Source organism: Oncorhynchus tshawytscha, linkage group LG32, assembly GCF_018296145.1.
Source record: "Oncorhynchus tshawytscha isolate Ot180627B linkage group LG32, Otsh_v2.0, whole genome shotgun sequence".
Lineage (NCBI taxonomy): Eukaryota > Metazoa > Chordata > Actinopteri > Salmoniformes > Salmonidae > Oncorhynchus > Oncorhynchus tshawytscha.
In genome coordinates this window covers 13,816,223-14,104,580 of record NC_056460.1, presented here as the reverse complement: position 1 = coordinate 14,104,580, position 288,358 = coordinate 13,816,223, and the positions used below count along the sequence as shown (strand labels likewise).

General features: G+C 42.3%; 1 protein-coding gene across 1 annotated transcript; it reads left to right on the top strand.

Annotated features, from left to right (window-relative positions):
* The first annotated feature begins 55,278 nt into the window (after positions 1 to 55,278).
* Positions 55,279 to 255,922, top strand: sorcs3 (sortilin related VPS10 domain containing receptor 3). Its single transcript, XM_024401532.1, has 27 exons — positions 55,279 to 56,248; positions 149,097 to 149,164; positions 172,213 to 172,312; positions 178,813 to 178,971; positions 197,525 to 197,592; positions 202,226 to 202,290; positions 203,573 to 203,691; positions 207,778 to 207,867; positions 208,384 to 208,563; positions 213,151 to 213,297; positions 220,238 to 220,340; positions 225,483 to 225,559; positions 225,770 to 225,861; positions 227,414 to 227,521; positions 227,989 to 228,106; positions 231,403 to 231,536; positions 233,589 to 233,702; positions 234,581 to 234,752; positions 237,816 to 238,002; positions 240,689 to 240,822; positions 241,543 to 241,666; positions 242,111 to 242,223; positions 250,884 to 251,015; positions 251,293 to 251,392; positions 252,982 to 253,087; positions 254,247 to 254,407; positions 255,112 to 255,922. The coding sequence occupies exons 1-27, from the start codon at positions 55,520 to 55,522 to the stop codon at positions 255,168 to 255,170; spliced, it is 3,759 nt and encodes a 1,252-aa protein (XP_024257300.1). The 5' UTR covers positions 55,279 to 55,519; the 3' UTR covers positions 255,171 to 255,922.
* Positions 255,923 to 288,358: the final 32,436 nt, after the last annotated feature.

Genomic DNA, 288,358 nt, shown 5'->3' with positions numbered 1-288,358 from the left:
CGTTGATTCTGACGGGAGAGAGGCAGAGAAGGAGAGGGAGAAATGTGTGTGGAAGTTTGGATCCTTATAAACCTAACATCTCCTCAGCCTCGCTCCCCAGCCCCCCTCAACTCCCCCTCCCTCCTTCCCTTCTTCCCTCCCTCCCTGCCTCTCACACCAATACCCCCACCCCTCTCCCCACTCTGATAAACCCCCACTGAGTAACAGTATCTGGTATACCTGTACTTACAAGGCTAGTAGGCAACTACCCCATTGCAATCATGTCTGAACCAGTTCATAAGCTCATCGTCTGCGGTTGTAAACATGTGTGTATGAAATAAAGATGAACATCAGAGGTTGCCAGGGTACCTGCCGCTCTCTATGATCTGAAGGGAAAGAGACAGGACTTACTGTAGCAGAGGGGTTCAAAAGTAATAGCAGGATTTCTTTCAGTGATTTCAGTTTCTGAATGTATGACTCGGGTCCTTTGAGTTGTATTGTTATTAAACTAAATGAAAACTGACCGTTCCTCTATTTTACCGTTGTATTCCTCGATAGTCTAGACTGGACAAGGGGACATTGTAAGCAGTTTGCTGATGTGGAGTGGGACTAACATGCAAAATCTCTCTCTTTCTCGCTCCCTGGCTATTCAAGCGATGATCAAGGGCTTCACATTCACAACGTCATCCCCTCGTTTATTTTTTTCATCCGCCTTCTCTCGTTCTCGCCCTTTCAAAAGTCCAGACTGGCCAACACAGAGGGCTCTCTCTCTCGACGTCTGTCTGTCTGTCTGTCTGTCTGTCTGTCTGTCTGTCTGTCTGTCTGTCTGTCTGTCTGTCTGTCTGTCTGTCTGTCTGTCTGTCTGTCTGTCTGCCTGCCTGCCTGCCTGCCTGCCTGTCTGTCTGTCTGTCTGTCTGCCTGTCTCTGTCCTGTCTGTCTGCCTGCCTGTCTGTCTGTCTGTCTGTCTGTTCTGTCTGTCTGTCTGTCTGTCTGTCTGTCTGTCTGTCTGTCTGTCTGTCTGTCTGTCTGTCTGTCTGTCTGTCTGTCTCTGTCTGTCTGTCTGTCTGCCTGCCTGCCTGCCTCTGTCTGCCTCTGCCTGCCTGCCTGTCTGTCTGTCTGCCTGCCTGTCTGTCTGTCTGTCTGTCTGTGTGGCAAGTGGCTTAGCGAATAAGAACATTGGGCCAGTAACTGAAAGGTCACCGATTTGAATACCTGAGCCGATTAGGTGAAAAATCGTTTAATGTGCCCTAGACCAAGGCACTTAACCCTAACTGCTCCTGTAGATCACTTTGAATAGGCAGTCTGCTAAAAAAGAAAGAGCAGGGTTGGCCTGGCTAGCAGCTGACGGTGTGTCTGCCCTGGAATGGGGAGAGAACGAACCCTGAGAGGGGGTTTACACATCAAACAATTCTGTGACACATGCAATTCCTAGAAATGCAGTGGTTTATTTTGGAATTTGGTCCAAAATGAAATAGTTTGTGTCATCGACATAGCCGCTGTACAAGTTGTGGATTCAGAGTGTGACACATGGGGAATTCAGTCAATAAGAGACCCAGTCTAGACCAAAGTCTGATCTAATTCCTGCAAATGAACCAGAAAGAAATACGACCCTTGGCAGCAGGGCGAAAACGGATCAGAACAAAAAAAATTCTGAAACATTTTACTGGAGTTTAAACTTTTTGAAGCCTGTAAAATCAAAGCAAAACTCTGGATGCAAGTGAGTGAGTGTGTTTCCCTCTTTACTCTTGCAGTACTCTGTAATAAGCTTCTATCGCTGACCTTCTAAATCTATTGATTGTTGGCAAACAAAGATAGCCACTGGCTAACTGCTTATCTCAATAGACTATGCTCTATTGCTTTCTCGTCCACCTCAAATCCACATCACTCTTCTTCCAAATGAAGGTCAGCCATTTTGGAGCTGTGTGTCAAGCCAGATCTGCAATGACCTCACCGTGTGACTGAAATCAATAGCAAATTAAGAATATTCAAATGACATCTGTTCACACTGGGAGAGACACCAAGGTAACGACATGTATTTAAGTATTGCCGTCTTGTTGTCCACAAATCCCACGGTGATTAGGTCCAATGAAATTAAATCATTTGAGTAACATTGTGAAAAATCGCTTATCTTGACAAGGGGTGGATATTGACATTTAGAAGTTAATCAACTGTGACAATCACAGGGATTATTGCAGATCCTTGATGGAATGGAAAATAGACTGTCGGCAATACTATATTGAACCTGATATTTTCCTAAACTCTAAGAAACAAAGAAACAAATACTTTTTCGAGACTTCTGACTTAAAACCTCTTAAGCCGACCCCCTACTTTTTCGAACATTCTGTTAAAAATCGCGCAACATTTTGGCGTCCTGCTACTCATGCCAGGAATATAGTATATGCATATGATTAGTATGTGTGGATAGAAAACACTCAGACGTTTCTAAAACTGTTTAAATCACGGCTGTGACTATAACAGAACGTCTGTTTCATCGAAAAGCGCAAGACAATCTGATCACTGGAGATGGAAAAAAATATCCATGCGCCACTTCAACCCATTGTTAAAGGTGAACCGTATTAAATGAGGCCGAGGTTGCAGTACCTACAGCTTCCACAGGATGTATAGAGTCTTCTAATTTGATTCTGATTTGATTCTTGGTAGATCCGACCAAAGGGAACCGATTCCCTCCGACCACCAACTTGATGCATCGGCTCTGTGTTTTTCCGGACATTTTTTCCAGACGACCAGCTATCGAATTTACATCGCCTCCTGATGATTTTTATAGCTTATTAACGTGTAGTAATACCTAAAGTTGCATTAGAAAGGTATTTCGAAGTGTTTTGTGAAAGTTTATCGTCGACTTTTTAACTTTTAAAAAATGACGTTACGTTATGAAACGCTATTTTTTTCCGTTTATCACACAGTTTTCATAGATCGATATCTAGGCTATATATGGACCGATTTAATCAAAAAAAAGACCCAGTATTGATTATGGGACATCAAGGAGTGCCAAGAAAGAAGATGGTCAAAGGTAATGAATGTTTTATATTTTATTGTGCGGTTTGTGTAGCGCCGACTATGCTAATTCTTTTGTTTACATCCCCTACGGGTCTTTTGGGGTGTTACATGCTATCAGATAATAGCTTCTCATGCTTTCGCCGAAAAGCATTTTAAAAATCTGACTTGGTGCCTGGATTCACAACGAGTGTAGCTTTAATTCAATACCAAGCATGTGTATTTTAATGAACGTTTGCGTTTTAACTAATACTATTAGCGTTTAGCGTAGCGCATTTGCATTTCCAGAGCTCTAGTTGGGACGTCTGCGTCTCAAGTAGGATCAAGAGGTTAATACTTCACATGTAGTCATCATACGTGACACACTACCTGGGTTCGGTCTTATGTAGCTACATTTGAAATTCTGTCTTTTACATTGGATAAAAGGAGAGACTCAGAGCCACAAAATGGTATGCCATACACTGCATTTGAGGAGACAATGAGTAAGTAATTCTGCTTTGAAAGTTGATCAACGTGTAAACTCACTTTTGAGGTAACCGCCTTTCAATGTTTTGGTACTACTATTGGAGAGCCCTTCTTTGTCTTCACCCATTCAGCATTGTTCACACCCTCTTAAGCCTTAGCTCCACCCATCTCTTTAAGGGTTGATCTGTGCATTCTGTACTAACTTGCAAGCTACTTCCAGACATCTAAGAGAGAGAGAGAACAGTACAAAGAACATTACTCGCCCTGGCCAAGCTGGTTAGGCTGTTATGTCATCCAGACCGTTCTGCAACTGTGCTGTCAGAATGTCCGTTCATAAAATTCATAGCGTTTCACGTTCAGAGCGCACACTGGACACTCTGGCCAATAAGTTTTTAAAAAATCATACCGTCCCTAGGAGGGGTGCGTCACTTGAGTGGGTTGAGTCACTGATTTGATCTTCCTGTCTGGGTTGGCGCCCCCCCTTGGGTTGTGCCGTAGCGGACATCTTTGTGGGCTATACTCGGCCTTGTCTCAGGATGGTAAGTTGGTGGTTGAAGATATCCCTCTAGTGGTGTGGGGGCTGTGCTTTGGCAAAGTGGGTGGGGTAATATCCTTCCTGATTGGCCCTGTCCGGGGGTGTCCTCGGATGGGGCCACAGTATCTCCTGACCCCTCCTGTCTCAGCCTCCAGTATTTATACTGCAGTAGTTTATGTGTCGGGGGGCTAGGGTCAGTTTGTTATATCTGGAGTACTTCTCCTGTCCTATCCGTTGTCCTGTGTGAATTTAAGTATGCCCTCTCTAATTCTCTCTTTCTCTCTTTCTTTCTCTCTCTCGGAGGACCTGAGCCCTAGGACCATGCCTCAGGGCTACCTGACATGATGACTTCTTGCTGTCCCCAGTCCACCTGGCCGTGCTGCTGCTCCAGTTTCAACTGTTCTGCCTGTGATTATTGTTATTTGACCATGCTGGTCATTTATGAACATTTGAACATCTTGGCCATGTTCTGTTATAATCTCCACCCGGCACAGCCAGAAGAGGACTGGCCACCCCACATAGCCTGGTTCCTCTCTAGGTTTCTTCCTAGGTTTTGGCCTTTCTAGGGAGTTTTCCCTAGCCACCGTGCTTCTACACCTGCATTGATTGCTGTTTGGGGTTTTAGGCTGGATTTCTGTACAGCACTTTGAGATATCAGCTGATGTACGAAGGGCTATATAAATACATTTGATTTGATTTGATTTTGAAGTAGAGTTGATCCGAAAGATGACCTCACAACCACAGTCAAGCACCCAAGCTGGCTAGCTACTTCCAGACACAATGAGAGAACATCCCACTCTGACCATTTTACTCACCCTAGCAGAGCTGGTTAGGCTATTTTCATGTTATCCAGAGCGTTGGTGACTGTAACTGTGCTGCTGGCAACAACGTAATTACGCTTTGTTGCCGACATTTACTGTTTTCATGTTATCCAGAGCGTCGGTCACTGTAACTGTGCTGCTGGCAACAATTTAATTATGCTTTGTTGACGATTGAGCGTTCAGAGATGTATCAGTTATTCTGCGCTCTGGTACACTAAGACGAGAGTCTTTTACTAAGAAACATAGCTAGATAGTTAGCTAGGTAAACAATGAATCCCAACGCGTGACGTAACTTTAGTTAGAGAGCCAGCCAGCTAACGTTAGCTAGCTAGCTAACAGTACACGTTAACTTGAAATGAAAATACTTTGTCAAAATTAGGAACGTGTAATATCTGAAAATGTAGCCTGCTAGACATCACGGTTGGACGCGTCTCCTGTCTGATGCCATGCATGGTTACTCTTAGTTTGAAGATGTAATGCAGACTGGTGTTTTCTCCATCTCCTTAGCTATCATACTTGAATTCCACTGATTTCAAAACTCGGTCCTCCAGAAAGTGGAGAGCATACACATAACGTTAGCTAGCGAGCCAACCAGCTAGCGTTAGCTAGCTAACAGTACACTTTAACTTGACATTAGGTTTATGTAGTTTTACTACGTGATAATATATTTTTTTTTAAAAGCTGCGTTCGACACGATTACCTAAACATACTGACCAGCTCCAATAAGAGGCGTGCTATAATCCAAACTCATCTCTTGGCATGTCCAGCCCACTCATTATCTCAGCCAATCATGACTAGCGGGAAGGTTGCTCACTTTTTCTGCGGCTAAACCAACTAGGCTGGTAATTTAACAATTGTATTCGTATTTTCCAGGAAGTTCATATGTTCGAGAAGGCATTTCTGCCAAAAAAATCATTTTGATTAAAAAAACATGTTTTACGTTCAAACGGCTCTACTGTGAAGTCCTGACTTGTGACATACGCCTAGTTTCCTGAAGTGGGTAATGTATCTTTAATGGTGTATTGGTTTTGCTTTCAGTCAGAAATCATCAAATGGGTATGCATTTTCAGATGCAGGATCTTAATTTGATCACTCGTTTATTGCTGATCATTTCCCTGTGTCACAGGAAATGCAGATGATTAACATAAATTCACATAACCCGCACTATTTTCTTGTAACAACAGTATTGCACTTTTCATGAAGCCTCATTTTGACCAGCTAATAGCCTAACCACTGATCAAGCAACATTATGGACTAAACATTCACATCCTGTTGCTGCAGGATTATTTTTCTGCGACAATTATACATCTGTATCTGGCTGCGTCAGGTGTGTGTGTGTGTGTGTGTGTAAATCTTGTGATTTTGATGTGTGATGAGCGATCGCAGCTTGACGGCTCCCCATGTAAAGAAAGAGAGACAGGTGGCGCCAGGGAATCTGACAGGTTCACAATGAATAGTATGCAAATTAGGCTAAGGATTATTGTGTTTTACCGGTGTGCTTGAAGACAACCACCGGCGGCCATGTTTATGAGTGTGTGTGTGTGTTTATGAGCCTTTGACACAAACACAAGTCAATAATAAGAGGTGATCAGCCATGACGTATGCAGTGAAGCGCTGTGAATGCTACGTCAATCTGTCTCCCCCCTCCGTCTCTCCTGCCTCCCGGGCTCCTTAGACAACTCTGTCAGGTGGTAGAGGAGTGATAAAGAGGGGCTCCTGCCTGGCCTCTGAGGAGCCCCCTGTCTCACACGCACAGATAGACAGACAGACACACACACTGACAAATGCAGGCAGGCACACACATGGACGAGTACAAGCGCACGCACACACGCACGCCCGCACGCACGCACACACACGAAGAGCCCTAGCCGTCAGCCTTCTAACACAACACTTACATGAAATGCACAAGCATTTCGCTACACTCGCATTAACATCTGCTAACCATGTGTATGTGACAAATAAAATTTGATTTGATTTGATTTGATTTGATTTATGTCCTGGAAGTTTGATGACCTCAAAGTGAAATTCTACACAGAGTTGATGTGCAAATGAAAATGAATTATAAGATGGGGAAAATACTGACTATAACTAAAATGTTAGTCTTTTTTATTTACATATTTCAAGAGACAGAGAGCGAGAGAGAGAGAGAGAGAGAGAGAGAGAGAGGGAGAAAGCAAGACAGCAAGAGAGTGGGCGAGAGAGAGAGCGAGAGCGAGAGCGAGAGCGAGAGCGAGAGAGAGAGAGAGAGAAAGAGAGAGAGTGAGGATGACTCACGGCTCAACACCAGATATATTGTGCCCCTTTCCTTCCCAGTTGAGCTGCTCTCTGTCTTGCATCCTACATTTCAGACTTTTCCAACTCTCCTCGGCACCGCCACATTACAGCAGTGGTGTTTTATCTCCTCCTCTAACACATATTGTAATTACAGCTTAACAGGGTTTAATGCGACCTTGTAGCTTGATAGCTTGCAGATGAGCTGTCTGATCCCTCTATAGGGATGCCTGTCCTTGGATCGGGAATGAGGAACAGGGGCGGGCGAGAAAGAGGGGGAGAACAGGGAAGAAGAATCTGGGGAGAGAAACCAGGGATCCTTTCACAGTTGAGGATTAGAACTAAGAGGGAAAGAGGGAAGGGAGTGCTTCTTTTCAACTGGAAAATTATAGGATTCTTCAGGCGACCGAGCATGTTGTCGAATGAGCAGTGAACACGCTCTGTGTATTATGGAGGGAGGGATGTCATGTCATGTCCTTAATTTGGTCGAATAGCAGAGCGACGTGCCTCCCCCCGCTAACGTTATAGATATATATAGGATGTGTTGGTTAACTTGTGTGTGTTTATGAGGGTTGTGTGTGTGTGTGTGTTTTTGTGTTTTGACTGGTCTCGCTCCCCCTATCAGATAGGTAATTCATTAGGACTGATGGATTTAGGGGCCCGCGATAATGATCTCGCTGTGACATCTCATTTATTCATCTCAAGGAGAGACAGAGGCGTTCACGTGGCTGATACACTGCCTTTACAAAGTGATATAGCCCTACAGACACTCAACTCACACACACTCGCATACACACACACACACGCACGAGCACACACACTCACAAAGCCACCCACCAAAATCTAAAATATTCCTCTAATGAACATATTCATAACTCTGCAGAATTGGGCGTCCCTAAGAGATCCCATATTCAAGATCACTGACATGATAAATAGCCGTGCAACGTGGGCTAAAAACTAATTTCACCGGAGACAAGTCCCTCATCATCCTCGATAACAACCGGGGTCTTCTCAGCACGTCTCAGACCCAAGGTTATAACTGGAAGAAACCATTACAGCAAGACAGATCGTCAAACCTACGGGGACCCCCCAACACACACGTACACCCCCTCACACACACCTCCGTTCCCAATGCCTATCAAAGGCAATTTGTTTATTTCCATTCTGATGGCCAGCACCAAGCTGTCACATCACTACTGCATATTCCAGCTATTCCTACTACCTCCTCCACACTCCTCCCTATTTCTCCATTGGTACAATTGGCTGCTCAGCACATTTAAAACACATTAAAATGTGCTTGGCAGCTACCTATTGTTACCCCCCTCTAGCGGTACCTCCGTAGGTCCTTAATGTGATGTATACCATAGCAGTGGGTAACAGCCCTCACCATCCACCATCCTTTCCTCATGTCTTTTTTTCTGCGTTCCAAATGGCACCCTGTTCCCTATTTAGTCCACTGCTTTAGACTAGAGCCCGGAGGACGGGTCGATAGGGCTCTGTGCAAAAGTCTTGTTACTATCTAGGGCTCCATTTGGGATGCGGAGTCACTCTCCCCTGCAACATGCAACATTCAAGGCAAAAGTTTCTTTGTTAGATTGTTGCGTGTCCAGCATGGATCAGGAACATTCCACATCCGCAGAAATACCGTAGCAGTATCCGTAGCAGTAGTCTAAAATACCTGACTCAAATCAACAGGAATCCTCAGGTGAGCTGCGACTCGAGTTGCACTAAAATGTTCGATGATTACAAATATTATCACATCACAAACTAAGGTTATTTCCTTCTGGCGAAAAAAATCCCCCATTAAATCGAAAACCATTACATCCACTCGCGTCCAATCATTCCTATTGAGCTCTCTTAACTCGATCGAACCCCGCCTCTCTGATTGTCGAGGCAATTCCAATTAACTGGTCATTCGTGTTTGTTTGCTGTCGGAGGCTGGAGGGAGTTAACGTGCCCAGGGGGTCGTGGCGGAACCGTGCCTTCATGATCTCCTGATCTGTCCATTGATTATAGAGGTTGATACGATGGGGCCTAGAGGGTGCACCCGGCTTCCTTGTAACACAGCCTGCTGTTTGCTCCCCAGGTCTTAGTGAGGCTGTGGAGGGAGGGTTGGTTAGATCTGTGGGGGTTGTAGACAGGGGGTAATCTTTGTGTGGGGAGGAGGGGAGAGTGAGTGTGGGGAAAGGGTTGTGGTTGCGAGGTGTGTGTGCGTGCGAGAGAGAGAGAGAGAGAGAGAGAGAGAGAGAGAGAGAGACAGAAAAACAAATCACTGACAGACAGCGCCACACACACAGAGTGTGTGTTGTTTATGAATGTGTGTGTGTTGCTCAATGGCCCAGGCAGCAGCCAACCACTGCTGTCGTTGTCTCCCCTTCATTCCTTCCCTCCTCCTCCCCCTCCACCCCATTATCGCCTGGCGCATCAATGCAGCCAGTGTAATTGGAATGATCAAACTCGGTTTTCCAATAATGCGGACACTATCATCACCTCTAATGAAGTGGATAGTGGCTCTGACGGCTCTAGCTGAAACCGCAGCTGGGGGATGGGGGAGAAATACACCTGGGCCATGTCCCAGATGGCACCCTATTCAAAGTGCACTTCTTTTGACCAGGGACCAATAGGGAATATGGTGCCACCTGGGATACATCCTTGATCAAAATGGGCTAACGCATTTGTCCTCCTCCACCACCAAGCCTTTTAGATGGCCGGTTTGAGTGTAATCTCTGTGTAACATTGGTGGGAAATGGCATCACAAACTATAAAGATGTGTTTGGATACAGGAGGTGTGACATGTTAAACATGGCTCCTTGGCCTGGTACTGGAGAACAATTGAAAAGTCAGTAGGTGAGATGATGGTCTATACTGTACAGTAGAACAAGAGGGGATGGCAGGATGGTGGTCTACTGTATTCAGTGTCTATTCAGGGTCTGATTGGGTGCAGTGGAGGTGTTCTGGTTAAGCTAGGGGATGCTCTCTCTCTCTCCGCCTTTATTTTCTCTCTCTCTCTCTATATATATATATATATATATATATATATATATATATATATATATATATATATATATATATATATATATATATATATATATATATATATATACTCCAGTATCAGTTACTCCTAGGCTTTCCATCCCATCCTATCTAGCCACACACACAACTCCATTTGTTCTGTCAACGGTCTGAGCGAGCAGCTTGTTAACTGCTTCACTCCAGCGAGCTTCGGCAGTGATGGCAGGGAGGGAGCGGTCTGCACTGGCTGGGGGCTCTAATGGCCGCCACAGCCAGAGAGACAGAACCTGGCCAGAGAGAATAGGAGAGGAACACAGGCGTGTTCCAGATCTGTTCATTGAAAAACAACTGATATGTTTCTGCTTGTCCATCTAACAGAACGTCGGGGATGGAGAACTCATAAAGAAGGTGTGTGTGAGAGAGACATGTCAGGATGAGGGGACAATTGCTGGATGTTGCTGCAGTTTGCTGTCTCTGTACTTCTCAGTGGACTTAGTGGGTAGCGTCCTGCCATGTCTCCAGAGTGCTTCAACAGTGCTTCGTGGGGGTCACACCCAGGGCTTCTGGGTTGAAAGAAGAGCTAGTCCGTTCTTTTTTTCATTTCTTCAGGGGATGTCTGTGGTTGTAGTGCGTTTAGGGCACGTTTCAAAATCAAATGTCTCTCATCTTGTTCATGTCGGTGTGGCATCATCAGTTTATGTTTACACTGATACCAGAATAATACAATACAAAACCTGAGGAAATGACATTTTAACAGTGACATTTTGACAAATTTAAAAAGGGCCCTACATCACATCTAGTTCATTGTCGGTGTGTTCAATACAGTAATCAGCTATGTTTACACGGATATCAAAAATAATACCTTGATCCATCTGCAAATAGGGCAACACAATGGAAATCTGAGGAAATTACACTCTAGCTGGAAAATGTTCTCTTGCGTTTTTCTCTCAGGAGAGCGTGACATGGGCTTGTTATTCATCATTCATGAATAGGAAGATAATGGTTATTTTGAGCAGCGTACTCCACGATCCCAAAAAAAGGTGAGCAAGAGGAGCCTATTTTGCCAGAGTTAAAGGAAACACTAACACTCTAATTGGTTAAGGGTGACTTGAAATAAAGGCATGCATTCCAAATGGCACCCTTTTCCCTCTATAGTGCACTACTTTTGCCTAGGGCCAAGTAGTGCACTACGTAGGGCATAGGGTGCCATTTGGGATGCAGAGGGTCTTGTTTCCTTGTGAGCGATAGCTATAATAAAGTGTTCTTGTCGAGGAGTTTTGATAACAGTTGGTAAAGTAAGACATTCATACCGTATAAAGTATTACACATTACACAACATCGAGCTATTAGTTAGAGGGTGGGAGGGTTTCCAGTGTTTGTTTGTTTGTTTACTGATGCTGCATGGGACTGAAGAAAAAAACAGACATCAAAACGGCCAGCACCATCTGTTAACAAAAGGAAAGTCTATGACCTAGTTTGAGCGCAGATCGCTCCAAATGCTGGATCTCCTCTCTCTATCTCTCTGTCTGTCTGTATCTCTCTACTCTCCTAGATCAAACATCTCTCTCTCATTATCTTCCCATTGAAAATAGAGGCTATGGTAAGAGACACTCCACTCTGTCGACTACACCACACGTAACATGACATGTTGAGGTCGATTAGGCTGCTGTGTGTGTTTTTTATTTTATTTAACTAGGCAAGTCAGTTAAGAACAAATTCTTATTTACAATGAGAGCCTAGGAAAAGAGGGTTAACTGCCTCGTTCAGGGGGCAGAACAACAGATTTTTACCTTGTCAGCTCAGGGATTTGATGTAGCAACCTTTCGGTTACTGGCCCAACGCTCTAACCACTCGGCTACCTGACTGCCATGTGCTTGTGCTGGGTTACACTGTGTCTTTAACATGGAGCCATTGTATGGAACTAGAAGTGCTGTAGTTTACCACTAGCAACTATGCTACCACTTGTGGGCTTGAACTAACTGTATGTAGAACGAAGAAAAGTGAATAACGTGACAACAGAAGATGAATCGGTTAGCGATTATACTCCATGACAGCAGACAGGGAAGCCAAGTAAAAAAACAAAAACAAACGACACAGACCACAACATAAAAAGCCAGCCTCCTGTTGGGAATAATAGAAAGCCACTGAAAAAAGAAGACAAACAATTGTGGTTCCTATTTAAAGCCAGGGACGGTAAATGGTGATGCACCTGAGCAATTGTTCCTGAACGCTGTTGAAAAGAGGTATGGAAAAAAATACAAAAATACGAAAATGGAACAACTCCACTGGGGGACAAGCATTATTATTCGCAGAGACCAACAGAAAACTCAAATAAACGGTTGGAAGAAAAGGAAAATAGAACGGCCATTAGCTTTTGATTAAAAATATTTTTTAAAGTGAGGACAAATTTCTGTTACATTTTCTATTATTTCCTATTTCGTAACAGGTTGGAACTGAACAAAGCCTGTTGAGGAAAATGGCCCCAGTGACTATAAACAGGACTGGTAGAGGTGGTTGCTGGTGGTTTCTACAGTGAATACAGGGATTTCATCTTTGACTAGTTTCTCAGTCGGCTACCCAAAGCATCTTCCAGGATCAAGCTACCAGTCAAGTATGGTGGCTGGTGGTTTTGCACACTGCATACAAAGATTTCAGCGTTGGCTAGATTGCCATTTTATTTTGCTATCAAATGACTTCCAGAAACATCGTTAGAACTACCACACAAACAAGGCAGGCTACTCCACAAGTGAGACATTTTCAGTTCTTCCTCCGGAGACAACCAGTTACAACCAAACCTAACCGATTTTTTGTTTTGAGGTTTCATTCATTTAATTTCTCACGGGATCTTATTTATCTTCCTACATCCCGCTATAGCCCAAGCTTGTCCTCCTCTGGTGAGGTTGTAGGCAAATCTCTCTCTCTCTCTATTTCTCTCTCTCTCTCTCTTTCTTTCTTGCTCCCTCTCTCTCTCTTTCTCTCAATTTCTTTCTCTCTCTGTATCTAATTCCCCTCTCTCTCTTGATCTGTGGATTGAAAAGCATGCAAGCAATTCCATGGTGCTGACAGCTGTCCTGCTCTTCCGTGGAGCGAGAATCACACTTTGTGTCTGGGACTGGTGATGAGAGTTACTGCCTGCGTCCCAAATGGCATATTGAATAGGCCGCTATTTGGGACACTATTGGGACATTATTATTACCCCAATACCCGTCATGTTGTTTGTGGCTATTTCTTGACCTCTTGCAGTGTTACGTTTCAAATAAGGTTCTTGATTTACATTTTCCCTTGTCCTGTTGTCTGCAGTATTGACTTTCTGAGTTGAGGTGCTGCTGGAAATGTTGGCCCTGTATGTTAGAGTTCAGTGTGGTCATATTGTTATTGACGGTTAGGTTGACTTGAGTGGTTTGCACCTTCATGTTTGAGTTTACATTTCCTAAGTGTTGGAGTGTTTGTTCCCCCGTAACTTTCAAGTGCCAAAGGGTCATTTATGTTTGATTTAATTAACAGATATTACCTAAGTTGAAGATTTATTACTGAACTAATTTGTTTTTCTCTACATTGGATGAACGGAGGCTTTACTTTCGAGTGACGATAAGCCAACCAAGCAAGGTATGGCTTTATAAACAGAGAGCTATGTCGTCACGCAAACGAATGCACAAATAGAACCCTAGGGGTGCTGGGGCACCTCCCCCTTTGCCCTCCTATGAAAAAAAAGTGCCTTTTTGATTGGTGCCGGGGGTTTTTTTCTCTATAAATTGCCTATCCAACTAGATCATTTCTCGTTAACTCATTAATCAAAAAGCCCTCTCCCCCGCCCTTCTGCCACAGTGAGTGTGGCCGTGCGTTGCTGTGCGTGTCCTCGCCACATCGTCACATGCACAAGCTTCCCACCTGCACCAGGCAGTGATTTTGAAAGGAATACCAACATAGGTTACTTTGACATTTCGAGAATGCGTTGTGTCATGGTCAGGGACACGAAAGAGGGCGACTGCAGTTCGCATCTGTTAGCAGCAGAGCAAATTCAAATCGAGTAAAGAATAGTTCGTGGAAGTGTATGAATGGAAGGAAGGTAGATTTTGAGCGCCTGCCCCATCAAAGGTCTGAGCACGACCCTTCCTCCACGTATAGTCTGAATTCGTTTCATGAGGGTTGCATAATTCCATAACAAACAACGATAGGGTGCGGCGACATCACCATCAATGAATTATGATACAATATGCACAAAAGATACGTTGATATTGCAACCACGCAGTAATGCTGTTTACTAAAACACTCTCACCCTCAAGGTAATAGCCGTAAATAGGCAGTCATTAATTGAAGCCAAATATTTGGAGTCGCTATTAAGTGTTTAATTATTCATTGAGATTCATAAGATGATACATCCTATACACACAGAAAGAGCAACTTGCCTGCAGACTTATCTACCTTTCAAGTTATCTTTCAAATGAGCGTGTACATTGTCAAGATGGCATTTTATGATAGTAAAATACAAAACGTATTAAAAGACTTGAGTACAATGAGTATATCTGGGAAACACCTTTTTATCTGCAATTCAAATTTTAATCACTGCCTTGTTAATGAAAAAACTCAAGCACACATCATTTTTATCAAATCATTCCACATTAATTGAGTCTCATTATCAGAAAATCATCATCAATCTGAAGTCCTGAGACTCACATGCTCCCCCAAAAACCCTTATCTTTCCTTTTTCTATTTTTACCCAATTTAAACAGAAAATGTGCTGGACAGCTATTCGATGAGGGGGTGCTCCAAACTTCGCACTTCAACATCAAACATGTTTGAAGATTGCAAATATTCACGATGTTAGGAAGCTTTTAGGAAGAGGAGGATAAATACCTCCGATATTATTACAAGTATGCCGAGAGAGAGAGAGAGTGAGAGAGAGAGAGAGAGAGAGAGAGAGAAAGAGAGAAAAAATAATTCCTTGGACTACAGTAGCAGACGAGACGGTCACAGTACCCTGAACTGTGTCCAGCAACAGCAGATCTATTCCGAATGTTGTTTCTTTCTATATACAGTACTTCTCTGGCGTAATCGTCCTATTTAGAAGGAGCTTATGGACACTGTATTCACTCCACCAGTGGGTGTCTTGTGGAAGGATAAGCAGTGGATGAGAGGGAGTATGACATGGTGATATAAGGCTGAACAGGGCTTTTCCTCTCTCTAGCTTGGGCCCAGACATCACTGCCCTGGGACAGGGGGATCACAGGTACACAGACTGCCCCACCTGTTTCCTCCAGGTTTCTTTCCTGTTCCCTATGGAGACACCAGAGAAGTGAGTTCCAGGAGAGTTCCAGGAAATGAGATGGAAATTTGTCACACATGCAGAGGCGCATGTGTACACACACACACACACACACACACACACGCACACACACACACACACACACACACACACACACACACACACACACACACACACACACACACACACACACACACACACACACACACACACACACACACACAAACACACACACACTATAGCCCTTCTTCAAACACACACACACACCTATTCCCTGAGCAGCTGGTGCAGCCGAGAGCTCTTTCAACTCCTCTCCACAGAGAGAGACATAACTCTCATGACTAATTCTGTAAGGCTTAGCTAAACTGACCTCCCGACCTCTGTCACTGTCATGCCCAAAGTTTCTCCAAATTGTGGCAAACCCTTCACATAACATTCATTGGCCATGAAATGTGATTATTCTTCAAGGCGGTGATGAAGACATTTTGGCGAGCGCCGACGAAAACAGCAGCTTTCTTCCTTCCCCCAAAACAACAAAAAACAAAAATCACAACTAAATTAATATGATGCATATTAGGCTCGAATTACGTATGCCTACTCTTTGGATCTCAGTCCAGACATCTGCGGGAAAAAATATTTTCTATCATCTTTCCGAGTGATGTGACTTATAACATACTCAATCCTCATCTCTCACTAATGGTTTTTGACAATCTAGGGAATCGGCCGGTAATTCAATTTTGGCAGGGCTCTACAATGCAGAGAGAGAGTGTATGTACTGTATGCTTTCATTGGAATACTCTAATCAATCTATAAAGCCATGGAGGTTTAGGTTTAGTGAAGGGTGATGATAAGCATTAGGTTTAGTGAGGGGTGACGACAAGCATGGAAACCATGGTCCCATTCATTAGGGCAGACAACGGAAAACATTTTCAAACGATTTGCAACGGAAAACGAAAATGAGCATTTTTGATTGGACGAGTCCAGGAAGTACCTCCCCATTTCCGTCTGTTTATATCCGTTTGGAATGCAGCCGATGTAATAAGGAATCTGTGACCGGTCTCCATTTTACAGCACCCACCAATGGATTACTACTGTAGCCTATATGCGTGAGACTTATGGAAGCTTAGACACATTTTGAGGTGTAATCCAACCGTTAAATATTTCATTAATTCATTAATTTGATGAACAATGACGAGGATAATTTATTAGTCGTAATTGGCCTACAGCTGCAGAGTTAGGAGGAACATCACACACGCTAAACACAGAAAACAGAGACATCCTAAATGGCTAAATGAGATGAATCTTATTTTTTAAAATCTAATAGGGCCATGTGAACACAGTTCTAAGAAAACAATGCATCCATAATCATCTGAAAGAAGTAATATTGTCTCTAATCAACGAAGGTCATGTTTTTGATTAGCGAACAGAAGCCTGAATGCGTCAGCCCAATGAACTACCAAGAAAAATGACTCACCTCGCGTACAATCATCCACTGGTCTTGTAAAACATGCTTCTGTAAAGCCCTCGCAACCCCTTTTAAAATCAATGCAAAAACCAACAAGGATTTTACTGCACCCAATAAAACCATGTCTTGGAAATCATTTCTCACAATCAAATCTCCAGCTATAATTACAAGTGATAATTGTTTTTTAGCTCAACAGAGACAGTGATAGGATGGGATTATATTACGTGTGAAAGAATAACTGTTGACTGAAGATTCTATCGATATTTCATAATGTAATTAACCTAGTGTAATACTATACTACCAGTTCCTACAAGGCGAGCACTCAGTCTGGCCCTTGAAGGTAGTCTAGGACAGACTGAAGTCGAGTCTCAAATGGCACCCTATTTATTATTTCTGGAGAGAAGTAGTGCACCATATAGAGAATAGGCTGCCAATTGAAACACAACCTGATGAAATCTGTCAAGGACAAATAAAGTGAATCAATCAAAAGTGAACAGGAATCTACATGCTTGGTGGCAGTGGTGGGATCCAGACAGGGGCAGAATATAGTGACCATATAAAACCCATCTGAAATGGCACACTATTTCCTATTTAGTGCACTATAAAACGTAATGTACCACATATAGAATAGAGTGCCATTGCAGACAAATTATTTAACACTGAACAGGAAGCTACATGCTATCTTACATTTGGTGGCAGCGGTGGGATCCAGGCCTGGGTACATTATGCAGAGACCATATAGCTAGTTGGCCTATATATCAAAAACCAACTGACACCAATGAAAGTTCGGAAATGGTGTTGGATGAAATGAGAGGACATGGGGGTGAGGAAGATATAGTACTCTGGCTGTCTAGATGAAGATTTAGAAGATATAGTCCTGTAGATGTCTATATGAAGATATAGTAGATATAGGACTGTAGCTGTCTAGATGAAGATATAGAAGATATAGTACTGTAGCTGTCTCGATGAAGATATAGTCAATATAGTACTGTAGCTGTCTAAATGAAGATATAGTCAATATAGTTCTGTAGATGTCTAAATGAAGATATAGAAGATATAGTCCTGTAGCTGTCCAGATGAATATATAGAAGATATAGTCCTGTAGCTGTCTAGATGAAGATATAGTACTGTGGCTGTCTAGATGAAGATATAGAATATATAGTCCTGTGGCTGTCTAGATGAAGATATAGAAGATATAGTACTCTGGCTGTCTAGATGAAGATATAGTCAATATAGTACTGTAGCTGTCTCGATGAAGATATAGTCAATATAGTACTGTAGCTGTCTAGATGAAGATATAGAATATATAGTCCTGTAGCTGTCTAGATGAAGATATAGAAGACATAGTACTGTGGTTGTCTAGATGAAGATATGGAATATATACTATAGTAATGTAGATGTCTAGATGAAGATATTGTACTGTAGCAGTCTAAATTAAGATATAGTACTATAGATGTCTATGTGAAGATATAGAAGATACACAATAGTACTGTAGCTGTCCAGATGAATATATAGAATATATAGCACTGTAGCAGTCTAAATGAAGATATAGTACTGTGACTATCTAGATGAAGATATAGTAGATACAGTGCATTACGAAAGTATTCACCCCCTTGTCATTTTCCCTATTTTGTTGCCTTACAACCTGGAATTGAAATAGATTTTTTGGGGGGGTTTGTTCTTAACTGACTTGCCTATTTAAAAAAGGTTCAATTTAAATAAAAAAGATTGAAATAATAATAATAATCACACGGATGTAGACCAGAAAACACACACACACAGTTCTAATAAGAGGTATGCGGCTGTTTCAAGTTAACAACAAGCATGTATATTCTGGGCTCAGTTTTTGACAGTGCAACATTGAGGTCATGCTCAGCATTGTTTCTGTACTTGTTTTTTAAGTAGAGTTGAGAACCCTGACTCACATAGGTAGGTGGTGCCAAACAGGACCAGAACATCTACTGCTTTCTTAGTCAGGCAGGAGACCGCTTCCTGCTGTAGATGAGCAACCCAGAACTGTGTTCGCCTCAAAAAGTACCTTGCTTCAATCAGTTTATTCCAGTTCAGAATAAAAATGATGACTTGTATTTTAACAGCAACGGTTCCAACCTAGACTTATTTTCAACAAAAACTTCTACAGCAAGATGTGCATTAGGCCTGATCATTTTTCATCTTCATCTGTACTGTTACTTAGGGTTGCACTGTCAGTAGCTAGCTAAAATTATTTTGCTAACGTTAGCTATTAGCTGTGTACAAGGCCAGGGAATTGTTTGAAAGAGAAACTCACATATACTAATATGAGATAGTACTCCCTTGTCTCTGCTTATCATCACCTTTTGTAAAATAAGAACAATGTCTTGCAAGCTGACTTACTTTTCCACTGTCGAACCACTGTTTCCTGAACCACTGTTTCCTGAACCACTGTTTCCTGAACCACTGTTTCCTGAACCACTGTTTCCTGAACCACTGTTTCCTGAACCACTGTTTCCTGAACCACTGTTTCCTGAACCACTGTTTCCTGAAGCAGTCCGCCCTTTTTCTGAAACAATTCCCTGGGTGTACCGTCATGCTGTGGATGTTTGGTCAGGACGTGTCGTTTTATGAATTTGTTAGTATTGATTGACTCCTTAGTGAGAACTTCCCCACACCAAACACATTGCGGGAGCTCCTTGTTAATTCTCAAAGTTTGTATGAAAGAGAGAATCTCATCGGTGTATTGGCTTTTCATGACGATTGAGGTCAGTCAGAACTTGTTGCGAGCATGAGTCCATTTGGCGTGTGGGAATGACAAGTCATTGGTTTACAGCGCATCATCTGCTGTTGAACGACAGCGCTGCAGCGTGTGTCGTGGAGTGATCTTCAAGAAAACTCCAGAAAAAAGATCTGGTAAGCCGCGAAGCACAAGGGAATCTCCCTCTTCCACTCACGCAGTTGCCAAACTGAGCAGAGACAGCTGCTAAGCAGAGAGCGCACTGAACAGAGACCGCAGTTGCACTTGGCCAAATCAATTAATTAAATAATTCTTAATTTACTCATGTCACGACCCACCATTAACAGGTCTTTAAGAAAGGCTGGTCTAGATGAATATATAGACGATATAGTACAGTTGCTGTCTAGATGAACATATAGTAGATATAGTACTGTAACTATCTAGATGAACATATAGTAGATATAGTACTGTAACTATCTAGATGAACATATAGTAGATATAGTACTGTAGCTGTATAGATGAAGATATGGTAGATATAGTAATGCAGCTGTCGAGATGAAGATATAGTAATGTAGCTGTCTAGATGAAGATATAGTACTGTAGCTGTCTAGATGAAGACATTGAAGATATACAGTAGTACTGTAGGTGTCCCGGTGGCCTTCATGTGAAAATAAACGAGGTGACTGACAGAGTGGTTGATGATCATATCATCAGCTAAACCAGGTGACTGACAGAGTGGTTGATGATCATATCATCAGTTAAACCAGGTGACTGACAGAGTGGTTGATGATCATATCATCAGTTAAACCAGGTGACTGACAGAGTGGTTGATGATCATATCATCAGCTAAACCAGGTGACTGACAGAGTGGTTGATGATCATATCATCAGTTAAACCAGGTGACTGACGGAGTGGTTGATGATCATATCATCAGTTAAACCAGGTGACTGACGGAATGGTTGATGATCATATCATCAGTTAAACCAGGTGACTGACGGAGTGGCTGATGATCATATCATCAGTTAAACCAGGTGACTGACGGAGTGGTTGATTACATATTTTTTCTTCTTTATTTCACCTTTATCTAACCAGGTAGGCCAGTTAAGAACAAGTTCTCATTTACAACTGTGACCTGGCCAAGATAAAGCAAAGCAGTGCGACAAAAACAACCACACAGTTACACATAAACAAATGTACAGTCGATAACACAATAGAAAACAAAAATGGAAAATCTATGTACAGTGTGTGCAAATATAGAAGAGTACGGAGGTAGGCAATAAATAGGCCATAGAGGCAAAAGAATTACAATTTAGCATTAACACTGGAGTGATATGTGCATATGATGTGCAAGTAGAGATACTGGGGTGCAAAAGAGCAAGAGGGTAAGCACTAATATGGGGATGAGGTAGGGCGTGCTATTTACAGATTGGCTGTGTACAGGAACTAGCTGATAATAGCTGATGCTTAAAGTTAGAGAGGGAGATATAACACTCCAGCTCCAGAGATCTTTGCAATTCGTTCCAGTCATTCGCAGCAGAGAACTGGAAGGAAAGGCGGCCAAATGAAGTGTTGGCTTTGGGGATGACCAGTGCAATATACCTGCTGGAGCGAGTGCTATGGGTGGGTGTTGCTATGGTGACCAGTGAGCTGAGATAAGGCAGGGTTTTACCTAGCAAAGACTTATAGATGACCTGGAGCCAGTGGGTTTGGCGACGGATATGTAGTGAAGGCCAGCCAACAAGAGCATACCGGTCTCAATGGTGGGTAGTATATGGGGCTTTGGTGACAAAACGGATGGCACTGTGATAGACTGCATCCAGTTTGCTGAGTTGAGTGTTGGGGGCTATTTTGCAAATGGCATCGCCGAAGTCAAAGATCGGTAGGATAGTCAGTTTTACGAGGGTATGTTTGGCTTTATTGCAAAATAGGAAGCCGATTCTAGATTTGATTTTGGATTAGAGATGCTTAACTTCTTGGATATAGGGGGCGCTCTTTTAATTTATGGATAAAAAAACGTGCCCGTTTTAAGCGCAATATTTTTTCACGAAAAGATGCTCGACTATGCATATAATTGACAGCTTTGGAAAGAAAACACTCTGACGTTTCCAAAACTGCAAAGATATTATCTGTGAGTGCCACAGAACTCATGCTACAGGCGAAACCAAGATGAAACTTCAAACAGGAAATGAGCAGAATTTTTGAGGCTCTGTTTTCCATTGTCTCCTTATATGGCTGTGAATGCGCCAGGACTGAGCCTGCCCTTTCTGTCGTTTCTCCAAGGTGTCTGCAGCATTGTGACGTATTTGTAGGCATATCATTGGAAGATTGGCCATAGGAGACTACATTTACCAGGGGTCCGCCCAGTGTCCTTTGTCTAAATTGGTGCGTAATCTACAAGCTGCACGCAGTCATCCAGTGATTGAGAGGAGAGAGGAGGCTTCCACGAACGATATATCAAGAAGAGATATGTGAAAAACACCTTGAGGATTGATTCTAAACAACGTTTACCATGTTTCAGTCGATATTATGGAGTTAATTTGGAAAAAAGTTCAGCGTTTTGATGACTGAATTTTTTTTTTTTTTTTGGTAGCCAAACGTGACGCACCAAATGGAGCGATTTCTCCTAAACAAATAATCTTTCAGGAAAAACTGAGCATTTACTATCTAACTGAGAGTCTCCTCATTGAAAACATCTGAAGTTCTTCAAAGGTAAATTATTTATTTGAATGCTTTTCTGGTTTTTGTGAAAATGTTGCCTGCTGATGCTAACGCTAAATGCTACGCTAGCTACGCTAGCTGTTACACAAATGCTTGTTTTGCTATGGTTGAGAAGCATATTTTGAAAATCTGAGATGACAGTGTTGTTAACAAAAGGCTAAGCTTGAGAGCTAGCATATTCATTTCATTTCATTTGCGATTCTCATGAATAGTTAAGGTTGTGTTATGCTAATGAGCTGCGGGGATAATTACACTCCTGGATACTGTTTTTTTCCGTAGCTAAACGTGATGAACAAAACAGAGCGATTTGTCCTAAACAAATAATATTTTTGGAAAAACTGAACATTTGCTATCTAACTGAGAGTCTCCTCATTGAAAACATCCGAAGTTCTTCAAAGGTAAATGATTTATTTGAATGCTTTTCTGGTTTTTGTGAAAATGTTGCCTGCTGATGCTAACGCTAAATGCTACGCTAGCTACGCTAGCTGTTACACAAATGCTTGTTTTGCTATGGTTGAAAAGCATATTTTGAAAATCTGAGATGACAGTGTTGTTAACAAAAGGCTAAGCTTGAGAGCTAGCATATTAATTTAATTTCATTTGCGATTTTCATGAATAGTTAACGTTGCATTATGGTAATGAGCTTGAGGCTGTATTCACGATCCCGGATCCGGGATGGCTAGAATCAAGAGGTTTGTGAGTCTGGAAGGAGAGTTTACAGTCTAACCAGACACCTAGGTATTTGTAGTTGTCCACATATTCTAGGTCAGAACCGTCCGAGTAGTGATGCTAGTCGGTCAGAAGGGTGTGGGCAGCAATCGGTTGAAGAGCATGCACTTAGTTTTACTAGCATTTAAAAGCAGTTGGAGGCCACGGAAGGAGTGTTGCATGGCGGTGAAGCTCGTTTGGAGGTTTGTTAGTACGGTGTCCAAAGAAGGGCTATAGATAGATATATACATAGATAGATATATACAGAATGGTGTCGTCTGTGTAGAGGTGGATCACAAGCAGCAAGAGCGACATCATTGATATATACTCTTCGAGAATTTAAATCCCGAAGAGATTGCCAGAGGTCCGGACAACAAGCCCTCCGATTTGACACACTGAACTCTGAGAAGTAGTTGGTCAACCAGGCGAGGCAGTCAGTTGAGAAGCCAAGGATATTGAGTCTGCCGATAAGAATACGGTGACTGACGGAGTCGAAAGCCTTGGCCAGGTCAATGAAGACGGCTGCACAGTACTGTCTTTTATCGATGGCGGTTATGATATCGTTTCGGACCTTGAACATGGCTGAGGTGCACCCACGACCAGCTCGGGAAACCAGATTGCATCATGGTGAAGGTACGGTGGGATTCTAAATGGTCGGTGATCTGGAAAGGTGGATTTTTTAAAGTAGAACCTCGAATTGTTTGGGCACAGACCTGGATAGTATGACAGAACTCTGCAGGCTAACTCCGCCCCCTTTGGCAGTTCTATCTTGTCAGAATGTCACGACCCGGCTCGAAGTTGGTAACAAAAAGGTAGACAACGTGGCGATAAGGAATTACAAAATATATTTATTAACTGAAGTAAACTTAATACAATTAACAATGGTGTGTGTAGTCAGTAATCAGTAGTGTAAGTGAGTGTTTGCGTGCCTACATGTGATAATGTGGGGCGTTGACAGGTGCCAAAGTAAACAAACAACATCTACAAGTGTATCTGCATGGAGAGAATCTCCTCAATGAATGGGGAAGAGGTGTATTTATCTCGGGACACACCCGGGCCCAGGTGTGTCCTATGTCGCTGACGCCATCCCAGCTCTGCCCGCCGACATCCTAATAAGGAAAACAAGAGCAAAGAGAAAGAATATGGCAGACAGAGTGGGAGGGTCGTCACACCCCCACCCATAAAACCAGGGACCAACAAGTGCCCCGGAACATCATACCAGTCACACAAACAAAATACCCCCCTGGATCCTAGTAAATGACCCAGCCTGCGTCCCCCCCAAAAATCTTGCTCTTCCCATCTGCTGAGGACACCAGACCGAACCACAAGAGAAATGACTATCACACTGGGCACCACAGAAGAGAGATTAGATATATATGGAGCTTCCCCAAAACCTACAATAACTCAACCCTAGTCTTCGTGCGGATTTGCGGTGGGTAATTACGCAATGTAGCCCGCTGGCAAGGATTCCCCCAAACCACGGATTCCCCCAAGCCATGGGTGTGCCCTCTAGACAACTTCTCAGTCCACGGACACCCCACACAAACAAAAAAAAACAGGGGAAACCCAAATCTCCCACTGAGGTACACAACTGATTGTACTCACCTCTTCGGACCGATGCCCCAACAGCAAGTAGAGCAAGAGTCTCCAACCTGGGAAGGGGCCTGGAAACTAACCAATGTACTCTTTCCAACGCAGCACACAACCAACTATCCACTGCAGTTTCAAGTTTACCAAACAAAGGCAACCAATACTGGGCCTACCAAACACTATAACTCAAAATAGCTGTAACAAAAAAATGCAAACAAAGCACCTACAGAGTTTTCAAACATTAACTCCATGTTTTCTCCCAAACACAACACCTTCAAGATTCCGGATGAGCCCCCACTTGTCACGAACCGGCTCGAAGTTCGTAACAAAAAGGGAGACAACGTGGAGATAAGGAATGACAAAATATATTTATTAACTGAAGTAAATTAAATACAATTAACAATGGTGTGTGTAGTCAGTAATCAGTAGTGTAAGTGAGTGTTTGCGTGCATACATGTGATAATGAGGGGTGCTGGAAGATGCCAAAGTAAACAAACAAAACAGCCACAAAAATGCCACAACCAAAATCTGTAAGTGTGTCTGCATGAAGAGAGTCTCCTCAATGAAGGGGGAAGAGGTGTATTTATCCTGGGACACACCCAGGCCCCGGTGTATCCCATGTTGCTGATGACCCTCCCAGATCGGCCTGCCGACATCCTAATAAGGATAACAAGAGCAAATAGAAAGAATACGGCAGACAGAGTGGGAGGGTCATCACAGAAAATGTTATAATTAGGGATGGAAATTTCAGGATTTTTGGCGGCCTTCCTAAGCCAGGATTCAGACACGGCTAGGACATCCGGGTTGGCGGAATGTGCTAAAGCATGAATAAAATAACTTAGGGCTTATGCTTCTAATGTTAACATGCATGAAACCAATGCTTTTACGGTTACAAAAGTCAACAAATGAGGCCACCTGGGGAATGGGAGTGATGCTGGTGGCTGCAGGGCCTGGGTTAACCTCTACATGACCAGAGGAACAGAGGAGTAGGATAAGAGTACTGCTAAAGGCTAAAAGAACTGGTCGTCCAGTGCGTTTGGAACAGGGAGTAAAAGGAGCAGATTTCTGGGCGCGGAAGAATAGATTCAAGGCATAATGTACAGACAAGGGTATGGTAGGATGTGAGTACAGTGGAGGAAAGCCTTAGCATTGAGTGACGATGAGAGAGGTTTTGTCTCTAGCGGCACCATTTAAGCCAGGTGAGGTCACCGCATGTGTGGGGGGTGGAACAAAAGGGCTAGCTAAGGCATATTGAGCAGGGGTGGAGGCTCTACAGTGAAATAAGACAAAAATCACTAACCAAAACAACAATAGACAAGGCATATTGACATTAGGGAGAGGCATGTGTAGCCGAGTGATCATAGGGTCCAGTGAGTAGCTAGGCGAGCTGGAGGCACGGCGATTCAGACAGCAGGCCGGGCTAGCAGATCCATACCACATTGGGTGAGGCGGGTTGCAGGAGAGTATGTTCAGTCCATAGATGGAAATGTTGATTAAAAAAATATTTTTAAAAAATTACAAATATTTACGAAGAAAATGATATATACACGGGACGGGACAGGACAAGACAAACAAAACAGACATCCGACTGCTACGCCATCCTGGAACAGATCATCAATCTTGGAAAAGTCATATTGTCAGTATGAAAAAAACAACCGTGAATGATTCTGAGAGGACCAGAACAGTGTCTGAAAGAGCTAATTAAATGATATAGGGAACAAAGCTCAGACAGTCAAAGTAGCCCACCATATAGGGAATACTGTGCCATATCAGGCACACATAGCACACCATATAGGGAATACTGTGCCATATCAGGCACACATAGCACACCATATAGGTGTCATGACTGTCCTGATCAGGTCAGGTTACAGGAGACCACAACCCTACAGATTATCTCTCAACCCCAGCAGAGGAGGAGAGATCTAGGAGTCTGAAGATGTGGGGGTTTTATGACCCCTCACGCCCCTGGTAAATCTCAGGCCACAGACAAATTCCTTTGTCCTGTTACTATGGAGAACCAGCCTCAGAACATTAAACATGAAATAAAGGGACTTTGGAACAATGGTTTCCGTCAGCCACAATGGTGGTCATGACGATAGATGTAATATGAAAATGTATGTCATTTTTGTTTTGTTATTAAAGGTTAATAGATTACATTATTACGAAAGCATTGTAACGTGAAGAGTTTTCCTAGTATATGTTTGATGTTTATACATTATACGTTGTGTGGAAAATGTCCAAATCAAAGGGAATGTTTTGGTAAAGATGAAATGTGAAGTTATGGCTTGGTGTGTGTTTAGAGAGCCACATACAGCCACATGTTACCCTCTGTGCCAATTCCCCTCCCCCTGTCTCTTTGTGCTGGAAGGGTACACAGAGGAGAGCTCCAGCGGAGCACCAGTCTGCATGCCTAGAGGCAATGTTGCCATTTCAGAGAGCACTGGTGTGCGAGCCATAGCTGGTCAAACACAGAACAGACACAGAACCCACCCCTCCCGTCCTCGCCTATTCAACCAAATGGCTAAGGGTTGCCACTCAGCCACTCTTACACTATAAGAGCTGTCACCGTGCATGTCACAGTGCACTCCACAACCAGGGTTAAAAGCCTTGCTTCTGAATAGGGGACCTTCTGTGACTGACAACAGCACACGTGCCTACTCCAGGGCTGAACAAAAGAGGCAGTCACAGTCTAGGATAAACATGTCTGCCACCAAGATCAGAGACACATATTTCTGTATATTCGGTGCTCCACACTGTGTCGTCTCTGTGCTGAGTGCTGTTGCAGAGAATGTTCGATTTCTGTATGAACACATTCTACACTTTCTCTGACTATTGTTCTAACATTGTGTAAATGTCACAGAGTGTACAACACATTATTAGGAACACCTCCCTAATATTGAGTTGCAACCCCTTTTGCCCTCAGAACAGACTCAATTCGTTGGGCCATGGATTCTACAAGGTATCGAAAGCGTTCACAAGGATGCTGGCCAATGTTGACTCCAATTCTTCCCACAGTTGTGTCCAGTTGGCTGGATGTCCTTTGGGTGGTGGACCATTCTTGAGACTGGTGAGCGTGAAAAACCCAGCAGCATTGCAGTTCTTGATACACTCGAACCGGTGCGTCTTGCACCTACTACCATACCCCATTCAAAGGCACTTAAATATTTTGTCTTGCCCAATCACCCTCTGAATGGCACAATAAACAATCCATGTCTCAATCGTCTCAAGGCTTAAACATGCTTATTTAACCTGTCTCCTCCCCTTCATCTACACTGATTGAAGTGCATTTAACAAGTGACATCAATAAGGGATTATAGCTTTCACCTGGATTCGCCTGGCCAGTCTGTCATGGAAAGAGCAGGGGTTCCTAACGTTTAGTCCACTCAGTCTGTCACAAGTGGTGCTTTAGGCTGATCCATTGCATTCTGACAGACTGTTTGCATGACAATGTGTTGCATGACTGCAACCGAGGCCGGCTTTCTCTCTAAAGCATGTTATTTGGATGCATTTAAAAAACAACATCTGATAAGTCTTATAATGGGTGAGTTTGGCAGTTTTCATTGGGATACACAGTGTTTGTATCCCAATGAACGTGTGTGTGCACAATCACATGTATTAGTGTTTCTCTTCATATCTCTTTTTTTCAGTCAGTGCTTTCCATAATATAATGGTCATTACATTGCTCAACACCAACGCAACAGCTGCATGTCATTAACTAACTCCAGTGCTGTCAGCTTTTACAAATGATACGACAAGTGATTTTCTGCCCTGCGTGACACTCGCTCCTAATGGAACTCTACATTTCTCTTCAATACTTTCCCACTATTGAGTGTCTAATATGACAGGTGAACACTTTACGAGGAGCCATGTAGCGTATATATCTTTTTTTTATTTTTATAAGCGATTTGATAAGAGATGATTTGGAGTGTCACACAGTGGCAACGGAGTGTGTGTGTGTGTGTGTGTGTGTACAGATGTGGCCGCTCACCATGTATTCCATCCAAGCTGCCCAATCTCTCCCTCAATTACAGTGAGATAGTGCCATACAGAACAACAAACACCAGCCTCCCTCTTTTTTCCCTGTTTTGTTCATCAGAGTGCCCACTCTGAAGAAAAATAAAAACATTCCTTTTAAAAGTACACTTACATTGGGAGCTTCATTTATCCCTGACATGGAAAAAGACTTGAGTAATTCTGGAGTAACTCAGCCGTAATACGATCCGTGTTTAACTTTACCGCGCTTGCGTTTGAATATTAGTCATTTCCCCACCTATTGATTGCTTTAAAAGTGAATTTGTGCTTTCGTCTTAGGTGCTGCTTGCCAGGCAAAGCCTTCATGTAGTCATGCTTTTTATTATGGTAAAGTCACAGTTGAAAGCAACTGTTTGCTTTCGAAATAATTGTCTGTTTGAAAATCCAGGTTGCCGTGGAGAAAGTATACCGATTTGATTAAGATGACCTGGATTATGGGGACAGTCCAGGAAGGCAATAACGGGGGTTATTGGGACACACCAGAAAGGCAATAATGTGGGTTATTGGGACACACCAGAAAGGCAATAATGTGGGTTATTGGGACACACCAGGAAGGCAATAATGTGGGTTATTGGGACACACAGAAAGGTAATAATGTGGGTTATTGGGACACACCAGGAAGGCAATAACGTGGGTTATTGGGACACACCAGGAAGGCAATAATGTGGGTTATTTGGACACACCAGGAAGGCAATAATGTGGGTTATGGGGACACTCCAGGAACCTTCTTCCATAACCTTCCTCCATACAGCTTCTATCTGAAGGCCATCAGACTGTTAAATAGTCACCACTACCTGGCATCCGGCCAGTACTCTGCCCTGAACTTAAGTCACTGTCACTAGCCGGCTACCACCCGGTTACTCTACCATGCACCTTAAAGACTGCTGCCCTATGTACATACTCATGGAACACTGGTCACTTTACTAATGTTTCCATACTGTTTTACCCCCATGAGAAGTATACTGTTTTCTAGTCAAGCTCAATCCTATTTAGCTATTGCTGTACATATACTATTCTTCAGATATACTTCATATTCTATCCATATAATGCCCGTATTATCTATACATCCAATAACACACACACACATATATACAGTATATTTATACTCCGGACTCCGACATGGCTCGTCCTAATATTTCTAAATTCCCTTATTTTTCTTTTAATATTAATGTATATTGTTGTGTATTGTTGCTGCACTGTTGGAGCTAGGAACACAAGCATTTCGCTACACCCACAATAACATCTGCTATATACTGTATGTGTATGCGCCCAATAACATTTGATTTGATTTGATTTTGAGGGAACAAGGTGGAGGAGATAAGGGAGTATCTCTCAGGTGCTTCTGAATGTTTTGAATTGAATTGAATTAGATAAAGGCCTATAGCGGTCCTCAGACATTTAAAAGAGGAGGAGGAAGGATAAGAGAAAAAGCCACTTTGGGCTTTCACATCATCTCTCCGCATGCAGACAGAGGGAGGAAATGGGTATACAGACTCTTCCCAGCAGGTATAGTGGCAGGTATCACTACCGACTCCCCACCCACGACACACACACTAAACCTGCCCGACCCTATCAGTATCACTGCCCCCATGCTAAACCAGCCCAACCATTATAGACACAACGATAAGCATTCTACAAGTGACATCATTTAGGTTTGATGATGGTACTGCTATATGGATTTTGGGAGGTAACTTCACTATGTCACGGATCATTGCAAGGTCAATAGGTTTTTAGCTCTATTCTGGATATTTCTATAATTCAAATGCATATGTTATCTCACATCTTCTCCGCGTCCACTTTTGAGCCATATTCAAGCCATCTATGGGGTCTTATTGACGTTCTACAATTCACTGATTATTTTAAGGATCACTTGAATTCTGCTCTACATCCTTCACGACACCTTCCTCTCTCCACTAGAATACCTTGGCAAAGGATGATTTTGCCCCAGGGGTTGAGATAATGAATTCTAAATCTAGTATGATAAAATGTGAAATGTCAATAACACACATGCAAGATGTCTGCCTCCATTGTGAAATCATGTTTGGCGTTTTGTTTGTGTTTTTCAGAAGAAAGGATGGTTTTCTGTAGCAAACGACTGTTTTTTCTCTCTTTTCTCTTCATAACAAAAGATAACATATTTTATTCTTCTCCTGGGTGAATACCTACCTTCCATCCTTCCTTTCTCTGCTTCAAAGACAAAATAATTTGCTCCTCTGCAATTAGCTTTTAAAAGGCGTTTCTCAGACCCTATTGACTCGTTGGTTTATCTTTTCGCTATAGAGATGGAGTAGGCAACACAAATAAAAGTCATTATCACCAGCGTGCTCTTCACTATGCTCTCCCTTTTTCTACAAGCAATTTGTCTGTGTTTGCTGCCATTTCTTCCCAAGATTGAATGTTACATTTAGTGCTGATCTCGGCCACCCTGGCAGTCTGACAAATGGAGCCAATAGGCGGTTTGGGGAGACACCTAGTGCAACAGTTATTGAAGTTGATCACTTATAATTTGCATATAGATAAGGCATTCTTCGGCAGACTAAATGTTTAGCATATAAATGAGATGTGTACTTTTTTCTTCTGAAAGGCCAAAATGTATTGAAAAAATTGAAAAAGTCAAACAAATCTCTGTGGTATGGGTGTTTGAAAAGTTTAGGAGCGCCCTCAGAATTTAATAATTGTTAAGATGTCAGGATGTTTGTTCCGGGCATAATGGCTGTCTGCAATTACCCTAACCACTTTGGCCTCAGTGTTGATCCATACCCTCTATATTGGTGAATCATACAAATGTGTTTCTCGACGATTTCAAAGCTAAATACGTCTGTACATCTTTTCACAGCTCATAAAAAACCAAGCAGCATCTGTATACAAGCTCAACATACAAGGAATCCCTCATTTACACAAAAATATTCCCCTAGAGCTATTTAAATATCACTCACAAGTTAATATTTATATCAAGGCCATTCCCTTAAATATTTAGCTCAAACATATGTGTATTAAATACCCAAATACCTTTGGGGCTTGTTAGGCTTTTCACCGGAGGTCCTGCTACAGCAATTGCCCTGTGTATAAAGAACCTGGATGGGTTAGCAGGGATAAGGAGCTCATCAGAGACTGCTGGGATAAGCCTTGTTAATACCCTATGAGTTAAATGTCACACTGTTAAAGCAGACTGCTATTTTACATGCTGCCAAGGACGGAAGGAATTACCAACAAGGTGATACATTTTCAAATGACTATGTAAAATGGGGTTCTGTCATCAACAATTGCAGAGTGGTATGAATGCGAGTTATGTCAATTCTGCTGTGAAGGAATACATATGGTTAAGCACAGAAGCTTAGCCCGGTAGGAACCTTGTGATCCTACGTTGGTAATGTGTAAAGTATGTTATCATCTGTGTTTTATTGGTAAATAACGTTTCACATATGAATGGTTATATTCTCTCAAACCATGTAGATGAAGTGTAATAAAATATTAAATAAACATAGGGCCAAGAACACAACCTTGTGGAATTCCTTGACTTTGATACTTAAACAGCAGATTGTGCAAGCACTGAGACCGTAGTTATCAATACAAGCATTGCTGTTGAATAAAGCTCTTTCATTTTCTTTGTCCTTCAACTTTGCAAGTTTGTGTCAAACAGATTCTATTCAGTCAGTATTTATGGATGTTTGCACCATAGATACGTATTCCCTATTTGCAGTGAGGTGTCTCTCATACATAACAACTTTTGATTACATTCACCCCTTTTCTGTCCATTGTTTCGGTTTATCCATGGCAACACAGTGACCTGCCACTGCCAAGGAAAAGCAGGTCAGAACTGTATGAATGCTGGAGAGCCTTGTCGGATGAAACCAATTTGAGATGGCTTCCTTTTCTTGGCTCTCAGAATAACAAACTGTAACTTGTTGGGTCCACAGAATGTTCTGTATCTGAAAAATGGAAAATAACTATTCACATCGAATCTGTACTGATTAAGAAGGACTTCAGTTAACCAGAATAATTGCAAACTATGTGTCTATTAAGATAGAAAGGGTCTCCGTATTTTCTACAAGGCACCTCAAAGCACTTGAATTAACATGTAATTATTCAATATCACTGATATTTTGGAAAGGCCTGATCTATTTGATGATCTAATTGGAGAGTTGCCCTTTAGTGGTGCCTTTGAAGAGGTAGAGAGTCAGTCCTGGAGGACGATTTTTCTAACTCTCAAATAGGCCATTAACTCTCAAGTATGATCAAAATTCCAAGTCTCAACACCTCAATTTGGTCATATCAGCACTCTAATATTAGGTAATTGTGCAGTTTATGGGCCCTTTTTTTACATTCCTTCCTAAGACTTGCAGAGAGAGTGAGGGAGAGGGGCTAGGGAAAAGGAACACAAGTAGAGCGGGGTAAAAAGGAAAGAGAGGGAAGGAGAGAGAAAGGGAGGTAGAACGGGAGGGGAGAAAACGATGAGCAAAGCATCTTGGATTTGACAGATGGACTGATCTACTTCAGGGCACAATCAGGGGAGGGGAGGTCATGCACCATGGAGCAGGCAAAAGGTCAGGTGAGGTTTGAGCAAGCCAATTTGACCCATAATATAAATAAATCAATAATGACAGTAGTCATCCGAATCAGTGCTTCAGCAGGACAAGGAAAAACACACAGCTCTGTGGCCATTAGGCAATCACACTATATTTGAAGGGAAGGGAAGGAAGGGTTATCAAAGTGGACCACAAAAGGCTAAGATGGTAAGCACACACACTCTTAGAAAAAAAGGTTCCAAAAGAGTTCTAAGGCTGTCCCCATGGGAGAATCCTTTTTGGTTCCAGGTATAACCATTTTTGGTTCCAGGTAGAATCCTTTTGTGTTCTTTGTAGAACCCTCTGTGGAAAGGGTGGAACCCAAAAGGGTTCTACCTGGAACCAAAACTAGTTCTTCAAAGGGTTCTCCTATGGGGAAAGCCTATTTTAGGTTCTAGATAACACCTTTTTTCTAAGAGTGCAGGGTACTTTTTTAGAGTGTACATACCGTTACCTTCACAGCTTATTAATATACTGTGAAAAACCAAACCTGGAACTCTTTCTCTGTGACATAAGAAAACCTGACAACCTTGTGATGTAGGTTATTATATCAACAGTAGAACAGTCTACAATAATACAACCTATCATAGGTAATTGTTCTGTCGATGGTCTTTTCTTCCCCTTTGTGGTTGGTCATTATACTGTCCAAAGAGAATGATCATCATTCTCCAAATGGTTGTTGAGTGTTCAAATAGGCATAGCTTAATTGCCTAATCGTGGGTGGTTAAGGCTCCAGGAAATGCATTTGGCTTGCATACTTGCCAAGATAATCTCTTCATTAACACCTAGTTAATATGCTTCTTCTACCTACAGAGTCACTCTATAGTAATAGCTTTTTGTCCCCTGTCGAGTGACTCGGCTACTGCACCACTTAGGAACGCCAGGCCCCCCATTTCATTCCCCAAGAGTGAACTAAACCCCTATGGATGGCCAAGTCTAAAAGACCAGGCAAAGAGCATTGGGCATCGCTTCAAAACCGTGCCTCAATTGTTCTGACCTAAAAATGTTTTTCCCATCGGAGCCAAGAGCCGAGCTACCGGCCAGTTTCTCTCCCCAAACTGGAGGGGTGAGGAAACTGGGGGCGCTCGTGGCTCCAACTCCAAAGCTGCGAGTGGTGGTAATGAGGCGACCCGGGAACGATGGTCCTATTTCAGCTACTGTATTAGCGCTCTGAAAGGTTAACCCTGAGCCCAATTAATTCAACCAGTTAAAAAGGTCAGTGCACTTTGTAAAGGGCTAGGGAGCCGATACGCTAGCGACTTGCGTATCTACGACGAGCTCATTCCTCAAGCATCATCATGCTTCATTATAAAGTGGCAAACATGGTTTAAACATGATTGTAGGGGCCGAGAATCTGAGAAAGGTAGTGGATGTGGTTAGTGGCATAGTTTGCCAGCTTCATAATCTGCAAATGGAGAACAATTGCCATCTTTATTTGGCTGGAATAATCTGGTAGAACTCCCCCTTTGTCTGTTCAACTAACAATGTGCAGTCTGAGGAACAGAAGAATATGTAGCAGTGCAAAGAATGAATGGTGAAAGACAAAACCCTTGCAATGAATAAAGTGAATGGTAACAGACATAACTATGGGGGTAAACATATATACTGATCAATGCCAGTTCAAAGGTGCAGATAGCTATATTTCAAGACATGGTTGCCCTACTTTCGAGGCAGTTTTAGAACTATGCTCAAAGTGTATTCGGGTAGAACACATTGTACAGTATGTTATGCCTTTGGAAAAAGGAAACCATACCAACCAAACAGCATAGCCTACTTCATTAGCACACTACACTCACAAACATCTCCCTCACATTTACACGAACAACCCATTGCTCTTGTGTAACAAACTAATTAGCGATGGATGTGTCATTTAATTAAGTCATTAAGTCATTTGTTTCTCGATGCTTCGGATATTCTGATATGAGTCATTAGCGCAACAACACGTGTACCATTCTATTCTTACTAGAGTAGTTCTTAAGAGAGACTGTGGTACGGTAACAAAGGTAGTCCAACTCCTCCTCTTTCCTTTTACTCCCCCCTTCTCAATTATTCTCTTTAAATTAACCACCTGCAGAGTCAGGTGGGGTAGGCCAGATCAAAGGGCCTAGCCTGGGATAATTAAGATCTGATCCTCTGGCTCCCCTTTGAAAACCAATCTATCACTTTCGAAAACTCAGAATATTGCACTTTTATTCGAAAGGTGTTGACTTAACTATGAGTGAAGTGTGTGGTGTAGCGAGGAGACTCTAAAACAAACTGTCACTAATAATGTATGAACACTTATCAAACATATTGTTACGATATCTGTCTTGTCCCTTCTGCGTAACATCACACATGTCCTCGTTTACTCAGAAACCCCCAGACATCAGCTACCCACTTGAACTTGACCTGGAACGTCCAAGGTCTTGATTGACTAGTTAAGTATTCATTCTGGTCAGCCTCCCTGTGTAACTAGCTTGACAAATGAAGAACTTCTGTGTTCCTTCTGTGAGGATCAGGGCAGCCATCCAAACTAGTTCATTACAGTTGCCACCGGTGGAGAGCACGGAGGACAGGCCTGTGGCAGAGCCAGACAGAACTTGATACACCTCGCCGCGGTGATAATTAAGAGAAGCTGCTTAGCTTCATAGAGAGGGAATGCGACAGTATTTTCATGGCAACTGAGAGAAGTGAGAGAGGAAAATGAATAGAGAGGATGGGTAGTGGACGGTGGTAGGAAGGACGGATGCTGATGAGCAGAGAAAGAAAGGGGGTAAAGTAAAGTTGAGTGTCTCCACTTTGGGACTTGGCACAAATATTATCAGTCTTGGGCTTTCTTCCAATATCCAGTATCCACAATAGCATACCACTTGAAGAAGAGGGAGAAGAAGAGGGAGAAGAAGAAGAAGAATGTCGTATTCCTTTCTCTCAGCATTGCATTAATTCAAACCCCCCCCTGCGCATGTGGTTCTGCCTCTCAGCATTGTGGGGATGGAAAGGGAACTTATTCTCACGCATTTCATAACTCCTCTCGGGAATGTTCTTAGAGCCACACTTCACAAGGAAGACTAAAGAATCAAAGGCCTAGGGATCAATAGGTTTCCATCGCTTGAATGTTTGTGTCAATGTCAATATCTATCATAGTGCAGTCACTGCATTGTTTTCGGGTGGCATAGGAGGTACAGTATGCAAATCAAAATGGAGGCACATTTCAGCGTTGGACCTAGAGAGCTGAGCTGGCTGCACTTTCCCATTAATATTTATACTTTAATATGAATATCAATGGTTTTCATAACCACATTCCTCTTTATATCTCTCCTCCCAACTTGTTTTCCCAGAGCTGGCCACAGTTTACTGATCTCTTCTCAGTGATCCATGCAGGGAGGCATGCTTACACACATGCTATACACAGACACACAAAGGCAGGCATCGATACACACACGCATGCAGGACCCCCCCCCCACCACCACTACCACCCACACCCTCCTTCTCTCTGAACACCCCTGAACAGTGTTGGCTAAGTAATGTTCTTCACCCTTCTCTCTCCAAATGGGACCTTTAAGATATAATGGCCTTTGAAATGTTTGGATGATGAAAATGGAAATTCCCATTGAACAGGTTCTGGAAGCGTCTTCCAACCTCAGTGGCTACAGCTTTAATCTCTTTCTAAGTCTCCAGACCTCCCACTAGTTGAAATTGCTCCCTGCATTTAAACAGAAGAACATCCATTTACAGTGGAGTTTGTCGGAAAAGGAATACAGGAAAAGGAATACATGAAAAGGAATACAGGAAAAGGAATACAGGAAAAGGAATACAGGAAAAGGAATACAGGAAAAGGAATACAGGAAAAGGAATACAGGAAAAGGAATACAGGAAAAGGAATACAGGAAAAGGAATAAGGAAAAGGAATACAGGAAAAGGAATACAGGAAAAGGAATACAGGAAAAGGAATACAGGAAAAGGAATACAGGAAAAGGAATACAGGAAAAGGAATACAGGAATTGAAATTGCTCCTTGCATCAGGTTAAAAGCATCCATTTATGAGTTCGGAGAGGGAATACGCAGCTAGATTTGCTTTGAAGATCGCTTAGGTGAAAGCAACAGAGTCTGTTTGTGCTTGGTATCGGCTGTTTACCATTCCCCGGCTTTCATACCTGACCTACCAAATCCAGAGAGAGAGAGAGAGAGAGAGAGAGAGAGAGAGAGAGAGAGAGAGAGAGAGAGGGAGAGAGAGAGAGAGAGAGAGAGAGAGAGAGAGAGAGAGAGAACTCTCCACAGGTCATAAACACGCTTTGCCCATCAGGACATCTTTCTTTGTTTTTGTTTTTTAAAAGTGTATCTTTTCTCTGTCTTTCTTTTCCCCTCTCACTCTATTTTTTTTCTAGGGGGGAGATGGGATAAAAGGTGTGTCATGTCCTGTTCGCCGAGCAACTCACCATTGTGAAGAGGTTCTCCACTCCGTAACGGCATGGTATAAATAATTCAGCAAACACTGGAATAAGACACAGATTCTATTCTTTTATCTTTAAGTTAGGGGAGATGGTAGAAATTGTACACGAAGAGTCTCACACAGGGTGATATCTCTGCTTGGGAGATAAACACAGCACTGGGAAAGATAATGTGGAGATAACTTTGCAAGGCAGGACATCCCCATGTTGTTATGAAAAAGGGGAATAGTGGTGTTGTTGTTCAGGCCTTTTTTTGTATTATGGGTATTGTAAGGATGACCGTTGCGGTGGATCAGTGAGGAGGGCGACCAAATGCAGGTGCCAGAGTTTCAGGATTAACCTAACAAATTAACGCTATTTAAAAATATGTAAAAAATGTACAAATGAAAGAAAGACTATGTATACATGGCTCAAAGTATTTCAAGGCCTTTAGCTCTGGCCTAGCATAACCCTCTCTCCTCCCTGTCAAATGGCAAATCACAGCTCCTTATAGCCTTGCAGGAAACCACCTGACAGGAAACATGACTGATCAACCAATCAACAGTTATGTACATGGTTTCTATAAGGCAATACATCACAATTAACACATCAAGGAAATAACATTGGAATTCCCATAAACGCACACATTTCAATAATAGTGTGAACCCTTGTCAAAAGGACATGAAATTAAACCAATAAAACTATCCTCCCCGGGATAATCTTTCCATGTCGCGCGCCCCCCTGACACAAGATAGAATTGCTTGTCTCAAAACCAAACTGTTTGACAGCTGACCTCCCAAACCAGGAAGAGCAAGAACCCTCGACAAACAGTGAGTACTAATAATAATGATTTATTCATCCTTTACAATGAACAGGCATACAATTCATGAATAATTCTAAACATCTTTACATTGCCAATAATGATAAATAGATCTCGGAAACCACCGCAGCTCAGCAGACAAATGCCCGCATTTAAAGGTTCCCAGACTGTGTCTGGGAGGAACATTGTGGGGATGTCACAAAATATAAACTGTCCAAATATAAACTCTGCAGATGATTATACAACGTTTATACAATGTTTCTTTTAGTGTGCAAAAATCCTTCACCTGATGGTTCAAGAACGTTCCCAGATTATTATTTTTGTAATGTTCTGTAAAAGTTCCTAAAACATTTCTTCAGGCAGTTGGAACATTGTGGGGAAATGACAACAGTTCCCAAAACACTAAAACTGGAACTTAATGGGAATCTTAGGTAATGTTCTGGGAATGTTCCAGGTTTGCTGGGTAGTTATGTGCACAATGGTGTATTATTCATTAGTCCAAGCACAAGCGTTTGAAAGGTAATGTGGTAGTAGTCACTGTACTACACTCAAAACCTATGCACTAACAAACGTTTTGAAGCTCAGACCACACCCACACAAATAAATGGCGTCACCATGGTCCCCTGAGACTGTACCCAATAAAGATAGTCAACATCACAGGTCTGCAATGTTATTACTTACTGACCGAACCACGTAAAGAGACAATCATTGAACATATAACATAAAGCAAGTGTATTCCATGTGCCACCAAACAGACCACTGTAATTGTATTAGGTTCCATTGGATCAATAACCACACGATGATACACAGTACATACCCCCAAAGCCTTTGGTATCCAGCACGTTTCAAGACAACATGAATGTGACATTTGAAAGAGGCTTACGTGGGTTGACTGCTTGGCCTGTTGTCGTAAAAGGTCAGGTTTTGATAGAGTCCTTCGAAATGTGACTGCAATTTACCCTTTGAGTCTGATAATGAGACTAATATCAACATAGAGCACCTTATGTGTTACATACGCTCATAATCAAACACATGTTAGTCCAGCTCTACCTGTGGATGTTCTGTACAAAATCCCTTCCACTAATTGTTTAAGCTAGTTCTCTCTGCAGCTTAGTGCCAACTGTTTTGTATAGTATGTTACTGAGGAAGCCTCTGAAACCTCTATTGGAAAACACTAATACAACCCTAAATACAGGTATGTTTTACAAACCACATGAAGCATACTGTTAAAAGTCACCATTTGGTGTCATCTTCCCCTTGCCACCGCACACACACTCTCCAAATAACCTATTACAGATACTGTCAACCGGATCGTTACCGTGGGAATTACAGTGCCTGTCTCAAAAGATCATAACAATGATTTTGAGCCAAGTTGGCGGTGGCGATAAAACGTGTGAGCTTTTTAAAAACTTTGTCAAAGTAATATAATAATTAAAGCTCTTAAATTAGGCTTCTTTCTCCCATTAAAGAGGACAGTGGGGGGAGTCAAGTGAATAGCAGAAATATTGATTTTCGCATCAATCTTTTAAACAGACTGACAGTGAAGATTGCTGCTTGGTTCTCCTACAAGCCGACTCACAATCTCGTCTCCTTCACATGTGTACTTGCCAATGGCAGGTTTGTACCCCACTCCATTCCATAACAACATCCATCTTCTCACCTCAGGGTCCTCTGTAGGCAGTTAGACTCCAAAATAGCTGACTTAGCTGTATTCAATTAGGGCTTTTTGGAGGAAACTGAGCCATCGCTGTGCAGCCTGGTCTCATAGACTAGAAGTAAGATAGTAAATGTAAATCTGGAAATCTAAAATTAGTATGATATGTTATGTTTGGTATTGTTACAGAGGATTACTTAACACAAACACTAAAGTAGGGTGGGTGAGCATATAACAAATAACAAATATCTAGTAACCCAAAGGTTGTATGTACAAATCTCATTATGGAAAACTTTAGCATTTTAGCTAATTAGCAACTTTTCTACTACTTGCTACTTTTTAGTTACTTTGCAACTACTTAGCATGTTAGCTAATCCTTCCCCTAACCTTAGCCATTTAACTTAACTCCTAACCCTAACCTTAACCTACCTAGCTAATGTTATCGACAACAAATTGGAATTCAGAACATGTTATACATTGTGTAAATTCGTATTGTACAAAGGTTGCATCTATGCATTATAGTGACATACCTCAAGGACATGTAGGTGTAGGTGCAGTAAACTCAGGGGAGAACAAGGTCTCTGGAAGTCTCAAAGTTTCCTTTTGATGTAGAATATTGAATGTGCTGCTTGTGCCTATGAAAGGAATTTGAGTATATTTGGAAGAGGGTGAAACTACTGTATAGACTGTTTCCTTGCAATTATGTGTGAGTGAGTTCACTGTGAGTGAGTTCACTGCTTAGTCAATAGGGACGATGATAGACAATGACACATGTCTTTTTTTATTTCGTTAATACAAAGTCCCTAAGCAAAATGGTTGCTTCCGGTTCTGCTGTGTTGAGGGTGAGTGGCACATTCACAACAAACTCGCAATTGCTTCCAATTTGAGGGCTCTTACATTTCTTGGCATTCACATTCCCAATAGGCCTACTCTATTGAATGCCACTGTTAGGTGCCCTCAGATGGCCAATAAACAGACCAATCTTCAGAAGAAATTCCAATCTCCAAAAGCCATTCAAATGTCAATTGACCTACATTGCATTGTACATCTTTCATTTTTCATCAAGGTTCCCCTGCTTTTCTCTGGAAAAACCCAAGTGAACATCTCTCTAGACTAGAATGACAAACAAAAAAGGAAGGAAGGTGGGAAGGAAAGAAAGAGGGAAAGAGAGAAGGGAGGAACTAAGTTACTAACTTTCCAGCTAACCAACTAACTACCTAGTAAAGACACTATCCAACGAACAGAAGATATGAAGCTATAGTAACATGATACAAGAGTTCTGTATGGATTGGTAGAAAATACCTACATTCAGTTTCGCCAGGCATGATCTATTTAAGTGATAATGCCCTCGAAGCCGGTGTTTGGAGAATATATTGGCATGGAGTGCCGGCCCTCGACTTTGTCTCAGGTCTATATATCTTCCAAACACCTGCTTCTCTGGCATTATCACTTAAGTAGAGACTGGTGAAACTGAATGCAGGGTTACTATTAAAAAACAGACTAAGTGTGTTCTGGGAACGTTCTTGCAACATCAGGCAAATGTTTTTGATTCAGCTGTGGGAAAATTAATATCCACATCAAAGGCCTTTCCTAACACTCACAATCAAAGAGCGTCAGAAATTGAACTTTTCTTGGATTCCTTTTGAAATAGTGAGAACAAATGCATACACATATTGAGCTTTTATGTACAGAGTATATCCTGGTGGTTTATAGTCTTTTAAGGGTTCAAGGGTTGTACTAGAGGTATTTTTTTTAACCAATCCATACAGAACTCTTGTACAATGCTATCTCAGAACCAATTTGGAACTCATTGGATTTCAAACCACTACGGTATGCTACCGTTTGGCTGGAAGCGGTACCAGTAGCCAACTCACATATTTTTACATACTGAGCAGGCGGTCATGTTCAGCTTCAGGGTTCGCAGGCAATACCAGAAAAAATGCAATTCGCTAATGACAAAATGTGGAGCCATTGACCCCCGCGTCAATTACGGTACAAATAAGAAGCCAGAAGACAGTAGATCATCCATAGCGTGAGTGCTGATCCTTGTTGTCTATAAGCTATGATCAGGAACAAGAGGGTAAGGCTTACAACAGAAGGCCCTATAAAATGACCAACTGGGTTCATATCACATGTCTGCATACCAACATAGATTCACCGGTGTTATCTGACAAAACCGGTAAGTTCAAGGTTCAGAGATTTTGGAATGATTGCATCCATTTAAAAACCTTAAGAAGGATTAATAACTTCAGCTACATGGTATAACTGATGGACGGGTGGGTGATGTGACAGAAAATAAGGATTTATGCTCCATTTCATTAAAATCTCATTAAAGCCATAATCATTCCTACAATAATTCAATAATTATTTACAGTTGCCTCTGTAAAATTTGAAATGTTGATAATTCTTTAGAAGCCTTGGTCCCGTTACATCACATAGCCTTATTAGGCTATGTCCCAAATGGCTCCCTATTCCTATATTTCCCTTGTCTAAAGTAGTGCACTATAAAGGGAATACGGTACCATTTGGGAGGGACATTAGACATATGGCAGTGGTTTAACGTGAAATTAGCAAGAAGATTAAACGGCTAAATGGCATTTTTCCATCCCCAGGAAATGTTCAATCACTGCATCCCAAATGGCACCCTGTTCCCTATATAGTGCACTACACTCTTAGCAGTAAAGGTGCCTGGTAGAACTTTTTGGGTTGCTACACCGGCAAAACCTTTGCAGTTGAAAAAGGTTCCTCAAGGAACCCCTCTGAAAAGGTTCCTCAAGGAACCCCTGCGTAAAGCTTAAAATCGGAATCTTTTTGTGATGGGAGGGGTTCAATTTGGAACCTTTTTAATAATATATTGTAGAGGTGGCAGAATATCAGATGGAAGACGTGGCTTATTGGAGGAGTGGCTTTAAGATAGTTATTTTTAATAGCTATTTTATGTTCACATCTGGAGCTGGAGCTATTGTTGCGAGTGGCATGTTAATGACTGATCAATATCTCAATTCATTCTTATTCTAAATTGCTATACATTTCAACATGTGCAGACCTTCACAATCAACCGGATACCCCAAATAAACAATTTTGGATAAGCCTGAATTAATTATGGGCATGGTTGACCACCCCCTTCCCTCCCAGCACTCATTCTTCTGCCGTTTCAGTTCGTCGTCCCAATGGCACATGTTCAAAGTGGATGGCCCTTGATAAAGTCTCTCCACTGAGCCGCCACTGTTTTTTACAGTCCATTATTTCTTTGTCCATTTTCCTACCAGTACACCAGAAGCATGAGAGAAGTTTGAACGGGATCTCTCCATGCTCACTCCACATGGACTCATGCCGCACTCCTGAGAGAAAGGGCAGTTGATAGATTCGACTGGGTGCTGTGTTTAGGTTACTGGCTTGGACACAGGTCTCAAGGTAGAAATAATGAAGGACCATACTGAACGTCATTGTTGCCATTACCTCAGCCAGTAAGGAGGGGTTTACATTGGGTTTTTCAGTACATTTCTTATAAAGAGAATTTACATGTGTACAACCAAAACTTTAGACATTAGATACCTCAAAGATTTTCATTTGTGTGCCCTTTATGGTGCATCCTTTCCCCAGGAAGCCTTTCAAAAGGAGAGATACAGAATCATGTCAACAAGAAAGACGTGGTAGCGGACATTCCATAAGTCTAGGAAGAAAGAAAATAGACATCTTAATCTTTCTGAACATGTTGCATTGAAATACAGTGGCTTGCGAAGGTTTTCACCCCCTTGGCATTTTTCCTAGTTTGTTGCCTTTACAACCCAGAATTAAAATAGATTTTTGGGGGGTTTGTATCATTTTATTTACACAACATGCCAACCAATTTGAAGATGCAAAAAATATTTTTTATTGTGAAACAAACAAAAAAATAAGAAACCCCCCCCCCTGAAAACTTGAGCGTGCATAACTATTCACCCGCCCAAAGTCAATGCTTTGTAGAGCCACCTTTGGCAGCAATTACAGCTGCAAGTCTTTTGGGATATGTCTCTATAAGCTTGGCACATATAGCCACTGGGATTTTGCCCATTCCTCAAGGCAAAACTGCTCCAGCTCCTTCAAGTTGGATGGGTTCCTGCTGGTGTACAGCAATCTTTAAGACGACCACAGATTCTCAATTGGATTGAGCTCTGGGCTTTGACTAAGCCATTCCAAGACATTTACAGTATATCACAAAAGTGAGTACACCCCTCACATTTTTGTAAATATTTGAGTATATCTTTTCATGTGACAACACGGAAGAAATGACACTTTGCTACAATGTAAAGTAGTGAGTGTACAGCTTGTATAACAGTGTAAATTTGCTGTCCCCTCAAAATAACTCAACACACAGCCATTAATGTCTAAACTGCTGGCAACAAAAGTGAGTACACCCCTAAGTGAAAATGTCCAAATTGGGCCCAAAGTGTCAATATTTTGTGTGACCAACATCATTTTCCAGCACTGCCTTAACCCTCTTGGGCAGGGAGTTCACCAGAGCTTCACAGGTTGCCAATGGAGTCGTCTTCCACACCTCAATGACGACATCACAGAGCTGGTGGATGTTAGAGACCTTGCACTCCTCCACCTTCCGTGGTGCCCCACAGATTAAGGATGCCCCACAGATGCTCAATAAGGTTTAGGTCTGGAGACATGCTTGGCCAGTCTATCACCTTTACCCTCAGCTTCTTTAGCAAGGCAGTGGTCGTCTTGGAGGTGTGTTTGGGGTCGTTATCATGTTGGAATACTGCCCTGCGGCTCAGTCTCCGAAGGGAGGGGGATCATGCTCTGCTTCAGTATGTCACAGTACATGTTGGCATTCATGGTTCCCTCAATGAACTGTAGCTCCCCAGTGCCGGCAGCACTCATGCAGCCCCAGACCATGACACTCCCACCACCATGCTTGCCTGTAGGTAAGACACACTTGTCTTTGTACTCCTCACCTGGTTGCCGCCACACACGCTTGACACTATCTGAACCAAATAAGTTTATCTTGGTCTCATCAGATCACAGGACATGGTTCCAGTAATCCATGTCCTTAGTCTGTTTGTCTTCAGCAAACTGTTTGCACGCTTTCTTGTGCATCATCTTTAGAAGAAGCTTCCTTCTGGGATGACAGCCATGTAGGCCAATTTGATGCAGTGTACGGAGTATGGTCTGAGCACTGACAGGCTGACCCCCCACCCCTTCAACCTCTGCAGCAATGCTGGCAGCACTCATACGTCTATTTCCCAAATTTAACCTCTGGATATGAAGCTGAGTACGTGCACTCAACTTCTTTGGTCCACCATGGCGAGGCCTGTTCTGAGTGGAACCTGTCCAGTTAAACCATTGTATGGTCTTGGCCACCGTGCTGCAACTCAGTTTCAGGGTCTTGGCAATCTTCTTATAGCCCAGGCTATCTTTATGTAGAGCAACAATTTCACAACAACTACCCTATACACACAAGTGTAAAGGAATGAATATGAATATGTACATAAAAATATATGAATGAGGGATGCCCGAACGGCATAGGCAAGATGCAGTAGATGGTATAGAGTACAGTATATACATATGAGATGAGTAATATAGGGTATGAAAACATTATATAAAGTGGCATTGATTAAAGTGGCTAGTGATACATAACATCAAGGTGGCAAGATGCAGTATATGGTATAGAGGACAGTAAATCCATATGAGATGAGTAATGTAGGATATGAAAACATTATATAAAGTGGCATTGTTTAAAGTGGCTAGTGATACATTTAATTACATCAAGATGGCAAGATGCAGTAGATGGTATAGTGTACAGTATATACATATGAGATGAGTAATGTAGGGAATGTAAGCATTACATAAAGTGGCTAGTCATCAATTGATCACATCAATTTTTCCATTATTAAAGTGGCTAGAGTTGAGTCAGTATGTTGGCAGCAGCCACTCAATGTTAGTGATGGCTGTTTTAACAGTCTGATGGCCTTGAGATAGAAGCTGTTTTTCAGTGTCTCGGTCCCCGCTTTGATGCACCTGTACTGAACTCGCCTTCTGGATGATAACGGGGTGAACAGGCAGTGGCTCGGGTGGTTATTGTCCTTGATGATCTTTTTGGCCTTCCTGTGACATCGGGTGGTGTAGGTGTCCTGGAGGGCAGGTAGTTTGCACCCGGTGATGCGTTGTGCAGACCTCACTACCCTCTGGAGAGCCTTACAGTTATGGGCGGAGCAGTTGCCGTACCAGGCGGTGATACAGCCCGACAGGATGCTCTCAATTGTGCATCTGTAAAAGTTTGTGAGTGGTTTTGGTGACAAGCCAAATTTCTTCAGCCTCCTGAGGTTGAAGAGGCACTGCTGCGCCTTCTTCACCACGCTGTCTGTGTGAGTGGACCATTTCAGTTTGTCCGTGTTTTGTACGCCGAGGAACTTAAATTTCCACTCTCTCCACTAGTGTCCCGTCAATGTAGATAGGGGGCTGCTCCTTCTGCTGTTTCCTGAAGTCCACGATCATCTCCTTTGTTTTGTTGACATTGAGTGTGAGGTTATTTTCCTGACACCACACTCCGAGGGTCCTCACCTCCTCCCTGTAGGTCGTCTGGTTGTTGTTGGTAATCAAGCCTACCACTGTAGTGTCGTCTGCAAACTTGATGAGTTGAAGGCGTGCATGGCCACACAGTCGTGGGTGAACAGGGAGTACAGGAGAGGGCTGAGAATGCACCCTTGTGGGGACCCAGTGTTGAGGATCAACGGGGTGGAGATGTTGTTACCTACCCCCACCACCTGGGTGTGGCCCGTCAGGAAGTCCAGGACCCAGTTGCACAGGGCGGGGTCGAGACCCAGGATCTCGAGCTTAATGACGAGTTTGGAGGGTATTATGGTGTTAAATGCTGAGCTGTCATAGATGAACAGCATTCTTACATAGGTATTCCACTTGTCCAGATGGGTTAGGGCAGTGTGCAGTGTGATGGCGATTGCCTCGTCTATGGACCTATTGGGGCGGTAAGCAAATTGGAGTGGGTCTAGGGTATCAGGTAGTGTGGAGGTGATATGGTCCTTGACTAGTCTCTCAAAGCACTTCATGATGACGGAAGTGAGTGCTACAGGGCGGTAGCCATTCAGCTCAGTTACCTTAGCTTTCTTGGGAACAGGAACAATGTGCCCTCTTGAAGCATGTGGGAACAGCAGACTGGGATAGGGATTGATTGAATATGTCCGTAAACACACCAGCCATCTGGTCTGCGCATGCTCTGAGGATACCGTCTGAGGATACGTTTAAATGTTTTACTCACGTTGGCTACAGTGAAGGCGAGCCCGCAGGTTTTGGTAGCGGGCCGTGGCACTGTATTGTCCTCAAAGTGAGCAAAAAGGTTGTTCAGTCTGCCTGGGAGCAAGGCATCGTGGTCCGCGACGGGGCTGGTTTTTCTTTTTTAGTCCGTGATTGACTGTAGACCCTGCCACATACCTCTCATGTCTGAGCAGTTGAATTGCGACTCCACTTTGTCTCTATACTGACGCTTAGCTTGTTTGATTGCCTTGCGGAGGGAATAGCTACACTGTTTGTATTCGGTCATGTTTCTGGTCACCTTGCCCTGATTAAAAGCAGTGGTTCGCGCTTTCAGTTTTGCGCGAATGCTGCCATCAATCCACGGTTTCTGGTTGGGGAATGTTTTAATAGACTCTGTGGGTACAACATCACAGATGCACTTGCTAATAAACTCGCTCCCCGAATCAGTGTATTCGTCAATGTTGTTGTTCGCCGCAATGCGGAACATATCCCAGTCTACGTGATCGAAGCAATCTTGAAGCGTGGAATCCGATTGGTCGGACCAGCGTTGAACATACCTGAGCACGGGTGCTTCCTGTTTTAGTTTCTGTCTATAGGCTGGGACCAACAAAATGGAGCCGTGGTCAGCTTTTCCCGAAGGGAGGGCGGGGGAGGGCCTTAAATGCGTTGCTTAAGTTAGAATAACTGTGATCTAGGGTTTAGCCAGCCCTGGTAGCACAATCTATATGCTGATAGAATTTGGGGAGCCTTGCTCTCAGATTAGCCTTGTTAAAATCCCCAGCTACAATGAATGCATCCTCAGGATATGTGGTTTCCAGTTTACATAGAGTCGAATGAAGTTCTTTCAGGGCCGTCGATGTGTCTGCTTGGGGGGGAATATACACGACTGTGATTATGATCGAAGAGAATCCTTTTGGTAGATAACGCGGTCGGCATTTGATTGTGAGGAATTCTAAGTCAGGTGAACAAAAGGACTTGAGTTCCTGTATGTTGTTATGATCACACCACATCTCGTTAATGATAAGGCATACACCCCCGCCCATCTTCTTACCAGAGAGACGCTTGTTTCTGTCGGCACGATGCATGAAGAAACCAGGTGGCTGTACCGACTCAGATAGCGTGTCTCGAGTGAGCCATGTTTCCGTGAAACAAAGAATGTTACGGTCTCTGATGTCTCTTTGGAATGCTACCCTTGCTCGGATTTTGTCTACCTTGTTGTCAAGAGACTGGACATTGGCGAGTAGTATGCTTGGGAGCGGTGCGCGATGTGCCCGTCTACGGAGCCTGACCAGAAGACCGCTCCGTCTTACCCTTCTACGGCTCCGTTGTTTTGGGTCGCCGGCTTAGATCCGATCCATTGTCCTGGGTGGTAGGCCAAACAGAGGATCCGCTTCGGGAAAGTCGTATTCCTGGTCGGTTAGTTGACATTGCTCTTTTATCCAATAGTTCCTCACGACTGTATATAATAAAACCTACAATTTTCTGGTGTAACATTGTAAGAAATAACACGTAAAAAAACAAAATACCTCATAGTTTCCTAGGAACGCGAAGCGAGGCGGACATCTCTGTCGGCGCCGGAAGTCGCCGATGCTGCCACCACCATGCTTCACTGTGGGGCTTGTGCCAGACATAGCATTTTCATTGATGGCCAAAAAGCTCAATTTTAGTCTCATCTGACCAGAGTACCTTCTTCCATGTGTTTGGGGAGTCTCCCACATGCCTTTTGGCAAACACCAAACGTGTTTGCTTATTTCTTTCTTTAAGAAATAGCCACTCTTCCATAAAGCCCAGCTCAGTGGAGTGTACGGTTTAAGTGGTCCTATGGACAGATACACCAATCTCCGCTATGGAGCTTTGCAGCCCCTTCAGGGTTATCGTTGGTCTCTTTGTTGGCTCTCTGATTAATGCCCTCCTTGCCTGGTCCGTGAGTTTTGGTGGGTGGCCTTCTCTTGGCAGGTTTGTGCCCAAGTCTTTCAATTTTTTAATGATGTATTTCATGGTGCTCCGTGGGATGTTGAAAGTTTCTGACATTTTTTATCACCCAACCCTGATCTGTACTTCTCCACAACTTTGTCCCTGACCTGTATGGAGAGCTCCTTGGTTTTCATGGTGCTGCTTGCTTGGTGGTGCCCCTTGCTTAGTGGTGTTGCAGACTCTGGGGCCTTTCAGAACAGGTGTATATACAGTTGGGGCAAAAAAGTATTTAGTCAGCCACCAAATGTGCAAGTTCTCCTACTTAAAAAGATGAGAGAGGCCTGTAATTTTCATCATAGGTACACTTCAACTAGGACAGACAAAATGAGAAAAACCCCCCCCAGAAAATCACATTGTAGAATTTTTAATGAATTTATTTGCAAATTATGGTGGAAAATAAGTATTTGGTCACCTACAAACAAGCAAGATTTCTGGTTCTCACAGACCTGTAACTTCTTCTTTAAGAGGCTCCTCTGTCCTCCACTCGTTACCTGTATTAAACCTGTTGGTACTAGGGGACAGTATTTTCATTTTTGGAAAAATAACGTTCCCAAATGAAACGGGATATTTTGTCAGGACAAGATGCTAGAATATGCATATAATTGACAGCTTAGGATAGAAAACACTCTAAAGTTTCCAAAACTGTAAAGATATTGTCTGTGAGTATAACTGAACTGATGTTACAGGCGAAAGCCTGAGAAAAATCCAACCCGGAAGTGACTCATCTTTTGAAAGCCCTGCGTTCCGATGCGTCCCTATTGAGCTGTGAATGCCCTATCAACCAGATTACGCTTTCTACTTATTCCCCAAGGTGTCTACAGCATTATGACGTAGTTTTACGCATTTATGTTGAAGAATACCTGTAGGCAGCTTCATTGCGCAAGTGGTCACCTGATGCTCCCAGAGAAATTCTCGTGTAAAATACAGAGGTAGCCATTATTCCAATCACTTCTACTGAGAAACCAATTGTCCCGTTTGATATATTATCGAATAGATACTTGAAAACACCTTGAGGATTGATTATAAACAACGTTTGCCATGTTTCTGTCGATATTATGGAGCTAATTTGGAATATTTTTTGCCGTTGTCGTGACCGCAATTTCCGGTCGATTTCTCAGCCAAACGTGAAGAACAAACAGAGCTATTTCGCCTACAAAAATAATCTTTTGGGAAAAAATGTACTTTGGCTATCTACCTGGGAGTCTCGTGAGTGAAAACATCCGAAGTTCATCAAAGGTAAATGATTTAATTTGATTGCTTTTCTGATTTTCGTGACAAGGTTGCCTGCTGCTAGCAAGGCATAATGCTATGCTAGGCTATCGATAAACTTACACAAATGCTTGTCTAGCTTTGGCTGTAAAGCATATTTTGAAAATCTGAGATGACAGGGTGATTAACAAAAGGCTAAGCTGTGTTCCAATATATTTCACTTGTGATTTTCATGAATAGGAATATTTTCTAGGAAGGTTTATGTCCGTTGCGTTATGCTAATTAGTGTCAGATGATGACAACGGTCCCGTTCACGGGATGGGGTGTCACTAGAGGCTAATGGCACCTGTTTGAACTTGTTATTAGTATAAAAGACACCTGTCCACAACCTCAAACAGTCACACTCCAAACTCCACTATGGCCAAGACCAAAGAGCTGTCAAAGGACACCAGAAACAAAATTGTAGACCTGCACCAGGCTGGGAAGACTGAATCTGCAATAGGTAAGCAGCTTGGTTTGAAGAAATCAACTGTGGGAGTAATTAGTAGGAAATAGAAGACATACAAGACCACTGATAATCTCCCTCGATCTGGGGCTCCACGCAAGATATCACCCCGTGGGGTCAAAATGATCACAAGAACTGTGAGCAAAAATCCCAGAACCACACGGGGGGACCTAGTGAATGACCTGCAGAGAGTTGGTACCAAAGTAACAAAGCCTACCATCAGTAACACACTACGCCGCCAGGGACTCAAATTCTGCAGTGCCAGACGTGTCCCCCTGCTTAAGCCAGTACATGTCCAGGCAAAACTCATCGTGTTTGGAGGACAAAGAATGCTGAGTTGCATCCAAAGAACACCATACCTACTGTGAAGCATGGGGGTGGAAACATCATGCTTTGGGGCTGTTTTTCTGCAAAGGGACCAGGACGACTGATCTGTGTAAGGGAAAGAATGAATGGGGCCATGTATTGTGAGATTTTGAGTGAAAACCACCTTCCATCAGCAAGGGCATTGAAGAAGAAATATGGCTGGGTCTTTCAGCATGACAATGATCCCAAACACACCGCCCGGGCAACGAAGGAGTGGCTTCGTAAGAAGCATTTCAAGGTCCTGGAGTGGCCTAGCCAGTCTCCAGATCTCAACCCAATAGAAAATCGTTGGAGGGAGTTGAAAGTCTGTGTTGCCCAGCAACAGCCCCAAAACATCACTGCTCTAGAGGAGATCTGCATGGAAGAATGGGCCAAAATACCAGCAACAGTGTGTGAAAACCTTGTGAAGACTTACAGAAAACGTTTGACCTCTGTCATTGCCAACAAAGGGTATATAACAAAGTATTGAGATAAACTTTTGTTATTGACCAAATACTTATTTTCCACCATAATTTGCAAATAAATTCATAAAAAATCCTATAATGTGATTTTCTGGATTTTTTTTCTCATTTTGTCTGTCATAGTTGACGTGTACCTATGATGAAAATTACAAGTCTCTCTCATCTTTTTAAGTGGGAGAACTTGCACATTTGGTGGCTGACTAAATACTTTTTTGCCCCACTGTACTTTCAGTTTTTTCAGAATTCACTTCACTGCACATATAGAGGGATGCTTGCGCTACCGGTGCTTGCACATATGCAACTCAAATACACAGCTGGAATGCCGACTAAGCTGTTTACGTGTAGTTTGAAATATTGCTCAGTAAACCAGGTGTTTTAATTTACGTATGCTTACTTCAATTTTGACCGTACGCTGATTAAGCTAAGCAGAGTAAAATGTTTTCATGACTATATCCATACTCGCCCTACTGCCACAATCAATTTAACATCGAATTATTTGTGTGAATGTACTCATGAAAGCTGCAAAACTGTCAGTGTTCAACTTTAACATGTTATGGCAATACAACAAAATAGATGAACAGGAATGACATTTTCTTAACGGCTGGCCAAAAGAAGATACACAAGAAGTATTTGGATACCTGCTCGTTGAACATCTCATTTCTAAATCATGGGCATTAATATGGAGTTGCCCCCGCCCCCCCCCCCCTTTACTGCTATAACAGCCTCCACTATTCTGGGAAGGCTTTCCACTAGATGTTGGAACATTGCTGAGGGACTTGATTCCATTCAGACACAAGAGCATTTGTGAGGTCAAGCTCGGATTTTGGGCGATTAGGCCTGGCTTGCATTCGGCATTCCAATTCATCCAAAAGGTGTTCGATGAGGTTGAGGTCAGGGCGCTGTGCAAGCCACTCAAGTACTTCCACACCGATCTTGATAAATCATTTCTGTATGGACCTCGCTTTGTGCACAGGGACATTGTCATGCTAAAACAGGAAAGGACCTTCCCCTAACTGTTGCCACAAAGTTCTAAGCACAGAATCGTCTAGAATGTCATTGTATGCTGTAGCTTAAAGATGTCCCTTCACTGGAGCTAAGGGGCCTAACAGACCATTATTCTTCCTACACCAAACTTTACAGTTGGCTCTGTATTTGGGCAGGAAGCGTTCTCCTGACATCCGCCAAACCCAGGTTCGTCCATCTGACTGCCAGATGGTAGAGCGTGATTCATCACTCTAGAGAACGCATTTCCACTGCTCCAGAGTCCAATGGCTAAGACCTATACACCACTCCAGCCGTGGCTTGGCGTTGTGCGGCCATGAAACCCATTTCATGAAGCTGAGCCATGTGTTGCTCCCAGATGTTTCAACTTCAGAATAACAGCACTTACAGTTGACCGGGGCAGCTCTAGCAGGGTGGAGATTTGACGATGCAACTTGTTGGAAAGGTGGCATCCTATGACGGTGCCTTGTTAAAAATGCAAATTTTTGTCTATGGAGATTGCATGGCTATGTGCTCAATTTTATACACTTGTCAGCAACGGGTGTGGCTGAAATAGCCAAATCCACTCATTTGAAGGGGTGTCCACATACTTTTGTATATACAGTATAGTGTATATCTTAAAGTCATTCCCCTACTAAGCCACGCCACCACTCTAGGAAGACCCCGTTGCTACTTTGAATCATTAAATGTTCCTCCAAGAAGCCCTGAACTAACTGAAGGTGCAACTATGAACCATTGACTAGCAATGGTTCCTTGAGGAACTCCAGGGGTTCCTTGAGGATCTCCAGGGTTCCTTGAGGATCTCCAGGGTTCCTCGAGTCACCGATATTTCTAAGAGTGAACTTTTGACGACAAGCATTTGCGAATAGGGTGCCAATAGAGGAAAAACGTTGGTTATTTCCTGTATGGCGTGGAGCCATTTGGAGGTGCAGTGGTTTTAGCCATCTTGACCACAACGAGACCACAACATATTCAAGCTTATCGCTATACCAAATGCTATTGGAGGTCATGAACCTGTGGATTCTGTCTGATTCTCCCACCCACTGCTAATTTATTATAGATATTAAAGACATTCTGCATACTTCTATGTCTTATGGTTTTCTGTGATGTAGGCTAGATTCTATAAGAAATTGGTAGGCTACAATCAATTTTGAAATGCACAATGTGTTATAATTTTTTCACACTTTGGCTGCTTCTTAAGTCTTGGGTTGATAAACACCTGGTGTATTTTTCCAAATCCATCCATCCATCCCTCTCTCCCTATCCTCCTCCTCCCACTCCCTCTATACCTCCCTCCCTGTCCACCTGACTCTCTCCTTTTGGAGCTGGTTGTGTTTTACCACGGGGAATAGCGTAATTCCCTGCCAAATCCGCCCAATTCGTCTTATTGATTCTGCGCTGGGCCCTCTCTGCACGCACACTAGAGCTCAATTTGAATGCTCCAGCCCAGTACACTACTCTGCCGTCAGACTCGACTCCACCGTGTGTGGCTCGTTCATTTCTGGTCGCGTCTGTTGGCTGTCATGAGACATAAATGAAACTGATGACAAGATTGTTTCATTCTTGAGCATGCAGAGACACAAGCATTGCGCACAGGTCTATAATAACATAGACCTATAACAAACCACACCTCAAACTGCGATTTCCAAACATAGGATGATGTCTGGATCAGCGGACGAGCTGGCCAATCAGTGGTCTATTCACATGAATATTTTTCATGACCAGTATACCCCACACAGTTCTGTTGTTATTGTATGCCAACACCATTCCAATAAAGAAACATAGGTAATTAAAAAAGAATCGAAGCAAAACTATTATTTCAGTCATATTGTAATTGATATTGTAGTAGGTCATATTTCATGCAAATCTGGAAACACTGAACAGTTACTTGAATACCTTTTCTCAAATAATAACAAGTTAATAACTGGACAATGTCTTTAATGTTCTGGTTGCACAAACATCATTGTTATTCGGCTGCTGATCTTTAAAAAAATGCAATTTCTTTATTGCGCTAATAATTCCCTCTGTGCGCACATGAACCTTTATGTCATGGCATAATGGAACGTCTAATTGGCAAGAGTCTAAGGTGTCAGAGCACCTGCTACATTAAAGTAATTTAGATGCATTTCAGGAAATACCGTTTCCTTTGGACAGGAGTACATTAAAAACCAATTACTTTGATTCCGGTTAATAAAAAGAATGACTTCTGAAGCACTGTGAAGATTATAATGTGTTGGACATCCTGGTCCCTAATCACATCAAGCATCGTTATACATTGACACCATTGATTTGACTCTGATACGAACATCGTCAGATGTTATCTATCTGGTGAAAGCTATGTTGAATAGGTATTTATCGGTCATATCATATTCGATTACTAGTGGGCTATCACCATCAGTGTGAAAGCCACGGCGCATCTCTCTCTCTCTCTCTCTCTCTCCCGTTTTCAGCTCTCGCTCTCCTCTCGCTCTTGCGTTCGGGTTCTCTCACAGTCTCCCTCTCATCCTGGCGCACATTCGGCAGCTCGGCTTCGATACAGCTCCTCCCCTATGTGGTGGCTCCCGCGACCAGCTCCTTGAACGTGAACAGTTTAGCTGAAGAGCGCTTTTCTAAATACCCCAACAATCTCACCGACTTCGGGAGGAGTTGGTCCTCGGTTGGATAAGGTTTTCCCGCTCCGTGTGTTGGACCAAAATCTCTAACAATACCAGCAATGGATACTTGGCTTGGCTTCTGCCCAGGCTTGCACTTAACTCTGTGTACCTGGTTTCTGATCTCCGCTCATACCCCGCTAAATGCCAAGGCGGAGATAACTTGCGCATCGTGCCAGTCGCCGGTCCAGCTACACCTGAAGGAATTACAGATGGATATCGGTACGCACGCGGCTGATGGTACGAGGCAGGCGGCCAAAGCTCTGGAACAGGTCCCGCTGGAGCGCCAGCTACTCGGAGTTACTGACCAAAATACTGGAGTACCAAGCGACACCCAACAGGCAGGTGTTCTTGTGAATGAGCCGAGATTCAATGACGATGGAATTACCCAAAAAGTCGCTCTGGAAGATTTAACTGGGTCTAGTGAAAACGAAGAAAGGTACCGTGGGGAATATAATATTGGGGTGAATGATTTGGGTAAAGTCAAGGATGGTGCTGAGGATGTTGCGTTACAGAGAGCGAAGCGAAGCGGTCCCGAAACTCCCGAGTTTAGGGAGAGCCTTATGACCGGTGGCCCCGGTTTAGAAGGAGAGACATCGGATGAGAGAAGGAGTCCTGGTCCGTTACTGGACGGACACAGACTGGGCCGATCTGAATTCAAGTGGAACAGGGATGAGGGTCGAGGGACTTCCAGAGGAGATGATCCCAAACTAAGCAGCACTACTTTCGCCTTGACCGGAGACTCAGCGCATAACCACGCAGTGGTTTACTGGTCGGGGCAAAACAGCAGCGTAAGTGATGATTATTCACCATTTGTCATGTGTATTTGTTTTTCACAAAATAAACATTTGTATATTATGAAGCAGCACGTTTCGTCAAGAACCGTAAAGGCTTATTTTATCCAAACTGTTTTCCGCACGGAAATATTCGCTTGTTTTAGCGAGTTATTTGTCCACTGTAACAGGTACATTGGTTCAGTTGCGCACAGCAGGGCAATATCCCACATAGGTTTCAGCACCTCCAGAAGCATTCGGGGCCAGGTTGGGCTGGTATTGCTATTGCACACGGAGATATGCTTGCTTGCTGCAGACTCCGTGCCCGTGCCATACCGATAGCAGCATTGCTTCACATAGCGGTTGGAAAACACTCACTATTCTTGCGCATATAGGTTACTCTAACAGGTGAATTCCACTAGTTTTAGTTCATTTATATGTAATGAATACGACTGAAATAAATTATAACTGTTAACGTGCCCTGTATTTTGCAATATATATGTTTTGTTATAGATCGTTTATATGTCGCTTTGAATCCAATATTTTTCATCCAATCTAGGCCAATTGATCGGGAAGATTTGTAAATATTTTTGACGGGGATATGAATTATTTGAACTCTTTACTTGTAATAAAGATATTTCGCATTGAATGAAAGCAAGCCTATGTGGTCCTCTGAATTGCTGGCTTGTTCCTGTTGCTTCTATGTTCACAATTCCTTTACAAAAGCCATATATTTAATAGGCCTAGCTTAATAATTATATTCTATGCCTATGAATTATGTGGACTTTATATGCATATCCACCATTCATATAGATTTTTTATAAATTAGTCTGCAGACTATCATCATGCCAGAGTAAATTCTATTCAGAATAATGCCTCGCTCCTCAAGTTAATAATCGGTGCGCTTGTTACCTGCACTTACACAGACACTCCAAAGGGTGGCGTACAATGTACGAGAGACTATCATTGTGCTTCCTAAAAGCTACATCTGCAGTGGTGTGTTATTGTAGGGATACAGAGCCTGAGACAATGGTCTCTAATGGAATCATCCAGGGAGGGACCCTAGTGAAGCCTGAACTTCCCTAGCAAACATTCACAGCACTTAGAACACTGTTCTTAATATGCCTTGGCATATGTGATCAATACCTGTGGTGATGAGCCCGTAATAGCAGATTTACAACTGCACAGAGGAGAACTGGTATGTCATATCTGATTTTGGTCCATACATGTTGTTCTGCCACCAACATCTGTCAGTCTACATAAGGGTATTAATTGTTGATGCACTACAACTCGTCTCATCCTCTGTGAGTGAAGACAGCTTGTACTTTTTAACTGAGGTCACAATTGAACGTGTAGGCCATGTTAATGATATGACCTGTCCCAGTTCTGGCTAATACTCCAGGTTTCTAATAAATACCAGGTTGTTATGACACAGATGAATCATCTTCCAGAAGCATCATTCCATCCCAATTTGATTTTGAAACGGCTGGAATACTGACATGATTTCATCCCCCCTAAAAGGGCTTAGAGGCCTTCATTTGAAACAGAATAACATGGTGAAATAAATTGAAGTTATTTCCACAATCATGCAGACTCAAAGAAGAGAAAGCCACTGGGCTCTTTTAATAATTCTTATATGTTTCTTTTGTTGTGGTGGCTGCCTCTTTTTGCTTGATTTCATTTGGATAAAAAAAATGAATCCCTCAGTTTCAGTCCTCTGTCTGAAATAATTATGACACACTGCATGAACTTGTTTTTTTAACTCACAGTGATGGCTGCGGTGGTTTGGGGACATTTGTGTGTGTGTGTGTGTGTGTATGTGTGCGCGTGAGTGTGAGTGTGCGTGCGGACTCTCTCTGTGTGTGTGTGTGTATGTGTGTATGCGCTTGGCTCTGTGTGTGTGAAAACGTTTTTCTGGGTGTAATGTCCACCACAGCCAGCCCAACTCCCTGCCTCCGTTCCCCCAGTTGTAAATCTGTAATAGTTATCTTGAATACAGAAACAGGCATCCATTTTGAAATATTTTCTTATGGCCAGGCAAGGGGGATTGACTGCCTACTCAAGCATGTTTTCTCCAGCTCTCAGACACTAGTACTGGACTACTTCATCTTCATTGGGCTTTAGCTCCTGATTGAATGGGTGATGAATTATGCCCTCAAGGACGGCCTGATGGAGCCTGAAGTTCTCTAACTCTAACTTAACCACAGCAGTTAGGGTTGGTGTGTGTGTGTGTGGTGGGGGTGGGTGGCTGAACGAGTCTACTCTGGCCTCACCCATGCATTCACTCAATTGTCGTTGTGCCACCACACTCCCTTTCCATCTTTTCCCTTTTTTTTATTTTTAACTTCTACTCAGAATGCTCCGCTTGTGCTCCCTGATATGTGTTGTGCCCTGTGCCACTACTCCTCTAGGGTGACCTGGGTAGTAGAGGTGTTATGGTGTGTTCTGTTCCCCAAGGCAGGTGGTACCCTCTGAGGCAGGTAGACAAGGCTAATGTGGTCTCTTCTCTGTCTGTCTGTGTGCTTGAGCCCTGGGTGGATACTAGCCTCCCTATGGGGAGAAAGCCTCCCTTTGGGCCGAGCGTCCAGTTTCTCATTCTCAGTGGTGTTTATGAATTTAATGGTAGGGTTCCTTCTTCCTGCCAGTGTGGATACAAAATGGCTGCCATTATTGTGCTTCATGCTTATCATTACTATGATACAAGCCACTTTCCTAAGTGATTTTCAACCTTGATCATGTATTTCACCCATCCACTTGCTTTTGAAGACATTGCTTCCAGTAATGCACTTTGCTGATAGTAAATATCTACATACGGTATATGTCAATAGTGCAGGAAAATCTGCCTGCCTTGGCAGGATATATGGCCACTTTTTTATCTTGATGTTTTTTCTTCATGATACAACACACGGTTTTCTCTTTGTTCTTCATACATCCAGTGGGGAAAATCTAAATATGAATTTGTATAAGATGCAGAGTAGGACTCTGTGAGTGGTCTTTAATGTAAGGAGAGTTCATTATAATATCTGGCAGGTTATCAATGTTGTTAGTTGGTTAAAATGCCTACATCTCTTTCAGAGAGCTAATTGACGCACACACACACACACACACACACACACACACACACACACACACACACACACACACACACACACACACACACACACACACACACACACACACACACACACACACACACACACACACACACACACACACACACACACATAAACACACACACACACACACAGTAGTTTAAGATACCCATTTTGTAAGGCTACAGTAATGTACTGTACATGTGGAACTCTTTCATACACATTCATTAATTATACTGTTGGCATACTGTCTGGACCATAATTGGAGACATTTAATTTCTTCAATAATTGCAGTACATTTAGTAGACTTAAGCACCTGGCTCCTCAACCTGAATGAAGGACTATGTTAGTACACATGGATTCTTCCCCTCAAAATAAACTGAAATGAATTGAACTGAAATTAACTGAAATGTTCTGAACTAAATTGAAATGTATTGAACTCAGCTGAAATGTACTGAAATTAATTTTACAAACTGAAATGAATCGAACTGAACTGAAATGAACTTCCTTAGTCAACCACATCCACTCGTCTGGAAGAATATTTTTTTTCGCCAACCCCCTTACTGCACCCACCAACAGTGAGGAGAGGGTGGCGTAGTCGGTTGGCATAGCTAAACACAGCTCTGGCATCCATGCAGAGACCTGGAACATGATTTAGGATGTACACAGGGGCTCGTTCCTAGCCCTGTCTGTGTCTCTTCTCACCCCTTGGATGGCTTCCCTTCCATTTAGTGATGCTAATGGCTTGAAAAGTGGCACTATTTTGCTACCTACCGCTGTGGAACGAACTAACTGCTCTAGAGGAAGAATGGAAGAGTGGAGGATAGGATGGGATAAATAATGCACTCTTCCAAAGGGACTCTTCCTCTTTTCATTCCTCCATCCCCTCCCCTCTTTGTCTACTTCGTGTTTACAAATGTGTTTTCCCAGCCCTTGTTTCCTCTCTGCAGTGGAAGTAGTGAAGCTTGGTGGCAAGACGTCATGCGCCGCCATGACCAAATGGATGATTCGTCTTGACTTGCCCCCAAGAGCTAACGTCTTGGCACTTGACCCAACCTTTTCCGGCTAGCGTTTAGCATCTTGTTTAGTCGCTTTATCAAGATTGACTACATGCATAGATAACTTTATTATCTAGTTAATGGACTGGATTGAGAGAAAGTTGTGAAAGGTGATGGAATTATACATAGGGTCCTCGTTTCACCTTAGTGAACTTTCCCTGGTCGGGCCAGGTCATGAAACTCCTTGTCATACCTGCTCTCCAAGACCAACCGATGAAGATAGTTTAATGTAACTACAGTTGGCTTATCAGCGTTTGATAGAAACACATTAACCCAGTATGCCTGCATTGATGCTGCATTGATGCCTACATTACAACACATTCAAGTTCAATTACACTCACATTACATAGCACCTGCTGTTGGAACAGAGCAACATCTAAGACCTCAGAAGTCACTAAAAACCTTGAGACTCCCGTCTCCTGCATGGCTCGGAGCTACCCATTGGACGAAAGGTTCTGAAGGCAGTCAATCACCAAGCTAATGGTCTCATTATGTTTCCTGTGCCATCGCCACGGTAGAGGTACTAGAGTAGGCCTTTGAGGAAGGACACGTTAAGAATGTATGACTTGAGTGTAATAATACGCTTGGCCACTGATCCCGTTCTGCAATACAAGGATTTTGACAGAGCACTGAGCTGCATTTGTGGCGTACGTGTGTGTGAGTTTGTCAGTGTGTGTTAGAGAGAGTCTGTGTGTGGGTGTTAAATACATGAATATAAAAGTGTCAAATGTGATCTGGTTTCTTCTTCATTCTATTCAACCTCTTTTTCCACAGGGGGTATCTCAGGATAAAGTAGGAGCCGACCGTGACATTGTCTCTGGCTCTCTAACAGCTGATCCCAGTGCAGTTTGGATGGTAGTGGTTGGACTGATGTAGTCTGACTCTCTCTAATTCTCCAACACCAGTTTTGCATGGTAGTGGTTTGACTGCATGGTGCAGTGTAGTACGTAGATCGAAATAGGTGGTATATGCAGCATGCTCTCCCTGGGCACAGAGTCTTGACCTTTACCACCGTTTTTTTAGGCAAAGTGGGATACCTTGTAACGTCGATCTCTCTTGGCATTTCCTGAATGTTAGCACACTAGGCAGAACGCAATGACTAAGTAATAATGTCAGAGAGGATGTTGAGGTGGGAGATCCCCTACCTCTCTCTCACTCACACTCCCCCCTCCACCCCTCCCCCCAAACACTTTCCCTCCCCTTCCTCTTTCTGTCACTCTCTCCCTCTCTTTCTCACTCAGTCGGGTGAATGGTGTCACTCTTGTGAGGGGTGGCCATTGATGCAGACCAATAATGACACATTATACCCCAGGACCCACACTCAATTAACACACTGTCTAATTAAAATGATCTAGCAGTTTATCTATGAAAAAGACTGTGGCCATAAAACGGGGCCACGCCACATTAACTTTACTATCCCCTTCTCCTTCCCTTTTTATTCCCAGTTAGATTTTAATGATAATAACCTGCTCAAACATCGGCCATTACCAAACATATTGCGTAAGCATCTTTCATTTAGTGGAGGGAAATAGATGTGGCTTGATGATAGGAGATGTGCTAACAGAGTCAGTCTGGGGAAGCAAGCAGTATGTGACTTCGAACTCCTGTCTCTCCCATTGTATTTTCTAAAGGAAGATAATATTCCTCTCTCTCTCTCTCTCTCTCTCTCTCTCTCTCTCTCTCTCTCTCTGTATCTCTGAGTTTGACTATTCTCATGAAAGTCGCCTCTAAACAAATGATAGTCACCCCCTCTGCATTCACACATTTACATTTTTAATAACTCTTTAAGAGAAGTAAAGACGAGCTTGATTTGAAACCTAATAATAGAGCAGTGCTCAGTAAAACAGAGAGAGAGAGAGAGAGAGAGAGAGAGAGAGAGAGAGAGATCATAGATATCAATGCATTATTCATTTGCCTTCTGTTTAGAGGAGTTTTGCTGAGAGGGAGGGGCATCAGAAAATGAGCTCGCTAGGTTCACTGCTTTGGAGTTTTTTTTTTTACAAAATGTGTGATTGTTATGAATGAAAAGGGCCTGGAGTTATCCCTGACTGCATATCCCAATACTTTGGGCCCATGTGATAGCCTATACTTAATGCCTAAGGTAATACTCTGGGCCCTTCTGATAGCCTATAATAACTAGTGGCCAGAGTTTAATCAAGTCAGGAAATGCTCCGGGGCCTAGTCATGAAAACACTTCACCACAAGGAAGGTGTTGTCAATGTGGATCTCATGAAGGCCTTGTGTGAACAATGCCCTTAGGTAAGGTGTTAATTGCTTCCAAATCTCTTTGATATCGTACGTAGGCTAGCACCTGTCTGCTCCATTGGACAATAGCCGATTTCTACCTCCAGACAGTTTACATAATTACAGAAGGGTTGTTACTGCTCTCCTTATGTATCTGGATATTACCTGTCTAGGGCTGCGTCCCACATGGCACCCTATTCCCTATGTAGTGGCCATATAGCTCTGGTCAGAAGGAGTGCACTATGTAGAGTATAGGGGACTCAATCAGTCATTTGGGATTCATTCTAGCAGGCCTCAATAAAAAGACGAGGAGATTGCCTGACATCCTGGTATGTCTGGGTGTGTGCCTTGAAGTTTCCTCAGTCCCCAGATTGATTATACTGTAAATAGCTACTACCACTGTTGTTGTTGAAATGTGAGGCCATAAGGGGGAAATGATGATGCAACTTTGTTTTAATGAGGGAATGTGATAAACCGTAAGTTGATTATACAGCAGTAGCATTACTTAACAAGTGTTTGGTGGTAAATTGCTGAATGAGAGTTTGGCACAAACACACACACACAAACAGAAAAACACACACATCACCCCCTGTTAATTAAAGTATGTAAAAATCGTTAGTTACAGTCTCTCTCTCTCTCTGTTCATACTTTATTATAAAGCCTGAGTTCAGACAGAGTTGAGTTGAAAACCTGCAGTAATGTTGAGTAATGAATGGTAACAAGCGTGTAACTAAATAAATACTTACCCTGACACATTTTTGGTGTTTCAGCTTACACTACTTTTTGCTCTTCTGGCTGCTACGTCGACAACGCAGCAATTTTCTGCAGCGAGGCCCATTGAGCTGAACACAGCACATAAACACATCCTGGTTCTCTCTCTCCGTCTCTCTCGTTCTCACTCTCCGTCTATCTATCTATCTATCTATCTATCTATCTATCTATCTATCTATCTATCTATCTATCTATCTATCTATCTATCTATCTATCTATCTATCTATCTATCTATCTATCTATCTATCTATCTATCTATCTATCTATCTATCTATCTATCTATCTATCTATCTATCTATCTATCTATCTATCTATCTATCTATCTATCTATCTATCTATCTATCTATCTATCTATCTATCTATCTATCTATCTATCTATCTATCTATCTATCTATCTGTCTGTCTGTCTGTCTGTCTGTCTGTCTGTCTGTCTGTCTGTCTGTCTGTCTGTCTGTCTGTCTGTCTGTCTGTCTGTCTGTCTGTCTGTCTGTCTGTCTGTCTGTCTGTCTGTCTGTCTGTCTGTCTGTCTGTCTGTCTGTCTATCTATCTATCTCTGTCTGTCTGTAAGTATTATTATTTTTTGGGGGGCTCTTGAAAACTAAACGGTGCATCTCAAGAGATTTCATCCTAACAAAATGTCAAATAAATAAATAAATAAATCTCTCTCTCTCTCTCTCTCTCTCGCCATAGCTTTTATTGTTTCCCTCTCTTTATGTCTCTACTATATCCATTTTATCACCCTCACTATGGAAAGGTTTTAATACGCAGGAGGAACACTAGGGCAAGCAGTCTGCTTTATTTCATTGTTATCCTGTGTCCCAACTATGATACTCTTGATACCTGTATAACAGTAAATAAGGAAATACTGAAGTCTGCAGGTATTGTCTGTAGCTACCACTTCAAGGCAGCCCAAATAAAAGCCTCACAACATATGTTGTCTGCCACCAATGCCTCTCTGTGTCTTTTCCCAACTGGGGTATAGCTAGCTAGCAGTAACAGTAGCGCCTACCAACAGCTACAGTTGTAAGGATCTGCATTTATTTTCTTGGTCCACCTCGTGTTCTGTGTCATTGTGTTCTTGAACATAGCCCTGTTTCTTTGTGTTCTTGAACATAGCCCTGTCTTTCATTTTTGTTCATTGATTTCACCTGTGTTAGTTACTCAGTTCAGTTCATTCTATTTGTGCCTTTTGTGACACTTCTACGAGCCCCAGGCTACTAACTTTAAACGTTGTGTCGCCCGCGTGCTAGCGTAGTAGCGACTACTCCGCGGCTTCCCTTTTCCATCTATTGCTGCCCCCTGGACCCTGTGATCACTTGGCTACATAGCTGATGCCTGCTGGACTGTCCATTAATCACGGTACTCCATTCTGTTTATTTTTTGTTTATCTGTCGGCCTCAGCCGCGAATCGACCCCCTCTGCCCAGTCATCGCCATTTTACCTGATGTTGTTGTTTTAGCTGATTAGCTGTTGTTGTCTCACCCGTTATTGTCTTAGCTAGCTCTCCCAATCAACACCTGTGATTACTTTATGCCTCGCTGTATGTCTCTCTCAAATGTCAATATGCCTTGTATACTGTTGTTTAGGTAGTTATCATTGTTTTAGTTTACAATGGAGCCCTTAGTTCCACTCATCATGCCTCAGATTCCTCCTTTGTCCCACCTCCTACACATGCGGTGACCTCACTCATTTATAACCAACATGTCCAGAGATACAACCTCTCTTATGATCACTCAGTGCCTGGGCTTACCTCTGCTGTTACCACACCCCACCATACCCCTGTCTGCACATTATGCCCTGAATCTATTCAACCATGCCCAGAAATCTGCTCCTTTTATTCTTTGTCCCCAACGCTCAAGGCGACCAGTTTTGATAGCCTTTAGCCGTACCCTCATCCTACTCCTCCTCTGTTCCTCGGGTGATGTGGAGGTAAACCCAGGCCCTGCGTGTCATCAGGCACCCTCATTTGTTGACTTCTGTGATCGAAAAAGCATTGGTTTCATGCATGTCAACATCAGAAGCCTCCTCCCTACATTTGTTTTACTCACTGCTTTGGCACACTCTGCCAACCCTGAAGTCCTAGCCATGTCTGAATCCTGGCTTAGGAAGGCCACCAAAAATTTGGAGATTCCCATACCCAACTACAACATTTTCCGTCAAGATAGAACTGCCGAAGGAGGAGGAGTTGCAATCTACTGCAGAGATTGACAGAACTTTGCAGGCTTACTTTCCAGGTCTATAACCAAACAGTTCGAACTTCTAATAAAAAAAATTAATCTCTCCAGAAATAAGTCTCTCAATGTTGCCGCCTGCTATCGACCCCCCTCCGCTCCCAGCTGTGCCCTGGACACCATTTGTGAATTGATCGCCCCCATCTATCTTCAGAGAACCCGCTAGCGGGCTGAAATCCCACAACATACGGTGATCGCTACATAAACAGTAATATTAAACATTCATGAAAATACAAGTGTCTCACATGTATCGAAAACATAGAATCTTGCTAATCCAACTGCGTTGTCAGATTTAAAAAAGGATTTACTGCGAAAGAATACGATGCAATTATCTGAGCATAGAGCCCCATAAAAAACAACAATTTTAACCAGCACAGGCGTAACATAATCACAAACTGCATTAAAATAAATTGTTTACCTTTGACGATCTTCGTCTGTTTGCAATTCCAATGCTCATTGTTACACAATGAATGATCTTTTGTTTGATAAAATCCATTTTTGTAGCCTAACACGAAACATTTTGTGAACAGCTTGTGTCGTGAATTCCGTCTCATTCTATTTTTGCCGACACATTCCAGGTAAATAACCCACACAGAACGTGACTTTTCCAGTCATGTTTGGTTTCACTGCAATCAACTGGTTTGTTTGTAACACAATCAAACCTGATGGGTCATTTCGCGGGACGTATTGACTGAAAGAATCCGATTTGAAGACAACAAGTCATGACACCATTGTGCACCAATGATTTGCCCGCTGTTTCATTGATTGACTGTCTTTTAACCCAATGACCACTGATCGTCTTGAAATCTAGCTGGGTAGATAGCCAATGAGCTGAGGTAAACGGCAGTAGGTCATGTTTATGTGTTGCAAGACCAACCCATGTAGTAAGCTCCAGCGTAAAGAGAATAATTCGCTATTGAAGTTTCATACCGGAAGGAGAAACACCTGTTACGCACTGCATTGTTGGATAAACGCGCAGATTCAGCTGTTTATATATCAATCATTATGGTGACTAAGTCAGAGAAAGCTAAATCTAAGTCTAGAAATACAGATGTACACACAATGTCAGAATAAATTGATTTGGAAAGTGAGACAGAGATTGTTGTAGGACGATTAATTTAGCGATTGTGGAGGGATATTTTTTGAACGGGAGTGGACATCGTTTGGACTGGTAAGTTCTTATCATGCTAATGCCCTTGTTTGAAATTTATAATATACAATATTATTTGTGAATTTAATTTTTTTTTAGAAGCAATATATAAACATGTAATGTCACGAAATGTGAGATGCGTGTGCCTGCCACCCCCCCCAAATGAAATAGCCTATTCAAATAGGCTGTTGATGGGAGGGCAGGCCCACAACAATGGCCAAAGTGAAATGGAGACGGTAGATACAGCTGGTCTGTTGTAATATAATAAAGACAGTAGATCTAGCTGATCTGTCATAATATAATAGAGACAGTAGATCTAGTTGAAATGTCACAATATAAAAGAGACAGTAGATCTAGCAGGTCATAATAATATATTCAACCTTATGTTCCCTGTACTCTATATATATATCTGTTTATTATACCTGTTGATACAGGGCTCATATGTGAAACTATTCTAACTGAACATTTTCTTTCACATTGACACTGACTCCGAATGGCAGCCCCCAGGGCCAAGGTGTCCATCCCCCACTGAAGCTGGTTCATCCAGCTCCTGCCACAAGTGGTGTTCATCTGCCCAAATTTATTTCTGCAGAAATGGATGTGCCTCAGGGCCAAAAGGGCACAGCATGGAGGCGTCGCTGTGATCTTTGCAAAATTAAGTCCCCCATCACCTGCGCCACATGCTTGGTGACCCTCTGTTTTACAGCAGAAAGAGACTGCTATGGCACCTGGCATCAGCAGCACAATATTGTGTAGGGCTTTGGCAAAGTGGGTGGGGTTATATCCTTTCTGTTTGTCCCTGTCCAGGGCTCTCATCGGATGGGGCCACAGTGTCTCCTGACCCCTCCTGTCTCAGCCTCCAGTATTTATGCTGCAGTAGTTTATGTGTCGGGGGGCTAGGGTCAGTTTGTTATATCTGGAGTACTTCTTCTGTCTTATCCGGTGTCCTGTGTGAATGTAAGTATGCTCTCTCTAATTCTCTCTCTCTCTGAGGAGGACCTGAACCCTAGGACCATGCGTCAGGACTACCTGGCATGATGACTCCTTGCTGTCCCCAGTCCACCTTGCCTTGCTGCTGTTCCAGTTTCAACTGTTCTGCCTGCGGCTATGGAACCCTAAAATGTTAATATTTACTCTTGAGGTGCTGTCCTGTTGCATCCTCTACAACTACTGTGATTATTATTATTTGACCCTGCTGGTCATCTATGAACATTTGAAAATCTTGGCCATGTTCTGTTATAATCTCCTCCGGCACAGCCAGAAGAGGACTGGCCACCCCTCATAGCCTGGTTCCTCTCTAGGTTTCTTCCTAGGTTTTGGCCTTTCTAGGGAGTTTTTCCTAGTCACCGTGCCTCTACACCTGCATTGCTTGCTGTTTTGGGGTTTTAGGCTGGGTTTCTGTACAGCACTTTGAGATATTAGCTGATGTATGAAGGGCAATATAAATAAATTTGATTTGATAGAGGACTGAGGGTCTTCCCCCCCGCAGCTACTCGCCCAAGCCTCCCCAGCTTCTCCTTCACCCAAATCCAGATAGCAGATGTTCTCAAAGATCTGCATAACCTGGACCCGTACAAATCAGCTGGGCTAGACACTCTGGACCCTCTATTTCTAAAACTATCCGCCGCCATTGTTGCTACCCCTATTACCAGCCTGTTCAACCTCTCTTTCGTATTGTCCGAGATCCCTAAAGATTGGAAAGCAACCCCGGTTATCCCCCTCTTCAAAGGGGGTGACACCCTAGACCCAAACTGTTACAGAACTATATCCATACTGCCCTGCTTATCTAAAGTTTACTACCTCAGCCACGCTCAAGGTACTAAACAATATCATAACCGCCATCGATAAAAGGCAGTACTGTGCAGCCGTCTTCATCGACCTGGCCAAGGCTTTCGACTCTGTCAATCACCGTATTCTTATTGGCAGACTCAATAGCCTTGTTTTTTCTAATGACTGCCTCGCCTGGTTCACCAACTACTTTGCAGAGAGAGTTTAGTGTGTCAAATCGGAGGGTATGTTGTCCGGACCTCTGGCAGTCTCTATGGGCGTACCACAGTGTTCAATTCTTGAACCAACTCTTTTCTCTGTATATATCAATGATGTCGCTCTTGCTGCGGGTGATTCCCTGATCCACCTCTACGCAGATGACACCCTTCTGTATACATCTGGCCCTTCCTTGGACACCGTACTAACTAACCTCCAAATGAGCTTCAATGCCATAAAACACTCCTTCCGTGGCCTCCAACTGCTCTTAAACGCTAGTAAAACCAAATGCATGCTTTTCAACCATTCGCTGCCCGCACCCGCCTGCCCGACTAGCATCACCACCCTGGACGGTTCCGACCTAGAATATGTGGACAACTATAAATACCTAGGTGTCTGGTTAGACTGTAAACTCTCCTTCCAGACTCATATTAAACATCTCCAATCCAAAATCAAATCTAGAATCGGCTTTCTATTTCGCAACAAAGCCTCCTTCACTCACGCCCCCAAACTTACCCTAGAAAAACTGACTATCCTACCGATCCTCGACTTCGGCGATGTCATCTACAAAATAGCTTCCAATACTCTACTCAGCAAACTGGATGCAGTCTATCACAGTACCATCCATTTTGTTACCAAATCATCTTATACCACCCACCCCTGCGACCTGTATGCTCTAGTCGGCTGGCCCTCGCTACATATTCGTCGCCGGACCCACTGGCTCCAGGTCATCTATAAGTCTATGCTAGGTAAAGCTCCGCCTTATCTCAGTTCACTGGTCACGATAACAACACCCACCAGTAGCACACGTTCCAGCAGGTGTATCTCACTGATCATCCCCAATGCCAACACCTAATTTGGCCGCCTTTCCTTCCAGTACTCAGCTGCCAGTGACTGGAACGAATTGCAAAAATCGCTGAAGTTAGAGACTTATTTCCCTCACCAACTTTAAACATCAGCTATCTGAGCAGCTAACCGATCGCTGCAGCTGTACATAGTCCATCTGTAATTAGCCCACCCAATCTACCTACCTCACCCACATACTGTTTTTATTTTATTGACTTTTCTGCTATTTTGCACACCAGTATCTCTACTTGCACATCATCATCTGCTCATTTATCACTCCAGTGTTAATCTGCTAAATTGTAATTATTCGCTCCTATGGCCTATTTATTGTCTACCTCCTCATGCCGTTTGCACACACTGTATATAGACCTTTTTTTTCCTGCTGCATCATTGACTTGGTTATTGTGTTATTGGCTTGTTTATTGTTTACTCTATGTGTAACTCTGTGTTATTGTCTGTGTCACACTGCTTTGCTTTATCTTGGCCAGGTCGCAGTTGTAAATGAGAACTTGTTCTCAACTAGCCTACCTGGTTAAATAAAATGTAAAATAAATTATAGCCTTCAGTCCTAGTTTTGATTCACCTGCCTGTTTGCCTACCTCTGTATGACCATTGCCTGCCTGTGACCACGATTCCTGCCTTCTGCAAAGGTCGAAATAAACCCTGCTGCGCTTTGCACATGAATCTACACATTTTTCTCCCTGAGTATTCATTACAGAATACCTCACCTAAAAACGGAATTGATTTTCAACTGACCTGAGCCCTAGGACCATGCCCCAGGACTACCTGACATGATGACTCCATGCTGTCCCCAGTCCACCTGGCCATGCTGCTGCTCCAGTTTCAACTTCCACCTGACTGTGCTGCTGCTCCAGTTTCAACTGTTCTGCCTTATTATTATTCGACCATGCTGGTCATTTATGAACATTTGAACATCTTGGCCATGTTCTGTTATAATCTCCACCCGGCACAGCCAGAAGAGGACTGGCCACCCCACATAGCCTGGTTCCTCTCTAGGTTTCTTCCTAGGTTTTGGCCTTTCTAGGGAGTTTTTCCTAGCCACCGTGCTTCTACACCTGCATTGCTTGCTGTTTGGGGTTTTAGGCTGGGTTTCTGTACAGCACTTTGAGATATCAGCTGATGTACGAAGGGCTATATAAATAAATTTGATTTGATTTGATTTGATTCAGTGGAGCAACATCAGCGCCTAACCCAGCAAGGGAGCGTCTTCTCTGCCTACCTATCCCTACTCCTCCGATGCCAGGTATCGTAACCCATAGCCCTCCTTCATTCATATCCATGCCTGGAAAATATGACGGTTCACCTGGGAAATGTCAGGGATTTCTGATGCAATGCAGCAAATACATTGAGCACAATCCCACTAACTTCGCCACCGACAAGAGCAGGGTGTATTTTGTTGTCCCTACTCACAGGCAATGCCCTGGATTGGGCCACCACCATATGGACTGAACAACAACACAGAACTCAGATCTGAGACCCATTTCCACACCCTCTTCAAAGAGGTATTCGATCACTCTCCTTCTGGTCGTCCTATAGGAGGCCTCCTCATAGAACTTCAGCAAGGACGCAATTCAGCTGCCGACTATGCCCTCAAGTTCCGCACCGTGGCTGCAGGGAGTGGATGGAGTGAGGCTGCTTTACCTACCGTCTACTGAAGAGGGCTCAACAGGGAACTTCAGGCAGAGCTGGCCTGTAGAGGTGACCTTCAGGATTTAAATCAATACATTCGTATGTCCATCTCTATCAACCAGCTCATCGCCACCAAAGAACTCTGCCACCCAGGAACCCGAAACCTTCTCTTTCCATGATTCCGTCATCCCGTCCGAGTCTTCCAGAGCCCATGCAGTTGGGCCATGCTCCTCTCCCGTGTGTCAAACATCAAAGGTGGATCCATGAAAGGCTCTGCCTATACTGGGAAAGATCATCTACTCAGCCATTGCCATGTTCGCCCCCCTACGGAGAGATGAGAAGGGTCCCTCCGCTGCCATGCAGGTAGGCGTGTCCTTATTTCTAAATATCTCCTAGAAGCAGTTCTCCATCCCAGTATTGATAACCGTGAAGGGGGTTACTAGGTACATAGAGGGCTTGATAGATTCGGGAGCAGCAGGTAATTTTATCGGTCACCAGCTAGTACAAGAGCTTGACATTGATCTAAAACCTGTCACCCCTCCCTTTAGGATTAACACCCCTGGACAGGCAGCCATTGGGCATGGGCTTCATTGCCCACCTGACCCTCCAATCTTCCTGGTCTGGAAGATTGGAGTCTTCCACACAGAAATCATTCAAATCATGGAACTCTCATCCCCCAAACAGCCACTCTTCCTCGGACACCCCTGGCTTTATCGTCACGACCCTGCCATCTCGTGGCGACAAGGTGAACTACTGTCCTGGTCTTCTACCTGCTTCACCAGTTGTCTCAGCCTAACCTGCTGAGCCACCACAATTGAGGACTCTGCCTCTGCTGTGCCACCCACCATACCATCTGAATACGCTCAGTACAACAATGTCTTCAGCAAAATCAAGGCCTCCACTCTGCCACCACATGGCCCAGGAGACTGTGCTATTGACTTACTCCCTGGAGTGTCCCTACCGAAGGGCCATGTTTACCCCCTATCTATCCAGGAAAATGAGGCAATGGAGATTTGCATTGATGAAACACTGGAAAATGGTTTCATTCGCCCTTCTTCTTCCCCGGCTGCGTCCAGCTTCTTCGTTGGAAAAAATGACAGTACTCTTCGTCCATGTATTGATTACCATTCCCTAAATGACGTCATGGTCAAGAACCGTTTCCCTCTTCCTCTGATCCCAGCGACCCTTGAAAAAGCGGGCCGCGCCAACATCTATACAAAATTCGACCAGCGAAGTGCATATAACCTTGTCCGTATACGTGAAGGCAATGAATGGAAGACGGCCTTTATCACCACACGAGGGCACTACTAATCCCTGGTCATGCCCTACAGCCTTACTAACACCCCCGCCGTCTGCCAATCCTTTATGAATAAGATTTTCCAGGATATGATCAACCGCTTTCTCATCGTCTACAATGATGACATCCTGATTTACTCCCACTCCCTGAAGGAACACATGCATTATGTGCAAAAGGTTCTTCAATGGCTCCTTGACCATAACGTTTATGTGAAGACTGAAAACAGCACCTCGGTAAACTTCCTTGTTTTTTTACTGACACCTGGAGGGGTCAGCATGGATGAGAACAATATCACCGCCGTCAGTAGCTGGCCCAAACCCACCACCGCTAACTTCTTATGGCTTGGGGGCAGTATTTCGACGTCTGGATGAGAAGTGTGCCCAAAGTAAACAAAGTAGGATATGCATATAATTGGTAGATTTGGATAGAAAACACCCTACAGTTTCTAAAACTGTTAAAATATTGTCTGTGAGTATAACAGAACTGATATGGCAGGCAAAAACCTGAGGAAAATACATCCGGGAAGTGGGATTTTTTGATGTGGGTATTTTCAATTGAATGCCTATAGAGTATCTAATGGGTTAGGACCCAGATTGCAGTTCATATGGCTTCCACTAGATGTCAACAGTCTTTAGACATTGTTTCAGGCTTGTTTTATGAGAAATGAAGAAGAATGAGACCTTTTTGTCAGTTGACTGAGGAAGAATGCATAGCTGGTTAGGCACGTGTGACCAATTCGGCGCCCTTCGTTGTTGTTCCTTTCTATTGAATACGCTATTGTCCGGTTGAAATATTATCGATTATTTAGACAATTAAGGTTCTAGTGTGTTCAGGGATTCCCCTGCACTCTAACAGTGAATACATTGTTGTGTAATCCCACTACACTGAAAGTAAGTCGGTTATAAACTAAACAAGAAAAGAAACGTCCTCTCACTGTCAAATGCTTTTCATTTCAGCAAACTTAACATGTGTAAATATTTGTATGAACATAACAAGATTCAACAACTGAGACACAAACTGAACAAGTTCCACAGACATGTGACTAACAGAAATTGAATAATGTGTCCCTGAACAAAGTGGGGGTCAAAATCAAAAGTAACAGTAAGTATCTGGTGTGGCCACCAGCTGCATGATGTACTGCAGCACATCTCCTCCTCATGGTCTGCACCAGATTTGCCAGTTCTTGCTGGGAGATGTTACCCCACTATCCACCAAGGCACCTGCAAGTTCCCTGAAATTGCTGGGGGGGAATGGCCCTAGCCCTCATTCTCTGATCCCACAGGTCCCAGATGTGCTCAATGGGATTGAGATCTGGGCTCTTCGCTGGCCATGGCAGAACACTGACATTCCTGTCTTGCAGGAAATCACGCACAGAACGAGCAGTATGGCTGGTGGCATTGTCATGCTGGAGGGTCATGTCAGGATGAGCATGCAGGAAGGGTACCACATGAGGGGGGAGGATGTCTTCCCTGTAACGCACAGCGTTGAGATTGCCGGCAATGCTAAGCTCAGTCCGATGATGCTGTGACACACTGCCCCAGACCATGACGGACCCTCCACCTCCAAATCGATCCCGTTCCAGAGTACAGGCCTCAGTGTAACGCTCATTCCTTTGACGATAAAGTGAGACAAAACTGCGACTTGTCAGTGAAGAGCACTTTTTGCCAGTCCTATCTGGTCCAGCGATGGTGGGTTTGTGCCCATAAGCGACATTGTTGCCGGTGATGTCTGGTGAGGAACTGCCTAACAACAGGCCCACAAACCCTCAGTCCAGCCTCTCTCAGCCTATTGCGGACAGTCTGAGCACTGATGGAGGGATTGTGCGTTCCTGTAACTCGGGCTGTTGTTGTTGCCATCCTGTACCTGTCCTGCAGGTGTGATGTTCGGATGTACGGTTCCTGTGCAGGTGTTGTTACACGTGGTCTCTGGGACTACGGGATGCTGGCCTTCCAGGCAGAGTTGCAAAGAAAAAGCCATATCTCAGATAAAAATAAACATTTATGATGGGCAAAAGAACACAGACACTGGACAGAGGAACTCTGCCTAGAAGGCCAGCATCCCGGAGTCATTCTTCAGTCATCATTCTTAAATGTAAGAAGTTTGGAACCACCGACACTCTTCCAAGAGCTGGCTGCCCGGCCAAGCTGAGCAATCGGGGGAGAAGGGCCTTGGTCATGGAGGTGACCAAGATCCCGATGGTGACTCTGACAGAGCCCCAGAGTTCCTCTGTATTTGTATTTATTATGGATCCCCATTAGCTGCTGCCAAAACTACTTTGTGCATGACACAAGTCATTTTTCCAACAATTGTTTACAGACAGATTATTTCATTTATAATTCACTGTATCACAATTCCACAATTCAACTTAGCCTTGGTCAGACGTTTACATACACTAAGTTGACTGTGCCTTTAAACAGCTTGGAAAATTTCAGAAAATGATGTCATGGTTTTAGAAGCTTCTGTTAGGCTAATTGCTATCGTTTGAGTCAATTGGAGGTGTACCTGTGGATGTATTTCAAGGCCTACCTTCAAACTCAGTGCCTCTTTGCTTGACATCATGGAAAAATCCAAAGAAATCAGCCAAGACCTCAGAAAACAAATTGTAGACCTCCACAAGTCTGGTTGATCCTTGGGAGCAATTTCCAAATGCCTGAAGGCACCACGTTCATCTGTACGTACAAAGTACGCAAGTATAAACACCATGGGACCATGCAGTTGCCATACCGCTCAGGAAGGAGATGCGTTCTGTCTCCTAGAGGTGAACGCACTTTGGTGCGAAAACTGCAAATCAATCCCAGAACAACAGCAAAGGACCTTGTGAAGATGCTGGAGGAAACAGGTACAAAAGTATCTATATCCATAGTAAATCGAGTCCTATATCGACAATTACCTGAAAGCCTGCTCAGCAAGGAAGAAGCCACTGCTCCAAAACCGCCATAAAAAAGCCAGACTACGGTCTGCAACTGCACATGAGATCAAAGATTGTACTTTTTGGAGAAATGTCCTCTGGTCTGATGAAATAAAAATTGAACTGTTTGGCCATAATGAACAACATTATGGTTGGGGGAAAAAGGGGGAGGCTTGCAAGCTGAAGAACACCATCCCAACCGTGAAGCACGGAGGTGGCAGCATCATGTTGTGGGGGTATTATGTGGCAGGAGATACTGGTGCACTTCACAAAATAGATGGCAACATGAGAAAGGAAAATGATGTGCATATATTGAAGCAGCATCTCAAGACATCAGTCAGGAAATTGAAACTTGGTCGCAAATGGGTCTTCCAAATGGACAATGACCCCAAGCATACTTCCACAGTTGTGGCAAAATGGCTTAAGGACAACAAAGTAAAGGTGTTGGAGTGGCCATCACAAAGCCCTGACCTCAATTCTATAGAAAATGTGTGGGCAGAACTGAAAAAGCACGTGCGAGCAAGGAAGCCTACAAACCTGACTCAGTTACACCAGCTCTGTTAGGAGGAATGGGCCAAAATTCACCCAACTTATTGTGGGAAGCTTGTGGAAGGCTACCCGAAACGTTTGACCCAAGTAAAAAAATTTAAAGGCAATGCCACAAAATACTAATTGAGTGTATGTAAACTTCTGACCCACTGGGAATGTGATGAAAGAAATAAAAGCTGAAATAAATAATTCTCTCTACTACTCTTCTGACATTTCACATTCTTCAAATAACGTGGTGATCCTAACTGACCTAAGACAGGGAATTGTTACTCGGATTTAATGTCAGGAATTGTGAAAACTGAGCTTAAATGTATCTGGCTAAGGTGTATGTGAACTTCCGATTTCAAATGTACATTTGATGCAGCATTATGATGACTCATTGTCACAATGGTAGGGATTAACTGAGCCGGTTTTGGATCATTTACCAGTCATTGTTTCAACTTAGCCTTGAAATGCGTGGACAGAGTCCAGGAGCCAAGATGATTTGGATGGACTGGATGGACTCCGTCATTCCTGAGTATCTTTTGTTTCCAGATGGTGTCAAAGTTATCAATAAAAGTGACTCCAGCAGAGCTACAGCAGTATTTCAGCCAGATGTGTAATGCCAGTAGTCTGCTGAATCCTTCACACCCTATGATGACAGCTGGTGATTTTGAATGGGCTGGTCACTCAGGCAGCCTCACGGTCTGATGAGGCTGGGAGCTCTGAGGATCTGAACCCGAAGTAGAAGCCACTAGAGAGGGAGACCGAGCCGAGGACGAAGATGCAGGTACCTCCAGATGCAATCTTGATTGGGAAGCCACAAAGGACGAAGGCGCCGGAACCTCTGGATCCAGGACGGCAAAGCTGTTTCTGGTCTGTGTCAGTTCCTGGCTCAACATCTTCATGGTGACCTCCGTTGCCAGAGGACGCCTTCTTCGACTTCCACGGCAAGTGACGTACCTCCATGGCTGGTTGGTTGGGTCGAGATCAGCTCCGTTCTCCAGAGAAGGGGGAGACCCCTTCAGGGTTGGAACCCTGCCTAGCACCGGCGAGTTGGCTGTGCAGAGCCGACACAGCGGCAAAACTTCCACCAGACAAGAGCAGCATGCGGCTACTGGGGCGGTAGAAAAATAAAAAAGTAGGTGGGCGTGGGTTCCCTAGTAGCTTATGTAGATTTGCTACTTCATTGCTAAGAGTAGGTATTTTGCTCCTGTAGTCCTCTGCAAGCAAGCAGTTGCTACATTGAAAGTCAGCTCAGTCCATATTGTCCGGGAACAAAGCAAAGTAAACAAAGCTGCTGCAACGCTGGAAACATTCAATTAGCGGCCTCCATTTGAGATCGCCGAGCCAGTGTGGCTAGCTGGGCATTCGCGTCTCTCTCCTGTACGGAATCTGGCAGGATCCCGGGACAGACAGCAGCGCTCACAGCAATTTAGCCCAACAGAGTCGCAGGATTCAACATAAAATAAGTATATAAAACACTGTCAGCTTTTAAGCTTGAGAGGATCTGTAGAGCAGATCGGTAAGAACTCCCCAAATACAGGTGAGCCAAGCTTAATAGCGTCATTCCCAATTACTCGAGGCTGTAATCGCTGCCAAAGGTGGTTCAACAAAGTACTGAGTAAAGGTTCCGAAAATGTATGATAATGTGGTGTTTGAGTTTTCTACTTTAAATACATTTGCAAACATTTCTAAAAACCTGTTTTTGCTTTGTATTACTTTGGGGGATTGTGTGTAGATTGATGAGGGGGGAAAAACATTTAATCCATTTAAGAATAAGGCTGTAACGTAACTAAAGTCAAGCGAGACTGAATACTTTCCGAATGCACTGTACGTGTGTGTGTTTGGGGGTGAAATGAAGCGTAACCAGTTCAGAAGGGAAACCTGAGTGTGGTTGATTGCATCAGCTGATATTGCACCAATTGGATTCACACGCCAATTACATGCAGTCTATTTAGTTGACCAGTTCTACACATGCTTCCTCGATGCCGGATGTCACCCGCTCTCATGCGCTGGTGTCTCTTGCTGCTGTAACTAGCTGTTACCCTCTATGTTTGCTGTTTCTGATATCCCACCACCAACCCAGCCTCCACCTGTATGGGTTCTGTTTCTTCCATCAGGGGATTTGATATAGCATATCGTGCTCACTGACTGTAGTTATAGTACCATCTTCATATGACGCTTGGCTCTGGCAGTGAGCTACCCTGATGGAGCAGAGCCCTATTGACAAACCATGCATTGTTATCTTTTCTAATGGTTAAATGTACACGTGGGGTTTTCTTTCTGAACATACTTTGCACGTAAGGAAAGTGTGCAATCAGGATTGGTGTGAGGGATGTGAGAAAGAGAGACAGATAGAAGGACAGAGAAAGAGAGAGAGAGATTGTGCATGAGTTTTTATTCAGTATAGACCTATATCCTAAGACCTACAGTATTAACCATCCTCTCAATACACTATGTTTCCTAGTTAGCAGTGGGGACATCATATTATCACTTACAATCTAGCCTGTGTGGGCTGTCTGTGTGAGTCTGTTGTGGATGGCAACATTCGCAGTGCCTGTTGGCCCATCCTCAGGAATTGCCTGTGTCCATCACTAGAGGGAGTGTTCAGCCTGGGGAAGATTAACACTAACATGGGCCAACGGACAGGATGAGTAGATGGAGCTGGAGTGGTCTGAGACAGGGAGATAGAGGGCTAGGAGAGGTTGAGAGGAGAGAGAGACAAACAGAGAGAGAGAGAGAGAGAGAGAGAGAGAGACACACACACAGAGACACACACACACAAAGACACACACACACACACACACACATAGAGACACACACACACACACACACACACACACACACACACACACACACACACACACAGACACACACACACACACACACACACATAGAGACACACACACACACACACACACACAGACAGACAGAGATACACACACACAGAGAAAGAGAGACACACACACAGAGAAAGGGAGACACACACACAGAGAAAGAGAGAGACACACACACACAGAGACATACAGAGACAGAGATAAATACAGACGGAGACACACACTCAGCACAGAGAGTCATTACTAACTGGAGTTCGCTCATGTTTAATATCCATAGTCTGACTTGCCTACTTAAATAAATAAATAAAATAGTCTCTACCACCACTGTGTCAGTCTTGGCCTCAGTCTCTATTTAAATAGCTTCCTCTTGCTCTCTGTCTCCTGTCTCAGGCCGAGGTTGTTTGTTACCATTCCCGTTCACAGCTCACTTGCCACATATGAAAATATGTATGTGGGTCTAATTGAATTTAGTGATACATGACTTGACAGATAAGGAAGCATTTGTAAAGCAGGCTGGCTATGAAAGATAATGCATTCTAACTGGTAAACAGGCCACTGTCCCTCTGTATTCTTCATTCATATTGTAAGCAGTGTTTCAGCAAGTGCTGGGGAAGTTTGAATGGAATTGGTTTGTTTTGTTAATCTGTATTTACTGATGTGCCATTATTGGAACAGAGCAGGCCTCTCTCTCTCTCTCTATTATTTACTATTATTTGACCCTCCAGGTCATTTATGAACATTTTGACATCTTGATGAACAATCTGGCCTTAATGGCCATGTACTCTTATAATCTCCACCCAGCACAGCCAGAAGAGGACTGGCCACCCCTCAGAGCCTGGTTCCTCTTTAGGCGTCTTCCTAGGTTGCTGCCTTTCTAGTGAGTTTTTCCTAGCGACTGTGCTTCTACATCTGCATTGCTTGCTGTTTGGGGTTTTCGGCTGGGTTTCTGTATAAGCACTTTGTGACATCTGCTGATGTAAAAATGGCTTTCTAAATACATTTGATTTGATTATAAGAACACAGCAGGCTTTGTGTGATTGCACAAACTGCAGACATTTGTTAGTATGACAGCATGGCTATAGTGTGTTTATGCTTGACTTAACCTGTATTTAATGTAAATGTATTACATGTACTATACATACATGCAGAATTCAAGCTACACTTGATTTGAACTCTGCCTGACATTTGACATGCATTGTGTAGAATAGACATTAGTCAAAGCTGCTATGATTTAAAGAAAAAAACTTTTCTGGTATTCTAACATCTCAAGATGGACCTAGAAGAAGACAGAGGTTAAAGCGGATGACAATACATCAAAATATATTCATATTTGTATATATACCTTCTATCTACCTTTTCTTCTTACTCAACAGGAACGGCATTAATATCACATTTTGTGTCATCGCCATGCCAGCTGCAATAGTCATGAAATTTATGAGACGCTATTGCTGCAACTTGTGCGTGTCCGAAGTGGTCAGCGACATTTTTATTTAAAAAATGTCTTGTTGTTGTAAGTTTACCCCATTTTCCTGATATACAATTGCAGTCTTGTCTCATTGCTGCAACTCCCCAACAGGATCAGGAGAGGCGAAGGTCAAGTCATGCATCCTCCGAAATCTCACTCGCCACTATTTGCTCACTTAACTCTGCAGCAGCACCAATGTACCGGAGGAAACACCATTCAACTGACAACCGAGGTCAGCATGCAGGTGCCCGGGCCTCCAAATGGAGTCGCTAGAGCACGAGGAGCCAAGTAAACCACCCCAGCCAAACCATCCCCCTAACCCGGACGCCAATTGTGCTCTGCCCTATGAGACTCCCAGTCACAACACACCCTGGGATTGAACCCTAAGATGTAGTGACACCGTAACACAGTGCCTTAGATCACTGCACTACTTGGGAGGCCCGGCAACAACAATTACCCCCCCTCCCGAGCTCAGAGTGATGGGCACCAAAGAGCTGCTGTGATGTCAGACAGGGCCGGGTCAAACCATTCACTGACATACCGAGGGGGGTTGGGAGCACCACAGTGTAGAAAACCTCAGGAGTGGGTCCTAATACAGTAAACAGTATTAGGGCTGGGTCTGATACTGTTAGCTGTTTAAGACATGATGCTATATATTGGGTGTTAGGTATGTGACGGTCATGGATTTTTGTGTGATGGTTATCTGTCAGATAAATGACCGGGATCACGTTATAAAATTAAACATATATACATTGGTGTCTGAAAATATGGACAATTTCGATAAAGATGGACAGTAATGACTGAATACTATTGTAAATGAATATTATAAAAACTGAGCTATATATACTGTATGCTAAAAACAGTTGGAAAATGATCTAATTTTAAGCTAAATACAAATGCTCAGAGAAAGAGATTTTGTTTAACAAGTAATTAAGTTTTTCTCGTAAAGGTAGGGGTAAGCATTTTTTTAAACGACCAAAAGATTCTTATATGTTTGGAATGTTTAGTCCTACATATATTCCTAGCACAAATGTACTACATCAAGCTTGTGACTCTACAAAGTTGTTGGATGCATTTGCAGTTCATTTTGGTTGTGTTTCAGATTATTTTGTGCCCAATAGAAATTCATCGTAAATAATGGATTGTGCCATTTTTTAAAATGTTATTGTAAGTAAGAATAGAATATGTTTCCAAACACTTCCACATTAATGTGGAGGCTACCATGATTACGGATAATCCTGAATGAATCGTGAATAATGATAAGAGAGAAAGTTACATAGGGTCAAAGACCATACCCCCTAAAACATGTGGGACGGCAGGTAGCCTAGTGGTTAGAGCATTGGGCCAGTAACAGAAAGGTTGGTGGATCAAATCCCCGACCTGTCAAGGTCAAAATCGGTTGTTCTGCTCCTTAACAAGGCAGTTAACCCAATTTTCCGAGGCCGTCATTGTAAATAAGAATTTGTTCTTAACTGACTTGCCTAGTTAAATAAAATAAAAAACACACACAGCAGCACCGTCCCTTGTTACTGTAATGGTGAGAGGTTAGCATGTCTTGGGGGTATGATCTTTGACCCTCTGTATAATTTCTGTTGAAACGGTTAGGACAGTTATTTTATTTTCATGACTGTCTTCATCCATAATCTGCGGTTTCACGATTAAACAATTAGCGTGCCAGTCCTAGGTGTTATGACAGTAGGCCTACTGTAGGAGAGATGTGCTCTAGTATGTTGTATTTCTACAAAGATGTAAAGCCTTAGCTTTACATCTTTACATTCACGATTCATTCGACACAGTCGATAAAGAAGGCAAACAAGCCAGCTTAACTGAAAAACTGAAAAACGAACCAACAACCAACAACAGCCCCCCATCATAGAGCTCACAGAGCATCCGATGCTTACATTTGATCACAAAAGATTGAAAAAAAACAGTCAACGAGAGAACTCTCTTATTTTTTATCAAATGCTTATCAAGAGGGAAGTCTTTGAAACAAAATAAACTACCGGTGTTCCTTAGGAGGGCTGTGTGGGGCTGCTGACTACACACATGCATACACAGACACACACACACACACACACACACACACACACACACACACACACACACACACACACACACACACACACACACACACACACACACACACACACACACACACACACACACAGAGACACACATTTGGAGATATACATTTAAAAGATCTGAAAACACGGTGGATCTGGGAAGTATCATTTCCTGCTTCGCTGCACTGTGGCATCATGGGATGTCTAATTCAGTGGAGTGGAAAGCAGACAAAGAGAAGCGCAAATAAAGGCATTCTATTGCACACACACACACACACACAACAAGTAAAGACAGAGAAACACATACAAAGAGAAACCACACACAGAAACATTTTGAAGCGACACACACACACACACACACACACACACACACACACACACACACACACACACACACACACACACACACACACACACACACACACACACACACACACACACACACACACATAGAAACCCACAAACACACAAACTCAAGTACACAACACACACACAGAGACACACACAGCCCACAATGCCTCAGCCATAATTTAAAATGAGATATTAAGCGCTTAAAAGTGACTCTAGAGTAGAGGGAACTACGTAGAGGGAACTAAGTAAGAACATTGGGGGTCAAATCTAGATGTAGAATCTCTGTCACTACAGTCTCTGTCTTAATCATCTCCATCTCGCACATGTCAAACGCATGTGTTGTCTATATGATCAGTCATATGTGTCTGTCAATACATATGTAGCCTACAGAGTGTGGAGGAATTCAATTCACAACTCCATATCTAGTGTAGTGCTTTGGTTCTGAACCCTATTGAGTCCCCATCTTCAAAAGAGGATTCCACTGTACAACCCTACATACAGTGTCACATTGTCTAATGATTGGAGACAGGCACAGGGGGTTTTATTTACTCCACCCAAGAAAAAGAGCGAGGTGTAAACCTCTAAACAACACCTGTAAAACAAGTGTACAATAACATGTAGCATGGAAGCCGATACAACAGCACAGGTACTCACAGGACTAACGGACATGGTAACAATAACCGACAAGGACAATGGGCAACAGTGGGCACAAATATAACATACTAATCAGGGGGAATGGGAACCAGGTGTGCGTAATGAGACAAGACTGTCCGGGGTTGGTGTTAATGAATCCAGTTCAGTGATGCCTAGAAGGCCGGTGACGTAGACCTCTGGAGCTGGTGAACGGAATGAACAGCAGTACCTGGGGATCCGTGACATACAGTATGGATTCACTATCTGTAAATGAGGATCCCACCGTACAATCCTACATACAGTATGGATTCACTATCTGTAAATGAGGATCCCACCGTACAATCCTACATACAGTATGGATTCACTATCTGTAAAGAGTATCCCACTGTACAATCCTACATACAGTATGGATTCACTATCTGTAAAAGAGTATCCCACCGTACAATCCTACATACAGTATGGATTCACTATCTGTAAAGAGTATCCCACTGTACAATCCTACATACAGTATGGATTCACTATCTGTAAAAGAGTATCCCACCGTACAATCCTACATACAGTATGGATTCAACATCTGTAAAGAGTATCCCACTGTACAATCCTACATACAGTATGGATTCACTATCTGTAAATGAGGATCCCACCGTACAATCCTACATACAGTATGGATTCAACATCTGTAAAGAGTATCCCACCGTATAATCCTACATACAGTATGGATTCACTATCTGTAAAGAGTATCCCACTGTACAATCCTACATACAGTATGGATTCACTATCTGTAAAAGAGTATCCCACTGTACAATCCTACATACAGTATGGATTCACTATCTGTAAAGAGTATCCCACTGTACAATCCTACATACAGTGTGGATTTACTATCTGTAAAAGAGGATCCCACTGTACAATCCTACATACAGTATGGATTCACTATCTGTAAAAGAGTATCCCACCGTATAATCCTACATACAGTATGGAATCACTATCTGTAAAAGAGTATCCCACCGTACAATCCTACATACAGTATGGAATCACTATCTGTAAAGAGTATCCCACCGTATAATCCTACATACAGTATGGATTCACTATCTGTAAAAGAGGTTCCCACTGTATAATCCTACATACAGTATGGATACACTATCTGTAAAGAGTATCCCACCGTACAATCCTACATACAGTATGGATTCACTATCTGTAAAAGGAACCCACTGTACAATGCTACATACAGTATGGATTCACTATCTGTAAAGAGTATCCCACCGTATAATCCTACATACAGTATGGAATCACTATCTGTAAAAGAGGATCCCACTGTACAATCCTACATACAGTATGGATTCACTATCTGTAAAGAGTATCCCACTGTATAATCCTACATACAGTATGGATTCACTATCTGTAAAAGAGGTTCCCACTGTATAATCCTACATACAGTATGGATTCACTATCTGTAAAAGGAACCCACTGTACAATCCTACATACAGTATGGATTCACTATCTGTAAAAGAGGTTCCCACTGTATAATCCTACATACAGTATGGATTCACTATCTGTAAAAGAGTATCCCACCGTACAATCCTACATACAGTATGGATTCACTATCTGTAAAGAGTATCCCACCGTACAATCCTACATACAGTATGGATTCACTATCTGTAAAAGAGTATCCCACTGTACAATCCTACATACAGTATGGATTCACTATCTGTAAAAGAGTATCCCACTGTACAATCCTACATACAGTATGGATTCACTATCTGTAAAAGAGTATCCCACCGTACAATCCTACATACAGTATGGATTCACTATCTGTAAATGAGGATCCCACTGTACAATCCTACATACAGTATGGATTCACTATCTGTAAATGAGGATCCCACCGTACAATCCTACATACAGTATGGATTCACTATCTGTAAAAGAGTATCCCAGCGTATAATCCTACATACAGTATGGATTCAACATCTGTAAAGAGTATCCCACCGTACAATCCTACATACAGTATGGATTCACTATCTGTAAAAGGAACCCACATTCCTCTTCCATGTCTGCTGTCTGTTTCCCTGCAGCACTGCCACTACACTCAGAGTCTGAAACATCTGTCACATGGAGCTTACTTTCACAGAGAGGGTTACATTGCGGTTTTGGTACACAGTACAGTAAGCAACACATTGTCCAGAATCTGTGATTATTGTTTTGGCAGAACGAGTGGTGGAGAGTATTAAAACGTTACCTACAGTGAAGTAAGCAAATGACGACACCATCATAGCAGCGATGTTGGTGACCCCAACGTTAACTCCTTTTAATCATGTTCATTCAAATGGGTTGGAGGGGTGGTGGTGGTAGGTATGTGTGTGCGTGCGGGTTAGGCCTTGCGTGTGTGTGTGGCCGTAGCTCAGTGTGTGTGCGTGTGTGCGATACTCCTGAATCCATTCCTTTCGTGCTGAATTTAGTCAATGGTGTCTTCTTGGGAGTAAACATTAAGCTTAACTCGGCATGCACAGTCTTCTAACTCTTTCACAAATGCTTGCCAGTAGTCTGCCATATGACAGCAATCCAGAAAGGTTAAGCAGCAGCATATGGTTCCTAAAGGAAAGAATCTGTGTGAATTGGCTATACTCTCCAAGTCCCCAAAAGGACAAGGAACTCAGGCAATAAACTTGTCTGTGGATTATTATTGAATTCCATCTATTTGATCTATTATTTTAATATATTTTTTTCACTCCTATCATTTTTTCTCGTGGTCTTCCCTCCTCTCCGTTTATTTCTCCTCTTTCTCTCCTCCCTCTCCTCCTATTCCTTTTCCTCTCTCCTTCCTTCTCTCCTCCAAGTGTCCTTCAATTTCTGTGTTAGACATCAAGTGCCTGTCTTATTCATTGGAATGACCTTGAGTACGATGTCTCTCTATTTCCACATTAATGATAAACTCCTTCACCAGAGAGCAGTTGGCTACACTTTTCACCCTCATCGGAAGAAACGGCATACCTGTTGAGCCAAATTTTTTTTTTTTTTCATTTGACAGACTGTGGCCATTTCCTCCCAGGGGATCGTGGGTAAATTAGCTTTCAAAACAAGGACGTATATACTGTAACTATGTCGCGATACGAAACCTTCAGCCCCGCCCCTTGGTCGGCAGCGGGGTGCTAGAGGAGTTAGCGCTCCGTTCCCTGGATAGGCAGGGCACTATAGATGCTTTAGATTATGTCGGTATAATCAGGACTGCTCGCGTGGCCCTGCTTCTCTCTCTGTTTCAATGGTTGTCCGCATAGAGAAGTCTTTTGCCTTGTCACTCCCACCGGTCTAACTCTAGCAGAGATGTGCGAACCCCACTTTGTCCTCATAGACTATTTACCCGCTATTGTTCCTGTTTGATATTATGCCTTACTCTACTAGCATCTATTATTCCCTTAATATGGTTGAGTGTTTCCTTACTGTGATGTATCTAGATTTAAGATGTGAGAACTTTAGTCAATTAATTCCACACCTTGCACGTCTGCTATTGCCTCTTGGATAATAAAACTTAGATAGATCTATAAGACATTAATGTTCGGACACAATAACTTATTTTTATTGGTAGCTATTTTGTTATAGAGCATTGGTCTCTGTTTTCAGTGTCCCGGTAGAGGGGAGTGTCAAAGTTGTTATCTCCCGTGCCGTTAACTGCCTTGAGAGGGCGGGTACTCGAAACAAAATAAAACTACCGTTTATTTTGAAACACTCTGTTTTTTGTCTTTTACAATCAACAACATCAATTTACACAATTTGTTACCTGGTTACATACAGCGTTACTCAAAACATGCAAATGCCTTAATGCTCTAAATGCCTGGTACAATGATAACACTTATCTCTAATAAAATATAATATTTCAACTTAATTACCTTTAAAAGATGAGTTAGTTAGGTAGCGACTCCCCTCTACTGGCCGAGAGGTTGAATTGGAGTCGGTGGTTTACTAAATTTAGAGATTCAAGTTTGGACTGGATGAGAGAACCCACTGGTGATGCCCTGCCCCAATGGAATATCAAAGAGTCTGTGGCACGCAACGAGGCCGAGGTACTGAGCTCAATCGAGAGGTTAAGTTACCGAGACTTTCTCTGGATTTAATTGCATCAGTATACACGCTCCTGGTCAGTAGGCGACAGAACAGCTTTTCAATAGTTAAACGGTATAAACCAGAGTCCATTCTCAGATCCAGCAAGTTAGAATCTTTGTAATTTGAGTTTAGGCACCAATGCCTTTTAAAGTCAAATGGTTGTCTTAAAAATTCAGAATTCTAAAAGTCAGCGCCGAAGTATCGGCAGTCTCTCTATATATACCTTTTTATCCATCACTCGAGGTCACGTGAGTGTCCTCCACTCTACAAACTTGGAGGACACACAGCTGATCAACCACACATTAACAACAGTTCATATCTGGGCATCCGTTTATGACAGTGCCCTTACTCTATCAGCAATGAGTCTAACAGCTGTTCCCATTCAGAAGTGTCACTTGAGGCAGAGGGTGGTTCTTCCTGACACCATTCTTGTTCAGTAGTTGGTTGGCTTGAGTCATCTTCTGGTGACGTTGCCCAATCCGGTATTTCGGTAGGCGTGGTCATCTCTGTCTTTACCATTGGTGGGTAAGGCAGGGGAAGAGGACCAGGAGGTAGATCAATTTGGCGTTTCGCTACAACTACAAATGAAGTACTACAGTAGCCCCTAACAGCCAATGTATTCAGCAACTTACCTGAGGCTTCTGCTGACCAATCACTGCTTTGTGTTTGCCTGTCAAGCTTGCCCTAACGTTTGGCTTGCTCTACCTCACAATCAATGACAATGCCATCTGATATTATCAATAGCCTCAAAGCAATCGTACTATAGGTAATTCAATTTACGAATTTGGCCCATATTGTGAAATATGCAATATGCAGGAAAATAGGGCCAGAGAGAGAGAGAGAGAGAGAAAGAGAGAGCGAGAGAGGTTGAGAAACCTGTTGGACAAATTTGTGCCTCAGGTTCTTGTTTCGGTTCGTGTCTATCAATATCCATACACGCGGAACAAACATTGCATGCATCACAAAGTCTGTGTTGGGAGCCTCCCCCAGTTCAACGAGTCATTCATCTCTGTCATTTCCCTTCAGGCCTCTTGCAGCTATGTCATCATAAATCCACTATTGGGATGAAAGATTAGGGAGCCAAGATGGAGGGGGCTTTGCAGTCTTCCCCCACAATGCATGGACCATGTGTCCTAAAACTTAAGTTCCAATGAAGTTTCTAGTATGGAATACACTTATCCATGTCTAAAATGGAATAAACTGTTTTATTTCTGTTCACCCTTCCCAGCGGGCAAAACTGGTTGAGATTACATCATTACAACCGTCATTATTACCTTCGTTCAACCAGTATTCCACAGTTTTGCCCACTGGGTTTCTTCTAAGAGTGTGGATCCTTTTTCTCTATTTCATCAGTTTCCATGTTGTAAACATGTATGACAAAACTGTATCTCTGGACTTCGAGAAAGAGAGAGAGGAGGACAGAGAAGGGAAAGAGAGAGAGAGAGAGAGAGAGAGAGAGAGAGTCAGGTCAGGTCACATTAGAAATGCTCCCCAATGGCCGCATTTTCACAGGTAGCCAAATTCTGATTTTCTTTCCCACTAATTGGTTATTCGACCAATCCCATCAGATCTTTTCACATCAGATCTTTTTCAGAGCTGATCTGATTGGTCAAAAGACCAATTTGTTCAAAATGATCAGAATTGGGCTCCTTGTCTAAATGCAGTCAACGGGGGATCAAATCAAATGATATTGTATTTGTCACATGCTTCGTAAACAGCAGGTGTAGATTAACAGTGTAATTACTTACTTACGGATCCTTTGCCAACAATGCAGATCATTTTTGGTTGTCGAAATAATAGAAAAATAATAACACAAGGAATAAATACACAATGAGTACTGATAACTTGGTTATATGCAGTACACGGGTTGATGTGCAGGGGTACGAGCTCATTGAGGTACAGTCGATATGTACAGGTAGGGAATAAGTATAGGTAGGGAATAAGTGACTAGGCAACAGGATTGATAATAAACAGTAACAGGATGTGGTGTACAATCTGTCTCCGCCCCAGGAGGCTGTGGTAGTGTAGGATATTGGCTCGGAGCATGAAGGGGAGGATCACTGCGGGAGAGAGGGAAGATTGTTTTAGAACTGTCCTGGTAATTAACCACCGTCATACAGAGTAAACCTCTCTCCTCTCCTCCGCTCAGCTCCTCTGATCATCCCTCCATTCCTCCCCTCTGTCTCTCTTTTTCTCTTCTGTTCTCCCTCTTTTTATCTATTCTCTTTCTTTCTCTCGTTCTCTTCTGCTTTCTCTCTTTTTAACTTTCTCTCTTTCCCTCTCTTTCCTTCTCTATTTATTTTCCCTCACTCTCTCTTTCCGCTCTCCCTCTCATTTTCTAAGTGGGGAAAGGAAAGGAGGCCAAACAAAGGGTATTAATCTAGCCTTGTAATTAACGAGGACCTTCAGGTTTTCGCTGGTATATTTGATACGTCTTCAAATTCTATGAAACTCCTGATTTTGCGTAAAGGTACCTTGCAGTTAATTACTGCATGTTAATTATTTTGGAGTTATACTTCACCATTTTTAGATCAAGGTCAGTGATTGATATATTGGGGTTACCGGTGACTTAAATTTCACCACGGTTTTTAATCATGCAGTGATACCTGTTTGAGCTACACAATGGTGTGCTGTAGTCAGGGGAATTCAGCCCAGGCATTTTATCCACATCAACCTACGTCACAATGCTCGTTACCAACAAGCAGTGAGTGAGGTGACAATGTAGAATGTGCTCGTTCTACTGTACGATTATAGGCAGAGTCGCAGCAGGTCTCTTTGCTGATGCCATGTCACATTTTAGTTTAATTTTTTTTGTGTGTGTGTCAACCACCTACAAAATGGTCCAGCCCATCTGGCATTTGCCAGAATTGCCAGATGGCCAATCCACCCCTGGCTGGAGTATGCCTATGTGGTATCCAGATGATATTGATGTTGCATTTCGGTTATAGAGTACTGCATGACATCCACATATTTCATGTAACAAGACGCATGAAAATACGAATCTGAGTATAGGCCTAGATTCTCATGTTTCGGGCCATAGATAACGGTATGTTGCTATAGTTTCATGTTATCCATCCAACGTGGAGAAAAACTGACATTACGGCGATATACTCAACCAGTGATGTTCCCTCTTTGATGCCATAGCAGTACATGACTGTTGGCACTCAGAACTTCTTAAACTGTATTTATGAAGGAGGGAGGGGGAGAGAGAGAGGGAGTAAGAGAGTCCTGTGGGAAGTAGCGAGGGAGGTTGTAGCTGATAGTTCCTCTACCCCCCTAGGCTAGCTACCTAAAGGTCTTCCTTCCATCAGTCAAAGAGAACGCTGACGCACAATCAAGCTCCTCTCATCTCCTTTCATGTACCTGCTGCTGCTCCCTAGAGGACAGGTACAACGTTGCAATGTGGCTTTTCACTCCTGTTGTGAACTGTACTGGTCCACATACAACATCTTGGATACAGGATGATATTACAGTAGCTCTTACATTCTGTAAGGGTTTCATTCAGTCTTCATCAGTGTTATGCACTGTGACATAGAGTATGTGCAGGGTTTTGTTCCAGCCTAGCACTAACGCACCTGATTGCACTAAACATCTAAACATCTAATCACCCTTGTAAAGTTACATCAGGTGATAGTGCAGGGCTGAAATAATAGTCTGTGTGTCTCCATGGCCAGAATGGGAGAACATTGATCTAGATAGTACACCATGGTATTATAATCATACATGGAAGGACATTCTGTGATTTGTTCAAAACACCTGGCAGACACTAATTCAGTTTAAACCACAAAGTTGTTGCATATTTGTGTCATTTGAACCACCTTGCTATGGCCAGTGGGGAAAGAACAGGGGTCAGGAGGTCACAGGCTAATATGTGAGAGCTTGTTGGGTTCTTGTTTTTACCAGGGAGTTATGGAACAATGAAAGAAGTGAGGAGTGTGTTGAGTGGAATGAAAATTCATGGATTGTGTATATTCTGGATAAGGAGGCCTATAAATCATTTCAGATGATTTTCACTGTCTTTGTTCTTGATTTTATAATGTGCAGTATATTTAATTTATCTTAATGTCATGCTACAGTTTCAGGATGAATTCATCATGATTCCATCAGTGAAATGCTGTCCTTTGCTCTCCTATGGTTGTTTTTGTATTAATCTAACCAATACAGTTAGACAATAATTCTGTCCTCACTTGTCAATCTGCTCCTCATAATTCACACCTTATCCTCCCTCAATTACTCCCATGTGGCCCAATCTAGCAGGGAACTCATGTTTACACAGGCTTCATCCCAGATGGCATCATATTCCCTACATAGTACACTATTTTTCACCAGGGCCCAAAGGGTTCTGGTCAAAAGTAGTTCACTATGGAATAGGGTGCCATTTGGGATGCAGTCACAGTGTGAAAAGTTCACCTCTTTCTGAATCAGTGGGCTGATTCATGTGTTTTAGTTGGCAGTTTGAATTGGTTGATATGAAAAGCCTAAATTAAGGGCCTATGACCTTCAAATTGGCAATACCAACAGTAAGGCAAGGCTTATGCTGTATGATGTAAATGCATAAAGGTGTTGGACAAGGGCATGTGAATGGACTTGCACAATGTTACATAAATGATGTGCCAACAAGCATTGTAACGACCATCTGGTCATTTGTTTTTAAACACACACACACACAATATATATATATATATATATATATACACCGCCATTCAAATGTTTGGGGTCACTTAGAAATGTCCTTGTTTTTGACAGAATAGCACATTTTTTGTCCATTAAAATGACATCAAATTTATGAGAATACAGTGTAGACATTGTTAATCGGTGTAACGATTGTCGTCGGGAGAAGGAGAAGAGGACCAAAGTGCAGCATGGTACGTATTCACAATAATTTTAATAAAGATGAATACAAAAACAAAAACAAACAAAACAAAAACAACAAACCGACAAACAAACAGTTCTGTAAGGTGCAACAAAAAAAACACTAAACATAAAATAACTACCCACAAGTATGGATCTCAATCAGAGACAACGATTGCCAGCTGCCTCTGATTGGGAACCATACCAGGCCAAACACATAGAAATAAAAAACATAGAACACAAAACATAGAATGCCCACCCCAACTCACTTTATTTTTATTTATTTTTATTTCACCTTTATTTAACCAGGTAGGCAAGTTGAGAACAAGTTCTCATTTACAATTGCGACCTGGCCAAGATAAAGCAAAGCAGTTCGACAGATACAACGACACAGAGTTACACATGGAGTAAAACAAACATACAGTCAATAATACAGTATAAACAAGTCTATATACGATGTGAGCAAATGAGGTGAGATAAGGGAGGTAAAGGCAAAAAAAAGGCCATGGTGGCAAAGTAAATACAATATAGCAAGTAAAACACTGGAATGGTAGATTTGCAATGGAAGAATGTGCAAAGTAGAAATAAAAATAATGGGGTGCAAAGGAGCAAAATAAATAAAATACAGTAGGGAAAGAGGTAGTTGTTTGGGCTAAATTATAGGTGGGCTATGTACAGGTGCAGTAATCTGTGAGCTGCTCTGACAGTTGGTGCTTAAAGCTAGTGAGGGAGATAAGTGTTTCCAGTTTCAGAGATTTTTGTAGTTCGTTCCAGTCATTGGCAGCAGAGAACTGGAAGGAGAGGCGGTCAAAGAAAGAATTGGTTTTGGGGGTGACTAGAGAGATATACCTGCTGGAGCATGTGCTACAGGTGGGAGATGCTATGGTGACCAGCGAGCTGAGATAAGGGGGGACTTTACCTAGCAGGGTCTTGTAGATGACATGGAGCCAGTGGGTTTGGCGACGAGTATGAAGCGAGGGCCAGCCAACAAGAGCGTACAGGTCGCAATGGTGGGTAGTATATGGGGCTTTGGTGACAAAACGGATTGCACTGTGATAGTCTGCATCCAATTTGTTGAGTAGGGTATTGGAGGCTATTTTGTAAATGACATCGCCAAAGTCGAGGATTGGTAGGATGGTCAGTTTTACAAGGGTATGTTTGGCAGCATGAGTGAAGGATGCTTTGTTGCGAAATAGGAAGCCAATTCTAGATTTAACTTTGGATTGGAGATGTTTGATATGGGTCTGGAAGGAGAGTTTACAGTCTAACCAGACACCTAAGTATTTGTAGTTGTCCACGTATTCTAAATCAGAGCCGTTCAGAGTAGTGATGTTGGACAGGCGGGTAGGTGCAGGTAGCGATCGGTTGAAGAGCACTAAAGAGCATTTAGTTTTACTTGTATTTAAGAGCAATTGGAGGCCACGGAAGAAGAGTTGTATGGCATTGAAGCTTGCCTGGAGGGTTGTTAACACAGTGTCCAAAGAAGGGCTGGAAGTATACAGAAGGGTGTCGTCTGCGTAGAGGTGGATCAGAGACTCACCAGCAGCAAGAGCGACCTCATTGATGTATACAGAGAAGAGAGTCGGTCCAAGAATTGAACCCTGTGGCACCGCCATAGAGACTGCCAGAGGTCCGGACAGCAGACCCTCCGATTTGACACACTGAACTCTATCAGAGAAGTAGTTGGTGAACCAGGCGAAGCAATCATTTGAGAAACCAAGGCTATCGAGTCTGCCGATGAGGATGTGGTGATTGACAGAGTCGAAAGCCTTGGCCAGATCAATGAATACGGCTGCACAGTAATGTTTCTTATTGATGGCGGTTAAGATATCGTTTAGGACCTTGAGCGTGGCTGAGGTGCACCCATGACCAGCTCTGAAACCAGATTGCATAGCAGAGAAGGTATGGTGAGATACGAAATGGTCGGTAATCTGTTTGTTGACTTGGCTTTCGAAGACCTTAGAAAGGCATGGTAGGATAGATATAGGTCTGTAGCAGTTTGGGTCAAGAGTGTCCCCCTTTGAAGAGGGGGATGACCGCAGCTGCTTTCCAATCTTTGGGAATCTCAGACGACACGAAAGAGAGGTTGAACAGGCTAGTAATAGGGGTGGCAACAATTTCGGCAGATAATTTTAGAAAGAAAGGGTCCAGATTGTCTAGCCCGGCTGATTTGTAGGGGTCCAGATTTTGCAGCTCTTTCAGAACATCAGCTGAACGGATTTGGGAGAAGGAGAAATGGGGAAGGCTTGGGCGAGTTGCTGTGGGGGGGTGCAGTGCTGTTGACCGGGGTAGGAGTAGCCAGGTGGAAAGCATGGCCGCCGTAGAAAAATGCTTCTTGAAATTCTCAATTATGGTGGATTTATCAGTGGTGACAGTGTTTCCTATCTTCAGTGCAGTGGGCAGCTCGGAGGAGGTGTTCTTATTCTCCATGGACTTTACAGTGTCCCAGAACTTTTTGAGTTAGTGTTGCAGGAAGCAAATTTCTGCTTGAAAAAGCTAGCCTTGGCTTTTCTAACTGCCTGTGTATAATGGTTTCTAGCTTCCCTGAACAGCTGCATATCACGGGGCTGTTCGATGCTAATGCAGAACGCCATAGGATGTTTTTGTGTTGGTTAAGGGCAGTCAGGTCTGGGGAGAACCAAGGGCTATATCTGTTCCTGGTTCTAAATGTCTTGAATGGGGCATGTTTATTTAAGATGGTTAGGAAGGCATTTAAAAAAAATATCCAGGCATCCTCTACTGACGGGATGAGATCAATATCCTTCCAGGATACCCCGGCCAGGTCGATTAGAAAGGCCTGCTCGCTGAAGTGTTTCAGGGAGCGTTTTACAGTGATGAGTGGAGGTCGTTTGACAGCTGACCCATTACGGATGCAGGCAATGAGGCAGTGATCGCTGAGATCTTGGTTGAAGACAGCAGAGGTGTATTTAGAGGGCAAGTTGGTTAGGATGATATCTATGAGGGTGCCCGTGTTTAAGGTTTTGGGGAGGTACCTGGTAGGTTCATTGATAATTTGTGTGAGATTGAGGGCATCAAGTTTAGATTGTAGGATGGCTGGGGTGTTAAGCATGTTCCAGTTTAGGTCGCCTAGCAGCACGAGCTCTGAAGATAGATGGGGGGCAATCAGTTCACATATGGTGTCCAGAGCACAGCTGGGGGCAGAGGGTGGTCTATAGCAGGCGGCAACGGTGAGAGACTTGTTTTTAGAGAGGTGGATTTTTAAAAGTAGAAGTTCAAATTGTTTGGGTACAGACCTGGATAGTAGGACAGAACTCTGCAGGCTATCTTTGCAGTAGATTGCAACACCGCCCCCTTTGGCAGTTCTATCTTGTCTGAAAATGTTGTAGTTTGGAATTAAAATTTCAGAATTTTTGGTGGTTTTCCTAAGCCAGGATTCAGACACAGCTAGAACATCCGGGTTGGCAGAATGTGCTAAAGCAGTGACTAGAACAAACTTAGGGAGGAGGCTTCTAATGTTAACATGCATGAAACCAAGGCTATTACGGTTACAGAAGTCGTCAAAAGAGAGCGCCTGGGGAATAGGAGGGGAGCTAGGCACTGCAGGGCCTGGATTCACCTCTACATCGCCAGAGGAACAGAGGAGGAGTAGAATAAGGGTGCGGCTAAAAGCAATAAGAATTGGTCGTCTAGAACGTCTGGAACAGAGAGTAAAAGGAGGTTTCTGGGGGCGATAAAATAGCATCAAGGTATAATGTACAGACAAAGGTATGGTAGGATGTGAATACAGTGGAGGTAAACCTAGGTATTGAGTGATGAAGAGAGAGTCTCTACAAACATCATTGAAACCAGGAGATGTCATTGCATGTGTGGGTGGTGGAACTAATAGGTTGGATAAGGTATAGTGAGCAGGACTAGAGGCTCTACAGTGAAATAAGACAATAAACACTAACCAGAACAGCAATGGACAAGGCATATTGACATTAAGGAGAGGCATGCTTAGTCGAGTGATCAAAAGGGTCCGGTGAGTGGAGAGGTTGGTTGGGGGTCATGGCGATTTAGACAGCTAGCCAGGCCATCGGTAGCAAGCTAGCATAGGATGGAGGTCTGTTATTAGCCATCTCTTGCGTTCCGTCAGTAGATTAGTGGGGTTCCGTGTGGTAGAGGGGATTAATCCAAATCACACAACAACAACAAAAATAAAAACAATAGATATAGTTATAGAGGCCCAAGAAGAAAAAATAAATAATAATAATAATAAAAATAAATAAATAAATTGTCCGATTGTCTATTCAGATAGCAGCCGATAAGACAGCTAACGGTTAGCAGGCCGCAGATGGGCGTTCAGGTAACGTCGCAACGGAGGAGCCAGCCGGATAACTCCTTCGGGTAGATAACGTCAGTAGTCCAGTTGTGAAGGCCGGTGGGGCTCCGCGTAGGCAGTAAAACGGGTCCGGATAGGTGACTGCAGCCCAGGAGTGATTGATGGAACTCTTCAGCTGGCTAGCTCCGGAATAATTGATGCTTGCTCCGGAAACGACGAAAGCCGATAGTCACACGGATAGCAGCTAGCTAGCTGTGAGATCCAGGTATGAATGTCCAGAGTTAGCGGTTGAAATCCAGGGACATGGAGAGAAAAATTGGTCCGGTATGTTCCGTTCCGAGCCGCGCTGCGCTGCGCCGTACAAAACTGCCGATAGATTTTCGAGCTAAAGGAGAGCTGATGACCACAAACCGTGGTTAGCTGAATACTAACGATTTGCCAGTAAAGAAGCTAACTAGCTTCTGAACTAGCTTCTGAACTAGCTTCTGATTAGCTTCTGGATTAGCTTCTGGCTAGCTTCTGGCTAGCTCCTGGCTAGCTTCTGGCTAGTTTCTGGCTAGTTTCTGGCTAGCTTCTTGGAGTTTCTGGCTAGCTTCTTGGAGGATTACAGATTTGAGGTAAATAATACTTTTTTATAAATATAAATTGGTGAGGCGGGTTGCAGGAGAGTGTTTTGAAGATGAGTTTATGGAAAATTTAAAAAATGTGAAAAAAGTTGTAAATATATATATATACGGGACACGACAAGACGAGGACAAAAGACGTCTGAACTGCTATGCCATCTTGGAATAGAACCCAAGACGCCCTGACCAAACTAAAATAGAGACATAAAAAAGGAACTAAGGTCAGGACGTGACAAACGGCAGCTTTTTTATGGATTATCTACATAGGCGCACAGAGGCCCATTATCAGCAAGCATCACTCCTGTGTTCCAATGGCACGTTGTGTTAGCTAATCCAAGTTGATCATTTTAAAAGGCTAATTGATCATTAGAAAACTGTTTTGCAATTATGTTAGCACAGCAGAAAACTGTTGTCCTGATTAAAGAAGCAATACAACTACTTTGTACTATGCTTCCTTAACAACGTCTACTGTCATTACTCTTGCTCAGCACAAGTTAACAGCATATTAAGCAAAATGACATCCCACAATGCTTTTTAACATTAAACCATTGTTCCTTTGAAACAACAGCCAGCAATAACCTACCTCTTAATACATGGAATAAAGTTTTTGCCTGTAGCTTTTCTTTTAATTAATTTAAATAAACATATTAACAACTTTCCTCAATAGTTTATTCACCATGTTTACATATACAAACCCCAGCAATACAAACTGCATGCAAGCTTTGAGGAAAAAAAGGCTGGTATGGTAACTTTTAATTATTGTCCTTTTGTTATGTAGACCAAACTAAATGAATGCTCCCAGGAGAACATACTAGCAACAACAGGAGGATGTCGTTTCTTGGGGGCAGAATCATAATGACTGGGAAATAAATATATAATATAAATATATAATGTGACCTCTTCATTAATTGTAGCAGGGAGACTGCTGAGAAGAGTTTCCTCTCACATCGCACCAACACCGCAACCCTCTCTCATCATATTGGAGGAATTTGAGGAAGGAATGGGGGGGGTCGGGGGGAGAGGGTGTTTGTGTGTGTGGTAAGCGGACTCATTGGCACATTTGCTCATCTCTGGCATGTATTTATCAAACAATTATTTACCTGATATTTTCAACTATTTTTACATGTTGAAATGGTTGTTTATTGTGATGTTTTGAATTGTTAGTGTATGGGGTACTGATGGTAGATACTGTGTGGGGTATTGATGGTGGATTCTGTATGGGGTATTGATGGTGGATACTGTATGGGGTATTGATGGTAGATACTGTCATGACGTTGCCCTCTTTGGGTACAGCAAGCCCCATCCCCCTCTCCCTGTCTCCTACACCCAGGCTGCTGTGGTCAGAGAGAGGTCATAAATTCCTGGAGGAGATTATCTCCTCATGGCCACAGTATAGAGACAGGGTGAATTTTCATAGAAGAGAACAAAGGAATTTCTTCCACCTCACAGAACTTGAGGTCCGAACTACATTTATGTTCTGGAGAAGGTATAAAAGATTGGTGGAGAATCCAGCTACGAACTGGTCAGTTTGGTACAATTTTGTGAAACATGGGAGACAATACGGCCACATTATCATAACGCTGTTTATATAATAGCCTCAGATATGAGGCTTACATCTAATTGTTGTACAAGATGAATGAGTGTGGATGATACTGTTTGTGAAATTGTGTAATGTGATTTTGGACTGTTTAATGAAGGAAACTCCAATTCCCTTTGGAGTTTAACAAAATCAATAAAAAACCCACTTTGAGAATTCCTCAACAGACCATGTTTCTCTCCATTACAAGAGGACAAAGGTTGCTGACCAGTTTACCTCGATAATGAGAGGGCCAAGGTTTGAGACGATTGCTGAATCTTTTAACCATCCCACGTGGCTAAACTCTTAGACTATCGATACCGACAGAATAAGAACACGTCTTTGATATTAATTACTAGTCTGCAGCTAGGAATTCGGTATCATTGAACGCGAAGAACGACAACCGCCGAAACATCTATCCATAACGACATGAATGAATGTCACTCTGAACTATCCATTCTAACCACGACAGAGAGGGCGGACAAACTCTCCAACAGAAACAAACTTTTAAACAGAGACCCCGACGACACACTGAGTGTAAATATATATATTGATTGCAATTGTTCCCGAATGAGTGAGCATTCATGTGCAAAGGATTAGCATTTCAATTGTTATAATTATCAACTATGTGTTGTCTTATCTCCCTTTTGTACACCATGCCGCAATGCCGGTTTATCCCACCATGGAAACTCCGTTATCATGAGACTGGGTTTGTGCAGATAACCAACAATTTACGACGTTTGGAATGAGACTAACATGAGGTAAAATAAAGAAGAATTCATTAATCAGAAAACTATTGATCAGATATGAAAATATCTGAAAAGTTATATTAGGAAAATTATAACTTTGTAATCTGAATATTTTCCTTGGTGCCCCGACTTCCTAGTTAATTACAGTTACATGATTAATCAGTTTAATCGCATAATAATAATTACAAGAGTCATTTGATAAAGATTCATCTTCAGTTTAATGATGCCAAAGACACGACAATACTGTATGAGGTATTTATGGTAGATACTGTACTGTATGGGGTATTGATGATGTATTTCGTATGGGGTATTGATGGTAGATACTGTATGGGGTATAGATGATGGATTCTGTATGGGGTATTGATGGTAGATACTGTATGAGGTATTGATGGTAGATACTGTAAGGGGAATTGATGGTGGAGATGCTTTAGAGATGGAAAACGTAGTGGCAACATGGGAAAATGTACAAAGATATGCATAGATAGGTCTAACACCTTTTGAAAAAACTTTTTTGTCATCAGTCTGCCATTGTTGTCATTAGTCTGCTCACAAAGTGCTCTAAGTTCAGTTGGTGCCCACTATCTATAGCTAAAGCAGACCATAACACTATAAGTATGATCTATTCTAGCCTAACGGTCTAAGTGACCCAGGTCACACATTCACAAAGTGACTCAGCACAATGCTGATCTAGGATCAGCCCCCCCTTCTTAATCATGATTTAAAAGGCTAAATGGGTCCTAGATCAGTACTCCTACTCAGTGGTGTAAAGTACAGTACTTAATTAGAAAAGCTTAAAAGTACTTAGAACATGGTGTAGTTTTTAGGGGTATTCGGATATAAAAAAATTACAAATAATAAATGTGCCGTCGGGTTTCCTTAATATAAGGTATTTGAAATTATTTAAACTTTTACTTTTGATACTTATGTATATTTTAGTAATTCCATTTACTTTTGATACTTAAGAATATTTATAACCAAATACTTCTAGACTTTTACTCAAGTAGTACTGGGTGACTTTCACTTTTACTTGAAGTATTTTTTATTAAGGTATATTTACTTTCACTCAAGTACGAAAATTAAATACTTTTCCCACAACTGCTCCTTCTCTGAGATGCTTCGTTTATACAGGTCCAGGAAACTAGTCCAACAAGTAAACACTGTTTTCCAGGATCCGTCTGTTTCTTTAAATACCAATTTGTATTCTTGGCGTGGGTGTAAGACAAGGCTGGCAGTGCTTTGCTCTCAGTCTGGCAAAGTAGGCCTTCATTCTGGGAGCATATCCACTCAGTTTCACTAGGTGGTGCAGCAATTAACTATACATAGTGAAACTGGCTCTTTATTTAAAATCTTCTCTGTAGACAAATGGCTACTTTGTAGTGAAGATGTGAAGGGAAAACTTCATGTGAATAAGGTAGATTGACATGTAGATTGACATTATGGAGGTAATTAAAGCCTACAAAACAGCAAAGTAACATATTTGAAAAAACTTCTTTGCATTTCCATACATTGAATGACTAGAGTATGTATTGTGGATTCTTTGAAGAAACACCACTTTCTTACAGACTAGGAAATAACAATGTTTATTGCTGCATGTTGGGTTCTGAGGGACTGCATATAGGCTACATACAAGTTGACAAAAGATACCAAAAATATACAGAGCTAAAGTTAGACTGTTGCCGTGACAATCTGGCCCAAAGGGATCTGAAAGTAGTGCACTTCATAGGGAGTCATTTTGGACACATGCAACCTGGGAAATAGTTACGGGGAGAGGAGGGGGATGAATGAGCCAGTTGGAAGCTGGGGATGATTAAGTGGCCATGATGGTATGAGGGTCAGATTGGAAATTTAGCCAGGACACCAGGGTTAACACCCCTACTCTTATAATATCTTTAGTGACTTTAGAGTGTCAGAACACCCGTTTATGGTCCCATCCGGAAGACAGCACCTTACACAGGGCAATGTCACCAATCACTGCCCTGGGGCATAGGGATCTCCTTAGACCAGAGGGAAGAGTGCCTCCTACTGGCCTTTCAACACCACTTCCAGCAGCATCTGGTTATCCATCCAGGGACCGACCAGGACCAACTATGTTTAGCTTCAGAGGCAAGCCAGCAGGATTACTCAGTCAGTCACCTCAGTGAACATTTCATTTTCCCGTTATGCTCGGCGGTGCAAGTGCACACAGAGGACTAACAATGGGCATTCTAATGACTCCCCACACTGATTAGCTTGATAATTTAATTCAAATGGAATAATCACCAAAAATAATGAACAATTAAACACAGTATTTTGAAGTACTGTGCTTCATTTGACTCTTTAAAAGCTTTTAATTTGTCCACATTTCATTGTACATTAATCATGGTTCTAAAGCAGAATCAGATGTCCAATCATATGTAGGCAACAGTAACATCATACCATAATTCAATATACTTCATACAGATGTAGGATCTTAATTTGACCTTTTGTGATTTACATAAATTCACTGAAAATCCACACTATCACATGATTATATTAACAGTATTGTACTTTTCATGTAGCATTCTTTGGGCCAGCTTATTGCTAACCACCGATCAAGCAACATTGTGGACTAAACGTTAAAATCCTGTTTCTGCAGGATTATTTTGCTGTGACTGAATATTGGTCAAATTAAAAACCTACATCTGTATGGAATCCTTTGATGACGACGTGTAGTCTTGATGTTTCTGATTCACAGCGTCTAATTAAGTTGTACATTTCTTCACTGTAGCACAGTTTGTTTGATTCCAACACATCCAGTACATCTAGTATGACACTTAAAATGATGTAACCTTTTAAACCCCTTCTCTTGTCTAAACTCTTGCATAATCCTCCTCATTAATTAAGCCAACAGCAAGTGGTAGATGAGCTGCGTTGGATCAGGCTTTCATTTTGCACCGTGCTCTAAGGCAATACGCAACATCAAGTAGTTGATGGTTATAGAAGGTGGTTGATGGATACTTTTGTCTTGGCTTGGAAAGTTTTTATTTTCCCCCTATCAGTTTGTAGCTTTTTATTCAGAGTGGTGGAGGGGTGGGAGGGGGTTGTTTAACCCCCTGTTGTTTTGGGTTGCTTCATATTACAGTATATGTGCCAGTTCTATTTTCAATTTCATTTTTGCGCTGCGATGGCTGTAGCATTAGACATTGACAGGGGAGAGTATTTTCAGATGGCTCTCACAGGTATACAATTAAGCAACTCAGAGACGGAGGATAGAAGAAGAAAATATAACCCCTCCTGCCTGCTTGCACAGGGGTCATCCTCGCTTTCATTGTTTGTGTTTTCTCCTCCTAATCTTCTTTCTTTCCCTCTATCTGTCCTCCTACTTCTCTTCTCCTAATAATATGTGGTTAAAAGGATCATTCAGACACAAGCTCTCCTGGAGTTTTGACTGAACACTCTCTCCTCTTTGATTGTTTGGCACAAGCCAGGTTCTTTTGAATTACTTCAACTCGGCTCATTAAAAGTCAGACTAGACTAATGGATGTGTAGAATTCTATGACTCAACTGGGCTGCAGATCTGTCCTGGGCTGGAGGTCTCTACTCTACAGAGAAAGATCATCTCTCTTTATCTCTCACTCTCTGTTTCTGTCAGACCGGCCCTCTCTGCTCCCATTCAACTTGGTACAAAGTAGTTGTGATTATCCTGGACATTCATGTTTCATCTCCTCCCCCTCTGTAGGCCTGAGGAGAAGCCTGGTTTAGAGTTGTGTGAGGTGAATGGTCAAATCTAAATGGTAAATCTAAATATTTTAAAACCAAGAGACAGAGACAGGCGCTTCATCATTAGATAACCACTGATAGGGCACTCAGTAAATACATTTTCCTCCCTCTTCCTAAAATAGTCCAAACTTAGTTCAGCCCGCATACTGTTCAGTCCCCAGTACCGATTCAGTTTGTACCCATAGTCAAGCCCTCTGTCTTATATGATGTAGGCCTAATGGACTGGGTATGAAGTTGACATGAAATGAAACAATGGAAGTGGTGGTCATATTGACAACATCATGTTGTTCAAGGATGATGATCTTTAAAATGATGCTTTCTATAAGATCCTTGCACTTGTATGTTGCAGTTCAGAAAGGCGGGACTAAATACTGACATTCCTATAGCACCTCTACTTTATTAGGTAATATCATGCTGAACTAATAGAACCCGGGCATGACCCCAGTCTCTGAGGGTGGCTCAGGGAAAGTGGGATGTGCAAAAAAACACATTTCCAATACACAAGTGTATTACAGTTTTTCTCAATTTCTTTGGCTCAATTCTCAAAGGAGAATAATTTTCAAGTTCAAATCTCTGAAGAATTAGTTTCTTGTTCACACCGGATTTGAAGTTCTTATTCATTTAAGCAAATTGCACGTGTTTTGGCACGTGTGCAAAACGGTAAGGACAATGTCTACAATTTGCCCAATAACTACATGCACATGGCTTGCTGATGAAAACTGACGAGTTGATTCTCAGTGAAATGATCATACTCATCACAACTTCTAACATTATTTCATGGTGTGAGCCTTCACATGCAAAATTATCCATTTAAATATCAAAATCTGTCAGACGTAAAGTTGCTTCTGAAGCTTCTAAAGCCATGACGTAATTTGCTGGAATTTCCCAAGCTGTTTAAAGGCACAGTCAACTTCTGTATGTAAATTTCTGACCCACTGGTACTGTGATACAGTGAAAACTATAGTTTGAAAAACTAGTTCTAATGATTCCAACCTAAGTGTATGTAAACGTCCGACTTCAACTGCATTTATGGAATATACATGTACAGTTTACAATGTTCTCCACTCATTACCTGTATTAACTGCACCTGTTTGAACTCGTTACCTGTATAAAAGACACCTGTCCACACACTCAATCAAACAGACTCCAACCGCTCCACAATGGCCAAGACCAGAGAGCTGTGTAAGGACATCAGGGATAAATTGTAGACCTGCACAAGGCTGGGATGGACTACAGGACAATAGACAAGCAGCTTGGTGAGAAGGCAACAACTGTTGGCGCAATTATTAGAAAATGGATGAAGGTCAAGATGACGGTCAATCACCCTTGGTCTGGGGCTCCATGCAAGATCTCACCTCGTGGGGCATCAATGATCATGAGGAAGGTGAGGGATCAGCCCAGAATTACACGGCAGGACCTGGTCAATGACCTGAAGAGAGCTGGGACCACAGTCTCAAAGAAAACCATTAGTAACACACTATGCCGTCATGGATTAAAATCCTGCAGCGCATGCAAGGTCCCCCTGCTCAAGCCAGCGCATGTCCAGGCCCATCTGAAGTTTTCCAATGACCATCTGGATGATCCAGAGGAGGAATGGGAGAAGGTCATGTGGTCTGATGAGACAAAAATAGAGCTTTTTGGTCTAAACTCCACTCGCCATGTTTGGAGGAAGAAGAAGGATGAGTACAACCCACAGATCACCATCCCAACCGTGAAGCATGGAGGTGGAAACATCATTCTTTGGGGATGCTTTTCTGCAAAGGGGACAGGATGACTGCACCGTATTGAGGGGAGGATGGATGGGGCCATATATCGCGAGATCTTGGCCAACAACCTCCTTCCCTCAGTAAGAGCATTGAAGATGGGTCGTGGCTGGGTCTTCCAGCATGACAACGACCTGAAACACACAGCCAGGGCAAATAAGGAGTGCTCCGTAAGTAGCATCTCAAGGTCCTGGAGTGGCCTAGACAGTCTCCAGACCTGAACCCAATAGAAAATCTTTGGAGGGAGCTGAAAGTCCGTATTGCCCAGCGACAGCCCCCAAACCTGAAGGATCTAGAGAAGGTCTGTATGGAGGAGTGGGCCAAAATCCCTGCTGCAGTGTGTGCAAACCTGGTCAAGAACTACAGGAAACGTATGGTCTCTGTAATTGCAAACAAAGGTTTCTGTACCAAATATTAAGTTCTGCTTTTCTGATGTATCAAATACTTATGTCATGAAATAAAATGCAAATGAATTACTTAAAAATCATACAATGTGATTTTCTGGAAGTGTACCTATGATAAAAATTACAGACCTCTACAAGCTTTGTAAGTAGGAAAAAGTGCAAAATAGTCAGTGTATCAAATACTTGTTCTCCCCACTGTATATGGAGCTTGCCCACGGCACAATCACTACCATTGTTTAACACGGAGGAACATCACAACTCTGAACAGCAGCTACATGCTCGTGGAAGAGAAATAAGAAGATGTGTAAGAATGCGTGGTGGTGGTGTTAGGGGAAGACATAATAGAGGAACAGGTAGAAGGCAAAGAATAAGAGTCCCTGATGAAATCAGAGCCACAATTGTGGCCCATGTCAGAAACCATAGTCTTACAATGGAAGAGGCTGGTAGGAGAGTACAGCCTAATGTAAAAAGGTCCACAGTGTTATAAACCATGGTCTGACAATGGAAGAGGCTGGTCGGAGAGTACAGCCTAATGTAAACAGGTCCATGGTGTTATAAACCATGGTTTGACAATGGAAGAGGCTGGTCGGAGAGTATAGCCTAATGTAAACAGGTCCACGGTGTTATAAACCATGGTCTGACAATGGAAGAGGCTGGTGGGAGAGTACAGCCTAATGTAAACAGGTCCACAGTCTTATAAACCATAGTCTTACAATGGAAGAGGCTGGTCGGAGAGTACAGACTAATGTAAACAGGTCCACAGTGTTATAAACCATGGTCTGACAATGGAAGAGGATGGTCTGAGAGTACAGCCTAATGTAAACAGGTCCACAGTGTTATAAACCATGGACTGACAATAGAAGAGGCTGGTGGGAGAGTACAGCCTAATGTTAACAGGTCCACAGTGTTATAAACCATGGTCTGACAATGGAAGAATGTACAAATGTAAACAGGTCCACAGTGTTATAAACCATGGTCTGACAATGGAAGAGGCTGGTGGGAGAGTACAGCCTAATGTAAACAAGTCCACAGTGTTATAAACCATGGTCTGACAAAGGAAGAGGCTGGTAGGAGAGTACAGCCTAATGTAAACAGGTCCACAGTGTTATAAACCATGGTCTGACAAAGGAAGAGGCTGGTCGGAGAGTACAGCCTAATGTAAACAGGTCCACGGTGTTATAAACCATGGTCTGACAAAGGAAGAGGCTGGTCGGAGAGTACAGCCTAATGTAAACAGGTCCACGGTGTTATAAACCATGGTCTGACAAAGGAAGAGGCTGGTCGGAGAGTACAGCCTAATGTAAACAGGTCCACGGTGTTATAAACCATGGTCTGACAAAGGAAGAGGCTGGTCGGAGAGTACAGCCTAATGTAAACAGGTCCACAGTGTTATAAACCATGGTCTGACAAAGGAAGAGGCTGGTCGGAGAGTACAGCCTAATGTAAACAGGTCCACGGTGTTATAAACCATGGTCTGACAAAGGAAGAGGCTGGTCAGAGAGTACAGCCTAATGTAAACAGGTCCACAGTGTTATAAACCATGGTCTGACAAAGGAAGAGGCTGGTGGGAGAGTACAGCCTAATGTAAACAAGTCCACAGTGTTATAAACCATGGTCTGACAAAGGAAGAGGCTGGTAGGAGAGTACAGCCTAATGTAAACAGGTCCACGGTGTTATAAACCATGGTCTGACAAAGGAAGAGGCTGGTAGGAGAGTACAGCCTAATGTAAACAAGTCCACAGTGTTATAAACCATGGTCTGACAAAGGAAGAGGCTGGTGGGAGAGTACAGCCTAATGTAAACAAGTCCACAGTGTTATAAACCATGGTCTGACAATGGAAGAGGATGGTCTGAGAGTACAGCCTAATGTAAACAAGTCCACAGTGTTATAAACCATGGTCTGACAAAGGAAGAGGCTGGTAGGAGAGTACAGCCTAATGTAAACAGGTCCACAGTGTTATAAACCATGGTCTGACAAAGGAAGAGGCTGGTCGGAGAGTACAGCCTAATGTAAACAGGTCCACAGTGTTATAAACCATGGTCTGACAAAGGAAGAGGCTGGTCTGAGAGTACAGCCTAATGTAAACAGGTCCACGGTGTCATCAATTGTGCAAACATTCCATAGGGAAAACAGATAAATATGTACTCGTTCTTTACTTTTGTTCTACTTTACTTTTATTTCTACTTTACTAAACTGTCTGATTCTAGAATAGGCTATGTAAAACAAACTTTATATTTGGTTTCTGTTTTACTATATGTGTTACTATAGAGAAAAACGGAACTGGAAAGACATGAAATGACCCACATTCTTGTTTTTGTGGACTAGGCTGGGTTCCATCTGGCCAAAGGCAGGAGGCGTTGTCGCAATCTCATTGGACACCGAGTCACAATGGGCACACCAGGCCAACGTGGTGGCAATATTACAATATGTGTTGCCATTTCTGAGAATGCTGTGAGCACACATATTCCACACATTGGGCCCTATCACACCCAACTTCTCCTGGCCTTCCTAAATACACTTTACAGAACACGAACGAGGTTTAGTTAGACCAGATTTGCCAGATTATGTAATTGTGCGTGTCGTGTCTTTACTATCATTAAATTGAAGACTTAGTTTTTATCAAAGACTCTCTGTAATTAGTATTACGTGATCAAACTGATTAATCATGTAACTGTAATTAACTAGGAAGTCGGGGCACCAAGGAAAATATTCAGATTACAAAGTTATAATTTCCCAATATAACCTTTCAGATATTTTCATAACTGATCCATAGTCTTCTGATTAGCGAATTAGTTATTTTACCTCACGTTAGTCTCATTCCAAACGTCGTAAATTGTTGGTTATCTGCACAAACCCAGTCTTCACTATGAGTCATACATACATCAATTGTCTTAAATCATTTACTTATTAACTAACTAAACAATCACAGAAGTGCACAAACAAACAAAGTAAATATGGGTACAAGAAATGATAGGAGAATGTACCCTAGTGGGCTAAACCGGCATGGCGGCTTGTTAGACAAAAGGGAAGTGGGGGTCGACAAAGAAGTCACTACAGAGTTACTAATTATAACAATTGAAATGCTAATCCTTTGTACATGAACGCTCACTCATTCGGGAACAAGGTCTTCTCCTCAGGAATTTACGACCTCTCTCTGACCACAGCAGCCTAGTTGAAGGAGGCAAGGGGGAGGCAGGGAGAGGGGGATCGGGCTTGCTGTACCCAAAGAGGGCAACGTCATGACATACACCCCCGGTGGTTTGGATCTTGTTTGTCCTGCAAGTTACAAATCAACATAAAATCATGAACACGTGATGTCCTGTTTGTAGATCATCGTTGCAGTCCCCTCTGGTGGTTGAACTTGGTAGGCTACTCTGACAGTGGAGCAGTCCACCACAAGGATGGTAGTTGATGATCCGGTTGGCGATCCGGTTGGCGGTCCCCTTTAGTGATGTACCTTGGTAGGTTCCCTGGAAGCTGCAAAGTACCCCAGGCCGTTGCGGTCCTCCCCCCTCTGGTGGTTTACCTTGGTAGGCTCTCTGACAGCGGAGCATGCCACCACAAGGATGGGCCGTGGGTGTCTGGATTTGGGGTCGCCGTTCCGGACCTGTCGTCTGGTCGTTGTCCAGACTGGAAGATCTGGGCAGTAACTTAGATAGATGTTAACGCACACACACTCATGAAATATATAGAATTACTTTTATGTTATGTTATGTGAATTACTGATGTCCCCTTTAAGGATGGCGCACCCTTGGTCATGCGCAGTGTTGTTCTATGTTATTCTGGCACTAACTCGTTTGAGTAAATGTGAAGCTCCAGTTCAATTGCTTGTATTTGGAGTCTTTCTTATTATATAAATAAGTACTAAGTGTTAAGACACTACAATGGTGACGAGGATAATTACCTGCAGTGTGCATCACAAATACAGATGGAGCTCATAGGAAGAGAGGAAGATTTTGACCCTGTAGCACACCAGCTAGCAAGCAGTGAAGACGAGGGGACAGCTGACGAGAACGAGGCGGTAGATCAAAGACCCTTGGAGCCGGAGGTAAAGAGAACGGCTAGCATCGGGAAAATAGATGTGTTTGATGACACGCAAGAAAACTGGGCAAGTTACATTGAACGACTGGAACAGTACTTCATTGCAAACGACATTGCTGATAACAAGAGAGTGCCAGCGTTGTTGAGTTTAATTGGCCAAAAAACGTACAGTTTGCTAAGAGATCTGACTGCCCCTCTGAAGCCCTCCAATAAAACATTCACAGAGATTGTGGAGATATTGCAAAACACCTATCACCTAAACCTCTCCTCATCGCGGAACATTTTCGTTTCCACAAGAGAGATCAGAATGAGGGGGAGGGTGTTAGTACATACAGTGCCTTGCGAAAGTATTCGGCCCCCTTGAACTTTGCGACCTTTTGCCACATTTCAGGCTTCAAACATAAAGATATAAAACTGTATTTTTTTGTGAAGAATCAACAAGTGGGACACAATCATGAAGTGGAACGACATTTATTGGATATTTCAAACTTTTTTTACAAATCAAAAACTGAAAAATTGGGCGTGCAAAATTATTTTTTCAAATTATTTCAAACATTGCCAGTTTGGAGAGAACCTAAATGACACATTAAGGGATAGATGTGTTTGTGGACTGAAACATGAACACATTCAGAAACGTTTGCTCACAGAATCAGATCTCACGTTTGCTCACAGAATCAGATCTCACGTTTGCTCACAGAATCAGATCTCACGTTTGCTCACAGAATCAGATCTCACGTTTGCTCACAGAATCAGATCTCACGTTTGCTCACAGAATTAGATCTCACGTTTGCTCACAGAATCAGATCTCACGTTTGCTCACAGAATCAGATCTCACGTTTGCTCACAGAATCAGATCTCACGTTTGCTCACAGAATCAGATCTCACGTTTGCAAAGGCTGTTGAAATTGCTGTGGCAATGGAAATCGCGAGTAAAGATGCAGTTGAGTTGCAAAGTAAAAGAATTACTGACCTTTCACAAACTTCTCTGCATAAGTTTTCATGCAGCCGACAGCACCTCCGTGTCGCCGAAAAATGCAACAGGTGTGACAGAGATGGTCACAGGGCAGAGGACTGCCGTTTTAAAGACGATATTTGTCACAAATGCAGTAGAAGTGGGCACATTCAAAGAGCATGCAGAGCAAAATTCAGTCACAACAGGAAAAATTAAAAAATGAAAGGGTCTGTGAATGCACTAGCAGAGAACAGTGGCTGTGATTCAGATGAACGATTAATTGGTACAATGGAGTTAAACACAGTGACTTCTCCCAGCAGTAGCATAATATGGGTGACACCAGATATCGAAGGCAAACCCCTCAAAATGGAGCTGGACACAGGATCTGCAGTGTCTATAATTTCCACTACTGGCTACAATGAGCACTTCAAGGCTATCAAACTGAAGAACACAAATGTGTTGCTGAAGACCTACTCAGGAGAGAGATTGAGCCCAATGGGGGGGCATTGCAGGTCAGAGTGCGGTATGGGGGGCAAACACAGCAGTTACAGCTCTATGTGGTGACTGGAACTGGCCCCCCATTATTTGGCAGGGAATGGCTTTCAAAAGTAAAGCTGAACTGGTGTGACTTGAAAATGCTCCACACGTTCCAGTCCAAAGAGAATGGCACAGACCAAACACTGGAACACTTGCGGAAGAAATACAACACAGTGTTCAGTGATCAGATGGGAACAGTAAAAGGCTTCACAGCCAAACTAGTACTGCGAGATGACGCAACCCCGAAATTCTGTAAAGCCAGATCTGTTCCATACTCCCTGAGACCAAAGGTGGAAGTGGAAACCGATTGCTTGCAGGATACAGGGATCCTGACGAAAGTAGACAGAAGCGAATGGGCCACACCCATAGTTCCTATTATGAAGAAAGATGGGTCTGTTAGAATGTGTGGGGACTTCAAGGTAACTTCTGAATTCAATGTTGCATGTGGACCAATACCCCCTACCACGTCTGGATGACATCTTTGCTGCACTAGCTGGTGGGAAACACTTCAGTAAAATCAATCTGAAACAGGCTTACCTGCAGCTACCGGTTGAAGAGAGCTCCAAACAGTACCTGACAATAAACACACACAAAGGTCTATACAGGTATAACCGCCTGGTTTTTGGCATTGCATCGGCCCCAGCCATTGATCAGATTTTGCAAGGAATCCCAGGAACCCAATGTATCCTGGATGACATGATCATAACAGGTCGCACCGACAAAGAGCACCTGGCTAACCTGGAAGAGGTCCTGAAAAGACTGAAAGAGTATGGTCTACAGGCAAACTTACAGAAGTGTGAGTTCTTCAAAGACAAGATTGTCTTCTGTGGACATGAGATTGACTGTAATGGATTGCACAAAACACAGGACAAAATTGAGGCAGTGGTACAGGCACCACAACCACAAAATATCACAGAAGTGAGATCTTTCACGGGACTGATCAATTACGACAGAAGATTCCTCCCAAACCTTTCAGTAGTACTCCAGCCTCTAAATCAGCTCCTGGAAAAGAATAGGACATGGCGGTGGACAGAGCAGTGTGAAAATGCATTTCTGGAGGCAAAACGGCTCATAACATCTGAACAGGTCCTGATGCATTACGACCCTGAAATGCCAGTGAAGTTGGCTTGGGATGCGTCCCCTTATGGCTTAGGGGCCGTCCTTTCACACACACCGAAAGATGGGTCAGAGAGGCCAGTTGCATTCGCGTCACGAACATTGAATGATGCAGAGAAAAACGACTCACAAATCGACAAAGAAGCACTGGCACTAGTGTGGGGCGTCAAGAAATTCCACCCTTACCTATATGGCAAGCGTTTCACACTGGTTACAGATCACCAGCCGTTGCGAGATCGGGGCACCACCAGTACAGAGCCTGCTCAGAAATGGCAGCAGGCAGGTGTGCGTGCATTTGCATGCACAGTGAGGCTTTTGGAGGATGTCCTGGTGTCAAAGAAGGGCAGCAAAGAAGCCACTTCTCTCCAGGAAAAACATCAGGGACAGACTGATATTCTGCAAAAGGTACAGGGATTGGACTGCTGAGGACTGGGGTAAAGTCATTTTCTCTGATGTATCTGGACTGGCTGAGGACTGGGAGGTAAAGTCATTTTCTACAGGAAGGCCTGATGTACTGCCTCACCCCGCTTTCCCATTGTTTGGGGCATCCGGATAAAAGCTTGTCCGGAGAAAACAAGTGGGAAATGAGTAAATATATCACTAGCCACTTTAAACCATCAGTCCTGTGTCATGCCAACAGTAAAGCATCCTGAGACCATTCATGTATATACTGTCGATATCATCTACTGGGGTGTACCATCACTCATTCTTCTTATGTCAGCCAGTTAGATTACTTGGTTATTACTGCATTGTCGGAACTAGAAGCACAACATTTCACAATTTTGCTAACCCAAATAAAATTTGATTTGATTTAAGAACACAGCCATGAATAAAGAATAAAGAATGGTACCAACACATCCTCCGAGAGCAACTCCCAACCATCCAGGAACAGTTTGGAGACGGACAAGCCTTTTCCACATGATGGAGCACCTTGCCATGAGGCAAAAGTGATAACTAAGTGGCTCGGGGAACAAAACTTCGATATTTTGGGTCCATGGCCAGGAAACTCCCCAGACCTTAATCCCATTGGGAACTTGTGGTCAATCCTCAAGAGGCTGGTGGACAAACAATAACCCACAAATTCCAAGCATTGATTGTGCAAGAATGAGCTGCCGTCAGTCAGGATGTGACCCAGAAGTTAATTGACAGCCTGCCAGGGCGGATTGCAGAGGTCTTGAAAAAGAAGGGTCAACACTGCAAATATTGACTCTGCATCAACTTCATGTAATTGTCAATAGAAGCCTTTGACACTGATGAAATGCTTGTAATTATACTTCAGTTGTCCATAGTAACATATGACAAAAATATCTAAAGACACTGAAGCAGCAGACTTTGTGAAAATGAATATTTGTGTCATTCTCAAAGCTTTTGGCCACGACTGTATATGACATGTAAGAAATATGTAAAAATGGACATGCAAATGTGAATTTTCTAAGAGACATGTAACACATTGCTACAAACATAAATTGACTGTATACATACAAATGTGCATATTCCTTTTCAGTATTGACTTTTCCAGGTAAACTTTTACCTACTGTTGAAATAGGAACCTAAAAGCTCAGTGTGATACACAATAACATTCAGCTAGACAAAACTGACATTCTTGTATCGTGCATTAAGCCGTCAGTGTCAACAAAAATGTAGAACAAAGCTGAAATTTGTACATAACAAACATTTACAAGGTTGACTGCCATGGTGAAAAAACATCGAAACGTTTTGACCAGTACAGCTCACACGATGACAAAAAAACTAATTTTGGTGGAATTTGCCAATATACTGACACAATAATTCGATTTTGAAGCATGAATGAAATGTTTTGGGTGAGTTTCTACATTTTGCAGACATGGAATAGAGTTGTGATGTCCCATAAAACAGTTGTGACAATTGCACTTAAAGTTTAGAGAATGTTAAGACAGTTTTAAAAAATGAGCCAAAGCGATTGGGAAAAACTGTAATACACTTGTAAATGTGCGAAATAGGACGAATATGAGCACCCAAGTTATTATTTTTATAAAAATCACATGGAATTAGATATTCTGAAGAGTGTATTCTACTCCTTTCACTGGAGAAAAACATCCTACTGGCCTTGTTCATTCATCAAATGAAAGGTCAGAAAACAATCTCGAGCATTTTATCCTGTCAAGGATAGGATGCTTAGAAGACAAGTACAGAGTTATGGAATTTCCTTGTTTGATATTATCCCTGGTAAAAAAAAAAATATATATATATAAACAATTGTTTCTCTGTTTTTTCGCCTTTACACTTTGTGAGAAGCTTCTGTGTCTGTGTGCTGTCTGAGAGTATGTCTCCCTGTTAGTAAACACTATTCGAGCAATACTCAATAATTGGTTTCAGAGATAAGGTCTGCCTTGTTCACAATGGGGATAACTCAATCCCTGATCTTGTTAGAGAGCTTTTAGGGCATAGAGAGGATCGACAGACTCTGAGTCCAGCCTCCTGTTTTTATCTCGCGGACACCATTTTCTCTCTGATGGCTCGCCTTAAACCCCATAATGGTCTCGAGAAAGATTACATTAAGCATTCTACTACGAATCAGATGAAAAGATTATACAACTAGCCAGCCACATACAATGAGACTAGGACAAAACGGCACTGTCTGACTGTCTGCTCGCTTGGATGTTTACGGTTTCTTCACGTCTTTCTGTACTACAGTAATTTGAGCTAGCCAAGCAGCCGTAAAGACTACCATTGCAGTGAGATTTGCAATTCAGTACTTCAGTTCAATCATTGTGTCTTGTGTATTTTAGCAGTGTGTAAAAACAGTTTCATGTCAGTGGTCGCCCATGGTCCTGGGAGGTCCCCAGGGAGGGAGTTAAGGAAAGTATTAAGGAAAGTAACATCATTATTGCATCAAGCGGAGTAAATGTTTTCAGGTTTTGTGGCCAGGGCTTGATATAAAAATCGATGCGGTGGATATTGAACCGTGGCCTCCCCTGAGGGAGCACTGGATGTAACGGATCTCTGTCTTCTCTGTCTCCAGGTTTATACATTAATCTGGCAGGGTTTTGACATTATAGTAAACTTTAGAAATATACCAATTACACCAGACTCAATGCTGATGTACAGTATCACATGTGTAAAAGGCTTATAGGTGATTATGTTGGTTCAGAAGCACCCGTCGGCACCATACTAGGTAGCAGGCAGTTATTGTGTTGAATTATTTGAAGTACCATGAAGCAGGGCTTCCAAAACTCAGTCCTTGGGTCACCCCACCCCCAACTCATCAAGCTTTGAGTATTTGAATCACGTTTAGTGCTAAGGCAAAAACTAAAACGTGCACCCAGTTCTTGAGCTCTGTTTATTGAAGCAGCTTTGGGTCATCTTAGGAGGTATAACAATTCTCGGGGGGGACTGTAGAGAGACCCCTATCCTAGCTCCCCCCACCCCTCCCTTCCTTTTTGAGTGTTTTGTTAGCCATCTCAAATATGACAAATATTAATATTACCGTGCAACATGAACCCGCATGCTGCTAGGGTTTATCTCTATGTTACATGACCTGGTCGTGAACCTCCTTACAAAACTTCTTACTCTACTGGGGTGTTCTGAGGAGAGATATAGTTTGTCTGGTGTATTTCCTCAAGTGTTAGTGTTAGTGGGGAAACATCTGCCCTCTTAGAAGTCATTTAGCTTCAAAGTCATACCCTTTAACTACTTACCAAAGTTTGGAAACCAAATCTGAAGGTACAGTATGCTCACTTAATCTGTTTTTCAGGAGTCATTTCACTGGACAATCTGTGCCAAAGTGACAGTAGCTGTGAAGGGCTGGACCTTTGAGTTTGGAGCCCAGTTGGTACCCAGTTGATTTGATTTGACGGTGGAAGGGAAGCTCTACAGAGAGAGAGACGGTCTGGTGGTACAGTTTGACCCCTGTTGTCAGTCTGTTGTCCCAAGCAGATCTCTCTCTCTTTCTCTATATCTCTCTCTGTATCTCTCTGTACCTCTCTCTCTCTCTCTGTATCTATTTATCGCTCGCTCCCTCGCTTGCTTAATTGCCAAGTAGGGTAGAAAGTGCTTCACAGATTACAGTATCCAGGAGGGCCAACTATGATGATGCTGTCCTGTGTCACGGGTCCATGTTTTGCACAGAGAGTCATAGAGAATGTTTGGTAGCATTTCAAATTACACTCCCCCTATACTCTTACCCCTAAAAAGCAGAGCACTGATAATGGCACCAGGTGTCAATCTGCAGTGACAAAAATGTCCAGTCGCCAAGTGTTAATTATACCATCCGATTCAATTCTTAGATTGTGAAAGATATTTTGCAAGACATTTTTATGTCCAAGGGTTAACTGTACATGTTACCCAGGTATCCCTTGTCATGCAATCGCATTGTCTCTCTTTAATGCTTGTAAAGTAAAACATCTTGTCTCTGAATCACAGTCATCATATTCCATCATAAAACACAATGTGTGACAAGAGGATCGAGGCAAGAGAAACCACAAGGTCTCTCAGACAGTTTACAACACTGTACTGTCATGTGCTACACCGCCTACACCGCAACCCTCTGTGTAACGTTATGCAAATTCAAATTCAAAACAATGAAAACAGAACACAGCTCTCGATTGGTAGGTTTGAAGCAGAACTTTTATTTTGGAATAATATTCGGCCACGTTAACGTACTCCGGGATCTCAGAAGAGTACGTCATGAGGGACGAGGCAGGTTACGGTGTTCAGTGCCATGTCATGCTAATTGCTAATGTTTTCCAACCATGTAAATGAATTAAACACACACATTAGTTGAGCTTTAATGGGTGCTTCAATGTTGTATAAGCAAAGCCATCAGCAGACATTGCACGCGTCGATGCATCAATTCTCAAAACTAGGGTTAAAGGGTTTTTAAGCACACAAGGCTCACCATCGTGGAGACGGCTTCCATCTTTCCTTTAAACATCTAGCAGTATTGTCTCATTACTATGTATCTCATGTGTCGACCGTCCCGGGTTTCTTTTAAGCAATTACAAACCGACAATTAACATTACCTCATCACGTATTGATAATGTCAGAGCATGTCACAATGAGCTGGAGTAGTGTGTTATGATTGGCTGACCATCGTGGAGAATTTGCCACTGAAACCTCTCGCTGACAAGCAGTTGATGGACTCCATTCGTAAATGAGAGAATTGCAGTGACAGTCATCTCCTCACAGCTATTTGTCCACATGTTCATTTTAATATGCTTTGCCACAGAATATAACCCTGAAACCAAAAAGGACATGACTTATCTAATCATCAACTAAATAATTGAGAGAAGGTTGACATTGCCATCCTAAGCCTATTACTTCTCTCCTCAAACCTAGAATAATTCCCCACAGGAGGTTTTGAAGAGAAAAACATTAATAGACAGAGTGAAGATTTTTCTGTTTTAGGAATGCGGTCCTAAGTGGTCAGGACACAATGTTCATGGGCCATTTAGTTGTAAACACATCACTTCTGTTGCCATCTGTTTTCCTTCAAGATTAAAGAAAATCCCACAATGCACTGTAATTAGGCATGGGGAGAAAGTCCCCTGCGTCGCTCTAGTTTGTGAAAAATAATAACATTTAAGATATCCACAGGAGTCCCGTACTCACATGGTAAGGATTCTCATGTCATCCTGACAAACTTGATCTAAAGGACAAATGTTGTCAACAAGTCGTTAAGACAACTTTAAAATCCGACCTACTTCAAATCTGTTGAATAATTATAGTTTTCCCTAAATCATCTGTGGAAGATCAGCCAGATGTCAAGTTCATTAGTACCCCGAATAAGCTTTTTTTTTCATAGTCAGAGTTTCAGTTCACAATACCAACTATGAATGGTGAAACATGGGGAACACTATATGCCAAAAAAACACTGTGGAGGGCCATGGGTTAAAGCTCTGACAGGCAAGAGTCAGTTGAAAAATTGCACAAAGTGGTGCAGGAACGATCATTTCTGGAGCCAAAGAATGTGAATAATAGTCATTGCTGCAGTGAATCATCATCAGAACGTGAAAAACAAGTGGAGAGAGGGGAGATGGAAGTGGAGCAGGTGGTGGGATGGAGGTAACAGGGGAGAGGAGACGGTTGGAGAGATGAGAAAGAAGAGAACAAATTGGATTGCACCTCCGACGGGTATTGATGGTTCATATTATGTAAGAGTTGGGAGAAAATGTGAGGATTTAAGGGTTGAGGTGTGTGATGAAGGAGGGATGATGAGGGGAGCTGGAGTGATGTCTTGTTTGGATCTCTCGATTTCGGTGGGAATGCAGCCCGTCTGCCGGCTTTCAACCGGCCGGGGGGATCCTGAGAGTGGGAGCTGGAAACAGAGGTGTGAAAAGCAAAAGAAGTCTGAGGATGCGGAGAGAAGACCACATTGGCTATGACAAAAGTGTGGGAACACCAACTAAAGCACAATGGTGAGGATATGATAGGAGCTGATAGAGAGGGAGAGAGTGGGCCGGGGTTCAAGGTTGTTGCCTGGATAGGACTAGTGTTGTTAGAAGTGAAGAAGGATACCTGAGGAAAGAATGTCAATAAAAGTGTTTTGACATTAGAAAAATGTGATGTGACATTGTCTTGCTCTTTTGGATGGAGAAGGTACTGAAGGAATCAATTAACTTGTTGAAATGGGTTAATGTTTTGCCAAGGCCTATTGTGCTGTTAAAGAAAGTACATTTAATATGTATTTTATTAAACAGCCTTTTTAAAATAATAAATGATACACTCATCAGCCATTGAATGCCTTCAACATATGACCCCCATGGATTTTAATTCACAATACATTTTGAGTCATTCTCTCATCTCCTTTGTATAACCACAAATTACAGTGCTCTTACACACTGAGAGGAAGAGCCTTGGATCTCAGCAGTTTTTTGTGAACGTAATGGATTCATTACTGCTCTACTCACATTCAAGCTGAAGGCAATGTCTAGTCACTTCATTAAAATGGGACACAAACGGACAGTCCTGTAGTTTCTGCTCCATTTGACTCTGAGAAGTTCAGCCGGAATTGTCCTACTAGAGCTACACTAAAGATCCAGTGTCTTTGAGATTCTCTACTGGAGAACAAGGGTGATGTGAAATTACTACAACTCATGAGAGATATGAAGCTAAACAGTTAACATCTATGTGTGTAGAGATAGATATGTTGTCTTCAAAATTCTCAAATTAATGACTATGCTAATATGATCAATATATGAGTAAATGTAATGGATGTGAAACGGCTAGCTAAGTTAGCGGTGCGAGCTAAATAGCTTTTCAGTCGGTGACGTCACTTGCTCTGAGACCTTGAATTAGTGGTTCCCCTTGCTCTGCAAGGGCCGCAGCTTTTGTGGAGCGATGGGTAACGATGCTTCGAGGGGTGACTGTTGTTGATGTGTGCAGAGGGTCCCTGGTTCGCGCCCGGGTATGGGTGAGGGGACGGTCTAAAGTTATACTTTTACATTGGTGCGTTGACCCGGATCACTGGTTGCTGCAGAAAAGGAGGAAGGTCAAAAGGGGGGTGAGTGTAACGGATGTGAAATGGCTAGCTTAGTTAGCGGTGCAAGCTAAATAGCGTTTCAGTCAGTGCCGTCACTTGCTCTGAGACCTTGAAGTAGTGGTTCCCCTTGCTCTGCAAGGGCTGTGGCTTTTGTGGAGCGATGGGTAATGATGCTTCGAGGGGTGACTGTTGTTGATGTGTGCAGAGGGTCCCTGGTTCGCGCCCAGGTATGGGCGAGGGGACGGTCTAAAGTTATACTGTTACATAAAGAGCATTACAGGGGGTTGCTTGAGACTATTTACTGAAGAACTCTGATTATGCAAAATGATCACAACTCTCAACTTACAAAAGATTGAGAATGACACAAAAAGTGTACGTCTGTGTACTTAGAGTTCATTATGTCTCTGTCGATTCCACTTTTGCCTAATATGACAGGGAAAACAGAATGCATTGACATTCCCATTTCAAACCCCTTGGTAAACGGCTCACACCATCTGTTCCTAAATCCAATGAATTACCTTTCAGGGGAATACATGTTGAAATGCCATGGCTCCCAGTTTGCCAGAGGCATGGAGCTCCCAAAGCCTTTCTCTCCATGTTCCTGACATGGTTTGGGCAGGAAGCCGACAGTGACAGAAAGTTGGTGTATGGAAGGGCTTGGTTTCATATCTCTCTCAGATTACATTGTAGAATTGACTCGGGAGTGTAAGGCTGCGTAAGACCATAGACATGCAAGCTAAACCCGCCCTTGATGTTGTCTCGATGTTGTCTCCAAAGTCTAAATGTAATGAATTAAGTTTATCCTTCTCTGAATCTTCTGATCATTAAAACAAACATATAATGTATGTTGGCAGGACACGTCTCAAGAACCTTAAATGTGTCTGAGCTTGTAAAGAGACTTCTAAGAATGTGTTTTGATGTGTGTAGCACTGGAGAAATATAGAGTGGGTTTAAGGTAATTTTTTACTCTGGATGGAGATAGTATTTTGTGATATTTAATGCGTTAACACAAGATTCACTCTTTCAAATTGACTAAGGAGTAAAGGGGAAGGGATAAACTACTCAGAGAGGATGTAAATGTGGTTTCATGTGAGAAAGAGAGGACAGCAAGGAGGTGGAGGACACCCTCAGGTGGTTGGCAAAGACGAATAGTAGGAGAGTCTGTGACCAGCATGATAGAAGGACAGAGGGAAAAACAGAGAGCGGAAAAATGAAACATGTTGAAGAAGTACACAAGTATCATCTGCATAGGAGTGATAGGAGGAAACTGGGAAAGGCAGTGAGATGTCCCAGTGAGTGGGTGTCGAGTGAGAAAAAACAGGGCTGAGAACAGAGCTCTGGGGTATGCCAGTGTACTGAGGTTAATGAACAGAGCAATAATCTCCAGGAGGCCAGATGAAGTGAATGCCATTGGAAGAGTGGAGAGGAGAGCAGGCCTGCATTTAGCCTACTGTCGGGTTCAGAGATCTGCACCACAGAGGGAAATTGAGAGCAAAATGTCCCCTATGTCCGCCTATGTCCCCCCAGTATTAAAGTGATGAATGGCAATTCAATCACTGAGATTTCATGACACTGCATGCAAGTTCACCTAGTGCAAAATAAGTAAAAAACATTTAAAGTAGCAGTAGAAAACCTCTATTGAAAACAACCATCTTGAGCGATTCCCAGAGTGCTTCCACAGTAACAACAGCAAGAGTAACAACAAAGGAATGCAAACATTAATTCTATTACTGTTTCACACACAGTTGTTGAGTAGGACCTGTTTTTCCACAGTTCCAGACAGTTGGTGACTTCTCACGTGGGGATTTGCTGCTGTAATATACGTGCACTGAACGAGTGAAAAAATGAAAGGGCATTTGTAAATGAGCCCTGTCAGTCGTTTGTTGTATTTACTCTGCATGTTCACACAGCGAGTTCATATTGTCAAGCTACGTTAATTTTGTGGTGGTTAAATATGAGATCAATTCACCTAGGGTGAGCCATATGAATTGGGTCCCTGTTGTAGCCCTGTCCTCATCTCTTTCAGTCACATTTAACTCATATACAGTGACTTGCAAAAGTTTTCACCCTCCCCCCTTGGCATTTTTCCTATTTTGTTACCTTATAACCTAGAATTAAAATAGATTGTTGGGGGGGATGCTAAATATTTTTTATTGTGACACAAACAAGAAATAACACAAAAAACAGAACTTGAGTGTGCATAAATAGCCACCTTTTCAACAATTACACCTGCAAGTCTCTTAGGGCATGTCTCTATAAGCTTGGAACATCTAGCCACTGGGATTTTTGCCCATTCTTCAAGGCGCAACTTCTCCAGCTCCTTCAAGTCGAATGGGTTCTGCTGGTGTACAGCAATCCTTAAGTCATATCACAGATTCTCAATTGGATTGATGTCTGGGCTTTGACTAGGCCATTCCAAGACATTTAAATGTTTCCCCTTAAACCACTCGAGTGTTTCTTTAGTAGCATGCTTAGAGTCATTGTCCTGCTGGAAGCTGAACCTCCGTCCCAGTCTCAAATGTCTGGAAGATTGAAACAGGTTTCCCTCAAGAATTTCCCTGTTTTTAGCGCTATTCATCATTCCTTCAATTCTGACCAGTTTCCCAGTCCCTGCCAATGGAAAACATCCCCACAGCATGATGCTGCCACCACCCTGCTTCACTGTGGGGATGGTATTCTCGGCGTGATGAAAGATGTTGGGTTCGCGCCAGACATAGCATTTTTCTTGATGGCCAAAAAGCTCAATTTTAGTCTCATGTGACCAGAGGACCTTCTTCCATATGTTTGGGGAGTCTCCCACATGCCTTTTGGCGAACAACAAATGTGTTTGCTTCTTTATTTCTTTAAGCAATGGCTTTTTCTGGCCACTCTCTGGAGTGTACGGCTTAAAGTGGTCCTATGGACAGATACTCCAATCTCCGCTGTGGAGTTTTGCAGCTACTTCAGGGTTATCTTTGGTCTCTTTGTTGCCTCTCTGATTCATGCCCTTCTTGCCTGGTCTGTGAGTTTTGGTGGGCGGCCCTCTCTTGGCAGATTTGTTGTGATTCCTTATTCTTTCTATGTTTTTAAATAATCGTCCTCCATGGGATGTTCAAAGTTTCTGATATTTTTTAAAACCCAACCCTGATCTGTACTTCTCCACAACTTTGTCCCTGACCTGTTTGGAGAGCTCCTTGGTCTTCATGGTGCCGCTTGCTTGGTGGTGCCCCTTGTTTAGTGCTGCTGCAAACTCTGGGGCCTTTCAGAACAGGTGTATATATACTGAGATCATGTGACAGATCATGTGACACTTAGATTGGACACAGGTGGACTTTATTTAACTAATTATGTGACTTCTGAAGGTAATTGGTTGCACCAGATCTCATCTCATCATAGCTAAGGGGGTGAATACATATCACACACCACTTTTACGTTTTTCCTTTTGTAGAATTTTTTTAAAGAAGTAATTTTTTCCATTTCACTTCACCAATTTGGACTATTTTGTGTGTCCATTACATGAAATCCAAATAAAAATCCATTTCAATTACAGGTTGTAATGCAACAAAATAGGAAAAAACGCCAAGGGGGATGAATACTTTTGCAAGGCAATGTAGCAGTAGACTGGGAAACTAAATAGGAAAAACACAGTCCTGCAAGATGGACAACTTTTTTTCACCCCTTCTTCTGCTAGGTTGCCAAAACAGAGATAGTTCCCAAATTGTTGAAGCATGAAGTGCTCAGGGCTAAGTTCAACCATTTCACTCTAGAAGGGGGAGAGATGTCTGTTGAATACGTCATTGTTTATAAGCCTAGTCAATGAGGAGATTAGCTGGGAGAAATCTTGCTTGGTGGAACAAGGGAGAGCCGCAGGGATGAGAATATAATTTACTCTTCAGACAATTCGCACCCTTGTTCCTACCAGCAAAATATTCTGCAAAAATAGACCAATTTTTTAGAAAATGAATCGGTCATCAGATGGTCATAAATAGATGATATTTGTTAACTTTAACATTATTATCAGGGCATATTATATTATTGGTCATAATCTTCACAATCTTAAAATGACATTCGTTATTCATTTTCCTTTTAAACAGGCACTGAGAAAAGTTAGGGAGGGTGCACTGAGGTATGATAGAACCATCAAGGTCCACATTGACATGAGAGAATGATCAATGCAATTGACTAAATGACAGAGCGGATCATATCCCTTAAACCTCCTGTGGGACAGGTGTTAGCTTGAGTGACAAGTCACAATTATACCCCAACTAACAAGGGACACTCACCAAGAGTAAAACTAATTAGGACCTGGGAGATATCAGATCAGGTAAAAAAGGAATTTTTAAAAACCCAGCAAGGTTTGTCTCAGGTTGTGATCGTACTCGTTGTGATGCATCCTATTCATATTGATGTCAGCTGCTTTGGAAGTGTTGCAGTCTCGCAGTCACACTGACTGGTTGCACTTGCCCTCTTAAGGCGCTCCTGTCTTTCTGTCTCTGTCTCGCAGACATGGAAAGCAGGTGTTTGACAGCTGATGGGTCTAGCTAAGTCGGGTAAAGAACGCTCCTGATCCCAGTAATGAGGTACATGAGAGGGATTGTGTCTTTCTCCTTCATTTGACTTTAACACAAAAGTCTTTTAACTAAACTGTTTTGATTTTGTCTTGGATTTTGTCTGTTTATTCTACTTTGAGGCTAAAGAGAAGCAAGTGTCTCAGAAAGGTCTCATGAGGTGTCTTAAATTATTTTTCCATTGCCTTTCATCTATTTCTCCATCTAGTTGAATGTACATAATGCGTTTTTCAGTGTAACTTTCTTTGCTGTGTTTCCAGACTAGAATACCAGTGACATTTAAATTAGGCGATCATGGGAGATTGAATGGGTGTTTTGTGGATAGTATGGGCTTAGGGGTAATGCCATTAGACATAAAAAGAGAATAATCTATCCTTCATACTGCATCATACCCCCTTAGTTATAAAACATGGAAATGTTGAGTGCTGTTATGATGTAATGGACATTTAAATAACTAAACAAACTCAACCCTCATCACCACATCTGTCATTACGAAACCCTAATTATTCAAATAATTACGTTACGCATCATCACACTTTGTAATTGGAATCCAACCAGGCATCTACAGTACAACAGATTCTGCTTTGAAGAAGTGAATAAAGACAAAGGGTAAACAAACTAAAAAACTAAGTCAGATTACTGTATCTTGGCTAGTCATTGTTGGACCCTGGATAAGAATACATGATGATAGAGGAGAGTCCCAGACGGTCTCTTTGTGAAACAGTGATTGTCTGTGACGTATGGACATCAGACGAGGATACACACTAAGTAGACAGACAAAGTGTTTTTCCAAATATCTCAATGACTCCTTCCTTGTTCGTAAAATGAGATAATATCAAGGAGTAATGACAGAAGGTGATTTTACTGCCAGGCTTAATACCCTCTGACTTTCTTAATTATTTGGAGTAGTCGTTAATCGATAGTCGATAAGGGGTTTTAATAATTCATAACATGGCAAACACATGCAAAGAATAATGTTTTACATCAAATGATGTATTTGTAGATCAAGGGAGGGCAAGACATTTCACTTGGTATTGTGCGGTAGATAATGAAAATGACATTGAAAGTGGTGGAGTTGCCCTTTAATTTTGGATTTAATAAAGAGGCCAGTCGTTTTCCAGGTGGCTCGCCAAGCGTTTCTTATCAAAGGCCAAAAGTACAGGGGGAAGAGAGAGAGAGAAAAAGGTTAGATATGGGAGGATGAGAATAAGTATTTTGCCGGGGACACCATATGGCACACACCTAACATGAGTGAAAACCAGCGGAGCCATGAGCCGAGGCAGGAAGGATGTTGGATTGTGTCGAGGTTAGAAGCAAAGGAAGTGAAGAAATAAGTCATATAAAATCACATCTTCATGATTTCATTCGTTTTACCGAGAGGCACTGGAGCTTGTTATGTTGTTAATGGTGTCAACTCTGACTCTCTTCCCTCGCGGTGCTGTTTTAGCTGCAGAATAGAGTTGGAATGAACCATTTAGTACTTGACGGTGGGTTCACAACCTCTTTCCTCATATAGTCCTGAACTCTCCCCGTCAACCGCCCACTGTGGCAAGAGTGGTCAAGTTTTGCTGCCTTGGTCAGTGTTCTGTTTTCCTAGCCTCTGGTCCAGCAGAGTGAACCTGACCAGTGGAAGGTTGCCAGATTGGATTTGTCTGAATACCCCTTTTGTGATGTGCTGGTGGTATGGGGGTAGGCAGGGTGTTACAATTAATATAAATGACCAGGATGGTTCTGTTACCATGGAGTTCTGCTAGTCTGTCCATAGTGAAATTTAAGAGGAATTTAAATTGCCTGAGCAGATGGGGGTTGTGTAATTTTACTGGGACTGGGAATCTAAAAATGGAGGGGGAGTTGGAATCAGAGATAGTTTGTTTCTGAAATAGTCTTGTTACCTGCACATAGCTATTATGAATCCATGTTCTGTGACTGTTAACTGTCGTCATGTGATAACATATACTTGGATGAACATAAGGTCATCCATCCCCTCTCTGCTGTCTTAAAAGGTAGAGATTTGAGAACATGTTAATAGTTTATAACTCTGAAAACAACACGATTGGGACTCGCTGTTAATAGGACTATATAAAACGTTCAGTCTATTCTCTTGAGACTGTATTAAGACTGTTGTTTCATTAATAAGGAACATATTCATACCTAAGTACCTTAGAACACCTCACAAAACAACATGATTGACATTCAAGATTAATAAGACTGCCTATCAGATATCATATTGAGCATCATGTTACATGTCCTTAATCACTGTAACTGTACTGCCTTTTACTTTCCATCAGCAGTTTCTGATCTGAATTTGACCTTCAGACTAAAGTTCAGCCTAGAAGCTGGTAGGAGCTTGTAGTCCGTCAGGCTTGATGAGGTGTCATTAGAGAGTGAGTTAGAGTGATTGATATCTTCAAATGGAAGTGTGGCGGTGAGAAAAGGCAACGTTTCCCCCTCAGGCAGACATCTGTATTAATAAAACATTAGTAGGAATAAATCACCAGATCTTTTTGTGCCTTCAGAGGTACTTAATGATTGTTGTTTTACCTCAGGTAGGTATACGTGTTTAGATACAGTACTAGCACTTCTAGTACTGTCCTAAAAGTCCTAAAAGAAAAAACTCCTGTGAACTTGTACCCACGTCACATTTCAAAAAACATCTGTTCCGTCCGTGATTGCTAGGCAGCAACACTTCTTCTGTGTACAATTATTTTCCCTCCAAGCTATTTCAAATACAATCATTTGAAATATCAATCATTTGTCACTGGTTTCTAAAACCATTTTCATTAAATTGGTTGTGAATTAAATCATTATAGTGTTGGGGGAGACAATGTTTTGGCCATTACCTGGTGGTGATATTGCGGGAGCTTGTCGTTTTGTTTACCGGAAGCCATTTGGAGGTAATTAGTTGTGCAAATATTTCCGATGTATTCTATATTCATTGTCCCGACTTGCTGTCTCTTTGTATTGTGCCTTTGCATGATAAACAGGGCAGTAAACGATGAGGAATTCAATTCTGTCTGCACAGCACCGTTCTGAATCTAAAGTAGATTCACACACCAGCTGAAACAATTACAATGTGAAATTGTCTGTCCTTGTCAAAACTTCTAATTCATGTGTAGCCTACTTAGCTATGTTTCTCATACATTTTACACGGGACCATTTTCTTTCCTATATGGATAATGTTGGCGGTGTGTCCTGTATGATAATGTTTTTAAAGTAATGTTCCAGGTACTGTAATAGAGATACATGTGATTTTTGTTTGGCTAAAGCATTTAACCAAAGGCTACAATAGAAATGGACCGTGTGTACCCTCAAAACTCATGGGAGAACACATGTTGATTATTTAGGAACGTCATGGGAATGGCCACATTAGATTGTAAAAGAGGAATGACAAAAAAAAAAATTCTCATCACTCCATTCATTTGGAGCATGTTACAATGTATAATTTTGTCAACATTTGTGTTCATCAGGCCTCTCAAATCCTCAGTGACAGAAAATGAGGATGATCGTCATCAGAAGTTCATCACAGTGTAATGATGGGGATGAGAGTCGGTACGAGGCAGGGAGGAGGGAAGCCATAATAGAAAGAGATTGGAGTGGTGGCTACACTGGCAGAGCTCACAACTCACCGTAATGTAAAAAATACATTGTTGGAGAGCTGCCAACATACATTAAATAAAGTGCAATCCTGTACTCAGTCACTGAGTGGGTTAACAAGGCAATCTTCATGAGGAGGGGACTGTGGCAACCCCCCATGTGGGAAAACAATGGCCTCATTCAAATCCAACCCAATCAGAGAAGCCATAAACCAAACAGTCGCTCACACACACACACACACACACACACAGAGAAACACACACACACACACACACAGAAACACACATACACACACACACACACACACACACACACACACACACACACACACACACACACACACACACACACACACACACACACACACACACACACACACACACACACACACACACAGAAACACACACACACACACACACAACCTGAATAGCCTTGAAATAGCATGTAGCTTTGTGTTTTACCACGTCATTGAACATGTGTTTTCCTGAGGACCCCTGCAGGCAGCTAGAGAGGGATGGTGGAGGAGAAGAGATGGTAGGAATAAGGACGTCTGGCAATTGTACTGCTGGGAAATGACAGTAAAAGGATTTCCATGTCGTGCCAATCACTGTCAGTCACTTTGCCAGCGGAGGCTATTCACCCCTTAGCGATTCCATTGACTTAAAACTAACAACAGCTGATATCTATAGTGCATTCCGAAAGTAGAAACCCCATAATGACAAAGCGAACACAGGTGTTTATAATTGTTTTATAAATGTATTACAAATGAAAAACAGATACCTTATCAAGTTCCTTGGCATCCTTATCACCAACAAACTAACATTGTCCAAGCACACCAAGACAGTCGTGAAGAGGGCACGACAAAACCTATTCCCCCTCAGGAGACTGAAAAGATTTGGCATGGGTTCTTGTATGGCAAATACTATAGATGGTAGTGCGTACGGCCCAGTACATCACCGGGGCCAAGCTTCCTGCCATCCAGGACCTCTATCCCAGGCGGTGTCGGAGGAAGGCCCTAAAAATTGCCAAAGATTCCAGCCACCCTAGTCATAGACTGTTCTCTCTGCTACCGCACAGCAAGCGGTATCGGAGTGCCAAGTCTAGGTCCAAGAGGCTTCTAAACAGCTTATACCCCAAGCCACAAGACTACTGAACATCTAATCAAATGGCTACCCAAACTATTTGCAATGCCCCCCGGAACGCTGCTGCTAAACTTTGTTATTATCTATGCATAGTCACTTTAATAACTCAACCTACATATACTGTACATATTACCTCAATTACCTCAACACCGGTGCCCCCGCGCATTGACTCTGTACCGGTACCCTCTGTATATAGCCCCGCTATTGTTATTTACTGCTGCTGGGGGTATTTTTTGAAACTACATTGTTGGTTGATGGCTTGTAAGTAAGCATTTCACTGTAACTTCTACACCGGTTGTATTCGTGTGACAAGTATCATTTGATCTGATTTATTTACACAAGTATTCAGTCCCTTTGCTATGAGACTTGGAAATGAGCTCAGGTGCATCCTGTTTCCATTGATCATCCTTGAGATGTTTCCACAACATGATTGGAGTCCACCTGTGGTAAATTCAATTAATTGGACATGATTTGGAAAGGCACACACCTGCTTATATAAGGTCCCACAGTTGACAGTGCATGTCAGAGCAAAAACCAATCTGTGAGGTCAAAGGAATTGTCTTTAGCGCTCCAAGACAGGATTGTGTCGAGGCACAGATCTGGGGAAGGGTACCAACAAAATTCTGCAGAATGGACAGATCACAGTGGCCTCCATCATTCTTAAATGGAAGAAGTTTGGAAACACCAAGACTCTTCCTAGAGCTGGCCGCTCGGCCAAACTGAGCAATCGAGGGAGGTGACCAAGAACCCGGTGGTCACTCTGACAGGGCTCCAGATTTTCTCTGTGGAGATGGGAGAACCTTCCAAAAGGACAACCATCTCTGCAGTATTCCACCAATCAAATTAAATGTATTTGTCACGTACACATGTTTAGCAGATGTTATTGTGGGTGTATCGAAATTGTACACACGCAGGAACATCAGGCCTTTATGGTAGAGTGACAAGACGGAAGCCACTCCTCAGTAAAAGGCACTCTCAAACCATGATATACAACATTCTCTTGTTTGATGAAACCAAGATTGAACTCTTTGGCCTGAATGCCAAACGTCATATCTAGAGAAAACCTGGCACAATCCCTACGGTCAAGCATGGTGGTGGCAGCATCTTGCTCTGGGGATGCTTTTCAGCAGAAGAGACTGGGAGACTAGTCAGGATCGAGGGAAAGATGAACGGAGAAAAGTACAGCGAGATCCTTGATGAAAACCTGCTCCAGAGCTCTCAAGACCTCAGACTGGGGTGAAGGTTCACTTTCCAACAGGACAAGAACCCTAAGCACACAGCCAAGACAACACAGGAGTGGCTTTGGGACAAATCTCTGAATGTCCTTGAGTGGGCCAGCCAGGGCCCAGACTTTAACCTGATCGAAAATCTCTGGAGAGACCTAAAAATAGATCTGCAGCAACGCACCCAATTCAACCTGACAGAGCTTGAGAGGATCTGCAGAGAAGAATGGGAGAAACTCCCCAAATACAGGTGTGCCAAGCTTATAGCATCATACCCAAGAAGACTTGCCAAAGGTGCTTCAACAAAGTACGAAGTAAAGGGTATGAATACTTATGTTATGTGATATCAGTTTTTATTTGATTACATTTGCTAAAATGTCTAAAAACCTGTTTTTACTTTGTCATTATGGGGTATTGTGTGTAGATTGATGAGGGGAAAAAATGATTTAATCAATTTAAAATAATGCTGTAATGTAACAAAGTGTGGAAAGAGTCAAGGGGTCTGAATACTTTCCAAATGCACTGTATAAACTGTACCATGATTCGGGCCATTACTTTTTCCTGACCACAAAATGATGTGCCATGAACATTCACATTCATGCTGGAAACATTGACTTCTCACTGGGGATGGTGAGAACAGCTTGTTGGACACACACACACACACACACACACACACACACACACACACACACACACACACACACACACAACATCCCTGCATGCAAGCACCAACACACACACACCTTCTGTTTGCCCACCTTGACTGCTAAGGAATTATGGCATTACATTCAATTTGACCGACTGCTGGACTGTGAGTATGCGTTAGCCCTGGACAGCTGTCTAGCCCACAGTGAAATGTGATGGATGGATAGGGGAGCTATGGGTGACATATTGAAATACCCAGGCATGAAAGAATGGAAGAAATTCTCTGTCTGGGCCTTTGTTTCACAAACTCACTCAGGGCGAATTGCCTATAAAAAAATGATTGCAGCTTTTATTAGGGACGAGAAAAAAACAATCTCAATGAGGTTGCCGATTGTTTTCAAAAACAGAATCAATAATCAATCTGGATTTTATCGACTGCGAATCATTTTATAGACTGCGAATCATCCCCTCTTTCCCAAATAGCTCCTTAGGGGTCATTTGTAAAGATTCACTGGCTAAGCCAACACATCGAGATGCAGCTGTCTGCTGTTTAAGAGACATCTGTCCCACATTTGTAGCCAGAAACAGTACGGGGGGTCACCCACAGCATTGAGCAGGGTGGTGTCTGTGATGACAGGTGGTGGACATTAGGATTGACAACGTGGGTCATTTGTGACGAAGTGGCAGCCGGTAAGTCACCATATTTGCCGACACCATTAGTCAGCTAGAAGGGCCCAGACCAACCATTCAGGAGAATTGATCTGGAGAGAGTGTGGTGTATTATATATGTGTGCATGTTGTTGTAGTGGTGAGAGAGAGAGAGAGAGAGAGAGAGAGATGTATTTATTTATTTGACATTTTGTTGAGATGCACCGTTTAGTTAGATTGTGTGAGGAAATACTGCCAATGTCTTACATGCATGTGTGAATGTGAAACTCGGAGTGTGTGAGTTGTGTCCACTACCTCCATGAGAGCTGGCTGAATACAGAGCTAACGATGAGCCTACAGTCTTCACATGGCAGGCTGAGGTTGAAAGGGTGACGGGAGGTAGGCGTGTGTTAAAGGCGTCTAAAAGGCCAAGGCCGCCAGAAGAACCCTTGACAAATACCTCTTAGTCACCTTTATCGTTCACATTTCAGATAAGAGGTTCATGCCTCTGAGTTAATCATGAAACCTCAGATAGAGATTAGAACTTTTCAATTGACCAGATAACCTTTGGTGAAGAGATGTGCAGACGAGCTATATCATCCAAAGGACATAAGGAAACTGTCGGGGGGTCTTGGTTTGGGTTTAGGTAACCTCAGGTTAACCCAGAACTAAAGTCTATCATAATTGGTCAGATGCTCGATTAAGTTCTGAGTCCATATGTGTTAAGAGAAGCAATAGAATGAGGATGAGAACCGGAATGAAGAGCTCCACCCACTCTCTTCTCTCAAGTTATCGGCAAGTCTATGGGAAAATTGTCCCCTCCCCTTCCGAAATTTGAAAGTTGATAACATAAGCGAGATCCTGATTTGTTCTAAAATAACCAGTGATCTAAAACCCAAGCACCGGAACTAATGATCTCACGCATCCCGTTGTATCGTGACAGATCAACGGTACTATTTATGGTTACATACAAGTCTGTAAACGAGAGGTAAATGTTTAGGCAATACTGTCAGGAAACATGTCTTTACTGCGATTGGCAACGTGCTTTTTAAATTCCTTTCATTTACAATGAAATCAAGATATTTGCCCACTTCTCAAAGTACAGACCGGGGTCAATTTTTTTTATTGAGATTAGTCCAGAATGTTTCTTATGATGTGCCTCTGCTCAAAGTAGTTTCTGCAATAATATTGTGAAGTGCATGGATGCATTGTGTTTTGAAAGCCAACTGGGGGGATGGTTGGGACCCTGCCTTAATGTACCATATAGGAAGCAATGTCAATAAAGGTTTTATGGTCTTATTATTTTAAACTCTGCCTGGTTTCACTGGCTGGTTTCATGGCTTTGGCATATGGATGAGGTAGGCTTGCAAGCAGTTGTCTTGCAAAAGCGTTATAGGATTATATAAGGTTAATATTTGACTGGTTGCAGGTTTTGATTCTCAGAAATGTAATCATAGGAGGGGCATTTTTATTATTTTGCTGAATTCGACCAAAATATGAAGTAGCAATGACAGCAAAAGCCAATGCTTCCTTACTCCAATATATAATGTCCCAAAGATTCTACTCTGCACTCCAACATTGAATAATTGGAAAAGTAGTTTTGTTGTTGTCAGTAATATGTCGTCTTAAATCAACATTGATTTTGGAAGTTATTGCTAGGGTGTTTCAGTTTATGGGCAAATGAGAATATATATCTGCAATGCTGAGAGTTTGCGCTACGTGCATTTAGTTTCCTCCACGGTCCAGTGCTTCTGTTTAATTGATTCCCTCAATGTACATTCATTTATTTCGGCTTCCTGCATTCCGGTTGACAAGTCTCCTTTGTCAAACACACTGAGGTACATGTAAAATGCATAAAAAAGGGACCATTTATAGTGTTACAATTTACAAAAAAGTAATTACTCGTATGTATTTAAACATCTCTTTTATTCCATTTATCCTAATTCAACAAATCTTCCCTAAATTGTCCCTAATGTATAGATGATTTTGTCTTAACAAGACTGCAGTGTATTTAGAGTTTTTTTTGTTATTTAGATCTGAAACTTCAGTCAGACCGAACCAACCTGGTTAGAGCGTTGGGCCAAACTAGGTATCCCCCTTTTCCTTTCAGGCCAGGGAACGGAGCCGTTGTTTGCATTTGCCCATCTGAAAATATCTGCAGGGCAAGAACCAAATTCACCTTCCAGGCCCACAGAGACAAAGTCTAGAGCAGGAGAGGAAGATGGGAAATAAAACAAACAGGAATCCCATAAAGGAGCTTGTGCTAAGACAACGGGTCACCTTTTAAATGTTAATAATGATGATCATTGTATAAATAGGGCGAGGTGACAATGCCAATTTGTGTACGTGACTGGAGAGCCTTTGGAGAGCATTGTACTTTCAGCGCCTCCTCCTGTTAGTAATACGGTTGTGGTCAGGATAACGTGTGTGGTTTTTGTTGTTCAGTAGATGACTAATATGAGACCCTGAGAGTAGAGTATGACGGACACACCAATAAAGTATTTTTCTGTCTTTTCAACCAGGGAGTTGTCTGCAATTTATGAAGTTGTTAAGATAATCAAAGTATAATACAACATGCCAACATTTTATTTCTTAACATAGCAGCAGGTGACACTGAATGAATCAATCACGTAATTGACAGCATATCTAACACATCAGACATCACAAAGCTACCAGCTACCTTTTACTCCACAGAAGGACACCCACCCACTCTCAATTTACAGACTGCAATCCTTAAAGCTCTGAAGGCAAGATGCCAGTTCTAATTCACTGCAGTCTGCAAGCCGTCCGATTGGTTGACTCTACTCCAGCAGAGAGAGTGAGAGAGAGTGAGAGAGAGAGAGCCCTGGGAACAAAGTCACTGAAGGTTTTGATCTTGAGGAGTGAGAAGTACCGCAATGTCCTAATTGAGCTGTCTTTGAGCCTCTGCATGACCAGATTACACCTGACCTGAAAGCTACCTGAAAGCATACCCACACTCGTGTGCTTCCGCCAAAAGCATTCAACCCCCGTTTATTCCTTGCCTGATAATAAGGCCTTTCCTTGGAATGATGCATTAGCCTGAATGGATTCATAAACACGTTGCCATAGCTGTCATTCTTCAATGTGATATTGATGCTTATTAACCTGCATGCTTTCCTGGGTTTCTTCTATTTATAGTCAAGGTAACTTAGGAGCGGAGCAGGAGGAGAGATAGTCAGACGTGCAGAAATAGTCAGACATTTTACTGTAGCTACAGCAAGACGAGTGCGAATCTTTGATGTTTCTAACACATTTTTGAAAAAGAAACAAAGGGCATTAATAAGCAGTAGGATACTAGGCTTCTTGGGTTATGAACAAGGCAATACCAAGCGTTAATTGTGTTGTTGTTGTGTACTGGCTGTTGTCACAAATAAAAATGGCTGCTCATTTAGAAGTTATACCTCTTCTTTGGAATTTGCAGGATATCCGTCCCTGATGTTGATCTATTCCAAATGGATGTTTTTTCTCTCAATATATTACTTTCTCTCCTACTTTCTTTCCCTCCTGAAATCCCGGTGTAGCTACAACATCGAAATCACGCTTTGCAGAGAGCATCCATTGTATTAACAGAGCTAGTTGTGAACGGTGTGTCGAAAGAAACCGCCAAGACTGGAAGTCTATGATTATCTCAAATCACATCAAATCAAATGTATTTATATAGCCCTTCTTACATCAGCTGATATCTCAAAGTGCTGTAGCCTTAAACCCCAAACAGCAAGCAATGCAGGTGTCGAAGGACGGTGGCTAGGAAAAACTCCCTAGAAAGGCCAAAACCTAGGAAGAAACCTAGAGAGGAACCAGGTTATGAGGGGTTGCCAGTCCTCTTCTGGCTGTGCCAGGTGGAGATTATAACAGAACATGGCCAAGATGTTTAAATGTTCAGAAATGCCAGCATGGTCAAATAATAATAATCACAGTAGTTGTCGAGGGTGCAACAGGTCAGCACCTCAGGAGTAAATGTCAGTTGGCTTTTCATAGCCGATCATTCAGAGTATCTCTACCGCTCCTGCTGTCTCTAGAGAGTTGAAAACAGCAGGTCTGTGACAGTTAGCACGTCCAGTGAACAGGTCAGGGTTCCATAGCCGCAGGCAGAACATTTGAAACTGGAGCAGCAGCACGGCCAGGTGGACTGGGGACAGCAAGGAGTCATCATGCCAGGTAGTCCTGAGGCATGGTCCTAGGGCTCAGGTCCCCTGAGAGAGAAAAAGAAAGAAAGAGAGAAAGAGAGAATTTGAGAGAGCATACTTAAATTCACACAGGACACTGGAGAAATACTCCAGATATAACAGACTGACCCTAGCCCCCCGACACATAAACTACTGCAGCATAAATACTGGAGGCTGAGACAGGGGTCAGGAGACACTGTGGTCCCATCCGATGATACCCCCGGACAGGGACAAACAGGCCCACCCAACCCCACCCACTTTGCCCAAAGCACAGCCCCCACACCACTAGAGGGATATCTTCAACCACCAACTTACCATCCAAGCATGCTAGTGCCAAAATCCCAAAATATCCCTTTAAGAAAATAGGGATTCATGGAAAGGCATTGACTGGGTCTGGGGCGCCTCTGACAAAGAGAATAAATGTGCTCTTCATTGTAATAATCAGTCAAAGCCCAGTGGCCTTATCTCCGTAGCATGCTGAAAATCTAGAAGCACAGCACACAGTTCCATGTGGACTGAATCAAAGCCACTCGTGAGACTTAATAGTCTTAATTCACCTCCCTCAACAGCACATCCTTTATTTTCTAGTCCACACTTAGAGCTATAAAGTCGATTAGAGCCTCACAACAACAGGAGGCCTGGTATTTAGGTATTTTGATGTGCCAAAGGAGATAATACAAGCTTGGAGGATTGTGATTTGGGCCGGTTAGTTGTTGCAGGCGTGTTATTTACATGAAAGGGTTGCATAAGCAGTGATTCTTTACTTTAGAATAATATTTCAAAGAATTAGGCGAGACGATTATAGAAAATGACGTGTTCTTTGAATGGGCTTGAGTTTGTTGTGGAAAATATTTTAGTACACATAAAGCCTTGAATAAAAATAAAAGAAGACCGTTATTTTTCGTGTTATAGAACAATCCATATGCAGTACCTGTAATCTTTCGTTATTCAACACTAGTAAGCTATACTTTCTCAAATTAGCATTTAAGTTCTTTCAGCACCTATTGTTCTCGTCAGCAATGTAGAACATCTCCCAGCTTTACTAGCTGACTTCTGAAATAGTTTCGTTTTCGTTTTTGAGTGAATAATGAAGAGCTACTTAACGTATACACGTTGCCAGATCCTTGTTAATAAACCCATGTCCCTCTCCACTCCGCTGCAGAAATCTCAGATAGAGAGAGGGAGAAGAACGGAGCAGAGCTCTCACATCGTCTTATTATCATGCTCAATTTAATTGCTAGGTAAAAAAGTCTGATGATCAAAATTAGAACATGGGCCCATTTGGGTTTTTATCTTTCCCCCTCCAAGGCTGTGACCTTTTAGACTTCTAATTGGTTAATAAAGAGTCTCTCTAACACACGAGGATTGCAACTTCACTAGATGACTGTTCAGTTAGAGTCCTGTAAAGATACCTGAGGTTTAAATTACCTTTATATAGTTCTCTTGTAGGGCAAACACTTTGCTAGACAATTCAAGCAACTTTCTGTATCACGGAAATAAATGTTTTAAAACGTTCACATGACCTTTAGTGCTCATAGGGGTTACCCAAATTGTAGGTCTATCGCCACAGCTAAATGATATATACAGTATACAGTTCAGCTAACCCTACATCTTTTTTGATGCTGATGTGATGGATCATATATTGAACCTTGGTCATCCGCATGACTCAAGAGCAGACTGCATAGCCTTTAGCTCCAGGGGCTCTAACTAATCGGTCTTTATTGGCTGTCCCCACTACACTATAGGCATAACTGACCTCAAATCTCACCAAATCACCACAGCTTTTTCTGTGAACCTCCATAGTGATCGCCCTACAACCCTGCGAGCGTATCCCAGGCCTAGTCCGCATTTCTGGGGTGACTCATCAGATGTGACCTGTGAGGTCGCTGGATGACCATGGATTTCTGAATTAATCATACTAGGCAACTAATGGCAGAACTATTTCTTAGGGCTGCCTGGGACTGAGTGATAAGTAGTGTATAAGTGAGCATGCCAGACCTGAATGAGCCAATGGATAGACCTTCAGGGCCTGTGTTCAATCATGACAGCTGAAGAGTGACTTTCTGTATGACTGAGTCACCATGTTTCCCAATTGACCTCAACTGTATGCATATATTACCTAACATCAAATTGTCACTAATCTACAGTATGCAGTCCTAATAAGGACACCGTGATAATATTCTGTGTAATATTTTTGTTGGTTCTGCCTTGTGTTTTTAAGAAAAAGAAATAGCACTTTAATTGAACAATAATTTCCGTGACTCATATAAGTAAATCTCCTAACAATTAAAAACACTTTTTTGTTTTCTTATCCTCAACACTCCAAAATTCAGTTAAATTATTTAGTAATTCCCAGGTCTATTTTAACCAACAGGGCTCTTTTGAATTGTAAGTATGGAGTTAGATATTAATTTGCTGCCATTTAAATAATTTACTGATTTGCTTTCAGGACCATGTCTCTCAACAGGGGAAGATAATGGAAATGAATCTGTGACAGACAGACTGTGTTACAGTAAGTGTATTTACACACTGTTTTCATCCCCTTTGGGTCTGTGAATCGCTAACATCTCTCATTGTTTACTCTGGAAAGACATAAATCACAAAAAGTGCAGGGAGCAACAACTGCCAAAGCGATTCTCCAAAATGGCTGATCAATCATAAACAGTCGCAAATAGCAATAATGGATGGCATCGTGGCTGGTGGGATGGTGGGAGAGGATTTGCACGGTAACGGACACCAGCCGTCGTCTACCACCCTGACACTGTTTTATCAGGATGTTAATGCTGGCGGGTGGCCAACGCCAAGTCGAGCCACGTTATTGGTGGGCCGTATCACGTTGAGCCAATGGATCACTTGGTTGATGGATGACAGTGACCATTCCCCCCGGTGTCACCTGCTGAGGGAGAAACCATATCTCAACGCAGGCCACTAAAAGGACAACATATTGAATTTTTAATTGCACCTGACAGATGTTATGACTACACCGGCACACTATCGGTAACACTCCACTTTGAAAAGGGTCATCTTTATTTTTTAACAACTCCTCCTCCATATTGGATACAGCTAGGTGACTGACAGGAAGAACAAAGTTGAAAAAATATAATTATGAGATGCCGCTCAGAGTTAATCAGGTGCTGTCGCCTCATCGTGTCACCTCTGAGGAAGATTCACAATGACACACACTGGTATGCCTGTGGTGAAGAAAGACTCCCTCCTTCTTTCCCTCACCTCTTCTCTGCCTGACAGGGGGAACAGAGGAAAATACCAGAGCTGTGAATAAGAGAGAAAAAAAGAGAAGATGAGAAAAGACAAACTCCAAACTAATTCCTGTCCCTTATTTGATTAATAAAGTAGAATATGTCTCAGTAACCACAAATTATATGTGTGGTTAACTTAAATGTAAAGGGAAAGTGTTTGGGATTTGTTGCAGTGGGTGGAGGAGGTGTTCGGTCATAGAAGACGTTGACAATGAATGTAATTGCACTTTGAAGAATATATTTAGACCATTCAGTTGTCTTGTTACTTCTATGGTAGTGTACTCTCCACTTATGGCCTAGTCTACTTATGTCTTCTACCCTGATGAACACTGTGCGTTAGACCATAACAACGCTCCAGTATATCTCCAAACCTGGTCTCACATCACATCATCCTGCATTTTCTCTGTCCCTTACTCCTTAACCTTCTTGTATTTTGGTCCTTTACTCTTTAAGTATTTGTCCTGTGATAATGTACCATGAGAGACATTGAAGTCTCTGGCCAGAGGTTCACGGTTCAAAGTTGAAGGTAGAGAAAAGTAAGGAGATATCTCACCACTCAAGACAGAAGATAAGATGGAGTCAGAGAGGGAGAGTGTCTGGGTCCGCCAGGCCTGGTTTGTGCTTTTATCCTTCTTCCTCAGTGTGCACGTTCAAATCCCCACCAAGGATTCTACTGGGCAGCCAGATAGCATTTGATTCGCTTGACTAACTCCAAGACCTAGCGCCAGCCTGAGAGACAGTTGCACCATGGGAAGGGAAAAAAGGGCGACCATAATGTAATGTAAGAGAAAGACACAGCTTGTGCCCTCACTCTGGAAATGTCAAATATACAGAGCAGATATAGAGAGCATTGAGAGAACACTTTTGATGACACTTTAAGTTAGCATTAAGTTAGCTTTTCCAGAGTTCCTGTTTGCCAGGGATTAGGGTTATATTTGTGTGACTCTGATCTGTTTGTGCTGTATAATAAACTCATATGTTTGTTAGGTTGTTATGCCTGCTGTTATACCTAGCATTTGATCTATGTCTGTGTCTGATGAGATGATGATTAATGATGAGACATATTGGATATGTCTCCAGTTTGGACAATAGGGTACAAACTGGTCATGGTGACTTTTGTTGTGAGCAACAGCAGCTGTGACCCAGTCTCACCAAACGTCATGGTCTGGTAGAGAGTTGTATCCATCCCTATGATAGCTGTGCCTGGTTAAATGTTACTCTTTGGTTTCCAGAAAATATCCATCCAAAATGGCACTGGAATTTACAGGGACATTTCAGAAACATTTAAGTTGTTATGGTAGCACTCTTCTATCGCTGGACTTTGAAGTTGAAATTGAAAAGTGTTTATGACAGGTGATTATGAAGTGGAATGCCACCACATAAAGACTTCAGATAAAGATAGAAGAAGGTTGTGTAGGAATGTGCCACATAATGGGAACATATGGAAACCAGTGTATTTCTGTTTGTGTGAAAGGTAACATCTTCCAAATGTGCGAAAAGAAGCAATTTCTCTTGAGATGGTTTAGTTAAATGAAAATAAATATTGACTGTGTTGTGTATGTTTCAGGTGTATTTGTGTAATAGCCTATGACAGTGGTGTGATCAATCGATCACGTTTTAAAAACCAATAGTCAGGTGAGAACTCTCTCACTTTGCATTTCATGGAAGGTATTTCATTCAAAATCCAAACAGATAAGTACCACCCTTCCGCTTTAACGAGCATTCAGTAAATATTCATTGATTTTAATTAGGCCTCCTCCTTGGCAGTGTATAACTAACTCAACTCCCTTCTGCTGTAGGGAGAGAGAGAGAGGAGGGAGGAGCGAGATGGTAGAGAAGAGAGACATAGATAGGAGACGGAGAGAGAGAGAGGAGGGGCAGAGAGAGGGGAGAGAGTAGAGAGGAGGAGCAAAAGAGGGAGTGAGGGCTGTAGAGTGATACACACCTTTCTAACTCAGTTGCCGGAGAGGAAGGAAACCACTCAGGGATTTCACCATGATGCCAATGGTAACTTTAAAACAGTTACAGAGTTTAATGGCTGTGATAGGAGAAAACTGAGGATGGATCAACAACATTGTAATTAGTCGACAATACCTAACATAATTGACAGAGTGAAAGAACGAAACCTGTACAGAACCTGTCCAAAACAAGCATCCTGTTTACAACAAGGCAAAAACGTAATGCTCCCAAAAATGTTGCAAAGCAATTAACATTTTGTCCTGAATACAAAGTGTTATGTTTGGGGCAAATCCAATAAAACACATTAGAACCACTCCTCATATTTTCAAGCATAGTTGTGGCTGCATCATGTTATGTGTATGCTTGTAATCGTTAAGGACTGGTAAGTTTTTCAGGATAAAAATCAAACTGAATAGATCTCGTGGTGGAATATTCCATTCAAGTGAGAGCGACTTTGTCATTTCTTCAAACAATCATCTTTATTCTATATTGACTAAATATTGCAATGATGAAACCGTAGACCCAACAGTCTTGACTTGCTGCTCCTTTTATACCTGATACCAAGATTGCTCAGTCATAGCTGGTTCAACCCCCCCCCCCCTCACCCTCACCCCCCACCCGTAAGCCACCATAAGCCACTTTGTGATCTTATGGTCACCTCCATCTGGTGTTGTCTCCCAGATGCCAGGATAATTAGGAATACTTAAGCTTTTGTTCTGTTCCTCCAGGCTCTCTCTATCTCGGTGACACCCACCACATCTGATCTATGGAATTCCAGCTGTAGTTTTTTTATCACCAAGCCATATCCAGCAGCATACCACCTTGCATCCCACTGCTGGCTTGCTTCTGAAGCTAAGCACGGTCGGTCCTGGTCAGTCCCTGGATGGGAGACCAGATGCTGCTGTAAGTGGTGTTGGAAGGCAAGTAGGAGGCACCCTTTCCATTGGTTTAAAAAATATCCCAATTCCCAAGATCAGAGATTGGGGACACTGCCCTGTGTAGGGTGCCGTCTTTCAGATAGGACGTTAAACGGAAGTCCTGACTCTCTGTGGTCACTAAAGATCCCATGGCACTTATCGTAAAAGTAGGGGTGTTAACCCCGGTGTCCTGGCTAAATTCCCAATATGGCCTTCATACCATCACGGCCACCTAATCATCCCCAGCTTACAATTGGCTCATTCATCCCCCCTCCTCTCCTTTGTAACTATTCTGCATGTTGTTGCTGTAAATGAAAATGTGTTCTCAGTCAAGTTATCTGGTATAATAAGGGTTAAATAAGAATAAAAAGCCATCACTTAATCAGTTGCAAACCCAAAGACTCTCAGAAAAGGAGAGAGAGAGTCCAAAGAATCTTAATTTATTAAATAAACAACCATTACGTGCATGAATAAAACATACTATAGTGTTTCTGCTACCACAATCGAAGCACAGGCAAAATCCTAGAGGAAAATCTGGTTCAGTCTGCTTTCCACTAGACACCGGGAGATGAATTTACCTTTCAGCAGGACAATAACCTAAAAAACATCTACACTAGAATGGCTTACCAAGAAGACAGTGAATATTCCTGAGTTACAAGTTTTACTTAAATATAATGGAAAATCTATGGCAAGACCTGAAAATGGTTGTCAGCAATCGTCAGGAGGGGAGGAGCAGGAGTAGACGTGACAGTACCCCCCTGACGTGCGGCTCCAACTGCAGGACAATGCTGACCAGAGGGATGGCCCAGAGGACGAGGAGCGGGCCGGTCGGGGCTATGAAGGTAGAAATCACGGATGATGTTGGGATCCAGAATATCCTCCACCGGAACCCAACACCACTCCTCTGGCCCATACCCCACCCAGTCCACCAGGTACTGGAGCCGACCCCTACGATGTCAGCAGTCCAGTAGGAATCTGAGGGCATAGGACGAACACCCTTTGATGTCCAGGAGGGCAGGGGGTGTCGCGGGGGACAGCATCAGCTAGGGGACCAGGATCCATTGGTCTGAGAAGGGAGACATGAAAAGAAGGTGAGATATGGTAGTCTCTGGGAAGCTGTAACCTATACGTCACCTCGTTGATCCTATAGAGAACCTTGAACGGCCCCACAAAGCGAGGGCTCAGCTTCTTGCAGGGCAGGCGGAGTGGGAGGTTGCTGGTAGAGAGCAAGACACAATTCCCAGGATGGAACACCGGGGTCGCACTGCGGTGGCGGTCTGCCTGCTCCTTCTGACGGTGGACAGCATGCTGGTGTCTCACCTGAGCATCACTCCATACTTCTTCTGCATGCCTGAACCACTCATCAACCACAGAAGCTTCAGTCTGACCTGGGATCCACGGAGCCAGGGCCAGCTGAAAATGCAGAACATACTGGAAGGGGGTCAGCCAAGTGGAGGAGTGACGAAGCAAATTCTGGGCATACTCCGCCCATGGATGGAATCGGGCCCACTCTCCCTGCTCCCGGTTCATCCTCTCCACCTGCCCATTGGACTGAGGCCTATACCTGGAAGTGAGGCTGATGGTGACCCCAAGCTTCTACATAAAGGCTCTCCATACCTGTGATGTGAATTGGGGGCCACGGTAGGAGACAATGTCCTCCGGAAGGCCATAATGCCGGAAGACCTGCTGGATTAGTGCCTCTCCATCCGGAGAGCAGTAGGGAGACCAGAGAGAAGGATAGAACAACAGGATATTGAAAATCTATCCACAACCACCAAAATGGTGGTGAAACCATCAGAGGAGGGGAGATGGATAGATGAGACCAGGGATGCTGAGGCACGGGAAGGGGAAGGAGTTTCCCTGCTGGAGTGTTACGGGGGGATTTGGATGCGGCACATACGGATCAGAAGTTGACGTAGTGAGAGACGTCCTGCGCCAAGGTGGGCCACCAGTATTTTTCAGATATAGATTGGGTAGTGTGAGAAATACCTGGATGTCCAATTACAACAGTTGTGTGTGTCCAGGTCAGCAGCCGACCCCTTATCCCTGTGGGAACGTAGATGCACTCAGGAGGAGGCGGACAGTTATTGGGCGTGGGCTCCCTCTCCAGAGCCTGGCAGATGTCTACATCTACGTCCCAGACCACAGGGGCTACTACTGTAGAGGATGGGATTATAGATACATTCTGGACAGGACGCTCTCCCGAATTGTAGAGACTGGACAGGGCATTGGCTTTGGTGTTCTTTGAACCTTGGTGATAGGTCAGCGTGAAGTCAAATCTTGTGAAGAAAAGGGTCCACCTTGCTTGGTGTCAATTCAGACTCCTAGCTGTCCGTGTGTACTCCAGGTTCCGATGGTTCGTGAGAATGATGAATGGGTCCTGGTGCCCTCCAGCCACTCCGCAGGTCCAGTTTGGTAAAGAACCAGGCCCCGCGGAGCTGATCGACGGCTGTTGGCACCAACGGGAGAGGTCAATGGTACTGAGTGGTGATTTCATGGAATCCTCTGTAATCAATACAGGACGCAACCTCCATCGTTCTTGGCCACAAAGAAGAAACCAGCCAACGCAGGAGAAGTGGACGCTCGGATAAACCTTGTTGGTGCGCCTCTTTGATGTACTCCTCCATGGCCTGGGTCTCATCCACCAACAGAGGATAGATGGGTCTGTGCGGGGGCGCAGAACCTGCAAGCTTGATGGCACAGTGCCAGGGGCGATGAGAGGCAGGTGGCATGGGTCTTGGAAAATACATACTGCAGGTCCTGATATACCTCCAGGATGTTATGCTGAAGGGTAACCACAGAACTCTCAACCGACATGGAACCACAGGGATGGGGAAGCAGGTCCTCCGGCTTACAGGTGACCAGTCTGTGATTTTCATCCTCGACATTGAGATGGTGGGGTTATGGCATTGAAGCCAAAAGAGGCCGAGGATGATCTTGGGAACAGGTGATGAAGAAGGGGATGTTCTCCTGAGGAATAGACTCCACGGTGAGGGGGAGTGGTTGGATGATGTGTATGATGGTTCCTGATCATAGTGGCCGATTATCGAGGTCTTTAACCGGGAAAGGAGAGGAGAGCGGGTATGAGATGATGTTAAGAGAGGAGGCAAGGGTCTGGTCAATAAAGTTCCCCTTGGCACCGGAATCCACTAAGGCTGGTGACAGAGTACATGAGGGACATCAACTAGTGTGATGGACACCAACAAGGGTTTAGCAGAAAGTGATGAAGAGGGAATACTCACTCCTGTCCCAGGAGGTGGGAGATCATGTGACAATCCCTCTGCTCTTGTGGATCCCAACGTTGTAAAGTAACAGACACCACTGGAGCTGGTGCCCTCCTTGACCACAATAAAGACAGAGCCCCATCTGTCTCCGTCTGTGTCGCTCTGCCGCAGGGAGGTGTGTGACCTCTACCTCCATGGGTTCAGGCTCTGATCCAGAGAGTTCACTGAGGGAGGGAGAGAAGCGATGAGAGTACCGATGCTCCCAAAGTGGGTTATCCAGACGGATTGGCTGTTGCGAGGTCCAAGGAGAGGTGCGTCCAAGGAGAGGTTGTCGTCTCGACAGGTTAGTTCCTTCTGGACCTGCTCGCGCAGCCCTCTTCTGAATAGCGTAGGAAGCACCGGCTCATTCCATCCACTGGGTGCTTTTACTGTCCGAAAGGTGAGAGCGTACTCAGCAGCTGTCTGTTCCTCCTGTCGTAATTGGAGTAGGCGCTCACCCCCGTCTCTGCCTTCCTTTGGATGATCGAAGATACATTTGATCAGAGCCATGAACCCCTCATTTGAATCTAGCTCCTCCTCTCCCCTCTCCCAGATGGCCGTAGCCGCCCTCCCAGTCAGCAGATAAATAATAGTGGCAACCTTGTACCTCTCGGTTGTAGGGGCTCCCATCTGGTGGGCAAAGTAGAGGGAGCATTGAAGTAGGAAACCACGGCATTTACAGTAGATGTGTTGTAGTCATATTCATCTAGGGGGGACAAACGAGCATCTCTGACCTGAGCGGGTTGCTGAATTGGATGTTGTGCTGGCTCGTTGGGTCAACTGCTTGTAGAATATCCTCTGCTAGTTGACTGCAATGACTCCCAGGTATGTCTGAGACATTGCACACTGCAAAGAACCTCTTCCATAGCCGTCCCCAGTTGTGCCAGCTGGTCGTGGTGTTGAGGAAGAAGGCATCCCTGCTCATCGACCCATATTCTGTTTTCCTGCTGCTTCCATTGTTTGAGTCAGTAGTCTGTAACGAAGACGCTGAGAGTCGAGAAGCAGGTGTTACATTTAATAAAACAACAAACATGGAACGAGACAATATAGCAGTGGCATCTACACATAAACACAGAAACAATACTGACTGGGGAAAGAACCTAAGTGAGTGAGGTAATGGAGTCCAGGTGTGCCTCATGATGAAGTGGTTAGTATATCGGGGATGTCGAACGCCAGAGGGGGAGGAGCGGGAGTAGATGTGACATCACTTTATCATTATGGGGTATTGTGTGTAGATGGCTGAGAAAAAATATATATATTCAATCCATGTTGAATTCAGGCTGTAACTAAAGAAAATGTGGAGTAAGTCAAGGGGTATGAAAACTTTCTGAAGGCGCCGTAGCTAAATTCTAAGTGTGCAATCAAGTAGAATAGATACAGAAGTCTTTGAATGAGAGGAATCGTTGTGTAAACAGGCAGAGCTCTCCTTAACCTACATCTATGCACGTGTCTCAAGAAAAAAAGAAGATATAATCAGCAAATGGTCGACTACTACTACATTCATGTTTTAATGATTATTATGTGACATGTTCCATAACGCCGCTACTGTGTGGTTATTGCAAGAATGGTGCAACACTGTGGTCGCAATACTGCGCCAGTTTATCCACAAGGACACAGACATTCTGAGGTGTTATTTTATTAACCAGGCGTTTCCACCACACCGCACTGATTTAACACTCCTGAGGGACTAGATACTCGTTCAGTATTCACTACTGAAAAGCACAGTTAATTTAGTGTCCTTGTAACCGTGCCGCATAGCATTGACCCCGGCGATAGACACCAGCAGTTTGCGAGGCTAATACAATGAAACTTCCGATTGGCTTGGAGGAGATATGAACTGTTTTCTCAAAGTCATTAGTGACCTATCATTAGCGTGCCGCAGAGCTAAATCAGCATTCAAAGTTGTGTTCGTTACTTTGAATTGGGTCTTTGTGGCCATGGGACATTTAGTTATGCTAATAACATGTTTTCACCACAGTTGGTTAATTGCGAGGCAACAAGCTGACATTTTCTTCCATGCATTGCCGGTCAATTAGGGTTTTCGAAGAGGGGAGAGTATACTTGAAAAAAGGCTGCCTAGTGAAATGTAATTCTTTACAGTTTCGGTCATTCGTATTGCATTGAATCCATTGTCAGTCGACTAAACAGAACCAACAAAGATCGGCATTATGTAAACAAACTTGACAATATGTTTCAAGGAGTTGCTGAATGTTCAGTATTCTTTGCAACCGCCCCACATTTATTGATTTCACCGGTTGTATTCCGTTTGTGGCATTTTCGGAGACATAATTATGATTTTCATGAGGGTGATACAAGCTGACAGGATAAAAGTATTCTCTGGGATTTCAGCTGGTGCCCCAGTTATTCAATGTGAATTTTCTATTCATGCTGTCATGGAGGGGGACTGCTTCCTGTCTGTGTGGTGCCACCCCCTGGCAGAGGAGAGCGAGCTTGTCTGACAAAACATCAGACCCCTTCAGGAATCTCCATACACAGGAGCATGCAAGCGCACGCACACACACACACACACACACACACACACACACACACACACACACACACACACACACACACACACACACACACACACACACACACACACACACACACACACACACACACACACACACACACAATCAACACTCCAAGAAAAGCTCAGTTTTCCTTTGCATATTACAGGCATGGCATGAATCCAATTTCCTTCTTCTATGTTATTATGCCTCTCTCTCTACATTGCCCTCTCTCGCAGTGCAATCTTGCTTGGCCTGAACCATCTGCTCACAGTCTTAGGAGGAGCAGAGAGGCCCCGGGGTGGTGGCACCGTCTCTCAGAGAGAACCATCAGTGGCTCCCCAGTGAGGTCCAGGCCAGTCCTTGGGGCTCTTAAGGCCCAGCCAGGCTAGTGAGGCCAAGCCTGGAGCCTGTACACATGAACCACCGAGGTCAGGTCTAACAACTGGTGTAGGTTTTATTCCCTTCTCCCTCCTGAGTTCCATTTTCCTGATGCATATCTCTAAATGTAGTCAGGCAAGACGAAGAGAGACCGCTAACGAATCACCTTACAGCGAAGTGACTCAAGTCAGGCTTGTCGGTTTACTTTAAGGAAGCATACGCTTGGTGCAAAGCGGGGGACGGTAACAAGAGACAAGTATGCAAATAAATAATTAAAGCCAGATTCTGTTTGGTTTGTAACGTTAGATAACAAAGCGACTGCTGTGAAAATAGCATTTATTATGTAAAAACTCATCCCTCCGTGCGCACTTTCAAGTCATCTGGGCGTGACAAATGGTAAGTAATTAAGGTTCGAGTCATTCTGTTCCATGTTCTTGTATTTAACAAATTCCAGCGTCAACCTTGGAATTAACGACGCAACCCGGAGGTGGTAATGTAAATCGTTAGTAACGCTGTGACCATCTGGCTGTTGTGGCATTTATAGTGTTGTCTTCCCAATATTACTCTTTGTTTGTCTCCTCCACAGACTCCATATGTGCCCAGGTTATAGCCTACCATATGCTGAATTCCAAATCAATCCCATGGCCCTTTCTACCCACTAGCCTCTTCTGTAGATCTATGATAGGTTAGGCTGGATAGTTTTAAGCAGAATGGTAATAACTTTTTAACAATTTGCCTTCTAATAGGTGGGGGGGGGGATTTTTGCCATACAGCTTGGACCTACAGTAATATAGGAATACAGGAATACATGAATATAATCCTGCAGCACAAGGACATGTAAATGATTATGTGAATTATAAGTATATATATATATATATATATATATATATATTACATTGCAAACTTCATAAGCCTTTTTAAATGTTAAATACACTACAAGTTGAACATTTCCTACATGACAGCCTAGGAGGAGTTATAGGGGTTGATTTTGGATTCTGTGATGGACGCCACTTCAGGCTTCACCGAGTCAAAAAAACACAGAGTTCTCTGGGCCTCTGTTGTGATATCAAATCTGACCAAAGCTATGGGAACAGAGGGGCTGACTGCAGGATCATGCTTGTTTTTGTTGTTTATGCTGGTTTTGATTGTTTTTTAATGGAATACGAAGGTTGGTGTTCTTCTAAGAGAATATAACATAAGTGTGCCAAGTCTCTCTTGTCTTCTCAGAGAATCACCTGTGGCAATTCTTAAAGGCTTATTACATACTTATAACACCTGTGATGTCTGTTTTGTTTCCAGGTGATCCTGATTCTGACCAAACTCTACGACTTTCACCTGGGGAGTGTTACAGAGAGCACCTTGTGGAGGTAAGACAGTAGCCTTTCTTCATATCTCCTTCTCTGTCTCTCTCACTTCCTCTCTCCCTCTTTCTTTCCCTCCCTCCCCTGACACGTATTCAGAATCATCATAGGAACAATAGTGCAGTGCCCCTCCATCTTTCTCTCCCCCTTTTCCCTACCCCTTTTCTCTTTCTCTCTTCCCTCACTGCTTTGTACAAGACTGCTAGATACAAAGCAGCATTGCACTACTGAGCATTGGGCAGGGTGCCCCAGGTGAACAATGACTAGTCTCTGCTCTTGTGACTGCATGTTTAACATGATGTACCACTGATGTACCTCTGTCCCCCTTCCACTTTCCCAGGGAGACTAACACAAAAACAACACTGAGTAACACAAGCGCATTAAAAATACACTGACAAAAGGAGAATGATATAAGCCCCCTTTGAGTCAATGGGAAGCTATGAGCATTACCACCATCAATATATTTTTGTACCGGTGTACCGGACAGGTTGTCTTCATTCATTACTTTCGTTACTGTTTTTTCTTGTTCTTTTTGCTGGTGACTGTAGTGGTGACACAGTAAGAGCTTGTGGTCCTTTCAGGCAATTGTGTGTGTCAACACAATGAAAGTTGAATGATTCTTGTAAGATTATAGCGATGCGGCTCTCGGTGTGTTTCTGGGACCCAGATAGTTAGACTGTGACGTGTGTAGCTCACTCTCCTGTTGAGTGAGTCAGACTGACGACAAGGAAGAGAGATGGAAGGAGAGAAGGGGAAGGAGAGAGAGGGAAGTAGAGAGAGGGAATAAACAGACATTCCTAATTTAATGTTCTGTGTTTTGTTATTCCAAGACTTACATTTAATGAAAACTTTAAAACCCTAATTTATTTTCCATGTGTTTCAGTACAGCATTTATTTTCCATTGTGTAACGAGGGAGGATTCAATCTTCATCTTTTTTTTGTTCATTTCAATTCATATTTGTATTATTGTTAGTTACACATAATACTGCACCATGTTTGACTCCAGCACAGACTCCAGTAATTGGGCTTGTTTAGATTGCCAGCTACAACACTATCCATTACAGTTACTAGATACCTGTCCAAAATTGTAATCAGTAACGTAACTTTTGGATTACCGAAACTCAGTAATGTCATGACTCACCTGTGAAGATCTGAAGGATCAGGTTACAGTGGGTCCGCTCTACAGCGCCCTCTCTCTCCCGTGGAGGAGGAGAGGGGTGAAGTTGGCCGTTTTATGACTGTCGTAAATACCTTGTAGAAACTCTCCCTCTGGGCTTTGCAGGAGGAGGGGAAAGAAACCTCTTTGTTACAAGGAGATTCCTCCCACCAAAACGGTAACATCAAAAGGTTGAATAATGAAACACTATTTCTGTAATCCGAACAGTTGGAATAGCCCTTGGGTACTGAAAGAACAATTGTCAGATCAGTTGTTGTTTTGGGATCTCATTAAGGATGGTATAACAAAATAACTGTATCTCTGAATGTGTATATTTCCCAGTTATCAGATTTACATCTAAATGTTGTGGAACTTATATGATTAAATATGAGAAGATGTGAGAAGATGAAATGTGATGTTAGCCTTCTAAATGAGAATTGTTTTTCATATAAAAGTTTGAACCAGTCAGTTACCGCACCCACGTGAGCACAGACATTATGTCAACGTCATAGAACGGCCCGTTTGCCAGAGTGCTTAAAAGGACTGGAGGACGGGAGTCCCCACGTTGAAATGGCTACAACCATCTATAGACCAGTTACATGCAACGTGAGCTGAAAGGTACGAATGGTTAGAAACTCGGAAACTCTCTCTCCATATTTACAATGGCCGTATTTTTCACATGTATGTACAATAAGCCCACTATCTGTCTCTCCCACTCTGTCTTTCCCGCCCCTTATTTGCCACCACCCCTTTCCATTGTCTACCAAGCCATCATATCAGGTTAGTCCACTAGGGACTTTTCATTGCATTGTCTAGTGATCAATGAGAGAGCTATCCTGTTTGTGTGTTTATGTAATTCTGCGTGATTATTTAGTTAGTTAGTTAATAAATAATTAAGCCAATTTGTGTATAGCTGATTCATCATTTATTCTAGGGTTCATGCAAATATCCAAGATTTTGCATCATTCAGAATGAGACTGAAGGTAAATACAATTAATTCATTGACTGTGACTGATGTAAGATATATTTATATCTTTAGAGTTTAGTTGGAAGATAGTAACTGGTTAAATAACTTTTTTCTGTGGTGCCCCAGATTACTACTTAATTAATTGTTATACGATTGAACGTGGTATGTAATCATTTTAGAAAATAACATGCAAACATTAATTATAGTCATGACACGACAGTAAGGTAATCTGATTACTTTCGGTTACTTTTAGATTGCCTTCCCCTGTATCACAATCGGCCATGATTGGGAGTCCCGTAGGGCGTCGTCTGGGTTTGGCCAGTGTAGGCCGTCATTCTAAATTAGAATTGGTTCTTAACTGACTTTCCTAGTTAAATAAAGGTTCAAAAATATATAAAACAATAAGAGGCATTAGAAGATGACAAAAATATATGTTACCAATTGAATGACATCTATTTCAGGATGAATCAATGTTAAAGTTTACATAGCTGGCCATATATGGATGTTAAATCTTACTTTACAGGTTGGTTATGTAGGCTTCTTCTAACCCATCACTTTCTACCTGTCACGTCCTGACCATAGAAAGCCTATATTTTCTATGGTAGAGTAGGTCAGGGCGTGACTACGGGTTTTAGTCTAGTTTATTATTTATATGTGGGGTTCTAGGTTTAATTTTCTATGTTGGGGTTTGTGTATGATTCCCAATTAGAGGCAGCTGGTAATCATTGTCTCTAAATTGGGGATCATACTTAAGTTGCATTTGTCCACCTGTAGGTTATGGGATATTGTTTGAATGTATGTGTTTTTATTTAGTGCACGTAGCATCTCGTTAGTCACAGTTCGTTGTTTGTTTATTGATTATTGTTTTTTGAGTTTCATTTAATAAACATGCGGAACTCAACATACTCTGCACCTTGGTCCGACATTCATTATTATAACGATCGTGACACTACCACATATAATAATACAATTAAATTATATATTTACATTAAAAACCAAAGTCTATCAGTATTCCAGTCATTACAATAAATGTTATACCCCTTGATCTTCAACAATAGGACTTGGAAATGTGGAAGTATAGATTAGCCAAATTGTTTTACCTGAGCATGACCCCAAAACGAAGGACGTATTAGCAAGGCCTACTCTGTTGTTTTACAATTTTGTTGTCCTGGAGGACTGATTGGGATCATTAATTCAACTTAATAAATAAATGCTGCGCTCATGGAATGGCATGCTTTGATCACTACTGAAAAGTGCTATTTACATGTGAAAAATGAATGCCATTTGCTGCATTTGCTAGAGGCCTATTGTTTACCTTTTTGTTGGTGACACTTTCATATATTGATAATATGTAGCTGTTTAAAGGGCAAATCCACAGATGAAACAATAACAAAATGGACACCCTGCATCTGTTTTGGTAAAATGCTGAGGGGTGGGCCTGGAGAAATGTAACCACTATCAGATTAAAAAGCAGAGCTATGGATGCAAGTGCTGAACATCCATGATATTAAAAGCATTGTTTTAACCATGTTATGAGGCTATACAGTGTTTGTTTACATTTACACTGTTTACAAAAATTGGGGTAAAACAAGCTTATATTTTGGGTTCTCATGGAGTGTGACAGTTGAACTAAGCTCATGAGCCATTTATAACTTATATTCTTCAAGAATCAATGGATAACTGTCACACGATCTGTAGTTGCTACATCCATTTTTGGACTTTTACATTATTTATAAGTCCAAAAATGGATGTAGCAACTACAGATTCCCCCTTTCTATCAAAAGGGTGCAAGTTTGAGCATGTGTCCATTAGGCCTATGGATTTTTTTATCAGCATGAATTAGATGGAGCATTAAAAGCCCCACTTTTATTCCATAGGCTTGGATCCACAATATGCAGCTGTTGCAAGTGTGCATTTTTCACTGGCTGTCCACTGGTTTCAAAAACAATGATTGATAGGCTGCTTAAACTTCTTGAATTCAACCATTAAACAATGGTTTAATAATCCAACAGGGGCAGGCAATAGACAGGTCAAGGCAGGCAGGGGTCAGTAAATCAGAGGTGGGGCAACGGTACAGTGGTTTGCAAAAGCATTCACCCCTTTGGCATTTTTCCTATTTTGTTGCCTTATGACCTGGAATTAAAATAGATTTTTGGGGGTTTGTATCATTTGATTTACACAACATGCTTACCACTTTGAAGATGCAAAATATTTTTTATTGTGAAACAAACAAGAAATAAGACAAAAAGACAGAAAACTTGACCGTTCATAACTATTCACCCCCAGTCAACTTTTGCAGCAATTACAGCTGCAAGTCTCTTGGGGTATGTCTCTATCCCATTTAGCCACTGGGATTTTTGCCCATTCTTCAAGGCAAAACTGCTCCAGCTCCTTCAAGGTGGATGGGTTCTGCTTGTGTACCTCAATCTTTAAGTCATTCCACAGATTCTCAATAGGACTGAGGTCTGGGCTTTGACTCTGCCATTGCAAGACATTTAAATGTTTCCCCTTAAACCACTCAAGTTTTGCTTTAGAAGTATGCTTAGGGTCATTGTCCTGCTGGAAGGTGAACCTCCATCCCCGTCTCAAATCTCTGGAAGACTGAAACAGGTTTCCCTCAATAATTTCCCTGTATTTAGCGCCATGTATCATTCCTTCAATTCTAACCAGTTTCCCAGTCCCTGCCGATAAAAAACATCCCCACAGTATGATGCTGCCACCACCATGCTTCACTGTGGGGATGGTGTTCTCAGGGTGATGAGAGGTGTTGGGTTTGCGCTAGATATAGCATTTTCATTGATGGCCAAAAAGCTACATTTTAGTCTCATCTGACCAGAGTACCTTTTGGCGAACTCCAAACGTGTTTGCTTATTTTCTTCTTTAAGCAATGTTTTTTTCTGTCCACTCTTCCGTAAAGCCCAACTCTGTGGAGTATACGGCTTAAAGTGGTCCTATGGACAGATACTCCACTCTCCGTTCTGGAGCTTTGCAGCTCCTTCAGGGTCGTCTTTGGTCTCTTTGTTGCCTCTCTGATTAATGCCCTCCTTGCCTGGTCCGTGAGCGGCCCTCTCTTGGCAGGTTTGTTGTGGTGCCATTTTCTTTCCATTTTTAATGATGGATTTAATGGTGCTCTGTGGGATGTTCAAAGTTCCTGATATTTTTCAATAACCCAACCCTGATCCGTACTTCTCCACAAATTTCTCCCTGACTCGTTTGGAGAGCTCCTTGGTCTTCATGGGGCCGCTTGCTTGGTGGTGCCCCTTGTGTAGTGGTGATGCAGACCCTGGGCCTTTCAGAACAAGTGTATATATACTGAGATCATGTGACACCTAAATTGCACACAGGTGGACTTTATTTAACTATTTATGTGACTTCTGAAGGTAATTGGTTGTACCAGATCTTAGGGGCTTCTTAGCAAAGGGGGTGAATACAGTGAGGGAAAAAAGTATTTGATCCCCTGCTGATTTTGTGCGTTTGCCCATTGACAAAGAAATGATCAGTCTATAATTTTAATGGTAGGTTTATTTGAACAGTGAAAGACAGAATAACAACAACAAAAATCCAGAAAAACGCATGTCACAAATATTATAAAAATATTTGCATTTTAATGAGGGAAATAAGTATTTGACCCCCTCTCAATCAGAAAGATTTCTGTCTCCCAGGTGTCTTTTATACAGGTAACGAGCTGAGATTAGGAGCACACTCTTAAAGGGAGTGCTTCTAATCTCAGTTTGTTACCTGTATAAAAGACAAAGAGCTCTCCAAGCATGTCAGGGACAAGATTGTAGACCTACACAAGGCTGGAATGGACTACAAGACCATCGCCAAGCAGCTTGGTGAGAATGTGATAACAGTTGATGCGATTATTCACAAATGGAAGAAACACAAAAGAACTGTCAATCTCCCTCGGCCTGGGGCTCCATGCAAGATCTCACCTCGTGGAGTTGCAATGATCATGAGAACGGTGAGGAATCAGCCCAGACCTACACTGGAGGATCTTGTCAATGATCTCAAGGCAGCTGGGACCTTAGTCACCAAGAAAACAATTGGTAACACACTACGCCGTGAAGGATGGAAATCCTGCAGCGCCCGCAAGGCCCCCCTGCTCAAGAAAGTACATATACGTACATTCTTGCCTGAAGTTTGCCAATGAACATCTGAATGATTCAGAGGACAACTGGGTGAAAGTGTTGATGAGACCAAAATGGAGCCCTTTGGCATCAACTCAACTCGCTGTGTTTGGAGGAGGAGAAATGCTGCCTATGACCCCAAGAAAACCATCCCCACAGTCAAACATGGAGGAGGAAACATTATTCTTTGGGGGTGTTTTTCTGCTAAGGGGACAGGACAACTTCACCGCATCAAAGGGACGATGGACGGGGCCATGTACTGTCAAATCTTGGGTGAGAACCTCCTTCCCTCAGCCAAGGCATTGAAAATGGGTCGTGGATGTGTATTCCAGCATGACAAAACACACTGCCAAGGCAACAAAGGAGTGGCTCAAACAGAAGCACATTAAGGTCCTGGAGTGGCCTAGCCAGTCTCCAGACCTTAATCCCATAGAAAATCTGTAGAGGGAGCTGGAGGTTTGAGTTGCCAAACGTCAGCCTCGAAACCTTAATGACTTGGAGAAGATCTGCAAAGAGGAGTGGGACAAAATCCCTCCTGAGATGTATGCAAACCTGTTGGCCAACTACAAGAAATGTCTGACCTTTGTGATTACCAACAAGGGTTTTGCCACCAAGTACTAAGTCATGTTTTGCAGAGGGGTCAAATACTTATTTCCCCCATTAAAATGTAAATCAATTTATAACATTCTTGACGTGCGCTTTTCTGGATTTTGTTGTTGTTATTCTGTCTCTCCCTGTTCAAATAAACCTACCATTAAAATGATAGACTGATCATTTCTTTGTCAGTGGGCAAACGTACAAAATCAGCAGGGGATCAAATACTTTTTTCCCTCACTGTAAATATGCACTTTTTTAAAGTAATTTTTTTTCATTTCACTTCACCAATTTGGACTATTTTGTGTATGTCTGTTACTTGTAAGAGAACACAGGTATAAATGCACAGGGGATATTGGGGAAGATGAGCGACACCTGGAGAGGGGTGGAGACAATCACAAAGACAGGTGAAACAGATCAGGGTGTGACAGTTATTGGGTTCAAATACACATTTAGATTTGTGAACAGCTATCCACAACAACCACAATCCATAAGCCGCAAATAGCTACATGAGAGAGCAGCAGTGTGATTTGGCACGTACAGTTGCCTAGTGGTTAGAGCATTGGGCCAGTAACCGGAATGTTGCTGGATCAAATCACCAAGCTGACAAGATAAAAAAATCTATTGTTCTGAGCATGGCAGTTAACCCTCTGTTCCCTGGGTGCCGAAGACGTGGATGTCGATTATGGCATGCGGAAGACACATTTCAGTTGAATACAATCAGTTGGACAGCTGACTAGGTATCCCCCTTTCCCAATGCGCTATGTAGATATCACAAACTGCAGTCATCCTTACCTCCAAACATTTATTCAAGCTGGTTAAACCTCTTGATGCTACCCATCCCGGATCCGGGATCGTGACTACGGCTCAAGCTCATTAGCATAACGCAAAATGTGAAAAAATATTCTTAGACATATTTAACCTCCACACCTACACAAGTCCAATAGCTCAAATGAAAGATAAACACCTTGTTCATCTACCCAGCAAGTCAGATTTCTAAAATGTTTTACGGCGAAAACATAGCACACATTTATATTAGACCACCACCGAAACAAAATGCAAGCGGCGGCCATTTTGTCCCAGAAAATATAAAATTTAAAAGTAGGATTAAAAAATAAATAATTCACTAACCTTTTGAAAATCTTCATCAGATGACAGTAATATTACATGTTACACAGTACATTTTTTTTTTTTCAATAATATGCCATTAATATCCATAAATCTCTGTTTACAATGGACATTTCAAAAAATGCTACTCAAAATGTCCGGAGAAATTATGATAGCTCGGACAGATAACGTCAGATAACAAGCAATAAACATGACTAAATATACATGTTCTACATATAGTTACAAAGATACACTTCTTCTTAATACAACCGCTGTGTTACATTTATTTTTAACGTTACAGAATTCGTTCACTAGTCTATGCTATGAGTCGGCGCTCAGATATTAGCAGTGTCTCCTCTACGTTTGGAGTCCACAGAAACCCAAAATAACCACATAAATATTCCCTTACCTTTGATGTTCTTGATCAGAAGACGTAGAAGGAGTCATACTTACCCAATACATCGTTTGGTTTCAAGTTGTGCGTCTTTGTATTAGCATATGCTAACAGCTTCAGCTGAAATGCACCCAAAATAACTTCTGCTCCTTCTGGTCCCGCACTCTTGCGCAATCAAACTTCAAAATTACATATTATATGTTGACTAAACTGGTCAAACTAAGTGCAGAATCGAGCAAAATGATGTTTTTATCATGTAAAACAATGATCATCGCGAACAAACGAACCGGCTTCAACTGGTGTCTATTGGAAAAGAACGTTCCCCAAATCGGCCGCGCGCAATAGAGTGCATGTATGTGAGAGTGAACCGGGCATTTTCGCCCGCCAAAGGATGAGGGAGCGCGAAATTCAAACAATGAACGTGCCAATTGAAAGCAGACATCGCGCTGAACAAATACATACTGTTCCCAGATCGGTAGCTGCCTGGGAAGGGTGGGGGCGATGACGTCAAAGTTGACCCAACTTTTCTCTTGACAAGAGAGAGTTTGGGAGAAAGGCTGCCCTGAGAGTTCTGCTTTACATACAGACATAATTTAAACGGTTTTAGAAACTTTAGAGTGTTTTCTATTCAATAATTATTATTATATGCATATATTAGCAATTTTGGAAAAAATATTTTCAGTTTACTATGGGCACGCACTTCCTCCAACGGGGGCAGTATTGAGCCATAAGCTCAAGAGGTTAATCTTTGGGTGCCGACAGCAGTCGCACCATTGGAAGACATAACATGGACTTTAGCATACAAAAAAGCCTATTCCTGCTCATTTCCCGCGATCCATCAAACACATTTGGTGTGTCATCATAGTGTTCTCTGACTTGTGGTCAGACACTCTCAGGTGGAATAGACTGAAACTTGTGCCTTTTTTCAATGCAGATTTGTAACGAGATTCGTCTTCCTCTGATGCGGAGTGTGAAGGATCGGACCAATATGCACCGTGGTACGTGTCCATGTTGAAATTTATTAACACTGAACACAAAAAACAAAATAACAAGGAGAACGAACGAAAACGAAACAGTTCTGTCTGTTAAAGACACAGAGACAGAAAACAATCACCCACCACTAAAATGGGGAAAACAGGCTGCCTAAGTATGATTCTCAATCAGAGACAACGAACGACCCCTGCCTCTGATTGAGAACCATAACAGGCCAAACACATAAATACTACATAGAAAAAAGAACATAGACTACCCACCCCAACTCACGCCCTGACCAAACTAACACAAAGACATAAAGGAACTAAGGTCAGAACGTGACAGGATTTGAACGTTATTGAGAAAACAGAGAAGTGTCAAAGATTTTGTTTCGCAAACATATTTTCTGAATTTAAAAGTAATCCTCAAAGTAATCATCTAGTTTTTCAAAAGTATCCGTAATCCGATTACAATTTTTTTCTGGTAATTTAACGGATTAGAGTTACAGTTTTTTTTACATGTATCTGTTACTCCACAACCCTGACTTTATCTGTATGTAGCTATGGGATTTCAAGGTTAATACCTCTCTTCAGAACACAAAACACATCCACCCTTCTTTTATGAGGAGGTTTTCAGAGAGAAATTCAGATGAAAATAAGACTGACAATGACAACTGGTTTGTATGGTTTTTCCTTGTGCAGTTGTCCCTCCATCTGATAATGTAAGCATGCTCGTCTTCCCTCTCCATCCCCTTATTAGACGCTTGATTGTGGTCTTAATGATTTGCTGTAAGGTGAAGTCATATGATGACAACGAAGAGGAATTAGTGTTAATAAAAGTGACATTATACAATATTATAATGATCTGAAATGGGATTGCACTGTACAAGTGGATGTCGAATGCAAAGGATATCGAGTCTAGTAATTATTTAATGTTGTGAGAAGTGTGAAGTGGTATTGTTAGGTTAGAAGTTTAGATTAATTGTGTAATTGTGAAATGAAGTGTACTGTATAACACAACATACAGTATTTTAAGGGCATTTATGGGCATTTGTTTTAGTGAGTCTCTGTCACACATTTCTATGAATACTTTCCCAGCTGAAATGTATCACAGTTCAAAGCTCTCCTGCTGTGAATTAGAGGGTGTCAATTCACTCCTTAAATGGCCCGAGAAAGAAAGAAAACCTTTAAAATGTCTGGATAGGCTGCTATCAGATAAGCTGCTGTGTCTACTGAGAAAAAGGTGGCTACTGTACGAGGAACTCAGAAGCCATCATTGCCATGGTGAAGGGTATATACTCTGAACAAAGCTCTGGCTGACTAGACGTGCAGGTCTTCTGAATGTAACATCTAGTGATTTGGAGTGGAGAGGATTCCCCTGCAGTCAAACAGCGGAATAGGGACAGAGAGAGAGAGAGAGAGCGAGAGACGAGAGAGAGAAAAGTGAGAGACGAGCACGACAGAAGATACAGAGAGAAAGACAAGAAAGAGAAAGACAGAAAGAGAAAGGTTCATCTGGGCCATCCCTTTCATCTCTCCCTTCGCATTTAAACCCTCCTTCCCCCCATCCCCCACTCCCCTGGGGTCAGGCAGGGGTGAGGAGTGACAACCTTTCAAATGACATAATTTTGCTAAGCCCACTCACTCAGAGGCTGGCTGATATTTCACAGGTCAGTGCCTATAATAAGGCCTGTGTCGCAGAGAGAAGGGGACCTACCTGATGTCTCTGATCTATTACAATTGGACTTGGACGTTACCTGAAAACCCCAGAGGCGCTATAGAAATTTTATTGGAATCCAATACTTCCTCAAGTAGGAAGTCTAGAAAAGGCCTATGACTGAGATCTGATTATGATATTCATTTCAACATCTGACGTTATAGGTTTTCAGATCGATTCTCATATATTGTAGAATATCTATGTTTATCATATTGTGTTATCCTCAAGTCAAGGCCCATACAGTATATTTCATATCAAAGCTGCTCAATCTAGATTATTCATGAGCAGATGTCATCCTGGACTCGGCTCAAAACATAGGATTTGACAACATAGTCCTTTGCGTCAACAGATAGGCTTTAGTCCGTGGCATTGTAACGATTTGAAAGAATCCCTTGATAAACAATATCTACTTCTTCCGTTTTACAGTGAAACTGCTATGAAAAACACTCATAGTTCTGCTCTCCATATAGGATTTCTAGTAATTTCAATGGGCACATCCTTCTCCCCTCCCATTTCCTGGTGTCTGTTACACTAATCACTCATTCTATTATAGAAGAGGTAATTTATGTAGCTCCTTTCTCTCAATATTAAATTCAACCCTTTTAATTACATACTCTGGGGTTTCCACCCATATCCTGAAGCACACTCTAATTTACATTCTGTCATAAGAGTAAATGGTTGGATTTCATCACCAGCTCTAACCGCCAGCAGGCTTATACTACACGTTTTCAATACAAATGCAACTCAAGAGCAGCTCCCTTTTAAATCCGCAGCTCTCGGTTTTGTTCGTGGTTATCAGGTTAAAATATCATCAAGCCACCAAGTGTCGGAAATAAAGGCTAAATGATTGATCCTCTTGAGTGTGAGCTTAATTGATTGTTTTTTCATGCGGCACAGAAGTTGTCATTCGATCTCTACGACCCTCTACCTCGTTGTTGTGATACTAGGTTTGTTTTGGGGTTTCTAACTCACTGGACTTAATACGTCCATGTACAGGCCAGTGTGTACTGGTACAAATTGTACACTGACCCGTGCATGCAGACAGTACTGTACATGTTGCCTCAGACATGATGGTGCAATGTTTTGTATTCTATCTGGCCTACAAGTCATGCAGTGTGTGGCCTTAGAAGTCTTGAGTAAACCACTGGGTTTCTGACATAAATACTACAAGAAAGGCTACTTTCTGTTGTTAGGGGTCCTGATTGGCAGCCTGTGGTTGCTTGCTGTTGATGTGGGCCTACGTGTGTGTGTTGTTTTTAGTTTGCCTACCAATTGCCCTTTCCACATGATAGTGAAACCACAGAGCTGTCATGGATGCCATTTAGATTATGGATGGACTTTTGCGAACTCTGTGACAGAGTTCTGAGAATATTCCGGGGACTGAGAGAAGGTGACTGTCACGAACGTCGTAGTGAGGAGACCAAAGCGTAGCGTGATGTGAATCCATACTTTTAATGTAAGATGAAAATAACACGAAGTACACTAAACAAACAAAACAGAATATCAAAACGACCGTGACCACTATAAACACTGAGTGTAAACATGCAACATCACATAGACAATAACCCACGAAATACCCAAAGAAGATGGCTGCATAAATATGGTTCCCAATCAGAGACAATGATAAACACCTGCCTCTAATTGAGAACCAATCTAGGCAACCATAGACATATATAAACACCTAGATGAAAACAACCCCATAAACCTACAAAACCCCTAGACAGTACAAAAACACATACATCACCCATGTCACACCCTGACCTAAAAAAAAATTAAAATAAAACAAAGAATACTCAGGTCAGGGCGTGACAGTGACAGGGATGTGTCAAGAGAGAACACGAAGAACTGCCTCAATGCCAGCCAGACTTATCAGATTCCTGTGAACCTGGCCTGGAAAACAACATTATCCATTTCAATGAAAAAGATTAGGAATGATGTTACTTCTTCAACCTTCTCTTCCTGAAGTTTTGGGAAGATTTTTCTTTACTTCCTCCTTCAGATCAACTCAGCCCACCTCCCCATGATGCCTGAGTTATAATTTCCACATGATTGGCTCTGAAACTACTTATAGAGAGGGAGAAGGAGGAAATAGATCAAGGATGTAAGAGGTGGAATATTGCTTTCTCTCACTTTCACTCTCTCTGAGAGTTCTCCTTTTTTGTCTTAAGGTCGTTGTCCTGTTGGATGGTGAACCTTCGCCCCAGTCTGAGCGCTCAGGAGCAGGTTTTCATCAAGGATCTCTCTGTACTTTGCTCCATTCCTCTTTCCCTCGATCGTGACTAGTCTGCCTGTCCCTGACGCTGTAAAATATCCCCACAGCATGATGCTTCCACCACCATGCTTCACCATAGGGATGGTGCCAGGTTTCCTGTAGATCCAAAGAGTTGCCAAAGAGTTGAATCTTCTTTCTTCCTATAAAAGCCTGATTGGTTGAGCTCTGCAGAGATGGTTGTCCTTCTGGAAGGTTCTCCCATCTCCACAGAGGAGCTCTGGAGCTCTATAAGAGTGACCATTAGGTTCTTGGTCACCTCCCTCACCAAGGCCCATTCCCTCCCGATTGCTCCCGATTTGGATGGCCAGGCAGCCAGCTTTTGGAAGAGTCTTGGCGGTTCCAAACTTCTTTCATGATTGAGGCCACTGTGTTCTTATGGACCTTCAAGGCTGCAGACACATTTTGGTACCCTTTCCCAGATCTGTGTCTTAATACAATCCTGTCTCGGAGCTCTACGGACAATTCCTTCGAACGCATGGCATTGTTTTTGCTCTGACATGCACTGTCAACTGTGGGACCTTATATATGCATGTGTGTGCCTTTCCAAATCATGTCCAATCAATTGAATTTACCACAGATAAATGTTTCAAGTTGTAGAAACATCTCAAGGATGATCAATGCATACAGGCTCTACCTGAGCTCATAGCAAAGGGACTGAATACTTATGTAAATAAGGTATTTCTGTTTGTTATTTGTAGAAAAATTCTAAACTAGTTTTCACTTTGTAATTATGGAGTATTGTGTTCAGATTGATGAGGGAAAAAATGTATTTAATCAATTTTAGAATAAGCCTGTAATGTAACTGTTATGCATTGATATTGTAGTTTGTCCTTTTAGAGCACCTGTAACACCCCCCTCTACTTGCATTGGAATGCTTGGAACGTTTTGTCCTGTAAAACGCATTAAACAATGCCCACGTTAGTTTTTACTCCTGTCTCATGTCCTGCCCTTACATTAGTTGCATAAACAATAGAGAGTGCTGTACAATCGTAGCAACATGTGGAAAAGGGTAAGGGGCCTGAATATTTTCAGAACGCACTGTAAATCAAGAGTGTGTTTGTGGCCCCTCGTTCATTATGACATGGCTTTGGAAAGCCTGGCAAGATTCCGTACAATCATCGCTAATGCTAAAGTGCACACGGAAAAAGTGTGTGGAAGCACCTGTGTGGAAGCACAACTGTGTGGAAGCACCTGTGTGGAAACACAACTGTGTGGAAGCACAACTGTGTGGAAGCACCTGTGTGGAAACACAACTGTGTGGAAGCACCTGTGTGGAAACACACTGTGTGGAAGCACCTGTGTGGAAACACAACTGTGTGGAAGCACCTGTGTGGAAACACAACTGTGTGGAAGCACCTGTGTGGAAACACAACTGTGTGGAAGCACCTGTGTGGAAACACAACTGTGTGGAAGCACCTGTGTGGAAACACAACTGTGTGGAAGCACCTGTGTGGAAACACAACTGTGTGGAAGCACCTGTGTGGAAACACAACTGTGTGGAAGCACCTGTGTGGAAACACAACTGTGTGGAAGCACCTGTGTGGAAACACAACTGTGTGGAAGCACCTGTGTGGAAACACAACTGTGTGGAAGCACCTGTGTGGAAACACAACTGTGTGGAAGCACCTGTGTGGAAACACAACTGTGTGGAAGCACCTGTGTGGAAACACAACTGTGTGGAAGCACCTGTGTGGAAAGCACCTGTGTGGAAGCACCTGTGGAAGCACCTGTGTGGAAACACAACTGTGTGGAAGCACCTGTGTGGAAGCACCTGTGTGGAAACACAACTGTGTGGAAGCACCTGTGTGGAAACACAACTGTGTGGAAGCACCTGTGTGGAAACACAACTGTGTGGAAGCACCTGTGTGGAAACACAACTGTGTGGAAGCACCTGTGTGGAAACACAACTGTGTGGAAGCACCTGCTTTCAATAGACTTTTGTATCCCTTATTTACTCAAATGTATCCACTATTTTGACTGTTACCTGTGCATTACATAAGAAAATGAAAAATGTCATTTAATCTACTGGTCTCAGCTTCCTCTAGTTGTAAATAATGAATGGGAATCAGTTGTGCTCGTGCCGTATCCGCATAGCCAGAGCAAAGGTCCCACCTAAAGATTATACCCGAAAACCTGCTGCTGTGCCCTGACCCGAGCGTGACTCCACCAAGTCACACACAACAACCTTAATTCATTGTGAGGGAAGGGCAGAGCACGTGTTAGGGTGTTGTCAGGTCAGCGGTTATGAGGTGACCACATGATGAGTCAACACCTTTGCGTTTCAGGTCAGTGGCGATGCGCGGCGATGAGCGGGAAAAAGGCGGATGTCGCTGACTCGCTTGTGGATTTGTCTCGGTGTGACCTAAAACGCTCTCTTCACTCTCGTGCAGAAATAATCACGCCTGGAGGGAGAATCTCAAACTTTTATATGTTTATTGAAAGACTTGTTCTGGAAAAGAGCTTTGTGGAATGTGGAGAACAGGGGAGAACACGAGGTCAAGCTAAATCGCTTGAAGATGCACAGTCAGGAGTGAAAGAGGAATGTTGAACATGACAGAGGTGTCAACGAGACAGTATGTGAGGTCACTTAAAAACATCCTCCAAATGTCAGTGTTTCTTCCGCTATAGTTCTTCACAGCACTTCAAGAGTGCATTTGTGAATGAAAGTAATGACACGCAAACATGCCATGAAGGCCATGCTAAAAGTGCCATGAAAGAATGACTTGGGTCCATAATGAGATTTAAACTTTCATGTCTCATAGTTGTTTTCCCCTGTGTCCAGTAACTTGATTAAAGTGCCATAAAAGTATGATTTGTGAAATGGAAACGTTCATGTTTTTCCCCTGTGTCCAATAACTTATGACAAATGCTGTATCTTGTGCTCACTCTTATCTGTTATATGCGCACAGTTCCATGTTAGAGTTAGGTACATTGGGAGATTGAAACATTCCTGTCTCATACCTTTTCTCCTCCACACTGCTCAGTAACACTTGAATAATAATAATAATACATTTAGGGGGTGCTTATATTTGTCCTGTTACAAGTGTGTCATGGAAATGTGTTTCTTGCATATCCCAACTCCCCCTGAGACCCCCACAGGGAGTGGGGTTACGACCAGGGTCACTATTGCCCAGCGCCCCGGGAGCAATTTGGGTTAAGTGCCTTGATCAAGGGCCCAGCAACAGATTTCTCATCTTGTCGGCTCCAGGATTCAAACCAGCAACCTTGCCCAATGCTGTAAACCTCCAGGGTACCTGCAATAGCTATACAGTACCTACAGTACCTTGGTTCTTAACTAACATCTTCATTTCCCACAGTGGGAATATTTATTGACTTCCTAGTTTATTATCAAAAAGCCAGAGAGCCTAGGTGGTGTAGTGAATCTGTTTCTGCATCAGACACATTTCCCTGTTCCTGCTGTTGTTGTTCTGTTTCACACGTGGACTGTTTCATATTTCCTCTTCCTGTCTCTGTTGCCTGTTTCTCATTTTTCAAGGTCACTCCAAGTGTCGAGATAAAAAAGAAAAAACATCTCCTCTCACCGATTGGACCCAGTCTGTAAATGTGAATGTTTTTCCCTCCATTATTCATTCATGCTTGAGTTTCCACCCTCCTACATGTCTCTCACCAACGATCCACTGTGCTCTTCCCGCAAACACCTGCAAATATCTTTATGTACCCTTAATGTGTCAATTCTCCAAAAGTCATTTTCAATTATGCTTCAATGGAGGAGAGATTCTTCTACAGCTAGTGTACCTTAGGGGTGAGAAGTGTGTGTGTGTGTGTGTGTCTGTCTGAATGCCTCTGCGTTGTGTATATGTTACGACAGATAAACACTCTGACAGCTTGTACAATGCTGGTCCCCTTCCTGAGATAAGGTATGCTGATGGCAGCAGAGATTATTAAAAGCTGTATTTGCTGCCTTTGCCCTCTACCCCTTCCTCTGCTGACGCATTCTCTTCATTCTTCTTCCCCGTCTTCATTTTCTCCTCCCTTTCTTTCTCTCTCTCTCTCTCTCTGTGTTTCTCTTTGGCGTGCAAGCGCCAGTGGAATGGATTTTCACAGTCGTCACAAAACTTTCAGCTCAGCTATTGTCTCTGAACTCAAAATGACAGCAGTTTGATGATGGGAGGCTCTTGTGATTTGTCCCGGAGATGTGATTGTTAATGGTGTATATTAAGGGTTTAGATTAGCCTGAGACAATGTGCTATCACAGTCCCTTTTACTGTGGGCCTTATTATCAGATAACTGTTTCTTTATGGGCCCCCGACCCTGCAGAACATTTTCTACCACATTATCTGTGTTGACTGCACTTCTCTAAGTTGTTTTTCAAGAAGGTAGAGATGGTTTTCTTCTTTTTGAAGTTGAAACACATTTTTTTCCAGCATCTCACAATGTGATCTGCTATGAGGAATGACAATGAAGAGTTAGAGCAGTTTGGGTGTTGAATAGTTCAAGTCAGCTATTTCCCGTCAACTATTCACTTTTTTCCCTTTTAGTCAGGTATTGCATGACCTTTTCACATTACCTCTCGTCATCTGTCTCTTATTAAGATCTCTGTTATCCAGCACTATCTATCAGAGCAATGATGGTAATTCATGCCCATTGCGGTGTGTCTCTGCCAACCAAAATCTCAGTCGCTAAACTCTCATTTTCCTTGTCGTCCAGAGGTCTCAGCATCCATCCAGACAGTTGACTCATCGGGTCTAGGATCTGGAGTTTGGACCCATGTTGCATCTGTCATTCCCTTGCAGTCTGGCTAGGGACAAAAATAACCTGTAGTATCTCAAACAATAGCTGTAGAAATGTTTCACTGTGGATTCAGACGTTGTGTTCAGAAACCTTTAAGACTGGATGCCGGGGCTTCGTCTACGTTCAGAATAATGTTCAAGCATGTCAATCAGAGGAAAGATCATGTTTAGTGCCTGAAGGCTTGATCTTGCCTCTGGGTTTTCAGCTAAGAACTTTCCTGTTTTCTCTCTTCTCTCTCACAGTTGCAATGTCAGGTAAAGTTGTTCCTTTTTGTTAACCACACTTCGGACACTAACAACCCGACATTGTAAAAGTTTTGGGCCCCGGTAGAATTTTTGGATAAGGTTTTCCAGTTTTTCTCCCTGGCTAGTGTGTCTGGTGTCTTAGTTACGCTAGCACACAGTTACTAACTCTTTGCTTTGGTCAGTGGCCAGCCAAGTCAGATGCAAGAGACCAAGAGAGGCGTCAGTCCGTGAGCTAGCTGTGCAAGACAGCTCACCAACCTTTAGTTTCCCTGCAGGAATAAGACCTCTGAGTCAGTTGCGCTCCTGAACGCCCGAGTCTTTATCTTTTTTAGTATTGTGTGTTACGACAGACTGAGGTGATTTGGTTTGGGAGTTTGGTCCCACTCTTGGATTTGAAGCACTAGGTTTTTTCCTCTCTCCCCAGAGCCTGGTCTCCACACTGTGCCTCTGCACACCAACGACTTAAATGTTCTGCTATACATGCAGCCATCTGGCAAAGCCTCACAACAATGTCTAATGTGATTTTTGGTCACAGATGTTTTTTTGTTGTTGTTACTGTTCATTTGATGTTCCTAAAGGAACATGCACCTCGTTTTCTCCCTCTATCTCACACCTCTCTGAAATGGATTTAGTTATGAAAAAGCTCCTCACTTTATGTCAGGGAAGATGGAACCTGGTCGAAAGACTGGGGGGGGATTTGATTTCCGAGAAGAATCATCCGGGATTCTGTTATTTCCCTGGACTGTTATATGTATATGTTACATATTCAGCAATCGGCAGTATGTGTCAAGTTCTGACAATAGTTCTGTTATTTTACTCTTTGTTTTAGTATGGTCAGGGCGTGAGTTGGGGTGGGCAGTCTGTTTGTTTTTCTATGTTGGTTTTTGTGTTCGGCCTAGTATGGTTCTCAATCAGAGGCAGGTGTCGTTAGTTGTCTCTGATTGAGAATCATACTTAGGTAGCCTGGGTTTCACTTTTGGTTTGTGGGTGTTTGTTTCCGTGTGAGTGTTTGGGCCACATGGTACTGTTTCGGTTTTGGTTTGTGGGTGTTTGTTTCCGTGTCCATCAATATGGACACTTACCACGCTGTGTTTTGGTCCGATCCTTACTCCTCCTCAGACGAAGAGGAGGAAATCCGTTACAGTATGAGGTGCATGGCTTTAGTGTTTACGAATAATCTCGACATGAATCTTCAAACAAGATTTAGACTCACTCTGTATATATTACCCCTCAGTGTTTACTTTAACAAAACAATATTACTTAGTACTTAGATAGTAATCTCTTTCACTGTCGGTATATTGTATTCTGAAGCAACTACCTTTCACTGCTTGGAAAAGAAAGTTATTGGATTGAAAATCCTAGGATACGAGAGTTTAACTCTGGGATATGAGAGACGTTTTCTCTTGCCTCGAACGGTGTACAAATGGAATGGATGATTAAACTGCTTCAAGCACTCTTATTTACCTTGAATAACTGACTTCTTTACTATAGTGAAAGCATTTCATCACTAATATCCACACTAACTCAGGGTTTCTTCCTCAATGCAGGCAGACACAACAACAGCAGACAGTGTAACTACTGCTGTACCTAACCCCCTCTCTGATAGTCAAGGAATATTTCAGACTGATGCTGTCTTCCATCAGCAAGCCAAAACCCCATTAGTTTTGTGATATTTCATAAACTGTTACTCCAACAGCAAGAGCGAGTATTATCTCTCTACTGTGCTGCTGAAGAAACTTCAGCTATGTTTCACTCAGAATTGAAATTCTGAAGGCAAATTAAGTTTGGTCTTTTTCTCAGAATCTCGCTTCACTTGCAACACTGCTTCTGGCTCTCTCTGTCTCACGCTCCCTCAACACATTGTATCCAGACCAGAACATAGACTTAAACACCTAAACACCAAACACCAGATAAACAACCGTCTCGGTGGACAGGGGCTGATGAGGAAGAAATGACTGAATAGAAATGAAGGAAGAAAGAGAAGTGCCTATTGTATGGCGGTGTAGCCAGGTTGAAACACCGCAATTGAATGCTAATTATGAGTACAGCTTCCTTCCTCACAGACACTCATGAATATGTATTCATTCTAGGTTTTGGATTTACAAAAAAGGCACCTTGGAAATCAGACCAACTGAAAGAGACGTTATGGTTTGGAGGTTTGATTGAATGCATTTCTGTCTGATTGTACAGTCTGTCCGTGACACTCTCACACCAGAGCCTTAGTACTTGAGGATAGAACTAAGTGGTGAAAAGTAAAATGGATTCATAGCCTACATACAATACCACACAGGAGCTTGCTATCTCTTCAATTTATACTTGGCAAGCAACTCAGTCAGACAGCATTCTGTTTCTTTGCTGTAATGTCCATGAGAATGGACATGAGAAGACTCAAACAACATAACGCAGCCCTTGGGAGCTCCCTAGTGCTCGAAGGCCCATTCCATATAAAAATGTCCCTCTCCAATCAGTCATCGCCCCATTCATTTCTCAAACTCTTTAAAAACAAAATCTCCTGTAGAAGCTGTCAGCACGCCCTCATGCAGTGTCTGTCTCTCTCGTTATTCTACTTTGTAATCATTGTGACCGTCTCTCCCCAGCACTCAGGGATGAACTGGAATGAGGAAAGATCTTGTTGTAATTTAAACCGATACTCTATTACTGGCAGAGCTGCACTACTCTCTGCCGACTACGCCATCAGGAGGAGAAGAACCTGAAGACCTATAAAATAAGAATACTTTCCCATTCGTCTTTCCTCACTCATACTGTGAATTGCACAGCACATCCGAAGGGGGTTAATGTTGAGTGGGTGTGGACTTTTTGCAGTCTTCAGATTGAAATAATTAGGTAATCACAGGGACATGGTAGCTATTCTTAGGCTCATGTGAACATGCACACACAATCAGTACGGAAATGTAGCCTGTCTATACAGCGTTTTTCAAAACACCAGATAGGCTACAGAAATAAACTGTGTTTTACACCTGCATTTTGAGCTGAAAGTCATTCATGTTAGCAGCCAACATCAGCTAGAGATATATAGTGTCACTTCTCTGGTGTCCAGAGCAAGCAAAATCATACGGCCTATTTTTTACGGAGGTTACAGGATCATAAGGAAAACATGTCTGTCTGCACCATTCCATCACTTTGGAGGGCAGCATGCTTGCAGAGTGCTTGTTGTCAGCCTGGTTGCCCTGTTATTCCTCACAAATGTCATAATAAAATGACTATAATATGTGTAAATCTTCATCCCATAATATTGAAAGCAGTGCAATGTTAGAGCTGTTTATCTTTAGACATACACTGAGTGTATAAAACATTAAAAACAACTGCTTTTTCCATTACAAAGATTGACCAGGTGAATCCAGGTGAAATCTATGATCCCTTATTGATGTCACTTGTTAAATCCAATTCAATCAGTTTAGATGAAGGGGAGGAGACAGGTTTAAAAGGATTGTTAAGCCATGAGACAATTGAGATGGTGTATGTGTGTTATTCTGATGGTGAATGGGCAAGAGAAAGAAATAGAAGTGCCTTTCAATGGGGTATGGTACAGTAGTAGGACCCAGACGCACTGGTTTGTGTCAAAAACTCCAACGCTGCTGGGTTTTTCAGGCTCAACAGTTTCCAGGGTGTATCAAGAATGGTCCATCACCCAAAGGACATCCAGCCAACTTGACACAACTGTGGGAAGAATTGGAGTCAACATGGGCCAGCATCCCTATGGAACGCTTTCGACACCTTGTAGAGTCCATGCCCCAACAAATTGAGGCTGTTTTGAGGGGGAGGGCAACTCAATATTAGGAAGGCATTCCTAATGTTTGGTATACTCTGTTTATAGCCAATAGGCACCCAAACTTGGCTTTTCTGAAATATGAAATTAGATCAATCAAATCACCACGTAGCCTGTTCTGGAAAAGATGAGTCAGTAGTAAATCTCTAAAAGGGATTTTATATTGATGATCAACGTAGATCTATTCTGTTTTTATTTTTGATCACTAATTTGGATATGTGTGTCCACCTTTGTCCTCCAATGCTGATGACTGGTCATTGGTCAACAATCAAGACGTGCAACCTTTTGGTTCTGAAGCATGGCTGAGAATTTAAAGATGACTTGCGGGATTCAGAACTACAACGACAAAATGTGTATAAAACCAACAAAAAATTGGATGGGGGAAAAAATTACACTACTACTGAAAGGGCACTTTGGAGACTGGAAAGGCAAAGGGGAGTGTGCTCTGCTCTAGAGTTAGCTAACAGCTCATTTTGTATTGCTAAATTATTCCAGCTTCCTGAATTCCGGGCACATCCACATGTTTTTGCATTCGTCATATTTCATTTCAAGGTAGTCAGAAATTACTAAAGGTGTTAGGCCCCCGGGCATCTGTGAATGGTTTGTTTCCATTAGCACCTATCAATAACTGGTTATTATGCTGGTGTTATAACACAGGAATGGTTTTTGCTCTGTGCAACATGGTCGTATAATTAGGTTGCATGTTATAGGATCAAGCACCCTAGATTCCTGTAGTTATAAGGGTGAGAAAGCCAAGGTGTACAATAACAGGGCTATTTCACATGACGTGGTTCAAAGCCAAGATGATTTCATTAGGTCAGAAACCTACCTGAAGATGTGGTTGGAAGTAGGTGTCGGTAAATAACCACTGTCTATAAGTCTGTATGTCTGTCTGTCTATACATTGAACTGCCTGTCTGTCTGTATTTATCTCAGTCTAAACATATTTTTGTTCATTTACAGATCAACAGACTATGGATCCACCTATGAGAGGATGAATGACAAAGTGGGATCTAAGACTGTGCTGAGTTACCTGTATGTCTGTCCATCCAACAAGAGAAAGGTAAGACAAACTTCAAAAGAGTGTTTTTCAATAACACATAACTGACTAAGACTTAATTACATTTAGTTGAGCTAACTAGAACTGAATTGTTCATTGTACATTCTCTGCTGCCACTAATTGTTATTTCTGATCAAATCAAATGTTAACTCGAAGTGAAGGTTAGACGGTAGACTCAAATAAATATGGTTTGAATAAATATTTTCTTTCTAGCTTTTAAATGTTTTTTTGTAGTTCGTGAGAAAGTTTAATGACCATATTTAGCCATTCAAGATTGCTACCAAGAAACACTTACTCATACTGTAGTTATGGCCTCAGGACATTTACCATGACACAACACAGAGACCAAAAAAGACCTTTTAGAAAGACAGAACGTATTCAAGAAAGAATCTGAATCTGAAGCAAAACTAATTGAAAAAAGTAGGTGCATCTTCTCTGAGCAAAGTTTCTTTTTATTCTGGGAAGCAGACCATCTTTTCCACATTATAACACAGGTGTCTCAGTCTCTCCTGAAAACTTTCTAAGGGTCATGTTAAGGTCCGTCACTAGCAAACCGTCCATGAATAAACTTTTCTCTGTTGGTAATGTGAAGGGAAAAGGGCCCCAGCTGGCTTTCTGGGCCTCCCGAAGAGTCAAATCAGTCCATAGATCACTAGAGCTGACCTTGAAAATCCCTCCATGGAAAGAGATGGTTTGTGGGATACCGAGCTGATGGACTTAACCCAGGTCAGCCTTGAACTCAGTAATACCTAGGTCTGGCCATGTGACTATTTTCCCACTGGCCGGCCGGACTTAGCGATAGACCCTATAGTCTAGTTGAAGGTAGAGTATGCCCATTCAGCACATTTCCCAGGTACAGGGATATAGGCTAACCGATCCAAAGACACAGAAGATACGTGGACAGGCAGCAGATTTGCTGCAAGGGATTTATCATCTCCCTTTTAGGGTGATAGACTGAGGATCTTGTAGTTTTCTTTACCCCAGTTAGGGAATTACGTTGTAGTAGAAGCTAGTCACGAGATCCTATGATGTCCAGATGCCCTCGTCAGGGCCATGTTTTGTAGACAACCACTATTGACCTCTGGCTTCCACCGATCCACGATCCTCCTCACCTTATCTCTTATCTCATTATCGATGGATGAGTGCAACTCTCTACTGGATAAGCTGGGACGTTTTCTCCTCATTGCATTCCAGTGGCCAAGCATAACATGTGTGTGTAGCATGGGAAAAACACCACGAGGATTATCTCTATATCTGTTGAGAAGAGGCAGTAATGACCCTTAAATCACCATGACAATATATTTGTGTATTTAATGCCTCAAGGGTGTTTTTTTCTCCCACGTGAATATAGCATTACAATCGATTGGTTTCCACGCAACAATATTCTGTTAATGTCACCGACTATATCCTCATGTTGTCTAAAGGTAAAAAGACAGAGGCTTGACCTTTCAAGGAGCAGATAATAGATTTGAATGATGGTGCTGACATTTATCTTCACGCTTGTGAAGAAAACACCCATCATGAATTGCCCTTATGCATGTTCAGCCTTATTCCGAGGTCTTCTGCACAGTTTGACTCACAGCCACTGATAATAAGGAAGAGTCTAGCATTCTCGACGTATGAATAGAATTAAAAGACATAGAATGAATAGACATTCCATTTCTATGGTTGTATCTAGAGTGATGTCCCAATTCACCAGAATTGAGCCTTTTTATACCTTCCCTACAGACTGCTCGCTCACAGATAGGTCGCAATTGATCTGGGTTTGACAAGATTATTCTGCTGTGAGAAATCCTCTCCTCCGCTCCTCCCCTTGTTTGTGGTCAGCAGATAGATCAAGCACCGTCCAACAGCAGGCTTCAGCCTCTCAGACAACACAGCAATGACTATCACACTCCTCGTTTGATGATTAGCTGGACTCCCACCAACTAGCTGAACATCAGCAGATGACATGCCGAGGTTATCCCTCCAACCTGTATTGATCTAAGCTTTGTAACTAGCCTCACTCCTCTTTATTCCCGGGAGATCAATTGGCAAATGGATGTGGAGCAAAATCTTAATTACCCGGCGATGCGATGGTATATTTGATGAGGTGAAAGTTATTGACAATGATGTGAGCTGTTACATAACCTCGCCTCGTGGAACTTCGTGCCTGTTAAAACTGATTCAGGAACAGATGGACATGCCCATATCCATATGATCCACATAAACAATTTCCGAAAGGAAATGAATTCAATCTACTGAGAGATGGGTTATGAGAAGGCTTTTAGTCCAGTTATGGTATTTGTCCAATACATTTTTCTACATTTTGTAAGAGAAATTATGTTTAAATAGGGTTTATTATTGAATATGTCATATGGCAAATAATATTTACCGTGCAGGAAGTTAAATCAGGTTGGTTTAAGATGAATCATCTTTGGCCATTAATTAATACATTTCCAGAATTCTCTAATTCCTTTTACTCTCAACATATAAAGTGTAATATTACACCTTCCATTAAATGCAACAGTGATACAGGGGATATACAGTGTACAGCTATACAGCTATACACACAGCTATACAACAAGCCCTCAATAGAGATATGTCTTAATATGAAATGTATTACAGTAAATATAAAGGGAGCCTGGGTGAAAAGGACTCACCAAAATTATTATTAGAGAGCTGAGAAACATTCAGTGTCTCCTTGTTCAGTGGTGAAGAAACATTGATCCACCCAGACCTTTCAAGGACTTCTAGCATTTATGCTTTCCCCTCTAAGTGGTGAGACAGAGAGAAAGGTCCTGACAGAAGAATAAAAAATGCAAGGTGAAATACAATTTCCACTCATAATAAATGCTGTCGCTTAAAACAATATTATGAGAAATTATTAGACCTGACGTTAGAAACTATTTAATTACATGTGACAAGGCCCTAAGACACTGGGAAGTAGACGGGGCCATTCACAATCCCTCGTCCCTCAGTGAGGGCAATGACAATGGCAAAATTCGAAGGTGAGGTGAACTACAAAAAATCGAAGAAACATATTTTTTTAAAGAAAAAAACTGGCACAGAGTCTGCAGTCTGTTTATTGGCTTTAATGAAAAACAATTTATCTAAATCACCACCGGGGAGGATTCTTAGTTAAAGCTGGGGGAAGAGGGGTGGGAAGGATTCTTAGTTAAAACTGGTGAAAGAGGGGTGGGAAGGATTCTTAGTTAAAGCTGGGGAAAGAGGGGTGGGAAGGATTCTTAGTTAAAACTGGGGAAAGAGGGGTGGGAAGGATTCTTAGTTAAAACTGGGGAAAGAGGGGTGGGAAGGATTCTTAGTTAAAGCTGGGGAAAGAGGGGTGGGGATTATTCCTAGTTAAAGCTGGGGAAAGAGTTGTGGGGAGGATTCTTCGTTAAAGCTGGGGAAAGAGAGGGGGGGTAATTCCTAGTTAAAGCTGGGGAAAGAGAGGTGGGGAGGATTCCTAGTTAAAGCTGGGGAAAGAGGGGTGGGGATTATTCCTAGTTAAAGCTGGGGAAAGAGGGTGGGGAGGATTCTTCGTTAAAGCTGGGGAAAGAGAGGTGGGGGTAATTCCTAGTTAAAGCTGGGGAAAGAGAGGTGGGGGTAATTCCTAGTTAAAGCTGGGGAAAGAGGGGTGGGGAGGATTACTATTTAAAGCTGGGGAAAGAGGGGTGGGGAGGATTCCTAGTTAAAGCTGGGGGAAAGAGGGGTGGGGATTATTCCTAGTTAAAGCTGGGGAAAGAGGGGTGGGGAGGATTCCTAGTTAAAGCTGGGGAAAGAGGGGTGGGGATTATTCCTAGTTAAAGCTGGGGAAAGAGAGGTGGGGGTAATTCCTAGTTAAAGCTGGGGAAAGAGGGGTGGGGAGGATTCCTAGTTAAAGCTGGGGAAAGAGGGGTGGGGATTATTCCTAGTTAAAGCTAAAGCTAAAGCTGGGGAAAGAGGGGTGGGGATTATTCCTAGTTAAAGCTGGGGAAAGAGGGGTGGGGAGGATTCCTAGTTAAAGCTGGGGAAAGAGGGGTGGGGATTATTCCTAGTTAAAGCTGGGGAAAGAGGGGTGGGGATTATTCCTAGTTAAAGCTGGGGAAAGAGGGGTGGGGAGGATTCCTAGTTAAAGCTGGGGAAAGAGGGGTGGGGATTATTCCTAGTTAAAGCTGGATTATTCCTAGTTAAAGCTGGGGAAAGAGGGGTGGGGATTATTCCTAGTTAAAGCTGGGGAAAGAGGGGTGGGGATTATTCCTAGTTAAAGCTGGGGAAAGAGGGTGGGGAGGATTCCTAGTTAAAGCTGGGGAAAGAGGGGTGGGGATTATTCCTAGTTAAAGCTGGGGAAAGAGGGGTGGGGGGGTGGGGATTATTCCTATTTAAAGCTGGGGAAAGAGGGGTGGGGAGGATTCTTAGTTAAAGCTGGGGGAAAGAGTTGTGGGGAGGATTCTTAGTTAAAGCTGGGGGGGAAAGAGGGGTGGGGGGGTAATTCCTAGTTAAAGCTGGGGAAAGAGGGTGGGGAGGATTCCTATTTAAAGCTGGGGAAAGAGGGGTGGGGAGGATTCCTAGTTAAATGCTGGGGAAAAGGGGGGATTATTCTAGTTAAAGCTGGGGAAAGAGGGGTGGGGATTATTCCTAGTTAAAGCTGGGTTAAAAAGAGGGGTGGGGAGGATTCTTAGTTAAAGCTGGGGAAAGAGGGGTGGGGATTATTCCTAGTTAAAGCTGGGGAAAGAGGGGTGGGGATTATTCCTAGTTAAAGCTGGGGAAAGAGTTGTGGGGAGGATTCTTCGTTTAAAGCTGGGGAAAGAGGGGTGGGGATTATTCCTAGTTAAAGCTGGGGAAAGAGTTGTGGGGAGGATTCTTCGTTAAAGCTGGGGAAAGAGGGGTGGGGATTATTCCTAGTTAAAGCTGGGGAAAGAGGGGTGGGGATTATTCCTAGTTAAAGCTGGGGAAAGAGGGGTGGGGATTATTCCTAGTTAAAGCTGGGGAAAGAGTTGTGGGGAGGATTCTTCGTTAAAGCTGGGGAAAGAGGGGTGGGGATTATTCCTAGTTAAAGCTGGGGATAGAGGGGTGGGGGTAATTCCTAGTTAAAACTGGGGAAAGAGGGGTGGGGATTATTCCTAGTTAAAGCTGGGGAAAGAGGGGTGGGGATTATTCCTAGTTAAAGCTGGGGAAAGAGGATGTTATTTTTGTCAGTGACAAATGCACTGCTGCTTTTTCCAATTCAAATCTGTTGCAGGGAAAGAAAACAGAGGTTTTGGCTGTGACACTATCCAAGTCACGCTTTCCCCTTCTCCTTCTTCTGTCTGTGTTTAGTAGTTAATTATAATTAAAGCCAGGTGACAGGTTAATGTCTTATTGCATTACATCACAAAGAGAAAGCATATTTGAGCTATGTCTGTCTTATTAATCAACATGTGTATGGATTCATTTGAGAAAAAAGGCCCTGGTTCTATAAAGGGGAAATGCCTTTTTAAGGATATATCTGTGTTTTGAGAGTAATGAACTTTAATGAAAATGTCTGCTTTACATCCCACCCCCAAAATAAATCATATTATACCAAGATATAGATACTACACCAATAAGGTCAGGTTTTGTTACAATGTAGTATTTAATATTATATATCATACAGGCTTCCAAACAAAGGGCTTCATCTTAATTAAGTTGTGTCAATGTTGTGTACTTTCACAGTATCTTTGGTTTTGGGTATGTACTCTAATTTACAGAATTATACTTAATACCTACATTTGCATTGCTATTATGATTTTAGTTTTACAGATCTTACTCTGTTATTGCTTTCTCAATCGGCTAATTTCTAACAAATATGCAACAAAACATTTACATTTTCACTGAATTCATGACGAAATGAAAGTAGAGACTGTATAATTCCTAGCATGGAATTAGAATTCCCGCCATTGTGGTAACATAGAGCATTCCACAAAGACATTATTCTTTATTGCACAAATATTTTGTTCTTTCTTATCACACATTTAAATATTGTTCAAAACAAATTGCATTGCCTAGACATGTAGTCACGCATGGTGAATGCAAAGTTGTGGAGTTCTCTCTTCCTTCACAGGTGTTTTACAGAATACCATACAACAGCAGCCTATTGATCTACAGTATATTCTTAAAACTTTATTCTTAAAACTTATCCTATTCTTTAACAAAGCAACTTATTGTTGCAGTTGTGTTGTGGCCCCCTCATGGTTGACTTATATGTCCACGGGGGTATTCTGAACCACCTCTATCTCATTAAAGGGAATGTATCTGGAGAGGGGTGACTGAAAGCCAAAGTGCACCAAAGAAGAGGTCAAAAAACCATGGCAACAGAGCACGAGAGGCACATTTGTAAAATGAAGTCCAAAACAAAGTGAAGGTGTTAGCGCTAGTAACTGCATGCTGCATGCCAACCACTAGACCTGGAGTGCTGATATGGTGACCCCATCTCTCTCTCTCTCTCTCTCTCTCTCTCTCTCTCTCTCTCTCTCTCTCTCTCTCTCTCTCTCTCTCTCTATCCAACCCCCCTTCTCTTCCAGATAATGGTGCTGACAGACCCTGAGTTTGAGAGCAGTGTGCTCATCAGCTCGGATGAAGGAGCGAGCTATCAGAAATACCGCCTCAGCTTCTACATTCTAAGCCTTCTGTTCCATCCAACACAGGAGGACTGGGCTCTAGCCTACAGCCACGACCAGAAGGTGAGCTCCATGTCATTTTTTTTCACCACAGTTGGTTGTTTGATACAGTATGCTTTGGATTTTGAACTGTGATACACAGTTGGATAAAACTCCAAGCTATACATTTTTTACCTTATTTCCATCTCGGTTCCAACGGCACCGTATTCGTTTATTGAATATTCTTCTGCCATGATTTAATGATTTATTTAGCTGGAAGTTTTGATTAGAATATTGATTACTGTTATCCATTTGATGTTACCTTATTTAATACCATGGCGATATATTTAGAGCATTGAAAATGTTTGTGTTATAACATGATTCCAACTACACAGTAACTTTACTTGTGACTACTAATGAACATTCTAATATTCGTTAGAAGATGTCAGCACTATAGGCCTGCAAACCACATACAGCGACTCTGCAGTCCTATACACCTATGCTCTCATCTGTAACCTTCACTGTACAGTAGTATCATGTTGAGGAGAGCTCTGTACCCCCCACTCACACACAGGTCACATCCCATATAACCGCCTGTGAAGAAGACCTACCATTATGGCCAAATGAGTCTTACCTGGCTACCAAGATGGCTATCACAAAGGGGAGTCTGGTTGAGGTGGAGCAGGGAGAAGACTGACACCTTGGGTTGCTAACTGACCCCAATATCGGTCATAACAATGAAACCTGGACAGATCCAGAGGTTGTAATTTGTTACACTTTCGGTCTGTGATGGCCTTCATTTTAGAATGCCGTCTATACGAATTTGAAACAGAACCTTTTGGGCTATTTAATGTACACTATAGATGTTGGTGAAATTTGTTTGCATTAAAATGATGAACCATTGTAGACATGGAACACCCTCAGAAGACGAACCTTTGTGGACATGGAACACTCTTCGACAACATACTTACCGTTCTGATGAAACGATTCCTTAAGCACTGATGCAATGTGGAATCCAATGGTGATTAGTAAATTAGATCATGTAGTATATTTCATTGAGAGTCAATACAAGTGCAACTTTAAAACCGTCTGTCCTGTACTGATAACAAGCTTTGTCAGATCACTTTACTATTTGTCTTCAGTCTTTTTCTATTCAATGCAGGTCAATCTTTATCTCTTTCCTCAATGTCTTTTCTATTTCGAGTTCTAGAACTCTGGGTGACCTGTCTTGACTCTTATCTCAGAATGTGTGCTCAGGGTAAAGACATTACTATTGATGTAGCTGTTCCTCTCTCTCTCTCTCTGACTAAGGGCGATACAATTAGTTCGTTTGTGACACTTCTCACAAAAGTATGTGGGTGGAAAGTGCAGAAACAACTCAAACATAATACAGAACCATTTTTCTTCTTGTTCTTCTTTGTTCCTCTGTGGCTTTTCCATTGTTCAGGTCTCCTAATTGACTTCAGTATTAGAGCTGCTTGTCTTATACATCTTTGACAAGAGCTGTTATGCTAGACAGCATCAGGCCCGGGTTGTTTAGTGCAGTTCAGTTATTCATGTAACACCCTCCCTGCTGTTAGATTCAAAGAGAGAAAGCATAGATTATATTTTTCTGAATGTGTTTATAATTTGAGATGTATTGTGTTGGGGGGGGGGGTGTAGGAAGCTAGTGGTGGAAGTCTCAAGGGGGAAGTGAAAAAAAAAAGTCCCCACAATTCCAGTTGTATTCCATTCTTAACATATTGCATCTCGGCTCACACACCTCGTTGGACCTGCGAGACAAGGCTTTGGGTCCCTAATGGATAGTGTAAGGGATATGTTCATCAAAATGTTAACTTAGTGGGACCGTTGAGTTCAAGTATTCAGTACACATTGCAATTGTCACGTGTGCTCCCTCTCCGGCCTCGAGGTCACCAGGCTGCTCGTTATGGCGCACACCTGTCACCATCGTTACGCGCACCTGCGCATCTTCTGACTCACCTGAACTCCATCACTTCTCTGATTACCTCCCCTATATATGTCACTCCCTTTAGTTCCTTCCCCAGGCGTTATGGTTTCTGTTTCATGTCTGTGTATTGTTCTTGGTTTGTCATTTTGTATTATGTTGTGTTTATTTATTAAAACACTCACTCCCTGAACTTGCTTCCAGACTCTCAGCACACATCGTTACTGCAATTACTGTGGTCACTTGGGGATATGGGGTTTTGATTTCATTATTAAGTTAGAAGTGTTAATGAGAGCAGACAATTCACTTCAGAACAAGCTGCTAGTGTAGATAAAATGACATTAGCACAGAAAGACAATGAACATTGATTGTACAAAAAGATCCAGTTGATGTCCATGTATCTATTGCCAGTCTATGATGAAGCCTAACAATATCTATCCTGTTTAAGTTCAACCTTAGTTCCCTCAGCACCAGTCTCTGTGTTTAATACCCTTATTCAGGTTTCTGGTGTTGTAATCAATTGGTTTTTGGTATGTCAAGAGGAGAACCCCAGGTGTCTGACATAACTTTGTTTTCCCCAAATAATGTTCCTGTCAGCCCCCTGTAGTCTCCCCACTCAGACGCACAATGTCAGATGAAGAACGTCAGTCTACCGCATTCTGTACAACAACCAAATCAGATAGTTGACATGTTGGAGATGCATTTATTCACACTTCCTTTCAACCTTTGAAAAAAGTGAGCAAAAATGTTTCACTTCGGATGTCAAACGAGTTCACAGTATCCAATGTTCCAAGATAATAAAAAATAATAATAACTCACAAGTGAATTTGGATCACCTGCATACACTATTTGCAGCCTGGTCACCCAGCACCACAATTACATTGCAGGCACCCCTACACACCGCCTAAGCCCCGTTTAGGTTATTTGTAATTCCTTCCACTGGGGGAAATAATCTGTATTGCCAGACAGCGCCGCTAGAATAAAGCATCAGTGTATCTCAGGTTTATTTGTGACTTCTCCAGTCTCTTACTGACTTGCCCTACATTGCGTATGGGGATTTGATTGGCCCCTTGTCTGCATTAGGTTTGTTGGCTATTACAGATAGCAGGATTACTGTCATTAGTCAATAAACTATAACTAAATGTTGTTGTGGAGGGGGGTCATCCTGCTGAGGATAAAGCTGGAGAAGGTGTTGTGGAGGAGGCTCTTCCTGCTGAGGATAAAGCTGGAGAAGGTGTTGTGGAGGAGGCTCTTCCTGCTGAGGATAAAGCTGGAGAAGGTGTTGTGGAGGAGGGTCTTCCTGCTGAGGATAAAGCTGGAGAAGGTGTTGTGGAGGAGGCTCTTCCTGCTGAGGATAAAGCTGGAGAAGGTGTTGTGGAGGAGGGTCTTCCTGCTGAGGATAAAGCTGGAGAAGGTGTTGTGGAGGAGGCTCTTCCTGCTGAGGATAAAGCTGGAGAAGGTGTTGTGGAGGAGGGTCTTCCTGCTGAGGATAAAGCTGGAGAAGGTGTTGTGGAGGAGGCTCTTCCTGCTGAGGATAAAGCTGGAGAAGGTGTTGTGGAGGAGGGTCTTCCTGCTGAGGATAAAGCTGGAGAAGGTGTTGTGGAGGAGGGTCTTCCTGCTGAGGATAAAGCTGGAGAAGGTGTTGTGGAGGGGGGTGTTCCTGCTGAGGATAAAGCTGGAGAAGGTGTTGTGGAGGAGGCTCTTCCTGCTGAGGATAAAGCTGGAGAAGGTGTTGTGGAGGGGGTCTTCCTGCTGAGGATAAAGCTGGAGAAGTTGTTGTGGAGGAGGCTCTTCCTGCTGAGGATAAAGCTGGAGAAGGTGTTGTGGAGGGGGTCTTCCTGCTGAGGATAAAGCTGGAGAAGGTGTTGTGGAGGAGGCTCTTCCTGCTGAGGATAAGGCTGGAGAAGGTGTTGTGGAGGAGGCTCTTCCTGCTGAGGATAAAGCTGGAGAAGGTGTTGTGGAGGGGGTCTTCCTGGTGAGAATAAAGCTGGAGAAGGTGTTGTGGAGGAGGCTCTTCCTGCTGAGGATAAAGCTGGAGAAGGTGTTGTGGAGGGGGGTCTTCCTGCTGAGGATAAAGCTGGAGAAGGTGTTGTGGAGGAGGCTCTTCCTGCTGAGGATAAAGCTGGAGAAGGTGTTGTGGAGGGGGGTCTTCCTGGTGAGAATATATCTGGAGGTGTTTTTTTGGAGGATGTGTACATTTTCACTACAGCAGATGGATGGAGGTGTGCTGTTACATAGAGATAGGAGTAAGGGAGCCAATGTGCCAACAACAAGGAAACAGATTGTTGCATGTGTAAGAAACAACTTTTTTGTCGTTGTCAGGCCTCTCTTGTCATGCACCTGTGTTCCTTTGGTGATATGGTGGAGGTGTGACATCCTTTTGGTTTTTCATCATGTCCCGGGCCTCTTTATATTGAGTTTAAAGCACCAGTTGATGGACTGCCTCTTCAATTCAAACCATAGGCTGTACTGTGTGTGTGTGTGTGTGTGTGACAGAGAGAGGGAGTGAAGATGATGAATTAAAGTTTGTTTCTCGGTTTTGAAACAGGGCCTCCAGAATATTCTCACTTTGTTCTATCAATTTACATTCCAAACCCCCAAATATCAGAGATTTCTTAACACTTGGTCAAAATGACTTATTTTCAATTAAACTTATTGGCCCATATTACAGTAAGGGAGAAAACACACTTTTCACGGTTTTCATACATCCCATCCCTGAGCTGGCACTGATGGTGATCTGACACTTTATTACACCTCTCCCACTCCCTCTCTTGTTTCTCCCTGTCCCTGCCTTTTGAATCCCCCTCTTCTCGTCCGCCGCAGACAGAAGTCGGAGTGTGTATCTCAGTATCTCGGCCAGGTACAAGGCTGACATTTAACTTTTCAAATAGGATCAGCTGGGTATCAGTGCCAGAGCTGCCATCCTTCCATCATTATTCTGTGAGGAAGACATAATAGTCGACTTGATGGATTCTGCTTCGCTTCTTAACTAAAGTCCAACAGCCTCATTCTGTGGCTGGCTCCACGTTCATATGTCACTAAAATGACCCGCTCTGCATTTTTTCTTGTTTATCAGTATGATAAAGTCTCCCTCTGAGGGAGAGCGATAGTGAAAGATGTAGTCATTTTGAAACCATTAGTGTTCACGGTCATTTGATCCTGCCAGACGCAGCATTGGTTTCCCCATCTATTTTAAATAGGGGATTATCAATGCAGCTTCCTTTTTCAGTGGAATGTCGATCTGGACTGGAGTTGGTCTATACTGGAGATGGTCTATACTGGAGATGGTCTATACTGGAGTTGGTCTATACTGGAGTTGGACTACACTGGAGTTGGTCTATACTGGAGTTGGTCTATACTGGAGTTGGTCTATACTGGAGTTGGTCTATACTGGAGTTGGTCTACACTGGTGTTGGTCTACACTGGTGTTGGACTACACTGGAGTTGGTCTACACTGGAGTTGGTCTATACTGGAGTTGGTCTATACTGGAGTTGGTGTATGCTGGAGTTGGACTATACTGAAGTTGGACAACACAGGAGTTGGATTATACTGATGTTGGATAATACTAGATGTGGTCTGTAGTGGAGTTGGGTTGTATTGGAGTTGAACTATACTGGAGTTGGATTGTACTGGAGATGGTCTACACTGGAGTTGGTCTACACTGGAGTTGTTCTACACTGGAGTTGGTCTACACTGGAGTTGGTCTACACTGGAGTTGGACTATACTGGAGTTGGACTATACTGGAGTTGGACTATACTGGAGTTGGTCTACACTGGAGTTGGTCGATACTGGAGTTGATCTGTATTGGAGTTGATCTGTATTGGAGTTGGTCTATACTGTAGTTGGTCTATACTGGAGTTGGACTACACTGGAGTCGGTCTATACTGGAGTTGGACTATACTGTAGTTGGTCTACACTGGAGTTGGACTATACTGGAGTTGGACTATACTGGAGTTGGTCTATACTGGAGTTGGACTATACTGTAGTTGGTCTACATTGGAGTTGGACTATACTGGAGTTGGTCTATACTGGAGTTGGACTGTACTGGAGTTGGACTACACTGGAGTTGGTCGATACTGGAGTTGGTCTGTATTGGAGTTGGTCTATACTTGAGTTGGACTATTCTGGAGTTAGACTACACTGGAGTTGGTCTATACTGGAGTTGGACCATACTGGAGTTGGACTATACTAGAGTTGGACTATACTGGAGTTGGTCTACACTGGAGTTGGTCGATACTGGAGTTGATCTGTATTGGAGTTGGTCTATACTGTAGTTGGTCTATACTGGAGTTGGACTACACTGGAGTTGGTCTATACTGGAGTTGGACTCTACTGTAGTTGGACTATACTAGAGTTGGACTATACTGGAGTTGGTCTACACTGGAGTTGGACTATACTGGAGTTGGTCTATACTGGAGTTGGTCTATACTGTAGTTGGTCTATACTGTAGTTGGTCTACACTGGAGTTGGACTATACTGTAGTTGGTCTACATTGGAGTTGGACTATACTGGAGTTGGTCTATACTGGAGTTGGACTATACTGGAGTTGGACTACACTGGAGTTGGTCGATACTGGAGTTGGTCGATACTGGAGTTGGTCTGTATTGGAGTTGGTCTATACTTGAGTTGGACTATTCTGGAGTTAGACTACACTGGAGTTGGTCTATACTGGAGTTGGACCATACTGGAGTTGGACTATACTAGAGTTGGACTATACTGGAGTTGGTCTACATTGGAGTTGGACTATACTGGAGTTGGTCTATACTGGAGTTGGACTATACTGGAGTTGGACTACACTGGAGTTGGTCGATACTGGAGTTGGTCGATACTGGAGTTGGTCTGTATTGGAGTTGGTCTATACTTGAGTTGGACTATTCTGGAGTTAGACTACACTGGAGTTGGTCTATACTGGAGTTGGACCATACTGGAGTTGGACTATACTAGAGTTGGACCATACTGGAGTTGGTCTACACTGGAGTTGGACACACTGAAGTTGGACTATACTGGAGTTGGTCTATACTCGAGATGGTCTATACTGGAGTTGGTCTACACTGGAGTTGGTCTACACTGGAGTTGGACACACTGAAGTTGGACTATACTGGAGTTGGTCTATACTCGAGATGGTCTATACTGGAGATGGTCTATACTAGAGTTGGATTACACTTTCTCGATACAGAATACTATACGTTGTTACTGTTGTGCAGGGTTGGTATTTGCTAAAACTTCCAATCAGATACAAAACCTGGGCGATTCTGCCTCATGTACTGTAGATTTGGACAGCAAGCCAAATTGTCGCAAAGGTGTAATCTACATTATTGATATTACTTTTCCAGAGCATCAATTCCAGTATATCTAACCTGTAGTGTTATGCTACACACCAGGGAGTAATTATCTACCTTTCCCATGACATTAATAACCAAACACAATGAAAACGCCCAGAGAATGCTTTTTCATTAGCTCTTCGCTGCAATTCATTCCCACATATATACCACTTAGACATACATTCAGTGCCAGTTTAATTTGTTTGGGGAACCTGTGATGCCCTTGAGGCTTAGAATTTATTTGTTTAATGTGGCCCGGATATTGGCTCTTTAGGACAATATTAGTATTGTCCTAATTGGAGTGTGAAATTATATGGGGTCGACATTGCACAAAATGTCATTGCACAAATAGTGCAGAAGGAGGATCAAAAATGTATAGTTCAAGACTACTGCCTTCACCAGAAAAAGCCTTGATGTAATTTCCCATCCACCTCCCCCCATCTCTAGTCGTACGCCCCGTCCACTCCCCCACATTTCCCCTAATGATCGTAACTTGCCCAGGAGCCTTGAAATTGTGAACAGTAGTGAAACTAAGTGTCTCATCATTATGTGATCTCCACCTATCCTCCCTCAGAGAAAATCTACCATATGTCCTGAGGAGTAGGGGCACAATCTCATTTCCGTGAGCATTTTATTTAAAAAAAATAATGATGTCCTTGTGCCATTTTGTTGATTTGGCGTAATGTGGTAAGCTGAATTACTCTACCAGTTGACTAATTGTCACGGACATCGTCGTGGGAATGACCGGACCAAGGTGCAGTGTGGTAAGTGTACATTTTCCTTTATTTATGTAACCATCGCCAACAAAACAAGAACCAAAACCGTGAAGCTTACTAGGGCTATAGTGCCACTAACAAAGTCAACTACCCACAAAATACAAAAGAAAAAAGGCTGCCTAAGTATGATTCCCAATCAGAGACAACGATAGACAGCTGTCCCTGATTGAGAACCATACCTGGCCAAAACATAGAAACAGAAAACATAGAAATAAAGAAACTAGAATGCCCACCCTAGTCACACCCTGGCCTACCCAAAATAGAGAATAAAAGCTTCTCTATGGCCAGGGCGTGACACTAATGGTAATGGGTGACTGAAGTTGACAGGGTCCATTTTGGGTTGTGGTATAATGCTGTTGCTGTTAGTTCATTCACTATGTGGTAGGAAACCCCATTAGAGGTCCATGTTAGGACGGTTGTCACATTAACATGCATGCAGGGGTTTTAACATGTTCATCGTGCCACCACGGAGACATAAACCAATATGTCTATATATAAAACGATATAGTCCCAAGCTTATTGTAAAGCCGAACTCCCCATAAGGTGAAACAGTGCCACTGTTCCTCCCAGCACATGTGTTATTGCTTTTGTTTAGTTGAAGTAACTGAGGAGATGAACATCCAGCATCACAGTAAAAATAAATCACAGTACATACTCTGCTGTTCTATTGTGCTTGCAATGACATCTGAGATAAACAAAACAGTACTCATTGTATGAAGTAACTTTGATGTTGTAACATTGCAGATGGACATGGCAGTTTCATCATTAAGGATTCCAGCTTTAAATACAAACCTATTGTTTAGTAGTAATCTACCATACAAAATGCTATATAGCAACATCACCCTTTCAATTTGGCATATTCCATGTACTCTTATGTTTGGATTGTATTGAGTATGAAACAAACATTGTAGATAATGTTGCCAATATGTCACAGTACAGCCTACTTTGTAGTATACTAGTTTGTGTGATGCAGGTCATTGTTAGAAGGAAATATCCTCTGAAACCCAATAGGATACAACATGTTGTTCAACTGTGCCGTACACTTACTTAGAGAGCAAGGTGACATGGAAGTATAAGAATAGTGATTTTAAGAAACAGCAGGGAACATTTTGGATGGGGAGCAAATTAAAGTACTGTGGGCTGAATAATGAAAGAGGGAACAGCCTGAAATGTACCTTGTACCCTTTGTCTCTCATCCTGAGTAGAGTGATAGATGGACCCTTACACCCCCCCACTCCCCCCCTATAATCCTCTCTCTGTTATTCAGAGGAGTCGAGTTCGGCAAAAAAGCAAAACGTACACTTCAAGGGCATGTGAAAATATCTGGAGGATAGCTTGGCTTCTCTGGGATACACAGGGATCATACTGAAGAGGTGCGACCCACATCTGGACAAACCCATCATCAGTCTGTCAGGGTCTTAGGATTTGGAGGTATTATCAGTCTGGATAAGAGAGCCAGGCTGGGAAATGAGAAAAAAACACTCTGACTGTCGAGAAAAACGGCCACAACTTTTGTGGCAGAACTAAGTTGTATAAATGGAGAAGACTCAGGGAGAGGTAAAATGTTGCTAATCACTAAGGTGTTATATCATCAAAACAACATATACGGTTGTTCTCTTGACACTTTCTACCACAGTAACCTTGGTGATTAGGTTTCTCCAACACTTGTTGCTTGCCATTGTTTTTGCTTTTCAAAACACACAGGCCACAAATAAATGTGACGAACGTTGGTTGTTGGCGCTTAGCTGAATGGATCATTTTTCTCCATTCCTTTCTCCCAGGGGGGCAGCTACCAAAAAACGAATCAGGAAATGGTAGGAATCAGCCTTGTTGGGCGTGCCACACAGTCCCTCCAGTCCTTCTATAAGCAAACATTGCTTGACTTAATCCGCCCTAATGATGCAAATGTACGCAGTTAATTATTTTCTACACAGAATCGTATCGCCACTAAACATTAGCCCAAATGCAACGGGGGACATCTGTCTCAATAAAGTATGCAGAGCGAGAAAATAAACAGATGTTTTTTTTTTCTGTCTTCATTTGAATTAAATTGACTGTTCAAAAGTGCATAAAAATGCAATTCTGTGGTAATAATAGTTATATGTGGGATATTGCCTTTCTGTGGATGGGTTTCAGCTCTTATCGTTGGAGGAGTCTCCTTCAGATAAGCTGGTTTAAATCAATCCTTGTCTAATAGGAGTCTGTACATTTCTAAATCCCAGAGTGCTTTCGCTTACAGGATCGTCTCTTGTCATTGTAATCCGTGGCTGACACCTTTCTGCTGCTCAATACTGATTCTTCATTCTAAAACCTCCCGTTTCTGACATCGACAAGACTTAAATAGATGTACTGTAATACAGAGAGAGCAGTAAACCATTTTTCTGATTTAAGAGCTTGTGTTGTGTTAGCAGAAGCAACATCTGCCCCTTATGTGTGTTCCCAGACCTGTAGCCAGGAAGTAAAAGTTTAGTATCCAACTGTGGTTGTATTATATAATGTGGTGCAGACTCTGCAATGGAACACACTGTATGACAAAATGGCTTCCTTACATCAGCAGTTTCACTCCTCCGCATAAACTGATCCTGGAAGATGATGTTGATCTTGTGCCAAAATGGCCCCCACAGTCTCCAATACTGCAGTGCATAGGCCCACTTTGTCATGACGCGTCCAGCAAGGTGCTGTGGAGTGAGACCCCAAAATGGTTCCTCCACAATAAAAACACACTCCTGTCTATTCATTTATGAACAGTATGTGCTTATCTATATCCAAAATATCCTCCACCACCACCGCAGTGCCTTCCTTCTCCCACCCATCGTAGACCTGGATGTGTCCCTGCAAGGTATTGCTGGTCCAGAGACAAAATGGCTGCTCTTCCTCTTCCTCCACTGTGGTGTATTTCTCAGCTCAAAACCCTTCCATATGGCAGGTATCTTTAGTGCTCAGCCCACTTGTCAGCTGAAGCTGCACCAGGTCGGCTCCCCTTGCAGTTGACTGGACCCAGCAGGTCTTCTCAGGACACCTTTAATGGACTTTAAAATTTGAAACACACTGTCATGACAATGGCAATGACCTTTTTGATTTGATTTGACAATACAGACCTCCATATTATCTTTAAAAATGGACTAATAAGTGCCCATATTGCCTTTAGCAGTGGACTAATAAGTGCCCATATTGCCTTTAGCAGTGGACTAATAAGTGCCCATATTGCCTTTAGCAGTGGTCTAATAAGTGCCCATATTGCCTTTGACAATGGTCTAATAAGTGCCCATATTGCCTTTGACAATGGTCTAATGAGTGCCCATATTGCCTTTGACAATGGTCTAATGAGTGCCCATATTGCCTTTGACAATGGTCTAATAAGTGCCCATATTGCCTTTGACAATGGTCTAATGAGTGCCCATATTGCCTTTGACAATGGTCTAATGAGTGCCCATATTGCCTTTGACAATGGTCTAATGAGTGCCCATATTGCCTTTGACAATGGTCTAATGAGTGCCCATATTGCCTTCAACAGTTGACTAATAAGTGTCCATGTTGCCTTCAGCAGTGGACTAATAGTGTCATTTTCTCTGCGTTTACCTCGTAGCACTTCAAAGCACAATTATTCCTAATTGGATAACAATGCAGACATACCAAGCCTAAGTACTTAGTTGGGTATTATTATTTTGCATTGTGAATCACCACCTGTTTTTCACAGTCTAGACATGCAAAGGTAATATACATACTTACACATCCACACACATTATTCCACCATAACATGAACCTTTTAAAATCTCTTTACGCACCACTAAACTACACCTATAAAAGGTGGCTGGGTCTAGGAAAAGTTGTTGTTGACGAGTTTGCAGAGCCTATCCAACCAAGCGGAATAGATGACTGAGCTCAGCATTCATCACTCCTCCCCACCAGAGACTACACATTTGGTGACATTGTGAACCAAAACAGTTGCAGCGCCATTTGAACGGCTGCTATCATTTGTTATTTAACTGGGTTAGTGCAGATGTGTGCCCCGTTAAGATCCATTGAGGGACGGTGGTGGGTAATACGTCACCGCGAGAGGGAATTGGTATTGGTTTACAGGAAAGTGGGCTCCATTAGCGTGTGATTTTCCGCTTACATGTTTAGCGATACGGCATGCTCTATGAGACTCAACACGGTCTTATTTCTATAGAACATACAAGGGAGGGGAGACAAGTGATGCAGTAGTTCTCCGGAGCAGACCATTTTACTCGCCCTAGCAAAGCTGGTTAGGCTCTTTTTATGTTACCCAGAGCATTGGTGACTGCAACTGTGCTGTTGGCAACACATTAATTTGTTTTTTTTTGCCAACGTTTACTGACACCGGCCATATTCAATGGGTGTTGAGCGTTCGTAAATTTGCCAGTTATTCTGCGCTCTGGCACACGACGAGAGTGCTCTGAAATCGGAGTAAATAGCCAGAGTGAATTTACCAGCTACATCTATTGACAGTTGTGAAGTGTCATCATAAAAATTATATTGAAATAGTTACTTGCATAGTGGAGTATTTTGTTTAAACACGTAGCTAGCTAGCTAAACAATTAACCACAATCCCAACTCATAATGTTACTACCCTGCATGAATATGCAGGTAACTAACCAACCAGGTTCAATGTTAGCTAGCTAATATTCGGAATTTTCCCCATCTCCTTAGCTATCAAAGTCTAATTCCACTGATTTCAAAACTCGGTCGTCTAGAAAGTGGAGAGTAACACTTATACAGTTCTACTACGTGATATCTTTCAAAAAAGCCTTGTTAGAAAGGATTACCTACACATACTGACCAGTTCATATTATAGACAGAAACCTGCTACATGGCAGACCAATTCAAACTCATCTCTTAGGATGTCCAGCCCACTCATTATCTCAGCCAATCATGGCTAGAGGGAAGGTTGCTAACTTTTTCCATGTATAAACCAACTAGGCTCGTAATTTATCAATGTTATTCATATTTACAGATGGCATACAAGTTTGCACATTCAAGTTCACATGTTCAGGAAGGCATTTCTGCACAAAAAAAGCATTTTGATTTAAAAAAAAGTTTACATTCAAATAGTGCTCCTGTGAAGTAGTGACACGCAACATACGCCTAGTCACCTATTGTAAAGTATTGTTTAGGCTTCAACTCTAGGCTTCAATATGTAGCCTGAAGTATGGCACCAACAAACTTGACAAGCTCTGATACTATTAGCTTGCAATCCCATTTTAGATCATTCTATACTTGAGCTGCTACTGTATAAAGTTAATAAATATGAGTTGATTTTTACCCTATAGCACACTGTAAATGAAGCCTCCTGTTACTAATTTGAAACACATTCTGCCATCGCCTTGCAAATGACTGCCACTTTGTCCCAGGGCTCATACAGAGCTCACAGTAGACTAAACATCCACAAGACCCAGACTGTTGTCAAATGATGCCACCCTGTTTCCTCTATGTCAATCAGGATCCAGTCATCACCTCATATCCACTACCATAATGAATAGGTAGTGATAGTACAGTGTTCACAAGCATGTGTTGGTGATATCATGTACTGTATCTATGTACAGCTAATAAAAGAGATCATGTTGAAGGGATGTCTGTCTAGATTGACCACAAACTGTATAGTACAGCTTCTATACAGGTCCACTCTGGCCAAGACACTCTCCGACTGGCCAATAGACTGTCAGACTGGCCAAAACAATGTCAGACTGGCCAAGACACTCTCAGACTTGCCAAGACGCAGTCAGACTGGCCAAGACAATGTCAGACTGGCCAAGACACTGCCATACGCTGTGTGCTAAGAGGTGATGAACTTTTCCTTGTGGAGACATGACTTACAGCTTTTGATGTATCAGTCACAGTAATATGCTCACATTCACTCATAAAAAGCACCTCCAGATATGAAATTGACTATTCCCATCAAAATGATATCATATGGAGTCATATGGACAATGTTAAAATAATTCCCATTTATTCCTTCCTTTAAAGACAAAGGCATAACATTTAAGATGACGCCGGAGAGGATGGCTGACATGCTCATAACCAACTGTCTATTTTGTGAGTTTTTTTGCATCGTTTGTAAATTATTTTTTTTACTAATTTTGTACATAATGTTGCTGCTGCCATCTCTTATGACCGAAAATAACTCTGGACATCAGAACAGCGATTACTCACCTCGAGCTTGACAAAGCTTTTTCCTTTAACGAGTCCGACGAGAAGGTTATACTGCTTTCCCGGGAACAGGCCCAAATCCCCTTCATTTGCGTGAAGAAAAGACAGAGAAAAAGGGGTTGGAGGTCAGGCTGCCTTCTGAGCGAGTAAACTTCCACTGCCATCCGTTGAGGAGTATACCACCTCAGTCATCGGCTTCATCCATAAGTGTATTAACGACATCGTCCCCACAGTGACTGCACATACATTTCCCAACCAGAAGCCATGGATTACCGGCAACATCCACATCGAGTTAAAGGCTAGAGATGCCACTTTCAAGGAGCAGGACACTAATCTGGATGGTTATAAGAAATTCCGCTATGCCCTCAGATGAACCATCAAACAAGCAATGCGTCAATACAGGATTAAGATTGAATCCTACTACACCGGCTCTGATGCTCGTTGGATGTGGCAGGGCTTGAAAACTATTACAGACTACAAAGGGAAACCCAGATACGAGCTGCCCAGTGACACGAGCCTAACAGATGAGCTACATGCCTTTTATGCTCGCTTCGAGGCAAGCAACACTGAAGCATGCACGAGAGCACCAGCTGCTCTCTCGGTAGCCGATGTGAGCAAGACCTTTAACCTCTCTAGGGTATGTGGGACGCTAGTCCCACCTGTCCAGCATCCAGTGAGATTGCAGAGCGCCAAATTCAAATACAGAAATACTCATTATAAAAATTCAGAAAAGATACTATTTTACATAGGTTTAAAGATGAACTTCTTGTGAATTCAACCACGGTGTTAGATTTAAAAAATGCTTTACGGTGAAAGTATACCTTGCGATTATTTGAGAACATAGCCCAGCAGACAAATCATTAAAAGAGTTACACAAGTCAGAAATAGAGATAAAATTAATCTTACCTTTGATGATCTTCATATGGTTGCACTCAGAAGACATTAATTTATTCAATAAATGTTCCTTTTGTTCGGTAAAGTCTCTTTATATTCAAAATCCTCCGTTTTGTCCACACGTTTTCTTCAGTAATCCACAGGCTCAAATGCAGTCACAACAGGCAGACAAAAAAACTAAATTGTAGTTCATGGAAACATGTCAAACGATGTTTATAGTCAATCCTCAGGTTGTTTTTAGCCTAAATAATCGATAATACTTCAACCGGACAATAACTTTGTCAATATAAAAGGTAAACAAGAAAGGCACTCTCTCGGTCGCATGAAAAAGCTCTGTGACACAGCAGGGTCCACTCAGACTGCTCTTACTCCCTCATTTTTCAGAATACAAGCCTGAAACCATTTCTAAAGACTGTTGACATCTAGTGGAAGGCATAGGAACTGCAATTTGAGTCCAAAGTCAATGGATACTGTAATGGCATTGAATATAACACTTTACAACAAAAAATACTACTTCCTGAATGGATTTGTCTCAGGTTTTCACCTGCCAAATCAGTTCTGTTATATTCACAGACACTATTTTAACAGTTTTGGAAACTTTTGAACTTTTCTATCCAAATCTACAAATTATATGCATATCCTATCTTCTGGGCCTGAGTAGGAGGCAGTTTATTTTGGGCATGCTTTTCATCCAAAATTCCAAATGCTGCCCCCTACCCTAGAGAAGTTAAACAGGTCAACATCCACAAAGTCGCAGGGCCAGACGGATTATCAGAACATGACCTCAAAGCATGCACGACCAACTGGCAAGTGTCTTCACTGACATTTACAACCTCTACCTGACCAAGTCATGTTTCAAGCAGACTACCATAGTCTCTGTGCCCAAGGAAACAAATTATGATTACCACCCAGTAGCACTCATGTCGGTAGCCATGAAGTGCTTTGAAAGGCTGGTCATGGATCACATAAACAGCATACTCCCAGATAACCTAAACCCACTCCAATTCGCATTTCACCCCAACAGATCCACAGATGATGCAATCTCAATCACAGTCCACACTGCTCTTTCTCATCTGGACATAAATAACGTCTATATGAGAATGCTGTGTAAGATCTTGGAGCCATGACTGTGATGCCCACGCTTTGGGGTCGCAACACACCATATGCATCAGCGATAATGTTTGTACATAATGTTCTGCGTTTTCCCTGAATCCACATTAAAATGAATTATTCTTTAGATGAAGAGGCAACACATGCTGTGCAACACCTTCCGTGCCCTCATGCGCCGTGATGTTTTTGCTCTTGTACATAATCAGATGTTTTCATTAATCCACTTGACATGTTCTCTAAAGCTTTCATTGTTTATCTACCTAGCTTAGGCACAACAACCATGACTCTCTTTTTCTGTCTCTCTTTCCTGGTAAACCGCATGTTCTACATAAAAAATGTTGGTGTCAACGTTTTGCAAAAGTACACAGCTAAACAAGCCTCAGAACACAATAACATACATACCGCCATATGGATTTAAATTGAAATCCTCAACATGAATAGATGAGCGGAACCAAAAATGTTATCCTCTAGGCCAATGGCACTTCTACACCTGCTCTTCAACAGGGAAATATATTTATTTTTAGGCAAGTATATTCTTAATTTACAGTAGCATTCTGGATTTGTATTCTTCCTCTGATTTATAGGCGTTGGTTTCCATTAGTTTGATCAATAATTCGATATATAAACACTCCGCTTCATTTGGTCACCAGGAATCCATCAAAGGTTTTGCTGTTCCAGGATAAGCAAACGATAATGTTAAACCTATTTTGCACCGAACATATTGGACTTGAAGTGCTTTATCTATACCACGCACTAATTTACAATTGGAAAAGGAAACAGGATAGGTCTGGAAACAGGATAGTCTGAGTTATAATGATGATGTCAGTTTAAAAATTCTTAGGGCTGAGATCTCGCTAACAGGATCGATATGACAACAGCCAGTGAAAGTGCAGGGCGCCAAATTCAAAACAATAGAAGTCCCAAAATTAAAATTCCTCAAACATAGAAGTATTTCACACCATTTTAAAGAAACAGTTCTTGTTAATCCCAAAACAGTGTCCGATTTCAAATAAGCTTTACGGCGAAAGTACCACAAGCGATTATGTTAGGTCAGAGCCAAGTCACAGAAAAACACAGCCATTTTTCCAGCCAAAGATTGGAGTCACAAAATTCAGAAATAGAGATTAAATTAATCACTAACCCTTGATGTTCTTCATCAGATGACACTCATAGGACCTCATGTTACACAATACACGTATGTTTTGTTCAATAAAGTTCATATATATATCAAGAAATCTCAGTATACATCGGCACGTTATGTGCAGTAGTTCCAAAAACATCTGGTGATTTTGCAGAGAACCACATCAATTTACTGAAATAATCATAATAAATGTTCATGAAAATACAAGTTTTATGCATGGAACTTTAGATACACTTTTCCTTAATGCAACCGCTGTGTCAGATTTCAAAAAAGCTTTATGGAAAGAGTCCAAAACAAGCCAAACAGATATCCGCCATGTTGTGTAGTCAACAGAAGTCAGAAATACCATTATAGATATTCACTTACCTTTGATGATCTTCATCAGAATGCACTCTCAGGAATACCAGTTCCTCAATAAATGTTTGTTTTGTTCGATAATGTCCATCATTTGTCCAAATAGCTACTTTGGTTAGTGCGTTTTGTAAACAAATCCAAACTCACGCAGCGCGTTCACTAGGAGCAGACGAAATGTCAAAAAGTTCCGTTACAGTCCGTAGAAACATGTCAAACGATGTATAGAATCAATCTTTAGGATGTTTTTAACAAAAATCTTCAATAATGTTCCAACCGGAGAGTTCCTTTGTCTGTAGAAAAGCAATGGAACGCGCGCTACCTCTCACGTGAATGAGCGTCACGAGCTTGTGGTACTCTGCCAGACTACTGCCCCAAAGAGCCCTTATGAGCCCCTCCTGTACAGTAGAAGCATCAAACAAGGTTCTGAAGACTGTTGACATCTAGTGGAAGCCTTGGGAAATGCAAAATTACCAATATCCCACTATATCATCAATAGGGAATGAGTTGAAAAACAACCAACCTCAGATGTCCCACTTCCTGGTTGGATTTTTTTCTCAGGTTTTTGCCTGCCATATGAGTTCTGTTATACTCACAGACATCATTCAAACAGTTTTAGAAACTTCAGAGTGTTTTCTATCCATATATACTCACAATATGCATAGTATCTGGGACTGAGTAGCAGGCTGTTTACTCTGGGCACCTTATTCATCCAAGCATCCAAGCTCAATACTGCCGCCAGCCATAAGAAGTTAAAGCTATGTCAGCCTATCTAGAGTGTCACGCTTTATTGCTCACTGGTACGCTCTTCCCTATTATTATCCTGCCATGACTCAAGCCCACTGTCACTTTACTTTCTCCTTTGTGATAAGTAGACTGATATGTTCTCTATCTCTCTTTTCTTTCTCTTTTTATGTTCTTTGTCACAGTTGTACGCATCGCTGGACTTTGGGAGAAAATGGCAGCTGGTTCATGAGCATGTGAACAGGTTCTACTGGTGAGTCATACGCTTGTCCTCTTTCTTTCTTTCCTTGTTCTCATCATCCTTCTCTTCCTCTCGTCCTCTCGGTTGTCCTGTTCTTTTCCTTTGTCTACTCAGACTCTCATCACAAACAGTTTTGGAGCATCACTAGCACGTTTTTTGCTTTCTGCAATGCAAGAGACTGTGCTATTATGTGTTTTTTTTTGCGTTATTTGTAACTTATTTGTACATAATGTTTCTGCAAACATCTCTTACGGCAAAAAAGAGCTTCTGGATACCAGGACAGAGATCACTCACCTTGGATTAGACAAAGATTTTTTCTTCAACAAACAAGACGCAGCAGACATTACCGAAAGCTGCCATTACCGTCAATACTTCTCGCCAACATGCAATAACTTCTTATGGGCAGGTGGGACAGTAGCGTCCCATCTGGCCAACATCCGGGGAAATTGCAGAGCGCGAACTTCAAATTACAGAAATATAAATATTTAACATTCATGAAAATACAAGTATTATAAATCAAAATAAAGCTTAACTTCTTGTTAATCCAGCCGCTGTCAGATTTCAAAAAGGCTTTACGGTGAAAGCACACCATGCTTTCACTGTCTGAGGACTGCCACTACAGGACGGAGATTTGTCTTCCAACAAGACAATGATCCAAAACATAAAGCAAAATCTACAATGGAATGGTTCAAAAATAAACATATCCAGGTGTTAGAATGGCCAAGTCAAAGTCCAGACCTGAATCCAATCGAGAATCTGTGGAAAGAACTGAAAACTGCTGTTCACAAATGCTCTCCATCCAACCTCACTGAGCTCGAGCTGTTTTGCAAGGAGGAATGGGAAAAAATTTCAGTCTCTCGATGTGCAAAACTGATAGAGACATACCGCAAGCGACTTACAGCTGTAATCGCAGCAAAAGGTGGCGCTACAAAGTATTAACTTAAGGGGGTTGAATAATTTTGCACGCCCAATTTTTCAGTTTTTGATTTGTTAAAAAAGTTTGAAATATCCAATAAATGTCGTTCCACTTCATGATTGTGTCCCACTTGTTGTTGATTCTTCACAAAAAAATACAGTTTTATATCTATATGTTTGAAGCCTGAAATGTGGCAAAAGGTCGCAAAGTTCAAGGGGGCCGAATACTTTCGCAAGGCACTGTAACAATTTGAGTGACTCTAAGAATCTCCTTGATTCTATAGAGAGTTATTTCTGTTAGTGAAGATTTCAATCAGTCTTGTTGTCAATATTTATCCGTTATGGACATCCAGTACCGGGTTGCTCAGTAAAAAAAAATAAAAAAAATCTCCAGGTTGTGATAGATTAACCTCTGAATTTTACAAAACCTCTGAAGAAATAGCACCATTTTTACTTGAAACCTTTAAGGAGGCTTTAAAGAAGGGAGAACTACCTGCCTCTCTGAAGCAAGGGGTTATTACTCTTATACCTAAACAACACAAGGATCTCTTAAATATTGATAATTGGCGTCCAATCACATTCCTAAATAACGACTAAAAAATGATAGCCTTAATCATTGCAAAAAGGTTAAAGTCTTGCTTGAATGATCTTATTGATGAATGTCAATCAGGGTTTATGAAAGTGCGCCATATATCTAATAATCTGAGGTTGGTGTTAGACTTGGTTGAGTATTGTGATCTATTGGATGACTTCCCTGTTATCCTATTTTTGTTTTTTTTTAGAAAGCATTTGATAAAGTAAGTCACAATTTTATCTTTGATTGTCTTAAGCGTTTGAAATTTGGTCATTTTTTTGTTGATGCTATTAGAACTCTGTATAATGGTGGCAATAGCGGTATCAAACTCTGCCATGGAACAGCCTCAAGGTTTATGTCATGTCTAATCAAGGTGGGTGGAATCAGGCACAGAGAGCAGATAGCGATATAAAGTTTATTCTCCGGTGAACAAAACAAACACGGTCAACCCAAACACACACAGGGTGAAATTATCCAACACAGGATAACAGACTAACCGGAGAATAAGAAACACAATAACACCGACAGACGAAAATGAAATGACAAAATAAACAATCCCGCACAAAACAAGGGTGGGACAACCTACATTATATACAGACACTAATTAACTAAACAACACACAGGTGAAACCAATCAGACAAAACCAACAGATACACGAAAAGGGATCGGTAGTGGCTAGTAGGACGGTGACGACGACCGCCGAGCACCGCCTGAACGGGCAGGAGAGCCAACCTCGGCGGAAGTCGTGACAGTTTAAGATTTACAAAGGCATACGACAAGGTTGTCCAATTTCACCTTTTTTTATTTTTGTTAGGATCTCAAATTTTATGCTCATTAGTTCATAAAAGTCCATTTGAAGGCATTACAGTCCAGGCCAGAGAGATCAAGATATCCCAACTGGTGAATGATGTGTCTTAAGCTAGATTAGCATATTCCAAAATCTCAGGTTTGGCATTAAATCTTTCCAGCGCATGTGACAAACTTTGATTTGATTTGAATAACTAGTGTTGCTGGTGGGAAATTCTGTGTACCATTCTGCACATTTCCACTGTTGATATGATTGGACTGTGATAAATCTACATTCACAGTGTCACCATTTCACATTCTGCCTCTCACATGTCACATACATACTGTACATTCATAAAATAGGAAGATACTGTATAATTTGTCACCTCTCATCCAATCACATCGAACCACCCCCATTCCGAGGAAGTACACACTCATCACAAACGTAGCTCTGAATTTATTCTGCCTCATTGCTTTCATTCCTAGAGATGTAGGAGATGCTCTGTGTGTGTGTGTCACAGTTTGGATCACCACTTTATTTTCAGAACTTGTAATGTCAGCCTTGAAATGGTTTAACTTGGGTCAAACGTTTCGGGTAGCCTTCCACAAGCTTCCCACAATACGTTGGGTGAATTTTGAACCATTCCTTCTGACAGAGCTGATGTAACTGAGTCAGGTTTGTAGGCCTCCTTGCTCGCACACACTTTTTCAGTTCTGACCACACATTTTCTATAGGATAGAGGTCAGGGCTTTGTGATGGCCACTCCAACACCTTTACTTTGTTGTCCTCAAGCCATTTTGCCACAACTTTGGAAGTATGCTTGGGGTCTGTGTCCATTTGGAAGACCCATTTGGGACCAAGCTTTATCTTCCCAACTGATGTCTTGAGATGTTGCTTCAATATATCCACATACTTTTCCATCCTCATGATGCCATCTATTTTGTGAAGTGCACCAGTCCCTCTTTCAGCAAAGCACCCCCACAACATGATGCTGCCACCCCTGTGCTTCATGGGTGAGATGGTGTTCTTCCGCTTGCAAGCCTCCCCCTTTTTCCTCCAAACATAATGATGGTCGTTATGGCCAAACAGTTCTATTTTTGTTTCATCAGACCAGAGGACATTTCTCCAAAAAGTACGATCTTTGTCCCCATGTGCAGTTGCAAACCGTAGTCTGGCTTTTTTTATGGCAGTTTTGGATAGGTGGCTTCTTCCTTGCTGAGCGGCCTTTTAGGTTATGTCGATATAGGACTCATTTTACTGTGGATATAGACACTTTTGTACCTGTTTCCTCCAGCATCTTCACAAGGTCCTTTGCTGTTGTTCAGGGATTGATTTGCAGTTTTCGCACCAAAGTATGTTCATCTCTAGGAGACAGAACACGTCTCCTTTCTGAGCTGTATGACGGCTGAATGTGGTACCTTCAGGCGTTTGGAAAAAAATGCTGAGGTCTTGGCTGATTTTTTAAAATTTTCCCATGATGTCAAGCAAAGAGGCATTGAATTTGAAGTTATGCCTTGAATTACATCCACAGGTACACCTCCAATTGACTCAAATTATGTCAATTAGCCTATCAGAAGCTTCTAAAGCCATGACATCATTTTCTGGAATTTTCCGAGATGTTTAAAGGCACAGTCAAATTAGTGTATGTAAACTTCTGACCCACTGGAATTGTGATACAGTGAATTATAATTGAAATAATCTGTCTGTAAACAACTGTTGGAAAAATAACTTGTGTAATGTGCAAAGTAGATGTCCTAACCGGTTTGCCAAAACTCCAAGACTCCAACCTAAGTGTATGTAAACTTCTGATTTCAACCGTATATATATATTTTTAATCTGTCCAAGTTAGTCCACTATACCCATTCAAATGATATAATACAGTGATATACAGTACAGTGATTCTAACTTTAATTATGTGGCACAGCCTTGCCGGTGTACAGTGCCAGACAAAATAAATACAATATGTAGGTTGTTGCGCATATACACTTTTGTGACATTCTACCAATTTTTGGTAGAATAACAAACCCACAGTGTCTGGTTGTGTCTGAGGGTAATGTGACATTTTGTGACACAGCTCTGGGGAGAACGTCCTCACATGGAATGGCATTGCTATTTTATTGACATCATTGTTGAGACAACGCTGAAATGAGACGTCTATATCTGGAGTGGAATACCTCTGCTGAGACACATCTTCCTTTGTTTATTGTCTTCTTCCCTCCTCTTCCTCCCTCCTCTGCGCCACTTCAACCCTTCTCGTCTCCTCTTCCTCTCTGTCTCCCCTGCTCCTCTTCCCTTCTCCTCATTACTTTACCCCTCCTTCCCCCTCCTCCTCTTCATCCTTCCTTCTCTCCTCGACTTCTTTAATCCAGGTCTGTAACGGGTCTAGACAAGGAATCAGATCTGGTTCACATGGAGGCACACACCCCCAATGGACGTGAGTAGCACTACACACACACACACACACACACACACACAAACACACCTCTCTTTTTCTCTCTGTCACACACACTACAGAGAAATGCCCCCACATTCACAGTCCAACTATCAGCCCTCTAACGATAGAAGAGAGCGAGAGTCTGTCAAGGAATAAATTCCACCCTGGGTTTAGAGTTGTGTCCCAGGGGAGAGACGATGGATTTCCCCACTGATAAATGCAGTGCACAATACTTGATTAATATGGCCTTTTCCTCTCATCCCTCTCACCCTGGGAGTGTCAGCTCCATAACTCGCCACGGCAACACCACCCAAGGTCATCCATAGGTGAAATTGTGAGATTGTTTATTCTAGCTATCTCCTGCTGCTGTTGTTAGAGCCCCGGGATCAGAGACAGTTTAGATTTCTGTACACAGAGAATGATCATAGTTGATCATGTTGAATAGTGACAAACCTACAACTTTACATACTGTATTGTATGAAACAATCACCAATATATAATATAAACCACAACATACTGGTCAAATTACAATTATATATATAAACAGTCAGTACACTGTCACAAGAGTAATGGTATCTCCTCTAGTGCATGTCAATCACAAACCATACACAATTTCCCCTCAAGTTCAATTCATACAGACATATAGCCACGGTTTCCAGTCATCCTCACGTTCCCGAGAATAGGGGGCCTGATCCTGTGGTGGAAATTCTAACCAAAAGGAGAGAGACTGTATTCCTCAAAACAACCTTGTAATAAGATTTGCAACAATGGAGCAGTTCACTATGCACTTCAACAGTTTTTGCAGTTGAGGCCCAACGAACAGTGTCATGTCCCAGCTTTTATACAGAGGTACATCCTTTTTGTACACGTGGCAGTCAGCAGATAGTGTGTTAAAGGCAATTAGTTGTCTTTGCAGATTTAGATAGCACATGGTTGATAGCCCGAGGGCTCAACCGTCTAACTGCATTCACAACAACAAACGTTAGAATGTGCTCCTTTCTGCAAGTTTCCGTACATGTGACTTCCTGTAGATAGTAAACCCACAGGGTGTCACATGCTGTGGTCCCACCCAAACGGATTTTAGTCAGACGTCCAGTCTTATGACTAAGTCACACAAAGACAAGTTTGTATCAGGTTAGAAAAAACACTAGCATATAAAAATAGACGATTCTCAATTAAGCAGTTAAACATGGGATAGCATGATTAATTATGTAATTTTCCACGATAATCCACAGCTGGATGAATCCAGATATCCAGTAATCTCTATCTCCTCATCTTGCAGGTATACAGTATGTAACATGCCGGGCTCTAACGTGCTCAGAGCACAACAGAAACTATCCCTTCCCTGAATACATCGACATCAGCTCACTGGTTGTCCAAGATGACTATATGTTTATTCAGGTAAGGCTCTGAGAATAATATATTGTACCATTTTGTATGTAGACCATGATGCATTGCATAGGATAAGCATCGTTAGCCATCAATATTATTGGCATTTGTTATGTGTTACGCACAACTTGGTTTGGCTAGGACTGGGAGGGGATTTGCATATTTTACAGCACAACATGCTGGTTGTTCCGCAGGTTTGAGAAAATGGTATGATAACTATGAATATTTATGATGAATTGTTATGTTGACACATTGTATGAACGGCAGTATGTTCTTGATTAGGATAGATATGGGAACCATTGATAGACGCAAAGTTTTTTAACTGTTAATTTTGCATTCCGACCCATTGACTTTTCCCACATTTTGTTAGGTTACAGCCTTATTCTAAAATGTATGTAATATTTTATTCCCTCATCAATCAACACACAGTAACCCATGATCACAAAGCGAAAACAGATTTACATGTTTTTTTTTTGCAAATGTATAAAACAAACTAAAACAGATAACTTAAACACACATGTATTCAGACCCTTTGCCATGGGACTCAAAAGTGAGCTCAGGTGCATCCTGTTTTTATTGATCATCCTTGAGATTGGATTGGACTCCATTTTTTGATTGGATTTTGATTGGACTCCACCTGTGGTAAATTAAATTGATTGGACATGATTTGGAAAGGCACACACCTGTCTATATAAGGTCCCCCAGTTGAGCAAAAGTCAATCAGTAAGGTCAAAGGAATTATCCGTAGAGCTCCGAGACCGGATTGTGTCGAGGCACGGGTCTGGGGACAGGTACCAAAACATTTCTGCAGCCTTGAAGATCCCCAAGAACACAGTGACCTCCATCATCCTTAAATGGAAGAAGTTTGGAACCACCAAGACTATTCCTAGAGCGGGCCGCCCGGCCAAACTGAGCAATTGGGGCAGAAGGGCCTTGGTGAGGGATGTGACCAAGAACCCGGTGGTCACTCTGATAGAGCTCCAGTGTTCCTCTGTGGAGACGGGAGAACCTTACAGAAGGACAACCATTTCTGCAGCACTCCACTCATCAGGCCTTTAAATTAGAGTGGCCAGATGGAAGCCACTCCTCAGTAAAAGGCACATGACAGTCCGCTTTGAGTTTGCCGAAATACACCTAAAGGACTCTGTGACCATGAGAAACAAGATTATCTGGTCTGATGAAACCAAGATTGAACTATTTGGCCTGAATACCAAGCGTCACGTCTGGAGGAAACCTGGCATCATCCGTACAGTGAAGCATGGTGGCGGCAGCATCATGCTGTGGGGATGTTTTTCAGTGTCAGGTACTGGGAGACTAGTCAGGATCGAGGGAAAGATGAACAGAGGAAAGTACAGAGATGAAAACCTGCTCCAGAGCCTCAGACTGGATTCACCTCCAACAGGACAAGACCTTAAGCACACAGCAAAGACAACGCAGGAGTGGCTTCGGGACGTCTCTGAATGTCCTTGAGTGGCCCAGCCAGAGCCAGAATTTGAACCTGATCTAACATCTCTGGAGAGACCTGAAAATAGCTATGCAGCGATGCTCCCCATCCAACCTGATAGAGCTTGAGAGGATCTGCAGAGAAGACTGTGATAAACGCCCCAAATACAGGCGTGCCAAGCTTGTAGCGTCCTACCCAAGAAGACTCTAATCTGTAATCACTGCCAATGGTTCTTCAACAAAGAACTGAGTAAAGGCTCTGAATACTTATGTAAAAGTGATATTTCAGTTGTTGTTTTTTTTATACATTTGCAAAAATGTGTAGATTGATGAGGGGAAAGAAACTAATAAATCAATTTTAGAATAAGGCTGTAACATAAAAGATTTTGGGAAAAATCAAGGGGTCTGTATACTTTCCAATACTTTGTCATTTTGACCTCCGAACCTTGACCAGTTGTTACACTGCATGGATATTTTATTTCTAACCACACAGTCTGTATAAAGAAAAGGCACCTCGCGTGACATGTAAAATATGTCAAATATGCAAACCTTTTGTTTGAACCTTCATTCAAGAGTCTGCATTGGCACACTATTCTGATTCAGATGTGAAACCTAGGGAGTTTTATATTCTTCCACACTAGTCTCCAATATGTCATGTTATTCACCATTTGTGCGAGAGAGAGGAATCTGAAATGGTAATGTGCTGAATTCTAAGCAATGCTGGTGCAATTTTGGGGTCATGTTTTAAGTTCCCTCCCACCACCTGAATATTATTTACTTTGACATTGTGCAAATGAGGATGCATGAATTTAAAAGTAAACAGTTAAATAGGAATAATTATCCTGACAATCCAGTCCATTATAAATAACTTTTCCATCCAAATTGAACTCCAAAGGATTACCTTGCTGTTTGAAGTATTTGAAGGGGAAAGATATGGATGTATTTCTATTAGAACATGAATTAGGGCCAGAAGGTTTTCCAGGTCAGGTCACATGGTCAGGGAAAATTCCTGGTCCTAACTATTTCAATTAGAGCCAAAACGTTTCCCTTGAGGAAGTGGCTTGACCAGGAAAACTCTAGGCTCTTTTATTCTTTGTCAGCGGTTCAGGAATAACTCCCAGCCCTAAACCTGATGCCTTGGAAAAACTCTGCCATCTAGTTATAGCCTAAGCAGGGCCAAGACTTCTTCAAATTCAAGTCAGATTTTCTGGAAAAATACAGGTTCTACACATGATTGGCTTCATTCTGCCAGAATAATGGAAATTAAGATTTCTGGTTTCTTGCCGTGCTTGAGGCAGCACTACAGACCCGGGTTCGATCCCGGGCTGTGTCACAGCCGGCTGTGTCCAATGGAGCCATGAGTCGGATTTCCTTGCCCTGTCGCGCTCTAGCAACTCTTGTGGTGGGCCAGGCGCTTGCACGCTGACTTCAGTCGCCAGTTGTAAGGTGTTTCCTCGGACACATTGGTGTGGCTGGCTTCCGGATAAAGCGTGCAGTGTGTCAAGAAGCAGTGCACCTTGGCAGGGTCATGTTGTTTCGGAGGACGCATGTTCTTGACCTTCGCATCACCTGAGTCCGTATGGGAGTTGCAGCGATGGGACAAGACTGTAACTACCAAAAGGAGACCTCGAAATTGGGTAGAAAAAGGGGTAAAAAAAATAACAACAAAAATAAGTTCTGTGGTCTAAGAGATCCCTCAACTATGTTTGACCACACTCATACGTCTCCCTAATTAAACCCACAAACACTCAACCTATACCTCCTACCGCATTGCATCACAACCGAATGAATTCTATGAAAGTGTGTAATGAAAATTCAATCATCCCAATATCTCTTTCAGTTCTCTCTCATTGAAGTGCACTTAGAAGCACCCTAAGAGGCCTAATTAGTTCTGTCATATGATAATGATCCTTTTTCACCTCCCCCTTTTCCAAACCAGAAAGCCAGCAGCTTGTTTTGTGGATTAATTATCGATTAATGGAATTACGAAAGAGGAAGTGGATTAAATAAATTGCTCCCTAGTGCTGGCGCTAGGACAATCACACTTTTATTGACGGAAATTGTTCTCCTGTCCTGAGAGTCTCCGAAGCCTGTGCTCTAATAACAGGTTTCTAACACTTTCTTCCCCGCTGGCGGTGTTTGTACTGCATAAGCTAACAGCAGCTAACAGCTCGAGTGTTTGCTTGCTGAAGCGCTAGTATCATTAAGGATGACTTTCCTAAGACAGGCCACTGAGCATTGCTTTGGAGAGAGTAATGAGGCTATTGATTGTCACTACGAGATATTTACCCAAGTCCACCTTCCACACCACAAAGAGCATCGACAACAGGAGAGGACGTGAGAGGAGCAGTTTCCTCTGTATGCTAGCCAGGAGATCTTATTGTTATTTTCTCAATTGAAACGTCTGGAAATAGACATTGAACTGTCTTATGTGTCAATGTTCCTCTCTGACAATAAAGTATATGTCTTTACATCATAAACAATGTCATGCATGTTCACTTGGGTGAAGGTTGCAACATGAGTAATGATTGATACATTTATGAAGTTTTTAGATGAATCCAAGTAGTTAGTTCACGTGATGTGTACTGTAGCGCGGACACATTTTACAATTGAACACAAAGGGAATACTCAGTGTCTTGGCTCAATGTGTTCCAGGTTACTACAGCAGGACAGGCCAGCTACTATGTGTCCTACCAGAGGGATCCATTCATCAAAATCAAACTGCCCAAATATTCTCTGCCTAAGGTAAGTCACATTCATTTTAAAGTGATAAACACATGCCTACAGTGATACATACAGTAGAACAATTATTCAGATTGAATACTTTTTTTTCTCCTTACTTTTTAACTGTGCATTGTTGAGAAGGGCTCGTAAGTAAGCATTTCACAATAAAGGCTACACCTGCGGTATACATAGAATGGGACAAATAAAATTTGATTTGAAGTAACCAACAATTTCCCCCTTTTGTTTTCTCCTTTCAACAAAAGGACCTAGCTCTAGAAATATCTGTAGCAGCACTACACAATGGTGTGTTGTCTCATAGTGTGTAGTCTCACTCTTCTATTGCAGCTGTTAAAAGACACTATATGTTGTGTAGAGAACATTGGCAGCTATAGTGTTAAACATTCAATATGCACACGAGACCTGATCTTGTGACGCCCAACACGTACTCGGCAGCTTGTTTACAACCCCAACACATACGATCCATCATCTCTTAATGAATCCTCGAACCTCTCCAACCCCTCCATCCTCTGTCACCAGGACCTCCACATCGTCAGCACAGACGAGCACCAGGTCTTCGCGGCAGTGCAGGAGTGGAACCAGAACGACACGTACAACCTGTACCTCTCCGACACCCAGGGCATCCTCTTCACCCTGGCCATGGAGAACGTCAAGACCACCCGCGGCCTGGGGGGAAACCAGATGCTGGACCTGTATGAGGTAAGTGTCCACAGTGTGTTTGTGTGTGTGTGTGTCTGGAGAGAGGGGGTGTGCGCACACAACCGGACTGGTAGTAGCCTTGTTAATAAGTCCCTATGTCATTAACATTCATTGCGGCTCGTCCCCCCTCCTTTTTTCCCTTCTTTCACAGAATGAATCTCCAGTTTATCACCCAGACACTGGCAGGTGTGATGGAGGGAGGTAGAGGAGTGAGATATGGGTCTGATCTTCAGAGTCAGAAGTCATGAACAATGTTATTACTACTGCTGCTGCTCCTTCTAACATAGGTGTTAATGGTTTACAAAAAGAGAGTTAGTATTAAAATGAATGGTCACAGCCAGTGGGTAAAACTGGTTGAAGTTACGCCAATCCAGTTTTCCATTCAGTATGATGTTGTGTTAACTAGTTTAACCCTTTGGGTATTTATGCATGTGCTAATCACAAACTGTTATAAACTGAAGTTATGCTGTATGTATCGCTGTAAAGTTTCACTTGAATCTTCTTTTTTTCTGAAGAGGCAGACTATTGCTCTTGGTTCCTCTGAAAAAGACTAGATATAACTCTGACCAAAGTACTTTGTAGGAAGTATTGTTTAAACAAACCCCGGAGTGTTGGGCTTCAGAAGGCCAATGGCCTCAAAGACTAAGAGAGGAATCATTCACTAAGTACTTTGAGCTCAACAGGGAACAGAGAGACTGAGTGAAAGCAACAGGCTTTTACTCTTTTCCCTGGATTGTCAAATAATGAATTGCCTTTCGTCAGTATTCTCTCACTTTCTCTTTCTCAGTCTTTCTCTCTCACAAATAAATGATATTATTCACTGGAATAAAACCCTTTCCCCCCTACTTTAGACTAATGGGAGTAACTTGAGTGTCAGTGGGATTCAATCTGGGCAATCTTCCCTTCAATCAAAAAGTTTTTCTCTAACTCCCAGTCGACTTAGCCATTTAGTGTTAGGTTTTTCATTCAATCCATCTCCCAGAGGTATGAACTTCAACACGAAATATTACAGAACATCCTAACAGCCCAATGATGAACTACCTTATTCCCTAGTCAGAGCTACAAATAGCTTTTGAATGAGTGAGTGGTAGGAGGGAGGGAGTGTTAGCTAGATGATTTAGGTAGTGCAATGGTCATGATGAGGATGCTCCTTTCTGTTAGCCTAGCGGTGTGTATGTATTAGCTCTCTGCCAACCCTCTTAACCCCTCCTCCAATTTCTTGCTGTTGCTAGCTAATTTATCCTGGGATTTAAACACTGAGTTGTTATTTTACCTGAAATGCACAAGGTCTTCTACTCCGACAATTAATCCACACATAAAACGGCCAACCGAATCGTTTCTAGTCATCTTTCCTCCTTCCAGGCTTTATCATCTTTGAATTTATATGGTGATTGGCATCTATACTTTTACCACAACAACCTGCAAAACATTTTGTCTTTCAATCACCCATGTGGGTATAACCAATGAGGAGATGGCATGTGGGTACCTGCTTCTAAAAACCAATGAGGATATGGGAGAGGCAGGACTTTCAGTGAGATCTGCATCAGAAATAGAAAGGAGTTTTATTTTAGCCCTCGGCATCGCAGACGCTCGTTGGCGCGCGCGAGCAGTTGGGTGCAATAATTGAATAACATGGATTTCTACATTTATTTTGCGACGCTCGCGCACGCAACGTGTCAGCATGTCAGGCACCGCTCCAGAATGTCCCATAAGTGTTCAATTGCGTTGAGATCTGGTGACTGAGATGGCCATGACATATGGTTTACATCATGTTCATGCTCATCAAACCATTCAGAGACCACTCATGTCCTTGTTATCCTGGAAGAGACCACTCATGTCCTTGTTATCCTGGAAGAGACCACTCCCACCGGGATAGATCTGCTTCACCATAGGTTGAAGTTTATCCCTCAGAATGTCTGTGTATTTAGTGGGATTTTACTTTGCCCTCTAAGGGGTTGAGTGGACCTAAACCATGTCATGAAAAATCACCCAACACCCTAACAGAGCCACCAGAACCCTCATTTACTTATGTGTTTCCTTTATTTTGTCAGTTACCTGTAGGTCCATATGTAATAATACCATATGACAGCCACACATAGGTCTATACATATTACTAGATATCACTATTATAGTCAATGAGACATTGATGCCAATAATCATCATAGTAATGTACTGATGGCTATCATTATTAGTACTGTAAACGTTTTGATTTAGTACCTAGTTAAAATATTAGCTTGCAGGAAGTGTACTCTGCTGTTGCCAGGGGCAAGGTGGACAACAGTGTTTTTTTTATTTTTTTACCTTGTACCCTACCTCACCTGTTCTCCCATTGTGATATATCTTGACAGAGGTAATATCTCCATCAATACTGTAGTACCAGCCTACACTCCCTTAATATTACACCTCTGACTACAAGTTGCTATACCAGAGTGGAGATCTCAGTCCCTGTCCTTCACTTCAGCAGGGACCCTGTCCTTCTCTACAGCAGGGAAGTAGGGACTGTGGGTGGACGATGTGACAGAGGGATGGGTGTGGGGACGACGACAAATAATTACCGCTGTGATTGACACGTCTGGTCAGGGGAGGGAGGGGCCCCATCCCGCCTCATTAGCTGTGTCAATCCCGGGTGTCCGTTTTTTGATGACGATGTCAAACGTGGCGCCTATTAGTGCCACTTATACTGATAAGGTGATACGACTGAGGGTCCTCAATGTCTGCTGCAGTATCTTATTTAAAGCACAGTCGTCAGGTTTACCCCAATCACATTTCCATCCTGGATGTGTTATCATAGAAAGACAGTTTGACTAAGGAGGCAAGGAGCCATGACTTTTCTCTCTCTCTCTCTCTCACTTTGTGAGTGGATGTCACGTGGATGTGACAGTTTATCAGTTTTAACGTCCAGCGTGGTAATGTTGTCACAACAGTGGTGGGCAGTTGATGGGGACGCAATTAAAGGGAGATAATTAAAGGAGACTGGTTTTGTGACCAGTCTGATGTCTGTCAGAATAGCAGCGGGAAGATGTTTGGGGTTTGGGGTGCTGAGAACTTTTTGTTAACTGTGGGGATTATTTTTGCCCACGCTACAGACAGCTGTAGCAGCCTGCTAATACAGGACTAGTAAAGGCCCAGTGCACTACTTTTGTGGAAAAATTTAATTTTATATATATACAGCATATATACACTACCGGTCAAAAGTTTCAGAACATCTACTCATTCAAGGGTTTTTCTTTATTTCTACTATTTTCTACATTGTAGAATAATAGTGACAACATCAAAACTATGAAATTGCACATATGGAATGCAGAGGATCATTTCACTAGAGGTACCAGCCTTAGAAATTGCAGCCCAAATAAATGTTTCAGAGTTCAAGTAACAGACACATCTCAACATTAACAGTTCAAGGGAGACTATGAGAATCAGGCCTTCATGGTTGAATTGCTGCAAAGAAACCACTGCTAAAGGACACAAATAAGAAGAAGAGACTTGCTTGGCCCAAAGAAACATGAGCAACGGACATCAGACCGGTGGAAATTTGTCCTTTGGTCTTGAGTCCAAATTGGATATTTTTGGTTCCAACCGCCGTGTCTTTGTGAGACGCGGTGTGGGTGAACGGATGATCTCTGCATGTGTATTTCCATCCATTAAGCATGGAGGAGGAGGTGTTATGGTGCCACGGTCTGTGATGTATTTAGAATTCAAGGCTCACTTAACCAGCGTGGCTACCACAGCATTCTGCAGCAATACACCATCCTATCTGGTTTGGGCTTTTCATTAAATTTTTTATTTCACCTTTATTTTACCAGGTAGGCCAGTTGAGAACAAGTTCTCATTTACATGGGATAAACAAACGTACAGTAAATAACACAATAGAAAAATCTATATACAGTGTGTGCATATGTAGTGAGATTAGGGAGGTAAGGCAATAAATAGGCCATAGTGGCAAAATAATTACAATTTAGTAGGCTTAGTGGGACTATCATTTGTTTTTCAACAGGACAATGACCCAACACACATCCAGGCTGTGTAAGGGCTATTCTTTACCAAGAAGGAGTGTGATGGAGTGCACAATCCCCCGACCTCAACCAAATTTAGATGGTTTGGGATGAGTCAGACTGCAGAGTAAAGGAAAAGCAGCCATCAAGTGCTCAGCATATGTGGGAACTCCTTCAAGACTGTTGGAAAAGCATTCCAGGTGAAGCTGGTTGAGAGAATACCAAGATTGTGCAAAGCTGTCATCAAGGCAACGGGTGGCTATTTGAAGAATATATTTCATTTGTTTAACACTTTTTTGGTTACTACATGATTCCTTATGGGTTATTTCATAGTTTTGATGTCTTGAAAAGTAGGTGTTCTCAAACTTTTGCCCGGTAGTAGATATATTTGTATTAAAATTAAAATAAATAAAAATTCAGGGGGTGTTGCAGCACCCTCAGCACCCCTACTTCCCGCAGCTATGTCTGTCAGGGGGCATTTTGGGTACTGTTTAGTGCCCAAAAATAAAAATAAAAACATAATGTAATCTGTTTTGGTGGTTGGATTGGCTAGTTTAGGTGTCTGTTTTAGATTTTGTTCTCTATTTCCCCCTAGGTAGCAGGTATCAAAGGCATGCTGATCGCAAACAGGAGGCTAGACAACCAGGTGAAGTCCTACATCACCTACAACAAGGGCCGTGATTGGAGGTTACTGCAGGCCCCGGCGACAGACATGGCTGGCAACGACATCCACTGTATACTGGTGAGTTATACTGATGTAACGGGGAAGGCTCATCGCTGTGGTAATCAATCATGATCTAAGACTGCCTGAACTCTTTGAGGTGCTTTCCCAGACCCAGGTTAAGCCTAGTTCAGGAGTTAAATAAGCATACTCAAAAGATAATCTCCATTCAAAGTTTATTTTAGTCCAGGAATATGTGTTCAGCTCCCTTCAAGTTATGTACATCAATGATAACAGTCGTGTTACATCACAGGCTCAAGGAAGTTTGCTTACTCATCTTAGTGGTTGGGGAATTACTTTACGTAATCACATTTAAGCTATGATATCAAGACACACTCCTTGTTATTTACAGTTATTCTTAATTTAGGTGCCCTATCTTTCCTTTTATCCCACGTGAGGCGACTGTAAAGGATAACTATGTAGAGAAATAATTTTGAGACATTAGCAGTAGAGTTCATACTGTTTATTAAAAGCCTAGGGAGGCAATTGTGGGGGCTGCACACCGTGCGCTGAGTGAGCTACAGGTTGAATACGCTTGGTGTCCTTACAGCAATGTCATACTATGAATTGGCAAAGATGAAAGAGCAATTTTTTTTTTTTTTGGGGGGGCACTGTGAACAGATATAATTTACTTTTGTTGTCGGCTCACCCCTGAGACTTTTAAAATTATTTGTATTTTTTTATTTACCCTTTATTTAACTAGGCTAGGTCAGTTAAATAACAAATGATTATTTACAATGACGGGGGCTGGGGGAAAAAGAATATAAAAAAAAGGACAAAACACACATCACGACCAGAGACAATACTACACTACATAAAGAGAAACATAAGACCACAATACAGCATGGCAGCAACACAACATGACAACACAGGATGGTAGCAACACAACATGACAACAACATGGTAGTGTCGTGTCTTTACTGTCATTAAATTAAGACTTTTAGTTTTTTATCAAAGATTCTCTGTAATTAGTATTATGCGATTCAACGGATTAATCATGTAACTGTAATTAACTAGGAAGTCGGGGCACCAAGGAAATATTCAGATTACAAAGTTAGAATTTTCCGAATATAACTTTTCAGATATTTTCATATCTGATCAATAGTCTTCTGATTAATGAATTCTTCTTTACCTCACGTTAGTCTCATTCCAAACGTCATACATTTTTGTTATCTGCACAAACCCAGTCTTCACTATGAGTCATCCATACATCAATTGTCTTAAATCATTTATTTATTAACTAATTATATAATCACAGAAGTGCACAAAGAAACAAATAAAGTAAATATGATTACAAGAAATGATAGGGGAATGTGCCCTAGTGGGCTAAACCGGCATGGCGGCTTGTTGTACAAAAGGGAAGTGGGGGTCGACTGAGATAAGACAACACACAGTTGATAATTATAACATTTGAAATGCTAATCCTTTGCACATGCACGCTCACTCATTCGGGAACAATTGCAATCAATATACAGTGGGGCAAAAAAGTATTTAGTCAGCCACCAATTGTGCAAGTTCTCCCAAGTTCTCCCATGAGAGAGGCCTGTAATTTTCATCATAGGTACACTTCAACTATGACAGACAAAATGACCAAAAAAATCCAGAAAATCCAGAAAATGACATTGTAAGATTTTTAATGAATTTATTTGCAAATTCTTTGTTCTCTATGAAAATTCACTCTGTCTCTATACGGTGCCCATGAGGAGATAATCTCCTCCAGGAATTTACGACCTCTCTCTGACCACAGTAGCCTGGGTGTAGGAGACAAGGGGAGGGGGATGGGGCTTTCTGTACCCAAAGATGGCAACGTCATGACAGTAGCAACACAACATGGCAGCAGCACTACATGGTTGCAGCACAAAACATGGTACAAACATTATTGGGCACAGACAACAGCATATAGGGCAAGAAGGTAGAGAACAATACATCACACAAAGCAGCCACAACTGTCAGTAACAGTGTCCAAGATTGAGTCTTTGAATGAAGAGATTGAGATAAAGCTGTCCAGTTTGTGTGTTTGTTGCAGCTCATTCCAGTCGCTAGCTGCAGCGAACTGAAAAGACAAGCGACCTGGATATGTGTGCTTTGGGGACCTTTAACAGAATGTGACTGGCAGAACGGGGGTTGTATGTGGAGGATGAGGGCTGCAGTAAATATCTCAGATAGGGGGGTGATGCATAAGAGGGTTTTATAAATAAGCATCAACCAGTAAGTCTTGTGACGGGTATACATAGATGACCAGTTTACAGAGAAGTATAGAGTGCAGTGATGTGTCCTATAAGGAGCATTGGTGGCAAATCTGATGGCCGAATGGTAAAGAGCATCTAGCCGCTCGAGAGCACCCTTACCTGCCGATCTATAAATTACATCCCTGTAATCTAGCATGGGTAGGATGGTCATCTGAATCACGGTTAGTTTGCATTTGGGGTGAAAGAGGAACGATTACGATAGAGGAAACCAAGTCTAGGTTTAACTTTAGCCTGCAGCTTTGATATGTGCTGAGAGAAGTACAGTGTACCGTCTAGCCATACTCCCAAGTACTTCTATGAGGTGACTACCTCAAGCTCTAAACCCTCAGAGGTAGTAATCACACCTGTGGGGAGAGGGGCATCCTTCTTACCAAACCACATTACCTTTGTTTTGGAGGTGTTCAGAACAAGGTTAAGGTTAGAGAAAGCTTGTTGAAGACTAAGAAAACTTTGTGTAGAGTGTTACACAAAATCCAGGGAAGGGTCAGCTGAGTATAAGACTGTATCATCTGCATATAAGAGGATGAGAGAGCTTCCTACTGCCTGAGCTATGTTGTTATTTTAAATTGTGAAGAGCGTGGGTTCTAGGATCGAGCCTTGGGGTACTCCCTTGGTGACAGGCAGTGGCTGAGACCGCAGATGTTTTGACTTTATACACTGCACTCTTTGAGAGAGGTAGTTAGCAAACCAAGAATGGAAGGGTCTACCGTATGAAAAGCTTTGGCCAAGTCAATAAAAATAGCAGCACAGCATTGCTTAGAATCAAGGGCAATAGTGACATCATTGAGGACCTTTAAGGTTGCAGTGACACATCCATAACCTGAGCGGAAACCAGATTGCATACCCGAGAGAATACTATAGACATCAAGAAAGACAGTCAGTTGATTATTGACAAGTTTTAACAACACTTTTGATAAACAGGGCAAAATTGAAAAAAGTATATAACAGTTAGGATCAGCTTGATCACCCCCTTTAATTAAAGACGCACCGTGGCTGCCTTCCAAACAATGGGAACCTCCCCAGAGAGGAGAGACAGGTTAAAAAGGTCAAAGATGGCCTTGGTGAAGATAGGGACAGCAACCTTAAAAAATGAAAGGGTCTAAACCATCTGGCCCAGATGATTTTTTGGGGTCAAGTTTAAGGAGCTCCTTTTGCACCTTGGACTCAGTGACTGCCTTCAGGGAGAAACATTGTAGTGGGGCAGGGGGAAAAGAGGGAGGACTATCGGCGCTAGTCGTCTTAGAAGGGGTGGGAGATGTGGAAATGTTGAATGGGCAAGGAGGCATGCGTAACGGCAGATCTCCTCTTCGTCTGAAGAGGAGTAAGGATCGGACCAAGATGCAGCGTGGTAAGTGTTCATGACGATATTTTAATAAAGACAAAATGAACACTCGTACAAAAACAATAAACGACAACGTGAAATCTACAACAACCAAAACAGTACCGTGTGGCGATAAACACCCACAAACCAACAGTGAAACCCAGGCTACCTAAGTATGATTCTCAATCAGAGACAACTAACGACACCTGCCTCTGATTGAGAACCATACTAGGCCGAAACAGAAACCAAAATAGACTGCCCACCCCAACTCACACCCTGACCATACTAAATAAAGACAAAACAAAGGAAATAAAGGTCAGAACGTGACAGCATGGCTGAGTCAAATAGGAATCGTGCATTAATGAAGTGGTGATTAAAGAGCTGCTTCTTGTCAGTAACAACCACATCATCAACATTAACGGACAAGGCAGCTGTGAGGAGCAGGGTTTATTCTCCAGGTCTTTAACTGTTTTCCATAACCTCTTAGACCCACAGAGAGAGAACTGCTGCTTAAAATAATCAACTTTGGCCTTCCGGATAGAGTGCACTTATTTATCATTTAGCTGAACATGAGCCTGTCAGCCTATCACCAAATGTAATTCTTGAGGTGGAGTAACTCTGCAAGATCACTGTCGAACCAGGGGCTGAACCTGTTTTTAATTCTAATTTTCTTTACGGGGGCGTGTTTGTTAACTTGTCTTTCACAGTAGGAGAGGGAAAAGCAATACCTATCAAAACTCTGTTGCGCGAGCAAAACTCATGTGACCACTTGACGTGATGTTATCGTTCTGGCTCATTTTTCAAAATAAAAGCCTGAAACTATGTCTGAAGACTGTTGACACCTTGAGGAAGCGATAGGAAAATGAATCTGGGTCATATCCCTTTAAATCCATCAAAGGGAGGCTATGGAACATGGAGTTTTCAAAATAGAAGCCACTTCCTGTTTGATTTTCCTCAGGGTTTCGCCTGCAATATCAGTTCTGTTATACCCACAGACAATATTTTGACAGTTTTGGAAACTTTAGAGTGTTTTCTATCCAATACTAATAATAATATGCATATATTAGCAACTGAGACTGAGGAGCTGGCCGTTTGCAATGGTCCAAGCATCTTCAACAGAGGGGATCAAGCTGATTCTATTCCAATTTACAGAGGCCAGGTCATGAAGGAAGGCTTGCTCATTAAAGTTTTTTAGCAAGCAGCTATAACAAATCAGAACAGGTCGTTTCACTAAGCAGCCTTTACGAACACTGGCTGTAAAAACAGTAATCACTAAGATCATTACAGAAAACAGCAGACTGATACCTAACTTTATTATTTGTGAGGATAACATCGAGGAGAGTAGCCTTTTCTGTGTATTTGGAGTCATACCCTGTGGGATTGGTAATAATCTGAGAAAGATTTGCCGCTCCCCATTGCTTTAGGCCTTGGTCAGGTGATTTAAGCATGTCCCAGTTTAGGTCACCTAGCAGGACAAATACAGACTTAGTGTAAGGGGCCAGGAGAGAGTTTAGGGCAGGTAGGTACAGGCCAGAGCTGATGGAGGACGATGACAGTCAACAAAGAGCTATTAATGCTTAAAACCAGCAATTGAAATTGTTTGGGGACAGACTTGGTGGAGACAACGTGGCACTGAAGGTGATCCTTGGTAAAGATATCCACTCCCCGACCTTTGGAAGATCTGTCTTGCCTGCAAAAGGTCTTAACCAGAAAGGATAACATCAGTATTCAAAACACTCTTCCTTAACCACGTCTCAGTAATGACCAACACATCTGGATTGGAGCTGTGAACCCATACTTTCAATTGATCCATTTTAGGTAATAAGCTTCTAGTGTTAATGTGCAGAAAACACAGGCTTTTACGAGAGCAGAAATCAGTGAAGCAGATATCGGAGCACAAGTCAGAATTGGGGCTAGCAACAGTGCACGTTTCCAGATATCATCAGCAGTAGTAATACAATCAAGGCACGGCAGAGGACAGGGAGAGCTCTGCAGTGTTTATTTATGACATTTGAATGTGCATTAGATGGCAACAAGATCATATTGTACAGCAATTTCAATCAAATAACATGAACACAAAGCCGGCGAGAGGTGCTCAGAATAGGATGGGAGGCCAAAAGTCTGTGTAACCAATAGACAGTCAGAGTCCCGAGTGTGGGAACAAACACAGTCTGTCCCATGGTTGGGCAAACAAGAACGTTCATAGTCAACAAAGCGTGCAGGAGTCATGAGGCAAATACCAAAATAGCAAAATGCACAAGAAAAAAAATATAACGACTTGGGGCTAGCCATTGTAAATTCAGAGTCACTCGCCCCAACAGTACGTGTGTGGCGGGGGTACCTGTACCAGACAGGGGAGACAGGCCAGGGCAGACAGTGAACAGATTGCCAGAAAGAATCCAAGCAGCAGTGCAGCAGGCAATGGGAGTAGGTGTCACACCCACTTGGGAGAATATTTTATTTCTGTAGGTGGATTTCTTGTAGAAAATGCCAGTGGGATGGTCTCTGAACAGCGAGAGGGGGCGTCAAAGGCTTCGGAATTTGGGCGGGGTAATCTGTGAGACTCCTGCCATTTATTGGGTTCGAAGGCTTCGACACCTCTCACTTCACACATCCGTGCTAATTGAAGCTGTATCTGGTCTCAGTCCCAGGGCGGATGGAGTCCTCAGGTCTCTGCTGTTTGTTTGCCAGGGCACTCTCTGTATAATTTGGAAAAATGAATCCTTGGTCATGGTGACCCTTCCAGGAAATTTGGTACAAAACTAGGTTCTAGGTTTGGAGTTTTGAATTGGGAGTGAAGGTTATGCTGTGGAGGGCAGCATCCTGTATATGTCCCTGACGAAATATCCAAGTTTGTCTAACTCCAAATCTACCTTTTTGTAAAAAACATGTTTTAAAAATGTGAGAGCTCACATGTAGCTGTGTCTCCCTCTCTCTCATTCTCTCCCTTGACTTGATGATTTTATGTATAGACCCTCCCTGTATTAATGACTGATAACGACAATTAAGACAAACTATGGAGAGGCAGCATGTTTTGTTTTGGTCACAAAATAATATTTTTTTTTGTATAGTTTAACTGCCTATGTTAGCATTGTTACTAGCATTTGGTGTTAATGTAACTCACGGGAAGACTTCAGAATCAAAATGATTCTATTAGGCATTATCTTCAGGCTTTCTGAGATGAAAGCTTAATAAAGACAGCATGGCAGCTTTTCTTTTCCTTATCTCAAGGACCTTCTCTTGAAATAAAAAAGCATATGCTTTGTGCACCTTTAAAGATCAACCCTTTAAAGGACCTTTAGTGTTCTATGTAACATTGGGGATTTGATTGACCAGTGTATAAGTGTATAATGACTTCGTCAAATATAATGGACTCTCTGTCATTTCTCAGCCCTTCTGTTCGCTCCATCTCCAACTGCAGACGTCTGAAAATCCCTACCTGTCAGGCAGCATATCAACCAAGGCCTCAGCACCGGGAATCATAGTGGCCACAGGTGAGAGAATACAGAATGAACATTTGATAGATTAGATTAGATTACCTTATTGTCCACTTATGTGGAAATTCACTTGACTGAATAGAAAGACATCTATTCAATGTAGGTAATGTTACAAAAGGAGAATAGCTGTCTATCATTTCCAGTTAGTGCTGAAATTCCATATGATTGTGAATATTATGATGATTATCCAATCCCTAACATTACTGATAGACACACTGTAGCACTTCAGATGTTGTCCTTAATCACAGACATTTTGGTGATGCAAAGTCACTCTGTTTATTTAAGTGGGCCAGTGCAGACTGAGGACACATGACACAGCAGATTATGTTTGTGTGTGAGTGTGTGTTCGGGTAGCTCTACACAACCCTCTGCTTTGGCCCAGGTCATCACTCGCCCCGGCGCCCTCACACACACACACACACACACACACACACACACACACACACACACACACACACACACACACACAGCTGGCAGCTGGTGCAGAGATCAGGTGGTAACACTGAAACACGATGTAGCTCAAAACTCACACCTGACACTGAACAGTGGTTGGGGGATATCACAAGGCATCAAGAAAGTGGAGATACAGTGGGGCAAAAAAAGTATTTTGTCAGCCACCAATTGTGCAAGTTCTCCCACTTAAAAAGATGAGAGAGGCCTGTAATTTTCATCATAGGTACACTTCACTTCACAGACAAAATGAGAAAATCACATTGTAGGATTTTTTATGAATTTATTTGCAAATTATGGTGGAAAATAAGTATTTGGTCAATAACAAAAGTTTATCTCAATTCTTTGTTATATACCCTTTGTTGGCAATGACAGAGGTCAAATGTTTTCTGTAAGTCTTCACAAGGTTTTCCTACACTGTTGCTGGTATTTTGGCCCATTCCTCCATGCAGATCTCCTGTAGAGCAGTGATGTTTTGGGGCTGTTGCTGGGCAACACGGACTTTCAACTCCCTCCAAAGATTTTCTATGGGGTTGAGATCTGGAGACTGGCTAGGCCACTCCAGGACCTTGAAATGCTTCTTATGAAGCCACTCCTTCGTTGCCCGGGCGGTGTGTTTGGGATCATTGTCATGCTGAAAGACCCAGCCAAGTTTCATCTTCAATGCCCTTGCTGATGGAAGGAGGTTTTCACTCAAAATCTCACGATACATGGCCCCATTCATTCTTTCCTTTACACGGATCAGTCGTCCTGGTCCCTTTGCAGAAAACAGCCCCAAAGCATGATGTTTCCACCCCCATGCTTCACAGTAGGTATGGTGTTTTTGGATGCAACTCAGCATTCTTCGTTTTTACCAAAAAGTTATATTTTGGTTTCATCTGACCATATGACATTCTCCCAATCTTCTTCCGGATCATCCAAATGCTCTCTAGCAAACTTCAGACCTGGACATGTACTGGCTTAAGCAGGGGGACACATCTAGCACTGCAGGATTTGAGTCCCTGGCGGCGTAGTGTGTTACTGATGGTAGGCTTTGTTACTTTGGTCCCAGCTCTCTGCATGTCATTCACTAGGTCCCCCCGTGTGGTTCTGGGATTTTTGCTCACCGTTCTTGTGATAATTTTGACCCCACGGGGTGAGATCTTGCGTGGAGCTCCAGATCGAGGAAGATTATCAGTGATCTTGTGTGTCTTCCATTTCCTAATAATTGCTCCCACAGTTTATTTCTTCAAACCAAGCTGCTTACCTATTGCAGATTCAGGCTTCCCAGCCTGGTGCAGGCCTACAATTTTGTTTCTGGTGTCCTTTGACAGCTCTTTGGTCTTGGCCATAGTGGAGCTTGGAGTGTGACTGTTTGAGGTTGTGGACAGGTGTCTTTTATACTGATAACAAGTTCAAACAGGTGCCATTAATACAGGTAACGAGTGGAGGACAGAGGAGCCTCTTAAAGAAGAAGTTACAGGTCTGTGAGAGCCAGAAATCTTGCTTGTTTGTAGGTGACCAAATACTTATTTTCCACCATAATTTGCAAATCAATTCATTAAAAGTCCTACAATGTGATTTTCTGGGATTTTATCTCTCATTTTGTCTGTCATAGTTGAAGTGTACCTATGATGAAAATTACAGGCCTCTCTCATCTTTTTAAGTGGGAGAACTTGCACAATTGGTGGCTGACTAAATATTGTTTTGCCCCACTGTATATGCTCAGAGAGGAAAATGTTACATCATTGCTGAAGAAAAACTGAGCAATATCAAATCAAAGTTTATTTGTCACATGTTACAGTGAAATGCTTACTTACAGGATCTAAACAACAGTGCAATTTCTAAAAATAAAGATATGAGGTGAACAATAGATAAGTAAAGAAATGAAAACAACTGTAAAAAGCCTGTGAAAAACAATAGGTGTGAGGCTATATACAGCAGTGAGGCTATAACAGTAGCGAGGTCATATACAGTCATCGGTTAGTCAGGCTGATTGAGGTCGTATGTATATGTAGATATAGTTAAAGTGACTTTGCATATATGAAAAACAAAGAAAAGCAGTAGCGTAAAAGAGGGGTTGGCGGGTGGTGGGTGGCGGGACACAATGCAGATAGCCCAGGTAGCCAATGTGTGGGGGCACCGGTTAGTCAGGCTAATTGAGGTAGTATGTACATGAATGTATGGTTAAAGTGACTATGCATATATGATAAACAGAGAGTAGCAGCAACGTAAAAGAGGGGTTGGGGGGCACACAATGCAAATAGTCCGGGTAGCCATTTGATTACCTGTTCAGGAGTCTTACAGCTTGGGGGTAAAAACTGTTGAGAAGCCTTTTTGTCCTAGACTTGGCACTCCAGTACCGCTTGCCATGCGATAGTAGAGGAAACAGTCTATGACTGGGGTGGCTGGGGTCTTTGACAATTTTTAGGGCCTGACACCTCCTTGTGTAGAGGTCCTGGATGGCAGGCAGCTTAGCCCCATGATGTACTGGGCCGTATGCACTACCCTCTGTAGTGCCTTGCGGTCGGAGGTGATGCAGAGAGGGTACGCTCGATGTTGCAGCTGTAGAACCTTTTGAGGATCTGAGGACCCATGCAAATCTTTTTAATTTCCTGAGGGGGAATAGGCTTTGTCATGCCCTCTTCACGACTGTCTTGGTGTGTTTGGACCATTATAGTTTGTTGGTGATGTGTACACCAAGGAAATTGAAGCTCTCAACCTGCTGCACTACAGCCCAGTCGATGAGAATGGGGGCGTGCTCAGTCCTCCTTTTCCTGTCGTCTACAATCATCTCCTTACTCTTGGTTACGTTGAGGGATAGGTTGTTATTCTGGCACCACCTGGCCAGGTCTCTGACATCCTCCCTATAGGCTGTCTCGTCGTTGTCGGTGATCAGGCCTACCACTGTTGTGTCGTCTGCAAACGTAATGATGGTGTTGGAGTTGTGCCTGGCCACGCAGTCATGGGTGAGCAGGAGGTACAAGAGGGGACTCAGCACGCACCCCTGAAGGTCTCCACGGTTGAGGATCAGCGTGGCAGATGTGTTGCTACCTACCCTCACCACTTGGGGGCGGCCCGTCAGGAAGTCCAGGATCCAGTTGTAGAGGGAGGTGTTTAGTCCCAGGATCCTTAGCTTAGTGATGAGCTATGAAAGTAGTATGATGTTGAACGCTGAGCTGTAGTCAATGAATAGCATTCTCACGTAGGTGTTCCTTTTTTCCAGGTGGGAAAGAGCATTGTGGAGTGCAATAGAGATTGCATCATCTGATCTTTTTGGGTGGTATGCTAATTGGAGTGGTTCTAGGGTTGCTGGGATAATGGTGTTGATGTGAGCCATTACCAGCCTTTCAAAGCACTTCGTGGTTACGGACATGAGTGCTACGGGTCTGTAGTCATTTAGGCAAGTTGCCTTCGTGTTCTTGGGCAGAGGGACTATGGTGGTCTGCTTGAAACATGTTGGTATTACAGACTCAATCAGGGACATGTTGAAAATGTCAGTGAAGATACCTGCCAGTTGGTCAGCACATTCCCGGAGCACACGTCCTGGTAATCCATTTGGCCGTGCAGCCTTGTGAATGTTGACCTGTTTAAAGGTCTGACTCACGTCGGCTACAGAGAGCGTGATCTCACAGTCGTCCGGAACAGCTGAGGCTCTCATGTATATGTCAATGTTGCTTGCCTCGAAGCGAGCATAAAAGTGATTTAGCTCATCTGGTAGGCTTGTGTCACTCTGCAGCTCGCGGCTGTGCTTCCCTTTGTAGTCTGTAATAGTATGCAAGCCCTGCCACATAAAACTAGTGTCAGAGCCGGTGTAGTACGATTCAATCTTAGCCCTGTATTGACGCTCTTCCTGTTTGATGGTTCGTCGCATGGCATAGCAGGATTTCTTGTAAGTTTCCGAGTCCCGCACCTTGAAAGCGGCAGCTCTAGCCTTTAGCTCAGTGCGAATGTTGCCTGTAATCCATGGCTTCTGGTTGGGGTATGTACGTACAGTCACTGTGGGGACGACGTCCTCAATGCACCTATTGATAAAGCCAGTGACCGATGTGGTGTACTCCTCAATGCCATTGGAATAATCCCGAAACATGTTCCAGTCTGTGATAGCAAAACAGTCCTGTAGCTTAGCATCTGGTTCATCTGACCACTTTTTTTACAGACCGAGTCACTGGTGCTTCCTGCTTTATTTTTTGCTTGTAAACAGGAATCAGGAGGATAGAATTGTGGTTGGATTTACCAAATGGAGGGCGAGGGAGAGCTTTGTACGCGTCTCCGTGTGTAGAGTACAGGTGATCTAGAATGTTTTCCCGCTGGTTGCACATTTGACATGTTGATAGAAATTAAGTAGAACTGATTTAAGTTTCTCTGCATTAAAGTCTGCGGCCACTAGGAGCGTCACCTCTGGTTGAGTGGTTTCCTGTTCGCTGATTTCCTTAAACAGTTGACTGAGTGCGGTCTTAGTGCCAGCATCTATCTGTGCTGGTAAATAAACAGCCACGAGTGTATAGCTGAAAACTCTCTAGGCAAATAGTGTGGTCTGCATTTTAAAATGTTACATCATTGCTTAAGAAAAACTGAGCAATATCCATCCAATCATGAATGGTTGTTCTTCTCCTCTCTGCATCTATTCTTCATTGTAATTTACACCATCTTCATATTTTCAGCATCATTTGAATATTTAACTAATGCTTTGTTCCATTTTTATCACAGGGAATATTGGGTCTGAGCTGTCGTATAATAATGTTGGAATGTTCATCTCATCTGATGCTGGTAACAACTGGAGACATGTGAGTTTGGACTGAATTTGGGGGTAAAATCTAAGTTATTCTAATCATATATTTGAATGTTGTAGTTTGTAAAATATATTTTTTGGACAGCTGGTTCTGCCTTTTGATCTTGAGGTGTTATGAAACTCTCAGAGTTCAGCTAGATGTGTACAAATGGTAACTGTGTGTAAATCATATATTATATTGAATGGGCTGTGTGTCCTGTTTCAGATATTCGAGGAGGAACACAATGTCTGGTTTCTGGATAAAGGAGGGGCCCTTGTCGCTGTGAAACAACCAACCGTCCCCACTAGGCATTTACAGTAGGTTTAAATCTAGTTCAGTGTTTGTATATCTGATAACTGGTTGTAACATGTTAGTACTTCTATTGATGGAAAGAAAACGTTTTTAATTTCACTTTATATATGATTAAACGTATGCAATAAAGATGCAAACATGTTGTCAAAAATCTAAATTGGGGGAAAGTGTTTTTCTTCACCAAGTCCCCCTTTTAGTACTTTAACACTGACCATCCTATTCTAAATTGGAGTGCCTACGTTTTGCCTCAGTGAAGACCAACTCAACTGAAACCACATCTCTCTTCTTCTTAATATCACTTTAGGAAAACATTTAGAAATTACTTTTAGCACCAGTCAAGTGTGGAGGATTCCTTCCTTCCTGGTTGTGTCTCCTAGATGATTTAAGTGCACTAGTGGAGGAAAGGAACACAGTAGAAGCCCTCATATCGGACCAGTTTTGAAATAGTATTTTTTTCTTTCAGTGTTTAATTGAGACATTTAATTGTCTAGAGGGCCAGGTGGGTGGGGGTTGCGCTTTTGGGCCAAGTAATGGGCCAGGTAATGGCAACTAAAGTATTTGAAAGATAAATACTATTTGAACCCATGCAAGCGCTGTAGAAACCAATCGTGTCTCTCTCTCTTTCGCTCTTCAGAGCTAGGGGTAACAGAACATTTCCTGGCCCTGGTGTCCTCCTAATAGATGTGCATCAATACTTTGTCTGTTGTCTGAACTTTTAACCAGATGAAGGCATGCTGGCCCATGGAGGTTGGGATGGAAGCTGCAACAAGGGGGCTGCTGCTTCTTGTATCCTAGTGCAAGAGTCTGCCTTGTTGAGTGTTGTTCCCAACCTTGTCACACACAGTACTCCAGTGTTCTCACATCTGAAGTGATGTTGATGAGATGTCAGAATCAATAGAGAACAAGCCCAGAGGATGAAAGTTACCCATTCTCTTTTTCTTTTTTTTTCTTTGTCTCCCCACACCTCTCCGCCCCTGTTTTGTAGTCGTTAGAGCATGAAACGGTTCTATTCTGGTTTGTTTTGTGTGTTGTGTTTTTTCTTCTACATCACCGTCACTGTAGACTGTCAGTAAACTTAAGACTTTGAGTTTTCTCTTCAAGTTGTTATGCCTTTGATAGTCAAACACAGTTATGTTGTTTTATTCTTCTTCTATTCAGCAGAACGTGTACTAATTGTAGTCAATTAGATACAACCTGAGATTCAGCGGGTGACTGTCTATGGAGACTATTCACTACACTGATCTTGAGAGAGCGTCACCCTGAGAGCATCAGGGCTAGAATTCAGAGTAGTAATACTAATCCAGGATCAAATCCCACCGGTCCCGTATAATCTCATTCGATATGATCTAAAAGGTAAAACTGATCCTAGATCAGCACTCCAAGTCAGAATGATAAATATTGACCTTCTTGTTACCGCCAGTCTGAGATGTGAATGGTTGCAGCCCAAATGACACCCTTTTTCCTAGTAGGCTTCACTACTTTAGACCAGAGGCCTGTAGACCCTGGGTGCCATTTGGGATTCATTCAATGTGTTATTGTGTTGTTACTCTGTTACAGAATCAGTTTTGATGAAGGGCGTCAGTGGACCAGACACAGCTTCTCCTTGGTGCCTCTGTTCGTGGACGGGATGCTGGTGGAGGCAGGGACAGAGAACCAGATCATGACGTGAGTCTGGACAATAGAGTAATCGAGGGATGACGTGCAGTGATGAATGATCTAGAGACGGGGGGATGACGTTCTTTTGTCCTCTGTAGGAAGTCTTAGATGGAGAAAAGGAAGGAGGACGTGTTTAATCTTTCTGTCTTCCATTGTTTTGGGACTCTGTTCCTTTTGGTGAAAGGGAAAGGGATGGAGGGATGAGATGGATGACATAATGTGTCTCTCCATCTTGTTCTCTTGGGAACCATGATCCTCTTGGAGGGAAGATATGTGGGGATGGGGAGGAGTTTTAATTCAACGATTGCTGATGTCTCATCTTTATTAACAGACGTTTAAATGGGAGAAAATATTTGATTCATAAGGGTTGTCAGTCTGTTAGCTTAGGACTGAATGCCCCATTGGTGAAACCTTGTAGCGCTGACAACCCTTGTCGAGTTATATTAACTTATGTATCCATCCTTTGGTTTCTCAAGGTTTTTTGGACATTTCAGCCATAGGTCTGAGTGGCAGCTTATCAAGATAGACTACAAGTCCATCTTCAACAGGAAATGTACAGAAGGAGACTATCAGACGTGGCACCTTCACAACAAGGTAATACCTCTTAAACAGGAAGTCAGTCCAACTTGTCAATATCTGTCCTCATTACTTAATAACAATGTATTTACATGCTAGTTAGGGACTGTACGTTATATAATGACGATACTTGGAGAAAATCGGACCTCTCTGAAAAGAAAATGGATGGTCCTTCCTTCAGTAAAATACATTTATACCCGACCCTCCCTTAATGATAAAAAAGTGACCCTCCCCTATACCCCAAATAATAATGAAAACATCAAGTGGAGAGCAGAGAATATGCCTACCATTTACCTTCACTCCTAGGACAGACCAGAGCTTTTGATATGCAGTTTTAGAAACCGTTCTTCATTTTATTAGATGGCAAAGTAGCTAGAAAGTTGTGGGTTCAAAGACCACCGCGGACAAGGGTAGTGGTGAAAATATATCAATTATAACAAAAGCACTGCAGGAATCTATCATCTTATTTGCGTTCCCCAAAATAGCCTTTTATTAACACATTTCATGCAATTCTACATAATTTGACATGACTGGAGACAGGCAGAATTTTTTTTAATAGCAAAGCAGAGCATGAACGAATGACGAATGGACGAATGAGCGCATGCTGCAGGGCCAGCGAGGTTTTGATTTCTCTACAGGCTATTGTTAAAAATAGAGGATAGTCTATGTCTGAAACAGTGCTAAAGTTGTCTATCAACTGTAAAAAGTGAGCACAACAGAACCAGTTACAACTGAAGTACATGATCATCAATTCATTTGAGAAAAAAGCCATTAGTTGTTTAACACAGCAACAAAAAAAATTGGGGGAAACATTTTCTATTTTATTCCGTGATATTATCGGGAAGTAAGGTAAGACCCAAGTGCTGACTGTGTGAAGTAACAGTGTTTATTGTGACAACAGGGGCAGGCAGATGACAGGTCAAGGCAGGGAGGCGTTGATAATCCAGAGTAGAGGCCAGGAAGGCAGGCAGGCTCAGGGGCAGGCAGAGTGGTCAGGTGGGCGGGTACAGGTTCAGGACAGGCAAGGGTCAAAAACCAGGAGGATGAGGAAAAAGAGATACTTGGGAAAAACAGGAGCTGAGACAAAATGCTGGTAGGCTTGAACACACAAGACGAACTGGCAACAGACAGACAGAAAACACAGGTATAAATATCCAGAGGATAAGTGGGGAAGATGGGTGACACCTGGAGGGGGTGGAGACAAGCACAAAGACAGGTGAAACAGATCAGGACGTGACAGATAGTGTTGCTGCAAAATAGATTTGTGTAGATTGTGATTAAGGCATGGGAGTATAAGAGCATTTGCTAGTCTAAATGAACAAACTAGGCATGCGTATTGTAGCTCACCTCATGATCCTCAAACCAAAGACTAACCAAACTCGTGTTTCTATTTAATTTTCAGTAATTTATTTTATTTCATTTAATACCGCCTTAATGCGAAATGTACTGTATAGGCATGTTTTTGAAATGCTGTGCACGCCTGCCAGCCTGTAGCATGTCACAAATGTTTCTCAATTGATTTCTTAAATGGCAGGCTATAGCCTGGAAATAATAATACTATAATAGTACATTTTTGTTCCTTCTTAGGCTACCTGTTTTTCCTCCTGACTGATTTAGAGTTATTATGTTGTTTAATAACCTGTTAAAATGTCGAACGTCAATTGATAGTGACAGAATCACACGTTACTTCTCAAGCAAAGTACATTTCTTGTCTCCTCGGCAATAGAAGGTTGTAGCGTAGCCTCTGCATGGCATAGAGACAAACCAAAAATGACCCATATGCATTGGGGTGGCAGGGAAGCCTAGTGGTTAGAACGTTGGACTAGTAACTGGAAAGGTTGCAAGTTCAAACCCCCGCGCTGACAAGGTACAAATCTGTCGTTCAGTGGCAGTTAACCCACTGTTCCTAGGCCATCATTGAAAATAAGAATTTGTTCTTAACTGACTTGCCTGGTTAAATAAATGTAAAATAACATTTAAAAAATCGGAGTCTCGTCTTTCCCTGGCAATTTTCAGGTTGTTTCTAGCATAAAGAATTGCGGATTAAAGTGTCCTTAAATATCACTTCATATAATCAGGTCCATACACTTTTATTTCCAAAATAACAAGCTAACAAGGGGTTAGGCCTATGCTTTTGGCCATGCTCTTTAACAAAAGCCACAATACCCTCACATACTGTACCTCCTCATTTCGATCCCTTGTTTTAACTTAACACGCCACGCTCTTCACTGACACAGATATTTAAGGAGTGTATGGTGACTGAAGGAAATGGCTGACAGTCTGTGGAAAGTAGACTATCATTTCATCTGTCAAACAGGTAGGCCTACCTCTTATTTCTTGAATAAGAGAAATAGTCTTCAACACAAAGCCCTCTTGTTCTTAAAGTCAAATTAAACTGCTGCTGCTTCCTAGTAATGTAAGTTACGTAAATGACTTGAATATGGCTTATGGTGAGGCCAAAAACTCTGATAAATAGCTTCATTATTGGCAACAAAACATATGTTTTTATTAATATCAATTCTATCAGTAGCAAGTTCACCTCGAGTCTTCCGTTTCATCTTCATTCTCTCCCTCTCAAACTGAACAGGGCATCAGTAGGCCTAGTCTGCAAGCACAGATATACACTTTTCTGGACAAATAAAATAAAAAATCCGGAATAAGTCTTTGACTCGCCTCCTGAAGTGCCATCGTACACAGCACAGTCATTTGTTAGGCAGCACTAAAGGCTTTACATCAGCAAGAGCAGGACAAGTCGGGGCTCATGATTGGGAGCACCTATCCATTGCAGTGTGTAATGCAGTGAAACCTAGTTTATATACACCACCACAGCAACGCAAAAACTCAGGAAGAAAGTACATTTTCTTAGAAATGTAACTTTGCCCTTTGCTTCTCCAGAAAATGCTCTTTATATAGCCTAGGCTTATAGCATATTGTATAGTCTATGGATCATTTTATTGTGACCACAGTAGTGGCACACATCGAGATAGTAGAATCATTCTCAAAACCTGAGCAATTTGGCATTTAATCGATTACAAATTACCTGACCCTCCCCTGGCCAAAATAAAATAATAAAAAACCCTCCTCCTGACTGAAATTTAAAAAGCATGACCCTTCCCCATTATCCTCCGGGTACCAATGTTTTTACAAGGTTGATGCAGTGTACTTACAGTGTTTGGCTAGTTCCAATAAGCTCAATAGGTTAACATAAGAATGGTTTGACTTGCTGTTCTATGTGAATTTGACATTTGAAAATGATATAGTGTAATCCCATGTGCGTTCACTATATGGATTAATATCCTGTATGTGTTTCACAGGGCGAGCCGTGTGTGATGGGCCAGAAACAGATCTATATGAAACGCAGACCAGGAAACTATTGCATGCTGGGAAAAGACTACGCCAAAGTCCTCTCTGCTGAATCGTGTATCTGTCGGGCCCACGACTTTGAATGGTAATTATAGTGTACTAGTATAATAACTCACAATTGCAGTAAAATAGAACACATGAAAACATGTATTTTTATCACAAATCTAAACATGAGTAGATCAACAGAAGTTTCATTGTCCATAAAAGAGAGAGACATTTGTACGATGCTTTGTGTATGTTGTCCCATTTAATTTAATGTATGTTGTATGTTGTATGTTGTATGTTGTCCCATTGGAATTAATACACTATTTCAGGATCCCATTAATTTGGTTCATTTTCGGTGTCAGCGCTCCAATTATCAGATATTTTGGGGGATAATTTGCTCCTAACGTCTGTCTCTCTGCTTAGCTTGTTTTGCGATGTTTATAATAACGTAGAGAAAATGAGGGGTGTTAATAGGACTGTAGGAGTTTTTTTTTTTTTTTTATCTTCAAAAGGCAGGGAAAAGAAAAGCAATGATACATTTTTATATAAATGCCAGCGGTGTAAGGTCAGACAGTATGAGTTTTAATTAGAATCCATTCGTCTCCAGTGATAGTTGTTTTTAATTATTTTGGACTGAAATGATTATATGATACATTTCACAAACTTCCTGACCACATGGCATGTCTCTCTCTCTCTCCCTTGCTATCTCTTTCTCTCTCTCACACTCTCTTTCTATCTATCTCTACAGCTGGTGATAGAGACAGTGAAATTCAAAAATAAAAAAAACAATCTCTTTGGGAAACTTCAATGTTCAGAGTGAAAAACAACAAAACGTTTAATTGACTTTGAAGTGTTCACAAAAGTCAAGGGCTGAAATGTTTACTGGTTGCGTATTGTGTAACAGGGTGACATTGCACCGGCCTGTTGTTCTGTTGTTCTGTGAACAAAAGGTCCAGGGGTTGATTCCAAAGTGGGACAGTGACCAGACTGAAAACAGAGGTTATATACTGAACAAAAATATAAACACAACATGCAACAATTTCCAATAAACTACTGACTTACAGTTCATGAGAGAAATTTCTGGGGATCTTTTATTTCAGCTCATGAAACAGGGGACCAACATGTTGTGTTTATGTTTTTGTTCAGTGTATATACATATGTATAACACTGTATATATTATATTAATAATATGTGAGGAGAGATTAGTATTAATACGTAACCAAAACACGCTGGGAATCTGCACGACTATAATGTACTAAACTGGACACCATACTTTTCTGTGACTTACTGGAAAGAAATGTAATCTATGCGTTACCAAAGCTGTGATTCAATGGTGCTGTTATGTCCTTAACTGGACACTGTACCCTCATTGGACTCACTCGGTCCCTTATAACTATTATCCCGACCAACCAAAACACCATAACTTCACTTGACAGCCTGTCAATAAATTGGGGGAGGTTCTAAATCACACTGAGGTCAGACCAGGCTATAGGGAGTCCTAGACGGACCTCAGGCTTTGTTGCTTCCTGTTAGTTCTGGCTAGGTAATTAATTGATAAATCAATGACAGTTTCGTTATTAGAATGGGCACTTGCCTAACCTGCTTTGCCCAGATGTAAATCACTTTTGATTTGGACGTAGCTAACGTCAGCTGGTGGAAGTCAGCCATCCGTGACCTGGCTGCCTGTGTTGACATGGAGACCCCCAGGGCTCAGTCTTCCTACCTCGGCTGATCTGGAGCATTTGTCAACCGCAGCCCAATCAATATATAATAATGATGTGTTGCAATGCAATAAATATCTATTATTTGTATTATGCTGAGGGGATAGGAAAGAGAAGCTGTAACATAACACAGGAATAACTGTTGGTCCTTTGGCTCAAAATCATATCAAATTGTATTTATCACATTCCTAAACACAAGGTGTAGACGAACAGTGAAATGCTTACTTACGGGCTCTTCCCAACAATGCAGAGAGAAAAATATAGAAAAGTAATAATAAATACATAGAACAACGATAACTTGGATATATACATGGGTTCCAGTACCGAGTTGACCTGCAGATGTATGAGGCAATTGAGGTAGATATGTACATATACAGTAGGTAGAGGTAAAGTGTTGATATTGATCACATTCTGTATGTGATTTGTTATAGTGATTATGGTTATGAACGGCGTAGAGAAGGGAACTGTCTACCAGCGTTCTGGTTCAACCCAGCTGTTGTCTCAAGGAGCTGCAGCCAAGGACAGAAGTACCTCAACAGCACAGGGTGAGTTGCACACAGGGACACTATTTTGTAGCGTTTCTATGTTGTCTATTCTAAGTGAAGGCAACCCTTTTGTATATTTCTGCTCAATGGGAGGCCATACTTTATCGCTCTGATGTTTTCCATTTCATTTTGTAAAACATTATGGTGGTCATAATGTGGTCCATGTTAAAAATCCTGAATATGTATCACACATTTCAAAAGAGAGGTACAAAAACACATTCCAGCTTACAGTGGCTACAGTGTCTCTCTGTATAGGTTGGCCAATGCTTCTTCATCTTCCCACTGTAATGAAACACTGTCAGGGTGTCACACACTCTGGCACGGCTCCTAGTGTGAATAGTGATATTGGCTATTTAGGCCTGAGTCATTCACCAGACAGTAGATCTATACTGAGTGACATAGTGTACTTCTGAGAGCTGCAAAGCACTGTCAGGAGTCCTAGGACACAGATTAGGATGCCTCAGGACAGTGGAAGTCTGAGTAGAACGGTTCATCCTTCATTTATGCATCCGCCTCCCCAAGCTTAAAAGTCAAGTTTTGTCCAGGAGTTAGAAAACATGTTGGAGTTTTGTCAATTTGGCCAACAACTACTGTACGTCTTGTGTCAGACATTAACTTTCAGGGTTAAAAGTACTTTTTAAATTAGTAATTACTAAGCATTTTTAAGATCAGTCAAAGAATAGCAAGTCTTGTTCACTAGCTCTCTCTCTTCCACAATCACTTTGAGGTTAAAAATACAATTTTTGAAATTTCCTGTCAAACTTAATTAATGAATGTGAGCAATACCTTAGCCTTGTTAACTAGTAGTGTCATGAAGCCATAACCTCACTAAACCATACTGAACATGTACTAACTCATTCATATGGCATCTTCTTAAGGTACCGAAAAGTGGTGTCCAACAACTGCGTCAAGGGAGTCAAGGACATGTACACACCCAGGAAGCAGATGTGTCCCAACAGGGCTCCAAAAGGCCTTTCTCTCTCCACCAGAGAGGGCAAGCTTACTGCCGACCTGCTCACCAACGTCACCTTCCTAGTGCATCTGGATGAGGTAGGGCTGGGCCAAAAGCCAAAATGGCTTCCTTTTTGTACATCATTATTCTGGGCCTAGGAGCCCAAATGGACGACTTTGTATACATTACTGTTATGAGTTGCATTGATTTTTACCTTAAGTAAAATGGAATGAAAAGTCAATGTGTTTTGTTTTGTTATACATGGTTGTAAAAGTAGTACTAGCATGTGGTGTAAAACTCACTCACTGTAGGCGTGTTACTGAGTGAAATATGGATGTTTTTCCAGACATACGCTTGAAATTATTTCCCTGTTATGTTATCCCATATACACCAACTGCTGAAAGTTTAATTGTAACTTGCAACACAACATCACCCACACACAGCTACAGGACCCAAGCCCTGAGCTGAGAGACAGAGTAAGAGATAAAGACCTAAGAGAGAGAGGCACCCCTGGAGACCCTGTTATAGAGTGAGACTCAGAGTAGCCTCCTTCTAGGGCCAGGGCCTTGTCTCGCTCCCCTCACTCCCTAGACACTGTCCAATCACCTCACATTAAATTCAGGTGGAAGAGGTGCGGAGGCGCTCTGCTCGGTGCGGCGGTGCTTTCCCCCTGCACTGCAGATAAGAAGTGTCTTTCCCACGAGGTCTCTCCCGGGCCCAGCTGTCATATTACAGTGTGATGAGTTGAGGAAATTAGGATTATTCCTCTGATTAGAGAGATATGCCATGTGGTCAAAAAGTTTGTGAAATGTATTTTATAATGATTTCAGTCCCAAAATAATTAAAAACAACTATCACAAGAGACTAATGGAGGTGAAGAATCTTCATGGCATTGGGTTTTATTTAGATTCATGAAGTCCAAGATGGCAGTATTTCTTGGGGAGAGCAAATGAGCCTAAATATGTCATGTGTGGTAATGCTAGGTAGTGAACATGGCAGTTGAGAAAAATAAAAATAAAAAAGGAGAGAGGGAGGGGGAAGAAAGTTTGATGTTTTAAGAGAGGGATGAGATCTGCAGTGTCACACGTCAAGTTTTCATTATCACAAAGTGACCTTATAGCATGTCATGTGTACACCAACCAGATTTACTGTGCATTAGCTACCTTATAGCATGTCATGTGTACACCAACCAGATTTACTGTACATTAGCTACCTTATAGCATGTCATGTGTACACCAACCAGATTTACTGTACATTAGCTACCTTATAGCATGTCATGTGTACACCAACCAGATTTACTGTACATTAGCTACCTTATAGCATGTCATGTGTACACCAACCAGATTTACTGTGCATTAGCTACCTTATAGCATGTCATGTGTACACCAACCAGATTTACTGTACATTAGCTACCTTATAGCATGTCATGTGTACACCAACCAGAACCAATGGAATAGTCCCAAAAGTGCAAATCAGTCCATCTAGCTCTCCAGGCAGGCTCAATCAAACACTCAAAGCATTTTAAAGAAAGCAAAAACGATTTGAACTCAGGTATGACACACCATCAGCACTGACATCACCCCATTTATACCATCCTTTGTGTGTTGACATTCACCTGAACAAGAGTACATTACACAGTCCTACTGTGTCTGGACCTGAACTAACAAAACCCCTCATTGTCAACCAGCACTGCTGTCCAGACCATGATGCTTACCCTATTATGCATTTTGGATTTTGAGGCCCTCTGAGTCACACACGGAGCCACGGACACAAAGCGTGACATTTAGCCAGCATGCCAGCATCAGTCTCATGCAGATTAGCTAGCGATCCCAGGACACCTCGATATAGAACTAGAAGTGTCCAGAGAATGTGAACATCAACAAAAGCCTGAATGACATCGACGCCACTGAAAACCTAAGTGCCATTGCGAGTGACATTTTGGCAAAGGATTGTGGGCCATTACAGTTCCACACAATAACTGCCGACGTTATCCCTTTTCTTCCATTCTATTCTGCCTTTCTTTATTCGGCTTATTCATAGTTTATCATTTTCAGTGTACAATGGCGTGAAATATACCCCCAGAAGCCTTCTCGTGTTTTTATACTCTGCTGTGCTTGAAAAAAAGCAAAACATATAGTGAATAAAATGAAAGAGAGAGAGAGAGCAAGAGACACACACACACACACACAACCTCATTAGGTGTAACAGGCAAACACACTGCTCTCATGGTGGGGCAGAATATGATGCAACCATAATGTTTGGGCTGGTGATGACTGCTTGTGTCTGTGTGTGAATTTAGCCCAGCAGTCTGTTGACTAGTGTACCTGCCACCCTACTGTCTCTTGATTATTACACTACCTTGACCTTCCTGTGGTTCTCTCTCCCTCCATCACACACATGTATGCACACACACAAACTCACACCACAGGGACTCATGTCAGACTCAGGATGCATGCTGATGTAGAGGTGTCACAACACAATCTGTTGGATTACTGAATGGCACTGTGGTTTTGAGTTATTGTATTGAACCACATAAAAAAAAAAAACTTTAATCTTTCTTTAACTAGGCAAGTTGGTTAAGAACAAATTGTTATTTACAATGACGGCCTACCAAGGAATAAATCAAAATCAAATCAAATCAAATTTTATTTGTCACATACACATGGTTAGCAGATGTTAATGCGAGTGTAGCGAAATGCTTGTGCTTCTAGTTCCGACAATGCAGTAATAACCAACAAGTAATCTAACTAACAATTCCAAAACTACTGTCTTATACACAGTGTAAGGGGATAAAGATTTTGTTCTTTGTCAGCTCGGGGATTGAATCCAGCAACCTTTTGGTTACTGGCCCAACGCTCCAACCACTTGGCTACCTGCCACAAACAATGATATGTATTTAAGTCTATAATAAACACAAGTACAAGCATCTAGCCTGGCTCTCAAATACAATGGAATTGTTTTATTTATATATATATATATATATATATATATATATATATATATATATATATATATATATATATATATATATATATTTTTTTTTTAAATGTAACTTTAACTTAATTTTACATTTTTTGTCATAATTGTGTCTATTTCTTTCTTTCTTGCTATCTTTCTTTCTTCATCTTTAGTCCTTACTTGAGACTTTACTTGCTTTCCAGGGTGACTCAATGAGAACCAACATCCAACTGGATTTCGGAGATGGCACGGCAGTCTCCTACTCCAACCTGAGCTGGATCGAAGAGGGTATCAGACATGTTTACAAGATGGCTGGGATATTCCGTGTCTCAGCCTTGGCGGAGAACACCCTGGGATTTGATACTACCACCTTGTACCTCCATGTTACGTGTACGTCACCTCTAGACATTCATCTATTTTGTCAGGGATATTCAATTCCCGCCATTGAGGAATGAAGTACTTCTGGTTTTAGTTTATACTGTACCTGGTAGATAATTGGTCAGTTATTGTGACATCGGCCATTGATTGACCAGAGTGGTCACTCATCTGGTGACCCTGCTCTGAATCAGTCCCTGATTGGAGGGAAAGGATAGAAAACAATAGTGCTGTGGTTCTCAAGGATCATAATCGAATATCTCTGCCTCACATTTCTCTGTAAATAACCACCTTACTAAATATACAGCAGTGTACAATGGAGCCAGTTAAAGACAAATACCAGAATGCTCTGCACATAGTACAGCACTTTGATGCTCTCTCGCTCTTGTCATCTTGTAATGAACAAGCCAGCCAAATGTCAAGTAAATAATAGTGACAAATATAACATGCTCATGTCTAAAAGGCATCAAGTATTACCCAGCTCTTTGAAGTGCTGTGTTTGAATTGCCACCTCGTCTCCTGATTTGAAAAGTGAGGCTTTAGTCAATTACTGGTGCCATTTAAGTGCTGTCTCTAGTCGCCACAACACTTTCAATCAGTGTACTTTGATATTTTTGATGTCATTGATTTTGCTGGTGTTTTTTTCTCCATGGTTTGGTACAAATTATTATACTTAAAAAAAAGTTGTACCCCTTTTTCTCCCCAATGTTGTGATATCCAATTGGTAGTTGCAGTCTCGCCACATCATTGGAACTCCCGTACCGACTCTGGAGAGGCGAAGGTCGGGATCCGTACATTCTTCAAAATAATACCCTTCCAAGCCACACTACTTCTTGACACACTACTTGCTTAACCCGGAAGCCAGCCGCACCAATGTGTCGGAGGAAACAACGTCCACCTGGTGACCGCAGTCAGATTGCAGGCGCCCGGTCCGCCACAAGGAGTCTCTAGAGCGCGATTGGACAAGGACCTTGTCCAAACCTTCCCCTAACCCGGATGACTGTTCACCACCTCATGGGTCTCCCGGAACCGGCCGGCTGCGACAAAGCCTGGGATCGAATACGGGTCTGTATTGACACATCAAGCACTGTGGTGCAGTGCCTCAGACCTCTGCACTCGGGGGGCTGTTTGGCACATTTTGAGGTAATTTACAGGGGAGAGAGAGTGCAGATGATGCTTTAAGCAATGTGCCAATCACGATGCCACCATCATTTTCAAATTGGAATATTTTTAACACCCGACACAGATTAGGGAGCCTGACCAAATGCCTCACATCACACACACACACACAACACACACACACACACACACACACACACACACACACACACACACACACACACACACACACACACACACACACACACACACACACACACGCACACACACATGCACATAGACACAAACCTAAAAGATGGAGACACACAGATACGCACACTTTCTTTCTCTGTCACACACATCACAAACATACACAGACACTAACACTCACACATGCATACACTGCATGCTTTGAAAGCTAGGATAAAGATAAAGATTAGTCTCAGTTAAAGAGGATAAGAGTTAACAGAAGCCCAGGCGGAGATGTACAAGCCTGAACGCCGAGTCACACCACTGTCATCCGGAATAATACTGTTAAAATACTGTGTTATATCTCTCCGCTATAGGAACCTTCACTACTTAGATCACTGTAATGCCACGTACACCCACGTCAGCTGCTATTGTGGTCTCTGCATGGCAGACCACAGTATTACTCACAAGGTATCACCTCAAAAACAGGATAATGCCAACGTGTTTTAAGTCGAGAATAAATCTTGTTCTTCAACTAAATTCCATCAAAACTATAAAAAATTATGACAGTTATGACATTTGTTGAGGAAGTTTTCATTCACCTTCCCTTTTCAGCTAAAGTAGTCTTACTGAGAAGAAGATCCCACACACCACCCCAGTGATAATGATAGTGATACTGGCAAGCTCAGTGTGAGAGATCTTCTTTTCTCTAATTCTTCATTTAAGAAGGTTGCTATTTATTTTTTCCCACGCACCTGTAAAATTAATCTCCGGATGTGCCAGTGCTTTTCATATTTAAACCAAAAAAGTATCTAAAAATAATATTTCCATGTGCTAATGCTTTTCCTATTGTAAAATAGGCAGTCTCAAGCAATGTCCTTGTAATTACAATCATATATGGATTCTGAATCATTCAATACTGAGTCTGAATCATCCAATGCTGAGTCTGAATCATCCAATATGGAGTCTGAATCATCCAATACTCACTCTGAATCGTCCAATACTGAGTCTGAATCATCCAATGCTGAGTCTGAATCATCCAATACTGAGTCTGAATCATCCAATACTGAGTCTGAATCATCCAATGCTGAATATGAATCATCCAATACTGAGTCTGAATCATCCAATGCTGAATATGAATCATCCAATACTGAATATGAATCATCCAATGCTGAATATGAATCATCCAATACTGAATATGAATCATCCAATACTGAGTCTGAATCATCCAATGCTGAATATGAACCATCCAATACTGAATATTAATCATCCAATACTGAGTCTGAATCATCCAATGCTGAATATGAATCATCCAATACTGAGTCTGAATCATCCAATACTGAGTCTGAATCATCCAATGCTGAATATGAATCATCCAATACTGAATATGAATCATCCTCTGTGTTTGTATCAGGTCCTGTGGAACATGTCCAGCTGCTGGCTCCGTTTGTGGCCATCAAGAACAAGGCAGTAAACCTAACAGCAGTGGTGTGGCCCGTCCACTCCAGGACCGTCACCTACTTCTGGTGGCTGGGGAACAACACTGAGGTAAATTAGACTTAAAACACTTGGTGTACAGAGAAGAGGGCCTAGAACCGAGCTCTGTGGGACTCCAGTGTTGTGTATAGTATACAGTATATGTGGGTTACCAACTATACAACTTTTTTGACACTATTCAAAAGGGGTCTTACCCTATAATATACTGTACATGTACTGCAGTTGTGGCTGGTGTCACTGTAACTAAATCAGAGGACAGGCTTATTGTCATGGCTGAAACAGAAACCAATTGAACAGCATCGAACACATCAAAGACCTGGTTTTCATTTCAGTTCCATTCCATTTCAGCCATTATTATGAGCTGTCCTCCCTTCAGTAGCCTCCACTGATGTATATATGGGTTATACATGATGTCTATGGTATTACATACATTGACCTCTTCTATTAATGAAGACGACTATGATAGAGGCGGAGCAGTCTCTGATCTTATATTTTGTTCAGACAGCTTATTAGTATGTCATAAGTTATGACCTTAGCTGCATTGGTTCTAGGTATTATGGGGAGGATGTGTTTTGTAGGGTTTTATTCAAGTCAGATGCTCCGACTACTCTAAGTGAGAAGTTGTTATCATCTGGAATGGATTTCTTTCATGTTCTGGGGTTTTAGCCGCAAGGTTTTAAAGGTTTTAAAGGTTTAAAGGTTTTAGGTGAAGGGATTATGACATGATCAAAGTGTGATCATCCATTTTGTCCATGTTCCCTCTTCCTCCAGCCGGTGATCAGCTTAGACGGGAGCATCTCGTACACCTTCACCAGCGAGGGAATGAACACGGTTACGGTCCAAGTGTCTTCAGCCAACACCATACTGCAAGACACCAAGACGATAGCAGTCCAAGGTTCTCTCTCTCTCTCTCTCTCGGATCACCCTAATCAAATTATTCTACTTAATGTAATGCCAATTAGCACATCTAGCAGGCATCTCACTTGGTATGCAACTTTTGAGTGTACTTTACATTTGAATATGTCCGGATATATGCGAAAGGGGACATTACCCCAATTATCTAAGAAATCACTTAGCAAGCAATCATCTCCTCTTGTCAAACCATGAGCACATGCATACTGTGCCCACACACTCACACACACCAACATCCCTGTCAGCTTTCCCACCCATCAGAAGACAGAGGAGGAGGAGGGACACAACCAGAACAAAGGACAGTGGGGAATGAGGAGGATACCTTGAGAATAATGCACCTAGATCAGGGGCTGAATTGACGGTCTGTTTCTGTTTCTCCCCTGGGCCTCTCTCTCTCTCTCTCTCTCTCTCTCTCTCTTTCTGACAGAGTTCTTCAAATCTCTGCTTTTATCTTTCTCCCCTAATCTGGACGAGTACAACCCTGATGTCCCCGAGTGGAGACAGGATGTGGGGAGAGTCATTAAGAAGGCTCTGCTCCAAGTAAGCGTGAATTCCTTCCTCTCTCATTCTCCCTCTCTCTGGTCTCTTTCTATCCACTCAGACGCTTTGGCGTTTGCCCTCGGGCTGTCCTGTGATTCGTTTTCACACAGGTGTGAGAGGCTCGGCATCTTCTTCCCCCCTCGAGGCAGCTTGATGAGCCCTAACAACTTATTTTCAGAAGTCGGAGCAATGAAATGCGTTCTTCTGAATTAGCCTGGAATGAAGGAGATCTTAGGCATTACTATGACATTGGATGTGCATAGTATCTGCGGAGGAGAGCTAGAGCTGATATGTCATAGTTAAGTGTGTTACTCTTCCACTTCGTGTGTTGGTTTAGGCCTATAGTGTGAGACTTGTGGTCTCTCAGTGTTTTCACCATCTCCACAGTTGATTTGATATGAGAGGCGCCTCAGGCGAGCTAGGCTGAGGAGGGAGCTACTGTGATATGGGTCAAAGTGAGGCTTTGTGAGGGATAAAGTGCACTTTGTCACCTGGGAGTCACATATTATGTTCATGGCAATATAGTATAGCACCAGCCAATTGAATTGTGTTGAACTGAGGGGCTCACTCAGACATAGACAGCTATAGATCTAGCTTGAGCTATTAATTGCTAGCTTCAATAGACTGTTACAGCACCTCTTTTCATACAAAACGTTTTGTTATACAACCTTTTGGGACCTACATACATTATACGGTATCTATTGAGTTTATGAACACTAGTTCATGTGTCATATGCTCCTCCATATACAGTTTAATCCTATCAAACCATCCCTCCTTTCATCTCTCTTACCCTTTCTCTAAAAGGAAATCATATTAAGGCCTATTCATCCATGTACTGCTAGAGTTGACATAGGGTTCATAGCCTAGATATTGTGCAACAACCGCCATACAAAGTGTTATTACAATTTTTCTCTTCATGTCTCTTTTGGTTTTCTGCGGTTCACGTTCAGTTCACCTTCAAGATGAAACATATTCCATCATGTCAAAGTAAACAACTCCCCACAATAAAGCAAAGATTGCTGAAAAACCGCAATTAATGTCAGGGTCCATTAAACTGCAGTGTTGCCGTGCTACGGTACAGCTCAATGGCTGACAATAGTGAGAGCAAGGCAGGGCTTTTGCTCCTCAGCTGATTTCAACCCACGGCTTATTAATAGAAGTTTGAATAGGGAGTTCAGTAATATCCCCCCCTGGTTTCACCACCACTTGTTAATTCACCACTCAGTGGGGTGCAAGAGGTGAACATGTCCTCTTTTTTCCCTAAGAGAGTGCACTTCTTCTGGGCATCCCTTTCTCGCTCTTTCCCCTCCTTCATTTCCTGGGTGACGACTGTACTTTACCTCACAGAATAAAATCATAGGTATAGGTGAATCATCATAACCTATTTATAACAATATTGTTGGAAATAATGCACTATTGGAAGGAGTTATGAAGATAGAATAACCCAGTATCGTCACGTTCACGACGAATGAAAAACAGAATCCACATCTTGGTGTGTTTACAATAGTAATTAATAATTGACCACTGTTTCATCTTATTTACTTAGCTTTGCATACAGTAAGATTGTGAGGAAGCCGCTCCAAAAATGTTTGCTGTTAATTAAAATATTAAAGCAACAAGATACAGTTCTAAAGAGGTGGTTTTACAACCATATTTGGGCTTGGACAAAGTTTCCTCCAAAACACTCACTCATTTGACTGTCTGACTTACCTTCTCTCCTCCCTTAACGCAGATCAGATTTTTCACTCCAGCCAATGAGTTTGGGGGCACAAAATGCCAGCGCTACCCAAGTACACAGAGCCAGACGAGTTTTTAGACTAATGAGTGATCGCAGAGAGAACAAATACAAGCTGAGTGTATTGATTTTTACAGGGGCTGTTGCATCATATCCCCTTCCCTCTACCATTCATACTATACCTCTTTCCCCTTATTGCAAGTCATTCCTTTCCTCTTTATTTGTCCACTACTTTGCTACTTAAATTGTGATTTTATTAAGGCTTGATAATTGATGTGCTTCAAATGTATGTAATTTGCCAGAAAAACATTAGTGGCTTTTAAAATGGACACTGATTGCTGGTTGGAACTCGTGCCTCGCTGGTAAATCCAAAGTGGATGAAGGCCATTATAAAAAAAAACATTTAGTAGTAGCTATTTTGAAGAGGTGGAGAAACAGTTGTTTGGCAAGATGTACTTTTCCCATCAAAAAAGAAATACACTTTTACGAAAACATGGAGTTTGAGATTGGATTGAAAAAGGATAACACTTTATTTGACACCTAGGGTCATAACACATTAGGACACGGTCATAACCATGTCATAGTAGGTCATAACAGCTGAAACAACTTGTCATAAACTGTCATTATATGTTCATAACATTATCATGGCACATATATTTAGCCTGTTATGACATATTGCGTTATTTTATGGCTGGTTAATACACCTACATAAGAGTGTCAAAACCCACAAAACCTACCACACAAAGCAAACCATTCCATTACACTGTAGCCTACTTGTAAACAGTAGGTTTATGTTCTATTACATTTTCTAAAATGTACCATATTAACTTGCAAACACACATTGATGTCAGACATGTACCTACCCCAATGCTCTGTTGCTCATGACTGGCATGAATGCAGGAGCAGATTTCAGGAGCAGGACAAGACACCATATTTGTGACTGATGACCAACATAAGGGCGTGTACGTAATAGACCTATTGTTACGGCTTTCTTCCATCGAAGGAGAGTCGGACCAAAATGCAGCGTGGTTAAATCGAGACATCTTTAATGACGATAAATACGAAACATACAAAAACAACAAACGGAAATGTGAAAACCTAATACAGCCTGTCTAGTGACAACTAACACAGAGACAGGAACAATCACCCACAAAACCCACAGTGAAACCCAGGCTACCTAAATATGGTTCCCAATCAGAGACAACGAGAATCACCTGACTCTGATTGAGAACCGCCTCAGGCAGCCATAGACTATGCTACACACCCCTACTCAGCCACAATCCCAATACCTACTAAAACCCCAATACAAAAACACAACACAAAATAAACCCATGTCACACCCTGGCCTGACCAAATAAATATAGAAAACACAAAATACTAAGACCAGGGCGTGACAGAACCCCCCCCCCCCAAGGTGCGGACTCCCGGCCGCACACTAAAACCCATAGGGGAGGGTCCGGGTGGGTGTCTGTCCATGGTGGCGGCTCCGGCTCGGGAAGTGGATCCCACTCCAACCAAGTCTTAGTCCCCCTGTAACGCGTCCTTTGATTGGCGACCCTCGCCGCCGACCTTGGCCTAATAACCCTCACCAAGGACCCCACTGGACTGAGGGGCAGCTCGGGACTGAGGTGGAAGCTCGGGACTGAGGGGAAGCTCGGGACTGAGAGGAAGCTCGGGACTGAGGGGAAGCTCGGGACTGAGGGGTAGCTCGGGACTGAGGGGTAGCTTGGGACTGAGGGGAAGCTCAGCATTGGGGGGGAAGCTCAGCATTGGGGGGAAGCCCAGCACTGAGGGGAAGCCCAGCACTGAGGGGAAGCCCAGCACTGAGGGGAAGCCCAGCACTGAGGGGAAGCTCAGCAATGAGAGGAAGCTCAGGCAGGTAGTTGGATCCGGCAGATCCTGGCTGACTGGCGGATCTGGAAGAGTCTGGCTGACTGGCAGATCTGGAAGAGTCTGGTTGACTGGCAGGTCTGGAAGAGTCAGGCTGACTGGCAGATCTGGAAGAGTCAGGCTGACTGGCAGATCTGGAAGAGTCTGGCTGACTGGCAGATCTGGAAGAGTCTGGCTGACTGGCAGATCTGGAAGAGTCTGTCTGACTGGCAGATCTGAAAGAGTCTGGCTGACTGGCAGATCTGGAAGAGTCTGGCTGACTGGCGGATCCTGGCAGACTGACGAATCTGGCTGCTCCATGTAGACTGGCAGCTCTGGCTGCTCCATGCAGACTGACAGCTCTGGCTGCTCCATGCAGACTGACAGCTCTGGCTGCTCCATGCAGGCTGGCAGCTCAGGCTGCTCCATGCAGGCTGGCAGCTCAGGCTGCTCCATGCAGGCTGGCAGCTCAGGCTGCTCCATGCAGGCTGGCAGCTCTGGCTGCGCTGAACAGGCAGGAGACTCCAGCAGCGCTGTAGAGGAGGAAGGCTCTGGCAGCGCTGAACAGGCGGGAGACTCCGGCAGCGCAGGAGAGGAGGAAAGCTCTGGCTGCGCTGAACAGGCGGGAGGCTCTGGCAGCGCTGGAGAGGAGGAAGGCTCTGATAGCGCTAAACAGGCGGGAGACTCCGACAGCGCTGGAGAGGAGAAAGGCTCTGACAGCGCTAAACAGGCGAGGCGCACTGAAGGCCTGGTGCGTGGTGCTGGAACTGGTGGTACTGGACCGAGGACACGCACAGGAAGCCTGGTGCGGGGAGCTGCCACCGGAGGACTGGTGTGTGAAGGTGGCACAGGATGGACCGGACCGTGAAGGTGTACTGGAGAGCCTGAGAGCGGGGCTGGCACAGGACGTGCAAGGCTAGGTAGGTACACAGGAGGCCTAGTGCGTGAGGCTGGCACAATTTTCACCAGCCGACTAACACGCACCTCAGGACGAGTATGGAGCGCTGACCCAGGTGCCATCAAATCCCCGACTCGCTCCGTCGGACGAATATCGTACCTAAAGCACCAAACTAGCAACTCCCTCATTACTCTCTCCTCCAATTTCCCCATTAACTCCTTCACAGTCTCTGCTTCGCTCACCTCTAACACCGGCTCTGGTTCTGGTCTCCTCCTTGGCTCCTCACTATAAACAGGGAGAGTTGGCTCAGGTCTGACTCCTGACTCTGCCACTCTCTCCCTGAGCCCCCCCCCAATACATTTTTGGGGCTGACTCTCGGTCTTCCGTCCGCGCCGCCATGCTTGCTTCGCCAACTCCATTCTCCGATAACCTGCTTCGCACTGCTCCCGCGAATCCCAGGCAGGCTCCAGCACTTTCTCTGGGTCAACAGCCCACCTGTCTATCTCCTCCCAAGTAGTGTAGTCCCGATATTGTTGCTCCTGCTGCCGCTGTTACTTCTCCTCATACCAGCGCCTCTCAGCTCTCGCCGCCTCCAGTTCTTCTTTGGGGCGGCGATATTCTCCAGGCTGATCCCAGGGTCCTTCCCCGAACAATTCATCCTCCCATGTCCATACCTCTCTTTGTTGCTTCTGCTGTCGCTGCCTGTCACCACGGTGCTTGGTCCAGTTGTGGTGGGTGATTATGTTACGGCTTTCTTCCGTCGAAGGAGAGTCGGACCAAAATGCAGCGTGGTTAAATCGAGACATCTTTAATGACGATAAATACGAAACATACAAAATCAACAAACGGAAATGTGAAAACCTAATACAGCCTGTCTAGTGACAACTAACACAGAGACAGGAACAATCACCCACAAAACCCACAGTGAAACCCAGGCTACCTAAATATGGTTCCCAATCAGAGACAATGAGAATCACCTGACTCTGATTGAGAACCGCCTCAGGCAGCCATAGACTATGCTAGACACCCCTACTCAGCCACAATCCCAATACCTACTAAAACCCCAATACAAAAACACAACACAAAATAAACCCATGTCACACCCTGGCCTGACCAAATAAATAGAAAACACAAAATACTAAGACCAGGGCGTGACACCTATCTGGCTAATTTGATTATGATGATCATAATGCTTCTTGACAGTGTCATGAAGTGTATTAGTCAGAGTAAAATAACACAGGATGTTAATAATACTTCTTGACAGTGTCATGAAGTGTATTAGTCAGAGTAAAATAACACAGGATGTTAATAATGCTTCTGGACAGTGTCATAAAGTGTATTTTCTTAGTACAAGTAAAGTAACACAGGATGGCCATAATGCTTCTGGACAGTGTCATGAAGTGTATTATTCAGAGTAAAATAACACAGGATGTTAATAATGCTTCTGGACAGTGTCATGAAGTGTATTAGTCAGAGTAAAATAACACAGGATGTTAATAATGCTTCTGGACAGTGTCATGAAGTGTATTAGTCAGAGTAAAATAACACAGGATGGCCATAATGCTTCTGGACAGTGTCATGAAGTGTATTAGTCAGAGTAAAATAACACAGGATGGCCATAATGCTTCTGGACAGTGTCATGAAGTGTATTATTCAGAGTAAAATAACACAGGATGTTAATAATGCTTCTGGACAGTGTCATGAAGTGTATTAGTCAGAGTAAAATAACACAGGATGTTAATAATGCTTCTGGACAGTGTCATGAAGTGTATTAGTCAGAGTAAAATAACACAGGATGGCCATAATGCTTCTGGACAGTGTCATGAAGTGTATTAGTCAGAGTAAAATAACACAGGATGGATGTATTTAATGTTAATAATGCTTAAGTGTATTTTTATTAGTCAGAGTAAAATAACACAGGATGTTAATAATGTGACAGTGTCATGAAGTGTATTAGTCAGAGTAAAATAACACAGGATGTTAATAATGCTTCTGGACAGTGTCATGAAGTGTATTAGTCAGAGTAAAATAACACAGGATGTTAATAATGCTTCTGGACAGTGTCATGAAGTGTATTAGTCAGAGTAAAATAACACAGGATTTTAATAATGCTTCTTGACAGTGTCATGAAGTGTATTAGTCAGAGTAAAATAACACAGGATGTTAATAATGCTTCTGGACAGTGTCATGAAGTGTATTAGTCAGAGTAAAATAACACAGGATGTTAATAATGCTTCTGGACAGTGTCATAAAGTGTATTTTCTTAGTACAAGTAAAGTAACACAGGATGGCCATAATGCTTCCGGACAGTGTCATGAAGTGTATTAGTCAGAGTAAAATAACACAGGATGTTAATAATGCTTCTGGACAGTGTCATGAAGTGTATTAGTCAGAGTAAAATAACACAGGATGTTAATAATGCTTCTGGACAGTGTCATGAAGTGTATTAGTCAGAGTAAAATAACACAGGATGTTAATAATGCTTCTGGACAGTGTCATGAAGTGTATTAGTCAGAGTAAAATAACACAGGATGTTAATAATGCTTCTGGACAGTGTCATGAAGTGTATTAGTCAGAGTAAAATAACACAGGATGTTAATAATGCTTCTGGACAGTGTCATAAAGTGTATTTTCTTAGTACAAGTAAAGTGACACAGGATGGCCATAATGCTTCATGACAATGCGTATTTTCCACAAGTTATTCCAAATTTGAGGAAAAAAATATATGACTGTAAAGAATTCATCACAACAACAACATCAAATGACTTAACTCTAAATTGTATTATTTATGTTACATTTTTTCCCTGCCAAGAAGCTTTATTTTTCCTTTTCCATTTTTCCACTGGGCTTCCCTTCCTGCTTCTCCTCTTCCAATGTATTAATGCTTGTGCCTGCAGTTAACAGTTCCAATAACTGGTAACGCTACATATACATCTTTAGAATGTTGTGAACAAGCAAACTTTGATTCCAAAATATGGAAGAAAATGTTGTTGTTGTAAGGGTAATAATATAAGCCAGATACGCATATCACATACATGACTGTCAGTCATAAGTTCCAAAGAGGGTGTTTGTCCTTCTCCTGCATTCATCCCAGTCATCAGCAACAGAGCATTGGGCTAGGCACATGTTTGACATCAATGTGGGCACAATTACAATGGTAGAAAAATGTTATATAGCATACTATCTACAAGTAGAATGGATTGGTTTGCCTTGTGTGGCAGGTTTTGTGGGCTTTAACACTCTTACATAGATGTCATAACCAGCCATAAAATATTGTAATATACAGTACCAGTCAAAAATTTGGACACCCCTACTCATTCAAGAGTTTTTCTTTATTTGATACTATTTTCTACATTGTAAAATAATAGTGAAGACATCAAAACTATAAAATAACACATATGGAATCATGAAGTAACCCCAAAAATTTTAAACAAATAAACAAATATTTTATATATGAGATTTTTTAAAGTAGTCAACCTTTGCCGTGATGACAGGGCTATTTTCTGTACATCACCCCTCCCTTGTCACAACACAACGGATTGGCTCAAACACATTATCTTTTAACAAGGCATTTAACCTCATGAAGCCGGTTGAGTGAATGCCAAGAGTGTGCGAAGCTGTCATCAAGGCAAAGGGTGGCTACTTTGAGGAATATAAAACCACAAATATATTTTGATTTGTTTAACACATTTTTGGTTACCACATAATTCCATATGTGTAATTTCATAGTTTGGAGGTATTCACTATTGTTCTACAATGTACTGTAGAAAATAGTCAAAATAAAGAAAAACCCTTGAATGAGTAGCCGTGTCCAACCTTTTGACTGGTACTGTACAGTACGTCACAACACGTCTAAATATATGTGTCATGACAGTGTTACGACAATGTTATGACAGGTTATGTCAACTGTTGACATATTATGACATGGTTATAACCGTGTCATAATGTGATATGATGCTAGGTGTTAAATGAATATAGCGTTGTATTGGTTATTAACACATGTTGGTCAAGCCCAAAGCTATTTCATTGTCCCCTCCCTCTACTTTGATTTCAAACATGTTAAATATGTATATAATCTAAGGGCAGTGTTTTTGACTGTAGACTAAGAATACCATACAAGTATGAACTTATTGTAACAGTACTGTCCATTGTCAACAGGTGTCAGACTTTCCCGAGGATCAGCTGTTGGTTGCAGTGTTTCCAGGTGTGCCAACGGCTGCTGAGCTCTTCCTGTTACCACACAAGAACCAATCAGAGGGCAGGAAAAAGAGCGAGGAGGAGCTAGAGCAGGTATGTGATAGTTAGATTGGACACTGACATTTTGAGTGTTATTGTAATTCTGTCATGGCATGTATGACAAATAGTTTCCAATCCTTCACACCAATTGACACAATAGGATAAATGCATTGTCATGGCTGAAATGAAATGACACACACACACGCATTAATTCTATGCGCCGAGTCCGACAATTGAGACAACTAAACCAATGTCGTGACGAAACAGCAAATATTATTAAAAGTGTGACAATTGTTTGACTAAATGATGCTTCGTTCATCTCCTTCAACAGATCTCTGAGATACTTGCTAGCGCTCTGAACCAGAATCTGGTGGAGTTTGAGCTAAAGCCAGGAGCAAGAGTAATAGTTTACATCACACAGCTAACTTTGGGTAAGGAAAGAAGTTAGTATCAAGATAATTACATAAATGAACTGTATGTACTGGCACGAGAAATCATTATTTTCTCTACATTTTTTGGGCTGTGCTTGTTTCTTTTTGTGATGTCATAAATGCAATGTAATTTACTGGCGCTAACGTCTTCATATTTGTGTAGCATAAACCAAACACATATTTTTTGGTTCTGGATTTAAAATGCCTTATATGTTTGTCACAATCTTGGGTGTATGAAGATTGGAGGAGGACGTGGGGGGAAAGGGGGGATGGATTTTATTTGAAGTGGAACTCCTTGAGGCAATTGATGTTTTATATCTGCCATCGAGACGACCCAAACATCTGTTCACTGTCTTTTACAGCCATCCAACCACAAAATGAGTGTTGCACTGAGTATAATTATGTTGATTGTTTAGTCCTTGAGAAAAGGATAAAAAAAGAGAAGTTTGGTTATAAATGCATGAGGAATTCAGAATCGCCTAAAAAATAATCAACAACATTACACCAGTTTGAGGATTGGCTCAGAATGAGACAAACAAATAACTACTCTTGGCTGCAATTAAAATCCTTTGCCAGCGTCCACCCAAAAACAACACAAATCCTCTTTCACATTGGAAAAGATTCTCAGTTGAAAGTATTGGAATGGATACAGAGCAGTAGTCCAGCCTTCTACTACAGTATATACTGTACATCTACAACACCACACTCACTACACCAGCTGGCTTCTTATATTAGAGTTGAGGGTTAAAGTTGGAAGTGCCCTTATGGAAAATCACATCATTTCACATAAAATTTAACTTTTTGGAACTCTTCACGTTTTTTCTGTAATGGTGGGAGTGGGGGTTGGAAAGGGGATTGCCAGGTTTGACAGGTCTAATAGTACATATTTTGATAGTTCTATTAGCCAAGTAATTCCAGTGAGAACACATAGCCTTGAGCTGGCCGACTGTGGCTTAAAGGACTAGGTATACACAAGCAGGTCTGCGGGTGCTGGACCATAAAGTGTGCGTGTGTGTGTGTTTGTGTGTCAAGGGTGTGTAATACCACAGAGAGAGGTGTTAAATAGTATAATCAGCACCACATACCCCCAGTTTATTCCACAGTAAGTGTTGCACTTTGTTTGTGACAGTTATTGATGTAAAAGGCTTGATTTAAACATAACTTGGCATTTACCTCTGAATATGAATGTTGCTATGCTTGTTTAAAGCAGATGGCTTTTAGTTGGAGAAAAGGCAACCATTGAGAAATAGTAATTACACGCTATCACAGCCTGGGACATTAAAAATGCACTATCATTGCCTTGGATCGACCCATAATACATAGCCAGATGTATTTACTTGAATCAACAAATGGATTAGAGTGAAGCATATGCATTGACTGTATGTATCCCTACTGTAGCAGACTGTTGTGATGCAAAATATACATCTCAACTGTACCCCATAGTTGTTATTAGTGACAAAATATTATACAGTATAGGATCCATATTGACAATGAAGCAGGAACATCTCCAAGGCATTCCCAGATTAGTCTTTATTGTGTTGCTCTGTTCTTGTTGTTTAATGATTGTCTTCCTCTACCCTCTGTTACAGCACCCTTGGTGGATTCCATGCCGAGACACAGCAGTTCAGCAATGCTGATGCTCCTATCAGTAGTATTCCTGGGTTTAGCAGTGTTTCTCATCTACAAATTCAAGAGGTATATACTGTACTGTGTGATTATATATTTGAACACTGTATCCCAGCACTGCTCTAATCACCTGTCATCGTCAGTAATAATGCATATTATAATAATATGCTAGATTGGTAGGGCATGCATCAATAATGAACTGAAGACGTTTCTTTAAAATAACTTTTCAAATTTCCTTTATACTGTAGATGGAGTAAACAGATTTTATAGTGATTTGGATGCATGGGGCACGTGTTGGAATCAGTTATGTTAAGAAAACTATCATTCAATTGCTTAATATGCTGTTGCCATACTTTGGCTGTTAGTAGCTGAATTATTAAAATGGTGAAAAAGTCTGCGTAAAATGCATCAATTATGGATATTGAAATTCCCGGATGAATCTAAAGAAGAAGCAGATTTATTGAAATGTCACACCCGACAAAGCAAAAACAATTAAGTAACAAAATGACTTGGAATTTGAAATAAATTGAAGTACTTCTAAATATTTTTCTGAGATTATGCAAAATGTACACTACCGTTCAAAAGTTTGGGGGTCACATAGAAATGTCCTCAACTAGTCTAAAGAAGGCCAGTTTTAGTGCTTCTTTAATCAGGACAACAGTTTTCAGCTGTGCTAACATAATTGCAAAAGGGTTTTCTAATGATCAATTAGCCTTTTAAAATGATAAACTTGGATTAGCTAACACAACGTGCCATTGGAACTCAGGAGTGATGGTTGCTGATAATGGGCCTCTGTACGCCCAAGTCAGCTGTTTCCAGCTTCAATAGTCATTTACAACATCAACCATGTCTACACTGTAATTCTGATCAATTTGATGTTATTTTAAATGGACACATATTTTTGTTGCTTTTCTTTCTAAAACAAGGACATTTCTAAGTGACCCCAAACTTTTGAAAGGTAGTGAATATAAATTAGGAGTACAGTCTTATATCGCTAAATTGATGTCATAATGGACATTTAATGATGTATAGATTAAGAATTTCTTAGTTAGATATCTAGTGGCTTCATGTTAACAGGGGGATTAGTATAGTTTTGTCAACATACCAACTCCGAACAAAAAGTGTAATATACATATTGGAGAAATGTTGCCAATGGGACAGATCATCATTGAATAGTCATTCCCTATTGTAACATGGCTGTTGTCTGTCTACATTTACCAATCTGCAGAAAAATCCCCTGGATTAACATATACGCGGAGGTGAACCAGGAGAAAGAGCAGGAGATGATCGGTTCAGTCAACCAGAGCGACAGCACGCCTAAGATCACCCTCAGTGAGTTCACTACGGCCAAAGAAGTAATGGAGAAGGAGATGGACACCAGGGTTAAACGTAAGATACATGGTCTGATAAATCATTTTTTAACAGCAAATTGCTAATTTGGATGAACTTTGGATGAACTATGAACTTCCAACAATATTACACATACATTGTCCAAATTAATTTTATTGGACTAGAACACATATGGGTCATATATCCATGTATAGAAATGTTGACTTTTGACCTGCAGTGTAGACAATACATAGTGTTTATAAAGTCTACATATAAAGTTTACATTGTTTCTTTACATGGAATTAACTGGTAGGAAAAAGGGAGGAGTAGAAAAAGGGAGGAGTAGAAAAAGGGAGGAGTAGAAAAAGGGAGGAGTAGAAAAAGGGAGGAGTAGAAAAAGGGAGGAGTAGAAAAAGGGAGGAGTAGAAAAGGGGAGGAGTAGAAAAAGGGAGGAGTAGAAAAAGGGAGGAGTAGAAAACTAGGAAACAAACGAAGCAACATTCTTTCCGCAATATTAAGCTGACCAACCCCTTAAGAAAATACAAAATAAAAAGGAAACAAATGAACCAATGGGTCAGCCACTAATGTCCCACACGTGAAACAACAGCTTAAGATCTTTTGATAAGACATTGTAATGAAACCCCAGTAATTAACAGGCAGTATCAGTGTCAAAGTAAGTATTTGTTTCACAGACATCAAAGCCTCTACTACCAGTGGACTAACCTATGTTGTTCTTATGTGTGTTTTTTCTCTCCCTACCCCAGGGCGAATTGGACATGCCTGCGAGAGCACAAGGGAGATTCCTAACTGTACTAGCGTGTAAAGCCAGGGAAGGAATGCAACACATGTGTACAGACAAAGTATTGCCATTTTGAGGGTTCTCTCTTTTTTGTTTTCTTTTGTAATTTCTCAAACACAACACCAATGTTAATAGTTTTCTAAGGGCCTGATTTATACTGATGTGCATGGGTGTCTTGCTTGATAGCATCTATGCGGCGAATCTGAAATCCACTCAACGAGACAAGTTTCAATTACAAGTACGAGCTTCTTAGGCCTACTGTTACGCAATTTGGGTTAAAAAGAAACGTTACATTTTCAGTCCGTAATTGTTTTATTTCATGGACTTTTTTCAAAGCCTTTATCAAAACCTATTAGGAGAGTCATGTACATTTCTTAATGTTTTACTTTTCATGAGGTATAAGAGTTTTTGTCTGTATGGGTCATCATGTCTAGGTCTCCGATCTAACAGGGAATATTATTGAAAATGTACCATATTATCTTTAGATATCAGTTATCACTCTGTATATACTATATGTATGTTTACTTTTCACACGCTTGTAGTAAAAGTACAATGCCAAACACAGGAGATCTAGTCATGGCCTGTCATCAGTTCTTAAAAGTGTGTTAAAAAGCAAGATGTTACTTATAGGAAGAGATCAACTTTTTTTTAAATGATGTCCTTGACTTGTGCATGTTATTATTAAGGACGAGATGTATGTGTTGTAGATAAGCAAGTTTTGTAAATAGTTATTTTCTATTCATTAAAAGAGCTCAGTCACTTTTACATACAGTATATATACAGACTCGCATATTCATCATTTGGTTGATTTATGGCTATACAATGTATCTGACTTGTACAAAGGGTTAACTGTTAAAGATGGGCATCATTTTCTAAATATCAAACCAGGTTAACACAACGCCACCCCTGCTTGAAATGAAGTAAAACACATAATTGGTGGTAATTTTTACCTGCATCTCAAGGTTAAACTCTTTGTAACAGACGACACTAGCCATAAACATCATGGGATTATTTCTAATGTTAGCCCTTTGAATGTAACGAGAAAAGTGGAATCAACCATTTACGATCCGTGGATATCATTTGTGTCTGATTCATCAAGATGATCCCACATTGTTGTCGATGTCAAATTGTTTTTACTGATGAGTATATTGTTCAAGGCCCTTCAGCGTGTCAAGGACAAGTATATTGGGGGTATTTTGCAGTTTGATAGTGTATCAAGTCCTTTGCTGGCATCTATTCATAGAGTGTTCTGTCTCTGTAAAGCATATCAACTCTCATAGAGTTTCATGGTAATCTCCTCAAACATTATCTCTCAAACATTATCTCTCAAACAATATTTCCATACAAGAAGGGAAGAAAACAACATTGTGTTGACTTTCCACTCATCTGATAAGGTGTCTGGAGTAAAAACTACATGATACAATGATTTTTTAACCACCATCCCATCCGTTTGAGTCTCGTCAAATTATCCCACTGTCAACACATTTCATCAGCTTCATTTAGAAGTTAGAAACTTACTGTTGAGTCAAGTTCCACCACTTAAATTCCCTAGCGTGGTGAAATACACACAATAGTATAAATGCTAGCTAGTAGCTAGTTTCCTCCACTACACTGCTGTGCAATGCAGTCCTCCGAAAGCTGTCATCAGAAAGAGTAGGAGCAGGAGCTTCAGTCAGCCAGCAGCTTGAAGGCACGGACAGGTCCCCTGGCAGCAGGTGTAGCCAGTCTGGCGGTAAGCGGAGATGAGTGGATAATTAAGCAGCGAATTCACCATGCCGAGCTATCCCACAATGCCGTGCCTGGAGTCGGCACGTGACGACACACAGAGGCGGGAATGGCGGGGATGTTTAGAGAATGTTGCAGAAGGAAAGTGTTTCCCATGATCGTGTACATAAGTGTGTTCAGTAGTACAGGAAAGGGGTGGAGCTTCTGTATCTGTAGTCCCTTGTTACATTGTAACGAGAGTGGAGTTACATTTTAATAGGAGTGTTATAGCAGTTGTCAAAGCAAGAGGCATTCTTCCTGACAGGACATAACAAAGCAACACTTTGTTTTGTTGAACGATAATTGCATCATCCTCACTCATCTGACTGTCCCTTTTGTGTTTGTTGTTGACAAATCACTTTGATGTTCTCAATGTCACGCTGGCTTTGTTCAAATACTTATTAAAAGAAAACAAGATTAACGTAGTGACAGATAACGGGAATATTAAATAGTTTTTTCTTTGTGCCATCTCTGCCAACACCAGTTCCTACGGTGACTCCTCCTCTGGCAGACAAAGTTGAGCTAGCTGAGCTAAAAGGTCACTGAGAGTTCATCCACGTGAATAATTCCTTTTATTTCTCCTGAATTCCTTCAGAAGGCATTCCTTCAACATGTAAGGCCATTATAGCAGTGGATTACAACCATTCATCCCATGAGCCTCGAAGCTCCTTTTGCCCTATGAGCTGGAAACACGTGTTGGCATTTTCGCCATGGTTGTTGATCATTCAACAGTGCTAAGTTCTTCAGACATGCTTCAGAGGCAAGACCTATTTTGAAAATATATTTTTCTGTACTGCTGCAGGTTTGTAGGGAAAGTGGTGGTAGGTTGTAAGGCAACAAAATAGGAACAATGCTAAGAGGGGTGAATACTTTCGCAAAGGCACTGTAATTGGGTTTTGTTACATTTGTAACAGTTTGTGCGCTTATTTATTGGTGTAGATATTTTATTCCGTGACGTTCGTTTGAAAAAGTTTTCTCTTGTGTTCGTTGCTTGACATCAGATTCCATTGAGCTGGTTTGATTAGTTACAAATGTTGAACACCTAATATAAGCTAATCTATGAAATCGGAAAGGGATTCAAGATTGTGGGAAAGGGAAATTAAGAAACCTTAGTGTACATAGATGCAGTAATGAGGTCAATGGAACTCAACCAAATGAATGGAAATGTCATGGAAACGCGTAGGGGAAAGATGGCCTGGGGGAAATATCCTGAAACTCCTCATTGACCCGCAGTAAAATGTGGCTACACTTAGGCTATTGTTTATATGTGTATTTCACACTATGTTGAGGTAGAAATCGGAGTATAATGCATGTATGGATCTCATTGTGACCAATCAACTGCGTTACAGTTAAAAACGACTTTGACTACCAGCACAGATTTCTGAATAATAGCTATGCTACCAGCTTATACGAACAGGAGTTAGCATTTAGCAGTCACTTCTTCAAACCTGAAATGGGAAAACTTCTAAAATGTTATGCACACTTTAGTAACCACTTAGTGGGCCTGTTACAATACATCAATCATGACGGATATGACCATCTACTTTGTTAGGTCAGATTTGTTGAATGTGCGCTAATCTCCGTGGTCTGCGTTCCATTGACCTCTTTACCACATGTATTATGATTCTAAGGGCAGACCATTGTAATACTCTTCATTGCACAAATCCTACAAATGCATGCATCATCAGTGCTGTTCTGTTTCATCTTAATTTCAATATTTCTACTGTAAAGAAAATGTCATTTTGAAATGGTTTCAAATAAATGTATTTTTCTACATCAACGCATTTCTCTCTGTGTAATGGAATTCTTAAAACTCCGAGAAGGGTAATAGGAAGTGATTTGCACTGCATATTAATCTGACAGTCTTATTGCTATATCCCACACGTTACTGTGTGTGTGAGTTTGTGTGTGTCTGCATTCTTGTTTCGAACCTCTGTTTATCTCTCTCTCTCTCTCACGCATTTGCTGTCTCAACCTCTGAACGCTCGGCTATGAAAAGCCAACTGACATTTACTTCTACGGTTCTGAGCGGTTGCACTGTCTATAAGCACTGTTTATATTATTTGACCCTGCTGGTCATCTATGAACATTTGAACAGCTTGAAGAATGAGACAATACTGTGCAGCTGTATTCATCGACCTGGCCAAGGCTTTCGATTCTGTCAATCATCAAATTCTTATCAGCAGACTCAACAGCCTTGGTTTCTCAAATGACTGCCTTGCCTGGTTCAACAACTACTTCTCAGATAGAGTTCAGTGTGTCAAATTGGAGGGCCTGTTGTCCGGACCGCTGGCAGTCTCTATGGGGGTACTACAGTGTTAAAATCTCGGGCCGACTCTTTTCTCTGTATACATCAATGATGTCGCTCTTGCTGCTGGTGATTCTCTGATCCACCTCTATGCAGACGACACACTTCTGTATACCTCTGACCCTTCTTTGGACACTGTGTTAAATAACCTCCAGATGAGCTTCAATGCCATACAACTCTCCTTCCGTGGCCTCCAACTGCTCTTAAATGCAAGAAAAACTAAATGCATGCTCTTCAAACAATCGCTGCCCGCACCTGCCCACCTGTCCAGCATCACTACTCTGGACGGTTCTGACTTAGAATATGTGGACAACTCCAAATACCTAGATGTCTGGTTAGACTGTAAACTCTCCATCCAGACTCACATTAAGCATCTCCAATGCAAAATTAAATCTAGAATCTGCTTCCTATTTTGCAACAAAGCATCCTTTCCAGCAACTCATGCTGTCAAACATACCCTCGTAAAACTGACTATCCTGCCGATCCTTGACTTTGGCGATGTCATTTATAAAATAGCCTCCAACACTCTACTTAGCAAATTGGATGCAGTCTATCACAGTGCCATCCATTTTGTCACCAAAGCCCCATATACTACTCACCACTGTGACCTGTATGCTCTCGTTGGCTGGCCCTCGCTACATATTTCTCGCCAAACCCACTGGCTCCAGGTCATCTATAAGTCCTTGCTAGGTTAAACCCCGCCTTATCTCATCTCACTGGTCACCATAGCTACACCCACCCATAGCACACGTTCCAGCAGGTGTATTTCGCTGGTCACCCCAAAACTCAATTCCTCCTTTGGCCACCTTTCCTTCCAGTTCTCCACTGCCAATGATTGGAACGAATTGCAAAAATCACTGAAGCTGGAGACTGATATCGCCCTCACTTACTTTAAGCACCAGCTGATCCAACTACCTCATCCCCATACTGTTATTTTATTTTTATTTTCGGCTCCTTTGCACCCCAGTATCTTTACTTGCACATCCACCTTCTGCACATCTATCAGTCCAGTGTTTAATTGCTAACTTGTAATTATTTTTCAACTACGGACTGCGGTTGAAAATTAGCCGGCTGGATAAAACCGGCACTTTTACTGAAACGTTGATTAATGTGCACTGACCCTGTAAAAATAAAATAAATAAACTCAACTCTGGCCTATTTATTGCCTTACCTCATTTATTGCCTTACTTCACCCACCTTACCTCATTTGCACACACTGTATATAGACTTTTTCTATCGTGTTATTGACTGTATGTTTGTTTATTCCATGTGTAACTCTGTGTTGTTGTTTGTGTCGCACTGCTTTGCTTTATCTTGGCCAGGTCACAGTTTAAATGGGAACTTGTCAACTAGCCTACCTGGTTAAATAAAGGTGAAATATATATATATATACAGTGGGGAGAACAAGTATTTGATACACTGCCGATCTTGCAGGTTTTCCTACTTACAAAGCATGTAGAGGTCTGTAATTTTTATCATAGGTACACTTCAGCTGTGAGAGTCGGAATCTAAAACAAAAATCCAGAAAATCACATTGTATGATTTTTAAGTAATTAATTTGCATTTTATTGCATGATATAAGTATTTGATACATCAGAAAAGCAGAACTTAATATTTGGCACAGAAACCTTTGTTTGCAATTACAGAGATCATACGTTTCCTGTAGTTCTTGACCAGGTTTGCACACACTGCAGCAGGGATTTTGGCCCACTCTTCCATACAGACCTTCTCCAGATCCTTCAGGTTTCGGGGCTGTCGCTGTGCAATGCGGACTTTCAGCTCCCTCCAAGATGTTCTATTGGGTTCAGGTCTGGAGACTGGCTAGGCCAATCCAGGACCTTGAGATGCTTCTTATGGAGCCACTCCTTAGTTGCCCTGGCTGTGTGTTTCGGGTCATTGTCATAATGGAAGACCCAGCCACGACCCATCTTCAATGCTCTTACTGAGGGAAAGAGGTTGTTGGCCAAGATCTTGCGATACATGGCCCCATCCATCCTCCCCTCAATACGATGCAGTCGTCCTGTCCCCTTTGCAGAAAAGCATCCCCAAAGAATGATGTTTCCACCTCCATGCTTCACGGTTGGGAGGGTGTTCTGTGGGTTGTACTCATCCTTCTTCTTCCTCCAAACACAGCGAGTGGAGTTTAGACCAAAAAGCTCTATTTTTGTCATCAGACCACATGACTTTCTCCCATTCCTCCTCTGGATCATCCAGATGGTCATTGGCAAACTTCAGACGGGCCTGGACATGCGCTGGCATGAGCAGGGGCACCTTGCATGCGCTGCAGGATTTTAATCCATGACGGCGTAGTGTGTTACAAATGGTTTTCTTTGAGACTGTGGTCCCAGCTCTCTTCAGGTCATTGACCAGGTCCTGCTGTGTAGTTCTGGGCTGATTCCTCACCTTCCTCATGATCATTGATGCCCCACGAGGTGAGATCTTGCATGGAGCCCCAGACCGAGTGTGATTGACCGTCATCTTGAACTTCTTCCATTTTCTAATAATTGCGCCAACAGTTGTTGCCTTCTCACCAAGCTGCTTGCCTATTGTCCTGTAGCCCATCCCAGCCTTGTGCATCTCTACAATTTAACGCTGATGTCCTTACACAGCTCTCTGGTCTTGGCCATTGTGGAGAGGTTGTAGTCTGTTTGATTGAGTGTGTGGACAGGTGTCTTTTATACAGGTAACGAGTTCAAACAGGTGCAGTGAATACAGGTAATGAGTGGAGAACAGGAGGGCTTCTTAAAGAAAAACTAACAGGTCTGTGAGAGACGGAATTCTTACTGGTTGGTAGGTGATCAAATACTTATGTCATGCAATAAAATGAAAATGAATTACTTAAAAATCATACAATGTGATTTTCTGGATTTTTGTTTTAGATTCCGTCTCTCTCTTTTTTCTATCTAGCCTTTATAGCCATGTACTGTTATAATCTCCAACTAGCACAGCCAGAAGAGGAGCCACCCCTCAGAGCCTAGTTCCTCTTTAGGTTCCTTCCTAGGTTCCTGCCTTTCTAGGGAGTTTTTCCTAACCTCTGTGCTTCCACATCAGCATTGTTTGCTCTTTGGGGGTTTAGGCTGGTTATCTGTAGAAGCACATAGTGACAACTGCTGATGTTAAAGGGCCTTTATAAAATGTATGTGATTGATTGATGGGTGTTAAAATGATGTTATGCAGATCATTCCTTCTCCATTACAGTTGTCCAAGTGTTACAGTGTTAAAACATTGTAGAGAAAAATACAGTTTTGGGAAAACCAGTGTTGAAAAAGCCCAACTACAGCAGATACCTTTACTCAAAGTCTAACAACTCCAGTTTCTCCTAATTCCTCAGCACTGGAGTCATTAAGGAGCCAGCAAACCGAGTCACTGTGCACCGTCTGAAAAACCTTGATACATTACACCTGCTTCAGCCATCTACAGAAGCTACAGCCAGGAGCTGAAGTGTACACAATGCTCTCCCAAGCACCAACACTGCAGATCAGAATCAGCCATCACTTACTTACACTGCTGCAGGCATTTAGACAATGTAATGCTCTATTCCTGTCTGTCACGATGTTACTGTGTGGAGAATACATTAACTACAGCTATTAGGGAGATATGTGTGTCAAATCAAATCAAATTTTATTGTGTGTGTGTGTGTGTGTGTCTCTAGTGACGGGCATGTCATTAGCAAATAGCAGCTACAACAGTTGTTGTAAAATACTTATGGTAAATGCAAAGGTGGCAAGACAAAGGTCGGGCATAAATATTGTCAATGTGATTAATGTGATAGTTTGTGATAACTGTCACTGACACTTGTTCGGAAATGGTAAATGTAGTTTTGTGTTAATCTTTAAGCTTCCGAGTTAATCTTCCAATACTGCAGTCATGTTATACAGTAAGTTCCTGTTAAAGCTGTATCTCATTATTGTAGATACTATACTGTTTCTTGTTGTAGATACTATAGGGTATCTTGTTATTGTAGATGCTATGCTGTCTCTTGTTACTGTAGATACTATACCGTATCTTGTTATTGTAGATACTATACTGTATCTTGTTACTGTAGATACTATACTGTATCTTGCTATTGTAGATACTATAGTGTACCTTGTTACTGTAGATATTATAGTCTATCCTGTTATTGTAGATACTATACTGTATCCTGTTATTTTAGATACCATACTGTATGTTGTTACTGTAGATACTATACTGTATCTTATTATTTTAGAGAAGATATATTTCTTTAGAATATTTTCCAAATTTCCTTTACGGTAGCGTGCTCACTGCGTGTCTCCTTCCTGAACCCAAACAGGTGAGAGGTATTCCTATGAGGCACTGGTTTAATTATCACCACGGCGACAGGATGACTTCACGGTATTATGAGATACCACTTCCCCTTCTGATCCGTTCTACTGCCATTCTTTTGACACTGACAGGTAAATCGTCTTTAATTTGACATCCACGCCGTGTGACACCTGCTACCACTCGAACGTCAACAATGAGCGTTGTCTAACAGGCCATGTTTTTTTTTCATTATCCTCTAGCCGCCTGTAGCCGGAAAGAGAGGATGAAGCGGTAAAGAATTGATTGGAGGCAGAATATTTGCACTTGATAAAATACCCTTGTCAAGAAAGATGGCAGCATTGTCATCTGCGAAGCCACCGTCCCCTCTAGGGATTGGGCCTTCACCAGACAATAAGAGTACTGTCACTTAATGGCGAATAAAGACTCTACTTCGATTGCAGTTTATTTAACTTTTGCAGTTTTCTGTCTATGTTGGCAGATGGACCGACTTGGCATAAACAAGGGACATTTGTCTTGACTCGCAAAGAGAAAGCTTTCAGAGCAGCCTCATTATACCTAGGGTTAGATTAATATTGTGGCCTTTCTCAAAATGTTACAGGTATCTTAGGCTGCGTTTACACATGCAGCCCAATTCTGATATTTATCCCACTAATTGGTCTTTTGACCAATCAGATCAGCTCTAAAAAAGATCTGATGTGAAAAGATCTGATGTGATTGGTCAAATGACCAATTAGTGGACAAAATATCAGAATTGGGCTGCCTGTGTAAACACAGCCTTAGAACCCTAAACACATACTCTAACTCTTGGAGAGGGTTGCTGATAAAATCAAATCAAAGGTAAAGAAATAGGTAAAGAAATAAAACAACAGTAGAAAGACAGGCTATATACAGTAGTGAGGCTATAAAAGTAGCAAGGCCACATACAGACACCGGTTAGTCAGGCTGATTGAGGTAGTATGTACATGTAGAGATGGTTAAAGATAGACATGTGGGATGTGTAATAGAAGCTTGGTTCTAGGCTAAAGTGTATTTACACATTGTTTTAATGTGAGCAGAGCTCCCACACTGATATTGGTTAGGATGGCACTACTGTGAAGAGGTGATTTGATCATAAGGATGTACATTTTGTCAAGACCGCCCAGGGCCCAAGACTGTGCGTTATGGTGCTTAGGATAGTTGATTGCAAGTGAACATAACGGAAATTTCAACAGCTAGTGTTTTCTGTAATAAGTGATTTCATGATTACTCCATTACTCCCACATGTCACTAAACATGACTTGAGTTTCAGTGTAATCATTCAAACATTGACTATCAAAAAACATATTCATGTAGGCCCACTGTGGTATTGCACAAACAAGTGATGTCATGTGATGTGCCAAGATGTGGTCTTACTTGAAAACGGCAACATCATCTTGTGTCTCCCATTGAGCATAACATAGAGGAAAACCACCTCCATAAGCATGTATTGCCTCTGACTTGGGGTTATTTTCCTCTGCTAACAACAGGCAGGCTAGAGGACAGATTTCCATTGGCTTACATCCCACAGGGACCGGAAGAGGACAAGAAGCCATTACCAGAGGTGGCTTATGCATATTGTAATAACAATAATCCATTTATTAAATCTACCACAAAATCACATTTACAAAGAAGCCTATTACATAAACAGAGGCACTTAGCTAGATGAAAAGCCCTTCTAGTCACTCAAGAGTTCAGCAAACACTTATACTGAAGAGAGGGGATAGACATCAACCTCTGTCGACTGTCATAAGAGAATCGGTTTGATATCAAATTCCCTTAAATGAGCTCTGAAACATTTTGACTCTTCAAGTGGGAGTAAGTTTATACATTTACCATTAGAGATTATCTTAATAAAAAATGTGAAATGAGTGTTACACCATAACAACAACAATACTTAGTATTCCTTTTAGAGTCCTACTACAGACAGAATCTGAGGAGACTTACTGCTGTCCACAATATCTCCCAGGGTTTAGCATAAATAAAGTCACACAATCATGTAAGATGAGTGATGAAACATTCATATTTTTATAATATTAAGAACACACAGGAATAAATCATTTTAGTTATTAATGATTTCACACGCTCAGCAGATTATATAAAAAAATATGCATTATCTACCTCTCGTCAATATGGAGCTGTCAGACAGGCAGGCGTTTTTGATCAGTTAGCACGACAACACCGGAGGCTATTGTCGTAACTCAAAGGCTGAATATGTATCCTTGTACACATATCTCGGTAAACTTTATTATGAAAAATGATCTGCACTAACACATTTGGACATGAGCTCCATCCGAAGCAAAAATGAAATACACCATGTTCTAGTTTAACTTGAATTTATGAAGGTAATATAATTGGCTAAGCCAGATAGCAACTCTATGGCCTCGTGATAACATGGAGCATACGGTCCAGCTGCACTGCAGAGATTTAAAAAATAGATAAATAAGGGAGATATGGAGGATCCATTAGGTAGATAATGAGCTTATTATCAATATCGCTATATTGATCATAATGTAGATATTTGGATTAGCAATATCCATTAAAAGATAAGTGTATGCACGTAAGTATATCAAGGCATATGCATGAACTTGTTAAGTTTGTAATATTCGGTCGTGTGTCTTGTATCATGTTGTCACGGTCGTCCTCCTCTTCATCTGAAGAGGAGAGGCGAGAAAGATCGGAGGACCAAAATGCGGCGTGGTATGTGTTCATCATGAATTTTAATAAAGAAAACACTGAACACTGAAACACTATACAAACCAGTAAACAAAATAACAACCGTGAAGCTAATGCGAGCTGCGCTGAAACAAGCCATCAACATAGACAATCACCCACAAACAAACAGTGCAACCCAGACTACCTAAGTATGATTCTCAATCAGAGACAACTAATGACACCTGCCTCTGATTGAGAACCATACTAGGCTGAAACATAGAAATACCCAAATCATAGAAAAACAAACATAGACTGCCCACCCCAACTCACACCCTGACCATACTAAATAATGAAAAAACAAAGGAAATAAAGGTCAGAACGTGACAGTACCGCCCCCCCCCCCCAAAGGTGCGGACTTTGGCCGCAAAACCTTAACCTATAGGGGAGGGTCTGGGTGGGCGTCTGTCCGCGGTGGCGGCTCTGGCGCGGGACGCGGACCCCACTTCACCATAGTCTTAGTCCGCCTTATTGTCCGCCTCCGTGGCTTTCTAACCATGGCCACCCTTCTCAATGACCCCACTGGACAGAGGGGCGGAAGCTCTGGACAGAGGGGCGGAAGCTCTGGACAGAGGGGCGGAAGCTCTGGACAGAGGGGCGGAAGCTCGGGACAGAGGGGAAGCTCTAGACAGAGGGGCGGAAGCTCTGGACAGAGAGGAAGCTCGGGACAGAGGGGAAGCTCGGGACAGAGGGGCAGGGGCTCTGGCGCCTCTGGGCTGAAGGGCTCTGGCGCCGGACAGGCGGGAGACTCCGGCAGCAGTGCCGGACAGGCGGGAGACTCCGGCAGCAGCGCCGGACAGGCGGGAGACTCCGGCAGCAGCGCCAGACAGGCGGGAGACTCCGGCAGCAGCGCCGGACAGGCAGGACCACCTGCAGGGAGGAGACAGAGAGACAGCCTGGTGCGTGGGGCTGCCACAGGAACCACCAGGCTGGGGAGACCTTCAGGAGGCTTGGTGTTAGGAGGAGGCACCTGAAGGACCGGGCTGTGGGGGAGCACTGGAGCTCTGGTGCGCAGCCTTGGCACCACTTCCCCAGGCTGGACAACTACTCTAGCCCGGACCCTCCAGAGTGCAGGCACAGGTTGAACCGGGCTGTGGGTAAGCACGGGAGATCTAGTGCTTACTACGTGCACCTCTCCCTTAGGCTCCACTAACACATTTGCCCGGCACGAGCGGAGCGCAGGCAGAGGAGGCACTGCACCCTCCCAGCGCCCCGGAGACACAGTACGCAGAGCCGGCACAGGTTACCCTGGACCACAACTGCGCACCGGTGACCAGACACGCTGAGCAGGCACCATACGCCCTAGCTCGATGCCCACACTCGCATGGCACTTTCGGGGGGCTGCCCTATAGCGCACCGGGCTATGGGCACGTACTGGCGACACCGTGCGCTTAACCGCATAACACGGTGCCTGACCAGTAATGCACTGCTTATAATAAGCATGAGGAGTGAGCTCAGGTCTGCTACCTGGCTTAGCCCCACACCTCGTCTGCCCCCCCAAAAAAACATTTTTGGGGCTGCCTCTCATACCTGTCGCGCTGCCGTGCTGGCTTCGCCAACCTCATTCTCCTGTAACCTTCCTCGCACTGCTCCATTGAATCCCAGGCGGGCTCCGGCACTCTCCCTGGGTCGACCGCCCACCTGTCTATCTCCTCCCAAGTTGTGTAGTCCTGTGATGCTGGCCGCTGTTGTTGCTGCTGCTGCTGCTGTCGTCGCTGTCTTTTAACACGCCGCTTGGTCCTTGGTTGGTGGGTGATTCTGTCACGGTCGACCGTGACACACGTGACACATGTGTCTGAGAGTGAGAGAGAGTGAGACAACCAAGTCGCTCGGTTGTCATGTGTTGTGAACAAAACTAAAAGGGTGACATCCAAAAATGTGTGGATGGGATCAATCAACCCATCATCTTTGGGACACACTCCTGACTTGAATGATGCAATTCATGTTCCACTTTTAAATAATAAAACAAGCATGAAATTCTAATGAACGAATCCCCCCTGTCGTTTAATATTTAATTTGGGAAGTATTTAATCTGTTACATGTCAAGTCTCAAAATCAATATTTTGTACCGAAATTGCTCAAACCTCAAACATATGGCATTGCGTGCTGGTATAGAGCTTCACATTGAGGCCGGCAGGCTTTCTGGTCTGGTCGAAAGTGGCTATCTGAGGGTCTAATTAGCCCCTACACCCCCTATCATTTTACATGGAATAGCTACTTTTCATAATTTGGCCAAGTAGATAGTTGGTTCATCGCTAGTTCAAGGACAAATCACTGTACATTTGTGTGAAATGCTGCACATTACACTGTCTAACATAGGACTGTGGAGACAAGATAATATAACCTGTTTTCTAATGCTTTCCCTCAATGATATGATTCGACTCACCTTAGAGAGAAAACATAACTGATACCTTATGTAAGTGGGGTTGTCAGCCCTTGCCTGCACTGAGCAACATATACTCAATGGTTTTGGAATTTCATGACACTTTTAAAACTCTTTGAAGAAGTGTGATCCCCAACCCAATCTTAAGACAGCATCTGTGCTTTCATTTTCAATTTCACAGCCATCAAAGGACCAAACTGAATGTGTCTAAAGCTATTGTGTCTGAAGCTATTGTGTATTCAGATCATCAAGCTCCTTACACAATGCTGCAAGGTTTCAACTCTGAGCTTGAGCATGGCACCTTCTCAGTGTGCCAGACACATACCCAATTCAGTGAGGCTCATAAATACAAATGAATATCAGTTGAGCTTTTGTTGTTGCTCTTTATCTGTCAGTCTCAAGAGTGGAGGCAATTTTAGTAGAGGAAATGCAGGTACAGTGCTTTGCAAAAGTAGTCACCCCCTTGGCGTTTTTCCTATTATGTTAAATTATAACCTGTAATTTAAATAGATTTTTATTTGGATTTCATGTAATGGACATACACAAAATAGTCCAAATTGGTGAAGTGAAAATGTATATATTTTTTTATTAAATTAAAAACAGAAAAGTGGTGCATGCATATGTATTCACCCCTTTGCTATGAAGCCCCTAAATAAGATCTGGTGCAACCAATACCTTCAGAAGTCACATAATTATTTTAATAAAGTCCACCTGTGTGAAATCTATCAAGTGTCACATGATCATGATCTGATCTCAGTATATATACACCTGTTCTGAAAGGCCCCAGTCTGCAACACCACTAAGCAAGAGGCACCACCAAGCAAGCAGCACCATGAAGACCAAGGAGCTCTCCAAACAGGTCATGGACAAAGTTGTGGAGAAGTACAGAACAAGGTTGGGTTATAGAAAAATATCCAAAACTTTGAACATCCCACAGAGCACCATTAAATCCATAATTAAAAAATGGAAAGAATATGGCACCACAACAAACCTGCCAAGAGAGGGCCGCCCACCAAAACTCACGGACCAGGCAAGGAAGGCATTAATCAGAGGCAAAAAAGAGACCAAAGACAGCCCTGAAGGAGCTGCAAAGCTCCATGGCGGAGATTGGAGAATTTGTCCATTGGATCACTTTAAGCCGTATACTCCACAGAGCTGGGCTTTACAGTAGAGTGGCAAGAAAAAAGCCATTGCTTTTAAAGAAAAAATTTGCAAACACGTTTGGTGTTCACCAAAAGGCATGTGGGAGGCTCTCCAAACATATGGAAGAAGGTACTTTGGTTAGATGAGACAAAAATGTAGCTTTGGCTTTAAAGGATAATGCTATGTCTGACACAAACCCAACACCTCTCATCACCCCGAGAACACATCCCCACAGCATGATGCTGCCACCATCATGCTGTGGGGATGTTTTTCATCGGCAAGGACTGGGAAACTTCAAACAGAATTGAAGCAATGATGGATGGCGCTAAATACAGGGAGATTCTTGAGGGAAACCTGTTTCAGTCTTCCTGAGATTTGAGACTGATACGGAGGTTCACCTTCCAGCAGGCAATGACCCTAAGTAACATTTGAGTGGTTTAAGGGGAAACATTTAAATGTCTTGGAATAGCCTAGTCAAAGCCCAGTCCTCAATCCAATTGAGAATCTGTGGTATTTACATAAAGATTGCTGTACACCAGCAGGAAGCCATCCAACTTGAAGGAGCTGGAGCAGTTTTGCCTTGAAGAATGGGCAGAAATCCCAGTGGCTAGATGTGCCAAGCTTATAGAGACATATCCCAAGAGACTTGCAGCTGTAATTGCTGAAAAAGATGGCTCTACAAAGTATTGACTCAAGTTTTCAGTTTTTGTTTAACTTATTTCTTGTTTGTTTCACAATAAAACGTATTTTTCATCTTCAAAGTGGTAGGCATGTTGTGTAAATCAAATGATACAACCCCCCCAAAAAATATATTTTAATTCCAGGTTGTAAGGCAACAAAATCTGAAAAATGCCAAAGGGGTGAATACTTTCACAAGGCACTGTAACTGACAACATAAAGGAAACACCAACATAAAGTTTCTTAATAGGGCAGTGGGTCACCACAAGCCAGAACAGCTTCAATGCACCTTGGCATAGATCCTTCAAGTGTCTGGAAATCTATTGGAGGGATGCGACACCATTCTTCCACAAGAAATTCCATCATTTGGTATTTTGTTGGTTGTCGAAAACGCTATTTCAGACGCCGCTCCATAATCTACCATAGGTGTTCAATTAGGCTGAGCTCTGATGACTGATACGGCCATGGGATATGGTTTACATTGGTGTTGTGCTCCTCAAACAATTCAGTGACCACTTATGTACATTGGATGGGGGCAATGTCATCCTTTGGGGACAATTCATGATGGGATGTACATTGCTTCCTTTGGTCAGGAACCACACCTGTGTGGAGGCACCTACATTCAATATACTTTACAGTATCCTTTTTTACTCATGTGTTTCCTTTACTTTGGCAGTTACCTGTATGTGAAATATATTTTAAACCCATCCACCTGTGCCGCTGAAGATATACACTCAAAGGGCTTTATTCGATCCGTAGTGCTGAAGATACTCTTAAAAGCATGATTGACAGTTTAAGGCAATTTAAAGCAATTTAAGGCAATTCCACAGTTACATTCACAGTAGGCCTAAACGCTGCATATGTCCTTAACATTTTTACCCAGATCTTCCGCAAAACTTCAGTGATGCGAATTGAATCCAGCCCAAAGACTCGCCTTAAAGTATATCTACCAAAAAGGCAAAGCTCACATATGTTTTTGGGGGAGCTGAGTAGATTCAGGTTTTTTATGTAAAATGAAATTGCAGGGGCGACTCTAGGATTATCCACTGTCTATAACAGTGGATGGGTCTATAACAGTGGATGGGTCTATAACATTGGATGGGTCTATAACAGTGGATGGGTCTATAACAGTTGATGGGTCTATAACAGTGGATGGGTCTATAACATTGGATGGGTCTATAACAGTGGATGAGTCTATAACAGTGGATGGGTCTATAACAGTGGATGGGTCTATAACAGTGGATGGGTCTATAACAGTGGATGGGTCTATAACATTGGATGGGTCTATAACATTGGATGGGTCTATAACAGTGGATGAGTCTATAACAGTTGATGGGTCGATAACAGTTGATGGGTCTATAACAGGTCTGTAACCTATAGACAGTGGATGAGTCTATAACAGTTGATGGGTCTATAACAGTTGATGGGTCGATAACAGTTGATGGGTCTATAACAGGTCTGTAACCTGTCTTTATGCTGAATCTCTCAGTCTCAGTAGTGAAGGCAATTTTATTGGAGGAATATAAGTGAAATACATTATAAACCCATCCACCTGTGCTGTTGAAGATAGACAACTAAAGACTCATCTTAAAGTTTAGTTACCAACAAAGTTGACACTTAGCTGTGTCAACAACTGTAAAGTCAGAGAGAAAAAATGGAGCCTAGTTTTGGTTTTTAAGAACTGGATATTCCCTTCCCCAAAAGCAACACCTTGGAGATCCATAAAACTGAGTGGGTACTGTGTGGCACGATACACATTTAGTAAGAAAGGAGCCCTGTTGAATGGGAAGAGTCAGTTGGCATATCAATGAGTGGAGATTTTTTTTAGGTCTCACTTCCTGAGTCTCTGAGCATTTTAACTCATCTGTCAAGCACAGTTCACTTGTGTACTTGGGGGGCTGAGTAGAGTCTCTCAACTTGGTATCTTGGTCTCAAGATGTTGTCATCTTGATGTGGCTTTGATCTCGAAGAACAAACACGCTTTTATACTTATTACTTTCAATCAACAATGGATGGGAAAGAGGACTATGATCTCATTATGAACTGAAAAAAAAGACAGAAGATGCTGGAATTGTAACTAATCTCCCTGATCCTTGATGTTTGATATTAATGACTTTTGCATCATTCGAAATAAATAAACATGATTTATTATGACATCTTGAAACCCACAGATAATGAAGAATAGTCAATAGACCAGCAGGCCATGTTTTAAACATGAATCATTAGCAATAGAACAAAATAAAACATTGTGATTATGTTCAGATGTATATCAGAGGGTATCAAAAGTGTTTCACCCACAGAAGTTGTTGTTTTAATTACAATTCCAGCATCTTCTGTCTTTTTTCTCATTTCAAACCCAAAACGGAGATGTGCAATGAAAAAACAATATGCATCTGCCTGCTGTTGTATTCAGTCAACGGAAAATGAAAGCCAATTCTTCACATTTCACATCTCAGCTGTGATGTGTATCCAACTCCAGATGATTGGGCCAACGTTACCTAAACGTTATATATTTCACCTCGTGATTTCAGCAATTGTTGAAAGATTCTGAAATATTCTAGTAGTTTTTCAAAGCCTGTTTATTTGACTTTTGATGAAAATCGATTTCCATAAAAAACAAACAGCGCAACCTGAGTGGAGTGGAGATGCCGAGCGCTACAGAATAACATTGTCACGTTCTGACCATCGTTCTTGTGTGTTTTCCTTGTTTTAGTGTTGGTCAGGACGTGAGTTGGGTGGGCATTCTATGTTGTGTGTCTGGTTTGTCTATTTCTATGTTTGGCCTGATATGGTTCTCAATCAGAGGCAGGTGTTAGTCATTGTCTCTGATTGGGAACCATATTTAGGTAGCCTGTTTTGTGTTGGGTTTTGTGGGTGATTGTTCCTGTCTTTGTGTTTGTGGCACCAGATAGGACTGTTTCGGTTTTTCACGTTTCTTGTTTTGTAGATTGTTGTATTTTCATCTTTATTATAGATGTACAAAAATAACCACGCTTTATTTTGGTCCGCCTCTCTTTCACCAGAAGAAAACCGTTACAAACATGAAAGTATGATGATGAAAGACATCAAGTCCTAATGAAGCATCTGGAATCATCAAATAAGAAGACAACCTGCTGTATTCCTTCTCTCCCTCCCTCCCTGGTGGAATGGATGCTTGTCCTTGATGCTCAGCGCTTTGTAAAAAGAAAACTAGGTGGATGCCGTGGGAGGGTTAACAATAGGGTGTAATAGGGTTGGAAAACACATAATTTTCTATGAGTTTGTCTGAAATGTTTCTTAAATGTTTGAAGTAGATTGTTTACAGTTGAAGCTCGCCGGGCTCGGTTGAACTCCACCCTGCACATTGGAAACTGACCGTTTAAGACGTACTTTGCATTTCACAGAGTTGTGTGTCAAGTGGGGAGATGTGATGGCATTTATGTTATCACAGCAATGATAGACACCAGCACACAGGGGGATCTTTAATGCAGGTATAGCTGTGTGTAACAGTTTGTACGCAAGTACATGGATGTGTGTTGAGAGGGTGGACAGTTACTTCAACCTTCTTCCACTTATTATTTATGCCTGTAAGTAACTTGACAGAAAACAACAGGTCAAGGATAGGACAGCATAAAAGCTTACCCTGCAAGGTTCAAATATCAGTGTAAAGGTGAATTAGCTTTGATTTCTTCTCTGACTCGGCACAAAATTATGTATCGAGGGAGCTTACCAGGGCGGTTGAATTAATTACAAAAAAGGGTTCTGGCCACTTAGGGGCACTTTGGAGTTCCTTTGATAAAATACTACTGTATTTGGCAAAAAATATTATTTGGACAAACAATTCATGTGAGTCAGTGATGAGTATTCTCTTTCAGAGACCTGGAGGATGGTTTTGTCCGTTTAATATTTCACCTCGGAATGGCGATAACTGTAATGAAAGTAAATGCAGAGGTATTCATGAGTAATGTAAAATGTCAATTTCTTGATGGCTGAAGAGGCAGAGTTGAAGCCTAATTGAACTAAGTGTTCACTCTGACACTGGGGTTTGGGATATTTACTTATTAAAACAGTTCTATTGAGTATGGCAGTGTTTCCCAACTCTGATCCTCGAGTACCCCAACAGTACACAGTTGAGACGTAGCTCTTGACAAACACACCTCATTGAGGGCTTGATGATTAGTTGAAAAGTGGAATCAGGTGTGCTTGTCCAGGGTTACAACAAACATGCATTACATATTTTACAGAAGGATAGGACATTAGTTTAATATTTCATTGGCCACTGTCACATTCGTCGTAATGAGTAGACCAAGGCGTGAATAGAGTTCCACATATTTTGAATAAACTGAAACTCATCAAAACAAAACAATAAAGCATAAACAAACCGTGAAGCTATTGGTATGTACTCAGGCAACTCAATGTAGACAAGATCCCACAAACACAAATGAGGAAATGGCTACCTAAATATGATCCCCAGAAAGACAACGATAAACAGCTGTCTCTGATTAGGAACCATATCAGGCCTAGATAGGTTTTTGTATGTCTAGATGGCCCTCGTTTAGTCACTATCACGCCCCAACCAACGCAGAGAATAAACAGCTTACTATGGTCAGGGCGTGACAGCCACAGTCTCACAGTTCCATTTTCAGAGTTTCTGTGGAAGTGCCTGAACATGTATAGCCTGAATTATCCACCTCCTGGCTCAGAAGAACTACATTCATGACATAGAATCAAATGAAAGCGCGTTCTGTTCCGTACTGTTTGTTTATTGGCTACAGTATTGTAGGGCCCTCTGTTATTTACAATCAAATGAATAGCTATAAAAACAAATCTATCTTCACTCCTCAAATGTTGTCAGGCTCAGTCAGAATCTCTGGAATGGATACGTCACAAACCGTTGCATTTTTTATTTCTCTAGAAAGTCCCTCTTAGCTTGACAAGTGGAGCCATTTCCGATACGGCAACTATCAAATCAGAGAAAAAAAGAATGAGTCCCTCTCACCGCCACTTCACCCTCACCTACCTCGTCACACAATCCTCCAATGAGAAGTATTTAATAGTTTAGCAGAAGCCTCAGTCTAAAGTGTACTAATACTGCCTCTTGTAAGTCCAGAGTTCTCCATGCAACAGCAGGGACAGCTGCCCTCGTTCACAGCTCATTTGCTTCTGCTTGTCATCTGTGTATGAATAATAACTCTACCGAGACCTACTGTTTTTTCCTCCTACTTTTATGTGCCATCGTTATCCCCTGTCAGGTATTTCTGTCAATAGTCTCGTGAAAGGAACACCGGAACTTGCGGAGTCGTATAGGTGGGCATATTTGTAGACAATTGAGAGTTTATTGACCACTATCAATTTAGTGAAGTCAGTATGGATTTTATTGAACCACTATTAAACAAATGTTTTCCCTATTGAGTTATTAACATAATGTTTTGTTGAATTAGTAGACCAATGTATTCAGATATGTACAGTGCCATCAGAAAGTATTCACACCCCTTGACTTTTCCACATTTTGTTGTGTTACAACCTAAAGCAAATGTGCCTAGACAAAATACAACCTTAATGTCAAAATGTAATTATGTTTCCCTTCCCCCAAAATCCAAATGAAATACTAATGAAAAGCTGAAATGTCTTGAGTCAATAAGTATTCAACCCATTTGTTGTGGCAAGTTCAGGAGTAAAAATTTGCTTAACAAGTCACGTAAAAATGTGCATGGAATAATAGTGATTTTTTAATGACCACTTCATCTCTGTACCCCCACATATACAATTATATGTAAGGTCCCTTAGTGAGTTTCAAACACAGATTCAACGATAATGACCGGGGAGGTTTTCAAATGCCTCGCAAAGAAGGGCACCTGTTGGTAGATGGGTAAAAAAATTAAAAGCTGACATTGAATATCCCTTTGAGCATGGTGAAGTTATTAATTACACTTTGGATGGTCTGTCAATACACCCAGTCACTAAAAAGACACAGGCATCCTTCCTAACTCAGTTGCTCTAGAGGAAGGAAAACGCTCAGGAATTTCACCATGAGGCAAATGGGGACTTTGACACAGTTACAGAGTATAATGGCTGTGGTAGGAGAAAACAGAGGATGGATCAACACCATTGTGTGTTACTCCACAATACCAGCCCAATTGAGAGAGTGAAAAGAAGGAAGCCTCTACAGAATACAAATATTCCAAAACATGAATCCTTTTGCAGCAAGGCACAAAAGTAATACTGCAAAAAATGTACTTTTTGTCCTAAATACAAAGTGTTATGTTTCAGGAAATCCAATCCAATCCATTACTGAGTACCACTCTATTTTCAAGCATAGTGGTGGCTGCATCATGTTATGGGTATGCTTTTAACTGGTGAGTTTTTCAGGATGAAAAATGTACGGAATGGAGCTAAGCACAGGCAAAGGACAACTGTTTCAGTCTTCTTTCAACCAGACTCCAGGAGATGAACTCACATTTCAGAAGGACAATAACCTAAAGCACAAAGCCAAATCTACACTGGAGTTGCTTGCCAAGAAGACAGTGAATGTTGCTGAGCGGCTGAGTTAAAGGTTTGACTTAAATCTGCTTGAAACTCTATGGCAAGACCTGAAAATGGATGTCAAGCAATGATCAACAACCAAATTGACAGAGCTTGAAACATTTTGAAAAGAACAATAAGCACATTTTTCACAATTCAGGTGTGGAATTCTCGTTGAGCACTCTTTGAGCAATTACCCAGAAAGACTCACAACTGTATTCACTGACAAAGGTGATTCTAACATGTATTGACTCAGGGGGTTGAATACTTATTAATGTTTTATTTTTCACTTTATTTTTACACATTTTAGCATTTTTCTTCCACTTTGACATTACAAAGTATTTTGTGTAGATCGTTGACCAAAAAATTACAGTTAATTATATTTTAACCCTGTAGTGAGGTGCGTACTGGCGGCAGAGAAGTCAGGCACAGGAGAGCGAAACTGATTTACAACGGTGTCGTTTAATATCCATAAACCACCGTCAACAGAACAATACAATAAATGAGTCAAACAAAACCCCGTAAATACCAGCATACCATGCATAAGCACTACAAAAACAAAAATATCCCTGAGTGATGTCTTTATAAATATACTTATCCTATAAATAAATATAAATCCTATAAATCCTATCCTATAAATGAATAGAAATATTAATATTTTGAAGGTATTTCATAATGTCACGACTCCTCTTCCTGTTCGGGTGGTGCTCGGTGGTCGTCGTCACCGGCCTACTAGCCGCCATCGATCCCTTTTCCCTTTTCTGTTGTTTTTGTCTGATTAGTAACACCTGTTTCTTGTTTAGGTTTAGTTGGACAATATAATCCAGCAGGCCCGCCTGCTCTTTGTGCGGGCTTATTTAATTTCCCACTCTGTTATTGTGTGGTAGTGCATGTTGTTTTAGAGTTTTCCCTCCGGATGGGTTAGGTCCTGGTTTTGGGCATTTGTGTATTTTCCGGTGCGTAATAAAGTGCTATGCTGTACCTTCTGCCTCCTGCGCCTGACTCCGCACCCACTACGCCCAGTGCGTTACACATCATTTAGATGCAAGGTGTTATAACTCAGTCCATTAAAAGTTGTAAAGAATTTCACCATCTACTTCACAGCACTTTAATATATATATATTTCCTTTATTTAACTAGGCAAGTCAGTTAAGAACAAATTCTTATTTTCAATAATGGCCTAGGAAGAATGGGTTTACTGCCTTGTTCAGGGGCATACCAACATTTTTTACCTTGTCAGCTCAGGGATTTGATCTTGCAACCTTTCGGTTACGTGTGCAACACCCTAACCACTAGGCTACCTGCCCCATTGTTGTGAAAATTAAGTTATTTTCCACCCACAACCACATCTCCAATACTCTTCACTGGAGAGAAAGAAGTTTAAAAAAAGAACTGTCGTCAGTGATATTTCCATGTGATTAAGAGTCAAAATAAAAAGCATTTTAATTTAAATGAATTAGTCCTTTGAGGTATCATCAAGGAAAGACTGATTAGGGGGACATGGGGGCTGAAATTGGTCATTCATCTCAGAGGTGATTGATGCTTGCTGGGTCAGCATCCCATTTCCATTTTGTCAATAGTGTGCCTCCCAAATTTGACAAGGTGATTCATTCATTAAGACGGAGAAAGAGTGACCAGGCCTTCTAAAGGTAAGTACCTATTTCAGAAAGAGGCAGGAGACTTAAATTAGCATGCAGGGAAAATAAATGTAAAACTTCTTTGGATATTTTAAATGTGTGAGAGGGAAATGAGAGGCAGCATGTTTGCTGTGAGTGGTAGGGTCTTCTCACTGGTGCTCTGAGAGGTTTGTCAGATAGAACTATACCACATGTGTTTGGTATGTAAGTATACAATCTGTACCATTTGTGAGAACAGAGAATAGCATTCAATGGTATCCTACTTACAATAACAGAGGGGTGGTCTATCCTCCTGGATAACCGGGGATGCAGACTGTTGCACCTCACCCTTGACATTCCTTGTTACAGGTATTTGTCAGACATATTGTCAGCAACTTTGTCTACATTGTGTAACATCAAAACCACACTATTTCCATATGTTTACAACATTTACGAATCTCGATACACTCGTCTTGCCCTCTGCTCTCCTCTGCTGACTGACTAATGGGTTATTGAGTAAATAATCAACTTCTAACGAGTCTAGGTTTCTGTACTAGCCATATGCATAATTAGAGATCAAGTCACCAAACCAATACTTTTCCTCCAAATGTCTTGCATCACCATAACGTCCTCTAGTGTATGTCCAGCATCAATTGGAGAGATAAACATAATTAGCTGAGAGGAAAGGGCACAGAAAATGTGCAGTTTTTTTGGTTTCAACCACTGGTCGTCCACATCTGAACATAGAAATATAATTATTTGCATGTATACACTCAATATGGCTGTTGGCCTATCCACCACTGACTTGTAGTTCCAGTAATCACATTTATATGGATTTGATTTCACAAGGTGGGCCAGACATGGCCGCCCCTGTGGGGCTTCGACAATGCAGCTGTCGAGCGTGACATTTGGCAGTGTCACTGGAACGCCGGTTTCCCGCTTGGAAGCTGTTTGAATAGAAAAACATCTGATGCTTTCGTTCCAGTGTGGGCCTTTTTTGTTGGTACAAAATTGTTATTGGGTTTTCACTTCTACCATTTATTACTCCAGCTTTGTCTTGTTTATTTCATAGAATGTATTATTGGGTGCGGCCAATTGTGTGTTTTGGTTTATAATGTCATGAATGACTGTATTTAGCAGGTTGTTGACATGGGATGTTCTGACATAAGAGCTGGAGCACAGTGTGTGTTCACAGATGAGACATTGGCATCCAATAGGTATATGGTACTCAGGCTGAACAACCTGGTGACAAAGTACCATAAAGGTATTAAACACTTACTTTACCAGGTAAGTTGATATACAAGCAAAGCTAGAGGTACAAGTTAAACTCAGAAATCAGAATTCTAAGATGTTTATTCAAGTCAGCTTCCCATCCATATATATAGATAGATAGACCAGGGGCTACGGACTCATTCCTGTTAGGATGAAATTAATAAGGGATCAACCTGTAACTCCCTATATGTGGCAGCACAATCACCCACAGTGTGTTTTTCTCTGTCTGCAACCTCCATGTAACTGAGTCATCTCACCACTCGTTCCAACGCTGCCCCGGTCCTCTTCCCTGTTCACACCTTCTGGGCACCGGGTGTGAAACTGGGAAAAGGGCGAGGTCAGGGAACATAGCCCAAAAGCTGACAACAAACACAAGAAGCATGGCGTGCTGACCACCATGGGTGTGAAAGAGAGAAAAGGGAAGACAGGTGAGAGGGCAGAAGAAGTTATTTTGTGGTGGCAGCAGACTACAATTAATACCTTTCTATTCTCTTTCTTTTAAGATGTGTTAATACCTTTCACAAAGCTGTTTTTTACTCCAAATAAACCATTGAATGGGCATAGAATTATCTTTAAATGCAAATCCTCTATCTAAAGAAATGATGATTGTGTTTCATATCACACAGGAAATGGCATTAAATCTAACAAATTAAATGATGTATTGCTCAACACAAATAATCTAATTTAAAGAGAAAAGATTATGGTGAGACATCTAAGAGCAACATGTCATGCAGTATCCATCCTGTAATTAGACTGGGGGTTCCATCAAGGTCTTCTAGTTCTTTCCATTGAGCTCCATTTCACTTTATGGATGTTGATCTTGAGAATTAACAATACATACTGTAACCATACATGATTCCCTGTGATTCCTACAGCTACCATGACCCAATAGCCTACGATCTGAGAACTTGGTCAGTTTATAACCTCTCAGTAATAATAATAATAACACTACATACTGTTATTACTTCTCTTCCTATAGCCTGTACATGATAAATTACTCTCCGCAATTACAGCAAATTGGCTACCGAGACCATGCATCTTCTAACAACCATAGTACCAATTTCAGTAATTCATACAATCAGGGTAGCTATACTGAGGCCATTTCTAGCTGTTGAGTGTGGAGTATCAAGGCTTATACTTGAGACTTGGTTTTCTATCCACATTTTAGATATATATAATCACACATTCACACCGAGTATCCATTCAAGAGCTTCTAACCACATGCATCATTGTAGATAAAACAATGCCACAATATTAGAATGAATTGGTTTATTTCCATTGACACGTGGGAAACAATAGTCTAATTCAGCCCCAGTTCCACAATGATTCTAAGAAAGAATAGCATGCATCTTTAAAACAGTTGTCACGCCCTGGCCTTAGTATTCTGTGTTTTCATTATTATTTTGGTTAGGCCCGGGTGTGACATGGGGATTTATGTGGTTTGTTCTGTCTGGGGTTGTTTGTGGTAATGGGATTGTGGTTAGAGTAATACTCTAGGTAAGTCTATGGTTGCCTAGAGTGGTTCTCAATCAGAGGCATGTGTTTATCGTTGTCTCTGATTGGGAACCATATTTAGGCAGCCATATTCTTTAGGTCTCTTGTGGGTGATTGTTCCTGTCTTTGTGTTTGTGGCACAAGATAGGACTGTTTTTTTTTTCTTCACGTTTCTTGTTTTGTAGCTTGTTGTACTTTCTTCGTTATTAAAGATGTACAAAACTAACCACGCTGCATTTTGGTCCGCCTCTCTTTCACCAGAAGAAAACCGTTACAGAATCACCCACCAACCAAGGACCAAGCAGGCGTGGTAAACAGAGGCAGCAGCAACAGCAGCAGCAGGAGAAGCTACAGGTGCAGCAGGAGCAACAGCAGCAAAGGCAGCAGCAGCAGCAGTGGGAGAGACTGCACTATTTGGAGAAATGGACTTGGGAGGAGATCCTTGACGGGAAAGGACCCTGGGCAGAGCCAGGGGAATATTGCCGCCCCAAAGCCGAGCTGGAGGCAGCGAAAGCAGAGAGGCGGCATTATGAGGAGCTAGCACGGCAGAGCGGCTGGAAGCCCGAGAGGCAGCCCCAAAAATGTATTGGGGGGAGGGCACAGGGAGTGTGGCAGAGTCAGGAGCCAGACCTGAGACAACTCCCCCTGTTTACTGTAAGGAGCCATGGATGTTATCGGAGCTATCGGCGAAGCTGAGGGCTGAGTCTGAGAGGGTCGAGGAGTTATTGGACAGAATGGAGGAGAGTGAACGGATGGGAGATGAGGAGATACTCGAGGAGGTGTTAATAGAATTGGGGGAGTGTGAAGAAAGAGAGCAGTTGATTTGGAGTAGTATGCAAGGCATTCACCCTGAGGTGCGTGTCCCCAGCCCGGTACCACCAGTGCCGGCACCCCGCACCAGGCTGTCTCTCCGTCCCATCAACACAGGTGCTCCCGCCTGTCCGGCGCTACCAGAGTTTCCGTCCCTCAGTCCAGAGGCGCCAGAGGCCCTCAGTCCAGAGGCGCTAGCGCCCCTCAGTCCAGAGGCGCCAGCGCCCCTCAGTCCAGAGGCGCCAGCGCCCCTCAGTCCAGAGGCGCCAGAGCTCCTCTGTCCAGCGCTGCCAGAGCCTTCCTCCTCTCCAGCGCCGCCTGAGCTGTCCGTCTGTCCAGCGCCGTCAGAGCCTACCTCCTCTCCAGTGCAGCCGGAGTCTCCCGTCTGTCCGGCGCTGCCAGAGCTCCCGCCCCTCATTCCAGAGGCGCCAGAGCCCCTCAGTCCAGCGCTGCCAGAGCCTTCCTCTCCAGCGTTGCCGGAGCTTCCCATCTGCCCAGCGCCATCAGAGTCGCCAGTCTGCCCAAAGCCATCTGAGCTACCTGTCTGCCCAGTGCCACCAGTCTGCCCAGCGCCGCCAGTGCCGCCAGGATCCGCCAGAGCCGCCAGTCAGCCAGGATCCGCCAGAGCCGCCAGTCAGCCAGGATCCGTTAGATCCGCCAGTCAGCCAGGATCTGCCAGAACTGCCAGTCATCCAGGATCTGCCAGAACTGCCAGTCAGCCAGGATCTGCCAGAGCCGTCAGTCTGCCAGGATCCGCCAGTCAGCCAGGATCTGCCAGAGCCGTCAGTCTGCTAGGATCCGCCAGTCAGCCAGGATCTGCCAGAACTGCCAGTCAGCCAGGATCTGCCAGAGCCGTCAGTCTGCCAGGATCCGCCATTCAGCCAGGATCCGCCAGTCAGCCAGGATCTGCCAGAACCACCAGCCAGCCAGGATCTGCCAGATCCATCAACCTGCCCGAGCTTCCCCTCGGTCCCGAGCTTCCCCTCGGTCCCGAACTTCCTCAGTCGTGAGGCACCCCTCAGTCCAGGTGGGCCCTTTGTTGGGGTTAGTAGGCCTGGGTTGGCGGCGTGGGTCGCCAATCAAGGGACGCGAAGAAGGTGGACAGAGACTATGTTGGAATGGGGTCCACGTCCAGCGCCAGAGCCGCCACCGTGGACAGACGCCCACCCAGACCCTCCCCTATGGATTTAGGTGGCGGCCGGGAGTCCGCTCCTTTGGGGGGGGGGGTACTGTCACGCCCTGGCCTTAGTATTCTGTGTTTTCATTATTATTTTGGTTAGGCCCGGGTGTGACATGGGGATTTATGTGGTTTGTTTTGTCTGGGGTTGTTTGTGGTTATGGGATTGTGGTTAGAGTAGTACTCTAAGTCTATGGTTGCCTAGAGTGGTTCTCAATCAGAGGCAGGTGTTTATCGTTGTCTGATTGGGAACCATATTTAGGCAGCCATGTTCTTTAGGTCTCTTGTGGGTGATTGTTCCTGTCTTTGTGTTTGTGGCACCAGATAGGACTGTTTTCGTTTTTTTCTTGTTTTGTAGCTTGTTGTACTTTCTTCGTTATTACAGATGTACAAAACTAACCACGCTGCATTTTGGTCCGCCTCTCTTTCACCAGAAGAAAACCGTTACAACAGTCAACTGGGATGCAATGTAATTGACTCTATAAGAAGTCACAGCTCGTTCCTGGTGACAATAACACATTGTCTCCCACCACGCTCCAGCTGTTATAATCTATCAAACACATCCACATTTCATGTTTCAATGTAAATAACATCTCATGTGGATTTCCTTTTTTCTCTGCCATTCTGTACATCAACATCATGTGTCTGCATTCAGTATACCCCAGTATAAAGGGCAACAACCTCCACGACAATGTGATTAAGAGGAGTAGGAGGGTTCGTGTCCACAACAATTAAATCAGAGTAATTAATTTGGCTTTCAAATTCAAACATTAGAGCAATTTTTAAAACTGAGACACTGAATGCATGAGTTCCCCTGGGTTGGGCCACGGACTCTGATCACAGAGCTCAAGGTGAAGGAGAAAAGAAGAAAAACAAAGGGCCTTATAAAATCCCCCTTTTAGCTTGATAGTATTGTTTGCTGTACACCTGTAAAATCTAACAAATGATGACTGGTAATTATGTGGTAATACAACATAAAAGGGAGTCTGGGGTGTGCTGTTGTTGTGAGAATGGCTTTACCTTGAGATGACCTTGTTGAGTTCTCTCTTTGATTCTCAACCCCTTGCTGCATATTGGAGAGTATGGATATTGGCTACACAGTAAATATATGAAGTAATTGCATTATTTATAAGGAAATAATTGGTCTCATAAAGCAAATTAAACAGGGCTGTAACAATGTTCCAAAGTTAAAAAAAACAGTCACCACAAGAAGTCATACAGGTCAATACCACAACCAGCTTTTTTAGTGCTATTGTAAACAACATACACAACTTTAACACAAAAACAACCCTGGCAGTCACACATATAGAACATTTTGTTTTGTACGGGATCAATCAAAACAAAAAGTTGCGAGCGCCAAGTAAAGTAGCCTGGAGGAGGAGTAGAACTCTGTCCCCTCCCTTTGGAAAGTCTGGAGCATTTCAAAGGAGATGAATAACAAGGACGGTTATAAATGTCCTGCGGAGGACCCATAAGGCCGTTTCAGCGACAATCTAGTTGCTCAGTGTCAGTCGGAAATATTAAATTAAGGAGATAAATCTCTCAGCTGTTAAAATTGGTTAAGCTTTCATAAATGTTCGTTGAGTTTTTACTCTGAGAATTAGAACCTAACAAAACCAAATACTTTTTTACTTTTACTCAAGTAGGTTTTTACTGGGTGACTTTCACTTTTACTTGAGTCATTTTCTATTAAGGTATATATACTTCTACTCAAGTATGACAATTGGGTACTTTTTTCAGCTATTTTGAAAAAATGTCCAGAACATCATGCATCTGTTCGACAACATAATTTAGTGACACTTCCTATGGGTGTGGCCTAACAGAAGGGACGCCCATATTGAACCCCACTGCCCCGCCCCCCTACCTCTATCAAAAAAACAAAGAGTGAGGATCTCAGGGGGGTAAAAGGTACCTCTCCATGGGATATCCACTTTCCCATCCACCCCTAGGCCCTCTCTGTCCCCAAAGAGAGACATCTACCTGGGAAGGTCAGACACTTTGATTGTACACTTTGATTGAGGGGATTGACCGGATGTACTCTCTCAACTGTTGTGGATGCCGGGTCCAAGACTAATGATCCAGAATTGGTCAGTTCTGGGTACTCTGGCCAATCAGAAAGAAATAACATTTTTAGAGTGATGCATGCCTTCAAAATGTAAGGACCTACTACTAGTGCTAATCATATACTCCAGTAATGTCATTGGCAAGTCCTGAATACTTCAGAGGCTCCTCTTAAACTGGTGATGGACATTATCTGAATAATTAAGAAATAGGAAATACAACAGAAATTGCAGATAGCAAGTGCTACTGTAGCTATAGCTCAAGAAGTAGAACCATTACAAGCTGAGAACCCTGTCACTGTCAGTGTGTATTGTCTATTGTCCCCACATCTGCCTTACTCCACTAATGTGCGTAGTAAAGTTCAACTTGCATATTCTTAATGCAAGTTGAGTATATCTTATATCTTAAGAGATATATTTGTACTCACAACCTTATGTAAAAATTGCACATTTGTGCTTGACGTATCATAATTGTGAATGACATATCATCTTAACATTTAAAAACCCTATCTTTGGATCACTCATCCATCTATCATGCCATCCCATCAATGAGATGAGTAGCAACTCTGTGGCAGTAAATACAGCTCAGTAATTGGTGCACCGTTTTGTCACCTCATGCATAAAACATGAGTCTTTACTCTTGTGTTGCATCTTTAAGTTCCTCGTCTGGTACCTTGTCATAAATGGTCCAAGGAGAGATTCATCATTTCGCCTCCTGTCAGATGAGGAATATATCAGAAGTGGAGTCTCCATGGAGGATCAGCTTCACGATAAATACCATATTTATAATGCCTGGAGAAAGATGATGGCGGCTGATAATTTGCTCTCTTGATGTCTGACCCAATGCTGACTCCTGGTTGGGAGGAGTGATGGATGTTTACAAAATCCATTAGGGAGAATGTAGTGATTATTGATGAGTAATGTGTGAAATACTATGGAGATGAGTGGATCTTTTGTTTAGGTGCTGTTGTCTACTCCCGACAGATGGCTTACATTGACGAAAGCATATATGGGCCAGGAAATCGCAGAGTCATCGAGGGTTACTTCAGTCCATGGTTCTGGGGATGCAGGGATACACATTTTTCTTCTTGCCCAGCATGAATACCTAGTTCAACTAATCCGATTTTCATCAAGCCCTCATTGTTAAACCTAACAGTCCCCCAAAAGGTCAAATTTGTCATTATTTCGAGGACTTTGTTAAGCAGCTAGTTATGACAGAAAACACACAAACTACCATGATTTCTGTGTTAATATGGAGGACTGAAAAATTATCCGTCTTTTGTATACTAGTGGTGCATGGCTGAAAATGTTGACTCAAAAGTACACTTTGTGATAAAAGCACCACATTTCAGAAAGATGTAGATGTATTTACCCTGAAAATATATAGAAATGGAGTCACAGCAGATTGGGCCCCTGGAGTGCGTGGCAGCCAATATAACAAAACCCCAAAATACTGAAACATTTAAGGACATATTTAGCACCGGCACTCATATCGCCTATATTGGTGACAATTTTAGATACAACCAGATATGTCAGGTTAGCTCAATTTCTGTCAATTTCTCAGCCTCTGCGTATCACAGAAACGCAACACTTTGAATGAGTAGCAGACACATGTTCATAACCAGTGGCTATGGATTAAGTTGATCAAAATACATGTTAAAAACATGTAAAAACCTATATTTAAAAAATTTACATTTTAATAAATTTAAAACATTTGTGTTACAATTTTTATTTTTATTAAGTGGTACTGGTTGACAGACTGTCTCCTAGGGTAAAAACGGAACACCTTTGTCTCCTTTAAGCAAAATACGTTGTCACTTTGAGGGTTAACTTTAACTTAAATCAATTAAATATTGCTAGCATTTCATCTGAAGAAGGTGCCACCATTTTGTTATTGATGCTAGACTGAGCGAAAACACCTCCACGGTTTTTAACCTTTACTATGTGATAGATAGATCTCTTTTATTAGACTTTCTGTCACAACACTGGCAGTTGACCCCTGTGTTCATCATTGACCCCTGTGTTCTTGGCAGCAGGTCAGGTGTCCTTTTAGAGCAGAGGTTTCAAAACTTTTTATAGTCCTATAACCCTTCAAATATTCAACCTCCAGCTGCGTACCCCCTCTTGCACCAGGGTTAGAGTACTCTCAAATGTTGTTTTTTGCCATCATTGTAAGCTTGCCACAGACACACTATAGGATACATTTATTAAACACAAGAATAAGTGTGAGTTTTTGTCACAACCCGGTTCTTGGGAAGCCCTTATAGGACCAGGGCACAAATGATAATATAATAATAATAATCAATCAATTTGCTCTATATTGCTTGCACACATGTTACCACTCCACTATGTCTTCCTGTCATGTCTTTTGTGCAAAACCACCAAAGTCCATATGATGTCACAAAGCTGTCCAGTACTTTAAAAATATCCTCTCTCCTGTTGTCCTGGTTTCCAGTGGTTTGCAGACGAGGATGTCTTCCTTAATTGACCCCACATAAACGTAACAGACATATACCAGGAGCTCTGCCTGGCCCACCACGTCTGTTAACTCATCCAGCTGTAACACATATAATTCACTGGCTTGTATGCGAAGCAGTAATTGTTTCAAACATCTCCTGCCATGTCACTGATGTGTCGTTTGATGAAGGAATTGTCTGTATGTTTTTTTGCCTTTTCCCCCAGCATTGTCCCAGCCATATCCACGGCAGCAGGAATAATTAGGTCCTCCACAATAGTATGGGGCCTGCCAGTCCTGGCCAATCGGTAGCTAAGACACTTCTAGCCCCTTCTTATTAATGGTTTCTGTTGCTTTTATACATCTTACTACTCAAAAGTCGTCTTAATTCTTGCAGAAAAAACTTCTGTGGCTTATTTTTCAAATTGGCATTTTAGTTTCGAAATGTCTGCGCAAGAGTAAAGGTTTCCCGTGAGAGAGTAACGGTTAATGTGGTTGGATGTTAATTTTTTGACTAGGCTACCTGTATTTGATGTTGTG

Excerpts from the sequence above, each read along its gene's own strand:
- sorcs3 (XM_024401532.1), top strand. The coding sequence starts at position 55,520 with ATGGATACTTGGCTTGGCTTCTGCCCAGGCTTGCACTTAACTCTGTGT. Across the intron at positions 172,313-178,812 it reads GTCCATCCAACAAGAGAAAG|ATAATGGTGCTGACAGACCC; the intron begins GTAAGACAAACT and ends CTTCTCTTCCAG. Across the intron at positions 241,667-242,110 it reads CAAGACGATAGCAGTCCAAG|AGTTCTTCAAATCTCTGCTT; the intron begins GTTCTCTCTCTC and ends TCTTTCTGACAG.